Genomic DNA, 244,201 nt, shown 5'->3' on the forward strand with positions numbered 1-244,201 from the left:
CTAGGGGTGCTGTAATTATTATCAGGCTAAGCCCGTTGACATGCAAGTGTTTTCCCTAACAATACTATCTCTCCTTCATTATCACCCCTTCATTTATGCAACAGTGACAGACATGCTACTGAGTGTTTGAGATACAGTGGGAAATAGACAAATCCCCTGCTGTCAGGGACGTGGATTCCAGACAGTAAACAAGTCAACCAGGGATCAGCAAATCTTTTCTGAAAGGAACAGAGAGTAAATATTTTATGCTCCGTGGGCCCTAAGGTCTGTGTTGCAACTACTCAGCTCCATAGTCCAAAAGCATCCGTGAACCATCCGCATGAATGGGGGTGGCGGTCCTGATAAAGCTGCATTTCAAAAACGGGCTCCGTGTCAGATCTGGCCTGTGGGCGGCAGTTTGCATACAGAGTATGTCAGATCATTTCCAAGAGTGATGGATGCTCTGAAGAAACTAGGTACAGCAACGTCATACGGTATGACAGGTGTGTTGGCACAGAATTCGATGGGCAGATCCGATGCCTCCTTGAGCTGAACCCTAAGTGAGGAAAGGGGGCAGCCTGGCAGAGTGAACAGGCAGAGTGGAGGGTGAGGAGACATGGCAGGTAAAGGAAACAGGCCTGGGGCAGGATCAAACTCTGTGGTCGGTGGGCTCCAGGTGGCCGGCTTTGGTGGCTAGGTAGGGCGGAGAGGTGGGAAGGCAGGACCTTGCAAGGCTTTGTCAGTCATATGAGGATAACCTAAAGGAGTCCCTTGTGGAGGCGGGGCAGGGGGGTGGTGGTGAAAGAGGTGAAGGGGATTAAGAGTACACTTGCCTGATGAGCACTGAGTAATATCTGGAATTGTTGAATCACTATTTTGTACACCTGAAACTAATATAACACTGTATGTTAACTACACTGGATTTTAAAAATAAAATTAAAAATAGATAAGTAAGTAAAATAAAAAGAAAGAAGTCCCTTGCAGGGTTTAAGTGCCACAGTAAAGTGCTGATTTACACTTTAAGGTATCCCTGTCTCGGCTGTGCAGCCAGGCAATGATCGTGACCCTGACGGTCGGGGGCAGGGGGCGGGTTTGAGGAGGAAGCGTCACTAAGGCAGAGGAGACCCCAGGAGAGAGAAGACCTTGGGCATGCTTTGCTGTGAAGACCATGGGTGAGTGACTGGAGGATGGATGACATGCCTTACTTGAGAGATTTAAAGGTAAGGCTACTAGAACAGGTTGTCTGCTGGCCAGAAAGGTCTGCGAGGGAAGAACAGGGTGCTGGTGGGGCAGGACGATGAGGGCAAGGAAAGATGGAGCTCAGAGACAACAAGGAGGAGCTACAGGTCTGGCGGGAGCAGACAGGAAAGCTGCAGGTAAGATGGTGGCTTTGAGAGGGAAGACGGGGGAGTCCCCGTCTGGTTGTGTCTGTGATCTCAGTGAGTGTAGGTGCCCCCAGGCTAGTTTTTCTGTATCCTCTTCTCTTGATGCCTTCCCTCTGGTACCCAACCTAGCCCTGACCCTGCATTACCAAGGATACACTGCCTTTCTTCACCCTGGTGGGTGGTAGTTGCCAGAATCCCTTCATCTCTTTTTTTTTTTCTTAAAGATTATTTATTTATTTATTTGACAGAGAGAGAGACAGTGAGAGCAGGAACACAAGCAGGGGGAGTGGGAGAGGGAGAAGCAGGCTTCCTGCCGAGCAGGGAGCCCGATGCGAGGCTCGATGATCCCAGGACCCCGGGATCATGACCTGAGCCGAAGGCAGACGCTTAACGACTCAGCCACCCAGGCGCCCGAATCCCTTCATCTCTTAAAGCTGCAGTACTCTGCCTTTCAGATAACCACGAGTTACCCCGGTACAGTTATCCAAACAAGCATGCACATCGCCTGATCTCCTGGTTACTAAGTAGCTCAGCCTGCAGAGGACATCGGATTTGAAAACGTCCTCATCCATCCTCCTCTTCAGCTCAACATCTCCTCTCTCCCTGACATCTTCTTTTATCTTCCTCCCGGATTCCAAAAACGACCTCACCGCTCTTCTTGAGGGCTCCAGTTAATCTCACCTCTAGTGTGTTGGTTTAACTACTAGTAGACCCCTGGAGACTCATCCTCCTGCTTCCCACAATCCTCTACTTTCTCAGCACATCCCTCCTGTTCATCTGCTCAGCCAGACGACAAAAGTTGCGATGGATGACTTACTGAGCCCTGACCCCGCCCCCCAGGGGCAAGTGCAATAATTTATGAAATAGTAGATGTAAACAGGGGTGTGCTCACACTTGCTCATGACAACAGATGGCTGTATTGTCAAGAATTTTCTGGGCTGGTTGTTAAACACGGCCATTATTCAAAATTAAGTTACATAAACTGGCAATTGAATTATATGAAAGCAATGAATTTAAATAAAATTTAAAAAAATAAATTATATGAAAGCCAAAAATAGTAAATACTCAACACTCGTTGTTTCTAAATTATTCTAGTACATTTTCACTATTATGTATGCACTTGAGTAGTTATATCTATTGTATCTGTATGGTGGAAATACTAACTAATAACGTGTCTCTTCTCAGCTCCACGTTCAGTGAATTGTGGTGAGAGCTTGAAATCAGCCATGAGCGCATTCACACCACAGAAACTAGCAAATGCTGTGGTGTGATTGAGGGCTGTCTGCACCGCCCCCTCCCCAGTCAGTTGTCAAACATTTACTAGCATATCACTGGTTGTAAACTGACTTAATAGAAAGTTACAGCAAACTCTCCAGGTCTGTCTCCTAAAACCACACGCACGCACACACTCTCTGCCCTAATCATTAGCGGCTCCCTTCGCTGAAAATGCTTTTCATACCTCTGGCTCCTTCCATGTGCCCTTTGCCTGGGATGTGCTTTCTTCTCTTCTTCGCATGGTAGACTCCTACTCATCCACTGAGCCCTGGGTCAAATACAGTTCTCTGGGAATTTCTTCCTGATTCCCTGTATTAGCTGGCTAACACTGACATAACAAAATGCCACAGGCAGGATGGCTTAAACAACGGAAATTGCTTTTCTCACAATTCTAGAGGCTGGAAGTTCAAGATCAAGGTGTTGGCAGGTTTGGTGTCTTCTGAGGCCTCTGTCCTTGGCTTGCTGTGTCCTCTCCTGGTCTTCCTCTGTGAATGAATGCATCCTTTTTGTCTCCTTGTGCGTCCATATTTCTTCTTCTTATAAGGACACCAGTCCTACTGTATTAGGGCCCACCTTAAGGACCTCATTTTAACTTAATCACCTTTTGAAAGGCCTTATCTCCAAATACAGTCACACCGTAGGGTACTAGGAGCTTGGACTGCAACATAGGAATTTTGGGGGACACAAAGCCTGTAACACTCCCCAGGTCTTACTTTTTTTTTTTTTTATTTTAATGTTTCCTTTAAAATTTTGTGTAGGCTTCTTACTACAGAAATTTCCATAGTCATTTCAAAATTATCTTTTAGTGCCTCGCTGCAACTGGTCTGTTGATCTCTTTAGAGATGCAGTCTTACTCATCTTTATATCTCCTAACACCCGACATCACAGATACACAGTAAACATTTTTTGAATAATCAAAGATAAAGAAGAGTAAATGAAGTTCTGCTCCTACAGAGGAAATGTGCATTTTATTTTTGAAAATAAGAATAACTTTATGGTCCCATAGGTATCACCAAAAAGTCAGAAAATATAGAATAGGGTCAAGAATAATTTTGTAATGGTCCGCGTCCTTGTTATCTAGGGATAACATCTGTGAAGCATATTTGTTTTTTCTTGCAAAGCTCTCTGCACAATTAATTTTATCAGGCGAGAAGAGCCAGGTAGCTGTTCCCTAGTACCTCGTCTTTCCTTCTTCCAAGTCAGAGTTTTTAGCTGCGTAAATAAAAACCCAGAATAAATATTATATTTCTCAGTATTCCTTGCAGCTGACGACTAAGTTCTGGTCAACAGAATACACATAGACGCACTGTGCAACCACATCGGGGAACCTGCCCTAAGGAAGAGCGGGCAGGCTCTGTGTCCCCTGTGCCAGTCACTGTCCCTCTCTACTTCCTGCTGTCTGGAAAGCTGATTCTCTCTCCCCACAAGCCTGAGAGCCCACAGTGGACACTGCAGAGCGAGCTGGAAGGAGTCAGTGTCCCTGAAGACTTTATAGAAACAAAGCCCTCCCGGCTTTGCTTATGAGAGAAAAGTAAACTTGTCTGCCTTAAACCACGGTCTGTTTTAAATTGTTGTACCGTGCAGATGAAACATGTCATTTTGTTACTTATTCATATTTCCACAGCAATAAATATGAATAGTATGGCGGATTAAAAATGGCCACAGAGGAGGACAGAGGGGTGGTCCCTCAAGAAAGTTAAACACAGGGTTACCATATGACCCAGCAATTCCACTCCTAGATGAATTCTCCCAAAGAATTGAAAACAGGTATGTAAGTATTCACAGCAGCACTATGCACCTTAGCGAGAAGGTAGAAACGACAAAGAAATCCATCCACCGACAAATGGATCGGTAAGGGGTGGTCTATTGGTGCGATGGAATATTATTTGGTCAGAAAAAGGAATGCAGTCCTGATACTTGTGTTACCGTGGACCATCGTTGAAAACATGCTGATGAAAGAAGCCAGTCACAGAAGCTATATATGATTCCATTGATAGGAAATATCCAAGATAGGCACACCCATAGAGACAGAAAGCAAATTAGTGGTTGCCGGAGGCTGGGGGTAGACAGGAATCTGAGTGACTGGTTAATGGATGTGAGGTTTCCTTTGGGGGGTGATGAAAATATTCTGAACTAGGGAGATGGATGCACAACATTGTGACTATGTTAAATGCCACTAATCACACTGTGAATGTATTAAATGCTATTGTGCACTTTATTTTTTTCTAAAGCCTTATTTATTTGAGAGAGACAGAGACTTGAGAGAGAGCACGAGCAGGGAGGAGAGGAAGAAGCAGGCCCCCCACTAAGCAGGGAGCTCGATGCGGAGCTCAATCCCAGGACTCTGGGATCATGACCTGAGCTGAAGGCAGACGCTTAACCAACTGAGCCACCCAGGTGCCCCACTACTGTGCACTTTAAAATGGCCAATTTAGTGATATATAACTTTAATATATGTGTACAAACACACACACACACTCCTCTGCAAAAAAAATGTCACAAATTCTTTGTTGCTTCTTCCATCTGGACTGGCCTTCTGTCAGGCTTTGACCAATAAAATGTGGCTAAAGCAACGTCGTGTAACTTTTGTGCAATTTCTCAAAAGGTCTTGCAAATTCCGCCCTCTCCCTAATGGAATGCGGAGACTGCCACGGTGTGAAGAAAGATCAGGTGGAGAGAGCTGCCCAGCTGTCCGGGCTGGTCCCCCTGCCCGCCCCCCAAACCAGGTTCCTGCCATATGAGGAAGGCGTGTTCGACCACCAGCCACAGCGGATTGATGCAGTTGCCAGAGAGAGCCCGGTCGACTACACTGGCAAGCAAGCCCAGTCGAGCCAAGTCAAGCCACGGCATTGTGAGAAATAATGTCATTGTTGTCTGAAGCGACTTGGGTCTAGGTAGCTTGTGACACAGAAGCAGACGGCTAACCCAGAGTACGCTGCTCTGTGCATTTGCCGGTCTCCTGCGGAGAGGCACCATGTGCCGTCCCAGTCTCTATTGTCAACGACTCTGTCCTGGACGTTCTCATACAAACAACGCTCTACACTTATCTGATATTTTTTTTTCCTAATACTCTCAGCGGCCCTTGCCTTTACTGGAAACCTGAGGGGAAAAAAACATTCCAAACATATTCTTCGCTCATTTAAGAAGCACAAGCAATAGTGACCATCTCAGGCCATTTCAGGTGGGAAAAACAAAGCGTTGCCATGTTGCCCAAAAGAATGTGCATCGGATTGGCCCCGTGATGTAGCTCATGAATCGTCCCCCCCAGGTTTCTCACGGGAACCCCAGGCTTAGGCTGGTTTTTTGTGCTGTTCTTCAGGACTGGCCTTAAGGCATAGGAAACCCCTGAGTATATGTAAATAATCTGATTAAAATATATATTACAAAATTCATGAGCCCATGTGAGGTATAGTAATTCCTCCACGAAGATTTAGAATAATGAGCCCGTCAGTATTTATTGCTATGAATGTACACAGAGTCTTCCTAGAGTCCACACACCAGCTCTCCTGTTGGTGGCCAGGAGTATGGCCGTCCTCCTGCGTCCGAGGTGAGTGAAAGTCACTCAAAAATAGCTCATCAGCCTCATTCAGGAGGCCAGTCCCTCACAGTCCTGTGAAAAACACATTGCCTTGGCCCCAGGAGAATCCAGGTGGCCATCCTCCCTGGGCCTGAGGTCCAGCCATGGGCCCTGGAGGGACTCCCATAAATGCCTGGATGTCTGGATGACACCACGTGCATGGTAGAGGGTCAGAGGGTGCCCCGAAGAGGAGAAACAAAGACCGAGCCCACGTGGGACTGATCCGGGACCACAGGGGCTTCTCTGGATGGCACAGTTGGCCCCAGACCGTGGCAGGCCCCAAAGGAGCACCCCCCAACACAGGGCCCTGCTTTCCTGGGTCTAAACATGGCACCCCTCCTAAGGCATTGGCATGTTGCAGACAACAAAACCCATGTCAGTGAATTTAAGCAAGAGGTTTATTAAAGGGTATTACAACACTTGCTGTATCGTTGAAAGGGCAGGAGGAGTGGATTTGAGATTTCCAGAAATGACTCTCAGACCCACCGCCGGGAACGGGCCTGGTGAGTCGCTCACCTACCCACCTCCGAAACCTGCGGCTCCTCCTGCTAGCCTGGTAGTCGCTGCCCCCCCCTCCCCCCAGCTGACCACACAGACACTCTGCCCCTGCCGTCACCCATGTCACCCACACGGACACGCCGAGCCTCCCTGCTTCCCCAGGTGAGACCGTGAGGACCTGCATCCACCTGGGGGGACTGAAGTCACATGTGTGGAGCAAAAGCAGCTTGAAGATTCTCTGCTGAGTGAGAGGGATTCGCAATGTGGATTCACCCTCAGCGGGGCGATACGGTCCTCAGAAGATGGAGGGCAGCTCTGAGTGACAGAGACCTACTCATGGAGGCGACTGGATTCTCTTATTCCGTGAATAAATAGAGAACTTAAGGCCGTGAAGAAGGTTTGGTTTGGGTGTATGAAGGCCACCAGTCGACAGGTGTGTGGAAATACACAGCTGGGACTTCTCAGAGCTTGAGCCATGGACTCATTTCTGGAGACTGTCACCGAAGAAGTGCGCTGGGTGACGAAGTAAGCATGAGGGAGGGACATGCGCCTAGGATTGACCGTATTTTCCGGGGAGAGGTTGAGAGGAGGAACCTGTGAAAGTAGCAGAGAAAGAGGCCAACAAGTTGGGAAAACAAGACAAAGGCAGTGTTATCAAAGCTAGGTGGGACTGGCTACAGAATTTTCAGGGCCCACTGCAAAAGAGAAAAACAAAAGTCCTTAAGGATTTTAAGACAACACAGCAGAGAATTAAATCAAGCACGGGGCCCCTTCTGAGCCTAGGGTCCTGTGCACCTAACTCTACAGACTGCACACTCAGGAAGCTGGCCCCAAAGCCAAGAAGTGTAAGAGATCCAGAGGAGGGGCCATGTCAAGGGGGGTGACGTTTGAGAAAAAGCTGTTGGATTTGATTATTTCAAGGTCACAGTGATCTTCGAGAGTAGAATTGCGGGCCATAAATTTGATCATAAGGGGCTGAAGAGCTGATGGCTCAGAGACAAAGTGGAGACTGTGACAAGGTAGGGGTTTGAAGAGATGGCCCGTTTTCAAGGAGAATAGGCACAATCACATTTACTGGCTCGAATCACAGGAGCAGGGAAAACTGCAGATGCGAGAAGGGGGAGTGTGGGAGGGCACGAGGTTTGGAAGTGGCAAACATGTGATTAACAACAGAGCGGGAGACAGAAGTAGCTTTGGAAAGTCAGCCCCTGGCGGGGGGGGGGGGGGCGGTAGGAGTGGGGGGGGCCCTCTGGAGCAAGGAAAGAGAGGAAGCAGGAAGATACAAAGAAATCAAGAGAGAAAGGGCACTGTCACACTCTCTAGGTGCACAGACTCTATCATCCTGGAAGGTTTCAAGGATTTGGATACATTTATCCCATTCAACAGAACCAGGACCAACCGCTTTAAATGGAAATGGGTTAATTTTGGGAAAACCACTCTCCGTGTTTGTGTGAGACATCAATTTAGAAAGCATTCCTGCTCTAGTTTGAAGACATGGGATTTAGTTAGAACCAACCGTCCGTGGAGTGTCCTGCTTCTGAGGAGGTAAATTACAGCCTAGCCCTCTTTCATGGTGCTTAGAAAAAAATGACTGCCAGCAACTTAGTTTTTTGAGTGTCTTATCCCTTGTGCTTTGTTTCTATTTATTCTTTTGTACTTGTTCAATTCTATTACAAGGGAAAACATTTCACATATTTTCACCCCAAATTTTATTCTTTCTACAGAAATCTTGCACAATCGTTTTCTGCTTCATATAAAAAAAAATTCCCTCCAGGATTTTTGAATCGCAGTTATCAGAAGTAAACAAGCAAACAAAACACTTGTCTAAAAGTTTAAAGAACATATAAAAATTCCCTTCTTTTTTTTTTTTTTTGTTCAAAAAGGCAAACATATTTGAATTTTTAAACACCCAAGACTGTAAGCCAACTGAAAGGACCACCACTGTTTAGTGAAGCATGAAAAACAGGATTTTAGAGTTGTGTCAGTTCTCAACTTCTAATTTGTGTGAAAGAATCTTCCTGAACTTTCCCTTTCCATACCTAGTAATTAAACCATTACTCTGACTGGAGCAATTAGAGGTGAGTATTTTATAAAAACAAAAGTGATGGAAAAGATTCTACACATGAACACACAACCAGATTAGGAGGTTCTAGCAGCAACAGAACAACCACAACAAAGGACTCAATTTGAAATCACAAAGGAGCTTAAGACAACACACTTCAACTAAAAACAAACACACAGTGGAAAACAAAAACAGAAGAAGATCGTATTACTTCACTCACACAGATAGCTACATAACTCTCCCTTAAAGTGGAGACATGGTCCCATCTGTATTAAAGTTTTGTCCATTGTGGGTTAATTTTTGCAGCTAAATAAGAATGTAACCTAAGCTTTTTGGTGTTTTATTTTGAAAATGAAAAGTTAGCATGGAGTCTTCGAGAAATAAGGATAATTGAGAAGGAACTTGGCCTCCGAGAAATGTGCTCACTCGGACATTAACATTCTGTTGAGCCTCTACCTGTCACTTCTTAGAGGGCGGGTTTATCCATTTTAGCCCAAAGGGCTTTGACCAATGGGTAAGGCAGCTTCTTGATAGGAAGCACATAACTTTTTAAAAATGGTAACGGGATAGATATTCTTAGAAATCTGTTGATTTAAAATGCTTCCCCCTCTCCGTCCAACTTTGTCGAAGTCCTTGTAAATTTAACATCGTCCTTTGAAACAACGGATTCAACTGTAAAGACTTGAAAGTTAGATCTCCTATCCAGCACGTTTTAAAATAACAGGCACTTGGCTGTTCAGCAGAGACTTACTGCTACAGTTTACACCTTTTTGAGAATGTGTGTTTATACAGAAAATCTGATGAATTCTGACAACTGAAGCAGTGATTCCCAAACTCAGAATTGCCTACTTGGCTGCTTACTAAAATGTCGATGTATTTAGGCATCCAGCCCACCCCCCGAGATTGAGTCATATATTTTTTTTCTTTTTAACACCTGGTTCAGGAGATTTTGATAAGGTGGTGTAAACTTTTTAAAGAAATATAGTTCACTAAAATTCAACTTTTATGTATTGGATCTGGCTCACAGTTCTTTATAAGAGTGAGTCAAGTTGGGGGTAATTATTAACTAACTCGTCTTAATCAACAGGGAAGTGACTTTAAAAAAAATTAACAGACTTTGTTTTTGAGCAGCTTTAGGATTATACAACAATCGAAGAGGAAGTGTCCCCTCACTGTCCCGCTTGCCCCAGTCTCCTCTAATGTTAACACGTTGTTTTAGTGTGGTACATTCGTGTTAACTGATGAGCCAGTATTGGAAAGTGACTTTGAAATGACATGGCCAAGGCCGCGCAATACATGAATGGCTGGGTGGATGCTGGGAACCAAGCCACACCCACACCCTCGCCTAAACAAGCGGGCTGGTCATTTCTCCTGAGAGATGTTCTGTACAGATTAACGCCATAATGACTGTAATTGTTTTGCGCCAGCATCTGAGCACAGGTGGCAGCAAGGCTCATTTGACTAAGCACTTTGGCTGATGCCTGGGTCCTGGCTCCATCTTCATTTTCCTTGCAGCCCGGGACACAAGCTTCAAGGGCTCCAGTATGTCAACCTGTGAACCAGGGCACTAGCATATCACGTGATCACTAATCAGTTGATACTTTGACTCTTTCCAAAGGCAAGTGGGGTGGGTATCAGGGTATTTATGCTGGAGCACTGTCTGAGGTTCGGGTTTCAAACACTCTTGGATTTTCCCATAGGGATTAAAAAAGGATGCTTCATCCATTCATTCTGTAAGTCAGGCAGGGGGTACACATTTTAAAGCACAGCTTCCCCCTGTTGAGGAGCTTCTGTTCTCCCAACTGAAGGAGAGACAGGACACCAATAAAAAGACCCTTAAAACATACAGTTTCCTCAACAGTCTTAGGAATAAGGCACACCAGGTGGTTAGGTGGGGCTGGAAGCTGGATGAGTGGCCTGGCGTTTTGGGAAAGGCTTCCCCTGGAAGATGTGACTTTCTGACTTAGGTTTTCAAGGATAAGTAGCAGTTGGCAAATCCCCTGGAGAGAGCTTCTCACACCACTTGTGGTGAAGAACCAGTCCTTTTTGTTTCCAATTTGCCAGAGACCAGTGGTAGAGCCCTGCTGTGCTAGGTATGATTCACCACCCGGTCTGACACCACCAAAACTGGTTTATACTCAGTTCAAAGAGTCCACCGATCATTCGCTTGGGCTGTTGTGGCATTTTTAAATTGCTACATAAGTTCCTGAACCTTGGCTCTCAGTTTTTCTACCTGTTACAGACGGGCTGCAGTTTGCAGACCAGCGAAGGGCCAGCTGACACCCTTTGAGGGCACCTGGAAGCTTGTGGGAAATGCCCCCACTGAATTCCAATCTGCATTTTGACAAGATTCCCAGGTGATTCCTGGGCATGCTCAAGTTTGAGGACCTGCCCTAGAGGAAGCAGTTATCAGGTGGGTCTGATCCTTCATCCATCTCCCCTGCCTTTGCCTGCTTCCTTTAGGTCTAGGACAAGGATACATTTTTTTTTACCGTGCAACTGGTCTTGTCCTCTTCCAGGTTACAAAACTGCATTTTCCTGCTGCTAGGAAAACGATCTTTAACCTGACTGCAAGAGAGAAACTCAACACGGGAAGGCAGCTTCCAGAAATTCTGAGTAGCCTGCGTTCCCCGCTTTGATCTGGCCCAACAGCCGGGGCAGCTCGGCTGACCGCGCTTCCCTCCCCGGGGTCGCTCATCTGCCGAGCTGCATTAATGAGATCCGTGTTGAGCCCGTTCCAGGGTCCGCTGAAGATCAAAGGCACAAAAGAATCACCCAACCCCTCCTCCCCGGTGACTATTTGGTCTCAATCACCAGAGGGTAGAGTCAACTCCCCCGCCCACTCCTGGGTGGGGAGGCGGGGACAGGAGGAGGTGCAGCCCCAGCCTCGCCTTCCCCTTCAGCAGCGGAGCCCGCGCGTCCGCCCCAGGCGGAGTGGGCAGGGCCGGCCCTGCGGGAGCGCGGGGCGGGGTTGGCTTTGGGCTGGGCTCCTGGAGGGGTGGGGCGAGGCGGGAGAGCTGGGAGGGCCGGCCGGGTGGGCGGGGCTCAGCTCCTGGCGGGGCGGGACGCGGCGAGTGGGCGGGGCGAGTGCTCCCGTCTGCAAGTCTCGGAGCCGCGGTGAGCCGGCTGAGCCCAGGCGCCCGACCCCTCACCGCGGCGGCGCTCGCGCGGGGAGAGCCACTCCGGGCTCGCTTTGTGGCCGCTGTCCCCTGTCGCGGAGAGCGCCTCCGGCCGGAGCGCAGAAAGAGGGGGCGCGCTCCTAAGACCCCCGCCGCCCTCCCCCAGCCCGGGGGAAGAATGTGTCACCAGCTGTTCTCCGCGCGCGAGCGCTGCGCCCAGAAGTAAGAAACTTGGAGGCAGGGAGACAAAGGCTGCCGTTGGACGGATGAGTTAGAGACTTGGGTTTGGGCAAACAAAAGGTGCGAAAGACGAGAAGGGGTTAAGGCGATGGCAGCGGGGGAGCCCCGCGGGCTCGGGTTCCTGGGAGTCGCGCCGTGACACGCATGGTTTCCCCGGACCGTCTGCTGGGCTGACTTCCGCGAGCCGGACGCGGGACTCGGGCAAGTTGGGGAGCGCCCTGGAACAATGGACAACTTCTTCCCCGAGGTGAGTGCGCTCGCGCCGGCGACCCTGCCGGGACCCGGCCCCGGCGCCCCGGGGGGGATCTGCCCGCCGCGCCGCGCGCTCGCTGGGGATCCTGCCCTAAGCCCGGGAGGGCGAAACTTTCCGGGAGTCGCCTGAAATCACCCCCCCCAACACCCCCCCCCCCCCCCCGGGCAGTCTCCGGATGAGTAAGCCGAGGCAGGTTTTGTTTGGTCCCGCGCTCCGGGACGTAGAGAAAGGTGAGCCTCCTTCCGCGTGGGTGGCTGGCTCGCGGGATGTCCCCGCGGCGCCCCGCGCGAGGTGGGGCGACGGGGCCCGACTGCCTGGGTGCGGGAAGCCCAGGAAAATGTTCAACGGGGACGTGCCTTTCTCCAAGAAAGTTCTGTTCTGGTATTTCCTTTGCAGAACGTGCCGGCTTCCTGTGAGAGGGGCGCAAACCCTTCCAGAAGAGACGGTTAATGAAGTGCGAGAAGGCAGGCGAGGGTTTAATCATTGACTCTGTTCTCTGCCTGCGGGACCTTTGGAGTCTAGGTTGTAGTTCTCCCCAAGCTGTACTCGCTCAGGGTGTGAGATCATTCCAGAGGGGGAGACCAAAAGATCGTGTACTTGTGCTGACGGTCCTTGGCAGATTTTGAATTCGAATTTAAAGAAAATCGTTTAGAGCAAACAATGATTATTTTGAAAGATTAAACCGATGCCCCATATAGGGTCATTGAGGGCGGGACACCACGGTTACTTGAAAACCCTTGCCTTGAGAACCTTTTTCCCCCCCCCTTCCCTGTGATTGAGAGTTACAGTGGTTTCTTGGCTTCTTGTCCTTTCTTGGTTGTGTTTATTTAATAAATTCTGTTTAAGTTTGAGGTTTGAAGGGGCTCAAAGTAAACTTAGTTGACTTAAGGGAGTCTGTTGTGACTTCCATTGAAAGCCAGGGGATGTTTTGTGAATCCAGGACAGTTTTGGAATCTTCTAGCAAATTACATTGGTGAGGGTTTGCCTCTGTTCGCCAACTTGCTTTATCAGACTTAATGGGATATAATATTTCAAGTTATTCAGGCTTCTGGATGCTTACTGTATTCTCAGACAACTATTTTTAATGGCCAAAGTGATGTATTCTTGTGTCAGTGTCCACTTTTATCAAAAGTGGATATGTGATACCCACATTTGCTGTGAGAGGCAGGCTAGAAAGGAATTAATCATTCATTAGTTCATATTTTTACTTTTAAAGAAATCTATGGTTGAGACTATAGCATTTTTTTTTTTTTTTTAAACTCCTAGACCTGTGTTTTCATGACTGGAAGAAAGCACCAGAACTTTTTACAGGAGTTGCAGGTTAACCAACTTTGAAGGACCAATGGACTGTGTTTAATTGCTTTCATCTGTAAGAAAACCTAGTCTCTGCCGGCAGGACACTAATTCGTAACTTTTTTTGGTTCTGTTTTTGTGTTATGGGTCCCTTGGGAAAGTTCTTGAGACCTAGGATTTGTGTTCGGTTTGTTGGGGTTTCGGTCCCCTTGAAGCCTGTCTGTGGACCTCGGAGGGAGGGGGCTTGTGGCTTCCCCTTGGGAAGAACTCTGGCCCCTAGTGCAAGTGGGGGGAACTGCAGGACAACGTGCGACAGCTGTAATCTGCCCTCAGGTTCTCTCCTTGAAATACTTTTTTCCTTACACCATACTTTGGCTCGGTGTAAGGAGACCTGGTTGTTGTATTTTATTTCAGTGATTAGTATATAATATTGAAGGTGGCCTTTGGCGATCATTTACACCCCTTCATTTCCTAGATGATCAATCTTAACCTAAAGACCTTAAGTCACTTGCCTAACCTTGGGGAGCTTATTATAAAATCCAGAGCCCTTTTTTCTCTGTTGCTGGTGACGTGTACTTTTGGGAAATTTTCATTTATTTAAAGTTATGCTTTTAATCTCGTGATGTATTTGTATTATAATATTTCTAACCAACCTTCAAAGTTCCATCCCTGATTGTTAAATCACTTTGGGAGGCCGTCAAGGCCAGAGAGGCAACATAGTGCTGTATTAATTGGAGACAAACTTGTAACCTAGATCCTGTCTCTCTCTGTTGGTGTCTTAGACCGTCCTTTTGTTAAATTTTGATAAATTATCCAGTAAAGAAAATCATGTGATGTCCTGCTAGAGTAGAAACAGTAAGTGTGGCAGTGATAACGTTTCCAAAACCGTAGGGGCTCAGCAGTAAGTAGTGTCCTGGTAACCGGTGTCTTTGCTAACTTTTTTCATTGTGATTTAGGCATAGTGACTTGTTGCTTGTTGGACAACAGCTTGAAGCGAACACTAGCAATTGGAAAAAAATAAATAAATAAACAAGATGTTGCATGTCTTAGCTTTATGTGCGTATGGCCAGATAATAACAAAATGAGGATTTCTTGTGACGAGTAGCTGTTTAGAGCTGGGCCAGGGTTTCTCAAACTGGGTGCCATTGACATTTGGGGTCAGTTCATTCTTTGTTGTTGGGAGGCTGTCCTTTGCATTGTAGGATGTTGAGCACCATCCCTGGCCTCTGCCCACCAGGTGCGAGTAGCGCCCCCAAGCTGTGACAACCAAGATGTCTGGGGACATTGCCAAATGAGCCACGGGGAGCAAAATCACTCCCAGTTGAGAACCACTGAGCTAGCTCATGGAGCGTTGGTTGCCTCGTGGAATTAATTCCTGTGCGTGTTGTAAGCACAGACTTCTTGCCTGCACTTGCCTGCTTTAAATAGCATCAGGCCTTTTTCTCCTGGCCACTAAGATGCTTGGGAGGCTTGTGCCATCCACTGATGGCCACTGACTTCCAAACGTTCCCCGGTATTGGAGAAACTGAGTTCTGCACACCCCCCAGTAGAGTTTCAGTCCCTTCATGACCTTACACTTTTGTGGCTTCTCAGTTAAATTGTGTGCACGCTTCTGGGAAAACTTGTTTTTTTTTTTTTTTTTCCAGCATTTGGAGGTAAGCTGTTAAAAAGTTTACTGTAGGCAGAAACTAAGTTGAGGTATGTTTATAACCAGAAGCATTTTTTTTATTTTTAAAGCAAACAGAAAAGGCTCAGCCAAGTGGCAAGACTATTTTGCAAACATGTTGTTGATATTTTGAAGTGGATGCTGTTTCCCTGTCCCTGGGGCCAAGTACAGCACTGAGGGTCCTGGAGGGGCCAGTAAGCACCAGTTGAACACATAAATGAGCTTGACTTTTCTGTTTTCTATTTTAGGAATAGATGTGGCCTACTGGCTATTTAAACAAAAGATCTTTTGAGGATTATTAATGGAGCTTACATGAATGCTTTGATTTTTCAGAATATGTAAAATGTACACGAGTATGATCACAAATACAAATATAGAAAGCAGGTTATTACCGTCTTAAGACTTAAATCGCTCATGAAAACATTCCAGCTGTACCTATTTCTTACAACCTGGTTCACTCTCAAGGTGTTAAGTGGAATCCTCTTCCTGTTTCTGCTTAATCTGGGAAGGTGTCTTGGTTTTGGTGGTTAACCTGGAGCTGTTCAAATAGCTTTTTAAGCTGGAAAGAGTTCTTGAGCCTATTTTTCTCCCCTTTTCATGGTATTTTGGTTTGGTTTTAGAACTTATTTATTGTCTTGATTAAAAAAAAGAATTAAGACTTATTTTGGGGGCACCCCATCCCTCCTCCCCAAATCCTCTCTCAAGGACTTCCTTGTTCCACCACGTCCTGAAGATGATCCCTTTGACAGCTATGAAATAGAATCAGACCATTTGCTGGTATCTTCTTTTCTCACAGTGGAGTTACAGTGCCTTGCCTTTTCTGCACACTCTATATAGATTTCTATTGTCAAATATTCATTTTTAGGCCCCTGCCAGTTTGGGGACAGCAGAGCCCCCGGGAGCAGCTGCAAGCCGGACAGTTGTTGCCAGCAGGGAGCCCTGATCTCCCTGCTGGCGGGGAAGGGCTGCTCTCCCCAGATCATGTGGCCTCCTGTTCTCACCTCTCAAATCAGGCACAAACCAGCGTGGGCTGGGCCTTCACTCTTTAACCAGCGTGGAGGCAGGAGAGAGCAATGTTTGCTTCTCTGGTTCTGCTGACTTTGAGCGGGGTCACCTTTAAGGACCTGAGCCTCGAATATGCTTCATCTCTTGAAATTGGTAGGAAATAGGATACTTTTTTTTTTTCATTTGTAACTTTATTTTTTATTGAAGTATAATTAACATACGGTGTTATTAGTTTCAGGCGTACAATGTGATTCAACAATCCTCTGTGTTACTCGGTGCTCATTGTGATTAAGTGTACTCTTGATCCCCTTTTTCTCTCTGTTAGGGATACCTTATTAATGGGTTTCAAAATGTTGCATTCAGAATAACTGCTACATAACATTTTCATGTCCCCTGCAGGGAACATTCAAGAATGAGCAACCAGTGACCTCTGTATTAAGCTTGACAGTACTTCTCCGTGCCTAAATGCCCCTAGTTGGAATGAAAAGAGCCTCATCCTTAAAAGTAGAAAAGATGTGGCTTTTGGAAACCCGGCTACACCCCTCTCCCCTGTGGGATCTTGGGTTTTCTGACCTTCCTGGGCTTTATTTCTGTGGGCATAATCGTGTCCACCTTGCGTGATTATTAGAATTTGAGATAAGATTTATTTGGCACATGGTAGGTGGGTAATAAGAGATTAGTTATAGTAACTAAGAGCGAGTGGCTCTTGATGGTGAATGGAATTCCAGTATTCAGTGGTGCAGAGAGACCTTGGCCTTAGAGCTGTTCCCCAGTATCATTTCTTGTGCATTTATTAATTTTCTCCCTTTCACCCAGTACACTCTGGCACATTTTACCTTTCCAGAATTCTGTCTGAAGCATGTCCGTATTGCTAATAAAATCAAACTCACATTCCTTAGTCTGATTTTCCAGGCCCTCTGATCTTGCAACTCTTTACTCTTTTTTCCCATGTGAATGCTACTCCAGAGGATCTCTTACTGGTCCTACTCCATGCTTTTGTGCACCCGTCCGCTCTGCTGATCGGATGTCCTGCCTGGCTAGCTCCTTTTCTGAAGCCATCCCTGACTGGTCTAGTTTACGGTGACCCCACCTTTCTTTCTTTCCTGTGAACTTGGTTCCTCTTCTTTCTGTCCTGGTCTTGTTAGGAATTTACCCTGGTTAGCTAGAGGCTTTACATATCTTTTTCTTTTTCCCCCCTCTCAAATGAATAAACAGAGCCTCGAGAGGTTAAATATCCTATTTATTAGTTTTATCACCTCATTTGCACGGAGAGGTCGGTAAGGATGGGATTCCCTCCTTGTATAGCCTTTATTTTCCCCTTAAGTAGGGATCTTTTTATGGTGGGAGGGGTGATGCTTATAATGTTTTTTTCCTTGATTGTGAAGCATTTTACAATTCTTTGAGGTCAGTAATCAATATCACTAAGGTTTATTGAGGGCTCTACGTGCCAGGCATGTTCCTGAGTACTTGACATTCAGTAGCTCCTTTAATTCGTTTGACAGCTCTTGGATTAAGTCCCCATGGATGAAGAAAGTGAGACACAGAGAGGTTAAGTAAGTAGCTAAGTGTCACGCAGTTAGAAGGTGATAATCAGGATTCAAATGCATACCTGTGTCTCCAGATTCTCTGTACTCCTCCCTGCCATTCTTTTCTGTCCTGTTGATGTCATTTGCCTTATGCTTTTATCATTGTTTCTGGGCTCTTTGAAGTGCTGTTTACAGTAGGTAGTTCATAAATGATTTTTGAGTTAAACAGTGTGGGAGCTTGGGGAAACAAACACCCACACTCAGAAACATTGAAACCTGGTAGGCAAATGTTCATCCCTTAATGTTCAGCCATTAATTTTTATCTGGTTTGCTTTTTACTTTAGAAAGACATACCTTCTGTTTCCTTGTGAAATGTGGTTTCTAAAGCTGCCGGCCCTGACCTCATGACTATGGTGGGAAGATTTATGTAATAAGACACTGAGGAGACTCACTTTTTGAGATGTGTTTATAGTACTCGTTTGTTTCCCCAGCTTTGGCTATCCGTTATCGCAGGGTTTCTCTTTGAGGTTTTCTGATAGAATCTTTTCTCTCAACTCGATTCTGTCCGCTTTCCCAGGGTTTCTCCACACTGGTTGTGTTTTACTTGTTAGTTGCTTGGTGCTCGCAGCATGATCACCAACAGCAGAGCTGAACATTTCTCAAAGAGCATTCCTCGATTAAAACATCTTGCTGCCTGGCCTAGAGCTTTTTGGAAAATGTGTCCACTAGGTCTGAAGTATGAAACTCGAGTCCCCAGTTTAAATCTAGCATCTCTTGTCACGTGACATCCCATCACCTGACTCTGCCAGTTACCAGGAAAGGTGTTAGCGCTCTGTGCCAAAGTCACGACCCATCTGTTGAAATTCAGCCTGGGCCTGGGGGTAACACACGGGAGTTGTAAGTTCAATACCTCTACCTTCGCCCAAGCTTCAGTATCTGCTCTTCAGGATTAAAATAGTCTCTGTATAACAGCATTTTACATGTGGAATTTAAAAAATAAAAATAAAAAACAGTTATTAGCAAAGAAAAGGTAGGCAGGGTTGAATTTTTGCATTTTGGGGTAGGTTTGCTTATCTTTACCACGTGTTGGACATTTAGAGGTGAAGATAAAAGATTTCGGGGTTGCTGGAGTAGAATGTAAGCTTTTTTACATGGCCTGTTACCTAACATCAGGTCTAAAAAGAATTCCATAATTGTTTTAAATGTCTTTTTTTTTTTTTTGGTCTTTAATAACATGTGAGTAGTACCCATTGACAATGGTATACATTATGGAGAGAGGTAGACTTATCTCTTCAAAAGCCTGTGTTTGCGAGGTCTACTTTTTCTGTGTTAAAATTCTCTTTAAAAGAAGTTTATCTATAGATGACATGCTCATGTGTGCAGCTCTTTTATTCTTTGGTTTTACTAGCCTCATAGATACTTAAATTATGCTTTAAAAAACTTTTGATAGGGGCGCCTGGGTGGCTCAGATGGTTAAGCGTCTGCCTTCGGCTCAGGTCATGATCCCAGGGTCCTGGGATCGAGTCCCACATCGGGCTCCTGCCTCAGCGGGGAGTCTGCTTCTTCCTCTCCCTCTGCCTCTCCCACTGCTCATGCTCTCTCTCTCTCTCTGTATCTCTGTGTCTCAAATGAATAAATAAAATCTTTAAAAAAAATAAATAAATAAAAAACTTTTGATAAACATAGATTTACTATGTTGTTAATAATTGACATTACTATGTCAAAAGTAATGCACTATTTGCCATGTCATTCTTAAATTCATTTCTTCTTAATCCTGCAAAGAATAGGTACTAAGTTTAGAAAATGCCATAAGGAAGAGACAAAAACAGCCTGGGTCCTACTTTTAATGTTTCGCGATCCTACTTTTAATGTTTTGGGCTTTCCATACCTCTGTATATATGTTTCTATAAAAGCACACCTACAATATTTTCCGTTTAAGAGTTGATTGCGAAAAGCTTTAAATGTCAAGAAACTTGTTGCCTGAGTCATTTTCAAGGTCAGGGGCAAGACTACAAATGCAGATGCCGTATCACACATCTAAATATTTAGAAGTTATAAATCAGGCTTACAAACTGGTACATAAAATGTCTTTGTCTACCTTCACACATCTACCTTCATTAGGACACAGTCAAAAAATTTGTGTAAAGCTATGGTTTTTATTGCTGGAAGTCAGAATATCAAAGGTAAATGAAGATAATTATGGTTGCACATGCCTGGCCATTCTTTTGATAGGCCAGTGATGTTTGCATGAGTAATAGACATATAGTCCATAATATATTTTCCATAAATCCATTTCTCTTGCCCATATTTCAGCAAAATCACAAAATTATACGGTTATAGTCAAGATTTTCACAATTCATGTTTTATTGGCAGTAACACCAAAGTAAAAGACCTTGAGTCCTAGTGGTTCTTTGATTTTTAATGAACTTCAGTTTGAAGACCTGCTTTGTAAGGCAGGACTGTAGTTATTGGCATTGTCAACAAAAAGTCCTATGGTAATACTGTTTTTCTTTTTTTAAAACGAAGTATAATTAACATAGTGCTATTTCAGGTATATACAGTATAATGAATCACCAACTATACATTGCTCACTGCTCATCGATAAGTATACTCTTAATCCCCTTTATGTCACTCATACAGCAATATTTAGATTAAAGAAAGAATAGGGTTGCATGTGTTAGATCATTGATTTTTGCAGAAAGTACTAAATATTTTAAATTATATAAATCATATTATTACTGTGAATTTTCACTGTTCCTCAAACTTTTCAATGCTGTGTACGTTATAAAGGAAACAATTCATTAAAAATCTGTTTTCAAATGAAACTATAACTTAATGCATCTTGGCCACAAAATAATCTGCATAAAAATGTGTTTGGGGTAATGTATGTATGTGAATCTTTTCCTTCCTAGTCTTACAAATGTTTTTACTTCCTTAATCTGTTTTACATATTTTCTTGAAATTTCAGTTTTTTTGTTTTTGTTTTTGTTAAGATTTTAGTGTTTTGAGAGCCCGAGCACACAAGCTGGGGGAAAGGCAGAGGGAGAGGGAGAAGCAGGCTCCCCAGTGAGCAGGGAGCCCGATGCGGGGCTCGATCCTGAGACACTGGGATCATGACCTGAGCTGAAGGCAGACACTTAACCGACTGAGCCACGCAGGCACCCCTCAAAATAACATTTTCCACCAAAGTCCATGATTCATTCTTTGAGTAACTTCTTTTTATTTACTACCCTTTTTTTTTTTTTTTTGTCTTTGTGATGTGCAGGGCACACTCTGGAGCCTACAGCCCAAGGTAGGAGTCCTAGGTGTCTGAGTCTAAGAGTGACCCTGCCCATTCCTCCTGCACATATATCATCATTTATATGACCATTTTAGGTTGCTTCTGGTTGTTTGCCTTTATAGAAAACAGCACATGAACGTTCTTATACCTAGATCATGGTATGCTCGTCTGATTATTTCTTGAGAATAAATTGCCTGGGAGTGGAGATGTTTGATCAAAGAGTTTGCACATTTTTAGTGAGATTATTTGGCAGTGAAAGTTTTATGAGAGGTGTCCCTGCAGCTTCTGTACAAGGCACAGCCGAGACGCCCTGTCCTGATGTGTTTAGGACGGCAGGGATTTTGTGGCTTCTAACTAGAATCTTATTGACATGCATTATTTCACGAAGGAAGTTATCACATAATACTAGACTTGTGTCCACTGTCAGGTTGTCCTCTGAGCTGCAGGGGAGAGAGATGGTCTCAGCTGATTACAAGCAGGGCTGGTGATTCACATCAGGCCCTCAGAAGATCCCTGCGTGGGTGCTGATGTTCGTTCAAGTCGCCGAAGTGCACACAAGGGACCTGGCTTTACCTTGCCTGGGGGACCATTGGCCATTTGTTTGGGGAACTGTTCATGGATTTTTCTTTTAATTCTCTTTTTTTTTTTTTTTTTTAAAGATTTTATTTATTTATTTGACAGAGAGAAACACAGCAAGAGAGGGAACACAAGCAGGGGGAGTGGGAGAGGGTGAAGCAGGCTTTCTGCTGAGCAGAGAGTCTGATGTGGGGCTCGATCCCAGGACTCTAGGATCATGACCTGAGCTGAAGGCAGATGCTTAACGACTGAGCCACCCAGGCGCCCCTAATTCTCATTCTTTTGTATTGTAAATATCCTTGTGTGTTAACCCTGGACCACAGCAGTGACAGGATGGTGGTGGTTCTAACTGTAGGGATTTAGGGAACCCACAATACTGTGTGTGTGTGTGTTTACTTGAAAGCTTATTCTTATTTTTTACCCCATGAAATCTTTCACGGAAAGATTTGACTTTGAAGTGAGTGTTGAGTGCTAGATGAAAATAACACTACCCCTTTTATAGTATATACTGTTGTCATTTAATACAGGTTTGCATCTGCTTTTTCCCACCCACATTTCATTCTTTTAATGATGGGAGCTAGGCCTTCTTGGGATGCTGAAAACTGCAACAAGATATTCCTGCCATCCCCCAGTATCTCCGCAGGACGGAATGGAAAGGGGATTTCTTTGATGTAAGCCAAGACGGCTAAGGCCATCGAGAGTGTCCTTACTTGAGTCCTGAGTTGAGTCAGACCTATAGTGGTGGCAGCAGTGAGAGAATTTCCAGGTGGAGGGTGTGGCTGGAGAAGCGAGGCCAGGCAGCCCAGACAGCTGTCACTTGAAGGCGTGTGACTCCACGAGGAGCTGCGCTCTCGAGTCCTGAGACTCAACTCCACGTCAGGGCACAGGGATGGAAGAACGTCCCTCGGATTCTTGCCCTCGTCTGGTCCTGGGTGTTTGGGAGGAGTTTCCAGTGAAGACGAGCCCAGTATGGAAGCAAGGGGAGTGTTTTCCCCAGTTATTTCTTAGGGGGCAGGGGCTCCTTCTTCCTACTTCTTACTGCTTCTGGTCCCGTGCTTTGAAAACAGAGATAGTTTATTGGGCACAGGGGAGAAGAAGAAAAGAGACCAATCCTATGAAAAGGAACTCTTTAACTTTGTTAACCCCCAGATGAGGGGCCACTTGATCATCAGGGATTGGGCCATCTCCAACTCTCCCAGTCCAAACTGCCTTCACACCTCCTGCTGGTCTCCCTGCCAGCCCACTGTGCCCTGCCCATCCCCACCCTGGGTCCTTGACCTTGCTACCTCTTTCCCTGTGTTAAAATATGAGCTGAGAGTGCTTCCTGAGCCCTAGGGAGATGCCCTGTATTCTCCTCACCACCTGGCTTGTAGAGCAAAGAATTTTTCCACATAGAATTTTCTTTATACCTCCGTGAAGAATGTCCACTTGCTCTTGTTTGTTCCACCAAGAATGTGTATAGAGTAGGAGGATGTTTCAGCAACAAGTAGGTGAGCTGTGCTTACGAATGTAAGAGACTTTTTTTGCTTCAACTGCTTTATATGTATGAGATAAATCGATGTGTATGCGTGCACATAGGTGCTTGTCTATGTCGTGTGCACACGTGTGCACAATGCTCACTTGTGTAACACGTGCACAATGTAGCCTTATATGTAGTATGTGCCTATACACACATGCACAACACACACATGTAACAGTGTGATCACACATGTGCACGACACCCGTGTGTTACATGCATGTACACACGTGTGCACTCACCTGCGTGACGTGCACTGTGTGTGCGCATCCATATATATAATGCGTGCGTGTGTATACACACATGCACACGTGCATACATGCGCACACGTGTTAGGTTTAGCATCGTGGTTCCAGACAGAGGCAGTCACGGCCATGGGTATGGGAAATGAAGTATCTCCCCAAGGCCATGCTGTCTAAGGGTTTTGTGCACATCTAGTAGATGAATTGTTTGCTGTTGAGAAGTTTTCAGTAGGCAGTATTTCTGAACTGCTTACAGTTTTCTAAGAAGGTAAAGGTTAGAAAAGCAGCCTCTGCACCTGATTTCCCATGTTACTTGCTTGTTAGGATGGGGTCATCAGGATGCTGCTTTGTTAATCAGAGGTCCTGCATTTCCTTAAGATTTTCATTGTTTAGGGCTTTTCTCAAAGGTAGGTGCCAAGTTCAAGGATATGAATTCTCGTGCATACTGTAAATTCTAGCACTAAGTTTTTCAGACCTTGAGAACCACTGAAATTTTGATGTTTCTCTTGGTAATGTAGCTTTTTGGCTGCAACAATTTCCTTCTTGCCTTTGGGCAGATCTGTTAGGTTACTGTACTTTAGGTTCTAAAACCATGTTCGCTTAAGATTCTCTTTGAGAAGGCCACTGCATCTTTTCTAGAAATATCGATGGAATATAAATAATATGTAAATAAATACAATAGAAGGATGGAATCTCTTGTTTTTCAGAGTGTATATTGGAAGAAATACATCTGATAAAATGAGCTCTTGGTTATAAAATCAGGACAAGATGCTGCCGTGCAGTATTTTGGAGACTAAGTAAGCAAGTCAGGGCCTCCTGGCCCATGTTGTGGAGGATAACTTATGCATCTGTTTTTTTCACCATAGTTTTTATTTTCCTGTATTTTGCCATCATAAAAAAATTAAAGCATGAGTCATCAGTTCTAAAAGTGAAAATGGGGAGCAAAAATAGTTCTAGGTTGGCCGCCTTCAGTGGACTGTAGGCAATATTAAGAAAATGTGCCTCTGAAATTGCAAAATCCCAGGGAGTTCAGAGGGCTGTCCGTGGGAATGTAACTCTGTCCTTATTCGCCTGTTATCTTTGTGATATCAAGTAGATTCTTTTTACCCTGAGGCACAGAGAACTAGGTTACTTTACCCAAGACCTACCCCCAAATGATGGGGTCAGAAATGTAACTTAGGTTGTGTCCTTCAAGTCTCTTAAAATCCTCATGGACTCTTCAACCTTCTCTAGGTCCCTAAATGTGAATCTTTACAGTTGGCTTGTGCACGTGGAACAGGGAAATAGGATACCTTCAGAAGAACAAGACGTTATTATAAAATGTTTGATGAAGTTGAGTTAGCTATTCCTTCTAGGAAAGCAGAATTGTGGCAACTTCTTTTTGAAAGATGGTACATCCTGTCTTTAGCACAGCCCAGTTTAGGACAAAATTTTCTTTAAAAAAAAAATGATGTTCTAGCAGTGTTCTCCAACTCAAGTCAATAATTTATTTGTCCAAGAAATATGACGTATACTTAGGATTTGACACAATGTGGGATTTTGGTAATGTTTTGAATAAATGGAGCTCAGGGTGATAGCTAAGCCACAATGCAGTCTTTTCAGCCTCTGTGCCATCTGCCCTCTGTTATCCAGTTTAACTTGTGAGAATGTATTGATCACTTGGTGGGGACTGCTAAATTCTTTATATGGATTAATTCATTTAATCTGCCCAATAATCCCTTTTTTTTTTTTTTTTTTTTTTTGGAGCGTGAGACAGAGAGCAAGCCTGGGATGGGGAGGAGCAGAGGGAGAAGGAGAAGCTCAAGCAGGCTTCATGCTCAGCACAGAGCCCGACACGGGACTCGATCTTATGACCCAGAGATCACAACCTGAGCTGAAATCAAGGTGCCCCAAATCTGCCAATAATCCTATGCTGTTGGTATCATTCTCATCTCTTTTATGTATAAGAATAGAGCCCCAAAGAAGCTAAGTAATTTGCCCAAATTCACACAGCTGGGAATTGGTAGAGCTAGAATTTGGACCCAAAGATACCTAGCTCTTTGGAACTTGAATTCATTTGGAGGTAATGCTAGTAGTTTGTGTAGAAGGAGGTGAAGATAGAATCTGTGTCGAAATCTTTAGGAATGTGTATTTGCATCTCCATAGAGAGCAGACCAAAGTCATGTAACACAAGACCAAGAAGAATTACCTACTTTTGCCAGTGACTAGAACAAGGAATAGAAGTTTTCCTGTAATCAAAGCAGAAACACAGCCTTGATTGTTCTTGTGATGGCAGCCACTGAGCGTTCATCCTGAGTGAGATATGGTATTGCGGGCATTCTGTTGGGGAGAACGTACAAAGATGAGTTCCTATGCAATTTGTAGATTTCTGGGGAGATTTCCTACTGAAGACGGAGGTCACACTGAATTTCCTAAGCCATTTTTCTTGGCTTTTGTATGTTTCTGATAAACTCCAGATTCCCATGAAGTGCTGTTGTGAGAAGGCATGTTTGCTTTGGAATCTGTGTGCAGTTTGCAGCTCTTGCTTGTCATGTGCATTGCTGATGGCTTCTGTCTGCCCTGCAGCTGTGGCATTCAGCTGTCCCGCCCTCCTTCAGCATCTGGAGTGTTCACATCTTCCTCTGCAGAGATGGATAAAAGTGCCACTTCATTTAAGTTGAGGGCTAAATCTTTTTTTTATAAAGACATTTTTAGGTTCACAGCAAGTGATAAGATTTTAAGAAACTACCATTTTGGAAATCGGCCCTCTTCCTACTGATGTGAGATTTTTACTAGTTAACTAATGGTTTACATTTAAGTGACCTGTGCAAATCTGTAATTCAGTTAAGGTGGTGATATGTTGGTTGCTAATGTTTTCTATTCCTAATGAATATGGATTTTACAGTTTAAAAAGTGCTAGCACAGGGACGCCTGGGTGGCTCAGTCGGTTAAGCATCTGCCTTCGGCTCGGGTCATGATCCCAGGGTCCTGGGATCGAGCCCCACATTGGGCTCCCTGCTCGGCGAGGAGCCTGCTTCTCCCTCTCCCACTCTCCCTGTTTGTGTTCCTGCTCTCGCTCTCTCTGTCAAATAAACAAATAAAATCTTAAAAAAAAAAAAGTGCTAGCACAAAAAAGAAAACGCTAGCATGGTTATATCAGCAGATCTATTCTTTGTCATGACTTGTGTAGTCTGAATGATGCTAAGGGTTTGGTGGATCATTACTGGTGGGATTTGAATTTTATATGGAAGAGTGGCTTTCAACTGGACAATGTTCCCTCCCCGGGGACATTTAGCAATGTCTGGAGACATTTTTGGTTGTTACCATTGACGTAGGGAGGGTACTGCTGGAACTAGTGGGTGGACGTGAGGGATCCTGCTGAAGATCCTGGGATGCACAGGACAGTGCCCCACACGTAGACTGATTCAGTCCCAATGTCAGTGGAACGAAGACTGAGAAGGCCTGATATAGAAGATTGACTTGATTCCGTAAAATTCTACCTTTTTGTATTTCAGTTTTCTGTTTTCTAAGTAAAATGAGTACCACTAACATAATTTCCTGTAACGTATTTTTTAGGGGTATGTGTGCGTGGCTGTGAATGAAGCCTTCATCCGATTTTTAAATTTTAATCTCCAAATTTATTACAGTAAATTTGTTAAATTTACTATAATTTGCATAGTCATGTTAGACAGCTAGATTTATAGTTATATTTATTCCACAATTGATTTCTCTGGCATTCATGAAAAATAAATAAAATATATTTATTTTATGTCTGTACATTTATACAGTAGGCTATAAAGTTATTTTTTTCTAGGCCTTCTTAACTGTGAGCTTCCATTTGTCCTAAAAGGCAAAGGAATAGGCAGTAAGACAAACTCCATCACAGAACACCAGGAGACAGATGTGTAGATTTGAGATGGAAGAAAGCCAGAAGAGGCCAGGATTAGTACTCTGCTCTCTGGACCTCTAGCCACTTGATTCTTTTCATTCATTACCAAGCACTTGGGTCACCAACCCTGTTAATGCACGAGGCAGCCTCTTGCAAGGGGTAAGTGAACCTTTACCAACAAACTCCACACCCTCCTTTCTTTTCCGCTTCTCCCTATTTTGATGAGTAAGTATGTGATTTTTTCTTTTGGTTTAATTTTCACCTACCATGTTGTTTTTTGCAAGCTACAGCAATGAATCACTGAACGCTTGGTAAGGGCAGTTGAATCAGCAGGCTGAACTTTAAAATAAATGGAAGAATACTTCTAAGTTCACACCACACCTTCAGGCAGGAGGGAAATTAAGTTGGGTTCATCTTAAAGTTCCTGGATTTAGGGGCACCTGGCTGGTTCAGTCAGGAGAGCATGCAACTCTGGATCTCAGGGTCATGAGTTCAAGCCAGATGTTGGGCGTGGAGCCTACTTAAAAAAAAAAAAAAAGTTCCTGGATTTAATCTGTGGTTTAGGTGTGAGTTGTTTTCTTTTTTTTAGGTTCTGCTTTACTGAGGTATAATCGGCATATAAAATTGTAAGATATTTAAAGTGTACATCAGGGTAGGCATTCTTCTCATGTTCCTCCTCACCTTTTCTCCCCCACTAGCAGGAGGACCAAACAGAAAAATAATCTGGTTTTCTATTGACTTTGTTGCTTTCTAATGTGGAAAGTGCCATAAACAAGACCTCTTTCTAGATGAAATTTTAGTGTCCTGCATGTTTTTGTTTGTTGATTGGGAATCATTTAAGCAAAAAGACTCTCAGGACTCCAGATGGGATAATTTGTTAGAACAAGAGTCCGTACCACTGCCCGTTGATGCAAAGTTCATTTGGATCATTTGTTGGGCATTAGCTGACTGTGATGTGGGATTAAGGACTCTGGACATACAGTTCATGATAGAAATCTGCGCTGGATAGGTTGGTAATGAGGCTTCAGTGATGACATTGTTACCAAGCCTTGGACCTGCTCCTCGGGGGACAAAGCCATTCAGCTGGTAAGGGATCTCTGCCAAGTACTTACTCACCAGCTCGGTTCATTCAGATGAATGATAAGAAACTTGAGTATGGTAGGGATTTCTTTGCTTCAGAGATCACGGCTTGTTGAAGATCCATGTTGATGGAATTCCTCATGATTCAGTTGTGGTCCTGGCATGCTGTGAGGCCGAGGCGGCTAAAGTTGGCCCCTGGCTGCCAGTGGGATTCCCACCGCTGCCTTACCCAAAGCCGTGATTTCAGGGCGGAGGGGGGTGCACCAGAGGATATCGGCAAAGGACCGCTGATTCACTGATGCACCTGAAAGCTACCTTGGATTTATCTAGAAGCTATAAACCTCTAAAACTAACAACAGTACTAATAGGACATTTATGAGAGGCTTATTTGGTGCCCTCTGCTGTGCTAATCCCTTTATGTACATCATCTCATGGGATTTTCCGCTTGTTAGGAGCTATTGTGAATCCCATCTAGAGTCGACCAACCTGTGGCTTAGAGAAGTGAAGTAACTGGTCAAGTCACATGGCTAACACATGGGATTGCATCTTGTCGGACTCTAGAGACTGTGTTCATTTCTTCTGAGTTGGTATCTCAAGTTTATCACTGCTCTCCTGGCCAGGTGGATTACCAGTCTGGAAGGCCAACCGTGGGTTTATCAGATGTTTGGACTTTTCCTAGTGCCACGTGATCCCACCCTAGGCAGCGAGTATGTTTCAAGGTTATTTTCATGGTTTGTGTATGTACTTGAGGGTGTGTTTCGTCTAGGACTCCCTCAAATATAGGGCATATCTGGGCTACCAGCTCAATATTCACAGAGAAGTAAAACAAAAATAGTGACTTGGCAGAAATCACAGGTCTACAGAATGAACAGTGGCAGAATTAACAGTGACGGGCCACATAGGCCCGTTGTTGGTGTGCCTTTGTCTTTTCTGACTTTGATTGCCGAAGTCCGTGTTCCCAGGTGCCAGCTTCCCGTGAGGAGCCCAGGCTAGCTGAGTGTGGTGTATTATTTCTTGCCTGAACTGGAATGAGCTAAGTCTTCCAACATTGAGCTACAGAGAGTAAGCCACATTATGGAGGTGATTCCTGGTGCTGTGTCCCACAGCTTCCCCCCACCCACCCCAATGTAGGTCAAAGCTTTGCTTTCCCTGTTGAATTTGGAGCTCTGATTTTTGCTGGCCTCAGTTCTGAATTCTAATAGTGTCATAATTGTAATTTGCCTCTCTTATTCTGAGTCCAGATCTCTGGTCCCCCGGCCACACCCAAATCCCACGCTGCACACCGCTCCTGCTTTGGCCGCCGGCAACTACCCAGGGTTGCTCTTGATTCTGTGCGGAGCTGTCCCGCGCTGGCCTCCTCCCCGGTCTCCGACCTGGTACTCTCCTGGGGTCTCAGCGATGACAGGTCGCATTTTCCTCCTTCAGCTGGAGTATCCACCCAACACGTGCAGTTTCTTAAACGATAATTTCATTCACAGACCTATGAAGAAGACACTCTGATACCAGGGGTGAAACATGCGGTTTTGGGTTTCAGATGGACCTGCCAGGAGAAGCAAAAATCACTGTTTAAAATGTTTCCAAGCAATTCATGGCACAAAAGCCTGGTTCCTGGCCAAGTTGCCAAGTGTACAGCTCCCCTGCTTTATTGCTAGTCAAAGGAGAGTTGATTATTCCTCAAGGTTTGGGGTTTTTTTTGTTTTTTTTTTAAGATTTTATTTATTTTTTGACAGAGAGACAGCGAGAGAGGGAACACAAGCAGGGGGGAATGGAAGAGGGTGAAGCAGGCTTCCCGCTGAGCAGAGAGCCCGATGCGGGCCTCGATCCCAGGACCCTGGGATCATGACCTGAGCCGAAGACAGACGCTTAACGACTGAGCCACCCAGGCGCCCCCAGGTTTGGGTTTTTAAAATTAATCAGCAAGTTTTAAGAGCATATTCATGGCTGCTTGATTTTCTTTCTTTCGACTTTTAGCATCTTTCGATTCTGAGTATGGAAACTTATAACTGGGGAAAAAGCAACAGTTTTTGATATTTGTGTTAGGATAGCAAAAAAGAATGGAAACACAGTGAGAAATGTAGGCTCCTTTTTGGTGAACTTTATGAAAACCAAAGAGAAGACAGAATCAATTTTTTTATTGTTTCTTTTTGAGAAATAAACAGAATTTCACATTCTGGTGTTCAGTTGGCAGCTGGCCAGGAAGCGTGCCTATAGCTCAGGAATCATCCCACCAAAGTAATGGAAAAAGTCTGACTTGCTGGCAGCTGAAATTCAGTATTGAGGCAGTGACGTGGGTGTGTGTGCATGTCTGTGTGCGCATGCACTCGCTTACGAGTGCTGGGGCAGGATGGCTGTGAAAGACGTTGGAAGCCGTAATCCCTGGCAGCTATAAATAGAACACTTACTTGGGTGGCTAAAATTCATGCTTTTAAAAAAGGGCTTTATTCTGCCATTTGGTCAGAATTAAGATATGATTCAATATGTTGTGTCCAAGACTGGCTTAAAAACATAGGCATTTTCCTTTTGATTTGAGCCAAGTTTAATTAAAGAGCACTGTTTGATAAGCCCATTAAATAATTGAAACCCTTCCCTTCAAAAGCTTACTTTGAATGGAGGCATTATGCACCAGATAATGCATTTTTAAAAACCTATATTGAGGTCCAGACTACATGACCTACTAGCTGAAAGAGTTGCAAATACTGGCCCATAGGGATCAGCAGGTGAGCACGACGAGTGAAATGAGACATGCTGTGGGCATTAGGGAGTGGTGGGGACTGTGGTTAACCAGAGCTCCCAAAACTGGGAGAATTTAAGATTCGGTGTTGCCAGGCTTTCTAGTTTTTAAAGAGAGGCCACATATGTAGATCCCTGTGAATTGTCCCAATTTGTAGAATATTGGCAAGTAATGCAGAACATTTTGGTTTTTACTGAGTGAGCCAAACAAAACTTGACTGGGGTTTCTACCCTCTAAGTGGTGAAGAAGTGATGCTTCTTAACTTTGGAGCAGAGGAAGGGAATGGAATGGGCTATTTTCCTTTGGGTTAGTTTTAACTTGCTTCCCAAAAATACGATGTTGTAAAACTGTTTTTGCAAAGGTGGTATCTAGGTTAAGTTTCTGCCTTTCCAGAATGGATCCCCACTTTATTCAGTCTTTTTGGCCCATTCTTTATGTTTTCCTTGGCTAATCCAGGGATAGAAGCTGGATAATCTTGTCTTTTAAAGGGGGAGGCGGGAGAAAAGTTTTACTTGCCAATTTTAAAAGTTTACTTTGTTTTGCAGAGCTGTGAGGTGCGGAAGGTTCAATGCCACACTAGGATTCTGTCCTATTTCTCTTGGTCACTTAGTGTTCATTCAGCAAGCCTGAATGCCTCTCTATGGAGTGTGGTTTCGAGGGGAAGGTCGTGGAAGCAGGCTGCTTGGGTTTGAATGCTGTCCTCCTGCTTGCTGGGTGGATGGCCTTGGGCAAGCTGCCATACTCTTCAGAATCTCACGCCTCCCGTTTGTAAAATGAGTTTGATCAGAACTCTGTAGTCTTAGCTCGGGCTGCCGTAATAGAATCCCACAGACTGGGCAGGGCTTAAACAACAGACATTTATTTTCTCACAGTCCTGGAGGCTACAAGTCCAAGATGAAGGTGCTAGCAGATTCAGTTTCTGGCGAGGACTCTCTTCCTGTCTGGCAGAGGATTGCCTTCTGGTTGTGTCCTCACATGGGGAAAGAGAGCTCTCTGGTGTCTCTTCGTATAAGGACGCTAATTTTGTTGGAATAGAACTTAACCCTTATGACTTAATTTAACCCCCAAATAAAACATGAACATTCTCCATTCACCCCCTTCCCCCCGCCCCTGACAATCACCAATGATCCATAGCTTTACCCATTCTGGAGATTTCATGTACATGGAATCGTACAATATGTGACCTTTTGTGTCTGACTTCTTTCACTTGGCATGTTTTTGAGTTTCATCCACTTGGTCGAATATATCAGTACTGAATTCCTCTTTATGGCTGAATAGTATTCCAATGTTGGCTCTGATTTTATATAAATGTGTATAAAACACGTGGTATAAAAATGTCTCTATTGATCCATTTTACATGTATAATGTATATATTGTATATGTTGATTTCTGTCCATCAAGAGGCTCTCATTTAGAGAGACTGGAATGGATGTATTGTGTGTGTGTGTGTTTTTTTTTTTTTTAAGATTTTATTTATCTAAAAAAGAAAAGATTTTATTTATCTATTAGAGGGAGAGTGCATGAATGAGGGGCAGAGGGAGATGGAGAAGCAGAAACAGACTCCCCACTGAGCAGGGAGCGCAAGGCAGGGCTGATCCCAGGACCCTGAGATCAAAACCTGAGCCAAAGGCAGACGACTCTTAATGGACTGAGCCATCCACGTGCCCCTGGATGTACTGTGTTTTGTTTTTTTTTTTTGGATGTACTGTGTTCTTAAGGACCGTGTCATGGTAGCTTTAGCAACTGTTTGTACTTTGTGCCTCTATTTTCAGTTTGTAGAACGAATGAACTTATTTTAAAAGCTTTATCCATACCTCACAAGCGAGAGGTTGAAGTGTCTTTAGAAAACCTGTTGTTTCATTCAGTTTGGTTTGCTCACATGTGTGATTTAACACATGTGAATACCTGGTTTTATATTGATTTAATCCTTTGCCTTAAATATCTGCCAAGTGATGTGAATGTACAGATTTTCCACTTACAGCCACGTAAGAGAACCTTCAGAGGTGATTTTTTTTGCTTTAGTTTTAGGTGATTCGTCTTGTTTTTTTCGCTCTTTTTATAACGGGTAAAGATAAGTGGTTATATTACATTTTTTAAGGAATACTTAAAGCTCAGAAAAAGGAAGTCACGTGGATGTATGCTCAGTAGCTCAGATGTGGAAATGCCAAAGCATTATTTCCCATATTTTTTATAATAGTTACATTAAAAAACCAAACCTTGGTTTTTTAAATAGCCCAATGTGGAGCCTACTTAAAAAACAAACAAAAAAAAACAAGCCTCAAATATACTTTGCCTTTGTCCACACTGACGTTTTCTATTCTGTGGAAAGAGTTTTTAAAAGAGGGAGAATATAACTCCTCACATAAATGTTGTAGCACAAAAGATCTTTTAATATTGCCCGTGTAATCTGTTTGGATGTGGTGGCGACCATTGGGCCTTATTTGGGGATGGGTGAAATTGTTCTCTGTTTTTTTTCTTTAATAAAGCACTCTAAGGGCGCCTGGGTGGCTCAGTTGGTTAAGCCTCTGCCTTCGGCTCAGGTCATGATCCTGGAGTCCCTTGTTCGAGTCCCTGTTCAGCGGGGAGTCTGCTTCTACTTCTGCCCCTCACCATGCTTGTGCATGCGGCCTCTCTCTCTCTGTCTCGGCCTCTCTCTCTCTCTCAAATAAATAATATATCTTTTTTTTTTTTTAAGATTTTATTTATTTATTTGAGAGAAAGAATGAGAGACAGCATGAGAGGGGTGAGGGTCAGAGGGAGAAGCAGACTCCCTGCTGAGCAGGGAGCCTGATGCGGGACTTGATCCCGGGACTCCAGGATCATGACCTGAGCCGAAGGCAGTCACTTAACCAACTGAGCCACCCAGGCACCCTCAAATAAATAATATATCTTAAAAAAAACAAAACAAAACACACTCGAAGCGAAAATGCCATCACCAATGATCTGTCAATGCTTGAGTGATTGGAGGTGGTTTGTTTGGCCCTCTGTAGCGTGTGATATTTTCTCCTTGGTTTCCCCAAGTTTTTGTTGTGCTTCCTGTGACCACCCCCCTTCTGTTTCCTTTGTGGCCTTGTTTTCTGTCTCGCACTCGAGGGGCAGTGTAGTATGACGATAGGAACCTGCGCCCTGCACGGACCCATCTCCACTCCTGGCTCCACCATTGAATGCGTCACAGAGAGGCAAGCAAACAGAAGCAGAGCAAGTAACTTTTGTCAAGGGGCAATCAGAAGTCCTGGGTTCTTGCACGTAGGTAGGATTTCTGTGCTTCTGCACAGTAGACAAGGGCTGGAGAGGAGGGGGGCAGGGGCGGATCAGCAGATGGCATTGTGGCAGGACCTGGCAGGATCCACAGCAGTTTGGCACCTCTTGGGTACAGGTGATGCGATTGTCCAATGTCAGCCTTCCACCCAGCGATGGCAGAGACCCTTCAGATGGCATGGGGGTCGGGAGGAGGAAGTTTAGAGAGATGATGATAAAGTTTTGACCATGCTGGCTTCTGTCCTCGGGCCTTGGAAGTGAATGATTTAAAACTTCTTCCAGCTGGGATGCTAACATTTAACCACTTCAGACCAGTGGCTCTCAGTGGGGGTGGGGGGTGGGGTGGGGTTTCCCTGCCCAGGGGACATTTGTGAGGGTTGCAGATCATTTTGGCTTATCACAATGATAACCCCATGGGTGGAGTTTTGCAAGTGAATAGAAGCCAGGGATGCTGCTAAATCCTGCAGTGCCCAGGACAGCCTCCACAAGGAAGAATTATCTGGCCCCACGTGTCAATGTTGCTGATGTTGGAGCCCTTCCTGAGGTAAAGGAGGCACATGCCTTTAGCCCCACGAGTGACCCTCTAGTGCCCCATTCCAGGCGGTAGTGGTAGGGGGGCTGGGGGAGGACCGTTCTGGACCCTGCCCCTAGTACCCACCAGGGATGTCCTAGAAGTCCGTTAGTGGCCCTAGGGATGGAGAACAGCTGCTCTATCAGGCAGCGGGTGCCTTAGGGCCCGTAACAGATACAGGACACAGGCTGGGTGTGTGAGACACACTATCGCTTTGTGAAAATGCCAAGTAGAAAAGATTTCTGTTGCTTATGACTGGGACTGCAGCTGAGGAGGTGTCTGTCGTCATCTATGGGTGCTTTCTTTTTTAATTTGCTGTGGAGGCTGTGGAACAGGAAATTGGACTCCACAATGGTGGGCTTGTCCTCCCTCCTCAGATATCACTCTGCTAACAAGCAGCTCTTGACTCCCCACAGCTCTCGCCCCGGACCCATGCATTGTCCGTGTGCGGGTCAGGGCGCAGGATGATCTGTGTGGGAAGGCTCTAGCTGGCCAATGAGCATCTTTGAAATCAGGAATTAAATTTCTTTGTTCCACCTGTAGCAGGGAGTTTATTCTTTAAAGCAAACAAAAGATGATCAGTTGGTGTCATTGGATTTCTGGAAGCCATAAAATATATTTGAAAGTGGGTTACTCCTAAGGTAACGCTGTCTTTTGCTTTGGCAGCCCCTGGAAACAGAACTTTCTCACTTTGTGACACTTGTCAACCAACAGATCTGAAACGGGCCTATTGCCCTGGTGGTTAGGTTGTTCCTGCAGCTCCTGGAAGGCTGGGCGTCAGGAAGGCTGCTCTGGGCTCTGATGGCTGAGTTCCTCTGGCCCTAGGATGGGAGAACATTCCTTTGTTGCCCTCCTGCCTTCTCTCCCGTGGAGAGCACTGGGACTCTGGCTCCATGGGTAGCAACAGTTTGGGAGAAAAGGGTTTTAAGGTCAGTAGTACGATGATTTATCCTCAGAAGACAGCAGTAAGCTTTGCAGAATGAGACCAGACAGATGTATTAGGTTGAGTACACTGAATTCATTCTTGGAAGCGTTTCCTTCAGAGGGTTTGGAAGCCAAGTTGTGTGTTAGTTTGCTTAAAGACAGTCCTACCCATCTCTAGAGAAAGGGAATGAGGCCGCTCTCCCCAGCAAGCTGATTCATTGCCTCGTGTTATCTGTGTCAGATATGGAAGACTCCTCCAATAGAGTCTCTGGACTGTTCTCATGTAGTTTGTGATTTAGTGCCATATTAAACTCTACATTCTCAGCCCAGGCTCTGTGTTGCAAATACTTCAGCTCAAAGAACATAGATCCTCCCTCCCACTTCGACACACAATACCCTTTTGTATTTTTATCTGTTCTTGTGTGTTCCTCTCTCTGCATTTGATGATGGCTGTTTTCTGTATTTACTAGTTTCGTCTCTGATTAGATTAAACTCTTTGCGAGGAGACGGTCTTTGGTTCATTTTCAGGCTGTCTGACCGTTCTTGCTGCCAGGTGCTGGACTGGGCTACTTCACTGTTGTTCATTCCCTTGCGGTCATCCCTTAACTGCACTGTGGATTCGCGTTTATCATTTGCATTTTGGAAAGTAGGAAACTGTGGCTCAGGAAAGAAGAGTGAGTGGGGTAAGGCATTAGTACGTGGAGTTAATGAGGATGCACTTTGCCTGGGAGCCAATAATTTTATGATATAAATTACACATCAGCACCAGTTTAAAAAAAAGAGAAGAGAAAAACCCCACCTATTGTGCCACCTGTTGGCTCCAGAACTTTGGGCAAGGTCTTTACTCTGTGCCTGCTCTCTCACATCTGTTAAATGGGGGCAGTATTAGTTTCTCGCTCACGGGGGTTAGAAATAAACAAGTTGGTGCGTGTGAAATGCTTGGCTCTGGCACGTGCCCCACGTATCCGCTGTTGCTGTCCTTCTCCAGGCTTACGTGGCCAGTTGGGGGATTGAAGGCTGGTCTGCTGGATTCTGAAGCCCATGTCCTCAGCCTTGAGTTCTGTGTCCTTCTTGGCCTGGGCACAGTGCCTTGTCAGCCAATAGGGCTAAGTCAATATTTGTAGAATGAATAATTGCATTTGGAATTTTGGGGGGTTGGGGTGGTGGTTCTCTGGGTGAAATAAATTTGCTAAAAGATGAGAACATACCTTGGATTTATGAAAGAAGTCGAACCCCAGGTCAGAGATGTGGAAAATCCTTTTGCTTTCCTTAGCCAGGGCCCAAAGAGCAAACAGCTTCTCAGATCAGTCATTTTAAATGTGGAAAATACGGCTTCATGACGGTCTGGCTCTGGAAGCTGCCTGGTGGTGGGAATTTCTAGTGTGAGCAGATCAGGTGCCGGGGTTCTGAGATGAGTAGCCCCTGAATGCTCGTTGTAAGAAATTCCAGAAGGCAGGCGCCTGGGTGGCTCAGATGGTTGAGCACCTGCCTTCAGCTCAGGTCATGATCCCAGGGTCCTGGGATCGAGTCCCGCATCGGGCTCCCTGCTCCTTGGGAGCCTGCTTCTCCCTCTGCCTCTCTCTCTGTCTCTCATGAATAAATAAATAAAATCTTTAAAAAAAAAAAAAAGAAATTCCAGAAGGCAGGCGGTTTTGGTGCATGATCCAGGATCTGTGTTTTTAGGGTATAGCTATCACTTGTAATACTGCTTTTCATGAATGTGAACCCCAAAATCTGTAATAGTCTTCGTACCTATTTAAATGCAATAGGGGTAATCTTAGGGAAGGGAGTTGGGCATGAGAGGTCGAGGTCATTGTTAATAGGGCAGGGCTGAGAAAAAGTATACACTCTCTGGCAGAGCATCAAGGTGAATGGAATTGATGCTGAAGTCCACCATGTTCTTAGGTCTTTGTTGAAAGGATCCTCCTTCTGTCCTTCACCCTTTCTAGCAGAGGTGAGCCTCCTGCTAAGCAGAGAGGCCTGGCATCGCACAACTTACTTATATATGAGCGTACCTCGCTTTATTGCACTTTGCAGATACTGCATTTTTTTTTTTTTTTTTTTTTTTTTTACAGATTGAAGGTTTGTGGCAACCCTGTGTCGAACAAATCTGTTTGTGCCATTTTCCTAACAGTATTTGCTCACTCTGTGTCCCATTTTGTACTTCTCTCAGCATTTCAAACTTTTTCTAATATTATTATGCTTGTTGGGTGATCTGTGACCATGATTATGACTTGCTATAAGCTCAGGTGATGGTTAGCATTTTTTTTTTTTTTTTTAAGCAATAAAGTATTTTTATTTTATCTTTAAGTAAGCTCCTTGTCCAATGTGGGGCTTGTTGCCACCCCGAGATCAAGAGTCACATGCTCTATGGACTGAGCCAGCCACGCACCCCAGCAATAAAGTATTTTTAAATTAAGTTATATACATTGCTTTTTTTAGACATCATATCGCATAGTCAACAGACTAGAGTGTATTGTAAACAACTTTTATATGTACTGGGAAACCAGAAAAATTCATTTGACTTGCTTTACTACAATACTCTTAATTGTGGTGGTCTGGAACTGAACCCACAGTATCTCCTTCTGAGCTCTGCCTGTCCTGATTTCTCCATCAGTGGACAGAAGTGCAGGGAGCAGAGGTGGCTGAGTTGGGGAGGGCCAGGCCCTTCCACAGGGGGCAGTGTTGATGGCCAGGCTAAAAGGGTGCACTGGTATTGACAGAGCCTCTGGGAAAGACTCAGGACAGGCTGGGTGCGAATGAGCTCAGCCTGGCTGAGATCTGAGAAAAGTCTTGGGGAGGTTGGAGGGGAGGCAGGGGCCAGGATGCGCACAGTCCCTTAGGCCTTGGGAGGGATTTTGTCCAAATGAAAAAGGCTTTAAGCTGGGAAAGGATTTGTGTTTGCGAGGATCACTCTGGCTTCTCCGTAGCACTTAGATTAAATAGGGACAGGGCTGGCTGTGGGGACTAGGGTAGGGCTTGGGCATGGGAAGGTGGTGAGAACAGATGGCCTAGGTGGGCCTTTGTCCCATGTGTTGAAAAGCCAGTTTGCCTCTCAGAACTGCTCACCTCCCTGCTGGGTACTGAGGCAAATTTATAAGTTTTTCTGCAGTCTGTCTTCAGATCCCTACACACCAGGCTCCAGGCTAGCTTTTACTGTTGCTCAAGTTCATTACACTTCTAACCTGTAGCTCATGGGAACCCCAATTAACTGCATTTGCCTTACACAGCGCTCATTACCTCTGCAAGACTCTCTCATCTTATTATATTAAAAATATCTGGTCATGGAAGGAGGAGGGCAGTTTTGGGTGAAAGCACTTAATTTCTACTGTTTGATATAGAATTAATTGTCTAGCTTTTTTTGTTTTAACTCCAAACCCCCAGTAACTCAGATAATGGGTCGACATGTGCAATTAAGAGTTCAAGAATTTAGAAAACATTGCTTTTGAAATTGCCGTAGAGTTTTGTGTTATAGTAAACAGATAAGTTTTTCTTCCATCCCTTTGGTTAAAAAAAAAAAAAAAAAAAAAAGAGGGCAATTTATGTACCAAGTTCCCCAGAACTATTTTAATCATACACTGGGCGTGTAGACTTAACATTCTTAGAGCAATTTTAATTTATTACACTCTGATTCAGAAGTAAAGAAAAAGACCGTGCAGCCTCTCTCTCTCTCCAGGTAGTGTTATGCTAAGGTAGGTTCGGTTGGGACTGGTAACACGACAAGGATTCCTACATACCTTTGCTGGTCGTCACTGGGGAACATCTGTATGTATGCTCCCTAAAATGAGAAAAAGCAGAAGAAAAGAAGACCTTGCTTTCATGTCTTTGTATACACACCACCATCCGAGCTCCCCAAATGACATCTCTAGATTCTAGATCTGTGTTGTCCGGCACTTTATTTTCATTTTTAAAATTTTTTTAAAGATTGTATTTATTTGAGAGGGCACGAGCAAGACAGGAGGCAAGACAGGCTCGGAGAAAACTGCTAACCCGCCAGCAGGGAGCTCCTGAAAGTTTTATCTCTGGAGCCCTTTGAGCTGCTTGTGATAATTCCTGCAGCTCTTAGCCCAAGGAGAGACGTGCAACTTCCTTCGTGCCTTTGCCCAGGCGGCTCCAGGCCTGCAGGCAAGTTCTGCTTCGAAGAATCTGCTTATCTCCCAGCCTGTGATTGATGACAGCAGGAGGGCACACAGACTTGTCGGGTCAGCTCTTTCTTAGAAGAAAAAGAGCTCAAGGAGTTCTTGAGATGAGTGGGGTCTGCAGAGTTTTAGTGACACTCTAAAATTGCCTGATGGCATTGGGTGGGTTGCCCATGATTGATCTGACTACTGTGTCGGCCACCTCGGCCATTTTGTCCTTGCTAGTTTTCTGTGAACCACTGGGGTTCTTATTTATTTATTTATTTATTTAAGATTTTATTTATTTATTAGAGAGCGCATGCGTGAGAGAGCACAAGCAGGGGGAGCAGCAGAGGCAGAGGGAGAAGCAGACTCCCCACTGAGCCAGGAGCCCCATGTAGGGCTTGATCCCAGGACGCTGGCAGGATCGTGAGCCGAAGGCAGACGCTTAACAACTGAGCCACCCAGGTGCCCTCCACTGGGATTTTTAAACTGAACCTCTCTTGGGAGCTTTTTCTGTCGAGTGAGGGGGTTTGAACCCGTTTGTGTCTGCCCCTCTAAATGTTGCCAATGCCAGGATGTCCCCAGGGACTGCTGGCTCGGTCTCGCCTGGAAATTGGGTCATTGGAGATGAGTGGTGGTTTCTCTAGATTTCCAGGGTCTGTTGACCAACGTCTGTGGCATTTTTCTGGGGAACAAAGAAGTTTGGATTGTGCCCCCTAAGATGCCTTCCAGTTTGCCTGGTGTTCACAAGAGAGGGCAGCACATGGGCATTCTGTAGAAGTCTGTAAGGAAGATTTATTGCCATGTGAAAAGCTGAGCTGTGGGCTTAACCACAGATTTGCGGGATTTATTGAGGGAAGCTTGTTTCATGCACCAGTGGGGCACTTTGCATATGTCCTGGATATGATGATATAGGAGTATTTGTGGTGGTATCGCGGACTCCCTAAATAATGCTAATGAAGGACATTTTTTTTAGGTGATGTTCAGCAAGCCAGCTGTGTTATAGGTACAGTCTTGTGGCAGCTTCTAAAATAACTTTTAAGTGACCGGTTTAAAAAAAAAAAGACTTTCAACTAATTTCCAAACAAACACTTGGATTGCAGCGAGCATTAATGAGTGAGTAAATAATTCCCGCAGGGGTGTAGGCCAGCATTGTGTAGTAAATTATTTAGGAGCAATGCAATCAATTTGTGGACAGGATATTTATGTTCACTAACTTCCTTCTTTCCTTCTTTCCCTCCCTCTCTTCCTTCCTGGCTTTGCTTGGACCTAATGCTCTCCCCTCTAGGGGCAGCTCTTTGGACTAGTGGTTTGAAAGCCAGTGCTCTTCGAAGCTGATGTTTTACTTCATGTGGGGTTCCAAAGAGAGCACCAAGGAGTTCAGACCAGATTTGAAACTCACGGAATTGGTGAACTTGGGAGCGGGGAGGGAAGGGAAGGAGCCCTCCTTCGTTTGGGTAAGCACCCGGAAGACCTCATCCTGCCGAGGACTGGCACAATGAAGGAGCGCTTCCCCCACCCCGACTGGGCCCAGCAGCACGGCAGGGGTGAGAGCCTCCCCTCTACTCTGTTTTCTGTGTCCTGAGAGTTTATTAGAAGTTCTCTTGGCCACTGGTGTTTGTGGCATCTCGTTCATGAGCTGCTTTCCCGCCTGCCATTGCCTGCCTTCATGGGCCGGTGGAGCAGAGAATGGGCTCCATTCTGCAGAGCAGAGCTGCCGGGCCAGGAGGACCGCAGGAGGAGAGTCTGGGAGCTGGGCTGGGGGGTCTCGGCGACCCTGCTTAACCCTCCTTCCCGTCCCGCTCTGTTTTATAAGAGGGGGCCCTCTGCTGGTGGTTCACCACTGAGGGGTTTTATTGCATGCACGCCCTTGCTTCCAGCCATGAGTCAGGCTTTTTCCTGAGTGAGGTAACTGGGGGGAGAGGGGCTTACATGGTAGCTGCAGAGGCTTGGGAAGGATGGAATGGGACAACGGGGTAGCTGGACTCCATTTCCTGGGAGATGTCCCCTGGTCTCCTGCTGGGAAGCTGCTCCTTTGCTGGGGTGAGCCTGTTCTCACCCCTGGTCGGTGGAGGCTTCCTGGGAATGGAAAGGGGAGAAGAGGGCCTTCAGTTTGGACTAGGGCCACTTTGGTCTACACAGGGCCTGGCATCCAGGAGCGGGAGAGAAGCTGACAAGGAGCCAGAAGAACTGAGAGGAACTTTCCTTGAGCTTCAGGACTGAGAGCTTTGTGTTACCTGCCCCCAGGGGACCCAGCCAGATTTGTTTGGCAGGCCCCAGACGTTAGCCCACCTGGGCCCTGCTTAGTGTCCGCATCCACCCCAGTGGGGTCTTAACTGCAGCACCCCCCCTACTCCACCCTGCCCTTGTTTCTGTCCTCCTGTTGATTCTGCTCAAGGAGATCCTGAGAATATCCAGGTTTTGAGTGACCAAGTCTCTTGAACTGAGAGGGACTAAAGTTGATACCTCCAAGTGACTTGGCCGCTGTATTGTTTCTTGTTTTTATAAGAACACAGTTGGAAAAGAGTTTGTTGCATTGTAAAACAATGTAATTTGGCCTAGGTTTTATTGCTAAGTGGGGAGGCAGTTTTAGTCCTTCGTGGTTTCTAGAGCTCCGTTGGGAGAGTCTGAGATTTTTTTTTTCTTGGCCCGGACAAAGGTGAATGCCTTCTTTGTTCAGTTCTGCAGAGCAGTTAACAGTTGATGGATGGATTAAGTAGAGCGGGTAAGCCACTTTACATTTTAGCTTAGCCTACACTGGCACTTGGCTAATTTGCAGAAAGTTGACCTTTCAGCGTGGTTTCTACCTGCCCGAGGGGATTCTGTCCATCTCATCCCTTGTGTGAGGCCTGCTTCCTTTAACACCCCAGGTGCAGGCTCTGTATGTCTCCCCAGATGGGTCCTTGTGGCATAAAGCTCCAGTTATCTATCTCAACTCTGTCCCCCCTGGACTGCAAGCTTCTGGAAGTAAGGTTTGTCTGTCGCTAATCTTTGGACTGTGTCTCTGGCCCAGCATCTTTATTGCTCACTCAGTCGGTGGCCACTTCTGCCCTCCATGGGGAGTTCCTGATGATGTGCTCACCTTCATTATCAGCCGGTTTAATCCTCATGGAAACCTGGGGGTAGGTAGTCTTTCTATCTCTTCTGTAGATGGGGAAATGGAGACCCATGGAGGTTCATTGTCCCACATGGCTCAGCTGCAGTGAAGCCAGGATTCCCATTCAAGCAGCTTGACTCCCTGGACTGAGCCATCATTGGAAACCACGACACTCCAGTCCAACCCTGAGAGAAACCCCCAACCAGGGAGCATTCTACAAAATACCTGACTTGTACGCCTCAAAGCTGTCAAGGCCATTAAACAAGGAAAGTCCAAGAGACTGTCCCATACCAGGGAAACACCTAAGGAAGCATGACAACTAGCTAGAATGTCGCGGATGGGATTCTGGGATGGAAGAAGGACATGAGGGGAAAACTGGTGGAATAATGAAGTGTGGACCTTGATTTGACGATCCTTAGTTGTGACAGACGTGCCCTCGCTGTGTGAGAGGTCAGCAATGGCGGGGGCCTGGGTGAGGGATGTATGGGGACTCTATTATCTTTGCAACTTCTCTGTAAAATCTAAAAGTAGCCTGAAATTAAGTTTATTTAAAACAACAGCAGAAACCACAAGCACCACCACATTGCACAGCCTGTCGGGCGTGTCACGTTCCAGGTGCTCCCATGTCCTCACGCTTTTTATTTTAGATAAAATCTCAGTAGATAGAACAAATACAGGCATTTATGTGATTTAGAAATGTTTCTATCCTCTTCCGCACCCGCCCCACCCCATCAACTTTCCTGGTGGATGTAGCTTATGTTTAAAAGTTACTTTTTTCTTTTTTTTTTTTTTTTAGATTTTATTTATTTGACAGAGAGAGACACAGCGAGAGAGGGAACACAAGCAGGGGGGGCGGGAGAGGGAGAAGCAGGCTTCCTGCTGAGCAGGGAGCCCGATGTGGGGCTCGATCCCAGGACCCTGGGATCATGACCTGAGCCGAAGGCAGACGCTTAACGACTGAGCCACCCAGGCGCCCCCTAGAAGTTATTTCTAAATCCCTCCCAACGGAAAAGCATCCACAGTTGTAGTTTTGGAGAAAATGTTTGCTCATGGGGTGAGTTGAGCTAGGCCTGGACGTTCTTAGATTCTCCAGCAAGGCGTTCGGAGGAGAGCTGTTAAAGCAGTAGATGGCTGACAGCCATCCTGGACGTGACCAAAGGTGCCTGCAGCAAGGCACCGGATGTAGGTACGGCCACGTCGCGTCGGAGAGCCCTGCGGCTTTGGAGCCCTTGGCTGAGCCCACTCATGCCATCTCATGTGCTTCTTTGTGCTCGTACAACAGGCAAGCCACGTGGCCCATCATTTTGTGCAGAGAGCGCTCAGGTCGTTGACAGAGGAGTCCACACCTTCGAGGGGAGTGTCCAGTGGGGTCTCTAAGACCCCTGCTATAACCCTTGGTGGCTCCTCCCTCTGAGCAGCACGGTTCTTGCAGATGCTACTGTGAAAGGAGCAGAGCCCTGGGGCGGAGTTTGGGATTGAAAGTGAATTACTTAATTCTTAGCCCTCTTCTAGGGTGTCTGGCCCTGTTCTAGGTGCTGGAGATTAAACGGCATAAAACTAACCCATTCCTGCATTCTGTAATACAAAGGATGGAAATCCTATCCTACATCAAATAGTCAAAGCACTGAAATGACCATGGTTTCAGTGTTCTAGGAAAAGCATATAAACACTAGCTGTGGTCATTTTCAGTTGCTTTCTGGATGTCTTCTGAAAGTCATGACATTTGTGTGTTACAAAAATAATAACTGGTACGTCTTTGCTTGTGGACCCTGGGGACTCCATGAAAAGCAGTATAAACTGAAAAGAGGACTCTCTTGATGTATGGAATAAGGGAGGTCAGGGATGACGATGGCCCATGGGATAGCAGGATCCAGGGAGGGAATGAAGTCAGGGGTGAGTCTGTCTCTTATTTCTTGTTGGTCTCTCTCCCTCTCCTCTTTTGGTATTTGCAATGTAATTCACCTCTCCTAAAATCCACCCTTTTGAAGTATGCAATTCATTGGTTTTTTGTATATTCACTAATACTAGTACTAGTATATTAGTACATATTAATATGAGTATAGACTACTGGTTGTGCAGCGATCACTATGTGATTCTAGAAGGTTTTCGTCACTCCAAAAAAAAAAAAAAAAAAGCCCTACACCTATTAGCAGTCACTGCCAACACCCAGCCTTAGGCAACCATCAGTCTGCTTCTGTCCGTGGATTTACCTTTGGGACATTTCATAAAAATGGCATCAGACAATACGTGGCCCTTTGTGGCTTCTTCCACTTAGCATAATGTTTTCAAGTCTCGCCCATGTTGTAATGTGTAGCAGTTCTTCATCCTTTTTTATCACTGAGTAATATTCCATCGTGTGAATGTATCACATTTTAGAAGAATCTCTTCATCAGCTGATGGACTGTGACAGTTATTTCCACTTTGGGGCTATTGTGAATACTGCTGCTGTGAACATTCATATACAAGTTTTGATGTGTGGACATATGTTTTCATTTCTCTTGGGTAGATACCTAAGGACGGAATTCCTGGATTATCCGGTGATGTTATGTTTACCCTTTTGAGGAAATGCTGGACTGTCTTCCAGGGCATCTCTGCCGTTGGACCTTCTGACCAACAGTGTGTGCAGGTCCTGGTTTCTCCACATTCTCGCCAACATGTAATCTGTCTTTTTGATCGGACTAGATTATTTTTAAGCACCTTTTAATCCAGGAAGTATGATTTTATGAAAAACATCAACTGCTTTTGAAATTTAATAAAATTCTGCAAAGAAATTAGTGTGTATGTCACAGAAGTGAGAAATAGCTGTTTTAAGTTTATTTACTTCCTATTGTGTTCTTGGTTCATTCATTTTTAGAAGTAATGGCAAACTCCTGTTCCAAGTAAGTTTGTGTTTTGTTTTCCCCTAAAAACAGATAGGATAATCTTTATGAAATCCTGTTCTGGCTAGGATAATCTTAATGAAATCCTGTTCTGGCTTAATGAAAAAACTATCAGTTTTTATTTGTAGGTTTATTTTTTGGTTTTGTTTGTTTTTGGAAAAATTCTGGTCAAGAATAGGAAAGAACAATAAACGATAGGAAATAAGAGGTGAAGGATATCTGGTATTATATTCCATGAAGAGTGCAAACATCTTGTGATGGCCTTTTATTGCCCCTTCTGTTCTATATCCTACTGTTGCCACTAAAAGGAAGAAAGGAATGCAGTTTTAAGTTCCTTTAGGATTTCTCACTGGTTTTTGAGAGTTCTTAGCATCAAAACAGTTTTATTCATTTTATAAAATCTGTATGTCCTTTCTTCCATTACCTATTTGTCTTTCTTACCTTGATCTCCTTATGTTACATAATTATTTCCTTTGGAAGAGAGTGGATGGGGAAGGTATTAGAAAAGGGGTACTTTAGCTTAGATATATTTTAAGCTCTTTAGAGCAGCAACAATTTTGTATCCTGTTGAATCTTTCATAGTGCCTGGTACAAAATAGGGGGCTCAAAAGATATCTGTAGGAGGAATGGGCTGTTGGGTGGGTGGGTGGATGGATGGATGGCCTCATGGGGAAGTGACTTAAAAATGGATGGATGAATTTCAGGTGTGTTGACTGGTTCTTTAGCCCTAGTTTGTTCTCTCTTCAACACGTAGGTGTTGGTTACGTGATGATTGGTTAACTAATAGATGGACTAGTTTGATTTTTGTTCCTTGGATCCTCACTGTTTGAGATGATCTCAGTAACTTGGGGATGTCTTATTTCTTTCAATATTAAATTCTTTCTGGGATTATTTCTAGTCACTGTGGTTAACAAGAGTAACTAAAAGCTTTTTCAAGGAATTGTGAAGAAGGTGGAAAAAAAATCAGAATATAAAACCAGGACTGAATCAGTTGGCAGGTTGGACCCCACAGCAACTTGGGGGGCATCGCAACAGCATCACATGGTCATAATTTAGGCATCTCGCCACCTAGCATAGTTTGATTTTGATTTTTGGGAGTGGGAGATGCCAAGGAGTCTTTGTATCTTGACCAGTGAGCAAAGGTTAGTATCTGGTTGGTGATGCCTTTTCCCATTTTCTTTCTTCTTTTTTTTTTTTTTTAAAGATTTTATTTATTTATTTGAGAGAGAGAGAATGAGAGAGAGCAAGCACATGAGAAGGGGAAGGGTCAGAGGGAGAAGCAGACTCCCCGCCGAGCAGGGAGCCCGATGCGGGACTCGATCCCGGGACTCCAGGATCATGACCTGAGCCGAAGGCAGACGCTTAACCAACGGAGCCACCCAGGCGCCCCCATTTTCTTTCTTCTTTTTCTCCCTTTCTACCTCCTACAGTTCATATACTTTTCATGTCCTCCTCTGCATGGAAGTTGCCCTTCCAAGTAGCTGATAGTGGTAACAGAGTTTGACCCTCTGGGCAGGACAACAGGACAAATGTGAGTGCCTCATGATCCTTCTTGGCAGCAGCTCTGGGGGAGGCGAGGATGGGGTACTAAGGGGTTATCCAAAGACATGGGACGAAGTCTGGGACCTTTATATGATGAATGCAAGCAGGCCTCTGTTTGCGGCCATACTGGTTTTCAGGTGTGTTTGAATTGTTGGGGATGCTACATGTCTACCTGTGATAATAGTACCAGGGATGGTCCTTAGGCTCATAGGCAAGGCCAGGAAATGATGTTGGCGAAGATGAGGATGACCTAGCTGAAAGCTCCAAATCTACTGTAGCTACAAGTAGCTGGAATGCATTTCTTATAAAAACATATAGTATTTCAACAATACCATCAAGGATTCTAGAGGCCTGTCTAGGGAGTTATCTAACACTTCTGGCATCGTCTTAGGGTGGGGGCGATTATGTCTGTGAGTTTGGAGCAGAATGTCCGCAGCACGTTTTCCTCTGGAATCTAATGGTGGCATCATCCCTGATGGGCCAAGGACAGTTGCTGGGGTTGCCTATAAAGAAAACAAAAGGCGGGCGCCTGGGTGGCTCAGATGGTTAAGCGTCTGCCTTCGGCTCAGGTCATGATCCCAGGGTCCTGGGATCGAGTCCCACATCGGGCTCCCTGCTCAGAGGGGGTCTGCTTCTCCCTCTGACCCTCCTTCCTCTCATGCTCTCTCTCATTCTCTCTCTCGCAAATAAATAAAATCTTAAAAAAAAGAAAAAAAAGAAAAAAGAAAACAAAAGGCGGGTGCCTGGATGGCTCAGATGGTTAAGCGTCTGCCTTCGGCTCAGGTCATGATCCCAGGGTCCTGGGATCGAGTCCCACATCGGGCTCCCTGCTCCTTGGGAGCCTGCTTCTCCCTCTACCTCTCTCTCTCTCTCTGTCTCTCATGAATAAATAAATAAAATCTTAAAAAAAAAAAAAGAAAACAAAAGGCATCACTGTTCCACAACCAACAGTAAAATGGTACAAACTGGGGGTCCTCGAGCCACACATGTCCATCATCACAGGCTGTAAGCTTGTAGTTTCTCTCTTGAACTTTCCCTCCTCTGCAGCTGGTGCAGGTGGGGGGAGCTCTGGCCTCAGCACCCAGTTGAATTCTGCATCCTTTGAGACCTGAGCCTAAACCACCCAGGGTCCCTTGAGAGTCTAAGGAGCCCCGGGCCTGGTTGAAGCGTTCCTCTTTGGAATCTGATACACTGGTTGAGAAATGATTGCCAGCCTCAGGTCTAACGCCCTGCCATCATGAGGTGAGGAAATGAGCCTGAGATCACTCAGCCTTGTGGACCCCACACTGCATGGTGTGTGGCCAGGGGATGGAAAGACCACCCACTGATGTGGGGATGCTGGGAGTCCGTGGTCCCCTGACCCTTCACTATGTTCCAGGGCCCCTCCTGAGGGGTGGCTGTCCCTGGAGGGGAGAAGTCTTGGGTTTCCCCTTCCCTGTTCATTTCTGGGGAAAAATCTGCTGGGTCTGTCCCCAGGAGCAGTCCTTTGTCCCCACTGCTTGTGGTCTTGCTGCAGTTTTCACACACTTTGTACAATGGCTTCTGCCCCCCTCTCCATTCTTGTGTGTACCATTTCCAAACTTCTGACAAGTTTTGTGTTGGGGGTTTGCGAGCAATGTGGGGTTGAAATAGCTCCTGAGGGCTAAGAGCACCATGGACAGGTTTTGTCTGTCCCGTTCAGTCATCTGTGTAAAAACATGAAACGTCTGTTCTGATCTACATTAAAAACAAAACAGACTGGACAGAGGAAAAGGAGAGAGTTGCTCTCACACCACCATCAAACTGTCTGCCTCCTTGACCTTTTTCCTTGTTCGTCAAACATTTTGAATCCTATAGCCACCACCTCCCTTCTGTATGCACCTGGTTTGATGTCCCCAGAAATTAGATCTGCCCCAGGTATGCCGTATCTGGGCTGATCGGACTCTGGGAAGTTGTGGAAGTTCCTAGAACTTAAACAATGGAGTCTGCTTTCTGTTAAGGAGGTCACTGACAATGAGTGGTTTGGGAAACTAATTTGGCCGTGGCTCTAGACCTTTGTATCGCTCTAGCTCTGTGGTTCTCAACTAGGACTGTCTCCCAACCCTCAATAAATAATTACCTCGACCAAAATGTCACTAATACCATGTTGAGAAACCAGCTTTAAGATTTTGTGTGTTGTAAAAGCCATTGTCTTTTAAGGTGGATTTGAATAATAAGGACTAGAAAAAAAATATGTTGAAAAGGTGTTTCTAGGGCGCCTGGGTGGCTTAGTTGGTTAAGCGACTGCCTTCGGCTCAGGTCATGATCCTGGAGTCCCGGGATCGAGTCCCGCATCGGGCTCCCTGCTCGGCAGGGAGTCTGCTTCTCCCTCTCCCACTCCCCGTTTGTGTTCCCTCTCTCGCTATGTCTTTCTCTGTCAAATAAATAAATAAAATCTTAAAAAAAAAAAAAAAGGACTATAAAACAGGAGAGATCTCATTTATATGTGGAAGCTAACCTCCCCACCCCCCCACCATCCAGAAAACAAAAGAACTTACACAGAGAACAGATCAGTGGTTTGTGGGGCGGGGAGGAGGAGATGGGAGAAGTAGGTAAAGGGGGTCAAAGGTACAAACTTCCAGTTACAAATAAGTCCTGGGAATGTCATGTACAGCATGGTGACCATAGTTAATCATACTGTATTGTATATTTGAAAGTTGCTAAGAGAGGAGATCTTAAAAGTTCTCATCACAAGAAAAACAATTGTAACTCTGTGTGCTGACAGATACTGACTAGACTCACTGTGGTGATCATTTCACAATATATGCAAATGTTGAATCGTGTACACCTGACACTAATATAATGTTATCTGTCAATTATATCTCGATTTTAAAAAATGGAGAAAAAGTGCTATTTAAACCCTTGGTACTATAATATCCACATCCAGTTTCTGGAATTCAATAGGGTCAGGAACATGATCCCCCAGACCTTGCCTCGCAGCTTTCGGTGTTAGATATCTTAGAAGATGCCAGGTTAGAAGTCATTGCAGACAAAATCCTCTGGCTGCTGAATTTATTACAGATTTAATTAATTTTAATGTTTGTTTTTCTTTCTTTCTTTTTTAACTGAGCTTTGTAGCTATCCTGGAGCTTGAACTCAAGACCCTGAGATCAAGAGTCACATGCTTTACCAGCTGAGCCAGCCAGGCGCCCCTACTATAAATTTAAAGAGTTCCTTTTAACTCAGCCATTACAAAATGGTTTGATCCCTTTGTCTTTAAAAAAAAAAAAAAATCACATTTCAAACACATTGTGATTTTGTCATGTAGGTCGTTAGAGAATCCTGAACCATGGTACTTACTCACCCAGGCCAAGTAAGAAAAGTAGGTGGGTGCTGTTCTGGGTCTGAGACTGAGTTGTGTGTTTGAGTAAAGAATGTTCTCTTTTCTGTGAATCTGTAATTAGAACATGCCACACAGCATGGTATTTAAAGCCCATCATCATTATCTCTTTTTAGGGTTGTTTCCCTACCTTATTTTTGAACTTAAATTTTTTTTTTTCAGTCAAAGTTCAAAAGAGAAAATCATTTTTAAAATCAGAAGGGAAATACAGTACTTTTTAAAAGTAGATTGAAATCTATGCTGGTGATTTTATCTTCTTTACCTTCAAGTAGGGATCAGCAAACATTTTGTATAAAGGGCCAGGAGGTAAAAATTTCAGGCAGCTTCATGTTGCCATGGTGGTGGGAAAGAGCCAGATAAAATTCCTTGCCCAGGGAGGAGGCACCGCAAGTCAACAATCGGCTGGGGATTTATGATTATCTTCCAGGGTGAGTGGCTAATAATTAAGCACCGTGAGACAACGATCAATCTACCATAGTCTCATCTTTCGATTAGTTTGGGCAAGTCTCCCATGTGGTCTCTCAGCCCCTCGTTGACATTAGTGGAGAGCAGGGACTTGAATTCAACACAGATCTTCAGAGTTTTCACTCAGCCCTGAATGCTTGTGGGTGCGTGGGTGCGTCTGTGTTTGTTTCTTGTTCTCTCATTGCCCAGTTATAGAGACACGATTGGGTTTTTCCCATTACAGAATGGTTAAGAATGTGTGTGTACAATTGAGAAGCATGTAGGTTTGGAAATCAGCTTTTTTTTTTAGTGATTTGGAAGAGTTCCATTGTATGGATTTATTACATTTTATTTGTCTCTATATCAGTTAATGGTCATTTGAATGATTTTTAGTATTTTGCTATTGATGTGCCTCCAAGTATTTGCATGCAAGACTTTTTTTTTTTTTTTTTTAATTTTATTTATTAGAGACAGCATGACCAGGGGTGGGCATGGTGGCCAAAGGGAGAAGCAGACTCCCCACTGAACAGGGAGCGATCCCAGGACCCTAAGATCATGCATGACCTGAACCCAAGGCAGAAGCTTAACTCACTGAGCCATGCAGGTGCCCCTGCATGCAAGACTTTTTGAAACAATTCTTTTAAGGCTGTAGATCTCTAGGTGTTGAATTATGGGAACCTATGGTTAAGATTGTGTTTAGCTTTTTAAGAAACTGCCAAACTGTTTTCTAAAGCGGGTGTACCATTTTACATCCTCACCAACATTTGGTACAGTCAGTATTTTTTTTTTTTTTATTATATCCAGGAAATCATTTGTTGGTAATGGAAAGTGGAACCCCTGTGAACCTCACTTTTGGAGATAGGGAGGCAAGTAATACCATCCCATCTTACAGGATTGCTCCAGATCAAAGGAGAATGGGAGCTTTTGTGCAAGTGCTTTGTATCGTAAAAATGTTACTGGTGATTATGTGCAGGAAAATTTTTAACTATTAAATTTCACACATATCCATCTCAGAGATTAGGATGAAAACTTACCCAAGTTTTAACAAAATGTGTTTGTTATGATCAAACTTATAAAGACGTTTTTGAACTCAAATTGTGAGCTTTCTCCATATGCTAGATTGCCTGTATTGTGCATTAAATTATCAGCCTTATTTAACAATGACAGAATATAATGGCTTGCATATGGTGGGCAAATTTTTCTTCCCCATACAAACTTGGATGATCTGGTAAATGTCTGCTTGTGACTTCATTTTCAAATGCCTTGTGGGTGGCCTCTTTCCTGGACCTGGGCATATGTGTTCTATTTGAATAGAAGGGAGGCAGAACATTTGGGGGCTCAGAGAAACTCCAAGAACAATCTATGTAAAAATATCCACTTTAGTTTTACTCTGTAGTTCCGGTTTCATGAAAATTGCCAGTTTAAGCTTTTTCAAGGAACAAAGGGAGTGTTTTGAATGCATTTCCCTTCCTACCTGTGGAAGACAGCTACTGTAGGCCTCATGGAGCTGGCCAATGGGCTTGAGATTTGCAGTCCAGGCGCATTTCCTAGATCTCCCTTATCAGCAGCTCTTCACACCTATTGAAAAAGACCTTTGGACTAAGGAAGTTGAACCGTGTGTTTGATCATGTAGGACTGTGTCAACAAAGGGCTTTATAGTACCTTCACAGAAGGTAAAAATTACCACAACACAACTCAAGTGAAAGAAACTGTGAGCTGTGTAGCTTCTGGAAGTCAGGAGAGATTTATGTTAATCCTCTTGACAATTTGTATTAATTCAGCAATGTTTCATAATAAAATATCTGATTCTTACTAAGACGGTTTTAATAAATGGGAAACACATGAAATCCATTTTGATTTAAATGGTGCAGGTGATGGTCATAGCAAACAATGCTTTGGATTTAGGATTGAGAGGACAGGAGCACTGTGAATTGTTTCATGATTTTACCTGATGCGTAAAAGTTCTCACCTTAAAGAACTTTGAAAGTTTCCATTTCAGAGAGAGAGAGAGAGAGAGAGAGAGAGAGAGTGTGTGTGTGTGTGTGTGTGTGTAGGTGTTTCAGAGCTTTAAAATGTTGTGTCTGACGTGTAAATTAGAGAGGGTAGAAATGGGGCACCTGGCTGGCTTAGTCAGTAGAGCATGCAACTCTTGATTTCAGGGTCCTCAGTTCAAGCGCCACATGGGGTGTAGAGATCACTTAAATAAAAAAAGTAGTTCAGGCACTTGGAAGTCCTTTTCTGGATCATTACAGATAATGTAGCTTTGGTGTGGAGTGATATGCGAGAGAACGGTCTTAGAGGATGGCGGAAGCGAACGTTGTTTTTGGAAGCAGCTGTTTGCTAAATAAATCAGGACTGACAGGCAAATTCTTGGTGTTACCTGTGTCTCAGCCAGAAGCACCCATCAGAGGGACGGGAGTGACTCCTGCAGAGATGGGAACCCCCCCCCGTTGATGTTTTGGGTGTCCTTTAAATAAGGCAGGCTTCTGGATTTATAGAGAAATAGTTCATATTCAGTGTTGTTGCTGTTTATGATTGTGGAGGATTTCAACCCCTCTTTGGAGGGAAGGTTGAAGTACGGAGTTAATACCTTAAAAGCTGCGTAAAAAGGAGAAAGGGAGTGCCTGTGGGGAGGGCTTCTGTGGGGCTGTAACAAGCGGTGCCGGGAGAGCCAGTCACAGGGAACGGGAGAGCTGGCCCCAAATACTTCGACCAGACTCAGGGTTGACTTGGAATCCCGAGTAAGGGTGGTGACAGCAAAAGCTCTGCTTCCTGGCTGGAGTAAACAAGGTCATCGTTGGCAACAAGGGAGTGGTTTTTAAGTCAGACTTTTTTTGAAAGATTTTTTTTTTTTTTTTTTTGTAATTTTTAAATAATCTCTACACCCTATGTGGGACTCGAACTTACAACCAGACATCAAGTGTCGCCTGCTCTACTGACTGAGCCAGCCAAGGGCCCCAGGTCAGATTTTCGTATCTTCTTAAATTTTCCCTCCTAGCAGGGTAAAAGAGAACAGATGGTTGTGTGTGTGATAACTGGCTACTTAAAGTGACCTCTGTGTTGTTATATATACTTTTAAAGATTTTGTTTTTATTTACTTGACAGCGCATGCACAAGCAGGGGGAGTGGCAGGGAGAGGGAGAAGCAGGCTTCCTGCCGAGCAGGGAGCCCGATGCGGGACTCGATCCCAGGACCCTGAGATCATGACCTGAGCCGAAGGCAGTCGCTTAACCAACTGAGCCACCCGGGCACCCCTATGTTGTTATATTTTGATTGTGCATTGATTCATTCATTTAACTTATGAATTACTTTAAGGAGACAGTATGATGTGTGGAAAGAGCATGGGGTCAGGAATTGGAGGGATCGGCTGTGTGATGGGAAGCCGACTTGGGCTCTGAGCTTCAGTTTCCTCCTGGAGGTGGGATTCCTAGCTTACTGAGGGTTAGTCTTAAATCCAGTGTCCTTGAGGCTCTTAGCACATGACTGTGACTCATCATGGGCACTCCATTACTGGAAGTAAGCTGCTATTTTTGCTATTGATAAACATAATTTAAAGTAGCATTAACGTGCGGGTGCTCAGGTGGCTCAGTCGGTTAAGCGTCCGACTCTTGATTTCAGCTTGGGTCATGATCTCAGAGTTGTGAGATGGAGCCCTGCACTGGGCTAAGTGCTGGGTGTGGAGCCTGCTTAAGATTCTCTCTCTCCCTCTCCCTTTGCCCCTCTCCGCCCAGTGCTCTCTCTCAAAAAAAAAAAACAAAAAAAAAACCAAAACAACTTATAAAAAAATAAGCATAAAGTGGTGAGTTTACTTCTGTATTATTTATCCCCTGCCAACTCTGTATTATTTAGCCCCTTAAATGGCAAGTTGAATATTCTATAACCAGTACATTTTAAATATTTCACTTAACTTTTGAAATCAAAACAAATTAAGTAGACCAATAAAATGAGGTTGAAAGTTCTAGAAAAAGTTGTTCCATGTAAGTGCCATTTCAAGTGATAACTTAGGTATAGTATTTCCACATGAACATACTGTATCGTAAGGATGTGCTTGTTTAGTGTCATTTTTGTTGGGATCGAGGAAATTGAGCAAATTAGTAATAACCTGATGAGAAATTTTAGTGTTACGTTCCGTCATGCGGGCATACATCATACAGATAATTCTTTATAATTTGACCAGTAACACCCAGTGATTTCTTCAAACTTTTATCACTTGGGTCACTGTTTTTCATGTTGTGAAATCAGAGAAAGAGGAAGTTCATCGTTGAAAAGGTAAATACTATGCTTGTTTCATTTGTCCAGTGGGGACATAAAAAATGGAAATAAAATCAACGCCAAAAAATAGGCCCCAGGTGAAAACAATAGGATCTGGAAATTTCTGTCTTGGGCTGCAGTTCTGAACACTGGAGTGCGTTGGGTGGTTTGGTGGAATCCTAGCAAACTTCACACTGGTGGATTGGGTTCTGATCTTTCCTAAAACTTGAGGCCCTCTCTTGGAGAGTTGATTTGACACATGGACTTGGTACCAGTAGGAAGTCAGCAGACTGTTCGAATGCTGTCCAGGCAGGCAAGCGCTTGGGGCTTGGAGCTGGGAAGACGGGAGCCAGCAGATCCCAAAGTTTAAAGTACCATGGGTGGAGCAAGGTAGCGATCTGGTTAAACTTGTTTCTGGAACCCAACTGCCTGGGGTCAGGTTCGTTCGTTCTTGTGATGCTGGGCAAGTTGCTCTGTCTTGAGACCTTCAGGTGTCCATCTGTAGAGTGGTAACAGTGCCTGTCTCAAGGGCCTTTGTGAGTGAAATGAGATCGTCCACATAAACCACTTGCATTTCAGCAACACAGGGCCTACTATTTCCTCATCCCCTCTTCCGTGCTCTCTGGTGGGACGCTCAGTCGTGCTTGTCTCTGGTGAAGGCTGGGCCTGATGCTTTCTGCAGAGTCGTTCTGGTCTGAGAAAAACACTGGCTTTTTAAAAAGTTGTTGTTTTTTCTTAAAGGACTGTAGTAGTCAGTGATTTTGAGAGTGGTGATTTGCCACGGAACGCAACCCAAACTCCCTAGTTAAACCCTCTTTGTTTTGTTTACAGGGAACACGGGTCTGGCTGAGAGAAAATGGCCAGCATTTTCCAAGTACTGTCAATTCCTGTGCAGAGGGCGTCGTGGTCTTCCGGACAGACTATGGTCAGGTGAGCACATGTCTGCAGCTTCCCGACATCTGTGTTCTGCTTCTGGAAGTTGTCCTCCAGGAGCACATGTGGGCCTGCCTCCCTCCCAACCGCCCCCCGCCCTCCCCGCCCCGCAATACCCAGACTTTTTTTCTAAGTGGGGAAAACCAAATCTCGAAAAGAATGTGGAACATACACCTCAAGTGTGTGAGAGATGCAGTAAAATTCTCCAAATGGAACGTACAAAGTGTTCCAACCAGGACAGGACAGAAGAGCACTCCACTTGGCTGGTTCCTGGGAATCTCGACAAAGAAACAGACGTATAGGGTGCAAGCAATTTGAGAAACACTTCAGAATTATTGATATTTGCATATTGGTTTCCTTACCACTTTCCCTTAAAATTCTTCCGTTTCCTAGAGTGTTGGAAAAATGGGTCTGCCAGTGGGAATGTAGGTAGTGGTGGTTCCTTGTAAGAACAAGGTGGGCTACACTACCTCACCTGAGCTTCCTTGTCCACCTTGTTGGTCAAATGAAGAGGTTCCTTCTGTAGGGGGCATCATCCACTGCTTCTGGTTCCCTGTTCTTTAGTGTAACCTAAAAGCTGTATCAGTGAAAACAAATACATGAATCCAGAAACTAGCTCACTGGTTATAATTGGGCGATTGTAAAAGAAGGCTGGTGTCTCCATTTTATTAAGGAAACTAATTTTAATGTCACAAATGGATCCCTTTTTCAGAGGCACTTGGCAAAATTTAAGACCTCTAGAGAGAAGGATGTCCTTTGCTAGTATTTAAAACTCACAGTTTCTGAATCTGGTTTGCGAGTTTTGTTGAGAACAAAACCTTCCGGGTCAGTGTCCAGTAGTTTAAGGCAGGTGGGCTAGGTGGTTATCAACCTCTTAGAGTCCACTAGGTGGTACCTTTCTCGTTTCTTGGCTTAATAAACAGTGATGTTACTGGGCTGTCTTGCAATTCCACGGTTTCTTTGTCATCTGAGAGTCTTGAGTAGTTGATGAGCGTTTGTCTGGTGGTGAAGACCTAGCTGGGTTTGGTCTATGGCGGTTGTGGGGGATGGGGAATGGGGCAGATAGATCACAAGTCTGATGGTCATTGCCAGTGTGGACGCTGGAACTGCTGCCCAGCCTGGTTTCCTTCTCATCAGATTCTCGGGTTGTGCAGTATGATCTGTAAACTAAGAACAGGCCTAGTGACTTTTGTCAGGCTTAAGTGTGTACATTCCTGTGCAGGGTTCATCAGCATTTGTCCGTCTTGCCATTATCCTGCCCGTCCTCCTTTCCCACTTGACCCAGATGAGAATTCACTCCCTTTTAGGTTCTGTACATACTTTTCAAAGTGATGGAAAAAAAGTCTATGGTAACTTTTCAAGATATTGGCTACTTTTAACTCCGTTTAACTCCGATTATTAAAGGGTGTGAAGAAATCAGTGTGGGGGGAGGCAGGGGGAGGTAGAATGAAGAGTTACTGTTTAATGGGTACAGAGTTCCAGTTTGGGAACATTTCTGAAGGTGGACGTGGGGATGGTTGTAGGACAATGTCCATGTGCTTTAATGCCCCTGAACTGAACACTTAAATGGTCAAAGTGGTACATTTTTTTGTTCTTTTGTACATCTTACCACATTAAAAAAAAGTTCACTGTTTGAGGTCCAATGATAACTGGGAAAAGCTGTCCAATGGGTATTTTTCTGCATTTTTAAAAACCATTCTGAGGGCGCCTGGGTGGCTCAGCCGTTAAGCGCCTGCCTTCGGCTCAGGTCGTGATCCCAGGGTCCTGGGATGGAGCCCCACGTCGGGCTCCCTGCTCCGCAGAGAGCCTGCTTCTCCCTCTCCCCCTGCCTACTTGTGCTCTCTCTCTATCAAATAAGTAAATAAAATTAAAAAAAAAAAACCAAAAACATTCTGGTGACATTTTTGTTGGGAAAAATGCGACCTCAGAGAAACAAAAGCTTATGAAACTATTAGTCTACCCTAACTCTGATGTTATGTGAATCACCGGGGGTCCTGTTCAGCTGCAGATTCTGATTGGCAGGTCTGGGGCGGGGCCTGAGAGTCTGCATTTTTCACAAGCTCCCCTCTGATGTTGATGCTGCTGGTTCATGAACCACGTTTGAGTAGCAAGGGTGTAGAGGGTGTTCCTGAGAACTGCCATGAGGTCGTGGTTGCCTGCGGTGAGAGCTGGAAGAACTCTTAAACCCTCTGTGGACCATCGGTCCCAGGGTTGTAGAGGAAGCAGAAAGAAAAGGAGGAGGGCTTTAGGTGAAGCTAGAACACTTTTCTTTGGCCTTCCAAAGCTCTTCCGTTCTCCTTGCTCTGCCCTTCCTTCCTACAACCATTTCACCCCGAGCGTGGCCAGGGTGGTGCTGACGGCAGCAAAATGATTCTCCAGGGGATCAAAAAACCATTTTGAAGTCCTGTTTAGTGTTGGAAGCCAAGCAGAGCCATGTGTCACTAAAATCCTAAAGTGGGACCTCAGGGACCCTGGGTAGGTAGGAGATAATAATGTGTTTTTTTGTGAGAGCACTGAAGGGTACATTCACTGATTTCATTTAGTCTCTGATAATTTTGCACATGCACTCAGCTGTTTTTTGATTTTTGGATTTTTTGGGGGGGTTTTTTTGGCCAGGGAGATGGTTTCACTGTTAACTTAAAATTCCATTCCACACTAAAAGTTAAACTACTATAGGTTGGTCCAGGGAATAGAGAGGACCAAAACATTCCCATTTGATTTATAACGTATGCTCTACTCACCGTGGAGTATTTGCAGATGGAAGAAGAAATGTGCAGGAGACGTGCTAGCACACTTCGTTGAAAACTATGCATGGTTGTGGCCCGTGGAGGACACAGCGCCTGGGCAGGTCAGCACTTGCCCTGAAAGTTCGTCCTAGGCATACGTTGTGTTACTGCGCTTTGCTTTACTGAGCTTTGCAGAGATTGCCTTTTGTTTTTCGCTTTTTTGCAGATTGAAGGTTTGTGACAGCCCTGCTTGAGCAAGACTGTTGGTGACACATTTTCCAACAGCATTTGCTCACTATGTGTCTCTGTGTCACATTTTGGTAATTCTTGCCACATTTTAGACTTTTTCATTGTTGTATTTGTTATGGTGATCTGTTATCAGTGATTATGACTCATTGAAAGCTCAGATGATGGCTAGCATTCTTTTTTAAAGATTTTATTTATTCATTTGAGACAGAGATACAGAGAGAGAGGGAGAAGCAGACTCCCCGCGGAGGAGGGAGCCCGACGTGGGGCTCGATTCCAGGACCCTGAGATCATGACCTGAGCCGAAGGCAGACACTTATGTGCGTTGTTTTTTAGGGATTGTTGCACACCTAGTAGTTGACAGTATAGTGTGAACATAACTTATATGCACTGGGAAACCAAAAGATTCATTTGAATCCCTTGATTGTGAGGTTCTGGAACCGAACCTGCAATTTTTCCCGAGGTATGCCTGTCCGTGTCTTCTTGGGCGTTAAGCTGCGGACAGAGTTTTAGAAGAGCACCACAACTTTGCAGGGTGTAGGTATGGCTAGAAGATCAACTCTTACGGAAGTGTAAGATGGAAGACAGCCTTGAACATTGGTCTCTTCTGGAACACTTGCGAGGTCATGGGCCATCACGATAGCACCCATTAGGAACATTGTAAACTGAGTAATAAGTTCTAAATTAGATTTTTCACTTTGAGAGTGAGCTATTCTCTTTCCTGAGAAGAGCCTCATTTGATTGCTTTGAAACAGCTTACAGTGATATCAATTTACCTAATTGTGTTTTAAGGGGTAGTTATTCAACTTACCCCAGTAAACTTAATCAAGGCAATTACTCTAGGCAGTGATTCTGTGGGATTTTTTGTTTGCATTGTCTCTCTATGGGGTCTTCAGAAATGTTTTCCTGGCTGGGGATTTAATCACCCCAGTCTACAAGTAAATGCCCTCCCCCTCGCCCTTCTCTCTTTATTGGCTTGCAAAGAGTATGATTAGATTTGGGTTTAAAAGTTATTGTTCTCGGGGCGCCTGGGTGGCTCAGTTGGTTAAGCGACTGCCTTCAGCTCAGGTCATGATCCCAGAGTCCTGGGATCGAGTCTCACATCGGGCTCCCGGCTCAGCGGGGAGCCTGCTTCTCCCTCTGACCCTATCCCCTCTCATGCTGTTTCTCTCTCTCTCTCTAATAAATAAATAAATAAAATCTTTAAAAAAAAAAGTTATTGTTCTCATTTGATTAATTCACGAAAAGGCCGTTAGATTGCCTGGCACTCTCAAGTCCCCCCCACCCGGCGGAAAAGTCAGACTTTCTCCGGCTAGGCAGGAAACACAGTACTAGATGCTGACGATCACACCTCCCATTTACAGCCGTCCCTAACCTTTTTGGTTCGACCTTCTAGTGTTGACTTGTTGGAATTAATAGTGTGGGCCCAATTTTGTGAAACTTGATAACGGATTAGTAGGGATTTTTGTTGTTGTTGTTGCATTTCTTGGTCATTTTCTCACACACTCTATCCTGCCCAGCTGTTTTTCTTTGCTGTTTTCCCTTCACTTTGCCCCCAGGGGTGCCTTTTTGTGTCCCTTGCAGGGAACATGCAGTACGTGACGTTCGTGGACCATGTGCCTCCACTCCTGGGTCCTGGGGAAATCTCCCCCAAGCCTGCTGAGCGCTGGAGAAGGGACAGTGGGGCAGCCCAGCACCTCTCCTGCTTCACAGCACCATGCAGCGCCCTGGCCCCACACCTCGTCAGGAGGTAGACAGCTAGAACTCTGTGATTGCACTTCCGGGGCCAACAGATTGGATCTGACTGTTAACGCGAAGGGGTGGATCTGAGATATTTTAACTGAATTAAAAGTTTCATCTGAAAAGAAGCTGACAGCCAGCTGGCCCCCGAGAGTTCGGGAATGCCCTGGATTTCAGCATTCCATGCTTCACACGCAAAGCCAGCTGTGGGCTGAGGCAGCTGCCTGTGGAGACAGGTCTTACTGCCAGTCCTTTCTGTGTGCTTGGCAGTTGGTGTGGCCGCCCAGGGTGGGGGGGGTGGGTTGGCCCAGGGCCCCTCGGCACCACTCACATGAGTGGTAGAGGAAGGGGGAAACCAGCAGGGAGAAACTTAAATGTAGGAAGATGGGGACAGCATTTGTGATGCAGAGGTGGCGTCCCCAGGGTGCTGTGAGTCTCAGCCAAGCTGTGGGACAACAGGACAGATGCTTTCTAGACAGCTGGCCTACACATAATTCCAATTCTATATTGTTGTTGTTTAAAGTATCTTCTATCACCTTCTCAATTTTTTTATTTTTTGTGAAGATTAACTTTCTCATTAATGCACCTATTTGGGGGAATTCTTACTCATTTTGTTTTCAAAAGGGAGGAAACATGGATTAGTTATATTTTTGCCCCTTGTAGCCTCACAAGACTCAAGTGTCCCCTGTATTGCAATGGCTGCTTCCAACCAAATTAACCTGTGGGTCTGGTTGAACCATATGAAATTGCCATCTCACTAGGCTGAGAGGGTTGAATATTGGCAGTTCCAAGTGGTTCCACCCAAGAGCGTGTTCATGACCCTCTATTTTAGCTTTGTGTCCTAGCTTTATTGATATGTTTATGACTTCAAGATAGAATAAGAGATCGAGTTTTCCAGATGGCTGACAGTAAAGTTTATCAAAATGGGAGTGTTCTCCAGTCCAGTCGAGAGGCACAGCAGATCCCTAAAACAATATACAGCCTCGTCTCTTGGAGTCCCACCGCCATCTTTATCCATTGCTCTTGTGTATGTGTGTTTGTCAACAGCTGTGAGAGGCTGTGACATTTGTATTCCTTTTGGGGTTTCCATTTTCTCCAGGTGTCTAAATAATTTGCTGTCGGGCGCCTGGGTAGCTCAGTTGGTTAAGCGACTGCCTTCGGCTCAGGTCATGATCCTGGAGTCCCGGGATCAAGTCCCGCATCCGACTCCCTGCTCAGCAGGGAGTCTGCTCCTCCCTCTGACCCTCCCCCCTCTCATGTGCTTTCTCTCATTCTCTCTCAAATAAAAAAAAAAAATCTTTAAATAATTTGCTATGATGGGTTGCTGCTGCGAATATCCAAATTTGAGTTGAAAGAAAAAAATGAATGTATATACATTTTTTCTTTTTTGAATTGGAGTTTGGGTTTCCTCTATTGTCGAGTGTGTGTGTGTGTGTGTGTGTGTGTTTATTGTGGTAAATATACATAACATAAAATTGACTATTTTAACTTTTTAAGTGTATAATTTAGTGGCGTTAGTTACATTAGCAATGTGTGAAAGCATCACCACTGTTCCTAAAACTTCATCATCCCAAAACAGAAACTCTGTATCCATTAAGCACTAACTACCTATGTAATTTATTTTTAATTTTTTTTTTAATTTTTATTTATTTGACCTGGAGGGGGGAGGTGGAGTGAGAGAGAAAGAGAGAGAGAGAGAGAGAACACAACTGCACAAGCAGGGAGAGCGGCAGGAAGAGGAACAAGCAGACTCCCCACAGAGCAGGGAGCCCGATGCGGGACTCGATCCCAGGACCCCGGGATCATGATCTGAGCTGAAGGCAGACGTTTAACCGACTGAGCCACCCAGGCGCCGCCCCCCCCCCCCCATGTAATTTCTTTTTGAACTATTCTCTTCTTGGGTTCCTTTTCTTATGCTGCTTTTAGAAATAAGAGCACAGGAGAAATTCTGGTTTGTGTAACCTTTCTTAAGGAATAGATGATGTCAAGAAATAATGCCTGTAGGCCTCGAATCCAGGCTCCTAGGAGGAAGAATCTAACACTGACCACTCCTGAGCATTGACAATGGCCAAGTGACGTGCCCGTGAGGTGGATGGTGCTGCCCCATCCTTTCCCTTCTCAAAGGGGAGGTGTCTGCATAGCTGTCTAAAAGTAAAGGGAAAGAGGGGGCACACTAGTGACAAGTGACAGATAATTGTGAAAAATCAGACGTATTGGCTTCTTTTGTTGAAACTTCAGTATGGGTCCATCTGTTCTTCTTGGAAGTCGCTTTAATCAAAACGGTGCAGCTGTATTAAAAAGACAGCATTGAGCTGGGAAACTCTTAAATTCTTTGTGCTTTTCCCACATTTTGCTGTTTTATCCTGGAAAAACCCGTGTCTGAGATGGATATTAAACACCAGTCCATGGAGTTTCTTAGAAGTCTACACTCCAGAGACCGAACACCACTGGGACTTTCAGTCTTGCTTTGATGACCAAGTAAAATGCAGTGTGTCCAGAGTACTTGGTTTTGAGTGAGAAAATGTTCTTATGCTCTGAAAGCCACGTGAGTCTTACTATCTAGACCTCTTCCAAGAATTTGGTTTGGCATCTTGTGGCTCAAAGATGGAAAGTCAAATGTTTCCATTAATTTTCACTCTGGGACTACAGAAAAAACAAAACAAAACAGTAAGTCTGCTTGTTTATTAGTGCACCTAGCTCCAGCAAGAAAACATGTGTCTTTGCAAATCTGCATAGCTCTGTGTATTGTAAATTTTACCCACTATTGTAAATTTTAGCATTTTGAAATCTAAGATTGTTATCCCATATATTTCAACACCTATGTTGAAATGGGAAGCAATTTACAGTAACAAACACTGCAGGACACGTTGGTGTTCTGAGGAATGTGGGCTGTGTCCAGTGTTGCAGACCTTTGCTTGCTAAGAGTGTATACCATTTCCATGTTGTTACCTGCCATATTCCCAGCACCAGTGAAAAATCCACTGGTAAGACTTAAGAGAACTGGGTCTCTGGGGCCTGCCTCCTTGTACCTTTATCTGAATCCAGCCTAAGTGGATTTAGAATCCAGCTTATTTCAGACTCTTTGAGACCACGGCTTTTTCCCTAGCCCTTTGGACTAACAGCTGGGCCCCACCCCCACCCCGCCCCACCACTGGATAGGTAGACAGGTGGCTAGGGAATTGGATGCTCTTAGCAGTATTTATTGGCCCCCGTAGGGCTCTAGCTGAGCACACATTCTCTCTTTCCGTAAATGCTTTTGCAGGAGAATGCTTATAGCCTCTGCCATGGGCCCTGACCTTCTTTGGCTTTCTGTCCTCCATCTGGGGGCCAAATTGTTCGCTTTTGCGTTTTCTCCTTTGTGGATATCTCTCAACTTTGGCCTCTTCCTTCCTCTGGACGGAGCCTCCTCTTCCCAACCTTTAGGCTTGGTCTGTTTATTTGTATCCACGCCTGCCTCTGATCTGCCAGTCTCTCTTCTCTTTAGTTGACTTCGGGGTTCCGGGCTCTGCTTCTCGGTGGCACATTCATGCCACCGTGGACCTGCAGCGTATCCAGACCTTTCCGGCAGCGCTCATGGGCAGGCAGGAAGAAAAGGGTTGAGGTTTGGTGCCATCAATCCCATCGTTACTTTCAATTTTGTGGTTAGCTTAGCAAATTAAATTGCTCATATTTGAAGGTAAGCAGGATACTATCTTGCCTTCTTGGTGCCCATGAATACTGAACACAGCTAATTAATCCTGTGTGCTAAGCTCAGACCAGGTTGCAATTTATGACCGGGAAAGGTAAATAGAAAACATTAAATCAAGACTAGATCCTTCTTGGGACACCTGGGTAGCTCAGTTAGGCGCCTACCTTCCGCTCAAGTCATGATCCCCGGGTCCTGGGATCAAGTCCCGCCTCGGGCTCCTTGCTCAGCGGGGAGCCTACTTCTCCCTCTGCCTGCCACTCCCCCTGCTTGTGCTTGAGCTCTCTTTCTCTCTCTCTGACAAATACATAAAATCTTAAAAAAAAAAAAAAAAGGTTCTTCTTTATTTTGCAGGCTTGAATACTATTTATTATAAGTATCATTTTATGAAAAATGTATGTGAAGATCTTACTTGGAAAGAAAACAACTTACAAATTATTTACAGGAATTAGACATGGCACCATGTACTGTAATTTCAGTAGAAAAAGCAGAGGCAGTTTGTTAAAACAAATCAAGGTGGTTGTGACTGAGTTGCATTCCATTCCAAAAATTCATTTATAGGCCTGTTATCTGGAACCAGTTTTCCCAAAGACTCCATGATACACGCGGGGAGCTGATTGTCCCGTCCATGTACAAAGAGCTGGTACCCACAGGACGCCACGCCCTGGGGGGCTGCAGAAGCCCTCTGTTGGCGGATCCCAATTTTAAACTTGTTTGCAGAGTTCCAACCCAGGATGCTGCCATGGTGGGATTAGGGAATCCCATTCTTCCCATGATCACCTCCCTGGCGGGTGGTGGGGAAAGGAGGCATCCCATTTCTAAGCCAGGTCCTCCTCATCAGGGTTGGCATGTGGGATGGGTAACGAGGAGGAGGAGGAGGTTTGCCTGGTAGACCTCTCTCTGCCAGGCGCCACGCTGGTGCACTCCAGCTGTCTGTCCCCTGTAACCCTCACAACTACCCTAGGAGGCCTCTTCAGCCATATCGTAGTGCTGTGGAAGCCGAGCTTGGGTGGGATAACATGTCCACAGGCCCCCACTTGGTCAGTGAGGACTGGTGGAGCAGGGGCTTGGGGCCAGAGTGGACCATCTTCCCACTTCTATTCTTGAGGAGGAATGCGAAGTAGGACAGGGGAGTCTTGGGATGGGGGTGTTCCCACCTGTCCCTCCTCATCCTGGCTGTTTGCTGTGCTCGCTCCTCTCTGTGGGCCCCCCCGGGATTGAGCGCACTTGGTGTCTGTCTTATCACGACGTCTGTGCTTTCTTTTGAAGTCACTCTCCAAGATCGGCCGGTTCTCCTGTGGTCTCCCCCACTTCCTCCTCCTCTGTGGTGGCTTTTATTTTATTTTATTGCTCTAGGGAAATAGAAGGGTTAGAAAAAAAAAAATCGTGTTTTTTAAATTTGATGTTTCATTGTCTTGTGTTCACAGTCTTGCTTTCATGATGCTTCTTCTGGTCAGTACTTCTCAACCCTGGCCGCATCCTCTGATTCACGGGGAAGCCTGTGCTAAGAGCCTTGGCCCTGCCCCCCAAACAGTGACATCAGAATCTCAGCTGGGACTTGGGCTCCTCCCAGAGCATGGGGCCTGCTTAAGATTCTCTCTCTCCTCCTTCCTCTGCCCCTCTCCCGTGTGCTCTCTCTGTCTGTCTCTTTCTCTGTCTCTGTCTCTGCCTCTCTCTCAAAAATAAATAAAAATTAAAAAAAACCCACAACATTTGCATCCTGGACTTAGAAAGTGCTGTTTGTAACCTGTGATTGCTGGGCCTTGATTTTTCCCACACAGCTTTTTTTCTGAACTTTTCTTCGGTGGTTCTCTGAAATGGCTCTTCTGCCCACATTATATTTGCTTACAGCTCCTTCTGTCTGTCTTACTCGCCCTCTACGGAGTCCCTGCCTTGATCTTTCCATAACTCTTCTCTCCTCCCACCCACTCATGTTGGACACTCCATTAGAGTGGGCGTTTGGGGTTTAAATGTCCCAAACCCTCGTGCGGTGTTTCTCCATGTGTGGTTCTCTGACGAGCTGCTTCGTAATCATTGTTAAGGATGCGGGTTCCTTGGCCCCACCCCGGACCTGCTGAGTCCTCTTCTGTGAAGATGGCCCTAGAGTTTGTGCTTTAACAAGGTTTCCCCCTGATTCTGTGGGCCTCTGACTCGGTGGGTGTATCAATCTGAGATAAACTTGGAGAGTCCTCCTCCTTGCTCTTCTGAGCTGGTCTCATTTGCCGTTTGCTTCCAGCTGGACTGCCCCCTGTCCTGTGGGGTTGGGGGCTCCGGGGAGGAGCTGGCCCTTCTGATGGCATGAACCTCAGGCAGGGTTCTTTCATTTTCCCCTTCTCCCTCATGCACAGTCCCACCCCCTTTTGCTTCTGTGTCTGGAACAGAACTCAGTGTTTGGGGTCCTCTCCTTCCAGCTGAAGATACTTGAAGGCTCTTATTTGTCGGTGGGGAAATCCCAGTGGTAAAGCAGCTTCCTGAAATCCCATAATCAAGTGCACAGAGACCATCAGTGATGGTCTTTGAATTCAACTCAACTGAGTTCCATTTGTTTCTGAGGAAAACCGTACCAGTTTCTCTTTCAAGAGAGGGAGGGCAAGGCCCTGGAGTTCAGAGCAAGGCCCTGGGTGGGGATGGGTGAAGGTGTCTCCCCTGGAAGGAGATTGTTTCCCCCATTTCTCCAGCGATGCGCCTGCCCTCATGCCTGGAAAGACCCCCTACCCCCTTCCGGGCCGGATGAGAGGCCTAGAAAAGAAGGGGTGGGTAGATCCCAAGCAGCTGCCCCACATAGAGGAGGAAAGGGGGCTTTTCCCAGTGGAGACCTCTTCTAGTAACTTCCATGTAAGGAATATCTGTTCCTTAAAACAGCAGTGAAAGCGTGAGCCTCCAGCTTTTATTTCAAGCTGATTGCATTTGCCCTTTTAAAGGTAAGAAGAAAGCAGACCGAATGGGCACTTCTGAGGAATTTTGCCTGGGAGGGGGACACCCACAGACTTTCCCAGGTAGTGGAAACGTTCGGTGTGTTCTGTGTGGTTCACCAAGCTGTATAATTTTCCTGTAGGCGAAGTAAACTTGAGTTCTTAAAAATAACCTCTCGCCTGTTGGAAGGCGGCTTGTTCGTCTGGAAGGTACGCGTGTCTCCCACACTCTGCTCACCTCAGAGCTGATGGACCAGCAGCCTCCCGTGAGGCGGCGGCAAACCGGGCCTGCTGCCTGGGTTTGTACTGCCTGCGAGCTAAGAGGGGTTTTTGCGTTCCTTGATGTTTGGAAACATCAGAAGGAGATTTTATGATGCGTGAAAAATGACCTGAAATTCAAATTTAGAGAAGTTGTGCTGGAAGTTAAGCAGCCGTGCCCATTCACGGACTTCTCATCAAAGATTGCCTTCCAACTACTGCAGCATAAGAGAGGAGCCGAGAAGCCTCACGTCTTTACCCCCTGGCCCTTCACAGAAGTTCGCTGACCCCCATCTAAAGGATCATTTTCCCCAATTGCTTCCGATGTGATATTTAGTGCTGAGCGGCCTTCTGGTGGTTTCCAGTGCTGGCTCACACACCAGACACACTGGAGGGGCTGTTCCCTGAGATTCCTGCCCCCCCCACCCCGCCCCCCAGCCCAGCCCAGCCCAGTGGTACAGTCTCTCTGGGAGTGGGCCCAGGAATCTGGATTTTCAGCCAGCCAGCGGAGGCCTTGCTATGAACCCCGGGATCGATGAGTGGTTAAGCCCCCTCACTTTGTTGTCCTGGGGAGGTGGAAATGACCTGCCCGAGAGGATTAAGGTCATCAGGGACAAGACCCCTATTTCCTGCTACCTGTAGGCAGTGGCTCTCAGAATTGAAGAGCCTCAGAACATCAGACTCCGCCCCCCCCCCCCGCCCCCACCGAGGGCTTGTTGAACCACCGGATCCTGGGCCCCCACCCAGGGTTTCTGATTCGGCAAATCTCAAGTGGAGCCTGAGAATCGGCATTGCTGATGGCCGCTGCTAGTCTGGGAAACAATTTGAGAACTGGTTTGTAGGGCTTGTTGGGCTGTGTCTGTGGATCGTTGTTTTTTTTTTTAAATCCATGTTCTAAATAAAAGCATCTAATACACAGTCTTCTCCCCAAAGTTCTTTAAAAACACAGATGGTCACTCACACAGTCCAAGTACACTTTTTTGACTGCTACACCATAAAGGGATCGTTCTTGAGAGGTGTCTTGTCTAAAAACAAGACGTAGTCTGGCGATCTTAGTTTAAAATACTAACACCTGTCAATGGTTTAGTCTGTAACCGGCTAGGGGTGTGGGGGGGCGTGGTTGGTTGATGGGGAGCCACTCCCAACCACAGCAAAAAAGCAAAAATAAGAAAGCCTGTGTGTTAATTATATCCCAACACATTTCCAAGGAAGGTCCACTCTTAGTATTGCAAAAAATAAATGAGTTGATTGGGCTTAGACACAACTTTCAGAAGTTACTCTGCGAATTTTGACACCTGATGCCTATTTTGAAGAACAGTTAAATTAACTTACCACTGACGTGCTAGGCAAATGCACAGCGCTCCTTTTCTAAGTGAGGTGCCAGAGAAGGAAGGAGAGTGATTCTGTATTTAGAAGCTGTAGTTGGAACCCCCAAGCTTTTGAGAGTCAGCTCTGATTTAAGAGGCTATCTTACCCCATTGTCCATGCCGCCCTGGCAGAGAGAACACTGGGCCGGGGCTAGGAAGGGGACCAGACCAGGATAAGGCAAGCCTGGTGTGTAGGGTGCAAAATGTAAGGAAGCACCCAGCCAGGGTCATGCTGCATTTGCAAACCGCCCCCCCCCCCCCCGCCCCGCCAGCTATAAATTATGTGTCCTGACCACCTGCCTCTCCCTAGTCCTGGCCCTGAACAGAATCTAGGGGCATAAGCAAGACTCCCTAGGACAAGAAGTCATCTGTAGACTCAAAGTCCCCTCTTCCCTTTGCTTTGCAGGAATGACTCATTGAAACAACTTCTGTTAAGGGTCCTACTTTGATAGTTTTCAATATCAATTTCAGTGTCAATTTCAAGTTATTGACAATAACTTTGTCAATACATTTTAGGGAACTTGTTTAAGATTAAATTACTTCCGTGCACGCCGCAGTGTGTAATATGATGGTGTGGAATATTCACATGAGTTTTTGAGGGGAAAAATGTCCCCAAAGGATTTCCTCATGAAGACTTTATAGCAGGCTTGTGCAATCCCCTATAAAACTACAACATTACATTTGTAAATTCAGCACATGGACTGTATTAGATGTTCCAAGTGCAGTGGCTTCATTTCAAAAGTTCAAGCTGGTTTTTAATATAGCTCTTGTCTGAGTGTTCCAAATAGTTCTCGTAACAATTTTTAAATAATTTAATGGTATTTTTAAGTCTTCCACGGAGGGTAACTGAGTAGCCAGCCCTGGAGAATTCAAGTATCTTTGTCTTCTGGAATGACCTTCTGTTCTGAAATGTATCCACCTTCCCGCTATGTCAGAGTTCACGGTGGATTGCTCCAAAGCATCTGCTTTCCTTCTTGCAAAGGCAGCCAATGACAGATGTTTACGGGGTGATGCTGAGAAACCTCCACTCCCCTGACAATGGGCTGGAACATATGCTATCCCCAGTTTCAGGAAGCTTTTGTAACAAAGGACTCCAAAAGAGATCAGGCCACTGGGGAATGTTAACCAGCATGCCTTTGTAAAGGGCAAATCCTGTCCGATTAACCTGATTTCCTTCCCTGAGCAGTGATAAACCAGGGAGATTAAAAAGGCAGATTTTTCAACTTTCATATTTATTTTTCCTGATTTAAAAAAATGTTCATAATTAAAAACTGAAGGTTGTTTATTTTAAAAATTTATTCTTTTCCCCCCTCTTCATCAAAAGGACTTGCCTTAGCAAACAGTACATGGGCCCTGGAAACATTCACTGGAGGCAGCACAAGTGAGCGTTTGTCTGCAACAGTATGAAGATGTAAATAGCACAGAGGAAAATAATTCCTGCCTTTGGAGGAAAGCCCTGCTCAGAAGTATCCATTATTGGCTCGTTGCTGTCCTTGATGGAGATTTCAAAATGGTTTGCAGATGTTACTTTTAGCTGAAAGAGCCAAAGAGACCACAGGCACCTTTTAGCACCTAGGATAAGATAGCTTTAGTTCATCACTTTTGTACGTTTGAGCTGCGGTCTGAAATGAACAGGCGTGCTTTTGCTTTTAGCAGCAGTATTACGGTATGAGTCACATCCCGAACAATCCACCTGTGTAGAGTGTACAATTCAGTGGCTTTTAGGATATTCACAGAGTTGTGCAGCCATCACCGCAGTCCATTTTGGAACATTTTGGTTACCCCAAAATATACCTCTTAGCCGTCTCCCCCCCCCAAAAAAAAAAACATTCCCACCCCAGGCCCCAACCCTAGGCAGCTCTGTTCTCTGTTCCTATGGATCTGCCTATTCTGGACATCCTGTGTGTGTGGAATCGTGTCATCTTCTGTGCCCGACTTCTTCCACTTCTTAGCATGATGTTTTCATGGTGCATTCATGTGGTCCCATGTACCAGCACCCCATTCCTTTTTATTGCTGAGAAATATTCCATTGTATGGATATGCCACGTTTTACTTAAAAGGAATAGTCTCTTAAAGCTAAGTCGAAGAGAAAAATACAAAAGAGAAAGGACGGCTAGCCATTTAAAGCCACTTTTTATATGGTTTATAATGAGTCACACATTTAATATTTCCAAAAGTAAGGATGATATTTTGATGCATAAGCTTGAAATCAGAATAAGTAAGAGCAGTGACCTACTTCTTAGATGCATTAAAAAAAAAAAGTTTAGACTCTCTATTAGATTCTATTTCTAGTTATGGTCTCCTATCTGAAAATGGTTACTTTTTTTTTTTTTTCCCCAAAGTTCTGGGAGGATTGCAAGATCATTAAGGCTTAGAGAAAGGAGTTCTAGAGAAGCCGCCCAGGAAGTGGGTTAAATAGCATGGAGGAGGCTAGTAGGTTAATTGAAGCAGATGGGATACTTACATAGATAGTGCAGACTAGCTGTTCTCTCCCACTGGGAAGAAAGGACAACAGCCCGGATGGGAGAGCTGGTAGCACAGGGAGGGACATCCTGACCTCAAGGACAGCTCGGAATGACAGCAGAGGGGCTGACTGACTTCGCCTTTGAGAATAAATAGCTGGCCTCTCATCTGCCTGAAAAATGAGTAATGCTATAGATTTTAGAGCTGAGGATCGCCAGGCATCATTTTCCTCCTGTCTCTTCTAAGCAGGTGACAGATTGTCATGAATATTTCCTTGTACAGGTGAGACTGTTGTCATCCTGACCCAAGGCACAGATGAGAATCAGTGCAGAATGCCTTGACATTTGACAAGGTTGGAGAAGTGGAACAGTTTTTAAAAAGAGAAGCTGTAACTTGAAGACGTGACCTATGATACTGAATTTTTTGTGTGCGGCGGAATTTTGAGATTCTCTAAGTGGTGTCTCGAACCATCCGCACTTCATTTCGGAAGTCCTGCTCCCCTTACTGGTCCCCCCGGGTACAGTGCACTGCTGTTTTTAGCTACTCTCTAGGGCTGCCTGGCAAAGGTTCTTTTGAGGAATTCTTGGAAGAGATGCCAAGGAGGTTCACATGGGGCATTTTACTGCAAGCATTTATTGGGTAATTCGGGGGAGGAGAGGACTAGGGATCATGTAGTTTTGCGGGATCATTTTGTATGGGTGTGGACTTGGCCCCGGATGCTTTGATCAAAGTCATCTGGGAGCGAGAACAGAAGGGGGCCTCATCTGGTTCTCCTGCTAGAGGGTCCCCAGGGCCAGCTAGGACGGGCCTGGAGACCAACCCAAATGAACCAAAAGAGGTGAGGGGCTCCTGGCCGCGAGTCACAAAACCTGTTAAGAGACCCGATTAATGTCCGAAAGCCAGAGGCAAAACAGTAAGTTAATTTTGGGCACCTGCTGCCCAATAAACCCTTGTGAATGAATGCACTGAGGATAAAACTGAAATAAGACCCAGTGAGGAGTTAATTTACATGTGCCAGGAGAGGAAAGTGGTTTCTTTACCTTCAGGACTGAGCCAGTGTCTGTAATCATTCACAGCATGTGTGTGACCTAGAATCTCTGCTTTTTGTTACTTGGTGACTTTTTTTAACCCAGGCTTTTTTTAATGGGGTTGGTTATTTAAGACTTTGTTCTTCAAGGGCTTGTTCATTGCATCGGTGTGTATGTCTCTGTCCCTCCATCCATCCTAGCCAACGATAAGCAAATTTTTTCTGATTTCGTCAAATAAATGAACCAGTATTATCATCTATTTGTATATTGATACTTCTGGTTTTTTTCCTACATTTGCATTATTTGGTGGGATCTTCCCAGTGCACCCAATTCAGCAAATAAAAGAGAAATCGCAAACATGATTTTGCAAATCTGAAGAGTCTCAAAAGGTCCCTACCTCCCATCGTCCCTGACATGGAAAGTGCTGCGTGAGCCTGGCATTTATAGGATTCTCTGTGGTTTGTATTTTCATTGGATTGATCTCATTTTGATCCTATAATAAACCTGTGACCCGCGTTTCCGTTTTTTCAAAAAGTCATTTATAAAGATCTGCCCGTTAACCACTTCTCTGTTGCAGAGACAGAAGCGATTTTGTCAGTACCTGGGACCTGACTTCCCAGTGTAAAGCAAAGCCAGGTAGCTGGGGGTGAGATTCTGGGTTTTCTTAAAAGTGTGAAACCATGCGGGGGGAAAAAAGAGGTCCCAGAAAGTAATGGTTACTTTCTCCTTGCAAGACTTTCTCCTTGCAAGACTTCAAATTCAGAAATGTAAAGTCTACCCCAAGGTAGAAATAAAGTTTTCATGCCATCTACTGGTTTAGTTAAAAGCCATTTACATGGCAGGAAAAACCCCGGATGAGGTATTCACTCACCGACCCCCTCAGTTTTTTAGAGCTCATTTTAAGGTATCAGAATTACGATTGGGTTGTGTTTCCCTGTACCTGGCTTTTGCCTCATCTCTTTCCCCTTGCCAGTGTCTGTTAACCATTTTTATGCTCTTTAACTGAGAATTTTATTTTGCTTTCTAAATTTTTTTTTTAAGAGTTTAAGTCATCTCTGCACCCAACGTGGGGCTTGAACCCATGACCCCGAAATCAAGAGTCGCCTGCCCTGATGACTGAGCCAGCCACGCGCCCCTCTAAAATTCTTTAAAAAAAAAAAAAAAAAAGGCAGCTGGGAGTTGGAGTGTCAGATTTAACATCAGGCCAGTATAAATAAGAAATCGCTGAAAGAATTGGTAGGGCTCTTTGATGGAAATATCTTTCCTGTGATTGCCAGGCTTGGCAGAAGGACTAATACTCCAAGGGATATCTATGTAAGACCAATTAATTTCTTACTCTCCTAAAAGCATTCCTCTTTGTCTTACAGAAATTCAGGACCTAAAATTGCCATGAGGATCAGGCTCGCTGAATAAATAGTTTAGATGTTCATGTTCTCAGTTACTTTGTGTGAAGAAAGTGTAAGCCATCTGGGCTCTTCGTCCTTTTATCTTGCTGGTTCCAAAAGATAGCGGATACAGAGTTTGCTTTTAGGTTAAGTCAGATGTATGAGCCTGCCATCTTAATTTTTTTGTATGGTTGGCGTATCTTTTAGCTGCTTTAAGATGTTGGGAAGATTTCAAACCAAGTTGGGAAAGAACAAAATACACTGGTGGGTTTTTTCCCACCGCTAAGTCGACTAGTTCAAATATTTTGTGAACCAGTGTCCTCTGAAATAAGTGCATTTATTTAACAACATTTGGAAGTTTCTCTAAATTTGTTGTTGATCTGGGTTTTGTGTTGTTTTTTTGCCAGATGTTTAATTTAGGTCTGAATCCTGCAACTATGATTTGGCTTCATCATATGTAAGAAGAGAATGTTAGATCCTGAAATATTTTTGTGTTAATATATTATGGAATAGTTTCGCCTCCCAACCCCAAAACTCTGCAACAATCTCTAACTGTATCCTCCGAACTAATGTGACCTTTTTTTGTTGTTGGTGTTGTTAACTTGTGCTTTTATAGTTTGTACTTTATTCTAGTGGCATAAAGACTATTGTTAATGCAAATTTAGTCATAACTGACTTTTATGTGAATCCATCACTCAAGATGATGCCTAGAAGCTGTCTTTTGAGTATATTTTTAGTTCCCTTTGGAAAAGCCATTATGTTTAACAAAATAGGTGGGGCAGGGGATAAAAACCCTGATGTCTGGCAGCGGATTAGGCTCTAGCAATCAATAAATGCATATAACATGTAGATGATGGACTGAAGCTATTTTTCACTTACCAAAATGAAAGGAGAAAAGTGCTTTTAAAACAATTCAGGTAAAGTATGTAAGGGCTAATTTTCTAGGTCCTATTAATCTTCCTGAGTGATACTCATTTTTCCAAATGTAGTTGAAAAAACTCCTATGCCCACAAGGAATGCTGATGCCTAGGCATGTGATCTGTACCCTCTAGGACTTAGATTTAAGAAATGTAACCAAGTATGTCAACTGGTTCCAGTAATGTTGGCGATGATGCTCATGTAGACACCAGCCTCTTGAGTTGTCTGGTGGAGAGACTGGTCCTTCTTTCCGTAGCCGGTAGGTATCAATTCCAGGTGTTTCACTAACGGTGGAATATTTACTAGTGTTTCCCAAAGACTTGAACTAGTCCTAAATGATGTTGAGAGAGGCGGGGAAATTGGCCAAATCAAGTTTGCAAAAGGCTACCTTAGTTTTCAGAAATTAAGAGCACCCATTTAATCTTAAGCTCTGCAGTAAAGAAATGTGTCTGTCTTTGCTTCATAATACTTCCCCAACAGCAAAAGAAGCTGTTGGTCAAATTAATGCCCATTAACAGGCCTTCATTTTGAGAAGTGCTGACCCAGATGTTGGTTCCTTTTTTGTGGTTGCTACTTTCATTTGGGTGCTTATCAGCATTAATCAGCTGATAGCAATGTTGTCTTTAGGATAGGAGTCCTATACAAGTACCATTTGGATGTTTTTCTATTTTTAGAAAACTTTAAAAAGTGTTTGATTATTGTGTGTCTCTTTTCTTGGCCTCTGGGTTCCGTGATGGTGGAGACCATGTTCATTTGGTTCTTCTGCATCACCCCAGCACATCCCAGAATATTGCCACCTCATAGGCATTCACTAAATTTTGAGTGGATGAAGGAATGAAGACGGGCTTTGTTCTAGGCTGTATACATTTCAAATTATATCACACCCAAATAGATTCAATTACAGCCGTGTTGAGGGCAATGATTTTTCTTAAGTAGTCTGAAGGGGTGTATTTCAATGATTAAACAAAGACAGCAGGGTCCCCCACCGTCACTGCCATCGACTGAATGACTTTGGACAATTACATAACATTAATCATCTGTTTTCTCACCTGTGACTGGGTGATGGTTATACTTACCTTTCAGGGTTGGTTTGAGGGAAGGGAGGGTGCGTGAGGAGGCTTAGGGATGTGTGACATCATGTGTATTTAGCACCTGTCATGTATTAGGAAGTGTCATCCCAAAGGCAGGCCCCATACCATCATAACCTTACCCACCTTTCAATACCAGCTGGCTAATGACAGACCTCTTTTGGCCCACCCATCTTCTCTTCATCCTGTCTTAGCTACTTTGACGGCAAAGAAGGGAGATGATGTAAGAATTGGAGGATGAGGGTGAAATGGGCTCTTTCGTGATGACCAAAATCTAGAAGAACTTTTTTATGGTAATGGACTCTCTGGAGCCAGGTGTTAGCTTTTATGCTCGGGTGTGGGAGGGAAGGAAGAAAAGGGGTCTGGCAGATTGATTCTAGAACATACCGTCTCACACCCAGCCATGACTGCCACCCTTCAGTGATTTCACGGTGGTTTTCAGTGTTGAGAAACGCTTGGTGTGAACAAACCTCCATCCAAATCCTCTTTAGTCTTACGACACTTAAAGATAGTAATGTTATAATTCGTTCTCCAGTAGCTTGTGTTTCTGTTTGGCCTTGTTTTACTTTGAGAACAAAATCAGCAATACAGCTGTGCACATGGTTGGCTGCAGTCCGTCTGTTTTTGAGGGTTCTTGTCGCCTGGTTGCTAGAGCTGCTGGATGGTGGTTCCCAGGCCTTGGGATCCCTGCATCCAGAGATTCTAGACCAACATAGTTATCCCGTTGTTTAGATTGTCAGGTAAGGACATCAGATAACTTTTGCCCTTATTGTAATTTTAAAAGACTATTTCTGGGTGTGGACCCAGATGCAGGGCTTGAACTCATGACCCTGAGATCAAGACCTGAGCTGAAATCAAGAGTCAGGCCTGACCATTTTACTACACCCGAGAGTGGGGAAGATGTGAAATAAAGGACAACTGTTTAAAACAGAAATTAAGCTTCATGAAAAACTAGTTCCATTGTCTTTGATTTCTCACTTGGCTACTGAAAATTAACAGCCCCGGTTAAGAATTTGGAAGTCTTGGGGCACCTGGGTGGCTCATTCAGTTGAATGTCCAACTCTTGGTCTCAGCGCAGGTCTTGATCTCAGAATCGTAAGTTCAAGCCCTGCATTGGGCTCCATGCCGGGTATGGAGCCTACTTTAAAAAAAATTAAGAAAATTAAAAAAAAAAAAAAAGAATTTGGAAGTTCCTACTACAGTTGAATTCCATGAGAGGAATCTTTTTCTGACAAAAAATGCAGCTCCTACTCCAGGCTCATAATTCCTGGACCTTGTCTTAGGGAGAAGGTTAGTTCTGTAGTTGGCATTTCAAAATTACTCTCATTCCTTTTGTTTAAAGATAAGGTTTGATTATTTTTACACATCTAGTTAAGGCTTCAATTAAATGCTTTGGTGGGATAATGAAGACCATTATATTCAAAAAAAGAAATATATATCTGGAATCCTCCTGCTTCAGATAAAATCTTAGTGGAACGCTTACAGATTGTATAGACTACCTAAGGAGGGGTGTGCCGAAATAGCCCCTTCATTTCTTAAGTGGGGTTTCTGTGAAGCTCTGAGTCTTGCAGACCTTGATTTAAGAGCCGTTGAGAATGATCTAGTTGATGGAGCGCATGTTCTTAATGTTGCTCTGATTTTCACTTAATTTTACAGTTGCACTGACCTAGTTTTGAGGACAAAAATTAGAATACAAGGTGGAACTTAGAATTAGTGGTTGACTATAGGTTCTTTTGCTTTGCAAAAAGAAAACAACTAGACATTCGGTTCTGGTAGGTTAATTTAGCAAAAAGATCAACTGAGTAAGTTTTCTTGCTTTGTTTTTAAATACTCCCCTATCATTCCTTTCATAACTACGTATTTGCCCTTTTTGATTGTGAATCTAGAGAAAGTGAAGAACCAGTTAGGGAAGTTTCTGGAGAAAGTGTAGTGGATCAGTCTTGGACTGTTGGGTAGCATCTTTATCTTCAGGATTCACTGTTGTCTGTTCCGCTTATCTCTCGAAGGGGTGCTTTGAAAATGAAAACAAACTACAGGGAAGTGAAAGATCTATGAGGATGTGTGATGTGGGCCAACAGCAGTGAAATCTGCTGCTTCTGGGAGTTTTGTGAGGAACTCAGAACCCAACTGATCAATCTTGAGTTGGATGAGGAATTCATTCTTCAAAGAAAAAGCAGATAAAATTGTTTGGAAGAAAATTATTTTCTAGTAGTAGGATTTGAAGGGATCATGTGAAGGATACACAGGGGCAACAGATGGAAAAGGGAATGGAGCTCCCCTAGGTTTATTGAGGGGAAGAGGCCACAGAGAGAAAGGGAGTGGACTCAGTTTTGTGACTAGTTCAGCGGCTGATTCAATGGGTGACGTAGGAAAACCCACTTTTCCTGTTGTGCCCACTTTTTCCCTCTTGTGTGTCTTTTTTTTTTTTTTTTGGTCTTGTCTGTTGGGATAAAGTATGATAAAGCACTACGGGTTTGTATTTGAAGCTCTTGTGTAACCATGTAATTATTATTTATTGGTGTCCTCACTTAGCCTCCCCAGCCTAACTTGTGCAAACCAGTTTTGAAGCTATGAACGAATTCAGAAAACCTACAGGCTTTCTGGTTGAGCATTAACATCCTGTTTTTCATGTCAGTTTTTACCTGTTTTAAAAAAGCAAATCTGTAATTTTACCCATCACTGTATATTTGATGTGTTACACCAGAGTCCAGGTACTTAGCATAGACGCAGTTTTAAAATACTCTTCCATTTTGGGGCACCTGGGTGGCTCAGTCGTTAAGCGTCTGCCTTTGGCTCAGGTCATGATCCCAGGGTCCTTGGATCAAACCCCGCATCGGGCTCCCTGCTTGGTGGGAAGCCTGCTTCTCCCTCTCCCACTCCCCCTGCTTGTGTTCCCTCTCTCGCTGTGTCTCTCTCTGTCAAATAAATAAATAAAATCTTTAAAATAAATAAATAAATAAAAAATAAAATAAAATACTCTTCCATTTTAATTTGATTTTTAGGAATGGGCAGGCAAGGGTGACTTCTAAAAGTATTTAAAAATTTTAAAACATATTTAAAAAGTTAGATAAGGGAGTTTGAGGACCTTATGCAAACAAATGCAACAACATATTTTGAACCCAGAAAACATCACACATACATGCATACATACTAACAAGGACTTTCTGGGTCCTAATTTTCTCATTTATAAATTTAGGATTAGAATAGCACCTTCCCAGAGGGCTGATTGCCAGATAGAACATAGGTTATCTGCCATGTTATTCAGCTAAGAATTGCCGTAATTATATATACATACGTGTGTATAGATATTTATGCATGCGTGTATATAGACGTGCATGTACAAGTTACGAGAGTATTGGGAGGGGTCATTGCCATGGCACTTTAAAAGGTGGGGCTTGTGGAAGGTTTTAGGACCTGGGGAGATCTTTTGGAACCAGGCTGGCTGGGTGTGGTGTCGGCTGGCTGCCAAGGTGGCAGGGAAGGGCCTCGTGAATGTGTGGTCATGGGCTCAGGGCTTGGAGCACAAGGGGAATGGGAGAAGCAGGGCAAGCAGAACCAGAATCCGTAGCAGAATTTTTCAAGGCAACAAGCCTTTGACAGTTTTGCAGTCGAGCCATTGGGCCAACTGCCAAATCAGACCAAGCATCTCATCTTGGCCCTTGCCTCTAGGTCGTCTAAACCCATGCGTTGTAACTCCCTGTCTGATGCCCACTGACAGTGCTGTCACTTTGGAGGGGGCGGTGTTCGTGCAGCCTTTGGACGGATCAGGAAGGTTCCAAGAAGCAGACCTGTTTGTGTCTGGTCAGATCCCCGAAGTGTCGGGTCTGCTGTGAGGGGAGGGGATTGATTTCCCTGGCGAACCTGACCTCCCGCTGCCTGGAGCCCAGACCTTTAGGACAGCATCTGTTAAAGGTACTTGGAGGACCATTTCCTCCGTCTGCCCCTTCCCCTGACGGGGTCTCTCTGCTCCTTCTCACAATGGCCTTCATTTCCTCAGGCGCTTGAACAGCGCCAGGCATGGAGTCAATATGTGTTGAACAAAAGAGCTTTTGGCAAGAGGCAGGCCAGCCGACTTAAACCCCCAACTCCGTCGGAACACATAAGACATTACATTTATTTAAACTACGAGAGGTGTGGGGACATGTTTTCTGAAGCGTACATGTATATGTAAAGGATTTCCTACACGAGGCTATTTCTGAGGGCTTGCTTTATGCTGTGAAACCAAGAATATGCCCGCCACCTGACTTGCTATTTGTTATGTAATATACCACTCCCACTGCTAACATTCCCACCCCCCCACCCCCGCCCCCAAAAAGATTAGTCTCATGGCTTCTGTGATTGAGTGCGCTTTGTGTACTTATCAGATACTGTGCTGATCTAGGCAGCAGCATGCTGTGCCTAGTTGTGGGCTAATATGTGCCAGACCAGTTTAAAAAAAAACAAAACAAAACCACCTCCCTAGACCCCGAGCCTGGAATAATGGCGCCAGGACAAAGAGATCATGGGCTTTATTATTAGACACACAAAAAGGCTTATTAATGAAAAACAGCTTGCGAGAAGAGTTGGCCTCGAAGTCAGCTTCCATTGTGAAAAGTTCAAATAGAACGTGGCTCTGTTGAGGGCGAGCCTGAATTTGCAAGCGGTGTCTCAGACCGCAGGGGCTTCTCTAGTTCATGAAACATAGCCATCCTTTCCACCTTGGAGAAAGTGGAAACAATTAGAATTTTTCAAATGAAAAATTAACCACTAGCCCTGCCGTTTCATGGTTGCCCAGGCACAATTTAAAAGGTATTTGCAGGGCGCCTGGGTGGCTTAGTTGGTTAAGTGTCTGCCTTCAGCTCAGGTCATGATCCTGGGGTCCTGGGATCGAGCCCCGCATTGAGCCCCACATCGGGTTCCTTGCTCGGCAGGGAGTCTACTTCTCCCTCTGCCCCTCGCCCCACCTCTCACCCCGCTGGTGTGCATTCTCACTGGCTCTCAAATAAAATTTTAAAAAAATTTTTAAAAAACGGTATTTGCAGAGGCAAATTTTGGTGTTAGTACATGGTAAAGACATTTTAAGCTGTTTTTCTAAAATCTGGAAAATTCCTCCGACTATTGAGTTCTAGCCTGCAAACAGAATTGTTTGCATTGTTAATAATTTGTTCTGACCTTTTGTACAGAAATATTGTCTCCATTTTAATAGGCTTAGCTCAACCCCCAGAATGATGACCTGTAATAGCTCAGTTCCTCTAATACACAGTGAAGACTTAAAACTGAATTCATTTGAAAATGTGCATTATTCCTGGGGCGCCTGGGTGGCTCAGTCGTTAAGCGTCTGCCTTCGGCTCGGGTCATGGTCCCAGCGTCCTGGGATCGAGCCCCGCATCGGGCTCCCTGCTCTGTGGTGAGCCTGCTTCTCCCTCTCCCACTCCCCCTGCTTGTGCTCCCTTTCTCGCTGTGTTTCTCTCTGTTAAATAAATAAAATCTTTAAAAAAAAAAAATGTGCATTATTCCTGAATAATACTTTTTTCTGGATCTGTCTTCAGGGTTATGTAAGCAGCTTCTACACATTTTAAATCACTTCTTTTTTATTTCGTAAGTAAAGATACACTGCATTTCCCTATGTTGAATCTTTTTCCCCCCATACATTGGTTTTGACTTTATTTGTAGCAGCCATTTTAAATAAGGGCTTATATGCTATTTTTTTGTTGTTGTACTGTATTGACAATTATACCCTCTCCTCTGAAGACATGTAAACATTTTTAATATTTGATTTAGGTTAGTGTGTGGGTAGCAGCTCCGTTCCTGGTAGTAGTAAGTACTCGGCTGTAGCATTTTTCACAAGGGCTTGAAGGAACACAAAAAAATCGAGTGTCACTAGTGAAATGTAAAGCGAGGAGTCTCCTAAGGCAGGTATGCTTAAACTCCTCTGTGTTAGTTTTTCTTCTTAATTGCTGTGTTACAGTCTCTCTGTAGGAAACCCATCCAGAGATTGTCAGATCTTGCTACATTGTGTTCACCCAGTTCATCTTTTTTACCTGGGCGCCCACACTCCTACTTTCTTCCTCCTTTGTCCACTAAACTTGGAATTAAAATACACAGGTAGCCTCTTATAACTGTAACAAAGTGGTTTGTGGAAGTCTAGGGCATGGCAGAACAGAGGCTTGAATCCCAGTCTTACAGGTAATGTTGAATGTGAGGGGTTTTGTTTTTTTAACTACCTAAGCACTGAATTGGTACCCAGATCTCTGAATTCTTCCTTCTAGCTTTTCTATTTCCCTGAAACAAACTCCTAAGTCTCCCAAGCACATAAATCCTGAAACTCTTCTTCTTCCTTGATACTCAGTTTGTTAAAATCCTAAAGGTCCTTCCCTGTTGATAGCAGCTTGAATTCAGATCCACATCTGTTCATGCTGGATGTTTTATGGACCCGCCTCCTGAATCCTCTTTCCCAACCCCGTCACACATGGGTATGTAAGTATGGTATCAGGAGTACTAATAGCATCTGTTAAGCATGGCCGGGTACCACACCAGGCTCTTTCTTCTTTCTTTCTTTTTTTTTTATTCTTATGTTAATCCCCATACATTACATCATTAGTTTTAGATGTAGTGTTCCATGATTCATTGTTTGTGCATAACACCCAGTGCTCCATGCAGAATGTGCCCTCCTCAATACCCATCACCTGGCTAACCCATTCTCCCACCCCCCTCCCCTCTAGAACCCCCAGTTTGTTTTTCAGAGTCCATCGTCTCTCATGGTTCATCTACCCCTCCGATTTCCCCCGCTTCATTCTTCCCCTCCCGCTACCTTCTTCTTCTTTTTTTTTTTTTCTAACCATTATCTTATTGTCCTATGAAGCTTCTGCTCAAATTATCTCCTGTTAATCTTGGGCTCTCAGATTGTGCTCCAGGACGGAGACTACGGTCTCATTTGCTGTCTGGTGGGTCCCAGTTGTCCCCTACACCATTGTCATCTTAGCTGATCGCCACAACCCAGTTTCCTGACTCCACCCCAGACCTCTACCCAGTCACACCCACTGGGGGAGGGGCCCGGGTGCATCGTCCACCCATTCTGCTGGTAATTCTTCACAGTGGAGCTGGAGGATGACCCCCACCAGGTCTAGCCTCAGCCTGGCACTTGTTCTGGGTCTTACGCACTGACCCAGGCCCCTTCTTCTGGTGCTGCGCACAGGGCTCTGCAATTCTAACTAGGTGTTCGGGGAAATTGCAGAACTCAGTTCAAAAAGCAAGGTAATGGGATGCCTGGCTGGCTCAGTAGGTGGAGCATGTGACTCTGGATCTCAGGGTTGTGAGTTCGAGCCCCACGTTGGGTGTAGAGATTACTTAAAAATCTACCAAAATCTACCCTACCAAAGCAAGGTAACAATGCTGATTCTGTTTATAAGTCACAAGGACTGTCACACTAATGTGTGAAATTAAACAAATGGCATTTCTCAGCTTTCCTGGGACACACTGCTACCCACCCAGGTATTCACAGGAAAGTTACTGTGTGACTTTCAGTCTAGGGTGCTTGCTTACCAGTGTTTGTCTTCACACGTTGGGGGAAGGATTTTTTTGGCAAAGACCTATTGAACACATTGCTGGTGCTATTTGCTCTTACGATTACTGGCTTGGAAATAGCATATTTTCTTAAGTATGAATCCCGAACAGGTATGCTTAGTTTGGAGGTTAATTCAGAAATCTGTAATTCTCTGCAGAACGTACAAGTTTCTGGAAGTCCTGATTTTGCCTCGTGTCTGCCTGAATCAATACTGTATTTGAGAGATAAATTGAACAAAGTGCTACACTATCTGATTAACATTCACAGCCATCCTAGAGAGATGGGAAAAACACCTTGCAGTAGAAAGTTGTATAGAAAGATCTATGGACATATTTCTTAAATTCTCAGCTAACTCCATTTAATGACTTTGGAGGGCCTTATCTATTAAGTATTTATTAGTAGCGTGTCTGCTAATTACAGGAAGATCTTTTTCGGTCTTAAAGAAAATATTCCCATGGATTAAAGAAAATCTCCTATTCTCAGGTGTCTTAGAAGCAAAGAACTTGGATCTCTTGCATGGCACCCTTTGGCCCGTCTTCACGTGGCTGATTTGTGGGAAGTAAGAAGACCGTTGGGGAGATTAGAAAGGAGGCCATAGCAGTAGGCCTCCCCTTGCATTATGAATACCCATCATTCTCTGCCACCTGTCACTTGAAGTCTGGGGACCACGTGCATTTAGAATAGGAAGTGGTAGGTGATGCCATGGCTTCGTGCCCATGCAACATCAGGGCAGTATCAACTTGCAAATTCGTCCTTGTATGAAATGCCAGCCTGAATTATTATGAAACCTGACGCTCGTGACAGTTTCACTCTGCTAAAATGATTCTATTTTTCGGTTATTGTTCACGAAATAGAATGTGTTGTTTTGAGACATCCCAATCCTCTGAAATACTGGTTAATAAACTGATTTCAGGTAGAGGCCTCTTGTGTCCACTTTTTCTTAGAGAACATGGACTGTCCATGGAAGGAGCTCCTGTAGACTGCTTTTGCAGAGGCCCATTGACCTTGGCACCAAGGGTGGTAGATGTTTTCGAGCATTTACTCTGAGGTGGGGACTGGCTAAGTGCTCTACGTGACTTTGCTCGTAACAAATGCAGGAGGCAAGCCTCTTGTTTTCTGATTTCTACTTGTAGAAACTGAGGCACAGAGCGGGGAGGCCTCATTCCCAAGGCTGCACAGCCTTGATCAGATGCGGCAAGGATGTGAGCTGGCGTTTGAGCCGGGATCAGTGGGATGCTGGAGACGGTGATTCTAATTGTGGTGACTTGTCACAGTGATCGTATGTTGTACAGATGAAGCGAATGACTCCTGGTGACTTCTCAAGACTTCTAACTTTTCTACTTAAACCCCAGGTGTAGCTTTGTGGACCTGTATTCACCTGATTCAACCGCACGGAGGATGCCCATGCTCTGTGCAGCCTAGTGTCTCCCGGCTGGGGCATTATGGCATTCAGAAATGTGTGGGGTTCTGTCCTGTTGTCACTGAAACTGAAGCCAGACGCGTTTAGGGGTCAGGGTCTGGGCACTGAATACCTGCCCATGAATGATAAAGGTCTCTCCCGTCCGATACCAGAAGTGCACTTTACCTCGGACAGGGCCCTCGGCTGAGGCAGTTTTACACAAGTAGCATAAAGCCAGGAAGGGTTGGGTTGGTGGCAAGACGGTGGACATGTCCTTGGAGAAGAGCAGCAGGGGAACAGGGCGATGAAGGGAGGGCACACTCAGAGTACAGGGAACCCAGAGACAGTGACCAGGCTGGTCCCGTTTGAGGGGGACTTGGGCATCTTTAGCCAGATCCTCTTAGCTCCCACTCGACCCTCTTCCCTGTTCCTGGCCTGCTCCTCCCCAGTCTGCCTTAAGCTCAGCTTCACCTCTGTGATCAGCCCTGGGCTTCTGGTTTTTGCAGAATGGGTCCCCTGGTCATGTGCAGGCTGACCTTCCTTATTCTAGAAGTACTGGTTTTGCCCCATTTCTGCCATTTCTGCTCCATCATGCCCCTCTGGTCCCTGCCTTTTAATCAGCAGACTGGTGGTCAGCAGGATGGCTGAGGGGGCTCCAGTATTTGAGGTGGGCTCGGCATGCATCCAGGGAGAGGTGACTCCCTGTACCACCTTCTGGGCCGAGCGCCTGATTCAACTATTTGTTAAAAAACAAAACAAAAAAACCTATCAGCTTTATTGAGATATAATTCACACCCCATAGAATTTACCCATTTAAAGTTCAGGGGTGTTTAGTATATTCACAGAGTTGTACAGTCATCACCACGGTCCATTTTAGAACATTTTTTATCGCCTCAAATGGATACCTCAGACCTGGGAGCAGTCACCCCCCAGCCTCCCCCCACCCCAGGCCCTGGCAACCACTGATCAACTTTCTGGTTCTGAATTTGCTTGTTCTGGACACGGGCTATAAAGGGAGTCCTGGGACATGGGCCCTTCTCTGTCTGACCTCTTTGACTTGCTTTCAAGGGTCGCCCATGTTGTCGCGTGCATCAGCACTGCGTTCCTCCTTGTTCTGAGGCTCTTCCATTGTGTCCCATGCGGGTACGCCACGAGACCTTTCTCCGTTCTTCTGCTGATGGCCACGTGGGTTGCTCCCACTTTGGGACTCTTAGAAATAATGCTGCTGTGAACATTCATGCACGACCTTTTGCATGGACATGATTTCATTTCACTTGCATATATACCTAGGAGTGGATTTGGCTGGCATATTTGGTAACTTTATTTGGAGGAACTGTGTTAGGCTGATTTCAGAAGCAGTTGCATCATTTCACATTCCCTCTGGCACTGGATTAACTCCCATCCTCTTAATGGCAGCTATCTATCTAGCTATCAAGAGATGCAGATAGCATTAACAAATTATTTGAAACTCTGCAGTGATGAAAATAGTGTGGATTCATTCATTCCTAATTCCTAGTAGTGTGGATTCATTCATAATTCCTAATCTTGTAAAGGAGTTGACTGCTCTGCATTCGATGCAGCTTTTCTGGGTTTTCAGGGGTCCACAAGGTGGGAGGCCGTCCCTTGGTACCTTTCCATCATCATAGCCTTGATCAGTTTCCATCTGCTCAGGTCATGTGCATGAGGTTGGGAAGTTTCTGGTTTCGGCCTTCTCCATGATCTTTGCCCTGGAAATCAGGTGAGAGAGCAGCATTGTGGCTGACGCCTGAGAGCACGTGGGTGTGAGAGTGTGGGTGGAGGTAGGAGTGGGGTGTGAGGCTTTAGTGCTGGGTCTGCATCCTGGCAGGAGGCGCTGCTGTCTGGTGGGAATAATGACCATTTGGTGGTGACAGACATGGTAGGGGCCCCTTTGTCCTTATACTATGCTTTGACTCTGTAACATTCTAAAATAGAACTTTTAAGAGATGCGAGCTTATGATAAGGATATTGATTATCAGAAAAGAAGTCTCTCCAAACTCCCCTTTTGGGAAAGCTAAGGGGAGGGTGATGATATTGACAAAAACATAGCCGCGTTTATCCTCATGACCTTGGCACTCAAGATTAAGATTTCAACTAGATTCCCATAAGTTCCTTTTTTTTTTTTTTTTTAAGATTTTACTTATTTATTTGACAGAGATAAAGCGAGAGAAGGAACACAAGCAGGGGGAGTGGGAGAGGGAGAAGCAGGCTTCCCGCCGAGCAGGGAGCCCGATGTGGGGCTCCATCCCAGGACCCTGGGACCATGACCTGAGCCGAAGGCAGACGCTTAATGACTGAGCCCCCCAGGTGTCCCTCCCATAAGTTTCTAAACCTCAGGTGCTCCGGCTTTTGGATATTCAGGCCAGATTCCCCACAGAAGATGTGCAGGGCTTTTATATCCTTTGGGTTCATAGACATTTGCAGAGAAACAATTCCTTATTGTCACTTTTTGGGGGAAAGACAAACAGTATTCTTTTTAGCCCCTTTATGTTGTTCATGGTCCCTATATTAGCAAGAATATCTCAGTACATGGTATTTTATTTTTCATTAAATACACTTTTTTAAAAGAGATCTTTGCTGTATTCACTTTTTGATCTATTATATTTTCCAGTCTATTCTCTTTCAGGCCTTCTGCCCCTTTTTCATCCTTCCAGTATTTCCAGTAGAGTTTTCTGCCATTTTTAGAGATTTCCTTGGCAGGGGAGGGGGTTGGAATACAGGGAAAGGGTGGGAGCTTGTTATTCCATGTTCTGATCTGTTGTGCTTTGTCTCTGGCCTTTCCTTTTATCTGAGTGGTGTGTTTTCTCCGAGTTCTCGTACCACAGGTTTGAGTCAAGCAGATCTCTTGAGGCTTTGTAGATATTCAGCCACACTGACTTTTGGCTCCAATCTGGAATCATTCCGGTTCTGTTTGTTCACTGGATGAAATAAATACTTTGAGTTGTATCTCTTCTTACTTGACACTTGGCAATGAGTGGTATGCAAAAAATATGGTGCTTACAGCTAAAATTCATAAAACTATTTTGACTCTGTTTTTCAGCTCTGAGATGTACACATACTTGGCTCAAATATGCCTTTTTCATTTCACTTAAGAGCAGCCAAGGAATTACTGTCATTCAGTTTAAGGCTGTTCCAAAGCAGCCAGTAAATGAAAAATGTTGATTTACAACTCCGTCTTCGGAGTCGGGTTGTAGATCACCAAAGCGGGGTGCTAATTATATGATCTCAGCACCACGGACGGGCAGCTGGTGCTCATCCCTTTAGCAGACAGTTTGCAAGCAGCCAGTGGTGCCAGACATTTGACGAGTTAGTGAGAACTCAGAGGTTTCTGTGAGATACAACCCAGGTCCTCACAGATCAGCCCAGTAGGAGGATAGCAGTACTCCCCTGACTGTGGCGGCATTGTGATTTCGTCTTGCCCTCTTCCCGCCAACCCACATGCAGCCCCAGATCCTCATCATGGTGCCCCAGGAAATCACCACTTCCACGCCGGAGCTGAAAGTCCTGCCAGCCCTGGTTCCTCGGCAGGGATGAGACAGAGGAGATTACAGCACAGCGTGGGTGAGGGACAGGAGAGGTTCTGTCCAAGGTGCTGTGGGAAAGAAGGGCACTCCCGCCAGGCTGGGTGCATGATGGGGGGGTTGGAAGAGGGGTGACCTGGAGGAATGCAGGATGGACCCCAGGACAGTTCACGGAGTGTGGAACCCAGCGAGGTGGGAGAGGGAGGCAGAAAACTCTCGGTCTGTCTGATGTGGCTGGAGTCAGCGCGGTAGGAGAAGTAGCTGGGGTCCCTCAGGAAAGGCATTGCAGGGAAACCACAGTAAGATTATTCTTCATCCTGGAAGTGACTGGAAACAAACAGAATTCCAGTCAGTGCATGGTCGGATTATGTTATTGGTAACAGTAACACAGCCAACAGTGAAATATTTGAGTTGCTTGCTCAGTACCAACAGCGTGCTAAATCCTTTGGGTGCATTATCTTACTCCCATCTCACTACCACTCTGAGGTGTAGGTATTATCATCCATATGTTATAGATGATGAAGCTGAGGGCTAGCATGTGGAGCAACCAGAGCAGGTTAAGATTGCTTGGCCGACGGGAAGCAGAGTGGGTTCAAATCCATCAACATCTATGCTGTTCAGACTTGAGCCATGTCCCCTAAAAGATCCTAGTTGATCCCAGTTTGGGAAACATCAGCCCAGGAAACCAGAATTTCATCTCTGAAAATTTTTCAATTTGAGGTTATGAGTGCCAAGAAAATTTATCTTTAAAACTAGTGAAAAAAAAATTTTTTTAATCATTAAAACTCAACATTAAAAAATGTTCCTTGGACTCCAATTTGAGAATGATGAGATTCATGCCATGGGACAATGGGAGCAGAGGAACTAATTAGGAAGCAGTTATGGGGGTCGGATGAAAAATGTGAGATGGGAGAGAGGAAGAGGAGAGCAGATGGATTCTAGGCGATGTTGATCATCTAATCTAGGACTTGGAAAGAAGATGTGGCCAGCAGTGGGCAGGGATTTTAGATTGACTCAAGTTTCGAACTTGGGTAGCTGGTGATGGTGTCATTCCTGAGAAAAGGGATAAGGGGATAGGCACAGGGTAAGATATGGAGGTCCATTTTTGTTTTGTGTGTGTGTGGAGGTGTGTGCATAAAGATGCTTTTGAAACATCAAGATGGTTTGGAATTACAGGGATGGAGATTCTCTACCAGAGTTCAAGTTCATGCTGTCAGGGTCTAGGCTTCTGAGTCAGAAGAGAGGGATCAGAAAGGAACACTTAAAATTAGAACACGGACCAGGACGTTAGGACCAGGAATAAGGAACCTCAGAAGTGAAAGCTGGTGAACCAGTTGTCTTACAAGCATGGGGCCAGGCATTGGGGCCCCTGGGCTTTTATTCCATCCATGCCTCTTGCTTTGTGGTCTCTCTGGGCCGAAACTTACCGTGCTTAATACAAGTGAATTAGGGGTGCCTGCGTGGCTCAGTTGTTTGGACGACTGCCTTCGGCTCAGGTCATGATCCTGGAGTCCCGGGATCGAGTCCCGCATCGGGCTCCCTGCTCGGCGGGGAGTCTGCTTCTCCCTCTGACTCTCCCCCTCTCATGCTCTCTATCACTATCTCTCTCACTAAATAAATAAAAATCTTAAAAAAAAAAGTGACCACATAATTAAAAAAAAAAAAAATACAAGTGAATTAGAGGAGAAGCCCTTACTGCTTCTAACAGCTGGTGACTCTTGGGGGAGGGGGTGTACTATTTCACTTTTTTTTTTTAATTTTGTGAAAGTAGCTCTATAATAGTCATTTTTAAAATTAATTGAATCAGTTATGTGTATCCAGATATGTTCACTGATAGTGATTTTGATTGGACTGTTTTTTTTTTTTTAAGGCTAGAAATGTTTTGAACTTTGAGAAAATGGGAAAAATGGAGAAGTATAAAGAAAATCCAAAACACCTACTTGTGATCCATTTTTGGAGTTCTGATATATTTTCTTCCAGACTTTTTGCATGCATTTTTAAACGTTTTTGTAATTAACCTTTTTGTTTTGAGGTCATTGTAGCTCCACATGCATTTGTGAGCAGTAACACAGAAGGATTCCAGATACCCTTTACCTGCTTTTTCTCAGTGATAACATCTTGCAGAACTCAAGCACAATAACACAACCAGGGTCTTGACACAGAGTCGAGATACAGAACCTTTCCATCAGCATTGGGATCTAGCATGTGGCCCCTTTAAAGCCAGCCCCATTACCCTCTCGCCTCCACTCCCTTATTAACTTCTGGCAATCACCAGTCCTCCCTTCTCTGTTACTCTATCATTTCAAAAATATTATGTAAATGGGATCATACCCCATGTAACCCTCTGGGAGTGGCTTTTTCAGCTTTTGTCTTTTACGCATAGTGCTGCTATGAACACTTGTGTGCACGTTTTTGTGCAAATACAAGTTTTCATTTAGATAGAATGAACGCCCAAGAGTATGGTTGCTGGTGTGTGTGTTTCTGTGTGCACGCATTTTAAAAATTAAACACAGGATTATACTGTGTGCATAGTATAATTTTATCATAATTTAATATAACTGTAATGAAAAAATATTTGCATCAAACGATCTTTTTCTTGACACCAAATTCTTCAAGGTGGGAAGACTGGCTTAAGGGGCGTGAACATCTTGTGATGTACTCAAGAGAGATTTGCAAGATGCTTCCTAGCTCAGCTGGAGCAACGACTGGGATTTTCTTCATGCAGATTTTCCTAAAAACTTCTTCTATGAATAAAAAGTAGTGTAGTCTAACATTTAAGAGAAAGATATACATCATTCTTCTATAAAATCCCAATTCCTAAGTGTTGCATATAAATTCCAATTTAAGATCTTCTTTTCCTCCTCATTTCCTTAACTAGCAGATACTAACATGTTCTTTAATGTCTGCGAGTGTGTTAGTCATTCCTTCTGACTGCGCCAGCTCGCTCGAACAGGTAACATTTTTCTCTGAAGTTCACCAGCAGAGGTCAGGGCTGGAGTATCACCTAGGCCTTCCTGGTTGGTGGGCAGTTGCCCACGCAAGCGAATTAGTTGCATTTAGTATTGCTCATTGTGTGGTATGGCTCTGCATCTCCATGGGCAGATATACTGTCCACGATTAGCTTCGTGGTGTTTTAGACTTCTCATACTCTTAATCCTATCCGTCTGCCTGTAAACACCACAGTGTCATCAAAGAGATACGTGCTCAGTGGTTAAGATTTACTGCTCAGGGACTGACCTGCTGGAACCCCCCATCCTCATTGGGTTGTGTGTATCATTGCTGATGCTTTTGGTAGTGTTTTATTTGTGCACAGGAATGCAGGAGGAAACCCTCCATTTTGAGGACACCAGTGTTTGTAGTGATCACTCCTAGAAGTGATTCAGACATTGCCTTCCTGTGGGGTTTCTAGAAAGTTGGACTCATTGAATTGCATTGCGTACTGAGATTTCTTCTGTTTCTCTAGCAAAACAATCACAGTGTCACACTTGACCTTAGTTGTCTGTGATGAGGAGTAAGTAGAGAAGTGTCTGCCCCCATCCTAGCTGCTTCTGCGGCCCCCAGTTCCTTCAGGTCAGAGGCCAAGTGTCACTGCAGGGCACAGGGGGCCCCCCCACACCCTGCCCCAGTCACGCCCCACTATGCAGGTGCCCTGCACCGCCCACCATACCCAGGGAATTTCCTCTGTTCTAGCCCCCAATGTGGAGATTGCCTGTTTGTTTCTGATCTCTTGGGGATCGCTAGGCTCTTTGAAGGATGAGCCGTTTAATTCATTGTTGTATTCCCGGGGTCCAGCTCACAGCATGGCAAATATGGTAAATGAAGGAACTAGAGAGGGCAGATAAATAAATTCAAAAGGCTATCTCTGAACTGGTGTCCCTCTAGGTCTGACTCTAATGGGTGTGCTTTTCCACAGTCCCCAGGAATTCAGTGCTAGCTCTGCTGTGTGCCATTGGGCAGGTTTCCTAACCTCTCTGATCCTTTGTGAATTCATCCTCAAAACAGTGAGCAATGCTGTTTTGTCCCTTGCCTGGGATCAAATGAGGGAATATCAAAAGTGTGTCTGGGGCACGTTGCCAGTGGTCACTAGTGCCCTGTCTCTCTGTCCAGCCCTTTGCCTTACTTTGGTTTTGTACCCAAATGCCATGCATCCTGTGACACTGGGCCCTGAAAACCTGATGACCATTTAAATGGCTTAATCCCACAAACTAGTTTGTCTCTGAAAAAGAAAGGATCAGTCATTTATCTGTATTCGGTAGTCTTTTGTCTAGCAAACTTAGCAAGGCAGGCTAAAGTCAGTAGAACATGGAGGTAAAAAATGATTTGAACCCCCCTGTGCCATGTAATTAAAATGCTAAATCTGATAGGTTGGAGCTGAAAGCGAGGCACTGTTGCCATTTCCCCCTGCTCCCTAAGAGACTAGGTGTGTATGATTTTCCTTTTGATGAGATTTCAGTGGAACTTTCTAGTGGACTCTACATTTCTGTGCCCCATCGACTTTCTGCAGTCTCCTGAGGCTACAGCAAAAACGACAGGCCAACTTTTCAGTTAAGTAGGCCGCTTCCTCTTAGACTTGTCCTAAGGGCATATATAGCCACTGAGAGCCTGGAGTCAGGGGGGCTGGCCACGAGGAGGCTCATATTTGGTTTCCGTTACTGCTCTTTGTAGCCACAGGTGGGGAGGCAGAAGCCTTCACCTCTATCAGGGATCATACTTGCTGTCTTGAATTCATGAGCCAATAAACGAATGAAGAAGGAAATTAAATTGAGAGAGGCACCCCCAGAAACGAAGTTGAATCCAGAGAAAACCCAAACAAGGCCAGCTAGATTTGTACAAAGGGGTCGAAATAGAAAGTGTACGTCAGTTTTTCATCAGATAATGTACAGGCTCAGATTGTCCTAAAAACTGGAGAACTAACTGTGCTCCCCTCCCTTTTGTTCACTCTCTTCTTCATCTAGCTGGTCTCCAGGCTCGTGTCTAAGGAGTCTGGGCTCCTCTGTGCAAAGATAATTGGTGCATTTCCTTTTGGAATGTTCTACGTTCTTCCTTGCATGATGCCCCCCTCATGGGAATAGATACCTTTTATTCAGCCTTCATGTGTGTCAATCACTGTGACTTTTACCTACATCATTTTCTTTAGCTTACATGATGATTCTGAGTTATTATTACCATTCTTATTTTGCAGGTGGAAAAAAAAATCCTGGGCCAGAGCAGGTGTAAGTACCTTGCTCATTTTCCCTAGGCTCTCGGATGCATAGATCTAGAAGTGAATCCAGCCTGATTGCCCCCCATTACTCTAAGGCCATGCTTTTTGGTCATTACCCCCACTCTACTTCTCCTTATACATTATACCCATTTTGAAACCCAGGACCGTTTATTCTGTCTTTATCGACTCTGTATAGTGGGCCAAGACTAGCTCTGGGGAGCATCTATATATGCCCTTAAGACAAGTCTCAGCAAGACTAGGCATGCTTCTTGCCCTCGTAGAATTTTCGAACCATGGTTTGCAACCCATAATAGATGTGAAATCAGTTTAGAGGGTCGCAGCCAGCATTTAAAAGAAACAGAATAGAAAATATTAAGATGCATCAGACATTGTGACAAGTGTTTTATGAAACTATGTGTATCGTAGTTTACAGGATAAAACATTTCCAGCTGTAGGTTGTGGACAAATGAGTTGAAAGCGACTGATCTGGGGTCCCAGAGTGGTGGACGCAGAGGTGGTTTTGAAACAAGTAAGGTGACAGATTAGATAAGCGATTGGAGGCTGTCCTAGGAGCTAGGAAGACGGTATACAAGCAGAATAAGGAAGAGGCCAGCATGGTGCCCATGACCACACCGGCATCTCCTGAGAGGATAACCTTGGGGCTGAGACCTCCAGGAGAGTCCCCGGATGCACGCGGCCTGGACTCAGGACAACAGCCACCCTGGGCAGGGTAGGAACAAGGTAGAAAGAGCTGGACCATAGCATCTGACCATAATACAGTACAGGTAGAAGGTAACGCAGATGTAAGCAAACCCTGAGGCCTAGACGCCATCCTCGTCCTCACCGCCATCACCCTCTTAACTCAGGTCAGATGAGGAAGAACCAAAAACTAAATTGCAGAATGTTGTCAGGCTGACCTTTGATGAACCTCTCTTCAAAGTTTTTCTTTGTTTCTAAAATATTTTTATATTTTATGAAAGGTTCTGTTTATAGACATTGGCTCGTTCACATCTTTTTTTTTTTTTGGTAGTGTCTACCTAGACCTCTGGTTGGTTGGCCTTTCTAGACCACGGTATCTCAATGTGGCGCTCTTGACATTGGGACTGCGTAAATCTGTGATATGTAGCAGCATTCCTGGCCCTTCCCGACCTGATGCCAATGGCAGCCTACTCCTTACCCTGGTTCTGATGGCCAGAAATGTTTACAGACGTTGCCACAGGGCCGGGGGGCGGAGTAGGGGCGCTGAACTGAGAACATTCTAGCAGGAATTCTAGGATACAGTGAGAGGAGATTGCCCAGATTGAGAATACCCTCCATCCCATCTGTCCATGACAGGGTTACTTTCTGTTTCCTTTCTGTTTAGTTGGAAATGTTAAATGTTAGGACTGGGGCTTCTAATGACTTGGAATAGGAGAAATCTGTATATGTATGTAAAACTGTGCGGTAGGGGGACTCTTGCCTCCACGTGGTGAGAGTTTCCTTGCAGTATAGTTGCTATCCTAAGGTTGAACATAAAAGTGGATTGACGCTGGCTGAGCTATTTTTTTAATTGACTCCATACCTTTTGATCTTTCATGTAGAAGTGGACCCAGCATTAGACAAGCCTTCCGAGTCGTTTTTCCAATACTGGTGATTTGGTTTCCTTTGTTCTTCTCCCATGCTTAATCCAGTCCGTCTTGCGACCAGTGGCTTATATTTCTGACACAGGAGTTATTTGTTCTGAGGCTGCTTTTTCCCTAAGTTGGTTTCCTGTCTATTAATCTTCCATATTTTCCTCCACTTCTTAACCTCACCACCTTTCTCCTACCATATGCTCCATGGAAGTGACTCCATTTTTTTCCTGAGTTGGGTTTTACAGAATGTATTTTGTTACTGTTTTGTGGTGACTGTTGCCCCCCAAAATTCCTGTAAAAAGAATCCCATTCTTTAAACCTAGAGTTTTCCTGCCATTTTGGGAATAATCTAGTGTAACTAATATCCTGTTAATTGTTGCACATACCAATGACTTTTGATGCTTCAGGGGACTCTCCTTAAAAATTCTTGAATAAGATTTTGGGTCTCATTAATCCTTTGAAATCTTTCTAAATTAAATCAGGTGCTTATTCAACCACTGTGCATTAACAACACGGAACGCAGGGGGCTGGTTCCATCTCTTACTTCCTTGGGGTCTCTGCTTTAATGTGACCCTATGAGTGAGGCTCTCCTCTGATCTCGTATAAAGTAACCCCTCTTGGTACTTAATTCCTTTGCCCTCATTTATGTCTTCAGAAACATTCATCACCATCTGTGATAGATATTTACTTGTGTATTTGGTTTTATTTCCTCCCCCTTGTTGGAATGTAAGGTGTATTTCCAGTCCTTAGACCACATCAAGAAATATTTGCTTGAATGAATGGATTTCCTTAATTTATCAGACACTTATTTAGCACCTGCAGAATGGCACGCGCTATTCTAGAATTTTTACACATGTTAACCCATCTCTGAAGGGATGGTTACCCTTGCCTTTCCCTTCACGAACACATTTTCTCTACTATTCTACTTTTCTGGAGAGAATTCATATTTTGAGCAGCTGCTGTCCTCTGTCTGTCTTTTCTGTTCATGGTCTCTTGTTTATGTTCTCTTCCATCATGATTCTGTCTCCTTGAGGCCATGGGAAGAATTGGTTCCAGTTCTCTGGATTTTCCCACTCCTAGAATGGGCACGTGCCCACATTTGGCACAGAGCATGCTCCTGAAAACCTGAACTCGAGTGTACGATGGTGGGAAACCCTACGACGGTGTGTAGCCATCTCCCTCAGAGCCGTGTGCCCAGCTCTGGACTTCAGTCCACGCATTGTCTTACTATTCTCGGGGCATTAAAAAAGACCAATGCTTACATATGATATAAATATTTAGGGGTGTGTGTGTGTAATTTCTTAGTGTCTAAGTGTTGTAGGCTGTGTGTGATTATTTCCAAAAGGCAGAATCAACATAAATACAGATGACAATTCTAGTATTCTAAATTATTTCTATCCTCAAATTCTGGAATTCTCTGTATACTCAGGCACATTTAGTAGGAAGAGTTGTTTCCACATTGGGAAGGACTTGCTGATGATGAGGGGACGTGGGGATTGAGTACGAGACAGTTGTGCTGGTTTTGGTGCCCTCTCGTCTCTCCTACAAGAACCTTTTCCTGGGAACCTGAGCAACCATTCTGCCCACTGTGTTGGCGGGAGTTTTGAGCAAGCAGCATGAGAAGAGTCTCCCGGTGTGTGCTAGGAGCAGAGAGGTGACACAGGACTCTTCTTTGCACTCCTCAGCTGGCTGGGAGTTCGCGGGGCCAAAGTTCTGCTTCTGCCCCCACCTCACAGTCACTGCAGATAGCAGACCCAAGTACCAGCCCAGTGGTTAGTTTTCCAGAAAACCTGCTTGGGGCATCTGGATGGCTCAGTTGGTTGGGCGTCTGCCTTTGGCTCAGGTTGTGATCTCAAGGTCCTGCGATCGGGCCCTGCATCAACTCTTGGCCTAAATCTGTTTCTTTAATTTTCTTCCATGGTGCTTGAGTTAGAATGGAAGGTCAGTGTCTTAAAAGTGCATCCACACTCTTGAATGTTCCTACACATTGTTTTTCTTTAATACGTGTTTCTTGGCCAGGACATACCCCACCTTGCACTCCCTGAGCAGTCCCCAGGCCTGTCCTACCCTTTGGGTGCTTACGTGGCGGGGTTGGCTGCCTCGCCAGGAGGTGGGGCCACTGGGGCTGGTTCATCTCCTGGTGGATGTCTGCTCCCAGGAAGCAGCTGGGGAGAGTGGCTGACCTTGAGAAGAGACGGTTGGGTGTCTGCCGACTGGTTTTGACTAACTCTTGTGGTTCATGTGGCAGAAATGCCACTGCTGAAGTTTTATTTTTTCTCTAGAAAAATAAAACATGCCATTTTTCACGGCTTCTCAAAACCATTGGATTGGTACTTTGGCTTTCCTTAGTATGTCATTCTCTTTTGCAATAACATACTATTTGTTGCCATGTAGGCAAGTGGTCGATATTTAAAAATAGAATTCCCCAATCAGGAAGTTCTACAGATACTGTTCCAGAAAGTCGTTGTGTGTATGTGCACATATGAAGTGCATGTGAAGACTGCATTTTTCATGTTCTTTAGGTCCTTGCTTTTTATATCTTCGTGTTTTTTAGGGATGAACGTTGTAAAAGTATAAGATGAATAATTGCGGAGTAGACTCCGTCAGCAAATGATTTTGTTATGTACATGAGTTTATATGTAAAGCTGGCCAAACTTTGATCAACAGGTGCAGCTGACTTAATATGTTTAATCCTATACCAAATCGGTAGTGATAAAAAAGCAATGGGTAGATTTTAGAAACACATGCAGATTCAGTGATCAGTCTTAACTGTGTCCGAGTTCATCATGTATATGCTACTGCACATATACGGCACTCATCAGTGGTGTTCAGAATTTTAAGGAGGACAGGTGTCAAGCAAACAAACTGATTTTATTTTAAATTCCAAGAAGGGATTTAAGGATATTTTTAACATATTCCTGTGAAGATGTGTTCCAACCTTTGAACAGATACATATTTGAACAAATAGGACTATGTGGTGAATGGAAGAGCTGTTATCATGAAGTTTTGAAATATATATGTTTGATCCCATGTGAAGCATTACACAGTGAAGCCAAATCACTCTTCAGAAAGTTTGGTTAGCCAGTTTCTTAACTCTTACTGATTTATAGCAATTGGAGAAATACGTGGAGAAGTGAACCGCAAATTTATGATTTCTGCGATTCCCAAGGGATGGCTAATACTTGAACTCATGTCTTTGAGGAATATCTAATTGCAGTTGTCAAGTAATTGCTTCCTTTAAAATTAGATAAGTGGCACAGAGAAAATGAAGAAGTTCTCTGCAGTAATACTTTCTATTGGCCAATTCAGGATCTTGTTGCTGAAACTGTCCTGAGATTGTACTTTAAGGTGGGAAATGTCTGGGGAGACCGTTCATTGCTGATCGCTAAACAGTTGAAATCATTCTGCCCATCAGGTGTTCACCTACAAGCAGAGCACAATTACACACCAGAAGGTCACTGCTATGCACCCCATGAATGAAGAGGGCGTGGATGACATGGCCACTTTGACGGAGCTCCACGGGGGGTCCATCATGCACAACTTATACCAGCGATATAAGAGAAATCAAATATATGTAAGTTCCACTTGAATTCTTTTTTTTAAAAAAAAAAAATCCCTCATCGGGCTCCCTGCTCAGCGGGGAGTCCGCTTCTCCCTCTGACCCTCCCCCCTCTCATGTGCTCTCTCTCTCCTCTCATCCTCTCTCTCAAATAAATAAATAAAATCTTAAAAAAAAAAAAGAAACAGAACTGTTAAAAAAAAAAAAAATCCCTCAAGTTTGAGTGAATGCTAATTTTTGTTTTCAAAGGGTATTTCCTGCCTTTTGAGAACCTGACCATCTCATCTAAGTAAACCTGTGTTTCTGGGAGTTTTGCCAAATTAAAAACATGGTCCAATAAATTATGTTCTCATGTTTACTGCTTTGATTTTATTAGAGGGGATTACTTTCTATTGAAGGGTAATTTGACCTCTTCGGGTGAGTGCATTCTGTTTTGTTAAGTGTTTTGTTCTATGAAGAAGTCACCAGAATGGTTGTCTTCCTCAGTTAAGGGCTGGGGGTGGGGGGTGTGAAATGCAGATTTGCAAACAATAGTACCTTGAGCTCCAGCTTTTGTCTCCTTTTCTTGATTTTTCTCCTTTTATGGATTTTTGCATTTTTTTTTTTTTTCTGGCTCTGGAGCCCCTCCAGGGGAATATTTGGATTCAGGGAACCCATCTTTCTTATTTGTAGGATTGCTATTTTGAAGGGAGACATGTGCATAAAAAGCAGGCGTGCACATTTTTCTCTCAACTTTTGTGAAATGTGACTATATCTGTATTATAAGAATAATAGTTAGAGATCATTTCAAAGAAAGAAATCATTTCTATAATACATAATTACTTTTTGACATTAAAGTACATATATTAGCTTATCTGTCAAGATTGGCCTGCAGATTTTACCTTTTTCATCTGCCTGTTTCTAAGTCCTTACAGTAAAGGGGCCAACGGCTTACATGTTTTTTTCTTGTCAAGTTTAAATTTGTAGGGTTTTTTTGAAAAAAATTTTTTTAATATTGTAGAAAACTCTTGATCTTTTAGTAATTTTTCTTCTTCAGCAGTTACACTTAATTTTGCCAATACGTTTGTGATTCTGATGAATAACATCAGCCTTTACAGCAAACTAGTAGGTGCTTACGGAAACTCAAGGCCTGCTTAGTATTCTTGTTTCACCAATTTATTTACCCTTAGACGAGGAGAGGAGAGCTGGGAAATGAGGAGTTATTTGCGGGTTTAATGCTTAATTTTCCTCTGCTTTTTATGTTGCGAAAGTGTCATTTTTGCCAGATTGACGTAATGTTTGCCAGTTTTTAAGTGGCCCTATGGAGAGAAATGCAGTGGGATTCTAGCTCTCTGGCTGAGCTTGCCTACGCGAAGTCTCTAGGTTACGATGTTTTCCATATGCTCTTTGGGAAGGGTAACATTCCCATGTGTTTATGAAGACATGGCTGCCTGCTCTGTGTTGTGCATGTGTCGATGGAACTCTGTGGTCAGAAACCTCCAGGGTGACCAGTGGCCTCCCTCCTTCCTGGGGAAGAGCCACGACCTGCATCCAGGTTGCTGTTCCTGGGTATTGAGTATTACTGACGCTGCCATGGAACTTTGTTTACCTAGCAATTTCCTTGCTCAGTTTGTCAAGGACTGACTTTGTCTTTCCTTTTTTATGTGTTTTTAAAGATTTTCTTTATTAGAGAGGGCACGAGCCAGGGAGAGAGGCAGAGGGAAAGAGAAAGGGAGAAGCAGACTCTCCGCTGAGCAGGGAGCCCGACGTGGGGCTTGATCCGAGGACCCTGGGATCATGACCCGAACTGAAGGCAGACGCCCAACCGATTGAGCCACCCAGGAACCCCTGACTTTGTCTTTCTTGAGCCAAGGACATTCCCAGGCACCTGGTAATTGTGTGAGAAATGTTTGTAAAACACATGCCATATGTATTAGAAATAACATCCTAGTTGATGATGAAATGCGAAGCTAGATTGACAGTTTCTTTATGGGTATGTGTGTCTCGTAGGTATTTCAGAATTCACCCTTTTCTATCTTTAGGTGCAAGTTCTTATTCTACATTTAATAGTCAGGGAAAAGTCAATCCATTAGCAGGGGCGGGGGGGGGGGGAACTACCCAGGGGGTTTAAAAGGCAGAGCCTTTTTAAAGTTTTTCCTCTCCCTCTTTTTGTGATGACGTTAAACCTGATAGCTAAGTGGCCCAATAAAGCCTGTGAATAGGGTCTTGGTTTTTTTCCCTAGAATGAAGATCTTTTTCCTCCCCTTTGAGGGAAAAACACGGGATTTTTGTACCTCCAATTTACAGGTCAGTTCAGTTAATAATGCCCTTCTGTGCCTGCCTTTTGAGACTTGGATAACTGAATTGTCATAAAGCAGCCCCTCGATTTTCTTATCGCTGATGCTGCTGGAGATGGTTGCCAGGATGCCTCAGGCTCTGCCCCATCAAGACAAAACGACCACCTGTCAGAAAAACCACAGCTGTCCTGCCTTTTATCCCCGCTCTGAGCGATGCCCGTCTATAGCTTTAAAGAAGAAAAAAATTACTCGTACCAGAGGTGCTGTATTAGTTTTCTTTTGCTGACATAAAAAATTGCCGTAACTATAACAACTTAAAACAGCAGATAGTGACCTACGGTTCCGTAGGTCATGGTCTGGCCGGGGTCTCGCCAGCCTCAGATCCAGGGTTGGGAAGGGCAGTGCTCCTTTCTAGAGGCTCTAGGGGACGATCTGTTTCCTGCTCCTTCTGTTCATATGTGCAGTTACAGGACTGAGGTCCCGTTTTCTTGCTGGCTGTCAGCTGAGGGCTGTTCTTAGCTTCCACGGGTCTGCTTCCTTCCACCTTCAAAGCCAGCAGCGGTAGACCGAGTCTCTCTCATGTTTCAAATCTCTCCTTCCTTCCTTCTCATTTCTGTCTGCAGCCAAGACTTCTCTTAGCTTTTAAGGATTCCTGCAATTGGATGGGGCCCACCTGGATGATCGCCCTGTCTCAGCATTTCCAACCTTAATCTCATCCTCAAAGTGCATTCGGCCTGGATGTCCAGGGGGCACGTTCATCTGCTTGCCATAGGTGGCCTCCTTTGAGTCATGTTACGGAGAAGGAATCCCCGTGGGTCTTCTCCGACACTCTTGATCTTGCATTATTTCATTTGTTGGCTTTCTGGTCCGAGTTAGCAGGTTACACAGCTTGCTGATGAGCAGACCCATCACCAGGTAGAAAGGTCTACTGCCTTGTGCTAAAAAGGACCATTAGTTTTTTTTTCTCCTTGGGGACCCCCCCTTACTGACTGAGGACTTTACCAGACCCCAGTAAGATATTTTCCCCAGCCATTACCATCCTCCATTAAAATGGGGTAGACAGCCATAAAGATTATGATAAAGCACTCAGAGTAGACAAATCTGAGTTGAGCATGCTTTTCTCCACTCACCTCCTCTTGGGCTCTATCTTAATAATTTAATCTGTGTGTCAGTTTTTTAATTTATGTTTTTTAAAAGGTCAGATGTCATAGCGATGTCATAACCCCTACATCTGACAGGACTGTTTTCAAATCAAATGGCAAGTGAGAGCTTCTAGAACCTTTGTACCTTTCCTGCATCTTGTCTGTACTACCAGGTGTTTATTTATAAAGCTCCTGCCTGGAACTTGGCCCTGGATCCTTCAGGGAAGACACTGAACAGGCTTCTCTGTCAGTGTGTAGGTCTGCATGACCCCAGCTTTGCCACTGGTCCTTTTGGGATCTGACCCCTGTTAGAGCAGCTCTACTCTTTACATAATTGCCTTGCATGAGCCCCTTACTTTTGCCCTAATGCTGGATTCCTTTCCTGGAACTTCAGGTTCCTGGTGCTTGAGGCTCCATCTCATCTTTCCCATCCTCTGGTGACTTCCCAGCACTATAGCTCCTAGCCTGGGATCTCATCCCACACTCCACCCTGAGCCTCTTTTCTATGGGCTTCCTGCCACAGGGGCTGTTCCATGATGGGGGTCTGATGAGGGTCCCACATTCCTCTGTCTCCTCCTACCGCTCATGAGACTGGGTAAGGACAAGTACCACACCTGTTAAGTTCCTAAAGGCTCAGGGAGAGGAGGAGCAGGGCATGTGTTTGTGGGACAAAGAGGAAAGAGATAGGGAGAGGTAACCTGTAGGTAGGCGAGAAAGCCTGAACTGACCATGAAAAGCCCTGTGGGGGGACGGGAGGGGCAATAATGACACTTCAGAGGAGGGATAAGAGTTGGTTAGGAGGAAAGGCTAGTAGACACCATACAAGAACATGGAGAGACGAGAGTGAATTCAGTGTGATGGACTCACTAAATTGGGGGAAGTTCCTTTGCTCACGGCATCTGGTGTGTTAGGGGATATTGAGCCAGTTAGACGAGGTAGGCAGGCTGGGGTCAGGACACCCTTAAAGCAGTGATTCTCAACCAGGTGATTCTGTCCCCAGGGGACATTGGGCGCTATCTGGAGGCATTTCTGGTTGCCTGGCTCAGGCAGAGGATGCTATCGGTATCTGGTGGGTAGGGACCAGGGGTGCTGCTGACATCCCACGGTGCCCAGAACAGCCCACAGCAAAGCATTATCTGGACTGCAATGTCAGTAGTACCAAGGTTGAGAAACCTGGATTTGCTTATAGTTAGTAATGTTTGGGCTGAGCGGTATAGAAAGCACACCATCTTTGTTAAAGGTTTTTGAAGAGAGAATTTCCTCAAGGTAAAACTCAGACAAGTTGATAGGGAGGTGGTGTGGTATGGAGTAGAGAGGGTAGGTTGGCGGAGAGAAGGTTGCAAAGACGCCACGGCAAAGCGATGGAGGGCTTTAGCCAGGGGCGGGGTGGGGGGCTGGGGGCAAGGGAAGAGCAGACAGGAGAAGCGTGGGGGAGGAAGGGTTCGTTTTCATGACCCCCGGCCTTGTGAACGCCCAACGGCCATGAGAACATGGTGCCGACAGTCCCGGCAGCTCCTCTAGGAGAGGAGAGCGGGGAAGACGAGCTGGTGTTGGGCGCCCGTCTTACTGTATTCTCTGGAGCCTGGATCATTTCACATAGTTATGTACCCAGTGTCTAAACACAGTGTTGACAAGAGCAGATGAGGCTTCTGTTGTATTGAACCTAAGCTCCGGGTCTGCCAAGCAAGCTCCACGGTGTGGCGGATTTGCTTTCCGCCAAATGGGAGAGAAGCCCAGTGTGTCCGTTGCAGGGTTCGTCGCGCTCTGGGTCAATGGCACGGAGGAGCCTCCTCTCCCAGCCAGACCACATCGCGGAGAGAGCCGCGGGCAACGCCAGGGCTTGTCTGCAGTTACGGCGCCGGGGATGCCTCCAGAGGAAGCCGGGCTCCGCTCCACCCAGCCCGTCCGTTAGCCTGTCGCTCTTGCCGGACACACAGGGCGGGGATCAGAATCAGACGAGCCCCTTTGAAGAAGCTGGCGCCGTGACCGAAGATAAATGCGTGTGTAAGCACAAAAGATTCCTCAAGGCTCGTGTAGTTTTAGGTGTTTCAGAAATACCCTCCTTTGGTGAGGTGGCGTTCCAGACCGAGTCTGTAAAAGTTTGATGATGTTCCTGAATTAACTTGGAAGGCCGCTACTTTCTGCCAAGTGTAATGAGTTGGCCGCGGCGAGCTAGAGACCTGTCGGCGGAGCAGGCCGGTGAACTGGGTTCACGTGCGGGGAGATCCCGGGCCACCGACGGTCCTCAGACCGGGCGCGGGGTGGACTTGTCGGCCTTGGACACGCGCGGCTAAATCTGCATTTCATTTCCCGGGGTTGAGTTTTCCCAAAGTAGACTCTTCGGGGCTGTTCCGTCCCTTCCCAAAGCCAGGGTCAAGTAACAGAGTGCCTCTTTCGGATGCCGGGATGGCCTGGAAGCAGGATGGCGTGCAGCCTGGGCATGTGCCTCATACCAGGAACAGCTGAATACAGTGTGGTTTTGTCAGGGGCTTTTTTTTCCACATGAAATCGAGACCGGTGTTGCCAGAAGATGATTGTAACCATCTGTCTGACAATATGTATTTTTAAACTTTACCAAACATTTATACTCTTGAGTGGCTACTTCCACATCAGCACATGATGGCGGCAGTTAGGAACATTGTTTTTACGATTTTTTTTTTTTTCTTCCTTTCCTGCCTCTCTTTTGGGTCTCTTTTTGGGTCAGATTCCTTTCAATAAGGAGGGAATTTTAATCTGAAATTTACTCAGATTAAATGGAAATGTCACTTCTAAATTTCAGAGCTTGACTTCAGTAACAACTTGACTTACCTGTTGTCAGACTTACTAGTTTTCATCAAACGTGAATGCTTAACAGTTTTTTTAATTGTTTAAAACTGTTTTAAATTGTTTAATTGGATAACAACAACAGTTTTTGTGTTTTTTTTTTTTAATATAGAAGGTAGTGGACATAGAGCACTAGAACACAGTTAAAACATGAATTTATTTGGTAGATTTGTGGTCAAATCATGTGCCTCCAAGCTATCTACGTGGATGCAGCCCTACTTGCGTGCCAGGCTGAGTGCTAAGCTCCAAGGATGCAAAATTACTCTTGCTGACAGTAATTGTTCCTTGAAAGATTGGATAAATGAAAGACACTGCCCCTCCAAGACCTCACAGTTCACTGGTGAGGGCAGACACAAGCAAACCATTGACAGTTGCTCAGGGTGACAGTGAGTGTGATAAAAGTACGTGGAACATAATGAATGAGTATCCGAAGGAGGAAAGAAGGAAGGGGTCAGAAAATGATTGCCAGGGGGCGCCTGGGTGGCTCAGTCAGTTGGGCGTCTGCCTTTGGCTCGGGTCATGATCCCAGGGTCCTGAGATAGAGCCCCACATTGGGCTCCTTGCTCAGTGGGGAGCCTGCTTCTCCCTCTCCCTCTCTCTGCTGCTCCCCCTGCTTGTGCTCTCTCTCTCTCTGACAAATAAATAAATAAATAAAATCTTAAAAAAAAAAAAAAAGATTGCCAGCAGAGGCACTAGTCATGCTGAGTTTTGAAGGGTTCATATGGGAATTTGACCAAGAGGGAGGCTGGCTCATTTCTAGCAGAAATCAGCGTGTGCAAAGACATGAACTAGTATGGTGCATTTGTCCAACTGCAGGACATTCAAGATGCTGAAATGTTATATGCAGCTGTCTGGCAAGATGGTCAAGAGCAGGTGAGGAAGGGCTCCGTGTGTAAGTGAATGAGTTTGAATATATTTGTGAAGGCTGTACGGGACAACTTTAAACACGAGTCCTGGGAAAACTCACTCTGGCTGCAGGGTGATGGTTGAGTGCAAGATGCATCCCAGTCTAGGACCAGCGAGCTAGATGGGAAATGATGGGGTTCCAAACCAGTCCTGGGGGAGTTTGAGTATGAAGGATACTGAGAGGAAGAATGTAAGTGTTTGATAGAGTTTGAGGTCAAATAGGCTGAATGTCTGTAGGATGAATCCCAGATTTCTGGATTGACCATTTGGGTTGAACATGGTGCTTTTGTCAAGATGCCACTAAGTGAGGGGCGCCTGGGTGGCTCAGTCAGTTAAGCGTCTGATTCTTGATTTTGGCTCGGATCACGATTTCAGGGTTGTGAGATTGAGCCCCGTGTCGGGCTTCACTCTTAGCATGGAGTCTGCTTGAGATTCTCTCTCTCCCTCTCCTTCTGCCCCTCCCCAAACTCGCACATGTGCACTCGCTTCTCTCGCTCTCTTGCTCTCTCACTTTCAATAAATAAATAACATCTTAAAAAAAAAGATGTCACTAAGTGAGAAGAAATAGGTGTTTTGGGGAGCTCAGTCTTGTCCATGTGAGTTAGAACTAAAGGTCATCCAAGTGAAGATGTCCATTGCGCCGTTGAGCGTATGGATCTGTAATTTAAAACTGAAGCTGCATTCAGGATAAAGATACTGCTATATGGAGCTGAGATGATCAAGAGGGAAGGAAAGAAGAGAATGGTGGATGGGAAATTAATCTGGCTGATGATTCCCACTTCTTAAGTTTTCCTTTAGGAAAGTATGGCGCGGCCCTGACTTTAGCGGATTTCCCTAGTGCGTTTCAGATGTCCCTGTTCCACATCCAGCCACAGTCACGATCACATGATGAAAAGCAGTTATGGTTTTTATTTTCACTAACAAAAACAATAAATACCCCTGATTTACACAGTATTCTCACGTGGCCATCGTGTGGGGTGAGAGGATGTGTGTTTATGACTGATCAGAATCTTAGGCCCAGAGGGGTTAAGCAGTTTTCCAGGGAAGGTAGCTCTGGGCTTAGGACTTCTTGGGTTCTGATGACCAGACCTTGTTGTGTAGACCACTAGTTCTCGTGGCTGAATAGTGCCTTCCTGACAGTGGCATGGATCCCTCTGTATCTCAAAGCAGAGCGCATCTGAGGCCACTGGGTCACTTTTAGTTTTCTGAGTTGTATCTCTTCCTTTTGGTGGGGAGAGGAGATAGTAGGCATTACACCCTGATGCCTTTTGAAAATCTTGAATTGGTAGACTTTGGATTGAAGAAACGCAGAGAGTTTCTTCCAACATTTTTAAGCAACATGTGCTACAGCTGTTTCAGATTATTAAAGTGGGCAAGGAAATGTAGTTTTTGGTGAGTTATGTGGAACTTTTCTGACTAGAAAAGTTTGTTATGGGCTTCAAAGTAGAACGTCCTTTCTGTTTCTGAAAAGCCACGCACATGACCAAGCTCCTTATTCTGGTGGAATTTGGAATCCAGCATGAGGAGGCCAGGACCAGGTCCTGCCTCACGTTTGAGAATTTCACGTGTCCAGAGTCGGAAACATGGCGTCGTCATGGAGGTTTCAGGAGCAGTAGCAATACCTTTTTATGGAGGGATAAATGGCACAGCATGTGACAAATGTGTGTCACAGCTCTTGGGATTTCTTGCCAAGAGATCTTTGCTTCCCTTGGTACTTAATTTACAACGAGGCTCTTCTTCGACCCCCTTCGCTTGCCAGTCGCCGTTTTTACTTCTATTACATTTGAACTTGACTAATTCATTGAATCTCTTATCCATGCAGCCTTTGTTTCAGTGATACAATAATCCAGGCAGAGTGGTATGTGTAAGGTAGTGGGGGAAGGATAAGATGTCCTTGGCCATAATTATTTTTGCTGATAGACCTCTAAGATTTTGCCTAATTTGTCCTCCTTTGACTAAACTATTAGGAACGACTGCTGTTGTTGTTGCCATGTTGTTTTACACTTCTGTTTTATGGAGGTTCAAAAGTGCCACTTGGCACGAACATGGGCACGAATGATGAAAACTCAGTAAGTGACTGGCCCCCTCCCCACCCCCCCACCCCCCCCCGCCAGCTTCTGTAACTGTTAGGAGAATAATTCGTTAGGACTCAGGCTGTTCTCTCACCTTTTGGGAGCCACTCAGACTCTCTTCTCAAATATCCCAGTTGAGTGACCCTGAAGATGGTGGGATTTGTTGGAGGGCTCTAAGCAGGAGAGTTGTCATCTTCAGAGGCCCATGGGTCAAATGTGGCGTTTGGATGGAACATGCAAGTCCACGCTGGGAAATCAGTGAGGAAAGGGGGCTTTTATGAAAATCTGAGTGAGGCTGAGGTGGGAGATGGAGGGGAAGGAGACAGAGTCTAGAGTTCATTGAAAGGGGAACGTACAAGACATAGAGACGTTGGCCACTGGTGATGAGCTGGACAGAGTCTGGGAGGATTCCTCTTCCGTACATGGATGAGCGGTGGAGGGGGCCGCCCAAGAGCCAGGGTGTGGCGCACCAGGAACCCGGGTTCCTGTCCTTGATCTGACTCACCGGCTCTGTGACTGTAGGGGCAGCACTTAGCCATTCCCTCATCTGTCAGAGGAGGCTAACAGTGGCATCTGGCCTGCCCGGATCTCAGGGTTATGTTGGAGCAAGTGAGGACTGTGAAGGTGTGTCTACATGGGTAGGACTGTCCTCTGTGCCCCACAATTATGAAATGTCAGAGAACGTTGTTTTGGAAACATGTAGGCTTGTCATTTAAAATCTGGTGACAAGCCTTTTAAGAAATGACTTAGGCCATTAGTGAGAAGGTGAAGTAGTAAAGCTTGTGCATTCATGTTTTAAGAGCCTAATTAACCTCTCATACTTAATGGAGGTCTTACATTAGACTTTTTTTTTAATTTATTATTAAGTTTTTACTTAAATTCTAGTTATAAAGAAGCATTTTTAACTCTAAGTGAGACAAAGTTTCCTGTAATCTCATGCTCTCTGTCTCTCATTCTCTCTGTCTCAAATAAATAAATAAAATCTTAAAAAAAAATAAAAATAAAAAAAGGGACGCTTGGGTAGCGCAGTTGGTTAAGTGTGTGACTCTTGGTTTTGGCTCAGGTCCTGATCTCAGGGTCATGATATCGAGCCCGGTGGTGGGCTCTGCGCTCAGCATGGAGTCCGCTTGGGATTCTCTCTCCCTCTGCCCCTCCTGCTCGTGTTCTCTCCCTCTCTAAAATAAATAAATCTTTAAAAATAATAATAAAATAGCTTTAAAAAATTAAAAAATTGGGTTCTCTGTGTATACCAGACACGCATTTTACATATTCTTTACTTTTTTTTTTTTTTTTTAAGATTTCAGATTACTGAGTTTAGTTCAAATTAAGCCTGGTTGTTTGCTGTCCCCGTGTGTGGGAGTCCATTTGTTGAATTTACTGTCACCCACAACCTATGTATTTATTAATATTTGAGCTGTAATGAGATTATTTTGTCCCTGAAAATCTAAATGCCTTTTGTCTTCTCCCTTACTAAACGGTCTGTAATTTGTCACTGGAATATTTTTGTTGGTCAATTTGGGTTAAAATTTGAAGGTACATGTCCAAAAATGGAGTGTGGTGCTTCTTGTTATTTACCCTTAATTCTGTGCTTGTTTTCAGATCTCTCCTTGATATTATAAAAAAGAGATTAATGTATTCTATCAGTACCAAAATTCTCAATCTTTTTAATTTTTAAAATATTACCAAATACACGCAAACCCTGTCATTGTGACCATTTTAAAGTGTATAGTTCAGTAGTGTTATGTACGTTCATGTTGTTGTGAATCGTTTAGAACTCTTAAATCTTTCTAGAACTGGAACTCTGTGCCCATCTGGGTGGCTTATTCAGTTGAGTGTCTGACTCTTGGTTTCGGCTCAGGTCATGATCTCATGGGTCATGGGACCGAGCCCCATGTCAGGCTCTGCGTTTAGCCAGGAGTCTGCTTGAAGATGCTCTCCCTCCGCCCCTCCCTGTACTCATGTGTGCACTCTGTCATGTGCACGTACTCTCTAAAAAAAAATAAATCTTTAAAAAAAAAGAAAAATAACTCCCCCATCCCCACTCATGTCAGCCCATGGCAACCACCATTCCACTTTCTGTTTCTGTGAATTTGACTACTCTAGGTACGTGATTTCAGTGGAATCATACAGTATTTGTCCTTTGGGACCAGTTTATTTCACTTAGCATAATGTCCTTAAGGTTCATCCATGTTGTGTGTGTCAGAATTCCCTTCCTTTTTAAGGCTGAATAGTACTGCACTGTATGCGTGTACTATATTTTACTTATCCATTCTTCCTTTGATGGATACCTGGGTTGCTAACACCTTTTAGCCATTGTGTAATATTTTTTATACACCCTGGAGAATATAAAGTTTGAAAAACCATTCTTGGGGCGCCTGGGTGGCTCAGTCGTTAAGCGTCTGCCTTCGGCTCAGGTCATGATCCCAGGGTCCTGGGATCGAGCCCCACATCGGGCTCCTTGCTCAGCGGGAAGCCTGCTTCTCCCTCTCCCACTCCCCCTGCTGTGTTCCCTCTCTCACTGTCTCTCTCTGTCAAATAAATAAAATCTTTAAAAAAAAAAAAAAAAAAACCATTCTTCACTCAGTAGGAATATAGCAAAGAAAATAAAGTGCTTGGAGAACATGGATTTAAGGAAAACCTTGAACAGATTCAAGACCTGTTGTAAATATGTGTAGGTTAGCTCTCTTTGCTTAGAGTATTTAATATGGTCTAAACTGGAGGGATTGTTTTTTTTCTTAGATTATGTATTTTATATGTTGGAAGCCTCTACCACAAAGTGGAAAGGACGCCAACAGGAGTACCTGCATTCTTAAGAGTCCCGTCGGAATATAGCCATATACCACTAAATGCTTGATCTTTTAAAATCCAGGGCAGCTATTTTATACTTAAGCGATCTCTCTGCATCTGGCAAGAAGGGTCCTGAACATTGTGGAGACAGAGGAATTCAACTCTTCGTCTGGCTTAAAGATATGCAAATGCTCGTGGGGTGTCAACGGAGTTAAGGACAGGCACCTGCCAAGGTGCTCCTAACTTAACAGTGAAAGTTTTAAGCAGTTGAAATGCAGATCATTTTGAATGTGTGTCTTCATTTCATGCATTACATGGTGTGTGCAATGCAAAGTAAAATAGAAACCTGGCTTGGTATCTTCCATTAACTATACAGCAAAGCAATCTCTTATCTGCATACTCTTCCAGCACCTACAGCCATTCCTCCAACACAGCAGTCTCAGAAGGAGAAGCCTTCAGCCTTTTATTCCACAGGAGATTGGGAACCACCTCAAACGGTGCTACCTGGCGTGCAGGGGAAGGTTGAGAAGCTGCGGTCTCGAGGAACAATCGGGAGCTCAGGATCTGGGGTTGGTGGGTTGGTGGAGATGAGAAGACCTGTCTACCTCAGTCAGTGTGGGCGTCATTGTTATGGGCTGAGAGACCGAATAAGACCACAAATCCTTAAAAGAATAAATTAGGTACACTAACCTGGATTTGAGAACACAAAGGCATGTGCTGTACATTTCCAGAAGTTTTCCATCAAAATGGGAAAAAATCAGGCTTTCTTGCATAAAGTGATGAGTCTATTTTTAGTAATATTTCTGCGGAACTTATCATTTCTCCACAATGTATAATAAGGGACCACATGATCTTCATGGTAGTTGACTAGATTGAAAGATGAGAAATGCATTTTCAACATCTTGTTGGGGAAGTCGGTCATGAAGATCAATATTGTTTCAGGAGAAGTGTGCAACCACCAGAGCCATGGCGGTCAGTCATTTGGCGTGAATAACGTCTTACAGCTAAACCAACTTTGGATCTTTGTCTTTCACCTCAAATGATGTGCCTTTCGAGGCTCTTTGTGAAAGTGTTCTATTTCACGGTATTGCGTGGTTCCTCCCTCTTGAAGTCGGGACGGTAACTCAACAATGGAGCGATCTGTAGATGTGTTGGAATGACGCTTCTGAGCCAGAGACACTGTGGGGTCTCAGCTTACAGGCCAGCTCCGACTGTGTGGCAGTGACTGGGCTCAGTGGGGAAAGGTATCCTGATGCATTAGAGGGCCCGCCAGGCCTGACGGCCAGTTCTGCAGGCTGCCTATGTGCTGGATGTCGGCTGTTCAGCTTCCTTCCTTCTCCTCTAGAATCACGGCGGGGTAGGGACTGGGGAGGGCACATGTGTGATACTGGTAACTGCCGTAGCCACCAACCACATTGTTGTCCTGAAACACTTGACCGCTCTTTCATTGGGCAACGTGCAGTATAAATTACTTAAAAATAAAGCCAGGCACAAGACCATTTTGGATGTTCCAGCTTCAACTCTGCTAACAAGCTTTTCATGCCTTTGGCTTTCCTGCCCTCGTACAAAAACCATGTCCTCCGCACTTCCAGCATGAGTGATCTCTTCAGCCACGCTGTATGACCAGAGGGGTTGCCCAACCAGGAAGGGGTAGCATGCCTAGGAGGTTTTGACCAAAATAATCACTTTCCAAGTAAAGCTTTTGTGGAAAGGTTATGATACTCTTTATGAGTAGATCAGTACTTTTTAGAAGAAAGGCTCATCTCCCCAAATTTTAGAACAACCATACAAACATGTTATGACAAGGTGTGCAAAATTTTCAACACATGGGCTGGGGGTGTATCATTTAAAAAAATTTTTTTGTTTTTTTTTGTTTTTGTTTTGTTTTTAAGTAAGCTCCACGCCCAATGTGGGGCTTGAACTCACAGCCCTGAGATCAGGAGATGCATGTTCTACCGACTGAGCCAGCCAGGCGCCCCAGGGCATATCATCTTTTTAAAAAGTGTGTTAATAATGGGTTAATATCCTAATATTAAGGAAATTTAATTCTCAGCTTGATACTTTGTGGCTTTTACATTTTATTTGTAACTGAGAAAGAGGATTGCATTGTGCCTGCCTCGCTGTTTTAAGAGGGAGGGCATTAAGTGTCTTGATTTCTGCCAAAGTAGGAAAAAAGTGAGAACATATTTCAATACTAAAATGAACAGTTTTGATATTTCCATAATAAAAATAATAATCGGGGCAGCTGGCTGGCTCAGTCAGAAGAGCACGCAATTCTTGATCTCAGGGTCTTGAATTCGAGCCCCACGTTGGGTGTAGAAAATACTGAAAAATAAGCTTTAAAAAATCCTTTAAAAAATAATCATATGGGGCGCCTGGGTGGCTCAGTCATTAAGCGCCTGCCTTCAGCTCGGGTCGTGATCCCAGGGTCCTGGGATCGAGCCCCGCGTCGGGCTCCCTGCTCGGCAGGAAGCCTGCTTCTCCCTCTCCCACTCCCCCTGCTTGTGTTCCCTCTCTCGCTGTGTCTCGCTCTGTCAAATAAATAAATAAAATCTTAAAAAAAAAAAAATCATATAGCTACCAAAAGGTAGAAACAGGTCTGATATTTTAGACAAAGTAGTGTAGGGGGCTAGACACCCAGAGCTCAAGCACTGCCTCCTTCACCCCTGCAAACAGTTGATGTGAAGGAAGGCACCAGAGCCTGTGGTCAAAGCGTTGATGGAGGACATATGCGTCTTCCAGGGAAGTAGGAGGTTCTCTGTTGTCCTTTAGAAGTAGGACACTTTCCTTCCCCAGAGGAAAAAGCAGTTTCCATCTTTCTTTATGGCCAGATCTTTCCCACAGTGCCCTGGCTGGGGTAAATGGACTTTCTGGAGAGTTGAGGTTTCCAAAAACCTAACCATTTACCCATTAATGCACTATATCTTTTTTTTAAATGGAGGTGAACTCACCGTAACAGAAAATTAGCCACGTTAAACTATGTAATTCAGTGTATTTTAGTACATTCACAATGTTGTACAATCAGCACTCTTGTCTAGTTCCAAAGTATTTTCATCACCCCAAATGGAAACCCTATATCCACTAAGCAGTCACCCCCCATTCCTGCTTCCTCCCCCTGCCCATAGTAACTACCACCAATCTGTCTGTATGGATTTACCTTTTCTGGACACGTGAATTTTGGCGTCTGGCTTCCTTACCTTGGTGTAATGTTTTCAAGGTTCATCCCCACAGTAGCTCACATCAGTACTTTATTGCTTTGTGGGGCCGAATAATAGTCCATTGTATGGGCATACCACATCTTGTTTACCCGCCCATCGGGGAATTGACATTTGGGTTGCTTGACCTTTAGGGTAGTGTGAATAATGCTGTACTTGTTGTTAATTCTTTTGGTTATATATCTAGGAGAGGAATCATTGGTCATATGGTAATAACTGTTACATTTTTAACCTTTTTGGTTCAAATATTTCTAAAATATATTGTAAACCTACTTACGTTTGAAGACCGTTCCATGGAGCATATGATACTTTGCTGGATGTTCCTGGCAGTCACCACGAATATAAATGAGTACAAATTGCCACATTGTGGTACAGATGTTCTCAGGATGTTTGGACTTTTTGCCTAGCACTGCTTGCTTTTCCTTTCCCTGGGCAGCATCATTGTGCCTTGCCAAGGAATGTAAGAGAAGCCTCTGCAGTTGGTTTTCTCGGGTTCAAATCTCACCTCTACCACTTCCTGGCTCTGTGGGTGAACAGGACATCATCACTATGCCTGTTTCCTCCTCTGAAAAATCGGGCTAGTAATATTGGGAAGCTCCTTAGGTTATTGTGAGTGTGAAGGGGTCAGGGCCCCTGTGTGGGTCAGCTCGGGAGGTCATAACAAAATATCACTGACTGGGTGGCTTAAACAGACAGTAATTTTCTCACAGTTCTGAAGGCTAGAGGTCCAAGGTCAAGGTGTTGGGAGGGTTGGCTTCTCCTGTGGGCTCCATCCTTGGCTTGCAGATGGCCTCCATCTTACTGTGTCTGAGACGGTCCTCAGACGGTCTTTATTGGGGCACACACATCTCTGGTGTTTGAGTGTCCACATATCCTCCTAAAAGGAAGGTAGTCAGATTGGACTGGGGTTCGCCCGAACAGCCTCATTTTAATGTAATCATCTCATTAGAGGCCTTAGCTCCAAATATGGTTCCCATTCCAAGATATTGGGGGTTAAGGCTTCAATGTAGGAATTTTGGAGGGCCGAGTGCAACCCATAACTCTCCATGAAGCACCTGGACAGTGCATGTGCACGATCAGAGGTGGTGGTAGTTACGCAGCCTGCCTCCACCCCTCCGCTCTGCTGCTTCCATCGAGTCTGAGCCTGGAAACCTGGTAACCAAACTCCGTTAGCCTTTCCTGCAGAAGTCCAAATGAACAAGTTCGGTCCGTGTGGACAAAGCAGCAGGCCTTACACGTTAATAGCTATAGTCTTTGCTGCTCTGAAGAGTTTGCTTAATTTCTGGCCTGGATTTTGTTCCAGAAGGGTAAGGTGGTCAGGCATCTCGGTTCCAGACCATTTATGTGGCACCCAGTATTTTCAAAATGGTTTTGTTACTGTTTTAAAAGTTAAGGTTAGGGCGCCTGGGTGGCTCAGTTGGTTAAGCGACTGCCTTCGGCTCAGGTCATGATCCTGGAGTCCCGGGATCGAGTCCCGCATCGGGCTCCCTGCTCGGCGGGGGGTCTGCTTCTCCCTCTGACCCTCCCCCTCTCATGCTCTCTCTCTCTCATTCTCACTCTCAAATAAATAAATAAAATCTTTAAAAAAAAAAAAAGTTAAGGTTAAAGATACATGACATAAAATTTACCATTTTGACTATTTTTAAGTGTACTGTCCAGTGCATTAAGTACATTTACAGTGTTGTGTAACTATAACCACGGTCTGTCTCTAGAATCTTCTTCCTATCCCGAACAGAAGCTCCGTACCCAGTAAACAGTGACTCTCCGTTCCTCTTCCCCAGCCCCTTGGTGTCGCTCTAGTTCTTTCTTTAATCCCTGATTCCTGAGAGCTACCTGATGAGGAAGGAGTTGGGGAGTGGACAGTCCTCTGGACCTGGGATGGGATGAGGAGGTCACCGGGAACAGGGATTTGGGCTTGGGCTGCTTCCCCATCTTTCTGTGGTTTACCTGTCACTGAAAGTCCTCTTTGAAGTGGTTCCGTTTGTTTGTACAGAATGACAAGATTTTGTACCAAAAAGGTGTAGGAAAAACATATGCAGAGGGGAGCCCCATCGGTCCTCTTCAAGCACACTCAGGTGGATTCTGTTCAAGTCCGAGACGGGTGGGGCCGTGTGGCCGGCCCCCAGCCTTCGGAGCATGGAACAGCGTGAGCGGAGGCGACGCACCCTCGTCCTGCACACACACCCCCCCCCCCCCCCCGCCCACCAGTGCTGTGTATAACCTGGCGTCCTTCTGTCTCCCCGCCCCGTGTGCCTGCAGACCTACATCGGCTCCATCATTGCCTCCGTGAACCCCTACAGGACCATCGCCGGGCTGTATGAGCGGGCCACCATGGAACGCTACAGCGAGTGCCACCTGGGCGAGCTCCCCCCCCACGTCTTCGCCATCGCCAACGAGTGCTACCGATGCCTGTGGAAACGCCACGATGACCAGTGTGTCCTCATCAGGTAACCGGCCAGCCGTGAGGCTGGCGGACGGCTGGCCAGGAGGCCGCTCGGGAGGGAAGCTGGTGTCAGGAGCCCACCACTGGCCGCTCAACCCAGCCAGCCCCCAGGACCCCAAACCTGCTTAGGAGCTTAATGAGAAAAATTCTTCCTAAGTACCCGAATTTCTCAGGCGGAGTTTTCCATTTCAAATAGCTTGATAAATACAGCTTTCAAAAGAGCCAAACTCACTTAGAAAAAAAAAAAGCAAGAGGTACCACATTTGTTGGCTCTTGGCCTCAGAATAATATTTCCATTTTTCTTTTCTTTTTTTTTCTTTTTTAATTTGCCTTAATTATTCTTTGGTTGTTCCAAGAAAATGTGTAGTTCTTTCAAATTTAAAATGTTATATATATTCTAGAGTGAGAAGGCTTGTATATTTGAGCAAGAGATCTTTTTTCTCTAATTCAGTAAGATTACATAGAATTTCCCAAATTTAAGCATTTTAATGATTTTGAATTTTTTTTTTTTAAGATTTTATTTATTTATTTGACAGAGAGGCAGGGAGAGAGGGAACACAAGCAAGGGGAGCAGCAGAGGGAGAAGCAGGCCTCCCATGGAGCAGGGAGCCCGATGCGGGGCTCGATCCCAGGACCCTGGGATCATGACCTGAGCTGAAGGCAGATGCTTAATGACTGAGCCACCCAGGCGCCACCATGATTTTGAATTTTATTAAACTAGCAGAAGGGGCATCTGGGTGGCTCAAGTTGGTTAAGCATTAAGCGTCCGACTCTTGATTTCAGGTCAGGTCATGATCTCAGGGTCATGGGATCGAGCCCGTCAGGCTCCATGCTCAGCGGGCCGTCTGCTTGGGATTCTCTCCCTCTGCTCCTCCCCCAACTTGTGTGTGTACTCTCGTTCTCTCTCTCAAATAAACAAATTAAAAAAAAAAAAAACTACCCAGAAGACCCACTATCGAAACCTATCACTAGGAACTGTCTAAAAAAGCAATGGAATATATTTCTTTAAAAATATTTCTTTTATGGGGCACCTGGGTGGCTCAGTCAGTTAAGTATCTGACTCTTGATTTTGGCTCAGGTCATGATCTCAGGGTTGTGAGATTGAGCCCCACGTCAGGCTCCACGCTCAGTGCAGAGTCTGTGTGAGATTCTTTCCTCCTAACTGCTTCACCCCCAGCTCATGCTCACTCTCTTAAAAAAAAAAAAAAAAAAAAAAACTTTTATTAACTAATTCAAATTGGCCTCATCACTTACATTCTAGTGATATCCAATTGAATCTTCTTCTTTTTTTTTTTTTTTTTAAGATTTTATTTATTTATATGACAGAGAGAGACAGCGAGAACAGGAACACAAGCAGGGGGAGAGGCAGAGGGAGAAGCAGGCTTCCCGCTGAGCAGGGAGCCCGATGTGGGACTCGATCCCAGGACCCTGGGATCATGACCTGAGCCGAAGGCAGACGCTTAACGACTGAGCCACCCAGGCGCCCCCAATTGGATCTTCTTATTAGTTCTTTATCCCAGAATTGTGTTCTAGTGATGTTCAGAGCGCCCGTGGGTAGGACCCAGAGTAGATGTGCTGAGCCTCACTTTCCGTGAAGTTTCCATGGACTACCCAGGCACTGCCTCATTCCCGCTCCCAGGCCTGCACTCATGGGGCCCGCCTGTCACTGAAAGTCTGGAGTGTACCACAACGGCTGGTGGGAAAGATTTGGACTTCTGTTGTAGGTGACTTTCTAGTCCCAACTTGTGGCAAAATAATTACATTATTTCAAGAGGAAAGGTCAAGGCACTTTGGATTTAGGTGAGATGATAAATAAGACCCTCTTGAGCCCCTCCGGATTTCTGATTCAATGGAAGTAAGACAGATGGAGAGCCATATGTTAGCTTTAGACTTGAAGCCAATAGGGCTGCTAACATCGAAGCCCCAAATTAGACCAAAGCACCTGATCCGGATGCAGGCAGGTGAGTGGTGGTGGCCACGATCACTGCAGGAAACCAGTTCCCAGCCGGTGAGGAGCAGACCAGTCCTTTCTCCCAGTTCACTTGTCAGGGAAGCCACCCCAGCTCCTGGGGGAGGAAAGGTGGGGTGTAGGTATGGGCAGACATGCCCGAGGATGCCCCTCACTGAAACCCCAGGGAAGGGAAGCAGCCCCCGCCAGCTGAGGACAATTGGGAGATAAAGGGTCCCATGTGGCACCTGTCCAAAGATGAGGACGCTAATGGTTTCTGAAGGGTTAGTGTGTTTTGGACACTGTGCCAGGAACTTTTCAGGCATCACCTCATTCAGGTATCAGCCTTCCAACAGTCCTTTGATGTACGGGGCTGCTCAGTAGTATCTGTCGGCGCCACACACGGAAAACTGCTTTAGGGATTATATTCTTCTTACCGACAGTTTTTGCCCATTACGCTAGTGCATGGGTCTTTGCTTTTACAACAAATCAGAATTACATGAATAGAATAGCAGAACTTTGCCTTTCTCATTCTACCTCTCTCTCTGCCCCTTAAGAGGAGGCAAGCATCTGGGCAGATAAAAGCTCTTTTCTTAATCACTTTTATGGTGCTAATGTCCTGGGCTGTGGAAATAACTTGGAGAGAGAGGCTATCCATTTATTTAGTTAAGTAAATGAGTCATTATGACTTGTAGTTCATCAAAATGAAGCTTTTTAATATATGTAAAAGGGGGGGGGTTTCCAAGGGTCCCATTTCTAATCAAGAAACTTGCCTTATGTCTGGAAGCACTGTTTGTAGGCTCTTGCAGGGAACTTCACCAAAGCTCAGAAGTTAGAATATAAGATCCCCATTTCAGCATACAGAATATAATTTAATACGATTAACAGGAAGAAAGAAAACGTAATCAATTTTAAGAAGGTCAGATTGTATTCCACACTTAGGTACCTAAATATTTGCCATTGATAATTGCTTGTGTTTCTTACTTTCAATGGGAAAAATGAGAGGATGACTCATATACCACTTGCCAGACAGTAACTTAGGAAGAAAGAGGAAAATCAAACGAGGTCATTGTGCATATGTGTGTGTGTATGTGTAATAAAACGGAAATGGGTTGGCATTTTCATGCCAAAGACTGCGGTATTTAAAAATAAGGTGGGAGGTGGAGGGAGAGTGGATCCCAAATAGAAAGCTCCCATTGTGTGACACCCATGTGAACGGAGTAACTATTTATCTAAATTAACTCAGGAAATGGAGTCTTTAAGAATAGAGTTCTCATTAAAATGTGTCTTGTTTAATAGATTTCTCTGGCAGTTTTTTGTTTTGTTTTGTTTTGTTTTTGTTTTTGTTTTAGTGGTGATTGGGGCTGTGGGAATTTAGAGAAAATTGAGTCTAAAAATAAAACTTGTAGGTTACTGTAGCCCTATGTGGATTTCCTCGGGCATAATCTGCCCCCTGGTGGATACAATGTGTTTTACTACTTTGAAAACATTTTCTCATGCAAATACCTTTAAAACCAGAAAATAGGCCTGTTTGGAATTAGAGAGGACTTGAGAGATCAATTTTTTCCCCTCCCTTCAAGGAAGGTCCAGCTATTTGGTGCAATGCCAAGTCTCTAGGCTCCTAATCCGAGCCTCTTGTGTTGGTCTCACTTTCAAGTTTGTCAGCTCCCCCAATCTCTCGTTTTACCTGTTGGTGCAACATTTAAGCAAATGCTTACGCTATTATGGTTTTTAAAACATGTTTAAAACTTGAATTTTTCTTTCATCTAACTGGCAAGATCTTGGTTGATCTGGTCCATTTTACATTGACTTGGGTTTCTCATACATTGATTGGGCAAGTTGGGTTTAGTTTATTACGGTCTGTGGGTGTATGTGACCTTCTAAGATCTGTAGGGTAGGTAAGGCCTGTGGCTAATTCACTATGAAGCTCATTGCCCAGGACAGTGTCTGGGAGAGGGCCAACATTCAACAGCTGTCCGTCCCAGCATAGATCTACAGAGCAACTGTGGATTTGGGACCTTTGCTTTGCCTTGCGTGTTTTGGTTTTCCAAAACAGGATCGATTATCCACCTAATGGATAATTAGATGTTCAGTCTAATATTTCTAGGAATATATTTATAAATGGTCGAATTGGAACAGTGAACAAAACTTGCGTCCAGGGTTAGAAAGGCACCAACCTGAATAGGACTTGAAGCAGGTCTCTTGTTCACGTAATATGGCAGGTTACTGTGCTAGACTTTGGCAATTAAAAATTAATAATAATATCCAATCACTGCCTTTAGGAACTTCTTCTCTGATGGGAAGAAACTGATGTAACTAATTTCAGTACAACCTGCCAAATGCTATAACGGAAATATGTCCATGGTTGCTCAGAGAAGGTGGTGGTAGATCCTCAGGAAGGAATTCAGACAATGCTTCATAGAGGAAGTGATGTGCGATTATGAGTCAAAGAATGTGTAGGAATATGGCTGGCATAGAGGGGAGGAAGCGCACAGAAGCATTTGCCAAAACATAGATATTGGAAAAAGAAGGGTCATTAGGAAATGGAAGATAGTCCCTCCTCTCTCCACGGTGCACCATCACACTGGGTCTCTTCCTGGTTCTCCGGGCACTCCTCACTCGTCCTCCACCTGCTCATCTTCCACCCAACCTTTCCCTCTCAGGTCTGCAGAACTCCCTGGTCTAAGATGCCTCCCCCTGCGTCCCTCCCCAAACCCCGCCTGGCCAGTTTCTCCTCCGAGTTCCAGACATGTGTCCAAATGCCCTGAGCTACCATCACAGAGATGTCTCCTGGGCATCTCAAGGGTGGCATGTCCTAGATTCATGCTCAGTTTCTCCCAGAAATGTATTCCTCCTTTCATGTTCTCATTCTCAGCAGGTGGACTCTCTATCCCACCAGCTCACAAGCCTGAGATCAAGAAGTCCTTCTTGAAACGAGAAGTCCTTTTCCTCTATATGCCGCCCCCTGGCCCCGAGGAAGATAGAAGTCCACACAGTAAAGTGTATTGACCTTATGTAGACGGCTCGATGGGTTGTGACAGACATGTACACCTGTGATGCGATGCTCGGATCAACCCGCTAGCAAGCTCCCTGGGTTTGCAGGAGTCCCTTCCCTTCACCTCCCTGTTGCTTACCACCCTCTTGACCAGGTCCTGACCAGGGCCATCAGCTGTACCCCCCTCCATCTTTCCCGAGGCCTCTCACTTCATATCACTGCTGCCCCCCCACTACCCTTCTACCCTCACCTCTGTCTCCCCACCTCCCGTCTTGCCTCCTTCCATGCATTCACTCCATTCCGTACTCCACACAGAGTGATTCTTTAAAAACTTGAACCTGATTATGACAGTTTCCTGCTTAAAAACGGCCTCGTGACTTTGATCCTGCCTACGAACACATCTCAGAACTTTTAATATGGCCTATGAGGAGGCCCCCTGTCAGCGCTTTGGGTTATTTTCCTTTCTCCTTTTCATTTTCATAGTTTTGTTTGTTTTGTTTTGTTTTAACAGTATAAGCTCATTTGGGTTCATCTAGAAGAACATGTGTTCTCTGCAGCCCATGTTTGTGTTTGCAATCATGTTGGCGCCAAGGGTTAGGACTCTAATTGCCATGGGCTAATGAGAAAAATGTAGGCCTGGATATGTAAGGGATGTGTTTGCTGTAAGTGAAGGTGGAATAACATCGTAATTGCCGTATGAGTTACTGTGTTAGGGCGGCGAGAAGAAAGGAATGTGGTGGGTGGATTAAATGAGTCAGCACACTGCCCGTGGTAGGACAGGGTCCAGGCTCCGCACACAAGGAGTGAGCCCGTCCCAGTGCAGAGAGCTCTGCAGCTTGAGCAAAATGACATTAACCAGTGGGTTAAAATTAGCCCTGTTCATTTGGATTTGGGGGGTGTTCTATTTTTGTTTGTCGTCTTAAATTTGGCTTTATATAGTTCCGTGATGAGGATTAGCAAGGACGTATGTACGTAGTTATATAGATCATTGCACTCTAACGTACGTGTTCCATCATAGTCTCCATTATTACCAAGCAGGTGACGCAACTCTGACACTCCCTGCCCAGACCTGATATCAGATCCCACAGGTGAAGGGCTCCATCCTACAAGACTGCCCCCTCCACGTCCCCCCCAACCCCCCTCCAACTTCAGACACCAATCACAAGTCCAAGTTGTTACCTGTGCTTCTGATGGACGGGCCATAGATTGGAGGTTCCGGCTGACCCGCTCCACACACACACTTCGATGAATTTGCTAGAATGGCTCACAGAACTCAGGAAAGCAGTTTACTTACAGATGACAGGTTTATTATAAAAGGATATAACTCAGGAAGAGCTGGGAGAGATGTATAGGGCAAGATATAGGGAAAGGGCCCTCAGCTTCCCTCCATGTGTTCACCAACCCGGAAGCTTTCTCAGCGGCACCTCCCACCCCCGTCCTTTTGGAATTCTATGTGGGCTTCATTACATAGGCATGATTGATTGTATCATTGACTCTTGGTATTGAATTCAATTTCCAGCCCCTTTCCCCTCCCCAAAGGTCAGTGTGGGGGGGAAGGAATTGAAAGTCCCAACCTTCTAATTCTGTGGCTGGTTCCCCTGGCAAGCAGCCGCCAACAGGAGCTTTCCAAAAGTCACCTCGTTAACATAACAAATGATGTCTTTATTGCTGTCATCATTTAGGAAATAATGCGGGTGTTAGGAGCTCTGTGTCAGAAAGGAAGATGAAGACTCAATATATGTTTCTTATTATTCATAATCACAATATCACACACCTATGACATGTATATCATACGTTACATCTGTCATTATAGTGATGGGTAACTTGAAAATGTCAGGGGTTGTGACTCATGATCTTCCTCGCCACCCCACTCCCCTATTTAACTAGTTCCTGAGCGCCTGGGTGGTTCAGTCAGTCATGATCTCAGGGTCATGATCTCAGGCTTGTGAGATAGAGCCCTGCGCTCAGCGTGAAGTTGGCTTGGGATTCTCGCCTCTTCTCCCTCTGCCCCTTCCACTCATGCACGTGTTCTCTTGCATGCACACTCTCTTTCTCTCTCAAGTGAATAATAAATCTTATAAATAAATGAAAGAACTAGTCCCATACTTAACTAGAGAACTAGTGGCCTCTCACTGGGACCCCAGCATCATCCCTGCATTTCCCCGGACTTCAGCCATGCAAGCTGCTTTTCCTTCCTCCAAGGCATGGAGCAGTGTCCCCCTGCTGACTCTACCCCCTCTCCCTTCAGTTTTCACCCAGTTAACTCCTGTGCATGTTTTCACGCTTTGGTCTAAATGTCAGCCCCTCTTATCCCCTCCCCACAAAAAGGTCTTTACTGAACCTTTACCCTCCATCTAAATCATGAGTTCTCTTATCCCCTAGGGTACCTGTGACTCTTTGTTTGAGATCTTTGTGCTTCTAGATCATAGACAGACTGACCGTCCCATTTTATACATCAATGCTTTAACAGCCCTTAGTGCAGCCTGACACATAGTAGGCTCACAGATGTTTAAGGAGGGAAGGGGTATCTGCAGAGATGCTCTTTCTCCATTGCTTCGAAGATTACATTGGTTTGACCTTCAGTAAATTGTTTTCATGGGGAACATTAAAGTCGCAGGCAGGAGTAGGAGGAGGAGGGGGAAGGGAGGAAGAGGAGGGTTACGTGGAAGTGTATGGCCTGCAGAGTCCTGCTACCTTGACATCCGGCATATTTCTGGGTTTTAACAATGTGTGAGTTATTTAATTATCTTTAGCCTTTGCCTTGTTCATGTAATAGTTCCACGGCCCCATGATAGTCACCACTTCTTACCCCCTGGAGCCGTCCTATCTGAATTGTGTGGAAACTGCTTTCAGGAGTAGTGCTTCCCAAACCTGGCTTCATAGTAGAATCCTCTGGACAATTTTTAAAAATACTGACGAGGAAGTTCTACCCCTATAGGTTCAGATTAGAAACATATTAGGTGATTCTAATGTGCAGCCAAGTTTGAGAATTGTTGCAGAGTGTCTGTGTTTTTGTTTTTGTTTCAAGTTTTAATTCTGTATCCAAAAAAGATGTACTTAAACACTGTGCTTGGGGCCCCTGTGTGGCTCAGTCGGTTAAGCGTCCACCTTTGTTTCAGGTCATGATCCCAGGGATCGAGCCCCGCATTGGGCTCCCTGCTCAGCAGGGAGTCTGCTTCTCCCTCTCCCCCTTCTCTCTCTCACTAACTCTCTCTCTCTCTCTCTCAAATAAATAAATAAAATCTTTAAAAAAAAGTAACCAACAATGAAGACAGGAATCAACTGAATAGCCAAATATAATACAGTGAAATATCAATTTAAGTTGATAATGGATTTGAGCTTGGTACCTCCTTTGTTGGTTTAAAAATCAAAGATAAACTATAACAGCATGTCAAAAGTAACCCATAATCTCATAGTAAACAGCAAACCAATTCTATTTTTGAGTTCTAGAAATTTTTAAAAACAAGCATTAAATAGGGGTGCCTGGGTGGCTCGCTAAGTTAAGTGTCTGCCTTCGGCTCAGGTCATGATCTCATGATGCGGGGTGGGGCTCCCTGATGCTCAGCGGAGAGTCTGCTTCTCCTGCTCCCTCTGCCACTCCCCCTGCTTATGCTCTCTTTCTCTGTCAAATAAATAAAATCTTCAAAAAAAAAAAAAAGATGCTTGAAGACAGTATGATAGATACAGTGAGAAAAAATGGCTGCAGATCACTGTAGATCGATATCCATGGCCGGCTCATGGCAGTGAGAGTCCCAGATTTTCTTCTCCTTGACCAAGTCTTGCTGGTTTGGAGTTTGAACAGTATATGCTCTGCGATTGTGTCTTTGCCATGTTCTATTTATTAAGGTAGGCTAATTGCTGTAACAAACAACCCCCCAAAATCTCAGGGGCATAACACAGGAATGCTTTACTTTTTGCTTATTTTGCAGCCCCACAGGGAAGGCGAGAGACTTGACTTTATTCCACATGTCATTTTGTTTATAGAGCTGTGCCAGCCCAGAGGGCGCCCAGATGGCAGGCTTGGATTTCGAGCCCAGATTACCATGAAGAAGGCAGTTTTTCACCCACCAGACGTAGAAGTAGCCTATATCTCATGCTCCGTAGTTCAACTGCCCTTCTGTTCAAACGGGCCACGTTCAGTCCCTGTTATCCACTGACTGCTTTCAGAGAGGTTGACACGTTTTCCACTTCCTTGTGCTGGAGGATAAAGAAGTGGGTTTGGGAAACACGTAACCTTATTTCTGCTTCACATGTTTTTTAACTAGAGAATTTAGCCCTTTAAGTTCTGTTTGTTTTACCATAATTGAATCAACAACAACTGGCTAGATGTATGTACTTTTTTAAATATCAAGAATTGGAGTACCTGGGTGGCTCAGTCGATTAAGCATCTGCCTTCAGCTCAGGTCATGATCCCAGGGTCCTGGGATCAGGTCCTGCATCTGGCTCCCTGCTTGGTGGGGAGCCTGCTTCTCCCTCTACCCCTCTCCCCTGCTTGTTCTTTCTCTCTCTCTCTCTCTCTGTCTCTATCAAATAAATAAATCTTAAAAAAAAAAAGTTATCTAAATCTCTTCCTGCAGTTTTTTCTTAGTTTATGTTACTCATTCACTGCATCCTTGTTGAATGCCCCCTGGGTGCCAGTGATGTGAGGGAGATGAATACGTGTGCTAAACTCTGTACTAGGAAGATTCTGGTTGCTGACAACAGAAAACCCAACCGAAGTTGTTCTAACTCTGATAACACAGGGCAGAGCGGTTTCAGGTCTGTGAATTCAGCCACTCCTGCTAGGCCTTCTCTGATTTTCTTGGCTTTTGCTTTATTATCTCAAGATAGGTATGGATTCCCAGGGATTGGTTGTCTGCAACAAGGGGGACGTTTCTGCCTGGTGTCTCTTGTGTGTGCGCAAAGCTCCCCAGGAGCCCTGAGCTTGCTTGACGTGGAGTCTCTTGGGCTGCAGTCCTCACACCTTCCCATGGCCAACCTTGTCACTTGCAGAGGGGAATGGAATGACTGAGATTAGCCTAGCCTGGTGTAGATTCCCAGTGGGCCTGCAGCGCCCAGCCAGACAGGGCTGGTGTCATCTCTCAGCCCCTTCCTCTCCTTTGTTACATGTGGTTAATCATTTACCAGGTTTTCAGCAAAATTCCTCTTTCATAACTTCCCAGATCGTGACCTTCACCAAGGGCAGCTTTTTTAGGACTAAGTGGAGCTCATCTGTGTATCTCGCCCATTTAGCAATTATTAAGGTGCTACCTTGATTTATCATTGGCATTGCTGTTCTGTTACACTTTTTTTTTTTTTTTAAGACTTATTTAGAGAGAGTGTGCGTGGGTGAGCAGGGGTAGGGGCAGAGGGAGAAGGAGAGAGAGAATCTCAGGCAGACTCCACACTGAGTATGGAGCCCAATGTGAGGCTCCATCTCATGACCTTGAGATTATGACCTGAGCCAAAATCAAGAGTCAGGCTCTTAACTGAGCCACCCAGGTGCCCCTGTCCCTGCAGCTTTAGTTTACTTCTCTTTTAAGTTCCCTGCCTTTTACTACTTCCGTTCTCCCCACGATACCGAGAATGGTATCTTACACAAAATTGAGTTTCTCTTTCCAAGTCTGTGACCTCCGTGCCTTCTTGTCCACGTCCGGCACCAGACAATACCTGCTCTCCTGGGGCCCCCGTGCTCCTTCCAAAACATGACCTCCAGAGCCATGTTCTTCCCAGGCCACCTTGATGAGCTCAGTCTTCGCCTTCTGTCTCCTGCGGTTGCCTCTGAGCCATCAAACCCAATCCTCTCCGCTTTCCTTCTCCAGCACCTCTGATCTCAGTGCTGCTGGCCTAGCCAGAATCCCGCCCCCTAGTGGTCTTCCCAAGCTCATCTGGCTCTTGTGCCCAAATCCTTCTCTTTCTCTTTTTGTGGCTCATGTTTGCCAGTCTGTTCAGGTGAGACTTGAACCTGGTTTACTTCTCTCACTGGCCTCCCCTCCCCCTGCACGTCTTTGTTCACTTTCCCTCAACTGTCACTGAAGCATGATCTCTGCAGGATGTCAGACCTGGTGTTACATTCTGGACATGGAGGCTTAGTCGCTGCCTCCCTCCGAGGATTAGTATGGAATAAAATGTTTCCGTGTGGTGGGTCGAGGACCTGTGGGGTCATTCCCTTGTCCCCTCAATCATATTTACGAATAATTGCATTTTTTTTTTTTTTTAAGATTTTATTTACTTATTTGACAGGGAGAGAACACAAGCAGGGTAAGTGGGAGAGAGAGAAGCAGGCCTCCCACCGAGCAGGGAGCCCGATGCGGGGCTGGATCCCAGGACCCTGGGATCATGACCTGAGCCGAAGGCAGACGCTTAACGACTGAGCCACCCAGGTGCCCCGAATAATTGCATTTTTAAGCCTATTTGCCTGCTTTCCGTTTCCCAGAACGATGCTGTTAGTATGCTCGTTCCTTTAACAAGTATTTACCAAGTGCTTCTCAGCAGCCGGGCCCTGTGGAGATGTCTGGATACTCTAGCGAACAAAACAAAGATCCCTGTCTGTGCCAGGCTTCCCTCGCATGGAAGGCATGTCCATCCTCTCAACTTAGTGAAGGTGATTCTGTTGACCTCTGATGTCCCAGAGGCTTTCATAATAGCAGAAAGGGTGAGAAGGAGAAGGAGAAGGAGAACTTGCTTTTAGCGCCCTTTGACTTGACCCGCGGGACAGGCATTTCGACCTCTGTTTTCCCACCTTTAAAATGGAGTGATGTTGGTCAAACTGGGTTTGTTTTCTTTTTTTTTTTTCTTTTTCTTTTCTTTTTCTAATTTGAACAAGCTTGCGCATTTTGTTTTTCAGCGGTGAAAGTGGGGCAGGTAAAACCGAAAGCACCAAATTGATCCTCAAGTTTTTATCAGTCATCAGTCAGCAGTCTTTGGAATTGTCCTTGAAGGAGAAGACATCCTGTGTTGAACAAGCTATTCTTGAAAGCAGGTATTTCTTTGTCATGCTCCTTATTTCCAATGAATAGGATTCACTGTCCTCCCTGGGTGGCTCATTTAAGGACGAGTTATAATTAGTTGGTCTATTTTCTCTTTTTACAATTCCTCAAAGGAAAAGTCCCAACATGGACACAGCAATTTCTAACAACCTGAGCGACCATTCCTGGTCCCCACCCCACCCCCCACCCTAGGCCCCTACTGCGCCAGGTTTGAATTGGTCAGTGAGTGATTCCGAGGAATATTCTGCAGCCTCCTCTAACTAGCGATCCCTTGACTCACTTTTCGGAGGCCTTGTTATGAGCAGAAATTTCAGCCTCTGGCCACTGTGTAACAGAGACCTTAGCACAGAGATGAGGGAGCCTCTGCTGGTCTTCCAGCCCTTTGGAGGCACCATGTTGGCAAGATGGCATTTTTTTTAAAGCCTCACACGTGGCAGAAGATCAGTGGTACATCTGATGGCAGTGAGCCTCAGAACTTTGAAAGAGGGCTGTGTGGTGAGGTATCATCTGAATTCTTAATTTGAGTATGTATTGGCCCGATGTCGGATTTGCGCCTTATAAGATTTTAGAACCAGTGAAGACCTTATAGATCTTGTTATTTAGAATTTAGTCTAGAAGTCAGCAGACTGCAGCCAGATGCCCATAACCTGTAGCCTGGTTTTGTTTTAGCATTCATACACTTTTTTCAATTGTCATGAAATATATATAACATAAAATTTATAATTTTAAGCATTTTTTTCAGTGTACACCTTAGTGTCATTAAGTACATTCACTGTGGTGCCACCATTGCAAACCATCCATCTGCAGAACTTTGTCATCTTTCTGCAGCCTGTTTTTGTAAATAAAGTTTTATTGGAACACAGACACGCTCATTTGTTTATATATTGTTTACAGCTGCGTTTAAGCTACAGTGGCAGAGCCGAGTGGGTTGTAACCGAAAACACATGGCCCACAAAGCCTAAAATCTCTATTATCCGGTTCTTTGCAGAAAACTTTGCCACCCCCTGATTTGTCTGACCCCGTCTTACAGTTGGGGAAGACCCAAAGACATTACTTATAAATGAGTTGCCCTAGACAACAAACGGGTGAAATTCCCAGGACTGGGACTTCTTCAGTTGCTGAAATTTAAGTGGGGTCTTTTTCTGTGCAATCCCTGGCTTGTGTATATAAGCCCAGGCTAATTCGCACAAGGACAAGCCACTGTGGTCGCCTGAACTCTGCAGCATCCTGTGCCTGCCCACCGAGCCCTAAGAGCTCTCATTCGAAGTGGATGTGCATTATAAACCCATTTCAGGAAGCGCTTTGAAAGTGTGGCCCTTCTGTAAACAAACATAGTCACCATAGGTCCTTTTGATTTCAGATTTTTCTTGCAATTATATATTTTGACATTCGTGAGGAACGCTCTTGCTGATTTTAGATCTCCCCTAATTAACACTCACTGCTGTCCTCACTTTTTTTTTTATTAATTTTTTTATTGAAGTATAACAACATACAGTATCCTATTAGCTTCAGGTATACATCATAGGGATGAGCTATTTTTGCACATTATGAAATGACCCCCACAATAAGTCTAGTGACCATCTGTCACCCTACATAGTGATTACAATGTTATTGATATATCTCCCCTGCTGAAATTGACATCTCATGGCTTAGGTATTTTATAACTGGAGGTTGTCCTCATGTCTTCCACAGCCCCATCATGGAAGCTTTCGGCAATGCCAAGACCGTGTACAACAACAACTCCAGTCGCTTCGGGAAGTTCGTTCAGCTGCACATCTGCCAGAAGGGAAATATTCAGGGCGGGAGAATTGTAGATTGTATCCTGTTTCATTTCGGTCTTGTCTTTAGTATTTGACTCTCTAAGTACAATCTGCTCTTGGTTATCGTAAGGACAGGCAATGTGAAACATTTCGGTTATTGCTTAATATTACTGTGTTTGACCTATTAACTATCCTGGGAGATAACCGTTTTCCTTTTGGAAAATTCTGCTATCATGTTCGTAATCTGGAAAATCGGATTCATCATCAAGCATCAAGTGTCTGTTGTTTGAGATCAATTTCGTCAAATAGTTTGGCACCTCCTAGGACACCATGTGTCCTGTTTGAAATTGGATTTAGATGAACTAGTCTATGCTTTGTTGGCTCATCTCTTGGCACTGGAAGTCACAATGTCAAAGGAACAGGGATTTGCAATTATTTGGGTGACAAAGAATAGAAAATTAAAGCCTAATTGAACATGTCATATCCTGGTTTTGTTCCTTGACTGGCCATTGCTTTTCACATGAAGATTTATTAGAAAAAGTAAGTAAACATGATTTAATTCACATTTTCTTCGGTAATAATTATTTTCGGCAATTGTTGGTTTGTGTTAATTAAATGGAGGAAACATCTCAGATGAAATCTGCTTTATCCCCACAGAACCGAGTAGTAAGGCAAAACCCCGGGGAAAGGAATTATCACATATTCTATGCACTGCTGGCAGGGCTACAACACGAACAGAGAGGTGAGTGAATGGGACACTGGCACAGAAGTGTATGGATTAGCAACTGGTTTTCCCTTGAAAAGCCGTCAGGAAGACACCTGTTTGGGTTTTGTTGGTATTCCATCAATGGAAACGAAAGGTATGAGAATACCGAAAGATGTTGAGTCCATTTTAGAGCCAACTAATGTAGAGGGAAGATCATCAGTAGAGAAATGTTAAATTTTTTGTTTTGGGGATCTTGGTACTTTTCTAATTTATAGGCTATTTATGAAAAAAAAAATGTATGATGCATATTGTAACTGGTTTACTTCTAAACCATACCCAAAGAAAGCTAATTTCTAAACATTTGATATTTAAGGAAAATAAAACAGGATCCTTATCAGTTTTTCAAGAACATTTTCTATCGTGCCATCTCGTTTAATTAAATCCTTTATTTTTATTTTTATTTATTGAGCTTTTTTTTAGCATAATCAAGAGTTGGAGGCTTAACCTACTGAGCCCTAATTAAATCCTTTTTATTTTCTCTAAATGATGATTAAGAGAGAATCTTTTTTTTTTTATATTAATAGGAGACTATTAGCATAGAATTATTTATATACTTTATTTTTTTTAAGTTACAAAGTGAGAACTCTTTTGGATTCTGTCTTATCCTGGCCAAATACTGATTTTATGATTTTCTTTGTCTTTTTGCAGAAGAATTTTATTTATCTGTGCCAGAAAACTATCACTATTTGAGTCAGTCTGGATGTATAGAAGACAAGACAATCAGTGACCAGGAATCCTTTAGGGAAGTGATTGTAAGTTACTTTCTTATTTTACCTTTATTAAGAGTGACAACCCCCTAAAAAAAAAAAAGCGACATTTCATTTCCTGTTTCAAAAAATATTTTTTTTTTTGTGAATGGACCTTCAACTCTATGGTCAACTAATCTTCAACAAAGCAGGAAAGAATGTCAAAAAATTTTTTTTAATGAAAATAGAAGTAATTACATTTGCACTGCTGTACTGAAAATAGGTACTTTCTTTTTGTTCCAAGTCATGATAAAGAATGTTCCAGACTGGAAGAGAATCCTCTTTCTTTAGAAGGTGGAGGAATATCTGTGGCATTCAGGCCAGATGGGGAGTTGACTTGGAACTGTATTAAAAAAAATATAGGCTTGCCACTGGAACATGCCAGTCTTTCTTTTTTGAGCTATTTATTTATTTATTTATTTATACATACATACAGTTTCTACAGCTAAAACCAAATCTGTCAACCATTAGACCAGGTGACTATTAGGATCTTGTCTGAGTCTCTTGGCCTGGTTCTGACAACCAATTCTGACCACAAGAACAGTAGTCACAACTCTGCAGTGTCAATACATGTGGTCTCTTACAGTTTTCTGTTATCACGAGAACTTTGTTATAAGGTGACAACATTTAGGAACCCTGGTCATCGAGCTTTATTAATAGCCCCATCCGATTGAGAACGGCCAGTAGATTTTGCCAATGCAGTCTTCGTTCCTTTGCCAGAGTCATTACTATAACAGTTGGATATGGTGGATCTAGGGTTGATTCATCATCATAAATGCAACTGATACTGAGCGCTTGTTATATGGGCTCAAATGGGCCAACTCTCTCATTGTGCTTAACAACACTGTGACGGTAGGAACCCTGGTTGGCTACACTCTGCAACTCAGAGAGGTTGGTGTCCAGCCTAACCACACACAGTACTAGGTAGAGCCGGTGCGGAAAGAGTCTACCTCCAAATCCCAGACTCTAACCCACAAGGCAGGCAGGTGGTACCAGCTTCTGGTACAGCCCAGATTTGTCAGTCAGGTTCTTTATAGTTGTCAACAGTTCTCTATTCAATATCCCCATTTATTCTTGCAGATAGTTTGTAAAAATGCCTTGTGGAATAAAATCAGGGTCTTTTTTTTTTAAGTGGATATATATCATACATCATTTTCCACATCTTAAATTGAAATTAAGGACAGGATTGGCTATAATATGATCCTCTTCCCCTCTGTTTCCCCTTTATTCTGTCATTTATAATGCAGAGGGGTTTCTCTTGCCAAATATCCTTCCTTGAAACTGTTAACAAAAAAGCCCCTGTTGACAGCACCTTTTGCTGTGTACCCTGGACAGCATGAGAATTGGCCTTGAGAGTTGGATTTTATGAAATGTTTAACTATTTTAAATTTTCTTTCCCAATTTTATTTTGCCCCTGGAATTCTATTATTACTCAGACTTTCTCTCTTCTCAATTCGTTTAGTATTGTCTTTGTCTTTACTGTGTGTTAGAATAAATATGAAAACTCATTTTTGATGAAAAGGGCAAAGGAGGACAGGATTTTTTTTCCTTTTTTTTTTTTTTTCTTGAAGCTGGAGAACAATGCTTTGTGATAGAAGGACGTTGTTTGTGGCAGGAGACAGACTCCTAATTGTCCAAAAAGCAGCAGGTCTTCTACTCATTAGCTTGCCTGGCCACTAGAGTGCACTGAGCATCGGGTCCTCCCCTTGTCCTGAGAGCCCCGGAGAAGTTACTCTGCTGGCTTTCCTCTGCTTTCCTCTTGGGCCTTCATTTTCTGATTCAGAATTGTTTGTGCCTTTTGCTAGCCTACAGATAGACTTTTAGGGCTCGCCCTGCTTTCATTGATTGCTAGCTTTTATTATTAAATTGAAAGAGTAGGTTTTAGCATTTAAAATCTCATCTTAACACTGAAAAGGTATCATTGAGAAAGGAAGAAAATTTGTACATGAAATTGATATAGACAACAAGCTTACAAGTTTAAATTATTTAAATATTTACTTTGTGATTACTTTTTGGTGTCAACCTATTAGAAATGACAATGAAAACCTAGCTGCTATCTATTAAAATCAGGAACGTGTAGTTTTTTATTATTATTTAACTTTCTGGAAGTTCTAAGTAATATAGTCAGAAAAGAAAAAATGTGCACCTTTTCAGAAAGGAGGAAAAACACTCTTTTCTATAAAAAGTAAGATTTTTTCTCCATTTTTTTTCTCCCTTTACCTTAACCTGCAAGAACCACAAATAGAGGATTAGCTTAAATAATTTGTTAAAGCCATAAAATCAGGTCCATTAGAGCAAGCAAAACATATGTTCAAATATATTTAATTATATGGGAAAACTTGCTTATTTTATAATTGAGGAAGATAAGCTGCAACACTCATTGATAATCCTTTTATTTAAAACATTTTATGTATAATTTACGATAATTGATATAGTAATTATATGCAGAAAAAAGGCTGGGACAAAAAATAAACCAGATATGTTATCTCATGAGGCAGAATTCTAGGATTTTATCATTCTGTGTTATCATATATTTACAGTGACTATATCGGCTTTAATGATTATATAATTATGATTACATTCCTAAAATTGCAACTTCTACAATCAAAAGTATCCTGTCGATACCAGCCAGCCCGTTGTTCTGCCTTATGCAGTACTCTGTAACCAGGAGTGACACAGGAATGGTGAGAAAGAGACACTGAACTCTTCAGGCTGAAGTCGGTTTTATATATTCAACATGTTTGAGCACCTGCTATGTGCCAGGCACTGTTCTAGGCACCAAGGAGATTGCAGTAAATAAGCTACGTATAACCCTGGTATTCTGCTGAAGAAGGAAAAAAGATCGAATCAGCTGCTTTTAATGTAATTTGTCTCTCAGTATTTTCCTCCAAAATCAAATACCACTTAAATTTGTATCTTCATATTTCAGTTTCATAAAGCTGCTTTCCCCAGAGGTTTTGGGATCAAAGGGAGGGAAGGGACCACATTCCATTAAGGCTGAAGGATATTTGTTTGCAGAATATGTTGAAATGTTCATAGAAATTATTTCTGTGAATTATGTATGCAAATGTCATTTTTAGCTGCTGAAAAAATGAGTCTTTTTATCAACTTCAATGTCAGTATACTCTTGTATATGTCTTCTAAGAATTTTGCTTATTTTATTAAGAATTTGCTTTCTGTGTTTTTCGAGTTCATTATTGCCACCACTTGACATTAATATAAATAAGTGCCTGTTAAGTACCCCGGGCAGCTTTAGAGGACCTGGTTTTTCCTGGTGCAGACTCTGTGAATATATGCTAAATTTTATAGCCATGTTTTTATGCAGCCTTTCAAGTTGCCCTAGAAATTTCAAGTCAATAGGAGCAACTAATTTATCTGCATTTGACCCACCAGAATGGTGGCTGATAAAAAGTGTGTGTTAAGTAGCAGGAGTCTTTGGGTGATAATCTTTTCAGATTCTCTTACTCCACAAATGTTGAATGTTTATAGCCTTCCTGGCTGTGGACCAGGACTGGGGTTTCTGGACCTTATCAGCCTTACTGGGTATATCCATGGGTTTTTAATGGTATGAGCCCTTGTGTATGTATGCATAAATTCATTCCACATGAGTCAGATTTTATTAAGACTTAAAGGGCGGACTTTAAACCTCAGTTTTGCCAAGCATGGAAACATCAGTCTCTTTCGGTGGTGGTGAACTTGGCAGCATAAGCAAATTTTATATTATAAAGTAACAGAATATTGCCTATCATCACATTGCATAATAAATTATTATCAGATTGCTTACTTGCAATTTACTATACCCAGAATAGCCTCCCCTTCCACTGTTTCAGTGACACCATTTGTTCATCTGTGGTCCCTTTGCCTTAAATGGCACCTCTACACCTCACAGCCAACTGCCTGAGACCCTAAGCAGATGTACCTTCTGGCAGTAAAGCACCTGAAATTTGCCCCTCCTTTCTATTACTTTCTAGTGCCATGAGCCTGGCCTCCTTTGGTCCTTCACGATTGGGACCAGATCCCATATTTGTCATCCCTCTTCTTCCCCCACTGCCCACCCTCACTTTCCCAAACACCTATTTTTTTTTATGTGCTTAATAAGGACTTTATTGAAAATATTTTAACTTTGTGCCAGTTTTATTATAACTAAATTGCTGTTTAGTGCTTCTGAACTATACGGAGAATTTCCCAGCCTGTTTTTTAAGTCTTGCAGCCATATCGTTGAGAAAATAAGGTAATGATAATAAGCTTTAAAGTGGCTACTCTTGCCGAAGCGGGGTGGAGATTGCAACTGGAGAGACTGTAAACAGGACAGTAGGGCACAGTAAGTAGAGGCTCTTAACTGGCGGTTCCAGCACGCATGCCCACGCTGCTGCCAACTGGGGGCAGCCATTAAATTACCCCGCAGTATGATTAATGCAATTACTAATCACCACGCTCCTAATTCACTTGGAGTTAGATTGAAAGTAGTCAAATTTATTAACACAGTAAGCACGTTTTATTTGCTTTCCATCTCCGTATATGACTTCGGTATGTATTTTAAGAACTTAGCCAAGAATATTTTCATCGGGCGTCTCTTGGTATTTTTCATGTGATAACTTGACATTTTCTGCTACAGCAAACTTATTTTTTTGGTCTTATTTCCTTTTAGTGTTTATAAAGTCCAGGTAGTTGACTTAAACAGTAAAGGATTTCATTTCTATGACCTAAGAATTTTTTATAAGGTAGTGTTGAATATGCCTTATAGGAGGAAAACTTTAATCATAGAGAGGGAAAGTATTAACTTTTGTACAGTGTAGGTGCTTTATAATTATTCTGCTGTTTGATTTGGTCCTTACTGCTATTTTAAGGGTCTTGAGAATAAGAAATTATTCTGTATTAACTACCTTTCTTTACTTTTAACTTTTAGAATAAGTAAATTTGACTATTTTTCCATATGGTTTTTTTAATTGATAAGCACTCGACTAATAGTTCTTATTCTTTGTGTCAATTTCTGCTTGCACCAATGAAATGAGTCTTTAAACACCTGATTAAATAATTCATGGTGTTTTTATTATTTGTAATCAGATTTATTGAAAGGCAGTGTACATATAATAAAACGCTACCGTTTAAAGTATACATTTTAATGGATTTTGAATTTACTCACCCATGTACCCACAACCACAATCAAAATAAAGGGTGATTCTTTTTTTTTCTTAGTAAAGCCTCTGTTTATTGTTTTTTTTAAATTTTTTATTGTTATGTTAATCACCATACATTACATCATTAGTTTTTGAGGTAGTGTTCCATGATCCATTGTTTGCATATAACACCCAGTGCTCCATGCAGTACGTGCCCTCCTTAATACCCATCACCAGGCTAACCCATCCCCCCACCCCCTCCCCTCTAGAGCCCTCAGTTTGTTTCTCAGAGTCCATAGTCTCTCATGGTTTGCGCCCTGAAGGATGATTCTTTACTCCAAAAGTTCCTTGGCCCTTCCCAGCCACCCTACTTCTGGGAAACCACTTATCTGTTTTCAGGCGTAAATCAGTAGATTTGTCTCTTCTAGAGGTTCTTGTAAGTGAAATCATACAGAGGGTATTCTCCTGTCTAGCTCCTTTTACTCATTACATCATACATAACACAGTTCATTCCTTTTTCTAGTGAGTGGTATTCCATTGAATAGGCAGCAATTTGTTTATCCATTCACCCATTAATATTGTAAAAATATTGTACTGTTATTATAAAAATATTGTACTGTTATTGTAAAAATATTGTCAAAACATTAAAAGACATGATGGAACATAATGTTTATGAGTTTACCAACACTAACATTGCAACTATTTTCAATACAGTATATTTACTTCCCAGCGTGGTTTTCTTTACGGGGTACTTGGCTGGCTCATTTGGTAGAGCATCTGACTGTTGATCTTGAGGTTGTTAAGTTCGAGTCCCACATTGAGTGTAGAGATTACTTTAAAAAAAAAAAGTTGCAAAAATATAATTTTTAAAAAATTTACTGATAATGTGGTTTTATTTTTTTTAAGTAATTTCTATACCCACCATGGGGCTTGAACTCATCACCCCAAGATTAAGAGTCCCATGCTTTAGCGACCAGCCAGGCACCCCACAAAAATATAATTTTAAACTTTTTACATAAAGCTATCATAAATCATGTTTCTGGATGATCATAATTTCCTTTAAAAAGTACACACTATTCTAAACTATTGAACTGTTCTCAACTATTGCTGTATTTGACTTGTCTGATTATAGGATAGTTAGAATTTTTTTCTTGACGTGTTAATATAACGCTCCAGTGAATATTTTATAGAACTTCCTTTTTCTGTTGAGATTTTCCTTGGAATTAATTTCCAGCATGGAAGTTATGGAAGATTATATAAGAGATTGCTTTTTTCTTTTTATGTCTTTAGAAAGTAATAACATCGGCTGGATAATAAGTTTGTGGACTTTGGGTTCATTGGGCCTGACTTTGAATATTGGTTGTGCAACCCTGTGAAAGTTATTGAACCTCTCTGAACATTATAAGTTTATGTACATTTGCGGCCATATAATCTTGTTTTCCAAAAAGATCATATTAACGTATGGCACCAATGATCAGTGCCTAAATGTCCCAGTTTCACCAATTTTAGGTTTATCAGTCACAAGTTTTTTGCTAATTTAATAGAAACAATCTCAGATTTTCTTTGATTAGTACATGTTTGATTTCTAGGAAAGATTTGCATATGCTCCCATAAGAAATGCCTATTTTATTTTTGTTGTTCATATCTCTTTTATTATGGCTAAGCTGTTGCTCCTTCCCTTATAATTTTTAAATTGTTGTCCTGCCTATTGTTTTTGCCTTTTGTTTCAACTTTGTTTTTTCCTTGTAAAGAAGTTAAAACTTTTCACATTTTAAATCTCCAGTTGTTTCCTTTTACAATTTCTACTGCTTCACAGTGGTGCCCAGTTTCCTTCCTAATCCCCTGAAGTGATTGTCATTGTCACGATTATTGCATTGTGGGCCCACGTGCTCTTGGTAGGTCATTTTCATCAGTATTGCCAACAATTCTGTCCTCAGTTGGGGGAGCGGGGTGCTTTTTTCTTGACAAGGGTATGGCTTCTAAATCATAATAGAGGGGCACCTGGGTGGCTCGAGTTGGTTAAGCATTAAGTGTCCAGCTCTTGATTTCTGCTCAGGTCATGATCTCAGCGTCCTGAGATCCAGCCCCGTGTCAGGTTCCACGTTAGGTGCGGAGCCTGCTTAAGATTCTCTCTTTCCCTCTCCCCCCTGCACCCCCATCTCTGAAATCAGTCAATCAATCACAATAGAAAATGAGCAGATCTTCGATGTGATTCAGACGATACCTGACTTCAGTTGTTTAGATACTTGTATTTGGGAACAAACCTCCTCTCCTGTAGGGGACTGTTTATTTTTATTTTCCCCCAAACAGCATTATGTTAACTTCCATTTCCTATGGAGGGGCCAAGACAAGATCTTTAAAAGTTCTTTGGAGAAATTAAAAAGAGATGTGATGAATGTCTAGGGAAGACTGATCTGAATCCATTCATCTAATCCATCAGTATCTATTATAAAAGGAGCAGAGACTCTCCTATCTACAGAGTTCCTAATAGAGAATTTTATTCCTCTGACTTGGGTTCCTGCTGCATTTAGCCATTAAGGAAAAGCCCTGAAATTTATACTGGAGCAGTCCCATGCAGCCTTCCCCTTCCCCACCAACTTATGTGCAAGAAAATAAATATTCCATTTTGCTTCAGTATCTACAGAAAAAGCATTTCTTTTTCACCATCATTACTGTGACTCTCTTAGGTAATTCTTCTGTGGTGTCACTGGCAGACTTGTACCTAATAAGGCAGATATCTCATTTTATGTCATCGATTGGGTGATCTCTCCACATTGTACAGTTCTTCTGTAATATCACATTCTTTTATGAGTGCCTGTGCAAAGGCTTTATCATTTAAAAGTGAGGGGTCATGAATCTGTTTCTTGTTTTCTTGCCTTTAGAACAATACCTAACAATTTTACTGAGTAATGGGTTTTTCATTTTCTTTACTATGGAAGAAAAACAACAAAAACTTAAATACATTGATTTTCTTTCAGACGGCGATGGAAGTGATGCAGTTCAGCAAAGAAGAAGTTTGGGAGGTTTTGAGGTTGCTTGCTGGTGTGTTACATCTTGGGAACATAGAATTTATCACTGCTGGTGGGGCCCAAGTGTCCTTCAAAACGGGTAGGATGCCTCCTCCCTCCTTCCCTCCCTTGGCTTTTTCCTCATAGGGAACTTAGACCTAAAATATTTACTGTCTGGCCTTTTACAGAAAGAGCTTTCTGACCCTGGACAGAGACTTGCAGAACTTTGTATTTGATGGGAACTGTCAGCTAAGAAAGGGTCCAAGCCTAAGAGGAGTGATTTTTGGAGGGGATGGTGGCTGTGTTCTCATTCTTAGCAAGGACAGAGGAAAATGGACCCAGTAAAGAAATACGAGCAACGAGGATTAGATGTAGAAGAATGATAGGGGTCAGGGGTGTGGTGTTCCTTTCTTTTGCATAGTTTGTGAGTGGTGACGTGGTGTCCTGGGAAGACCGTTCATTCTCGGGTGGAAATGCTGTTCACTGTTCAGCTCTGCCACAGCCTGTTTCCTTGAGTTACGTATCCCCCAACTCTAGTGATGTCTTATCTATAAAGTGCTTTGCTGACGTGTTGTCAAGATTAAAAATTAATACGCACATCACTATATCAATTGTCCTTTTCCAGTTGTTCTTGACTGGGTAAGTGAAAATGCTAATCATATATACACTTTTCCTGAAGTGATTTCTGTATTTACTTCTGGAACTTTCCCGATGGAAGCAGCGTGTAGGGCACGAAGCCTTGGGGATTGGATGCGCTAAAGGTTGAAAGGGCTATAGGCGAGGACAGCGCTGTAGGTCAGTGGTTCTCAAACATGTTGTCCCAGCGCCTCTGAATCATCTTGAATCCATAGAGAACTCCAAAGAGCTATTGTTTATGTGGGTCATGTCTGTTCATGTTACTGCCTTGGAAATTAACTGAGGTGTTGTAAAAAACTAATTAATTTTGAAATAACTGTAAAAAACCCATTTCCTATTAAAAGAAATAATCGTATTTTTATTTAAAAGACTGTTTTCCAAAACAAAAGAAAATCCGTGAGAAGAATGGCATTGTGGGGCACCTGGGTGGCTCAGTCGGTTCAGGTCATGAGCCCCAGGGTCCTGGGATCAAGCCCGGCGTCGAGCTCCCTGCTCAGCGGGGAGCCTGCTTCTCCCTCTGCCTGCCGCTCCCCCTGGCCCCCTGCCCGCCTGCTTGTGCTCTCTCTCTTTCTCTCTCTCTCAAATAAATAAAATCTTAAAAATGGAGTGACACTGTCTTACATTTTTGCAAACTTTTAAAGCATCTGATGTCATGGAGGACAGCTAGATTCTCTTATCTGCTTCTGCATTCAGTTTGTTGAGATACCTCATGTCATGTAGCCACTAGAAAACTCCTCTGTACCATGGTAAGGGAATGAGAGTAAAACAGCAAAGGACATCTTAATATCACAGAAAATAGTTAGGACCTTGCAAGCCTCTGGCAGGTCTTGGTTAGTCCCTGCCTCGGGGTCTCAGGACCACACTTGGTCCAAGCGCCAGGTTCTCTGCTATTAGCCTGAGACCCATTGAGGGAGTGAACAACTTACCAGTAGAAAGTGTGTTCTGTAAATTCTACCTGAGGGATTGAGGAATGTTCTCTGCTGTAATGTATCGCCTTGTGGAGTTAGCTTTGGAGTCCCGTGGCCCGTTCCTTCTTGGCTCAGTGCATCCACTTTCCCCTTGTTCTCCATTTCCAGCCTTGGGCAGGTCTGCCGAGCTACTTGGGCTGGACTCCGCACAGCTCACGGATGCTCTGACGCAGAGATCCATGTTCCTCAGGGGGGAAGAGATCCTCACACCTCTCACTGTTCAACAGGTACGTGCCTTCGCCATCAAAGCTTGTTTTAAAAGACACTCCTGGGGTTTCACATTCACAGCTTTGATTCAAATAAGTGACTACAACGAACCATTCAAATGAGCAAAATAAAGAAGATAGCCCTGCTGAGGGGAAGAGACAAAGTTGTTCGTTTTCTTAGTGGTAGTGCAGCCGAGTGTCTAAGAGGACTGGGTCTGATGGAGATTTCCTGAGTTCAAGTCCTGACATACTACTTTCCGTTTTTGGGGAATGCATTCATTACGTCTGTTTCCTTCTCTGTAAGACAGGGATAATTATCATACTTAATTCATAGAATTCTTGTAAGGATAATAATAAATATATGCCAGTTACTTAAGTGATAAATAAGCATGAGCTATTGTAATTTATTGTTATTATTTATGTAGTAGTACTTAGTTTTGCTTCTGCTACTGTCTTGAGCCAATTATATGTGCCAGCCCATCTAATATCAGTTTCTTGATGGGGTAAGTAAAAATGCTAATCGTACGTACCATGAAGAAAATTTTTCTGTGTTCAAAGTAGATTATGAGGGGTGCCCGGGTGGCTCAGTTGGTTAAGTGTCTACCTTCAGCTCAGATCATGATCCCAGAGTCCTGGGATCGAGCCCCACATCGGGCTCTCTGCTCAGTGGGGAGTCTGCTTCTCCCTCTGCCCCTCACCCCGCTCATGCTCTCTCTCTCTCTCTCTCTCTCGCTCTCAAATAAATAAAAATCTTAAAAATTTTTTTAAAAGTAGATTATGAGAAGATGATCATGAGAAAACTCAGGCCTTAATTGTTGTCTTAAACCTGATAAAATTTGTAGCTCTATATATGTTGGTTCAGATTTTTTCCTGTAACTCAACATAAAAACTTGAGTTTGAAAGCCTGCTGTGTAAAGGGCGTCCTAGTGAATCCTACTGTAGAGTGAGTGAGTTCCAGTTCACCCTTTCTTTAGACACCTGTGTTTTCCTAGATGGTACTAATTTACTTGGTATTGGGTGCACAGGTGTTACTCCTGTTCAGTGCGTGTGTCTTCGAGGGGGCAGGGATGGTCTTGCCTGCCCAGGCTGTCCGGGGTCAGCGGAGACGGTCACCGTGTTTCCTCTCCCCCAGGCCGAAGACAGCAGAGACTCCTTGGCCATGGCACTTTACGCACGCTGCTTCGAGTGGGTGATTAAGAAGATTAACAGCAGGATCAAAGGCAAAGATGACTTTAAATCCATTGGCATTCTTGACATCTTTGGATTCGAAAACTTTGAGGTATGCTTCTGACGAGTGGGACGCATGAATTCTTTTCTATCCACTTATTGACTGATCGTAAACTAATCTTTTCAAATAAATATTGATATGTTTCTCCGCAGATTTATTTTTCCTTTTCTTTACCTGTATATGTAATAGTAAGGGCACTGAAGATAGTTGTTGAATGGTTTCCCACCCCCCTTAGGTTAATCACTTCGAGCAGTTCAATATAAACTATGCAAATGAGAAACTTCAGGAATATTTCAACAAACATATTTTTTCTCTGGAACAACTAGAATATAGCAGGTAAGCACTCATAGGATTCCACTTCAAAAAAAAAATTTTTTTTTTAAATCAGCCGCTTAATTAGATAGCTTTAAAGCTCTATTTTATTATAACCTAGCCCTTTTAAATCTTGCTACAGGGAGGGATTGGTGTGGGAAGACATTGACTGGATAGACAATGGTGAATGCTTGGACCTGATTGAGAAGGTAACATTGTTGAAGCATTGTAGCAGTCCCAAGGGTGTCCCGCTGGGCTGATTCATATTTATGGGAACAAAATAGCTTGTGCGAACATGTACGTCAAAGATGTGAATGTTTAGAACACAATGGACCATTTGGAAACATACATGCAAATGTGCAGGGTTGAATTTAAATACTTGGCAGGTTCAAGCCTATTGTCTCATTGAACTCCACATATTTCAGAATCAACAGTATGTGAATCAGCTTCACTTCGACTTTGTCAGCATCAAAAACTTTGCCACCACCGGTAGTAGACTGGCCACTTGTACTGTCCTCCACAAAATTGTGGTCGGTTCCATTTTTCCATGTTTCTGTGACACTTCAATTCATGGGATGTCTTCACAGAATCATTCTGAATTTTTTTTTTTTTAAAGATTTTATTTATTTATTTGACAGAGAGAGAGAGAGCGAGAGCAGGAACACAAGCAGGGGGAGTGGGAGAGGGAGAGGCAGGCTTCCCGCCGAGCAGGGAGCCCGATGTGGGACTCGATCCCAGGACCCTGGGATCACGACCTGAGCCGAAGGCAGACGCTTAACGACTGAGCCACCCAGGCGCCCGCATTCTGAATTTTTTTTAAACCAAGAAATTGCTGGGCCTTTTCCTTTAACAAATACTTGAGAGGGGGGAAGGAAGCTCTGAAATATTTTGAGGCATTCAACTTTTAATTCATTTAACTTCTCTCTTCTAGAAACTTGGTCTCCTCGCCCTTATCAATGAAGAAAGCCATTTTCCTCAAGCCACAGACAGCACCTTACTGGAGAAGTTACACAGTCAACACGCTGTATGTCAAAACCTGCCAACTCTTAATTATGTCTGAGTAGCAGATCTGTGGATTAAGATTACACATAAGATATTTCAGTGCTGTTGGCTCTGCTGTGCTTCCCACATGTAATTTTTTTTCTCAAAGCAAAGCTGTCTTCTCCAGATGCTAGAACTAAGTTGAAATAAGTTAAAGGGATAGATTTGGGGCTACTCGTCAGAACGTGCCCACATTTAGTTGATGAGTATAGAATTTAACCTCACTTCTGCGATGACAGACAAGTCCTGTGTGGTTTTGATAAAGTGTATCACACCCTCTGACCTAAACCTCTGAAGTGCGGTGGGTTTTCAAATTGTTTTCACGATCTGTTGTAGTTAATTCTTTTGGGAAGTCAGTGCAAATCAGTAAGTGAAATTAGGCGTTTGTATTTGTTTCTTTGTTAGAATAACCACTTTTACGTGAAGCCCAGAGTTGCAGTCAACAATTTTGGAGTGAAACACTACGCTGGAGAGGTAACTTCCTAATTAAGATCCTTATTGATATTTGCCCATTTGGTATTTGGAGAAATAGTAACTTCAGGAGCCAATCATAAATGTATCAAAATGACTTCTCTTCATGGGTCTGGCTTTTAAAGGAGATGCTTATGACCTGAAGTTATTCTTTTGATCAATTGTACCATTTCTCATTATTTTTTGTAAAAACCAGGTGCAGTATGATGTCCGGGGCATCTTGGAGAAGAACAGAGATACCTTTAGAGATGATCTTCTCAACTTGCTAAGAGAAAGCCGGTATGTCAGTCTCCTCCCCAAGACATCCTTAGCAAGCAAACTATTACTTGTGCCAATTCTTTTAATTTACAGATACAGAAAAAATTAATATGGAAGCAACTTGATTTATTACCTCCTTTCATGGGCAATATTTCATTAATAAAATGACCGAGATATAGAAAGTAGTACAAGTAACAGTGACTCCCATTTAATGAGGTACCCTGAGAACAGCATACCCATGAGTTAGAGACTATTAATGCTGGGATGCAGATGAACAGATTGATTCTTGGAGCAGTGAAGTGCCTTGCCCAAGAACCCACAGCTAGTTCTGATTTGCTCTGCTTGGCTCCAGAACCTAAGCTCATAACCAGGATGACCTCCTTTCTTCACAACAAGCTTAGAGCTAGCTATGTGTTAAATTGGTTTCAGCCTTGGATCTGTAGGACCCCATCTGTCTCTAGTTTAAGGGATGTCAGAAAAAATAAACAAGTATTAACTCAGCTAAGATGACAAACTTACACCTTCATTTATTCATTCATGAATTGTAAATTCACACCATTACATCAGTAGCTGGTTAGTCCAGCCGTTTGTGTGTTTTAAAGCAGGAGGCTGTGTGTGGGAGAAAGGGCAAGAAATAATCCTTGGGGTGAAGCTTTCGATACTTGTTTCAGATCCAGCATGAATCTCTTTACAGAAACAAATTTTTATTATCCGAGGAAGGAAAGTAGCACCATTATTAAAAACCCTAATACTTTTAGGAATGTAAATGTCGGTGGTCACCTGGTCACACAGACCGCTGTGAATTGGGGTGAAGGAAACCCACCTACAATGTCAGTTTAGGAGCTTAGACCTGGAAGATACTTAGATCTGTTTTAACTTTCCTGTGGGAAGATTACCCGTTTACAGCACTGTCAGCTGTTCTTATTTTTAGATGAGTTTTTGGGTCTATAAAAATGGCAATATTCTGGGCGCCTGGGTGGCTCAGTTGGTTGGGCGACTGCCTTCGGCTCAGGTCACGATCCTGGAGTTCCTGGATCCAGTCCTGCATCGGGCTCCCTGCTCGGCAGGGGGTCTGCTTCTCCCTCTGACCCTCCCCCCTCTCATGTGCTCTCTCTCATTCTCTCTCTCTCAAATAAATAAATAAAATCTTTAAAAAAAAAAAATGGCAATATTCAGGGGCACCTGGCGGGCTCAGTCAGTAGAGCATGTGCCTCTTGATCTCGGGGTCCTGAGTTCAAGCCCTACGTTGGGAGCAGAGTTTATTTTAAAAAAAAAAAAAAAGGTTAAAAAATAAGAGTGGTGATGTTTGAAAAATACCATAACATGTTATCTATCGAAGCAATTTCTTAGTTGTTAGATTTTAAATGATACATTTAAAAATGACCTTGATGTTAAATAGAAGCCTTTGGCTGTGGGAAGATCACAGGTGTGGAGGTCAGCAGGGTGGTGTTTGGCTGGTCGCCTCTGCCTTCACGTAAAGGGGTTTTGTGACTGGAGTAAAGAAGTTTCTGTTCCAGTCCAAGTTTCTCTCTACAAAACTGTGAGGGGCTGCCTCTGCTCTCTTTCACCTTTGACACTTATGACATTTTAACAGAACCCGAGCTTTTCTCCAAAGTGCTCAAAGCACAGTTAGAGAACCTCAAAGGGTGAGCACGAAATAGCACGCTGGAACAAAAGTGAAAAAGGGATGGGGGCAGAGTGAGAAGTGGGGGACAGCCTTGACAGTGCCGTCTTCAGAGGGGTGGATGCTCGGATGTCCTCCAGGCCTTCCCTGCTCTCAGGGAAGCCACCCGCCCCCCACGTCACAGCCCATGGCTGTAGCATCTTCCATGCAAGAAAGATAGGAAGTTGTTGAGAAGACTTTTACTTTTTATTAGTAGTGGCGATTTTATAGAATTTTTTAGCAGTAACATAAATTCTAAAATTACCTTCATTTTTCAAATGAAAAATGAGCCTAAGTCCAGCATCTGCCCAAGTCATGTGGCTTGGAAGGGATGGAGGCAGGATTGAAACCCCAGTGTACTTCACTGCAGATGAGCAGCTTTCCCTCTGTTAACTGGGTGGATCTGCGAAACACTGTGAGATGGGCAAAACCGTCTCCTTTCCCCAGGCAAAGACATCAAGGCTGCAAGGAATTTAGGTGGCCCTCTGGAAACACAGCGCTCCTCTGTGGCATGTCACCCTGGGTCACTTTCATCCTAGTCTGCTTCTCTTCTGCAAGATCCTAGTGCGAAGAAGGGGGCCACAATTTTTTTTTTCAGTGCCTAAAGCTCTTTGGCAATGGGTGCTTTGAAATCTTTGGAAGCTGTCCTAGTTCTTCCTGGACTTCGTGGGTCACTATCAGTGGGAAACAGGCATGGTAATTACAGTAATCCAGCACCTAATAATTGGGCCCCTCACGGCCCTCCTGCTTTCTGCTCACACAGATTCGACTTCATCTATGACCTGTTTGAACACGTTTCAAGCCGCAATAACCAGGATACCTTGAAATGTGGAAGCAAACATCGACGGCCCACAGTCAGCTCACAGTTCAAGGTTAGTCTGCCCTGCTGACTTTCATGAGTCCACCGTTGCTGTGATTTTAGGAATTGAAAGCAGAAATTGGGGGGATGTGAGGTCCATAAAAGTATTTGGTTTTTTCTCTTTTATGGCACCAGACAGTGCTTTCGAAATAAAATATACTTTTTCTGAGTCAGATGAAAACATGTAGGTGTTTTTTTTTGTCTTGTTAGAAATAAATAGCTACATATTCTAAGTTGAAGGACCGTTTGGCCATGTGGGATCACTTTGATTTGTATTTAGAGGCTCATATGAATATAGAGTATATTTCTTTCCACGTGTGGATTTTTGTATTTTTCCCAGATACGTTGACAGTATCATAACTAGGAATAATGACCAAGTAAGTGCATATTTGAATAAGGTCAATGTCAGTTACCTTGTCCAGATACCCAGAATTCAGGGAAAATAAGGACCATTCTTATTTGCATTTTAAATATTTGGCCATTTTAGAAAGTTTAGAGGGCGCCTGGGTGGCTCAGTTGGTTAAGCGACTGCCTTCGGCTCAGGTCATGATCCTGGAGTCCCGGGATCGAGTCCCATATCGGGCTCCTTGCTCAGCAGGGGGTCCGCTTCTCCCTCTGACCCTCCCCCCTCTCATGTGCTCTCTCTATCTCATTCTCTCTCTCAAATAAATAAAATAAAAAATCTTTAAAAAAAAAAAGAAAATATTAAAAAAAAAAAAAAGTTTAGAGGTAGAGCATATGAAGACTATTTTCCCAACTTAATTGTTCCATTTTACCCGCAAGTAACAGATCCTAATATGAAGAGAAGTGGAGGCATGTCAGTCAGTAGACATTTATTAAATCTGCCTTCAAAGAGTCTGTCTTTCATTTAGTTACTCAGAGCAGGATGCATCCGGTGGGGTTCTGTGTGAGGTCTGTTGTACAGGGCAGCTGGTGATGAGCCAGGGACACACCAGCGTTGCTGATGGTGCTGGATTGTGTGATAGGATGGGCAGGTTTGACCCAGGTGTTATAATAAAAATAGCTGCCACTTATTGTGTATGTATTATGTGCCAGTCATTGGGCTAATCACTTCATGCACGCTATCTTGTTCATTTCTTCCATGACCTTGTAAGTATGTACGGTGGTCCCCATTTTACAGATGAGGAAACTGAGGTGTAGAGAGATAGAGACCCCTTCAGTCCCTCTAAGAACTGAAACTAAGATTTGAAGTGACCCTGTCTGACTCTAAAACCTAGACTCTTAGTCTTTCGGTGGAGTTGTTACATTTCCTTTTTCTAGGGCGGTGTTGCCTGGAATTGCCTTGGAAGGCTTTGTGGGTATTTGGGGGTTAAATTGCACTAGGAATCAAGGAAATGGCAGAGAGTGGGCAGGCCTTCCAGGTCAAGAGACCAGACAGGAGAAAGGAGTCCTGAGATAGGAGTTTTGGATTCTGTTCCTGTAAGAGTGTGGGTAGAGGGGGCCAGCTGACAGGATGCCTTGTATGGAGTTAAACTGGTACCAGAAGATATGAAGGGCCATGTGTACCAGGCCATTTTGTCATCTGTGAGAAATCCTAAAGCTTTCGAAGCAGAGAAGTAACTCATCAGTGCAGTGCCCTAGACAACCCAGTTTCTTCAGCAAGATTGTAAGAAGAAAAAGGAGCCAGAAATGGAGGGAAAACCAGCGGTTTTAAAGAGACTTAAAGACCCGTCAACTGCAATACGAGAACTTCATTTACATTCTGATTTCAAAAAACAGACCTTTTTTTTTTTTTTAAGATTTATTTATTTATTTGGCGGGGGGAGGGGGAAAGGGCGACTCAAGCAGACTCTGCACTGAGCGTGGAGCCTCACACAGGGCTCCATCTCACGACCCTGAGATCGTGACCTGAGCTGAAACCAAGGGTCGGACGCTTAACCAACTGGACCATTTAAAAATTATGAAATTTGAGACATTTGAAGATGTAATATGAAATTTGAGACAGTTGCTTTTAATATTGGTATTAAGGAATTCCTATTAAAGCTTTTTAGGATGATGATCTGGTGATGGCATACATGTTTGAAAGTGTGTAGCCTTTAATAACACACTGAAATCTTGAGGGATGAACTAATACGCTGTCTGGGATTTGCTTTCCTATGAAGGGTGGGCATAGTATGTACGCAGACAGGGATCAGATGAAATGAGATTAGCCATGAGCTGAAGCTGGTGATGAGTGCTCATTACACACTCTGTCTGCTTTGGGAAATGTTAAAAATTCTTCACAACCACCACAACAAAAAATCTTAAAAAAAAAAGTATTACAGAAGATTGATCTGCCTGGTGATTTGAGGGTAAGAGTTGAGAGATTGTGGAATACTGGTAGAGACTCATTTTGATGGAAATAATGAATTAGGAGAAAAAAACTCCAAGGGGGAGAGGACAGGGTTTTTGTACGCAACATCGAAATAGCCTGGGGTTGCTTCTTTGCCGGTTAACAGGGTGTTTTTGTTTTTAATGATACTATTTCAAAGAAGTGACAAATGAGCTTTGTATACTGTGAAATAATTTCAGTGACTACGAATTGTAGTGTCTTGGCTTTATTTTATATTAGAATGACAACGTTAAAAGTAAAAACTATTAGTCCTATGATTTATATTGGTTTTTATTCCTGTTTCTGATCAGTGCCTAGAATGCTGAGAAATCTAAAGAATGGCATAGTAAGAGACTAAATCAACATATACTTTTTCCTTTCTAATAGGACTCACTGCATTCCTTAATGGCAACGCTAAGCTCCTCTAATCCTTTCTTTGTTCGCTGTATCAAGCCAAACACGCAGAAGGTAAGATTTACAGCAGTGCTAGACTGAGGCTGGGTCTTTAAGGACACCGCCTCCTGGGGCACTTTCTCTAAAGTCCTTTCATCATAGATGGTTCAAGCATATATGACATTATTATAACCTAACATTAAATGGAAAAATTCCCTTTGTCTCTTGGGCCTATTTGTCTGCTTCTGAAGGATGCTATTAAGCTTTAGAGAAATCTAGTTTAAAAGGAAACGTTGTGAAGCTTTCACGATTTTTTTTATTTTTAAGGATTTGGTTTGAAATTTTGGGGCAGTCTTCTATTATGGAAGAGATATTGGTGTAGGTTTTGTGGTCGATTTCTTTTTTCATGTTGCTTTCTTGTTAAACATGATGAAGGCTCTGTATTCTAAGTAGCAATGCTGACTTTGAAGGATTCTAACCATGTGGTCAGGCCTAATTTGAAAACTCCTGAAAGGCTGCCATCGTCAGTTTTCATGGGTAGGCTCTGTGAGGTTAGCTTTTTAATGCCGTAGCCTGATCAGAAACAATATGAGTGTTATAAGAAGCTATCTAAACAAAGAAAATTTAGTATTCAATGTATGTAGTTGCTGAATCTAAGACTAAATGGGCACCTTGCCCTAAAATGTTGTTGAAAAATGGAAATTATCTTGATTGGGGAAATAATCAACTCTTAGTAACCTCCCGAAGATAGGGACCCCCCCCCCCTCAAAGACAGAAATGTCATTGGTCCCTTATGTGGAAATAGGCTTGAGCAAAGTAATCTGACCTGAACTGTTTTCCCGAGACTTGTGTTATATTCTGATAACTTTGCTGATGCTAGATCTTACTTTTTATCTTGTTTACCAGTTGCCTGTGACTTTAATATTAGTGATTCCTCATTTATCGTTTAAAAATGTTTCTAAGAACAGGAATATTGAACTCTCTGTCTTCTAGGATGGATGCTTTCTTTAACCAAGAGTAACCTGTTAGGTTTGCTGGCTTACTATGAGCCACGATGGTGGGGAATTTGGTATTTGTAAGGCATAAAGCAGCTGAGATTGGTCCTCTGTGGAAGATCTGTGCATCTGTTCTGGTAGCTTGAAAGAGTAGCTTGTCTTTCTATTTCTTGAATTTATATTCAGATGTCTTAGATTATCACAAAAATGGCAGCATATACCATATGTAGTTTGGGGACACAATGTAGGAAATTGCTACTCAAAACATAGTAATATACCATGTCGGCTGGTGTATATTTCACTTCATAACCTCAGTGGGCAGTATTTACAATACAAATGGACTTCACGCTTTGGATCTATACTCACAGGAGCTGTTTGACCTGTTACTCTTCCTCTCTTTACAACAGTGTTAATAATACCATATTTTATCCTTCAGACATGCCATTTTTTTCCCAAAATATAAGGACCTGGGTGTTGGGGTGCATTTTACAGCTTCTGGCAAGCCATAGTTTAATTGGGAGCTCTTGTCTTGTTTCTGGGATGTGTAACCTAATCATGCAGGTTTATAGGCATTGGTGTCTTAGATTTAGTGAAATGGGGACCCTCCATGCCAGCACTAATATAAGGATAGAAATTTTAATTCGAAAAACTTGGTGCCTTGTGTATTTGTTTTCTTTCTCAGGTGGCATGGAATTTTTCCTTTAAATTGTAATCGCTTTTGAAATTAGGCCTGCTTGAAAACCCTTCAGCAGGCAGAATATTGAAGAAATTACCTCTTTTTGATGTCTGTTTTTTCTGGCTGGGATTTGACTGTGCCTAATTGCTTTGGTTTTTGCATTTAAGGGAATGCGCCGGCCCAGCCTCCTATTTCTTGTGTCCTGCCTACAGGCTTTCCATCGCCTGACCTGTGGCAGACACTAGTTAATGCTCACCAAGAGATGGGCCCTAGGAGACTCTGGAAAGATGTCTTGGTACCATTTGAAATGCAACCAGAAAGTAAAGGCTCAGACACGTGAACCGACTTGCCTGAGGCCCAGGATGTAGGTGTGATTTTAAGTGTGAAGATGCTAATTAGAATATGGAAATAGTTAATTACGACTTGCTTAGCATTCATTTGGTCCCAATGAAAATATCAGATGTTACTGGTGTTGATGGTCTATGAAATAGATGTAAACAACCCTCCTGTGGAGTTCATTACAAGTTTTCTTCTGTCCAAGGGTTGGTGCTTCTAGAAACTTCACGGGGAAAATCCTACCTGCCGTCACCGCATAGATGGGGAGTATATATTTCTGGTGCAAAGGGATGAGACTGTCTCTCCCTACGTCATACCCTTTTCCAGCAATTTGTTCTTCAGGGGACCTTGAGAGGATGTACTCAAGCTTATGTGTATGTAGGTATATTGTGCATCATTCAGGAACATCGATCATGGGTTTGGGCAGATTTGGGAGGGTTTATTTTTGAAAATTCTATGACCAGAGGGGTAAAAACAGTGGCTTTAAAGTCTGTGGCCTAAAGACATGTGGCCTTAGAGAAAGTGAAGGAGTTGCTTTGTGCTTTTAGGAGCATATCCAACATATCCAAGACTCCTGTGGTAGCTTTTTTGAGTGTGAGCACACAGCCCAGTGGGCCCTGAGCTTGTAGGAGAGGCTGCCTCCCCTCCTTGACAAGCGTGAAGCTCAGAGTGGGTGCTTGGGCCTAAAGCATCTGGAAGTCCTTTGTTGGGAATATTACAAGGTTTTTGTTATTTGGGATTTTTGTGTTTTGCTTTGAAAAGTAAGTGCAAGCAGGGAGAATATAACTGAAATGCTAGACATTCTGTCAATTCAGCTATAGCAACTGTGGACTTTTTTAGAAACAACATGTAGCTAATCTTAGGTATTGTATAAAAGACATTTCACTAGCATTGAGAAATTCTGGTGCCAAGTTAGGAGGCAAATTTTAAAAAGCCTACCTTTGAATACAATGGAATATTATTCAGCCATAAAAAAAAAGAATGAAATCTTGTCATTTGCAAAAACATGGATGGAGCTAGAAGCTATTATGCTGAACAAAATAAGTCCAAGAAAGACAAATGTCGTATGATTTCACTCATATGTCAAATTTAAGAAGCAAAACAAACAAGCAAAGGGAAAAAAGAGAGGCAAACCAAGGAACAGGCTCTTAGCTGTGAAGAACAGACTGATGGTCACCAGAGGGGAGGGGGTGGGGAGATGGGCAGAATAGGTGATGGGGATGAAGGAGTTCACTTGTGATGAGCACCGGGTGATGTATTATTGAATCACTATATTGTACACCTGAAACTAATATTACCCTGTGTGTTAACTATACTGGAATTAAAATAAAAAGTTAAAAAGAAAAAAAAAAAGCCTACTTCTCCTTAGGGGCTCGTGTGCGGTCAGTTCTTTGCCTTACACAGCACTGCAGGATGTAATCTTCTGCTCGGCCTAGAATTTTGGAGTTTACAAAGGGCAGACTTCTCCACTAGACAATTTTTAAGTGGCAGTGTAGCCTGTTAGCTTTTTTCTGTTGTGATTCATTGGGCAGTACTAGTTTCTGGCTCGAAGTGTCCAAACCAACACCAGGAGATTTCCCTAACAAAGGAAACCTGCTTTGCTTCATCAGAATTTCTCCCCAAGGGTGTCCCATGGCCTGTGATCCCTCCCTTCTGTCCCCGCATGATGTTTTAGCAAATAAGTTCTAGTCAGAAAGTCTGTCATTAACATTCCTCAGAGAAACCCTGAGGAAGTGCAGGACAGAATTAAAGAAGGGAACAAACTGATAAATATCAGGAAAACCTTCTGGGGTGTGAGCCCTGGTTGTCTGCAGTTCCCAGCCTCGAATGTGGGGAAGGCGAGGCTGTCCCTTGTCAGGAACGTGCCTGGCTGACGCTTCTCACTGTTCCTTCTGGAGGTTTGATGTGAGGAACACTTGGATCCTAGAGGGGAAACATCCTCATTTCCTGCAGCATCCTCCTCAGGCTTTCAATCCAACATAACAGTATCCTCAAAGATTCTGTCAGCGTCTCCTCCCAAAAGGCAGGACTTGGGTCACCTGAATCACCTCGAGGCTGAAGGCCAGTGGAGGAAGGCTTCTAGCAGAGATGGCGGCTGGGAGTGAGGTTTATCTAAGGGAAGAGGGGAAGAGCGAGGAGAGGGACGTGCCAAGGGGAGGCCCCAGGGAAGGGAAACTGAGGTCTGTGAGGGGGCACTGCAGTCATACTTGCTGGAAACTGGACTATCAGGCGGAGTACAGAGCTGGAGACAGAGTTCACCCAACCGTGGTGGCCTTGTCTATGAAGCACCCTCTGTGAGCCCTGAGACGCAAGGACCTATCAACTTCTCACATGGCGGTCTTTGAAAGACTTGAGAGGAGGCCGGGGCTTTGCACTTAAATGAATCCTGATGACCTGTATCCCTCTCTGTCGTGATGCCACTGTTTATATCAGACTAGATTCCTCATTTGGACACTACCCAAGACAGGCTGCCACCACACGGGAAGTGAGGACACACTGTGCAGGCATTATGAAAACCTAAACCTTCTGTTTCCAGAGGCCCAGTGATTCCGTGAAGGAATTAATGAATTCAGCACATTCAGTCCTGGGGACTTTATATTTGTGTGATCCAGGTGCTGCCTGCCATTTGGTTTCTTGGGGGTTTTTTTGTGTTTTGTGTTTTGTGTTTTAGGCTTGAACTCAGGATCCTGAGATGCCGACTGAGCCATCCAGGCAATCCCCTCCCCCACCTTTTTTTTTTTTTTAAACAAAGACCAAACATTTCTTTACAAAGTTCTGATGATCATGTGGCATATTTCCTACCTTGAATTTTTGTCCTGTTCTTCCTCAATCTTTTTCTCTTTCCTTTTATTCTTCTTACTTGTCATTAGCCTTACTGAGCTTTCTTGCAGCAATTTTTTTTAGTCATTGTTTTCTCTACCCTAATCCCATTTTCTGAATAAAGTGTTCCCTACATATGGAAGGTCTTAACCAAGTACAACTTTGTAGGACCTGCCTTGCCTGTCTTTGCACCCTGCCACATAGCTCAGTGTCCAGGCCACAGTCTGTGCTCAGTAAATGGTGAATTGAATCGCTTATCCAAGTACATTGTGCACTCACTCATGGTATATGAGTGCTTAACTTTGCCAAAGATAAAGACCTAACTTACTACTTTTTTTTTTTTTTTAAGATTTTATCTTAAGTAACCCAGTGTGGGGCTCAAACTTACAACCCCAAGATCAAGAGCCCATACTCCACAGACTGAGCCAGCCAGGCACCTGCTGACTTGCTACTTTTAATCCTGACGGCTGCAGGTTTCATTCTAGTTAATTTATTTCAGGCATGTTTTTTTTGCTTCTGGATCCTCTTTGATTGGTGTGGGTGCAAGTTGCCCTAAGGATATACCAGGAGATCAGTATTAGGGTGATATCCTTAATATGATTCAGCCTGTCTGTGTTCAAACATCAGCACACGATGCTAGAATATCTCAGGGCTCTTGGGGACGATTGGTTTGGGAGAGTTTTGCTTGTCTGAATATATTGGCTGTGCTTGTTTTTGCCGTTCTTCCATGGGCGGCTGTTTGCCCAGGACCGCGTTTTCGAGGGCCCCACCTGCCCCCAGCCTGGCAGCTCTCTGCCCTCCCTCTGTGCACTCACGGGGTTCCCTGCAGAACAGGGTCATCCACTGGTCCTCCACACCGAGGTCACAGATGTCTGTGCTCCGCTCCGGCCAGACACAGGACATGAGGAGGCGCCATGGTCCTGGGAGTGTGGGTGGGAGGCCTATCGCAGGGCCCCGCAGGGGCCGTGGGGCGAGACAGAAGTGGAGCAGAGGTGTGTGCCTAGGTTCCTGTCCCCCCTCTTGTCACTGAGCAGTCCCGTGGCCTTGGGATTGCTTCCTCCTCTCTGAGGTGTGGATGAGGGCAGCACCTGTGTAGGGGACAGTTGTAGGTAGTAAATGAGCTAAGGGGGACACGAAACAGCTGTGTTAGACTATGTGGAAGAATTCATCCCTGCGCTGTAGGTGGGAGACGGAGAACATGCTCCACGTTTTTACAGCTCTCTCCGTCCTCACAGATTCCAGCCCCAGTTTGTGCTGGATCACAGGAAAAGCTTCCTGAGACTGTTGCCAGCCCTTTTCCTTTTGGGGTTTAGTTTTAAATCACCTATCTTTGACAGATTGTTGTAAGTGCTGCTGTGGGTTTTTGTTTGTTTGTTTTTTGGGTTTTTTAAAAATTTTCTTTAGTCCTTGACACTTACAGGATAAACATTTCAATTTTTAAAAATTGCCTTTATCTTTTATTTCTTTTTAAGTAATCTAGACACCCAGTGTGGGGCTCGGACTCATGACCCCCAAGATCAAGAGTGGGATGCTCTACCAACTGAGCCAGCCAGGTGCCCCTAAAATTGACTTTATATTTTTTAGAAACTTTTAAGTTTACAGAAAATTTGAGCAGATCGCATGGAGTTCCCATATCACTCTCCATCCCCCTCAACACACACACACACACACACACACGCACGCGCGTGGGGTTTTCCCTCCTATTAACATTGTACATGAGTACGTGAGTTTGGCATGTTTGTTATAATTAATGAACCCGTACTCTAAAGTCCAAAGTTAACATTAAGGCTAACTGTGTTGTAAGGCTCTCTGAGTTTTGATATATGCACATGGTCAGGAAGTGTCAAAATGCCAAGTATTCAGTCTATTCCCAATATGATGAACATTTTCTCAGGTAATAGTTCCTAAGAATAGGACTGTTTCTGATTGGCCAAAAGGGGAAGCACTGAGAATGAGATCTCTATTGCGCAGGATAAAATGCAAATGATACTGTTCTGTGTGGAAGAAACCCACAAAAACCACATGAGAAAATGGGGAGAGCAAAAGCATCAGGAGCACCAGGGAGCTAGGACATCTTAGAGCTATCTGGATCATCAGCCCCCTTGACTCCTCTCTGCGTTCAGTTGGTCTTACAGCCCTTAGAGGTGGTTCCGTTTCCTCCACATACCTCCTGGAAAATGCCCCCTTTGCATTGAGGAACCTTCTATAATTCTTCCTGTCCTTCTGATTGCCCCTCGTGTCGCCTGCTCGCCTGTAACTGGAGCGCCCCTTGCTACCATCTTGACTTTTGAGAACATCACATACAGACAGACGCCTCATAAAAAGGCAGCTTTACCTTTTCAGGAAATTTTAGTAAAGGAGGCATTAAAGCAACCATTCTTCTCCCTGAACAAAACAATCCCCTTACACCCCTCCGTGGTCACTTGAATCCTGTTTACCATGTTGTCATGGCAACCATTCAGTAGCGCCCTGCAAAGCCCAGGATAATAGCCACAGATGAAGCTCTGCTCAAGTGAAGAGTGTTGTTCTCAGGGTCACATCTAGATTGCTCGATTTTGTCTCGTGGCTTTTTCTTCTTTAGTAATAGGCCCTCTTTGAAAATTGGGGGGGCCTTCAAGTGTCTTCACACACTTGTTGGGGGCATGGGAGGTGGTTAGTTTGCTCCTGCCGTTAAAACGCAGGATTGCTCCAGCAATCGCTAGCCCGCCAGTCTCGCCGGGCTGGACTTCCTTTCAGTAGAATCGGGAATGAATTAAGCAGGCAGAGCCCAAGACACCACATAAAAGCCTGGGAACAGCAGCGAGCCGAAGAAAGCCCGTTTTTGTGTCTGTTGCCTCGGATGCTCGCAGTCCCGGGCTGCTAAAGATGCAGCCATTGACAGTGGACAAAAACTGAAGGGGCACGAGAAGCCCAAGGTAGGAGTCTTTCTCTTATTTGAGCCACTTCAAAGTTTCATGGGCCTGGGAATGATCGTGGGTAGGCTAAAATTTGGTGGGGAAGTGTTCTAAGCCTGGGAGAAACAGGCTTTTCCGTCTCTCTGAGCACCAGAAAGGTTTAATTTCTAAACAGGTGGGTAAGTGCTCTATGAGTTGGAACTGCTAATGCTTTGTCAGGACGAAGGACGTTACCCAATCAGGCATCGATAATGGGATATATTTTTGATAGGAAATTCGCCTTGTTTGGGAAAACTCATTTTTAATACGAGGTTGGAAGGGGAGATTGCTGGCGGTAGTTTCTTTTGTTTGTATGGGTTATCGCGAGGCATTTTGCCTTAAAAGTTTACACACCACAGACCTGTAGCTTTTCCTCGCCTTGTACTTTGTGTGAACCTTTTAAGGAAATCTGCCCAAGAAGAATCCTTTCTTTTTAAAGTGTATTGTAAACTGGTTTGGACCCGAATGTGGAAATGGAGGAGTGACTGGAGTTGGCTGGTCATCTATTGACTATCGTATGCTGATTTTGCACAAACATCACACGCCAGAATTTTTCAATCAGCCCAGAGAAACCTGATGAGGCACATTTTGTTGAGATTCTTAGTCCCCCCAAAATGTCCCCCCAAAGAAAGAACATGATAAAGAGCGACTGAAATGCTAATCTCTGCCTCCACCGGACACTTGAATGTGTTCAGTTGATCTCCATTCATTTGCTAAAAGTGCCCTTTAAGGGAGCAAGTTTTAAATGTGAAGGTGGTCTTTCATATTAAATTGACTTACATTTAAAAGAAGCGAATAATAATGTGGCTGACGGCTACTTGGCTAAATCTACTTTCACGGAAATAAATTTCCAGTGCCGGATGAAAACCCAATGTGTTAGAAGGCTTTACCATTAGGCTTAACAATCTTACCAGTCATTAATCTGACATAAAATTAATTACTACCCTGAGAGAGAGGTGGAGTGTTAGTCACTAATGGGAAAGTTTCTGCCTCTCACAGACTGAGTTTCCGTACCCACATTTCAATATGTAGCTCCCCCGGGGTCAGAATCCCATTGCTTTGCAGGCTGGCTTGAGTGACAGGAAACACTCCCTCCCGTGTTAAAGGATACTTTTCGGGAAGACTGTGATTACAGAGACCCGCCCAGTCTGCCCTGCTGGCTTCCTCCCTGGGAGGTGCCTCCTACCTGGGAGGTACCAAGCTGCCAGGATGGGGTAAACATTTTCCGCTGTGCCCACCGTGACAGATAGTCAGGGCCTCCTCACCTGAGCCCTCCAGCCGTGCGTTTCAACTTTGGCTGTTCTTCTGGAAATGGCGACCAATCAGCATAGCAGCCCCTCTCCAACATTTGAGCCAATCCAAGTCTCGGGCCTTCCGTCTATTTGATGCAAACTGTGGGGTGATTTTTTTTTTTTTTGGTTGCTAACTTAAAGCATTGGCATTTTCACAGGAAACCCCTTTAATGTGTGATTTCTGTGAGTGACTTTGTTCTAAAGACCCACCACTGCCCACCCAGCAACTTTACAGAGAGCCAATTCCCAAAGCGGTGGCCCCCCCCTTGATGACTCTGGAGCAAAGGGCCCAGGTTGGAGCCCAGACCAGAGGGTAGAGGTGGGGGGTGCATTGCGGCGTGGTACTTGGGCTCAGAGACTAAGCCTCCCTGGGTCTCCTCACAGCCTTGGAAGAGGCCCACTGTACCTCCTAGTCTCCTCAGCATTTTGCTTTGTTGACCCTTGACCCTGGGGTGTCCCACCTATTCCTGCCTCAGGCTGGCTCTTTCCTTGATACACAGAAACGCTACAACATAGATTAACAATAATAAGAACACCACCACAGTTAGTAACTGGGTTTTGCCTCCAGCCCTCCTCTATATAAAGGCGGTACTTACTGATTATAAAATAATTGGAAAATATGCAGAATATAAATTTAATTTAAATTCTTTACATTTTATTTAGAGGCTGCTCTTAATTTTATAACTATATTAGCAAACTGTATCTTAAAACATTCCTGTGCTTTTTTTTTCACTACAGAATTCTGTCATTGACTATACTTTCAAATAGACTCTATTATTGCACTATTTCCTTTTCTTGTTGTAAACAATGCTTCTGTATTATTCATGTGTATTATTACCTGTTCACATTCAAGATTGTTTGTTAAAGGTAAATCATCAGTTTATTTGCTAAATCACAGCATGCGCATTGCTATGACTCAGATGTATACATCCACATGGCCACATGTTCATTAGGGCCAACAGCGAACAGGAAGACTATTTTGCAACGTGTATAACAGTGGATTTATAGCCCTAAAAAGTAGCCCTTAGAAATCAGGAAGAAAATAACAAATGTGTTGGTAGAAAAATGAGTAAAACACATGAATGAGAAATTTGCGAGAGGTGATACACAATGGGAAATAACCTGACAACTTCGGTAGTATAATCAAAGAAATAAAACTTTAAAATAGATAATTTTGCCTGTGTGAAGACTGAACGAGTTTCTTGGTTTTGTGTTGCTTTTTAATAACGCTCCCAGGGCAGTCGTGGAGGAAACTCCCATTAATGTACGCGGGGAGTTTAAATTGTGGCAGCTTTTCTGAAGAACAGTCTCCTCCTGTCATCTTGATTGAATGTTTTCTTGCCTCTCCTGGGACTGTAAGCCATCTGTTTTTCTCCCTCGTGCTGTCAAAAGTTCCTTCTCTCCAGGTTCCATCTCCTCGCTCACACTCTCTTTGTATTAAATATATGTAAATATTCTAATGTTTAATATAGAAATATATACAGGGGCGCCTGGGTGGCTCAGTCGTTAAGCGTCTGCCTTCAGCTCAGGTCATGATCCCAGGGTCCTGGGATCGAGCCCCGCATCAGGCTCCCTGCTCAACGGGAAGCCTGCTTCTCCCTCTCCCACTCCCCCTGCTTGTGTTCCTTCTCTCTCTGTATCTCTCTCTGTCAAATAAATAAATAAAATCTTAAAAAAATAAAAATATATTCGTAAAAGGGAGGGGAGACGGGAGGGAATAGGGAATGCTCCCCTGAGCAGTCTCTTCACTGCTAGGTATTTCCAAAGAGAGGCCTGTGACCTAGCCAGCCACCCCGCCTTCCTGGCACCTGTCTGACTAGGCCTCCTGCCCTCCCCCTTTCTCTTGACTGGTTCCCGAGTTGTAGGCCCAGCCTCAGGTTCTGCCCTCCTCCTCCCCTGCCCGTTCCTGCAGAAATGCTGCTCACTTCTCCCCTCCAGCTCTCAGCAAGGTGAGTACCTCTGCACTGTATTTTTCCCAGCCCCAAATCCTCCTCTAAGCTTTGGCCTCCTTGGCTAATTTTGTAACCTACTTTTTTTTTTTTTTTCTGGGTTTCTGAAGTTTCTAGTTCTGTGCTGGTCTGCATCCCCTGCATCACATTTCAAATTGGAATGTGTTCATAATTTCACATTCTTTACCTTCCGCCTCATTGTTTATCGGGTTTTTCTTATTTTTTGGGTTATAGCAGAATATTGCAACGTTGGTGCCATTGGCATTTTGGACGGGCCGATCCTTTGCTGTGGGGCCCCGTTCTGTGTGGTGTAGTAGGACCTGTAACAGCTCCCCTGCCTTCTCCCCACTCGATGCCAGTAACAGCCCCCACGGGCCTCCAGACATTTCCAAACCTCCCCCAGGAAGCAAAGTTGCCCTGCTTGGCAACCAGTGGGTTATGGTATCAGTGCTGATTATTTCTTCATTTTTATCCTATTTTCCCTTTGCTCTCAGTAAAAATGGCATCTATGTACAATTTCATTTTTTTTTTAAGTTTTTTTTTCAAATAAGACTTTTTTTTTTTTTAAGATTTTTATTTATTTATTTATTTGAGAGAGAGAGAATGAGATAAAGCATGAGAGGGGGAGGGTCAGAGGGAGAGGCAGACTCCCTGCTGAGCAGGGAGCCCGATGCGGGACTCGATCCCCGGACTCCAGGATCATGACCTGAGCCGAAGGCAGTTGCTTAACCAACTGAGCCACCCAGGCACCCAAAAAAAGATTTTATTTATTTATTTGACAGAGACACAGCAAGAGAGGGAACATAAGCAGGGGGAGTGGGAGAGGGAGAAGCGGGCTTCCTGCTGAGCAGGGAGCCCAATGTGGGGCTCTATCCCAGGACCCTGGGATCATGACCTAAGCCAAAGGCAGTCACTTAACGACTGAGCCACCCAGGCGCCCCCAATTTCATTTTTATTATACCAATTGTTCGGGCTTTGAACCTTGAATTTTACTATTGAATATAGGGTGAAAAGAGAAAATGGTGTATTGTTTAACATTTTTCCAGATATTCCGAGTCCCTTGTTAACATGTATTGTTTCCTAGTAAGTAATATTAGAAAATTTTAAAGGGGGGGATGGGGTGCCCTTAATATCAGTGTGTCTTGCAGGATTACGTAATTGTTCTGTGCTACTACCCACTTTCTCAGATGAATGGGTGGCCTAGTTTCAGCCACTCTGAAAGGATAAAACAGCTCATTAAAGTGTGCCAGATGCTTCATTTGTCACTGTTTCACTTAAAAGGGAATACTGTTTCGCTTTGGAATTATACTGTGTTACACTCCAAGTTTGCCTTTATGAAATGCAAGATAAGTGTCCCTGTTAAAAATATTGCAGCATCCCCATCTCAACCCCCTCCACGTTTATAATGAAAAGTTCACTACCACACAAATGTTTTAGAAACTGTTAAGTAAAGCTTTTTAAAAAGTCTCTTTAAATACACAAGAAAACAAAGTTTGAATATGCGTACTCAAGTTGATAACAGACTTCTGCTTTTGAGCCCGAAAGGGTTTAAAGGACAAGGATTTTTGGATATGAAATCTTTTTAGTATACCTTAATACTGTTTCCACTGGGACAGCTTAATTAAGGCTATTACAATACATAAGTAGAGGACTGAAACCAATTTGGGGGAGTCAAACACGTCCCACAAGATTGTGAGGGCCGAAAGTAAAGCATTGTTAGTATGTTCATTGTGGCTTGAGAAATTGCAGAAAGAAAATTAGCCTGGCTTCTTTTCATTTACTTCTCTCTCTCTTTTTCGGGGTTCATTTGTTTTTGTATTAACTCTGAAACATTGGCTTGTGTATTTGATTCATGGACATCGTTACGTCAATTCCAATAAAGCTTGGACTACTGAATTTATATCGGACCCCACTTGCAGCTCCTAGGGCCTTTTAGTCCCAGGTGCCATGTAAACTGAGGTCCTCCGTGGAGGTGGAGGGGCAGTTTGGACCTCGTTATGACGTCATTTGGTTTGGATTTCCAGGATTCTAACACACCTGTCAGTCCTCCGAGCCTGGTAGCAAAGGTGCAAAAGGTACAAAAAAATGTAAAACTCGATGCACCTGACCATCTCTTAAAGCGGTCATTGTCTGTAGCCTGGTGGCATCAGCAGATGGGCCACTTCTACTTGGGAGCGCCTGCTGTCTAGAGCTGAGCTGGAGGCACTTCCCGGTTTACACATACTTGGGGCTCTGCCAGGGTCCGCAGAGTGAAAGCCTTTCCCTTCTCATGCTCGATTAGAAAAAAATGAGCTACAATACAATCATCAGTTGTTCTCCATGACTCACCTTGCCTGCTCCCAGCACATCCACGCTCCTTGTTACAACATGTTGACGTAGTTACATGATTGCGAAGGTGGTTTGGAACTAATGGAAGAGCCTTTAGCCACTGGCCTGGATGCACAGGCTTTTTTGTTCTCTGTTCTGGTCATTTTGGCAACCAACCTCACGCACAGATTGCCCTCTGCTGGGTGCTGTGGGGGCATAAAGGGATAGACACCCTTTCGTTGCATATTAAGTCTATTGAGGATTGGGTGCTAAAAGCTAGGAAGCAGCGAAGACGTGAACAGATTACGTCTGAATCCTTTCTGTCTCTGTTCATGATCCCTGACCAGCCTCAAATGCCAAAACACTGATGGGGGGGCACGGGGAGTCGGACCAGGAGCATTTGCGGAGTGTTCCCCAGCATATATCATTGTAGTGGTTGTAGTCCCACGGTTTTCTTGCCTGAATCACAGAACTTGAACTCTGTCTCAATACTTATCCTTCCCAGCCTAGTGACAGTGAGCCAACCTGGGCCTGTTTTTCTACATATTCTGGGGCTAACGCTGCAAGGCTATCATAATTCTCAGAGAACAAGTTGATTTTTTTGCTGCTTGCTAGAGAATAAGGCAGTCTGTCCTTTAGACAATAAATGGGTGACTCCTTAAACATTTTTGGATTACAGTAATTAATGAAGATGTATCAGGAGGCCGTGTATCACGGTGGACTGAGCGAGGTTTTACAGAAAATGCTGTACTCACCGTCCCCAGGCACGTGTCACTGGTCTTTGAGTCCGCAGTGTTCTCGTTGATGGAGTAAGGACAGAAGTCATCCCTTTTTTTAAGATTTTATTTATTTGCCAGAGAGAGCATGCACAAGCAGGGGGAGCGGTGGGCAGAGGGAGGGGCAGCTTCTCCCCACTAAAGCAAGGAGCCCAACGCGGGGCTCGATCCCAGGACCCTGGGGTTCATGATCTAAGCCGAAGGCAGACACTTAACCGACTGAGCCACCCAGGCGTCCCAGCAGTCACCCTTTTTTAGGGTGGTTACAAGGATTGACTGTGATCATGTCTATAGAACCCCCAGCTCAGCCTGGCACACGGTGGCCACCGATGATAATTATCCTGCTGGTCCTTACGGCAAGAGGCAATGTGTATGTCTTGGAGGAGGCCACCGATGGCAATTGTGTGTAGTCCCAGCAAATCGGGGTGTTCGTTTCCTCTCCGACCTATCATTTGTATTGATTCACCACTCACTGAAGTTGACACTGCACCCTCAGATAGAATTTATTAAGGACCTATATTCATTTTGAGGTAAATGTAGAAAAAGACCCATTTGTGGGAAAAGTATTATTAGAACCCTGAAGACCATTCTTGAAATCCAAGAATGGGGAAAGCGGTTATGGTCAATTGGGTCCCTAAAGGAAGTGGATAGATAGGTTATTCTGAGGACAGGTGAAGAGAAAAGAACATTTTATTGTCATACGTGTTTTCTGTTTGGTGTGTCTTTCTCAGGTTTCGGAATGTGTTCTGTATACGTATCCCCCTTTTTTTTTTTTTTTTTTTTACCATTTTGCTTGGGTAGTGGAAGGGTCTTGAACTTAAAACTCTTTTGTACTGATTCTCAGACACCAGGGTCATGAAGAAATGTGCCAGACTGCAGATGAGCCGGTGTGGCACATCCCGCATTGGGCTCTTTAACCGTGGGGGGGACAACGGGGTGGGGGAGGGCATCCGATTTAAGCATCTTGAGTAGAACAGCTCCGAAGCCTGGCCCCTCACTCTGGCTGTGGAGTCCTGTCGAGGCCCCAGGGATGGGAAGAACCTGGCCTTTGAGCATTGCCTGACCTCCCGTTTCCTAGCAACTCCCAAGTGCTCAGTGGAATATTTTGTGCTGTTCCTAATTTATACTTAACAGATACTGGCTGTGTTTAAGGCTGGCTAATTTCCCATTATGACTTGCAGACAACCACTTTTATACATGAATAAGCAAGAGAAAGGACTCCTGGGAGGCTGTGCTCACCGGCACCCCCTTCTCACCAGGACTTCATTTTCCTTCTAGAAAGTAGAATTTACCAAGGACTTGCGAACACGTGGCCATTTCCCCACAGAGACAGGCTGCACTGAAGAGTTTTCAAGTAAAATTCTTTTCTTTGACACTTTTTTCTGATATCCCAGCCCATATTCATGACTATTGATAAGTCTGCTACATCCATTATCAGAGCAGCAACTCCTTCCTTAGCTGTATTCTTGTCAGCGAATGGAGCAACCACTTTCTGTTCCTTCCTGCGTAAATGAGGCGATAGGATGGGGTGATTCTCATGCCCCTTCCAGCCCTCAGCTAACAGGCATCTGATGAAATCCTACTCTTCCTAATAATTGACGTCTCTCATTTGGGGGCTCAGATTTTTCCCAGTTGCCATTTTTATTTTCATACTTTTTGTAACCGTTCAGACTCCTCAGTCCTTATTTGCCTTTGTAGCAATTGTCTCTGGGAACTCCTTTTCCTCCGTATCCTAGCTTAAACTTAAGAATGATGATCTTCATCTCTGATCTTCATCTCTCAGTGGCTCAGAAGTTTTTTGTCTCTGAAATTCAACACCTGAAAGCAAGAGACCACCGGTCTATTCTCCCTTCTCCTGATTATTATCTGTAGACTAATTTCTGCTCCCACGGTGGTCTTAGTGCCAGCTGAGCAGCATTGCACTATATAAATAATAACTCTGGCCAAGCGTTACAGATGTGCGTCTGACAGATTTTCCAGGCTGTGGACATGGAAGCATGGAGGGCCACTGGGCACATGTCCCTCCTGTCTTGCACCTCATCCCCTGCTTTTTGTCTTCGGGCTCAGCATCCTTCTAGCATTGGCATAACCTTGGTGATGGTGTGAGTGAGTTGGTCCGGTCCACGGCTACGTTAGTGGTTTTGTGGCTGGCTGGCACCTCCTCGCCAGCGTCTGTGAGGAGACACAGCCGCCCTCCTAATGCGTATTTCTCAGCATGACTTTTCAGAGCCAGTGTGAATAAAAGGGCCTCTGACCTATTCAGTATGGTGGACGGAGCAATTGAAATAGAACAGTGATGGGCAGTGAGATTGAGGTTTAGTTTAGCAAGAAAAAGGTTTAATTATATTCACTAGATAAAATGGCAACAGCTTATACCCAAGAGGGCGGCTGCTTTAAGAGGATTTCCAGATGGGATTTATGCTAAGGATCAGACCTTCTGTCATCTTTACCAGGGTCTGTGGACAATTTAGAGCAAACCTGTGGTCTCCCTCCTGTCCGCCCCCCACATTTCTCTGTGTTTCTGAGTCTCTTTCAACACACATTAATTGACTCTCAAGATTGATTTATAGATACAGATATATCTCGAACTCCCAACCTCTGATTTTAAATTTATATGACCTCTTCGGAATTTAAATGTGCCCTATCAGCCCACCCTCTTGTCCTTCCACTGTTATTACTCTGTTTGATGGGACTTGTTTCTTTTTCTTGCCTAGACCTCAGTCCCCTAGTTTCTTTCTCTCTCTTTTTTTTTTTTTTTTTTAAGATTTTATTTATTTGACAGACACAGCGAGAGAGGGAACACAAGCAGGGGGAGTGGGAGAGGGAGAAGCAGGCTTCCCGCCGAGCAGGGAACCCGATGTGGGGCTCAGTCCCAGGACCCTGGGACCATGACCTGAGCCAAAGGCAGACGCTTAACGACTGAACCACCCAGGTGACCCCCCCTAGTTTCTCTTAATCTCCCCGTGGACTCACTCTGTAATTTCATTTTATGCCCCAGTTGGATTCATTGGTGGGCCTTAATTTTTTTTTTTTTATTATTGGAACACAGCCTACATATTTTTAAAAGTGCTCAGATCATAAGTAATGTGCTTTGAAAGATCTCTGTGTGAGCCCAGACACAAGAACAGCGGCCCACGGCAGGGAGGAGAGCAGTTTAGTTATGAATTTGGGGCTTCGGTAAAGACTCTGGGCTCACTGACCTTTGTCCAGATTGCCAGCCTTGTCTTAGATGATGCCCACATTGTCCTCTCTGATCCCACCATGTCACTAGAGGATATAGAGAAATGTGCTGTGATTGGTTCTAGGACATGTCTGCGTCAGCCCTGGAGGAGGAGACCTCCCTACCCTCAAAGACTTCCCACACTCCTGAACCTGATGTGAGCCTTCCAACTCTGGCGCATGACCTCACCTTATAATCCGGCAGAGGACTGAGAACATCTGTCACTAGTGAACTCGCCTGCCCTCCTCCACAGTGTCCCCTCCCTCCGTCAGGTTCTCAAAGACGCGTTGAGTACAGTGTTCCCAAGAACTACGCTGTCCAAGCCTCTTGGCTATGTGGCTGCTTCACATGAGGCCACCAACTCGTGGTTCTCCTTGTGACCACAGGGCGCTCAGTCCATGCCTTCTGTCTTTGATTCTGACTTCTCTGACCTAGATTTGAACTTGACTACAGCCCTGGGATGTCCATCTGGCTTTGGCATCACATACCAGCTCATGTTGTCAGTGATGACGTCTGCTCTACTATGTCTTCTGGATATTTGTGAAGTTTACTGTATTAACCACAATAGCATTTTCAGCTGTACAGCAACCTTGTGTTTCCACCAGGGATCTGGATGTTTCTGGAGCCTAAGCCCATTCCCCACTGGGGCCACTTTCTTCCCAGGGGTAATCCTTACCTTCCTCCACAGGACCTCTTCCATCTAACTGCAAGTCGTATAGGTGGGTCACACACACTTGCTTCCCCTCAGTCTCCCTTTAGAAAAATGACTCTTAAGTGACAGGACACAGAATATCTCAGCCGACAGTGAACTACACGATTTATACGTAGAAGTATCACATTTAATCAGCATTTGTTTAGAGGCTTCACAGTATTGGGGCTTCACATCAATGTGTCTGCAGTTCTCTTGGTCCTTCCTCAAGGTTGCAAAATGGCTGCCGTAGGGGCAACCATCACATCTTCACAGAATATCTTCATTCAGTTAACAGCTAGTTTTTAAGTGTCTCTTTGTCCCTTTGGGATGCATCTCTGAATCAAGCCAACAAAGATTTGGTCCTCTTAGAGTATTAACCCGTGAAAGGAATCAGGGTAGGGCCAAAAGAGCAGCTCTCCTTTTATTCAGAAGGAAAAATCCTCCCTCAGTAGGTTTGCCCCAGTCCACAGGAAGCTTGGGAGAGTGAGTGTCTGGCAGAGGTGGGTGGGTTTGCCTGGTTGGCTTGGAATGATCTCATTCCCAGGACAGTTGTCCTGAGTACAGTGGGAGTTCCATTAGCAAGGGAGGATTGATGGGCCCCACCAGCAAATAACATTTTACATGAGGAGTAGAGTGGATGAAGATGGAAAGATGGAAATACAAAAATATTTGTAACTTGTGTACAGCTCAGAGAACTTTTTGGGATGTGATATCAGATTTTCTGAATAAACATTTAACATATAACAGTTTTGAGGAAGAAGTTAGATAAATTTACGTAACTTATATTTTTTAAAGATTTTATTTGAGAGAGAGAGAGTGTGTGAGCAGGGGAAGGGGCAGAGGGAGAAGCAGACTCCCTGCTGAGCCCGGAGCCTAAGGAGGGGGAAGGGCTAGATCCCAGGACCCTGGGATCATGACCTGAGCCCAAGGCAGACGCTTAACAGACTGAACCACCCAGGCGCCCCTTATTTGTTGAGCCTGATTTGACGTTAAACAATAGAAAGGGAAATAATTCCCGTACTTCATGCAAAATTAAAATTGTAATAACAGATTTGCGTACACATGATTATCAAGGAATTTCTTTCTTTCTTTTTTTTTTTTTTAAAGATTTTATTTATTTATTTGACAGAGAGATAGCGAGAGCAGGAACACAAGCAGGGGGAGTGGGAGGCTTCCCGCCGAGCAGGGAGCCCGATGTGGGACTCGATCCCAAGACCCTGGGATCACGACCTGAGCCGAAGGCAGACGCTTAACGACTGAGCCACCCAGGCGCCCTATCAAGGAATTTCTTATAAGCGTTGCCCAACTTTGACATTGGTATCTTGTAGAACCGCACTTCTCACACTGTGCGTGTGGCAAGAGAGTGGTTCTTTTTTATTGCCAATTTGTCGTGGAGTGGGAAGTTCGATGGTGCGTCCGTGTCGACTTGCTGTTAAAGATCCTGAGCGCTTTGCTCCCACTTCTGGTGTCTGTCTCATCATGGACCGGCACCCGTCACCAGCCACACCTGGAGGGTTGCCCTTCTGGTTCTTCCGCAAGGAAGAAGAGCGCAGAGTCTACTCACGGGTGCTAGTGCTTAGGACCTAGTGCTTAGCAGCACGTCACCTTGGGCGAGTCACTCTAGTTACACCGATTCGCTTCTTCCATGTCTATAAGGAAATCCTGTTCCTGGCTTACCCACTTGTCTTTATTTACAGGGTACTGGGAGATTTGATTGAGGTAGAGAAAATCTTTTGTGCAGAGTAGCCCATATTTAAATATTCGACACCATTATTTGCTGTTTGGCTTTTAAAATCAAGGAGAAAACCAAAGCTTTTTTCCCCGGTAGTGAGAATTTCTTATCAGTTTAAATAGCAACTCTATTTAAACAGCCCAGGGGTTCCGTTTTGCAGGAACATGCTGCTTTTGGTCTTCCCCAAGTGAGGGGCAGAGGGCGTCCACAGGAAACCCCCCCCCCACCGGTACCTCGTCCCCCAAGAGGGGTCTGGCGTGCAGGCCTGAAGGCTGGGAACTTCCTGCGGGGTTTCCTGGGAATTCATGGCCCAGAGGGAGGCAGGCTTGGGGGCATCTGTGTCCGGTATGTGCAGGAAAGGCGGGAAGGAAGCCCAGCCGTGTGCAGTATTCTGCATGCATGGCCGTGGAGAGGAACTCAAGTTAGAGCAGCAGGTGCAGAGGCTGTTGTTAAAAGCAGGAAACCGGAAAGGAATAAGAATGGAAGAAAGACACTGTGGAGGAGGGCAGGCTTGCATTCTTGTAACGCAAGGAAGCATTCGACCGAACGTTAAATACGTGTGGCTTTCGGGCCATTTGTGGGGTTTGGAAACAAGCATGTGACGCGAGCACAATGGTCGCTGAGACTCAAATGGGTAAATGTCCCCTGGACACAATTAAAGACAAAGTGCTTGTTCTGAACACCCGGGAGCTGGCCCTTAGCTGTAGCCTTTCCAGGCGTTTACTTGCCAGGTTTGGGGAATAGATTGATTGGGGTGCCCCCTTTTTGGCCTCTTCAGTCTAGCTTTATTACAGACCCCCCCCGCAGTGGTGCGCTTTTTTTTTATTGTTATTATAGATGCTAAAGACGCTGGGTTCAGTAGCCTGTTAAAAGTAAAGCCAACTGAATGTCCTAGGAACCTTCTGGAGTGACATTAGAAACTTTGTATAAATTTATTAGGAAAAATGAAATCCGTATGTTTTGCTTGAGAACTGTGTTGTTATTTAGCACTTTATTTGAAGTTCATGGAAATTCTTCATGTCTAATTTCCTTAGAATCATTAACCTCATGGAAACTGCCTGGGGTGTTTTTCATCTTTGAAAAATGGATCATGTTTTTGTTGAAAAGTAATATATTTTGGTTTGGTCTCTATATAAGCCTTGTATTGAAAGAGTCTGACAGTTCATTTTATATAAAAATATGCTCCAAGTATCAAAGGCAAATAGAATTATAATGTTAAGCCTTGCTCTTTTTCTCCACGTCCTCCTAGCGTCAGGGCTCAGCCTAATTTGTTAGAGCAGCACTGTCCAGTGGAAATAAGGTGTGAGTCCTATATGCCATTTAAGATTTTTCCAATTGCCACATTCAAGTGCAAAAAGAAATCATTTTTTGTGAAGTCAGTTTTAATAATATACGTTAGCCCAATATAGCCGAAATGTTATTTCAGCATGTACTAAATTTCAAAATCATTAATGAGATATTCTACATTTCTTCTTCTATTGATTTTTTTTTTTTAATCCGATACATAATTCGCTGCAGACTGCAATTTCGTTTGCACCCTTTGATTGCACTGTTTACCTGGCTTTCGTTCTCTCCCGGGTCGGTTGGCATACTTTTTCTGCAGCTGGCAAAATAGTAAATATTTCAGGCTTTGCCGTTGTCGTGTGAAAGAATTCACGGACAATGCGTGGCTGTGTTCCAGGAAAACTGTGTTCACAAAACCAGGAGGCAAGCCGGATGTGGCTCCCAGGCTGCAGGCGGCCAGCCCCTGCCCTGACAAAGTGTGCTGTCTCCTTAGAGTTTTAATCCTCAGAAGTTGACTACTGTTTTGGTGTAAAGCTACCAACATAGCTATTGTGATGACTTTCGTTCAAGAATATTCAGGGGCGCCTGGGTGGCTCAGTCGGTTGAGCGACTGCCTTCGGCTCAGGTCATGATCCTGGAGTCCCGGGATCGAGTCCCGCATCGGGCTCCCTGCTCGGCAGAGAGTCTGCTTCTCCCTCTGAACCTCCTCCCTCTCATGCTCTCTGTCTCTCATTCTCTCTCTCGCAAATAAATAAATAAAATCTTTAAAAATAAATAAATAAATAAATAAAAATAAAAATAAAAATAATGATGTAATGTATGGGGATTGACATAACAATAAAAAATTAAAAAAAAAAAATCCAACCTGCTAAATGTGTTAACAGTTAAATGGAAGAAACCTTAAAAGTGAAAAGAAGGGCGCCTGGGTGGCTCAGCTGGTTAAGCGGCTGCCTTCGGCTCAGGTCATGATCCTGGAGTCCCTGGATTGAGTCCCGCATCGGGCTCCCCAGGGAGCTCGGCAGGGAGCCTGCTTCTCCCTCTGACCCTCCCCCCTCTCATGTGCTCTCTGTCTCTCTCATTCTCTCTGTCTCAAATAAATAAATAAAAATCTTTAAAAAAAAAAAAAAAAAGAATATTCAGGAAAAACGTACCAGGAAACAAAGTCCATGGTTAAAGAATGAAAACTTTGGAACCACAGGAACTCCCCATCCCCCTTCTGAACCTGGACCTTGTAGGGCAGACAGTGCAAGGTAGGGGTTCGTGGTGCTGGCCCGGCCCGCACTGAGCCCGGCTCCGTCTTGGAGCAACTTTGCGAGGCTTGTAAGTTACCCTCTCTGTGCCTCAGGTTACGCATCTTGAACATGGGGGGCGATCAGAATCCCTACCTTACAGAGTTGCTAAAATGAAAGCGGCACCTGGCTGGCTCTGTCCATAAGAGCATGCAACCCTTTTTTTTTTTTCTTTTAAATTTTATTTATTTATTTGTCAGAGAGAGCGCACAAGCAGGGGCAGAGTGGGGGGGGCTCGATCCCAGGACCCTGGGATCATGACCCGAGCCGAAGGCAGACGCTTTAACCACTGAGCCACCCAGGCGCGCCGAGCATGCAGCTCTTGATCTCGGGGTTGTAAGTTCGAGTCCCACGTTGGGTGTAGAGATTACTTCGGAATAGAATCTTAAAAAGTTCAGTAAGAGCTAGCATTATAAAGTTGGTGTAATGTCTGGCACACGGTGAGTTCCTGGAGTGTTAGCCTTCCTCGTTGCTGCTCCTCTTTCATTACTAGTACTGTTATTACTAGTACCATTGCTTCAGATGCTCTTAGTGCTACCGTTCACCACCACCACAGCAGGGACTCACGAACGCAGAGCAGTCCGTGCTCCAGAACAGAAACGCTTCCACGGGACCAGGCACCCGCGGGTGGTCGTAGCAGCTGCTCGCATGGGGTCACTTTGGGCTCGGACTTGTGGACAAGGAGAGGAGCTCCTGCGCTCTGGGGACGCTCGGGCAGAATCTGCAGGGATTCCAGTATTAGAAGCAGTGATGCCTGTCCCGGTAACTGCCGTGTGGTGTGACTTCCGTCACTCAGTCTTTGGACCTGTTGCGTGAAAGCACCGCAGCTGCCCTTCCTGCCTTCCCGGGTGGTAGAGCTGAGTGCGTGCTCCCCTGTATGTATGTAGTCTGGAAGCTGCAAAGTGCTATGCAGATGTTGTTAGCTAGGAGCATTTCCTGAGGAGTTGGCTCTCTTTGCCTTCTGTTACACATTTAATTTGATCATCGTAGGCTGACGTAATTCATAGAGCAGTTGGAAGGATTGAGATGCCGGTAGAATGCTTCATTCGTCGGTGGAAACATAGCTCCTGTTCAGTGAGTAGTAGCTGCTATTTTTATTAAATTAGTTTAAGACACAGCCTTTTTTTTTTTAAAGATTTTATTTATTGAGAGAGAGAGAACACATGAGAGGGGATAGGGTCAGAGGACGAAGCAGACTCCCCGCCGAGCAGGGAGCCCGATGTGGGACTCGATCCAGGGACTCCAGGATCATGACCTGAGCCGAAGGCAGTCGCTTAACCAACTGAGCCACCCAGGCGCCCCTAAGACACAGCCTTTTATCATAATCCATCCCTGTAGATTTCTGTGCGTCCTTTGGACTAGAAATACATTAAATGACCTTGTTATGTAGCGTGACAAACTCCCACATTTCCATGGTCTGACACACTACAAGATGGTGGCACACATAACATTATGACACTCCGCATAGAAGACTGACAGAATTAAGCCACTAGAGTGTTATCAGTAATTACTTTCTGGTTGATTAAAATGTCAAACTAACAAGGACACCGTGTAAAGTGGGAGCTGAGGGAGTCTCCCGCAGGGTGATCTTGTCCTAGAACAAAGCCTCTCTGACAGGAGGCATCTCTAATCCTGTTGCCTTAGAGGTCGAGGCTGGGCAGAGATGTGGAGCTTATAAAGCTTCACGTGGGAGCAGTCGCCTTCCAGTTCTCCGTGCTCCTAACCACGGGCCATTGAAAGTACAGGACTGCATTCGCCACGAAACAAAGGGACTCTTGAGAGCCAGGATAGGGGTGTGGACAGGAAGCGCTCTGGTGTGGGGACTCCGCCGTTCCACTCTTTTAATTTCCTTCCATTCAGTAAAATCTGAATAGAATACAGCCAAGAGTAGAAACCACCGAGACGTCCTCCCTAGGGACTAGCTGATGAAGTACGTCCTGGTAGTGAGGTTGCTGTGCGGCTGGTGGAAAGAACATGGGGCACCTGTGTGTCCCAACAGCGATGTCTTTAGGTGGGAACGAAATGTAGGGCATGCTTTCATTTGCCTTTTTTTTTTCTTTAACAAAGCTTGTGTGTGTGTGTGTACCTGTATGTGCTTGTTAGGTGTGTGTAGAATGCACACACGGTCGTGTGTTCGTACGTGCATTGAATATGTCCAGACAGAGTCGCCGGAAGCTGGCCAGAGTGGTTTTCTCCAGGAGAGCTGTGGGATTTTCACTGTACACATTCTGTGTGTTTCTGATTTAAAAAAAAAAAAAAAAAAACAACTTTGGATGCAGTCATTTAACCATAACTTAACGGAGAAATGAGACTACTTTTATTTCCCAATTTCTTTTACATTCGTCCCTGAACTCCATACTGAGAAGTTACTTCATTGTGTTTTGCAGCTGAACTGTTTCCTATAGAAACACATTCTGGTTATGTCCTATAAGTAGTTAAGAAAAAGAATGGGATATTGAGCATGTTCTCTAGAAACACATTTTGAGGACCGCTTGGACCTCGTGGCTGGCATCCTTAAGAGTTCCAGTTACGCCAACTCCAGAACAGAGTTTTTCTGCTCCTGTTTTCGTAAAAGTAAATCAAATCTAGTTGGATAGAATTTGTTTTAAGGTTTTCTTGCAAAATTCGCCCTCCAACAGTGAGAAACCTGGCTCCCACCACCCGCCATCCGCCTATTTAATTGTACAGTGGTAGCGGAATTGTGAACCTGTCATTCCCAGGGGAGAGCTCTATCAGCTACGGGACAGTGTGTCTATGCAGCTCCCTTTGCCCTTAGTCTTGCATACAGACCCCATTTCCAAAGGTACTTAAGACGGCCCCGCCCCCAGTCCTTCAGTGAGGTGGTTTTCAGGCCTTTGTAATACATTGAGATTCTTTTGTGACAATATACATTACTTCCTGGGATCCTCCAGGGTTCACTCTTGTGCTTTAAAATTCTCCGGATCTGGGCAAGTGTATCATGTGGTATATCCACCATTACAGTATCATACAGAATAGCCCCACCAACCTAAAATGTCCCTGTGCTTTACCTATTCATCCTTCCCCGCTGAGTCCCTGGGGACCACTGCCGTGTATACTCTCCCTATGGCTTTGCCTTATTCAAATGCCATATAATTGGAACCAAGTAGTAGACACGTATGCTCATTTCAGGCTGTTTTCCTGTAGCGCTATGATTTAAGGTCCCTCCCTGTTTTGGGGAGCTTGATATCTCTTTTTTAAAAATCTCTGACTAATATTGCATTATATGGACATACCACAGTTTCTTCAGCCATTCACCTATTGGACGACATCTTGATTGCTTCTAGATTTTGACAGTTCTGACTGAAGCTGTTATGAACATTCATTCACCTGCAGGGTTTTGTGTGTTCGGTTCAGTTGGCTAAATCCTTAGGAGCATGCTTGCTGGATCATATAAAACTGTGTTTAGCTTTATGAGAAACTGTCTTCCAAATTGGCTGTATCGTTTTGCATCCAGCCACCTGTGAGTTAGCATTCCTGTTGCCCCACATCTTCGCCATCATTGGGTATTTTCAGTTTTTTCTGGATTTAATCATTCTAACAGGGGTGTGGAGGTATCATTGTTTTAATTAGCAATTTCCTAAAACAACTGCTGTTGAGTATCTTTCCATATGCTTAGTAGCCATCCCTAAATCTTCTTTGATGATGTGTCCAGATCTTTTCCCTACTTTTTACCTTGGGTGGTGGTTTTCATATTGCTGAGTAGAAAGTGTTCTTCTGTATGTTGGATACAGTATTTTTTCAGATAAATATTTTTTTAAATCTTTTCCCAGTGTATTGCTTGTCTTTTCATTGTCTTAACAGTATCTTACACAGAGAAGTTAATCAATTTTTCCTTTGATGAACTGTCTTTTGATATCGTTTCTAAGTCCTTGCCAAATAAGTACTCTGGAAAAGGCTGTAAACAGAACCACAGTTTTTTTTTATGTAACACCGTAGTATAAGAGTGTGTGTATATGGTGTGTTGGGACCAATGGTAGGCAATTTAGTGACAAATTCATAAAATTTAGACCCTCCCCTGAGAGAATGTATCATCTACTGGGGACTTCACATGAATATGTCTAATGGACATGCAAATATACGTGCCAGGAGAAAACGCATGGTCAAGGTCACATCCTAAGGCAAGTACACATGTGCTGCCAAGGGAAGGGGAGGTGACAGATGGCGCCGGTCAGATGCCTCAGGAACAGGTTTATGTATTGAGGAGGGGATGTTTGAGAGACCCCTAAAAGATCCATGAAACTCACCAGTTAGAGACAACGGGAGGAACGGGTGGTGAGGCTAGCCCCAGCTGAGGAAGGCAGGAAGTGACGGCTTTAGTCCAGAAACAGCTAGGGTTCTCTAGAACTTGAATAAAGTGTAGGGTTTGCCTAGCTGTGTGTTGACGGGAAGGCTGGCTGGAGCCATAGTGTGGGGCCTGGAATGTGAGATTGAAGCCTTTGTCTTGGCTTGGTGTGTGCTGGGAGTTGGTGGGCAGGGGCCCAGCATGGCTAAAGTGGCACCTCAGAAAGATTCTGCATGTGCGTGTGTGTGTGTGTGTGTGTGTGTGTGATCTGTTCCAACTTCTCCTTTCCTGTCGGGTGGCTGGGGTTTGCGTGGCTCTGAGGTGAACACAGCAGTTCCAGCTGTAATAGTTGAGCGTTTTCTCCTCAGGGTTGGTGGCCGCCCTTGGCCGGGAGGGGTGTCATGTGAAGGCTGTGCCTGGTGAGGGAGAAATTTCCAGCTCTGTAATCTGACCTCCAGGACTGATGACAGCTTTTGCCAGTCAGTGTCACCATGTTGCTTCCCGTTCCTCACCTGGGAGGGGGCAGGGGGTGGCCTCTTTTCTAGGGGAAATGAGTTTCTGCCTCTTTGCTCAAGATGCAAAGTGAGCAAGCAGCAACAACTGTGTAAAGTGTTTAACAACCCGGGAGTGAAATGACTGATGTAAGTACAAAGAACTTCTGTCACTAGTTTAATGGGCTTTTGTTTAGTGCCTGTTCAAGGTCAGGAAAATTATATTGCCGCTTTGGTAACCATGCTTTTGAAAACTCTTCAAAGCGCGATAAACCTCTGTTCAATATTTATTAACTGCTTTTGAGAGTTTGATGTAGCAAACACAGCAAATAAAGATTGAGAGGCCTTGCATCTTTTTTTTTTTAATTAATTTTTTTGGTTAATTAGTAAGGTGAGGATAGGCGTCCCATTGTAAGACTTTCTCAGTCATTACAGGGCTGGGAATGATGGTTTATTAGTGTAACATAATTGACTTTGGATAAGCCTTTCTGGAATCTTTGATTTTCTGCAGTTGAAGAAGGGTTATCAGAGGTGAGGTTTATGTTTAAAGGTGAATAGAGTAAAGGTATATCCGGTAATGGTAATGCAAATACAAATACACCTAAGATATTCAATCCTCTCTGTAAGGTTAGTTGCAGTGCTTCTCCCCGACTCCGGAATATTTGCTTACCAAAATAAAGAATCATGTAAGGGTTCTTTTTATTAAATAATTAGCTTGTTTTATATTTCTTAGGATGCCAGGGACTAATCCAACATAATATGGACTATGAAATAAGTCCCTCAGTTGCAGACCTAATATGTATGTAAATAAAGGTGAATGTACTTCACATGGAAAAGTAGGTCAGGATCCATTTAAAAATATGAGGAAGAAATAGGACCCTTTAATTTTAGAATGTTATACTACTCACTTTGAGAAACAGTCTACCAAAGAGGTGGGAGATTAAGTCTTGTGAGATAGAAAGTTAAAAAAAAATTTTTTTTTTTTTAAGATTTTATTTATTTATTTGACAGAGAGAGACACAGCGAGAGAGGGAACACAAGCAGGGGGAGTGGGAGAGGGAGAAGCAGGCTTCCCGCCGAGCAGGGAGCCCGACGTGGGGCTCGATCCCAGGACCCTGGGATCACGACCTGAGCCACAGGCAGACGCTCAACGACTGAGCCACACAGGCGCCCTAAAAATTTTTTTCTGTTAAGCTAAGGGCAGTAAGGAAGGCACTTGTCGGTAAAATATTCAGATCTCATGTTTGGTTTTTCTGTGCTCTGAGGACCTGGATTGTCAGGCCTACGGCTTGCTGCCATGTTGCATTCTAAGCAGATTGGAGCCAATCTCCAATTTGGACCCAGTTGTTTGTTGGGTCCAAACAGAAACGGGCATTTCATGCTGTAACCTGGAAGGTTGCTCTCAGTCTATGCAAGGAACTTCCAGTTTCCTCTTCTACAAGATGGAATCATCTGCCCTTCTCACCCACCCAGTCAGAGTAGAGAAGTACCTTCTCCCTGAAGTCGTGGCTAGCCCCGCACCAAACCCCGTGGACCTCTGCGTGGCAAGCCAGATTCCCACTCTTCCTGAGTTCCCAGGCCTCCTGGCCTGGTTTCTGAAATCTCTCTCAAATGCTGAGAAGCACGAGAACTTTGAGGGTCCATCGATAATGAACTCGCTCTGTTTTCTTAAGTAAGCACAGACTGAATGTCCTCGTACTGTAGACAGGTGGCTATTTCCAAATTCACTGACACCCTTCTTATTTTATGCAATATTTATGAAATTATGAAAGGCTAGGTAATGTTCGGGGTAATCAGATTCATTAATACATAAATGCATTTATTTCTGTCTCTGATTGTGAAGCGTCTCCCCTGTCCTGGGTCCCTGTTTATCAGCACCTCTCTTGCCCTTTATTTAGATTTGAAACTGCAGAAGGTAGGGCTTGCTCGTAACTGGATTTTGGGGGGAGGTCTTAGCATGTTCTCAGTCATCTGTTTTGTCTAGGCATTCCGAAATCTTTTTAAGATGGTGGGGGAAAATAGTTTTCCTCATTATTATTATTATTATTTTTAAAGATTTTATTTATTTATTTGAGAGAGAGAATGAGATAGAGAGAGAGAGCACATGAGAGGGGGGAGGGTTAGAGGGAGAAGCAGGCTCCTCACCGAGCAGGGAGCCCGATGCGGGACTCGATCCCGGGACTCCAGGATCATGACCTGAGCCGAAGGCAGTCGCTTAACCAACTGAGCCACCCAGGCGCCCCCTTTCCTCATTATTATTATTATTATTATTATTATTATTATTATTATTATTATTATTATTATTATTATTTTAGAATTGAATTACCTGAAGCAAATACATTCAATCCTGTCTCCAGGATGAAGACTTTCCCTCACATCCATTGCTGCTTGTCCATTTTATTTTTTAATTTTTTATTTATTTTTTAAGATGTACATATTTATTTTAGAGCGAGCACGTGCAGGAGGGGCAAGAGGGAGAGAGAATCTCAAGCAGACGCGGCGCTGAGTGCGGAGCCTGACCCAGGTCTGGATCCCACGACCCTGAGATCAGACCTGACCCGAAACCAAGAGTGGGACGCTTAACTGACTGCGCCAACCAGGAGCCCCACTGCTTGTCCATTTTAAATGCCTCCATGTCTTGTGTGGCATTTAAAATACTTTAAAAAACTGGCTTTATTTAGATAGAATTCACATACCATACAATTGACCCATTTGAACTGTACAATTTGGCGGGTTTTTGTATGTTCACAGATAAAGTGCACCCATCACCCCTGTCAGTTTTAGAACTTTTTCATCAGCTCACCAAGAAACCCCCTACCGTCGGCCTGCCCCCTCCTGCCCCCCCCCCCCCCCCACACACATACCTACCCCCACTGCTTCCACCAACCCTAGGCGGCCACGACTCTGTGTCTGCAGAGTTCCCTTTCTGGACATTTCATATGGATGGAATCCTATAATATGCACGTGATTTTTTGTGACGGGCTTCTTTCACTTAGTAAAATGTTCTAAGGGTTCATATAGTGTGTATTAGTGCTTCATTCCTTTTTAGGACCAAATAATACTCCATTGTGTGAATAGATAAACTATATTTTGTTTATACATTCATTTGGGGTTTTTGTTTTGTTTTCATTTTTTTTAAAGCAGTCTGCACCCAATGTGGGGCTCAAATTCATGACCCCGAGATCAAGAGTCACATGCTCTACCAACTGAGCCATCCGGGCACCCCCATGCATTCATCTGTTGGTGGACATTTAGGTTGTTTCTACTTTAAAGTATTCTTCCAGTAGCTTCACACTTGGTCTCCTTGCTTCTCTTTCCCTTTTTCACTCTATTCCATGCAGGACCTCTAGAATCCACTCGATATCTGGGTTTTTTTACCTTGTAAAAAAATGTTATTTATTAAACATCTTCAAAGACATATAGCCATGTAGAAAAATAGTCATATTGTATATACGTGATTATCTCCTTCGTTCAGTGCAGCCTAATTTTTTCATTCCCTTTTTTCCCAGCAACTTTTCTTCCCAGCGTCCATAACAGCGCCTCCAATCCCAATAAGGACTAAACCTGAGTCTTCCTGTGCTTTTCTGCACATACGTACCTAGATTTAGACAGAAATACCTCAGAGATACTGTGGGTTTGTTTGCAGACCACTGCGATAAAGTGAGTATCACAAAAAGCAAGCCAGATGAATGTTTTGGTTTCCCAGCGCATATAACATTATATTATTCTGGAGTCTATTAAGTGTGCAGTAGCATTATGTCTTTAAAAAGGTGTGCATTTCTTAATTTAAAGATGCTCGGCACCATCTGAGCTTACAGCAGGTCATAATCACTGATGACAATGAAAAAGTTTGAAGTTTTGCAAGAATTACCAAAACGTGACACAGAGACAAAAGGGAGCAAATGCTGTTGGGAAAATGGTGCCAACAGACTAGACACAGCTTTGCCACAGACCTTCAATTTGTGAAAAACACAGCATCTTGGAAGCGTGATAAGACGAGGTGTGCCTGCATATTCATGCACATACAGTAAATAGGGCAGGGTCGATTTTTTGTTGTTGTTCTTTTGGGGGGTATTTTTGTTCCTTTGGGGTTTTTTGGTGAGGTCATTGTTTTACAAAAATGAGGTTGTTTTACATACTTTCCTGCATCTTTTCTCAGCTTGCCAAAGGCCTGAGAGTCTACTGGTACATCTTTCACTTGGTCCCGTTTTTAATGGCTGCCTAATATTTCGTGATGTGCCTGATATCAAACTATCCCTGGCCGTTCTTCTGGTCTTGTTTCCAGTTTTAACGCTGCCGAAAAAGGGATCCTTGTACACTTCAGGTCTGACCGCATTCATCTCTTACTCTAAGCCTCCGTTGGTCCTTATCTTGAAGACAATTGCCATCAAAGTTGGGATGCAGGAAGCACAGCCGCCCGGGTCCACTGCACCCCACTTTCTGCCCCAGACTAACAGCTGGACACCCAGGTTCTTGTTCTGCCTCTTCGCTATTGTTTGTGCTGCATTCTCTGTGATTCGCCCCTTCCCCTGCAGCAATGAATAGAAGTTGTTAGAGCCCAGACTCTGGGTCAGACCTGGGTTCAAATTATGTGTCCCCCGTACCTCCTCATACTTTGCTTTCTTCCGCATTCCTAAGGAGCTTAATTTTAATGTTTGATATGGTTTTATATTCGGCTTTCTGCTACGTAAGGAATGAGGATTGGTTGGTATACCTGGCACACTTCTAAGTTGAAGGGTCCTGGGAGACGGAATGCAGCCCCTGTGAGCCTACGCATGGGGGCAGCAAGGGCCTAAGGGAAATGTCTGGACCTTCCTCTTAGTGTTGCTGTGAACCTTAAACTGCTTTTCAAAAAATTAAATGTCTCAGTGGGGAGTCTGCTTCTCTCTCTACCCTTCCCCCTGCTCATGCTCGCTCGCTCTCTCAAATAAATAAATTAAAAAGTCTTTAAAAAAATAAATAAAAAATTAAATGTTAAAAAAACAAGGAAACCATGAAAAGATTAGTGCTTGCCAGGGGTTGGGGGAGGTAGAAATGAGTAGGCGGAGCCCAGAGGAATTTTAGGGCAGCGAAACTACTCTCTCTGATCCTCTAATGGTCGATGTATGTCATTATCCATCAAAACCCTTCGAATGCGCAAGACCTCGGAGCCCTGTAAACTATGGACTCTAGGCTGTGATGATTCATGAGTTGTAACAAATGCAGCGCCCTGGTGGGGGTTGTTGATTAAAGGAAGAAAAAAAAAATCTAGCCCCACTTTTTTTTTTTTTTTTTTTTAGTCTTCCTTGGGCACGAACCATGAACCCTTGCATATAGTAGGTGTTTAAAGCCCTGGTTTATAGCCATTACTTCCAAAGTCCATGTTATTTGTTGCCATCAAAACGTTAGGCGGTCTCTGTCAGAGCAAACTCCAGCTCTGGAAAACTAGTTCCCAGTGAAGACCAGTGTGCGCTGGTGAAGTTTGGGAAGGAAAATGCCTCTAAGTTGTGACGTGTCCCGCCCCCAGCTGGGTCATCGTTGAACATTAAATTCGCCAGAGAAGGAAGTTGAAACTAAAAAGAGAAGCACGGATGGAAATACAGGCTTACCGTGCCCGCCCCCCCAATCTCCTGATTGCTGTGTGGGTTGCCCATGGCAACAATCCGCCTAGAGATCCCCCTTCCTGGTTAAATTACTACACAATTGCACCGCGAGCCTGGAAAGAGCGGCCGCTCCTGGTGGCCCCCTGCCTCCCTGCCTCCCTCCCTGGGCTGTATGAAATCCTACGGCCACACCACACTAATTAGCCCGAGAGTGGAAGGGGTTGTCATGGCGACCGCGCACTTTTTAAAGCACAGGAATGGTGTTCATTATTGTTCAGTGTCTTTAGCTGTGCCCGAAAGGTCAGTGAGGCAGGCATTTTCCATATGAATTTTGGCCTGAGCACCAAGCTGGAGGTGGAATGTTCCTCGGAGAGGCTGAAGATGGTGAGTGTGGCTGAACTTTTTTGGATAGGGGTGTCCCTTTCGTAATATTTTTTTAGGACGTTCTAGGAACTGGTGCCAAATGAAGGAATCGTGGGGACATTGTTAAATAAGGGATTGGAAGAAAAGACGCACGGAAAAACAGTGTGGGTCCGGGAAGGGGAGAGATTGAGAGAGGTCCTTGAGCATCCAGTGATTGAGTACTAAATTAGTAGGTGTCTGATTACGAATTTAACAAAGTTGAGTAAGCCTGATGCTTTATGCTGTGTTTGTTTTACGTTAGCTCTGTGCTAGTCTTTGTGGATGGCTACTGCTCAGATTATATTCCCAGATAATATAACGGAAGCATGTTAACCAAATACCTCTAGAACTGTTGCCTCTCTCCATGTTTTTAGAACACAAAGATAAGGCATAAGAGTAACTGGGGGTGACTTTTCATATTTTTATGTTTTTCTTCCTTTTCCAGGGATAAATAATCAAGACTAAAAACCAGGGAGCCACAATTTTTTGGAAGTTTGCCCTAATTTTTTGGCTGTACTCGGGTAGAATACTGCTGAGTAAAGACAAGTTGACCACATTGTTTGTAGAAGGAATGAAATAAATTAAATGTAAGAGAAGTCAGCCTGCTGTAGATGATAGCAGGCTATTCCATTAAAAGCTGTAGGGGAGATTTACAGAGCATTCTTCAAATTTATTCTTCGCTAGTTTGAGGAGCCTGTGGGACAACGTGGCTTTAAGTCTAAATTTGTGTTAATGACCACGTTTATAAGGACTGCAAATTTAAGCCACTTTTTTTTTTTTGCACTTTTTAACAGTGTACTTCCGTCCTCTCACAGTCTTTTTCAGTCATTTTATTTACAGTTGTGTAGGATAAAATACAAATTAGTTCAAGGGACTGGCTGTTTGGATTGAAAAACAAATCATTGCCCAAAAAGCTGAGAGTGGGAAATGGCCTACTTTTGGGCTTTCCCCTGAAAGACCATTGTCCTGTCAGCAATGCTAGTTTGTTTGGTAATGGAGTGGATAAGAGAATACATTTCAGGACATGAAGTTTTGGGTTGATTTTTTTTTTTTTGTCTGTCTTTGGTTTGGATTTTCTGGGATTCATTTACTTAGGGATCATCTTGTAGAGCTCTCGATACATGGAGGATTTGACTAGATATTGAGAAAACTAAAATTCTGTATTTTTTCCACTGGTACGCTTTCTGTCTCCCCAGTCCCCACCCCAGCTGCACCCACCCCTCCCTCCATCCCTCACTGGGTCACTCTATTCTTTAGCTAGAAGAAACATGCCTTTCAGTTCCTTGAAATGGAAGTTCAAAAAGTTTATTGACATCCAGATGACACTTCCTAGGTTCTTTGAAAAATAGTATTTAAAATGGTAGTTATGTTTATGATCATTAAAACAGAAATTTGAACATGGAGATTAATACCAGCGAATTATTGGTATCTTTTAAGACATGATAATGGTGGTGTGGTTATATTGAGAAATGGTATTGATTGTATTTACGAATGAGATGATGTGAAGTCTGGGACTTCGGAAAAATTTAAGGGCAGGGAGTAAGGGCTCCTGGATGGTGCTGGATTCACAGGGTGATGGTTGTTGAAGCCAAGTGATGGGTCCCTGGGGATGGGGTTTGCTTCTGTATTTTTGTCTGGGTTACGTGTGTGCGCGTGCGTGCACGTGTGTGTGTGAGACAGAGAGAGAGAATGGGGGGATTGCCTCGTTCACTTTATCCTCTCACCGTTTCACATGTTCTAGATGCCAGACCAGTTTGACCAGGCGGTTGTGCTAAACCAGCTGCGATACTCGGGGATGCTGGAGACGGTGAGGATCCGGAAGGCGGGGTATGCAGTCCGGAGACCCTTTCAGGATTTCTACAAAAGGCAAGTCCAGGCTGAATAGATCCTCTTTCTTTTCGGAGGCACTGGGAAAAAGAGGGTCGTAGCAAAAGGTGACGCGGGTGACGTGTCTATGCGGCAGGTATAAAGTGCTGATGCGGAACGCGGCTGTGCCCGAGGACATCCGGGGGAAGTGCACGGCCCTGCTGCAGCTCTACGACTCCTCCAACAGTCAGTGGCAGCTGGGCAAGACCAAGGTAAAGATACGGAGAAAGAACCTTCATCCCGTGGGGCGCCTGGGTGGCTCAGCCGGTGAAGCGTCTCCCTTCGGCTCAGGTCATGATCCCAGCGTCCTGGGATCGAGCCCCGCATCGGGCTCCCCACTTCTCCCTCTCCCTCTGCCCCTCCTCACCCGCTCGTTCTCTCTCTCTCTCAAATCAATAAATAAAATCTTTAAAAGAAAAAAAAAAAGAAGAAAGAACATTCATCCCATCGAACTCCTGGGAGATGTTAGGGCAGGTATCCTGTGCAATTGCTAACGAATTATTTTTGAACTTGGGGGACAATATGGTGCCATCCCCACCGTTGTCTTTTGTCCTCCAGACAAAAGTTAATATTTTATCTGAAGTACTTGACTTGTCAGGAGCTCTGTTTTCTGAAACCTCAGACCAGAGTGTGCGTGTGCGTTCCTGCAGGCAGTCAGCACATTTGGGCAGATGAGCAGTTCAGTGCCACGAAGTGCTGGGCAGCCTCTGGCTTCAGAGAAGTGAGAGCCCAGACCCTTCTACTGTTCATGATCCGGACACTGAATGCTATCCCTGCCCCACAGGACCTGTTGTGCCAGAGACCGGCCAATAGTCCGAGATCTTGTAGGTTGACCAAAATCCAGTCTAGAAAAGCAAGTGAAGGTCATTTTTGGAACATGCTGGTGTGGCTGAGATGAGGTCTGTATCTGTTTTATTCCAGACAGGAGCTGAGGGGCAGACAGTTTAGCCTCAACAGCAAAAATTAGCCATAAAATTGGTGGTGTGACCTCTTCTGCTTGTAGCAGGGAGCTGCCGAAATACTCACTTGCTGTTCACTCTTGTTTTTTCCCTCCGCTCCTGGGCCTCATCACCCGAGAAAGACAGAAATGTGACTTGGCACAGAAATGCAGGCAGCTGGGGGGGCTTGACCATTGAGTGTTTGGATGTACTCGAACATAAGAGGTGGTCCTCATGCCTCATCCTCCTGGCCCTCTGAGTAGCAATGCAGCATCCAAAAAATATTTTAAAGCTTCCACTCATATTACATTGTTTTTAACCAAAGAATTTATTTCTTTAAAAAAAGGGAAAAGGGGGCGCCTGGGTGGCCCAGTCAGTTGAGCGTCCAACTCTGGATTTCGGCTCTGGTCATGATCTCAGGGTCATGATCGAGCCCCGTGTTGGGCCCAGCTCTGACTGTGGAGTCTGCTTAAGACTCCCTCTCACTGTCTTAGTCCATTTGGGCTACTATAACAAAATACCACCGACTGGGTGCCTTGAAGAACAGACATTTATTTCTCACAGTCCTGGAGGCTGGAAGTCTGAGAGCAGGGTCCTCACGCGGAGGAGAGCAAGCTCGGGCTTCTCTCCCTCTTCTTAGAGGGCACTAATCCCATCATGCCCTCCCCCCCGCCCCGCCCTCCTGACATCATCCAAACCGAATTACGTCCTAGAGGTCCCGCGTCCAAATCCCATCACACTGGGAAATGGAGAGGACACAAACATTCTGTCCATTTTCACATCAGTGACAAGTATGGACGTATCATGTGGGGACATTCAGCAAGGGAGAGTGTATAATGGACGTACTCTTCACTCTTAAGTTTTTTTTTAAGATTGATTTATTTATTTTAGAGAGTAAGAAAGAGAGTTGGAGGGAGGGGCAGAAAGAGAGAGGGAGAGAGCATCTCAAGCAGATTCCGCACTGAGCTTGGGGCTCGATCTTGATCGCATGACCCTGAGATCACAACCTGAGCTGAAATCAAGAGTCAGATGTTCAACCGACTGAACCATCCAGGCGGCCCATGCTCGTCTACTCTTGAGCACTTTCACCCTGGCAGGGATTTAAGATACAAACATCCAACAGGGTAGTGATGGCATGCAGAGGTATTGATTAGTTATCTGTTGCTGTGTAACAAGCTACCACTAACGTAGTTGCTTTAACAGCACATGTTTTAATTCCCTCACGGTATTATAGGTCAGGGCTCCAGGCATGGCTTACCTAGGACCTCTGCCGGGGTCGCCCGAATTGCATTCAGAATGTAGCTGGGGCTGCATTCCCTTCTGGAGCTCGGGGTCCTCTTCCAAGCTTATGTGGTGCCAGCATCTGGTTCTTCGCAGTTGTAGGACTGAGGTCCCTGTTTTCTTACTGGCTGCCACCCAGGACCGCTCTGAGCTCCTGGAGGCCCCAGCAGTTTCTTACCATGTGATCCGTCCCACAACATGGCAGCTCACTTCTTCAAGGCCGGCAGGAGCGCTCAGCCGGAGTCCTTATAATTCATGTATTCGCAGAAGTGACATCCCATCACTTGTCCATATTCCGTTTGCTAGAAGGAAGTCCGTTTCCACCCACACTTGCAGGATTAAACCAGGGTGTAACTCACTGGGGGGTCATCTCAGGATGTGTCCTCACAGGTTTATAGGTCTTCCTGCCTGGAATTCTCCTCCCTCTGGCCCCCACCTCCATCCCCTATTTATCTAACCCATCCTTCCAGTCTTAGCTTAGACATGGACTTGGACAGGAATCCTTTTTGACATTCTCCATTGCACCCCGCACGAAAAATACACCCCCAAACTGAGTCAAGCCCCCTCCTCTGCCATCTACATCAGTCCCGTTGTGACACTCAACTGGTCTCGTGCCGTCTTGGTGTTACCTGGTGACTTCTCTACAATCACCCAGGAGAGAACATAGAGTTGATTGTTCATTCTTCTACATAGTGCACAGAGTAGGAGCTCAGTCAATGTCTGGTAAGTGCTAGAAAACTATAAGGGATGGAACGAGGGTATCACTCATGTAGTCCCCCCGGGGAAACTTTCTAAAGATGGCTCAAATGGAGCTCTTGACAATACAATATCAGCCTGCTCTGACTTTTTAATCAAAAAGGTACTGCATTCTCTATCAACGGCTACCCTCCTCCTATCCCGCTGCCTTATACAGTGGAATGACAGCAAAGATCATGATGTCTCAGACAATACAGGTCTCTTCTCTGAGCTCTCAAGAACCAATCCAACTTCACGTACAGTTACAGTTACATTATGGAAATGAGGCCCAAGCAAGGCTTGGAACCAGGCATAGCACAGGACACAGAGATATAATGACGTGGCCCTTCAGGTTACTATGTTCCCGGGAGAGAAGACATCCACGTGCCACCAATCAATCACACAGCATCATCTCCTCTAGGAATAAGGACACCGCTTCTCCAGGAGAGACCTCACTGTGGATTGAAATGCTCAGGAAAGCATTCAGGATGAGGACATCTTTAGAGAGGAGTTAAACTTTAATTGGTGACCAGTTGGAGGTAGAAGTAGGATGGAAACTTGACGGTTCACAGAAACACTGGGAAGAAAATGTAAACATCAGAGCGTTTGAATTGTGTCCACTAAATAGCTTTGACCTTGACCACTGTTTGACTTAATTATACATTAGTGTGTGTTTTGGTCAGTGTTGCTACCAGAAGGTCTTTGTATTTAAAGCCTTGAAATCTAATGAACATCTGGATCTTCTAGTAAAGAAATTCCCATCACACGTGACGGAGGGAAACGTGGACAGTGTTGTAGTCGGCAAATTAAACACGGTACCAGGTCTAAATTAGTTGGCTCACATAAAAACACATTTAGTACTTGGAAGGCAAGAATTCATATCTGCTGGGGACTCAGGTAGGAGTCCTGCCTGAACCTCCGGTGAACAGCCCGTCCAGAACATTCCCCTGTGTGTCCCCGCTGTGAGGTTGAGTTGAGGGTGACCTCGTTTTGACTCTTCCTGCTGCCTTGTGACTCTGACACATTTCATTTTTCTGACCACCTGGACTCTGTTGCCAGACCTTTTCCCCTCTGTTCTATGGCAATAAAGTCTGCAAGAGGTATTTCTTTTATAAAGACATTTTACTAGAATAATCCTTGGGCTCTTGAACTATTAGGATAAGGATGAAAAAAGCCAGATGAAATTGTTCATCTTGTATGTTGAGTCGAGTTCAGCAGGGCAGTCCCTTAAGTGGGCACTGCCCTTTCCTGAGCCACTTGGTGGCACCTGCTGAGGGCAGCGCTTCCATCCACAGAAGCTGGGTCATGCTGGCTCCATCTTGGCCGCGTCCCAGGAGGACGGGGATATGGCCGCTGCTGGGCTGGGAGAACGGACGTGGCTTTCTGTGTGTCCTTGCATAAATTCAGGGTGGATGTTCTTAAGCTGAGTCGGGCCTCTAAAAGTGTTCAGCTCTATTTGTTTGCCCTTCGGGTTAGTGGAAGAACATCTAGAGAAAGATGGGGAAGTAAATGTACTAGGTGGAGCAGAGAGCTCTTTGGGATGGGCATGAAATCTAACACTAAAGCAGGTATTTCTCTGATTCTGATTCAAACCAAGACATTCTGTAGACTTCCAGGAAGGTGAAAGACACTCTTCCCTTCATAAAGCTATTTGATCATGGAATAAATATGTTGCTCATTAGAACTGGCATTTTGTTTCATTATAGCCCCGCCACCATCGTGCTTCCCCAAGATTTGACTTTCATACTTTTAAATACTCCCCAGAGCAACAGCATTAGAATAAGATCTTTAATGCTGGAAAAAAGTCTCAAAGAGGTTTAAATACTTCTTGAAAGTCTAGTCTTGATGAAAACTGCTTCAGAGATTCGTATTTCTGAAAACTTTTTATTATCAAATAAAGAAGCTTTATACTTGCAGCTTCTGTCCTTTACTTTTTTTTTTTTTTTTTTGGCCAAAGATGCAGTCTCTTCATGCATCAGTAGAGCATATAATTGCAATTATAGGAAGAGAGGTGTATGAAAAACTTTTCTAGGAGAATTATTTGTGGTAGAGTTTTGCAAGTGCTCGGGAACCCAGAGCAGGAGTAGGTAAAGCTTCTGTGAGTCACATGGTGGTAGGATTCTTTATTCGCTTTTTTTTTGCCCAAATGTCTTGGAAGAAGCAGAGCAGAGTGTCTGGGAAAATGTGCTATTAAGAAAACATAATGCATCATTATAGGCCAGAATGACTCACAGGAGCATAAATCAAAACATCATGAGTGAGAGAGAGTGTCATTTAGTCTCCCGCCCACCACCACCAAAATGCTTCCAGGCTGACCGTTAACAGAAAAGCATAAAAATATTTGGCACTAATTCTTCTAGGAAATAGTTCAGAATTTCTTATGCAGACAGTAAATCTGAAATTATAAAATTTAAAGCTACCTTGATTAAGGGAGGGTCTTAATGTTTTCACATCTTTTTAAATACTGGGAATTCTGATAGAGTGCCAATTAGCAGATATACTTCCCTTATTTAATAAGCATAGGGTTGAGGTGCCTGTTCCCAGAAATAGGCCAGCAAATAGCTATGATCTGTTTTGTCCCAATTCTGGTATTCTTGTGAGGGTCAAACGGAGATGGAGCGGAAATGGTTCAATTCTAATTTCAAACTCCGTTTTCAGAATTACATTCTTTTTTTTTTTTTTTAAGATTTTATTTATTAGAGCATGAGCGGGGGGGCAGGGGAGAGAGGGAGAAGCAGACTCTATGCTGAGCAGGGAGACCACTATGGAACTCGATCCTAGGACCCTGGGATCATGACCTGAGCCAAAAGCAGACGCTTAACCAACTGAGCCACCCAGGCGCCCTCAGAATTACAGTCTTAATGTCAACTTTTAAATGTGCATTAAAAGTTTTTGAGGCCAAGATACCGTGATCGTAATCACTTAACAGTCATGCAGAGAGAGTTTCCATGTGCTAGTAAAGTAACATTTTGCAAAGTTCCTGGGTTTTTTTTCCCCTCTCTCCCTTTCCTTCTTTCCTTTTGTAACACAGAGTGTCTCTCTGTGTTTCTTGTGACTTACACTTCATGTGGGACTGGTGCTGGTCCATGAACTATTTGTCCCACTTAAGTGAGTGTAAACTTTGATGGCAACTTCATAGTCCTCTTTGCCTGTTGGATCTAATAACCAAGAAAAGGGGGGGACTTTTTTTATTTTCTGTATCTTTGCTTTTTCTTCCTAGTAATATATTTTTGCTCTATTTTTCGAATGTCTTAGTACATGACAGATGGAAAGTTAAAAAAACAAAGCAACCCTTCGCCACAGGGAGTTGGAGAAGCACTGTTCTAGAACACATGGCTGTGTGTTTGGAGCAAATTTACGGAGAGAGAGGAAAGCCTGACTTCCAAAAGATATCTCTGACTTGGAGAGAACCTCCTTTTACCAGCCATGTTCTTTGCTTCTGATGCGTCCCTTTCCCTCGGCCAGGTCTTCCTTCGAGAATCCCTGGAGCAGAAACTGGAGAAGCAACGGGAGGAGGAAGTTACGAGGGCGGCCATGGTGATCCGGGCCCACGTCTTGGGCTACTTGGCACGGTAAGAAGCACACAGAGGGGAGAAGCTGTAAAGTATAAGTGGCAAGAGGAGGCCTCCCCCTGTATGTGTCACCAGGCGGGGTAGCCCTTGTTTGCTTTTACTTACAACAGACCTGGATGGAGGTCAGGACCAGGCTATGGGGAGTCTCAGCGTAGCGCTCCTAACTAGTGATGCCAGATGCCCAGTTGGCTTGACTTGGGTGAACATAGGCAAGGGGCCTCCTGCTGTCTCCATTAGAGCGATGACAGGAGGGGACAGTGCCGAGATATTTAAGTTGTTTACCCAGTTCCTCTGTGTCGTGTATTGAAGCCAGGCAGCCTGGCTGTTGACTTGGCTGTTGGCCCATCGGGTCCACAGAGAACCCCCCACCCCCACCCCCGTGTTTGCCCAGTGAGGCAGCTTCTTGCCTTGTGCACTAGAGTTCTGTCCATCTCTGCGGACCTGCCTGCTCTGTGAAACCCCACGCTGTTCCGTTTTCTGAAGACCATCCTGCTGTGGCCTTTTTCTTTCCCCCTCATGAGAACGGGAGACTACATCAAATCTTTTTTGGAGCTGTTTACAAGCCAACCTCTCCCAGGCTTCTTCAAAGTCAGCATTAGGGGTTATGGGCTTATTTAGCCAAGATAATGATAAGGTTCTTGCTTTAGTTTTGTTTGTTGTTATTCTTTTGTTATCCTTCCGTTTTGTTTTGTCCAAAGGGGCCTCCTCCCGTTCGCTCCCGTCCCTGTAATGAGACGTTCAGAACTTGGCCCTCTTCTTCTGTCTTGTAGCATTAATGTAAACTCATTTGAAGAGCTCGGAGCCTCATTACCTCAACAGCTATTCTGTTGCGCCGTTTTGTTTTCCATTTTCAGAAAGCAATACAGAAAGGTCCTGTATTGCATAGTGATCATACAGAAGAATTACAGAGCATTCCTTCTGAGGAGGAGATTTTTGCACCTGAAGAAAGCAGCCATAGTTTTCCAGAAGCGACTCCGAGGTCAGATTGCTCGGCGAATTTACAGACGCCTGCTGGCGGAGAAACGGGAGGAGGAAGAGAAGAGGAAGCGGGAGGAAGAGGAGAGGTATACACTAGCTTTCTTGCTCGGATGAAGCAGAAGGGCACCTTTTGAAAGTTTTAAGGTCAATATCCATTCTTGCAGCAAGAATTCTCAGCGGATGCTGCAGAACCTTCTGTTTGAAACATTACCTCCTGGTGGCTTGGATATAAAATTCCTTGGCAGCCTTGAATACCGAGTTCTGTGCATTTTTATTCATGCACAGAATGAGCCAACTGACCAGAGGAAGAGGGTCCATCCTTCATCCTTTTTAAATTGTATTTAGCAAAGTTATCTTTTAAAAAGGTAGTGCTCTCTCAGAAACGTGCTTCTGGGATTTTTTTTTTTCATTGCTTTTGGTTATTTTCACCATCTTTTTCCTTTACATTTTTAGAGAAAGAGAGAGGGCACGAAGAGAAGCTGAGCTCCTCGCCCAACAGGTAAAGAATGCTGTTGACCGTGTGCCATCTCATCTGCCCCTTTCCTTCCCACCTCAAACACTTTGATGTAAGGATTCAAAACGAAAATAAAGTATAAAGATACAAGAAGAAGAGTTTTAAAGGAGACGCTGATGAAGCGCAACCTGCTACAACTGAGTAAAACTTAGTGAATGTCTGAGGTTTTAAGCATCATTTCTATAAACCCCTGGAAGCTCTGCATTAGTTGGCTAGCCCTGCCCTCACAAAGTACCACAGCCCGCGTGGGTTCAACAAATTGTTATTTCACAGCTCTGGAGGCTAGACCCCCCAGGATGAAGGTGTCGGCAGGTTTGCTTTCTGCCGAGGCCTCTCTCCTTACCTTGCACGTGGCCACCTTCTCACTGGGTCCTCCCGTGGGCTTGCACTTGCGTGCATGCATCCCTGGTGTCTCTGTGTGTCCCCCGATCTCCTCCATCTGTAAGGACACCGGTCAGCTGGGGTTACAGCCGCCCTCATGGCCTTATTCTCAATCACTTCTTTCAGAGCCCTGTCTCCAAATACACATTCTGTGGTAGGGGGGATTAGGGCTTCAACATCATCCACTTGGTGGCGGGCGCACACAGTTCAGCCCATAGAAAGAAAGCACAGCTCCTCATGGTTCTGTATTGCAGAGAAGGAGCAATGCCTGTCCTGGCTGGCGTGACCCTTGCTGCCCTCCTCCTTCCCCTTCTGCCCAGGAGGAAGCCGCCCGGAAGCCGCAGGAGCCGGAAGCCTTGCACAAGAGTCCGAGGGAAGCGGGACTGCACTGTGACCTGGAGAAGCAGAAGGAAAACAAGCAGGTGGAGGAGATCCTGCGTCTGGAGAAAGAGATCGAGGACCTGCAGCGCATGAAGGAGCGGCGGGAGCTGTCCCTGACCGAGGCGTCGCTGCAGAAGCTGCAGCAGCTGCGGGACGAGGAGCTCAGGAGGCTGGAGGACGAAGCGTGCCGAGCGGCGCAGGAGTTCCTCGAGTCGCTCAACTTCGACGAGATCGACGAGTGCGTCCGCAACATCGAGCGCTCCCTGTCGGTGGGCGGCGAGTGCCCGGCCGAGCTCGGGGGGCCGGCGGAGGGCGCGGGCGCCGAGAAGCCCAGCTTCAACTTCAGCCAGCCCTACCCGGAGGAGGAGGTGGACGAGGGCTTCGAGGCCGACGACGACGCCTTCAAGGATTCGCCCAACCCCAGCGAGCACGGCCACTCGGACCAGCGAACTAGCGGCATCCGCACGAGCGACGAGTCGTCGGAGGAGGACCCCTACATGAACGACACGGTGGTGCCCGCGGGCCCCAGCGCCGACAGCACGGTGCTCCTCGCCCCGTCGGAGCACGGCTCGTCCCGCGGGGAGCCCGCCTACTGCGTGCCCCCGGGCGGCGGCGGCGGCGGCGGCCTCCCGCCCCCGGACGGCGACTACGACTACGACCGGGACGACGATGAGGACGGCGCCCTCGCCTCGGGCAGCAGCGTGACCTTCTCCAACTCGTACGGCAGCCAGTGGTCCCCGGACTACCGCTGCTCCGTGGGGACCTACAACAGCTCCGGGGCGTACCGCTTCAGCTCGGAGGGGGCGCAGTCCTCGGTGAGCGTGGCCCGCGGGGCCTGGGCGGTGGGGTGCGGGGTGGACCTTGTCTGGCCCCGGGGGAGCCCAGGTTTCAGAGTCGGGCTCTTGAGGAGGATCCTCCACCGCTTTCTCTGGCCCAAAGCAATCGCATTAGTAGATGGAGCTTTGACGTGCTTGCTGTAGGTTGAGCACAGAGCGCAGCCTCGCCTAAGAAAACTGGCATTGCAAATGCAAACGCGAGCTGTGTGGGTCATAGCCTCCCAGCAGGTGGGGAAATAAAGCCCGCCCTAAATTACAACTAGAATGGCCAAGGGCACACGGGCGAAAGGTCTAGCCTTCGGGTGGCTTCACGGTCCACTCCCCGGCATGTTCTACCTGGTTCTGCGCTCCTTAATGGCTTACACCTGCTCTTTCTAGCATATGGGTTTATTTATGGTTGACTTTTATTTTTTCCCATTGGCTCTGCCTTAAATAGCCCCTTGATTTCCTAAGGCTTGAAGGTATTCTTATCATTGTAATCTAAAGGGAATTAACTTTTGTAGGGTTTGATTAAAATTATACCCTTGAACAGCAGTGTTTTTAGAACAGCCTTTGGATGAAAGTATGTCTCGCATCGTATCAGTTCGATAGATCATTTGACCTTACAGGTCGGTGTTTTGTAATTCTTTTGATGACCACCCTGTGTTGTAAATGGTATGAATCCTCCTGTTGCTTCTGCCAGGTTTTGTTTTGTTTTTCAGTGTTGACAGATGCTGGGCATTTTTGTTGACTTTTCTGTTTGGCTCACCGTTGGCTCTCTCCTTCTTGTCCAGTTTGAAGACAGCGAAGAGGACTTTGATTCTAGGTTTGATACAGACGATGAACTTTCTTACCGGAGGGATTCGGTGTATAGCTGTGTCACCCTGCCTTACTTCCACAGCTTTCTATACATGAAAGGTAGGACCCGTGTCCCCAGGGCGCCTGGGGAGGGGGGTGCGGTAGAGCCACGGACCGCTGAGGTTTTGTTTTCACGGAGGCTGATTGAGGGGGACCAGGAAGATCACTCTCCATGGCCCCCACCTGGCGTTAGGTCCTCTGAGGTGAACGAGGGATGCCGGGGGTGCCATGATCATACCACAAAGAACGCTGCTTGGATTCTCACAGCATTAGGCCAGAGGATGCAGCCACCGTCACCGTCTTCGGGCCCTGTCTCCTCTCTCTTGCCACCCCATCTCATTTCTGTGCTCTTTTCCTTTCTTCCTACATCTCCCACGCCCTGGCCAACACACACTTTTCCTTTCCTTTCTCTCTCTCGCTTCTGCTGCAGTTGGCCTAGCCTGTTATAATGATACACTGCACCTTTCCCTCCCGCGGGAGTGTTAGAGAATCTAGAAGGGTTTCCTATACGTGGGAGAAAAGTAAAGATCTGAGACAGGGGTGCACCTTGCCTTGACTGCTTATGACACCTGCTCTCTACCCCACACTTCATGACAAGGATTTGGGTTGTATATTTTGACTGCTGTTAAATTTTGAATGTCTTGTACTGGCCCTTAATACTTAAGGACTTCAAAGCATACTCCTTCTGGAAAGGAACTTAATTAGGCCCTTGTGGTCATGCCTCTTCCGTGTTCTCAACTCTGACTTATATTTTATATTTTATTTTTTAAGTTTTTTTATTTGGGTGCAGGTGGGAGGAGCAGAGGGAGAGGCAGAGAGAGAGAGAGAGAATCTTAAGCAGGCTCCACACTCAGCACGGAGCCTGATGCGGGGCTCAATCTCATGACCCTGAAATCATGACCTGAGCTGAAATCAAGAGTTGGACACTTTAACCGACTGAGCCTCCCAGGCACCCCTCAACTCTGACTTCTAAATCTGTGACAGGGATCATGAGAAGCCACAGTCCTCACCAGGTTTTGGTAGGAGTTTCACATGGATCCCTGAAGGAAGGGTCTGTCTGGTTTCTCTCACGGCTCCAGGCTACATGAGGAACCAGGTCCAGATCTGGGGGATGGGCAGGGGTAACCAAAACCATCATCCCGCTGATGATGCCCTTCACTCTGCCACCCGTCCTTTCCTTTCCCTTCCCCGTTTCTCTGTCAGCAGGTCTTCCTGACTCTTCCTCACTTTCTTTTCCACTGCCATCTCTCCTACCTTCTGTTTCCTTCCATGAAAAAATTTTTATTCTGTGTTCCCTTTCCCTATTTCTTCTGTTCTTTGCCTTTGCTTCTCCTTCCTACTGGCATATTTATCTTTTTTCATATTACTTCTCCGCCTTAATAGTTTTCCTGTTCTTCACTTACATTTTTATTTTCATTTGATTTTTTTCTGCTGCTTCTGCACCCCCCCCACCCCCCACCCCGCCATCTCCAACATCAGTCTAGCTACGAGTATCAGTCACTGGCTTTTCAAAGGTCTGCTGTTCTCAACCCCAGAGCCCCAAAGTGCTCATGGAAACCTCGCTAGGTTTTGTTTACAGGGGATCTTCCTATTGCCTGAAGTCATTGGTTGGTGGAAATTTTTATAGGTGTGCTAGAATGAAAAAGATTGAAAATTTTGAACTGAGTAATCAAGTGTTCACTAGAATACTCAATAAAAGAAAAAAATTTAGTCACAAATCAGAAGTTAATCTAAGAAGTATGAAATCAGAGCATTTTAAGATTTTTGTCATTCATTTCTTTTTTTTTTTTTAAAGATTTTATTTATTTATTTGAGACAGAGAGAATGAGAGAGAGAGCACATGAGAGGGAGGAGGGTCAGAGGGAGAAGCAGACCCCCCGCCGAGCAGGGAGCCCGATGTGGGACTCGATCCCGGGACTCCAGGATCATGATCTGAGCCGAAGGCAGTCGCTTAACCAACTGAGCCACCCAGGCGCCCTTTTGTCATTCATTTCTAAGGATAAATATAAGCTTTTTATTTGTAGTATATATTTCCCCCACCCCTAGTTAATTCTAGTTCCCTAAGTTAGCTTTAGAATTCCCTATAAGTCACTCTTCTATGGCATTTGGATTTATTACATAATTGATTAAAACAAATAAGATTAGAAAAAATAAAGATCTACTCAAAGCATTAAAATCTTAAGATTAAAGCATGAAGAGCCCAAGAAGGTAAACAAGTGAATTTTTGGCAAACTCCTCTTAATAAAATAAGTTGTCATATAAATGCGTCACCTTCTAATCTTTGACACATCATCATTTAATCTTTAATAAAGTATTTATAAAGTTGTGACCAAACGTTTGAGAGAAACCAATGATAAAGAAAATCTAACCACCAGATTATATTTTGAGTATAAATGCGTTTGCACCAGCCTAATAGTCTCCATAAAGGGTTTGCCGTTGCGAAATTAATAGCATTGATCGAATTCTCCAAATGATGAAGTATTGAGAGAGCACCCAGAATTGGAGAGGGGCCGCTGGGAGTGAGTCCCATTCTTAGCATAAGACCAATAGAGTGAATAAACTCGAGGTGGTGGCTGTGGTGATAACGGGTATAATCTGTGTCTTCAAAACAACTGTGAATAACCTTTATCGTTTAAAAACATTTTTTAATCAAAGTATTAACTAAAATACAGTATTCTCTTAGTTTCAAGTGTACGACATAATGAATTAGCACTTGCACACCTTGCTCAGTGCTCACCACTAGAAGCCGTAGTCCCCATCTGTCCTCCTACAACGTCATTAACCTTTATCACCTGAAGACAGTAAGATCATAGAATAACTTTGTACTACAGTTTCCTCTGGGCTTGCTTTGAGAAACCCAGATTAAAGCCACAAATCAGAAAGAAGAAGTTTGATTCTGGTATCCCTTGGCGAGTTTGTAGTTTGTTAGGAAACCGCCCTGGAGCGTGGCGTGGTCCCGGACTTCTCAGCCAAGCAAGCAGACAGTGCTTTAGGTTTAAGAAGGGGCATGGGGGGAGGGGGGGCAGTGCCTGGGGGCTCAGTCGGTAAAGCTCCTGCCTTTGGCTCAGGTCATGATCTCAGGGTCCTGGGATCGAGCCCCATGTCGGTTCCCTGCTCAGTGGGGAGTCTGCTTCTTCCTCTCCCCCTGCTCGTGCACCCTCTCTCTCTCTCCCCCCCAAAGAAAGAAAAGGCATCGGTGTGTCCAACGAAAGCAAGTGCCTTGCACGCCAGACCCCAAGTAATGTTGCCATTACCTCATCTGTTTCACTGTGAGGTTTAGTTCTGTGCTCACTGAAGCAATCATTGAAGAAATTTGAGAAGGTCTGTGTTCAAGCCACCTCCAATCTGGAAAAGAAAGCATTTTCTTTATTCTTTCAGGATCTGTGTTCACCTGTGCCTTATTTTTAAGACTGGCTGATCAAAAAATGTAACTCGTCTCTTTATAATAAATTACTGAAGTAGATTCAGTATCCTTCAGTGGATTCCGTAAGAGATTTTTTGATTGATGGTGGTTAAGATGTCATCTTTGACCGTCCTTGGGAAATCTAGAATACTAAGATAAAATTATTCTGCTGGAAAAATATTAGAAGTTTCTTTTAAAGGTTTCATTTTTAAGTAATCTGTACACCCAATGTGGGGCTCAGACAACCCCAAGATCAAGTGTCACATGCTCTTCCGACTGAGCCAGCTAAGTGCCCCCTTAGGAATATTTTTATCTTGTAAAAGATATATGTATATCCTTGTTTTACTTCTCTTACTGAAAACGTTTTCTACTAAATAAATTATGGCTAATTCTCATTTCATGTCCTAAATCTACACTTTTTACATATAAACGATTTTCAGATGATGATACTTTTCTTTGAAAAGTATTTATCCAAAAAAGCCCTGTTTTATTTTCCTATGGAAGTTTTAAGTCTTGTACCCCTCTCCCTCTCCACCCGCCCCCCCCCCCCATTGACCAAATAAGGAAGAAGGAATGTGTGTAAACTTTGACACCATTTTAAACTAATTTCTCCTCTCTGGGGCATTTGGAGATAAGCATGATCCATTTGTTCGGAGATGGTTTGCGCCCCATCTCGACTCATCCCAGGGTTAGAGTGTCAGCTCATGAGTTGTGTTTCTGCCAGCACCTCACCAAGATTTCTCAGCTGAGTGGGAGCTGCTTTGGGAATAAGGAAGGGACAGCATTGCTGTGTAATCCAGCCAAGCTAGTGTAGTGTCGCCCACCGCCCCCTGAACACAAGCCGGCAGGCACCATGCTTTGTCGGGGGGTGTCTGGGGGCACGGCGGTTGGACAAAGTGGAGGATAGGCTGAACCTTGAGACGCTCCACTGATGTCGTCATGCAGAATGATTGACTTTTCTCAAACCCCTCCCTACCCTATCTTGGGGAACAGGTGGTTTAATGAACTCCTGGAAACGCCGCTGGTGCGTCCTCAAGGATGAAACCTTCCTGTGGTTCCGCTCCAAGCAGGAGGCCCTCAAGCAAGGCTGGCTCCACAAAAAAGGTGGGGGCTCCTCCACGCTGTCCAGGAGGAACTGGAAGAAGCGCTGGTTTGTCCTCCGCCAGTCCAAGCTGATGTACTTTGAAAATGACAGCGAGGAGAAGCTCAAAGGCACCTTGGAGGTCCGGACGGCCAAGTATGTTGACGGACCCCGGAGATGGCCCAGTGGGGTGGTGCTCGGGGGCTGCTCGGTCGTTCATGTCGATGCCTCCAAGGCCACCTGGCCCGCGGTCTTCGAAGCAGTAGGTTGTAGGCGTCAAGTGCGTCCCAGTCATTCACTTGAGCCGATCGAATTGTTAGGGGCCTGGGGAAATGACTTTGTGAACCGTTCACTTCTCATGGTCACGTTCAGACCCTTGGCTCTCAGTAAGATGCCCGCTGGTCCTGGTGGGAATGTGATTGGTTGTGTGCAGGGATCCTCGAATATTGAACAGTGGGTTAAGAAGCTTTTACTGATCAACACACCACAACAGATTGCTAAGTTGGAACCAGACTGCCCATCTGGAGGTGTTTGGTTTTTTGCTTTAGTTTTTGAGGTGTCGCTGACATATAGCATGTGAGTTTCAGATGTACAATGAAGTGATTCCACCTTTGTATATATTGCAGAGTGATCACCACAGGGAGTCTAGTGAACATCCATCTCCAAACATAGTTAACAATTTTTTTTTTGGTGATGAGAACTTCTAAGATCTACTCACTTAGTACTTTATCCAAATGGGCGATACTGTACTCTTAACTAATTCTCTCATGCTGTACATGATGGCCCCAGGACTTATTTGGTAACTGGAAGATTGTAACTCTTTTTTTTTTTTTTTAAAGATTTTATTTATTTATTTGACAGAGAGAGACACAGCAAGAGAGGGAACACAAGCAGGGGGAGGGGGAGAGGGAGAAGCAGACTCCCTGCCGAGCAGGGAGCCCGATGCGGGACTCGATCCAGGATCTCCAGGATCATGACCTGAGCCGAAGGCAGTCGCTTAACTGACTGAGCCACCCAGGTGCCCTGGAAGATTGTAACTTTTGACTACCTTCATTTTTTTTTTTTTTTTAGCTTTTTGAATACCCTTCATTCTTAGAGATGTTTTTTTTAAATGAATCCTTTATCTTTTACTTTTGTGGGCTATTTCAGCCATCGTTGTATCCAGCAGTGAGAGGAACAGAACTGGGCTTTGAATCCAACACGCCCCCCTTTGCTGCCACCTCTTATAGAACCAAAGCCCTGGACTATTGAGGACCTATTATTTGGGTTAAAAATTAAGGTTTTCAGGAAATTGTTGGACTTCGCGGCAGCTGGGTAACTTGACACTAGACATTAAGTGCTTTGGGATAACCATTAGCCATTACTCCACTCAAAACCAAGCAACCACCATATTTAGAAAATGGGTAAAATAAGCTTTGAGACAGAAGATTAACTCCTAAAGTCACGAGACCTGAAAATGGTGTTTTGTTTCTAACCAGCATCAGCGACTTTAGAACATTATTTATTAAAAAGTGTGGGAAGTTAAACAAGGAGAGTGTTCTACGCATTTAATTTTAAGGGCAAATAACGAAGTGCAGACAGTGGAGTATTGGACTTCTCCAGGCTGCCCTTGGAGTGTGTTAGGAGCCCATGATCCAGCACAGGCGTGAGCGTGTGGGGCTGTGAATCTAAATCCTACCAGAAATTTCCATAGCATGACACAGCTGTGTGCTTCTGCCTCTCAGCCCTGCATCCCTGATGTTCCTCCTGATTCAGCCTATAGGAGGCTCCCCGACAAATGCCAGGAAGCTCAGAGCAGGGAACAGAGAGGGAATTTCCCTGGTGGAAACTGATGTATAATCCTCATGCACCTTGCTCTGTGCTGCTTAATAAAAAGCCCTCTTCTCCGGGTGCTTTGTGAAAATTACAGAGTTGAGAAGACATTAGCTCTTACTCGGCCGTTTCTGTCCTGTTCTGCAGAGGGAGGGCAAGGAGTTGTTAGGGTTTCACCACATTAAGATTTTTTTATTGGCATTAATTAAAAGTATCCACTTTATATTTTGAAATGTTTTGTTACAGAAAATTTCAGTCCTATGCAGAAGCAGGCAGGGGAATATAATGAAATCCCTGCGCTGTTAGGCAGCTTTCAGCTGTGACCACCCGCCCCCTCCCCCCGCCAGCCCATGGCCCTAGTGTTTCATCTGTAACCCCACCCGCACTGCTCCCCCTACAGGCTGTGTTCTGTAAAGCAAGTTCCTGACATCAGAATTTTATCTCTAAATATTTTAGTATACGCTTAGAGATTAAGACTCTTAATATATAATCACATTATGGTGACAGCATTTAAAAAAATAACAGTAACTTCTCAATCATCCAGACTCCAGTCATTGTTCAGATTTCCCCAGTTGTCTTGTATATGGAGGTGATAGTGCTCTTGCTGGTTTGGATTGGTTTATTTCTTCCAATCAGAATCCAAGTAAGGCTTATAATTTTTAATCCATCGACCGATCTCTCAAATCTCTTGTAATTTATACAACATTCCCCCCCCCCATCATTTTCTTCACACACTCGCTGTCATTGAAGATGCCACCGCATTTATCCTACAGAGTTTCCAGATACTGCATCGTGACCCTGACAATATCATCACTCCCTCTCCAAGGAAGCTTTTTACAAGTGCAGGTCCCAGGGCCCCACCCTGAAGAGAGCCCCCCCCCCCCCCCCGCACTGCCTGTGTTTCTGAACGTTTCCCAGGACCATGTGGGCCACAGTGGTCCAGAACCACAGCCTTCCAGCTAGATCACAGTCTCATCTCTCACTTTACGCACAAGGTTGCCGAGTTCCTGAGACTGCGGCAGAGTGGCCGGTCCAGGATGACATGGTCTGGACAGTTTCCCTAGAGTCCTGCTCAGGAGACTCTGTGACCCGAGACTTGGCTGATTCCTGCCCATCTCTCACCTCTTCCTGCTCAGAAAGGGGGTCACAGACTGCTGAAGGAATTCTCACCATCTTGATCCTTAAAAATATTTTATCTTGTCTCGGTGATTCTAGCTCTAAGATATTTATTTTTTCTAATTAGACTGTTTAGGTGTGTAGATGTGAAATGAATATTGTACTGTGAAGAGTTATACTCCTTCACTTGGCAAAGCAAGCTGGCTTTATCCCCAAGCTCCTTTGTCATCAACTATTTGGCCATCTCTGTTTCTGTGCCAACATCTGCTTGTGTTTTACCCTGATCTTGTTAACCTGGTCCACCGATTTTAAACCTCCATGTTGGGATGAGAGCAAGGTGGTGTTGAAATCCAGAAACACCCAAACACTGCTCTTCAGCCCAGAGCCCCCAGTAGAAATAATGTGCCCATACGAGGTGGAGTATGTCAGAGATGTCAGCCAAGGCCTTCAAGTGGGAAGCCATGAGGACCTGGGGAAGAGCCCAAGCCACACTAGTCGCCTTGTAGGGGTCCTCCCATTGTAGGGCAGTGAGAGGAGCCGAGGGAAGGTGTGGGCCAGACTGGGGGCAGCTGCCCCAAGCCTTCTAAGGCCTCAGCAGGGGCAGGCATTGGGTGGGCCAGAGTGAGGAGAGAGACTTCTCCTTAGAGTAGTCTACCGACCTCAAGGAAACACCTACCCCTGGTCCCGGGTGAGACTTCCTCTCTCTCTAGAAGCAGAGAAGACCCCGTCTCCTCACCCACCCCTCCCCCCCCCGCCACCCTCCGGAGGACACAGGGATCTTCATCATTTCTTAAAAAAAAAAAAAAAAAAAAAGGCTGAAGTGGGTGTTTGATTTTTCAGTTACAGTTTCTAACTCCCATCAGCAGTTTGGTGAAATGGCTTTTCCTGCTTACTCTTAAGGAGTCTGTGGTCCTAATGTGTATTTGGTGCTTTTGCTACTTGGCAGAGAGATCATAGATAACACCAGCAAAGAGAACGGGATTGACATCATCATGGCCGATAGGACCTTCCACCTGATCGCCGAGTCCCCAGAAGATGCCAGGTGAGACACAGCTGTCGACTGCCCGCAGACGACGTCCTCACCCCTGCTCAGGCCTCGGCCACCCACCCGGCTCTGAAAAGACTGTCCTTGATTCTCTGGTTGGGCTTTTCTGTTAAGATGGTTGAAGAACTGAGTCATGAGATTGACGTGCTTGTCCCCTGGGCAATCTTCCGCTGGGCTAAGGTGTCCAGGTACCACACACAGCCCAGGGTTTCCAGCTTTGAATGCCACTGGACAGACCCCTTGTTATCTCGGCTCAGGCTTTTACTGTCCCCAACCGTGCAACCACACAGAGCTGCAAGCCCACCCTCTGGAAGCTTCTGAGCTTTGACAGGGAACAGCTTGTGTTTGCTTAAGGATTGAGAAAGCAAGGGCATTAACCCCTGATTGTTTAAATAAACGATAGCACTGTGGCTTTCGAGGAGGATTTAGGGTCTTCATATTGAAGAATTCAGTAGGACAGAAGAGATGGTTAACACCAGTAAAAGAATTACTGTATTTCAGGCAATATTCTGAAATGCTTCACATATATTAACCCATTTAATTCTCACAGCCGCCCTACACGGTTAATAGCATTATTACCATTATTACCGTGACCCACATTTTACAGAGTAGGAGACTCAGGTAGGAGAAAGGGAAGTATAATTTGTAAAGTCACAGAAGCTCAATTCTACTGAACGGAGGCATTACGTTTCTTATATTTCTTAAGGAGCTTAAATCTTTGACCAAGCTCAGAGGACACTGTGGTTGGTGTCCATTGGCTGGATCAAGTGGTCTCACTTTCCTGGACCTCAGGTTTCCATCCTCGTGCTGGGCAGGTGTGGTAAAAAAGGAGAACTGGTATCTGCTCCCCAGAGTGATGCATCACAGGGTCACACAGCGGATGAGATAGAGCAGAACATCTCTTTCTCCTGCTGCTTTGTGAGCCACAGGGCTGTGTTGGAGGTATCTGTCCTCCCCTCTGAGCAATGTCAGGGAGCATCGTCAATCTATAGCCTTTACTTTTGAGCTCCGAAATCCTTCGAATCTTGTAATGAATTCTCAGTGCCTTTCGCTACTACCCCTTTGCCCTTTGAATGTTTGAGTTGATAGAGCACCATGGTAGCAGCTTTAAGGGCAAAGAAAATAATTCTTCCCATGGGAACAAACTAAAACCCTGCTTGGATCCATAAATTATGACACAGACTGGAAAAACAAGTAAACCTGGAATTATAGTCCCGTCATTCCATCTGGGACTCCTAGAGACCGCCTGTGGTTGGTTGTGGTCTGTGGAATGCCTACAGCTTCTCAGCTGAATTATAGGCCCAGCGTTTGGGAGCCGTCCTCTCTTTTTTGGGCCATAATGACCTGCTAAATTTAACATTGGGGGCTTTTTTTTTTTTTTTTAAGTAGGCTCCACACCCAGCCTGGAGCCCAGGGCGGGGCTTGAACTCCCCGGCCCTGAGATTAAGAGAGCTGAGATCAGGAGTCAGCTGCTTAACCAACTGAGCCACCCAGGGGCCCCAACATTTGTGATAGTTTAACTGAGGCCTTCTTTTCTTGACCAGTAGAAAACATTTTTTAAAATTCCTTTTCAGATGGAGTTAAACTTGATTCAGGAGGAGAAATATGTAAATTTAAGAGTGTCACCTGAACAGAATGAAAGGCCAGCAAATTTTATTTGTGTGTGTGTGTGTGCACGCGTGTGGGTGTGAGAGAGAAAGAGAGCTCCCGTGTGGCCTCCATCTTGAACATATGTGTTTTTCAGTGTTTGATTTGGGAAATTTTTGAGCTTCATAAAACAGTGACTTAAGTCTTGCCTTTGAGTTCATCAGAATTGATGAAGCAAGTGTATATTGAGATGTTTCCCTTGGTTTCCCTAGGAGTCTGTTTATGTTGCCTATTTTCAAGCTCTTGGTCACATTTTTCTCCTTTAGGAATCAGAGGAGATGGATTTTAGTGCTTTGCTATAGAGACATGACTTACCCTTTATATAGATATGCATTTTTTGCTTAAATATTCCATCATATACACCAAATACTTTGTCCTCTGCCATACTTAGTAGGAGCGTGTATATAGGTCTTATTAGCCTCTGCAGGAGAAGGCTATCCCTAGCATCTCACATTTGGCACCTCCTACATTTTATAGTTGCTTGATAAATGTTGGATGGATGGATGGATGGATGTGTGGCTATTTGTGGTCATTTTTCCTCAAGCCTATATTGTGTTTCTAGGTACATCGTGACTTTTGTTCAGCTTGACTTTTCTGGGGTTGTCCTGTTTTCCTTTGTTGTCTGATTCTAATGAGACTGTAAGTGAGAAAACTCATTTGAGGTGAAGATAGAAGAGTTCTCCAGTCAAAAAAACCTTTCCACTTTGTTCTTCAAGCAATTGTTGTTTTTTTTTTAAAGATTTTATTTATTTATTTGACAGAGACACAGCGAGAGAGGGAACACAAGCAGGGGGATTGGAGAGGGACAAGCAGGCTTCCCGGGGAGCAGGGAGCCCGATGCGGGGCTCAGTCCCAGGACCCTGGGATCATGACCTGAGCCGAAGGCAGACGCTTAATGACTGAGCCACCTAGGCGCCCCCAAGCAATTGTTTTCTGTTTCCAGCTCTCCTATGGTTTTATTCTTACTTAAGTAGAAATCCTATCAGGTGGGGCACCTGGGTGGCTCAGTTGGTTAAGCAACTGCCTTCGGCTCAGGTCATGATCCTGGAGTCCCGGGATCGAGTCCCGCATCGGGCTCCCTGCTCAGCGGGGAGCCTGCTTCTCCCTCTGGCCCTCCCCCCTCATGTGCTCTCTCTCATTCTCTCTCTCTCAAATAAATAAATAAAATCTTTAAAAAAAAAAAATAAAAAAAAAAAGAAATCCTATCAGGTGGCTGAAAACCCCATCCTGGAAACGAGCAGGGAAGATCGACCTCAGTGGCCATCTTGAGATGGTACTCTGACATCATTGGCCTTCTTACCTTGGAATTTACTTCTAAGAAATGAAAAGGCACTTGAATATTCCCTAGGTTATAGATAACATCCTCAATAAAGATCCTTGATGTAAGTATTTTGGGTGGCACTGAGGATTTCGTCATCCTCCATTCACCGTCTAGAGGTCTGGGGCAGCTGGAGGAGAGGATCTCCTGTTGATCTGAAATTGCAGCAGCTGGTATCTAAAACTTTGGCTGCTGCTTCTACCTTTGCCCATTGGTGGCATGAAACCCACGTTTACCCACGAGAAGTGTAGGCAGATTAAAAACAAAGTTGCTCAGAGGAAATGTCATTTTCGCAGAGAATGTGGAGAAGGGCATCGGTCACCATGTTGCCAATCCAGCAGTTGGCACCTCCTTGACAGTCACTCTCTCCTTCCCGCAGCCAGTGGTTCAGCGTGCTGAGTCAGGTCCACGCGTCCACCGACCAGGAGATCCGGGAGATGCACGACGAGCAGGCGAACCCACAAAATGCCGTGGTGTGTGAGCGTCGCGGGGTGGAGGGAGACGTCCCCAGGGAGGCGAGCGGCCTGGGAATTTCTAGACAATCTAAAGTAAAAGTGTAATAACTAAAGGAATATTTTGTTTAAAAATAATGCAGAAAAACAATTCGTTGAAGATTATAAGTAGTAATAGATTCCAGTCCTCCCGCTTTAAACCATTAAAAGAACAACAACAACAAAAAATCCCGAGTTTTAGGAAATCATGGAAGCACATCATACTTCCCTTCAAAGGCCTTAGTGAATTCTAACTCGTGTTCTTTCGGTCTTCACTCTATCCTGGACACATAGCGAACCATAGAATCATATTTTAGAAATAAAGTTTTCTTTTCTCCTAAGAACAACTTCACATCGAAGTTTCTTAGTGGAATACATCTAAATTTAGGGATGGATCCTAGTGTAAGTCAGAAAATTTGTGCTATTGAAAGAAGTTTGAAACACTTTTCACTGAAAGTATCCGAAAAACAAGACAAAGATTAATTTATAATTTTTTTTTTAAATGAGTGAACTGTAGATCTGCCCTGTCTAGAGTAGAGGCTGTCTGTACTCACCAGCTGAAGGGGGACCTTTCTTAGATAGCCATTATTTTACAGTTAATGCAGAAAGGAGGAGTGTTTTTTGTTTGCTTCTTTAGAGAGCCATAACCTAGGGATGTTAGGGTCATATGTCTGTACTTAAGTGGTTCTCTTCCCCCCCGTTTTTGCTCCTTTCCAGGGCACTCTGGATGTGGGGCTGATTGATTCCGTGTGTGCCTCCGATAGCCCCGATAGGTAAGTTGGGGTGTGACTCAGCAGAAGGAATTAGTAACCTGCAGTCTCCCCCAGCTCTCTCTGCTTCTGGGCCACTTTCTTCTTTTCTGGGCCATGAAATGATTCTGGGCTGTGTGTTGACATCTGGTCAGTCCCAGGCTTCTTTCTTTGTGCCCAGTTTTACACCATCCAGAAGTCTTGCTCTCTGGGTATCTTTGGGATGCTGGGGGAGACTGTGGAAACCTAATTTAAACAATTAAAAACATACACACAAGAGGAATATTCTTCATTTAGATACAGGGATCGATCCAGGATTCACAGAGGAGGAAAATGTCTGCTTAGGAAAACAGTATTCCAGCGTAGGGAAGCGTGTCTTTCCCTTTTCCAAACTTGATAATGAACTTAAAAAGGATTTGATTGTAATTTATATGTAGAGTATTAATAAATTAAACCACAAAGATTTTTCCTTGACGTTTCCATCTTATCTGTGCCCTTTAGATAGCATGTTTTGGTTTTGTCTTTTTTGAAGGGAAATCATCTTCGTGGATGCCCTCAGGAGTCTGTACTATCGACTTTTGTCTTTATCTTCTCTATTTTTCTTTGCTGCCATTTGAATTCCGAGTAAGAATCAGAATTGGCTTCTGCCTTCAGGAGTATAGCTTTAGAAAGTGAATAGAAATGTATTCCAATTGACAAGAAAAATGGTGCCAACTAGGCAGAATTATGTGGAGTCTTCATCAGCCTGTTGACAGAGGCTCTTCTGAATCATAGACCCTTTATTTCTGGTATCACCCTGCGCCATCCTACACCTGGCTCGGGGACCTTAACAAGTATGTTTTGTCAATGGCCCAAGATTTTATTCTGAGGGTCAAGTTCCCACCCTCTCTCCATCTGTCTCCTCCTAAACCCCTTCTCTGTAGCAGGCTGGGTATATGAGGATCCATGCTAGAACCTTCCATCGCTGCTCAGACCCTTCTCTCCCTCAAGTGCCCTCCTTTCTCCCTTCCAGACTATAGAAAAGTCTTTTATTTTGAAAGAGCACCCGTCTTTCCCTGTCTACTACAGTCCCATTAATCTTGCTTTTTCTTGAATTTCTGCAGCACTTAGCTACTGTAAACATTTGAAAACCTGTAAGAAATCATTCACAAGTCACTAGCTTAAGTGGTTAGATGCAGGAATTAGTAGGAGCAAGGGCCTAGGAGAGATTCAGGGCATTGCCAGACAAAGAGATGAGGGAGAAAGTAAATTTCCATTATTATGTTACCCCTGATTGGGAAACGAGCCTTTGTTAGATTGCTTTGAACACGTGGACCCAGGTGGCTTTTAGTAGCAAGCATAATCGAGTGCATAAGATGTTCCGTTTACACCTATTTACGGATCTTCTTTTATTATTGGTGTCTGACATTTCATTACCGACCCACAGAAATATCATCCAAGGCAATACCCAGAGGCAGAAAGAAATTTACTTTGGAAAGGCATCAAAAAAAATTTTCCCCCACCGTCACCTTACTTAGCTTTCCCTAAACCAAGTGTCATCTGGAAAGTTTTGCATGAAGAAATCTTTCCCCTTCCAGGGCCTTCAGAATGTGTGGCTCTAAGTTTAAAGGTTAATGATGCAGAAAATAAATCTTGCAGAAATGAGCAAGAGTTGCCTTAGCATAAAAATACAAACAGCACTGCAGTTTTCAATCCCTGTGACCATACGCCAGGAAAAAGGCATCTGATCTTGCTTCAGACAGGTGATGTTGCCGGGAGAGCTAAGAGTCTTTGCTTCCTTCCTGCCCTGTCGCTCAGACCCAATTCGTTTGTGATCATCACGGCCAACCGGGTCCTCCACTGTAACGCGGATACGCCGGAGGAGATGCATCACTGGATAACGCTGCTGCAGAGATCCAAGGGCGACACCAGAGTGGAGGGCCAGGAATTTATTGTGAGAGGTGACTGCCACCACAGCTTTGCTTTGTCATGGAGCTCTGTTCTCCTTTGCGTAGATACTGCAGCATTTCCCGCGTGAGCAGCTTTTCTGAGGAATTTTGACTCTTGGAGTTGCTTAAAAAAAAAAAAAAATCACGTAAGAAGTGGCCATGGATGGCCCTTTCCAGCAAATATGTAGAAGTAGGACCCATCTGTAAGCCTCCCGCAAATTACTACTTGGTATTTGGGGTTTCTCGTCGTCGTTTTTAATTGACATTTTAATCTCTCTTTCCAGGGTGGTTGCACAAAGAAGTGAAAAACAGTCCAAAAATGTCTTCACTGAAACTAAAAAAGCGGTGGTTTGTGCTCACCCACAATTCCTTGGATTACTATAAGAGCTCCGAGAAGAATGCTCTGAAATTGGGCACGTTGGTCCTCAATAGCCTCTGCTCGGTGGTGCCTCCGGACGAGAAGATCTTCAAAGAGACAGGTAACAGGGCCCCGTGTCCGTGACGAGCCTGGCTTTGCTCAGATCAAGGGAATGAGTTTGCTGCCTGGAGTGTGTGCCACGGTTTTTCCCCCAAAAGAAGCTCATTTCTTGTTGATTTATCTTCTGAGGCCATCGGTGGTTAGCTCTGTGGACACTTAGTATTGAACCCATAGTAAAGAAGTCCTGCTTAATTGAGTTGCACAGGTGTTCTTAGGACCACACAAAAACAAAGATTCTCCTATGGTGAGCTCTTTTCCATCCCTGTGTGGGTGAGAGTCCTGACACAGCCCAAGAAAGCTAAATCCTGACTGTCCCTGAGCTTATTAACCTAGAATAAAAAGCAGTCATGTTAGCTTAGTTTTATTCTTGTCAATATTATGAAAATATTTCTCGATTGAGTTTTGTTGAGTTTGTTGAGTTTTAGTTATGATTTTGTGCTTTTAATTTTTTAAGTTTTTTTTATTTGAGAGCGCACATGAGCAGGGGGGCGGGACAGAGGGAGAGGGAGAAGAAGTCTCCCCACTGAGCAAGGAGCCGGATCTGGGGCTTGATCGCAGGACCCTGGGATCATGACCCGAGCCAAAGACAGACACTTAACCGACTGAGCCACCCAGGTGCCCCGATTTTATGCTTTTTTAAATATAGCTCCTCTGTTCCAAATGACCGCTTGTTTCAGGACACACACACTGCTTGCTTAGCAGAAGTGCTTTCTTCTCAAGGGAGAGGCTAAGGAAAGGAAACCAACAGGAAGGGAGAAGGAGCGTCAGAGAGGGAGGGGAAGCGTTGTCACTCTGGTTCCAGACCCGTGAAAGTGACTTAGTTTCTGCCTATTTTTCTTTCAGAGCAAATGTTACCATTTATTTATTTTTAAAGATTTTTTTTCTTTATTATTATGTATTTGAGACAGAGAGAGGGCGCGAGCGCAAGCAGGGAGAGCGGCAGGCAGAGGGAGAGGGAGAAGCAGGCTCCACGCGAGCAGGGGAGCCGGACGTGGGGCTCCATCCCAGGACCCCGGGATCGTGACCTGAGCCGAAGGCAGACGCTTAACCCGCTGAGCCGCCCAGGCGCCCCTGTTTTACCACTGATACATTTAATCCCGGGTTTCATTGTTTTATGTTTATCTTTGCATCTCAACCCGAAGCTCCTCGTGTGGGTGGGTAGGTGGGTTACCTCGCACACTTGGGAATTCAGCGAGAATTGTTGAATTGCTTAACGAGAAGGGCTCCGAACGCCCGCTTGCCCGCTTGCTGGGTTGCGGGGTTGCCAGGTTGCCGGGTTGCCCGGTTGCCCAGTTGCCGGGTTGAGGGGTTGCCGGGTTGCCCGGTTGCCGGGTTGAGGGATTGCCGGGTTGCCTGGTTGCCAGGTTGAGGGGTTGCCGGGTTGCCCATTGCGGGGTTGCCGGTTGCGGGGTTCCCGGGTTGAGGGGTTGCCCGGTTGAGGGGTTGCCCGGTTGCGGGGTTGCCGGGTTGCCGGGTTGAGGGGTTGCCGGGTTGCCCGGTTGACAGGTTGCCGGGTTGAGGGGTTGCCCGGTTCCCGGGTTGAGGGGTTGCCCGGTTGAGGGGTTGCCCGGTTGCGGGGTTGCCGGGTTGCCCGGTTGCGGGGTTGCCGGGTTGCCCGGTTGCGGGGTTGCCGGGTTGCCCGGTTGACAGGTTGCCGGGTTGAGGGGTTGCCGGGTTGCGGGGTTGCCCAGTTGCCGGGTTGAGGGGTTGCCGGGTTGCCCGGTTGCGGGGTGGCCGGGGGGCGCGCCCCCGTGCGGGGGGTGACGCGCTGTGCGTGCGCTCTTCTGCAGGCTACTGGAACGTCACCGTGTACGGTCGCAAGCACTGCTACCGGCTCTATACCAAGCTGCTCAACGAGGCCACCAGGTGGTCCAGCGCCATCCAGAATGTGACGGACACCAAGGCCCCGATCGACACCCCCACCCAGCAACTGATTCAGGACATCAAGGTACGGCGGACCCGAGCTCAAGGGCTGGGTCACGGTAGCTCGCGGGTTCCCCCCCACCCCCCCTTGGAACATTGGGACGTCGGTCAAGCTCCATTTTTATTCCGTCACCAAAACTAACTTTTGATTAATTTTCTGTTAGAATATCACGGCTTTTAGAAATCGAAATGTGAGTGCTTAGGTGAAATTTGACACTAGAAGTACTTTGTCTTCAGGGAGGCGTCAGATGTTGCTGCCGAGGCAAACCCGGATGTTAGATGGCCTGTGGTTGGGGTGTGGGCTCCCCATCCCAGGGACATGGTGTGATCTGTGTGGGGATGACCTGCTGCCACGGGATGCCCTTGAGCCCTGGGGTGGGGACCTTCTCAGAGCAACACAGTGATTCTCCTCTTACTGTACAGTGACCGGACCACACAGCGGGGGTCACCAGCAGCCTGGATTGGTCTAGAAAACTTGGAATCTTTATAGGCACCTCCAAACTCACAGGAAGCTTCCAAGTCTCTGGACCAACATTGACATTGTTAAATTGTAATTTCGTTTCATAAAGATGAATTGCTCAGGGAGTATACATTGAACGGATGATTACATGGCAGCCATGCACAGAGATGCCACACTCATTTTTCAGGAATGGAAACAGAGACGTGGAATATTCTGGTTGCGTTGTTCACGTAGCTGGTCAGTCCCTGATGCAGAACCAGGTCAAGGGGATTATTTTTACTGCTGTTCCTCTTGGTTACCATCAGATAGATTCCCAATACCAAGCAAAGAGCTGGAATAGTGACAGAAAAGATTTGAGAATGCTAGCAAGACAGGTGTTTACTGATCTACATCAAAGGAAATTAGCTCATCAGATCCAGGAGGCCAGCTAGATTTCACGGAGGTGGGAGAGGGTCTAATATGTCCATAGGATATCATTTCCCACTGAATTCAAGTCTGCCTGTGGATTCCAAAGTGGTGTGTTTTCTGGGTATTTGGAGCTAAATTCCACGAAATCAGATATTCTCCAAAACTCTGCAGAGCTTTCCATGAAACCCAGGATGCTAAATACTAGCAATTTCATTTTTAGCATTAAAAAAAATTTGAAGGTTTTTTTGAGAAAGCGAAAACACATCACTGAACTTTCTCTTCAAAGCTGTGTCTTCTCTATTCCTATGTTCTCTAATTTGAAATCTGTCATTAAAAGAGTAATAGAATTTTCCAAATATGAAACAGTCCTTTTTAAAAAATTAGGTTGCCCTAATTAAGCCCATATAGAATTGTTGAAATAAAGTTTTTTTTTTTTTCCTGGCTTTCAATTGGGTGTTATTAAAAAAAAGTTTCATAGTGGAAATTACCACAATAGAATGATTCGTTACCTCTCCTCCAACTTTTCTGTTTGTTTAACGTTCTAAAAGGACTTTGCCTTTTTCGAATCCCAAATTAACATTTTAGGAGCATAAGTACATGATGAATTTCTACGAAGGGATCTCTTAAATTTCAGGAAAGAGGTTAGGCATGTTGAACAGTCTCTCTAATAACATATCAACATGTGTAATTTTCAGGTGTAGAGAAAATACAGAAGATCAAGTAAAGAACGAAAACAATGTTTTAAGCAAATTATAGATGAAAATACATGGCTTGCTAAAATGTTTGATGGCTAAATAGCAAAAGAACTTTAATTCTTTGAAGTATATATAATCTCCAGGAGAAAATATATACACATGAAATGAAGAGAATGAGCTGTGTGTGAGAAAAATGTGATTTGTGATTTGTCTTCAAACGGATTATGGGTATCTTCGTGCTTGAAATTTTTTTTTTAAGATTTATTTGAGAGAGAGACTGCACGGGCAGAGGGAGGGGGAGAGGGGGAGGGAGAAGCAGACTCCCCACTGAGTACAGAGCCAGACTCTGGGGTCGAGCTCACAACTTTGAGATCATGACCTGAGCCAAAACCAAGAGACGGATGCTTAACCAACGGAGCCACCCAGGTCCCCCTAAATTATTACTATTTTTAAGTAGGCTGCATGCCTAGCATGATGCCCAGCATGGAACCCAGCGCGGGGCTTGAACTCACGACGCTGAGATCAAGACCTGAGCTGAGATGAAGAGTAGGATGCTTAACCAACCACCCAGGTGCCTCCGTGCTTGAAATTATTAATGCTAGATTCTCTAGTATCTCATGGATGCTTTAGACGCTGGAGAATGTTCATGTGTGGGAGAACACATGCTGGGGCACCTGGGTGGCTCAGTCGGTTAAGCTCCTACTCTCTTGATTTCAGCTCAGGTCATGACCTCAGGGTTGTGAGATCGAGCCCATGTTGGCTCCACTCTGGGCATGGAGTCAGCTTGAGATTCTCTTCCTCCACCCCTCCCCACCTGCTCGTGCTCTAGAAAAATTTTAGGAAAAAATACAGATGCTTTTGTTCTTGTACACATGCGTGTTTTGGATAAGCTTGCCTGCTTGACCGGGTCCTCTGTTTTCAAGGAGAACTGCCTGAACTCCGATGTGGTGGAGCAGATTTACAAGCGGAACCCCATCCTCCGCCACACGCACCACCCCCTGCACTCCCCGCTGCTGCCCCTGCCCTACGGAGACATAAACCTGAACTGTGAGTGCCCAGCCCCTCCCATACTCCGCGGTGGACACGATTCTGTTCGCCCTCGTCACTCCTTAGCTCGGTCACGTAGCGTTGTTGTCTGTGGCGATGCATGCACTGTTGAACTAAAAGAACAATTTTAGAGGGAGGCAGGAAATGCCAGCCCTCCTGCAAACTCAGAGTCGCCTGAATTTACTAGAGAACCAGCTCCTGAGAGTCTTACATTACAAATCGGGAACCTGTTTGGCAACCGACCAACTTTTTAAGCAAGCATTTTGTAGAATAAAATAGTTCAGTTATGTAACAAATCAGCATAACTTGCCCACCTCTGTGTTTTGACAGCGTTGTTCGCCTGAGTCGAAGGTTCAGGGAACGTGGCGAGCACCGCGTCACGAAGCTGCCGTCTGTCCCCATTCCTTCCCCTTGGGTTTGTGCTGCTCAGATTGTAGCATGTCCAGGCCTTGCATCTAAAGGCTTCTGTGTGTGTGCTTCTCCTAGTGCTCAAAGACAAAGGCTACACCACCCTTCAGGATGAAGCCATCAAGATCTTCAATTCCCTCCAGCAGCTGGAAGCCATGTCTGACCCCATCCCCATAATCCAGGGCATCCTGCAGACGGGGCACGACCTCCGCCCTCTGCGGGACGAGCTGTTCTGCCAGCTCATCAAGCAGACCAACAAAGTGCCCCATCCGGGCAGCGTGGGCAACCTCTGCAGCTGGCAGATCCTGACGTGTCTGAGCTGCACCTTCTTGCCGAGCCGGGGGATCCTGAAGTACCTCCGCTTCCATCTGAGAAGGTACGAGACAGCCCGATCCAGGCGCTCACTCAGGTGCTGTGCGGCCCCGTGGCTCGGAGGAAGAGGACGGGAAACAAGACGCCTAGTGTGGTCGCACTCGTGGGTCCCTTGAACCAGCCAACACAGGGTCGCGGTGTCCTCTCTAAGCCAAGCCACACAAGGCTGTGGCGGGGACCAGGTCCCTTTCAGTGTAGTGTCCTAACGTCTAAGATGTGGAGTCCATTTAATTACCACCACCTGTATAAATGGCGGCGGGGCGGGGGGAAGCCTGGATATTTGGATCCAGATCAAATAGGTAGAAACATTCTGATTCAGACTGACGACCCATGGAAAAAAGATTTTCATCCAATGGTATGAGACATGGCTCTCAGCAAGCCTGCAGCTGCTCCCCATCCAACCCTGGCTCACTGGGATTTTTTTTTTTTTTTTTTTTTATTGTTTGCATTTAAACAAAACCTGCACAGAAAGTGGCTGGTGTTTGCTCTGCACCCTGGGGGGCCCCCTCGGTGCCTTCGTGGGCAGCGCGCTGAAAGCATCGGGCTCCCAGACGCCAGCCAGCCTCAGTCTAGCAATTAACAGTGAAGTGTTTGTCTCCTAGGATACGGGAACAGTTTCCAGGAACCGAGATGGAAAAATACTCCCTCTTCATTTATGAATCTCTCAAGAAAACCAAATGCAGAGAGTTTGTGCCTTCCCGAGATGAAATAGAAGCTCTGATCCATAGGCAGGAAATGACGTCCACAGTGTATTGCCACGGGGGAGGCTCCTGCAAGATTACCATCAACTCCCACACCACAGCCGGGGAGGTGAGGGAGAAGCCCCTGTCTGATACCTAACTGCGATGCACACAAGTCAGGAAAGTTGTACACGGTTAGGGGGGCTACCGTGTAGTTGTGACGTGCATAGTGTAGCAGCTCAATAAACAAGATGGAACCTACACCCAAACTCACGTATCGAGATAAAAATATGTATCAAAAATGAGTAGAAACACAAAAATTAAGCTGGTGCCAAAAGAGCTGAGACCTAATCCTGCTAATGTAAGAAGCAGGTGCGTGTGGGTTTATCATAGCATCTCTCCAATAAGGGGTCTCTGTTTGCCATGCAAATATCTACAATGATGTGTCAGATGAGCACATTTTTTTTTCCTTTTTTAAAATTGAAATTTAGCATTCTAAAACCAATTGGCTAAAAGGAGTAGGGCAATAAAATCCAGAGAAGCTTCTGGCATGGAAAGGAGAAACATCGGTGGAAGCCATTGTTTCTTGGAAGTTGATGAATGTATCCGATGAAAGAGAGGGCTTCAGTTTTTGTGTGCCTTTCCTGCTAGTGTGGGTTTGCGAGAACTTTGCCTGGTGTCTGTCTCTACCAGTGGGCAAAATGTTCTGCATTCTTTTTTTTTTTTTTTTTTTTTACAAAGACAAGAGAAATCTGATTTCTAGGGAACAATGGAAAAACAGCACTTTTGAAATTCTATGTGACCACACATGACAGTGGGGGGAGCTGCTTGGACCCTCGCGTGTCGGCAGCTCGCTGGGGGCTCTGGTGAGAAGGCACATTCCAGAACCACGTGCTGGAAGCTGAAGACCTCGGGGTGTATCTTGCAGGTGGTGGAGAAGCTGATCAGAGGCCTGGCCATGGAGGACAGCAGAAACATGTTTGCCTTGTTTGAGTACAACGGAAGCGTCGATAAAGCCATTGAAAGCCGAACCATCGTAGCGGACGTGTTAGCAAAGTTTGAAAAGTAAGTTCCTTCTCCCTGGAGTGCCAGCAGATGAAATAAATTAAGAGCAAGAGTTGAGGATCTGAATTTCCATTCGTTTTTGGCTTCAGTGTGCATTTGAGTTCCTATTCTTTTACTTGTGTTGAGGCACGTTCAATTTTTCATCTCCCCCTGCTGCCTGTTTTTCTTAATTCCTAGATAAAGCCCGTCTCAAGTAAGATTCAGCTCGCCATTGTTTTTTTACCCCATTCGTTCAATCCCCTGTTGTACACACTGCCTTGGAATTTCCTGATTCTAGGCTTTTCACTTGTCATTGGCTTCGAAACGGGGCCAGCAGACACAAGCAAACTCATACACTCTTCAAACTGCATTTTATATCTCACGCACCTGTGATATTCGATCTAGGACTTTCTTATCCCCTAAGTAGCACAAAAGATATTCCTGTTCAATATAAGCACAGCCTCCATAATATTCGTGCTGATTTTTGTAAATATTGTCGTTTATTTGAGGGTTAGTAAAGGGAATGAAGATAGAGCCTTTGTTTCTTTTCTGGCTATGGATTCAGCATAACGTTTAGCCAGTACTAATTTGCCTGGGGCCTGCAGAAAATCCTTTTTAGCACAGTGTAATTGAAGGCTGCCCATTTGTTGTCTTAAAGTGAGACCAAAATGAAAGTGTGTTTTTCACTTCTGGCCAAATACAGTTAGTAAAGAATGAGTCATCTAAAGTCAATTCCTTGTGGCACCGAAAGGCCATTTCTCTTGCTTTCTGAACCTCCCTTGCCTTCTGTCCGTAGGCTGGCTGCCACATCAGAGGTGGGGGACCTGCCCTGGAAATTCTACTTCAAACTTTACTGCTTCCTGGACACAGACAACGTGCCAAAAGACAGCGTGGAATTTGCGTTTATGTTTGAACAGGTAGAAGAACTTTCAGAAACGGATTCCTCTGCTGGGGAACAGGGGTGAAACCTGTTCACACTCTTCTTAAGTTCGTGGTTGGTCCGGAGGGGTGAGGCATGGCGGTACATTTCCCAGCATGCCCGAGGCGGCTGCTCCTTCATGCATCTCTAGAACGAAACCACAACACATGCTGTCTGAGGTCCTGTGCCAAGACCTGTTCTAGCTGGGAGGAGAGAGACATTAAGGGATAAAATATGTGTTAGATGCCGTCTGTGCTGGGGAGAGATTTCAAGCAGCAAAGCAGGGGAGGGTACAGTTGTCAGGGAAGGTGACATTTGGAGGGAGATGCTGATGGATTTTGGGTCACACACCCCTAACATTGCTGCCTCCTTTCAGGCCCACGAAGCGGTTATCCGCGGCCACTACCCAGCCCCCGAAGAGAACCTGCAGGTCCTTGCTGCCTTGCGGCTCCAGTACCTGCAGGGGGACTACTCGCTGCACGCCTCCGTGCCGCCCCTCGAGGACATCTACTCCCTGCAGAGACTGAAGGCCCGCATTAGCCAGTCCACCAAAAGCTTCACCCCATGCGAGCGGCTGGAGAAGAGGCGGACGAGCTTCCTGGAGGGGACACTGAGGCGCAGCTTCCGGACAGGGTCTGTCGTCCGGCAGAAGGTCGAGGAGGAACAGATGCTGGACATGTGGATCAAGGAGGAGGTCTCCTCGGCTCGGGCCAGTATCATTGACAAATGGAAGAAGCTGCAGGGAATGGGCCAGGAACAGGCCATGGCCAAGTACATGGCCTTGATCAAGGAGTGGCCAGGCTACGGGTCGACGCTCTTCGATGTAGAGGTGAGGACTGACGGCTGCTTCTCGTTAGTGCGGCCGTGGCCAAGTACATAGGGCGGGACGACAAGATAGAACCTTTGCTCTCTAGCCCCTTTTGTTAGAGCAACACCCCCACCCCCCATGCTTTACCATTAGCACACCCTCTCATCCACCAAAAGTTTTTTCCTCTCTTGTAGTAAATGCTTCCACTGTATTAGGAGTGAATGGAAAATTAAGAGGTCACCTATTCTTAAGTAACTTCTTTCTTACTAAAGCCACAGATCGATCCAATTAACAAGTGCTGGTAAAAATCATTTAAAATTAAAAAAAATTTTTTTTAGAATTATGTACATGAAATTAGAAACTTCGGATACAGTTGACCCTTGAACAATGCAGTTGAAAATCCATGAATAACTTTTGACTTCCTAAAGTGTAACTACGAATAGCCTGCTCTTGACCGAAAGCCTGACCAATAACGTAAACACTCAACACATATTTTGCATGTTACATGTTACATACATACTGTATTCTTACACGAGAGCTAGAGAAAAGAATATTGAGAGAATCCTAAGGAAGAGAAAATACATTTACAGCCCTCTACTGTATTAAAAAAAAGAAATCCACCTGTCAGTGGACCCTCGAAGTTCAAACCCATGTTGTCAAGGGTCAGCTATACCTGGATTTTACATTTAGTTCTTTCCCCATGAATATCTGTTTGCAGGGAAGAATTTTTTTCACAAATGGAATTTAGCCATTAGCGGTAACCCATACTGATTCATATCCCCCCCTTTTTTTAAGTAGACCATTTATTTATTGTTAAAGGTTTTATTTATTCATCTGTCAGAGAGCACAATTGGGAGGAGCAGTGGGCAGAGGGAGAAGCAGACTCCCACTGAGCAGGGAGCCCGATGCGGGACTCATCCCAGGACCCTGGGATCATGACCTGAGCCGAAGGCAGACGCTTCACCAACTGAGCCGCCCAGGCGCCCCTTAAGTAAACCATTTACTGAAAGGAAGTCTTACCAGTGCTCTAGATCAAGGCTTGGCAATCTGTGTGCCACATCCTGCCTGCCTTCTTTTATCACGATTTATTGGAACACAGCAATATTCCTTCCCGTCTCTGCCTCCTCCGGCTGCTTTCACACTAACATAGCGGCATTGCGTAGCTGTTGACAAAGACCCCGTCCATGGCCCGTGACACCTAAAATATTGCCTCCCTGTCCCTTAACGGTTAAGTTTGCCAGCCCCTGGTCTAGATGAGCTTTCAGTTTTCTTCTCACAATCCCATTCAGCGTGTTTGGTATCTGATGCCTTTTAAATGAGGCTCTCTAAAAATCTAAGTATTGATTATATATTCCAAGATCCCTTCGTGGATTTTCATTGGATGCTATGTTTGGTTGCTGGGTTGGTTCAGTTAGGTTTGTTTCTAGGTGTAAATCAGGGGCTTTATACAACACCTCTTCTTCTCGGTGTCACTAATGTACATCCCTTGTACCCACTTCTCATCCCTGAATTGGGGCTCTTGCTTCCCAGCACCAATCCATGCAGGGAAGCCCGTCGTTAAACCAGTGACATTCCTGTTAACCTCCGTGCACACAAGAGGTCATTGCTGCCTCTTGTCAAGAATCCTGAGTGACTCAGTCAGTAAAGCATCTGCCTTGGCTCAGGTCATGGTCCCAGGGTCCTGGGATCGAATCCCACATCGGGCTCCCTGCTCAGCAGGGAGCCTGCTTCTCCCTCTGCCTGCCTCTCCCTCTGCCTCCCTCTTCCCCTGCTTGTGCTCTCTCTCTCCTTCTCTGACAAAATCTTAAAAAAAAAAAAAAAAAGAATCCTGTTTTCCAAGAGGAGCCAAACCGCTCAGCAGAGAGTGATTCTCTCTGAGAATTTTCCTCTGATACTAGATTTTGTATTGGAATAATGATCCAAAAAAAAAAAAAAAAGGATCGGAGGCAGAGCTAGGAATAGGAGACTGACTTCCGCTGCCGGGTTTGCTGGGGCAGCCGTTGTCAACTTCCCCCGGAGTAAGGTTATCAAAGGGTGGAGTCAAAGCCCGATGTCAGGATTCACCGATTGGGTTTTCCAAATGCCCGATATGGGTCAGCCAGTCAGAAATCAATCAGGCCTCCATGGGGAGACCACATGTCCTCTTTCGGTTCCCTGGGCACATGCACGTGTTGGATGCATACGGTGTTCTGCACAGAGTGCCTGACTCAGCCTCTCCCACATTCTCTGTTTCTTACTGCTTGCTGATGGGCCTCTGGTCCACAGTGCAGGGAAGGCGGCTTCCCCCAGGACCTCTGGCTGGGCGTCAGCGCGGATGCTGTGTCTGTGTACAAGCGTGGGGAGGGAAGACCGTTGGAAGTCTTCCAATACGAGCACATCCTCTCTTTCGGGGCGCCGCTGGCAAACACGTACAAAATCGTGGTCGACGAGAGGGAGCTGCTCTTTGAAACCAGTGAGGTAAGAAGGCAGCCACGGAAGTCATTTGTGGCCTTGACAAGAGAGAGAAACGCCCCATTTCCTGATGCCTTTGAGTAATTTTGGCTGTTTTGCTTTAAAACATGAAAATACAGCATGGTAGTCGCTTCCCAGCTGTCAGTGCCCCGAGGGCCAAAATCGAATCCTCCCAAATTTCTTCTCTACCTTTGCAGCCGAGAAATTTGGTTCCGTTCTACCAGTGGGTCTTACCCACGGAGGAAAGGAAATGATTTAGATGTCCAAAATATATATAGCGTGGCAAGGAAGCCTTGTGCCAATCAGCAGATGATGACGGCAGAGAACTGCAGCTGGAGGGAGCAAGGGGCATGACCGCCCGGGGCCTAGCGAATTCTGGCTCACAAAGTCACCCAAAAAAGAAGCCTCAGTGTGTGTGCCCTCTGCTCCAAAGCTTAAAATGTAATCCTCATCATGATAAACCCAAAAGCCTAGTGAGGGCTCCACTTAGGGAGCTTCCGGCAAGCAGAGGTAGAAAATGGAAATGAATGACCCACCAGCTTGGCTACTGCTGTAAAGTCCTGGGGAGGCGGCCAGGAGGGCGGGGGTGCGGGAGGCGGACTAGGCTAACGGGAGGGGAGCAGGGGCAAGGAAGGGGCTGGGCCTTTGACCGGAGGGTCCCAGGCGCCCGGCTGCCAGGCTTGGCCGACGCCAGTACACAGACGGAGCCACCGTGGGGGTCTCTGATGGTGCCTGGTGTGGTGCCGTGACCGTGCTAAGTGACGGGGGTGGGACTAAGAGGGAGGAGAGATGAGGGAAACAGAAGGCGGTCAGGACGCCCTAAGAGGGATGCAGGCCAGCAGGGGGGGGCAGCCCCCCGCCCCAGCCTCGCCCTGTGCTGCAGCTGCATCATGGGGCGGGGACGACACCGAGGAGCCAGTGTTTACCGGCTGTGATCGCGGGCTCGGTCGTTCGCCAGTATTTCAAGCGGGGATAGTAATCCCGGCCCTGGTGACTCCAACAGTGTCCTCAGGTGGGCTTGGTTTGCTTTAATGTGTAAAATCTGACAAGTGTACATCAGGCAGAATTGTCGTTTTCGCGTGAAAGCACCACCAGGTGGTGCCACGCTTCCCCTGCCCGCCGACGGGGAAGAGGGAAGAGCCGCTGAAGGTTCGGTCCGGGACAGAACCGGAGCCGTGGAGTCGCGCGGCTGGCTTCGGCCCGGCGACCGGCCCTCCCCGCCCTGCGCCCCCGCTGACCGCGCGCCCCTTCTGCTTCCCCCGGGCAGGTGGTGGACGTGGCCAAGCTCATGAAAGCCTACATCAGCATGATCGTGAAGAAACGCTACAGCACGTCGCGCTCCGTGAGCAGCCAGGGCAGCTCCAGGTGAAGGCGGGACGGAATCCCCGCGTCTCCAGCTTCGCGAGCGGCGGCCCTCTGGCCGGGCCGGCGCCTGCGCAGAGCCGGGTGAAGCCGCCCCGCCTCCCGGAAGCCCCTCGCCGGAGGGCGGGGCCTCCGAGGTCCTTCCGCCCTCTCAACTTCCGGGAGCCTGTATTAAGCGGTCAACCTTAACAGCCAGCCCCGTTTGGAAAGCTTTACTACTCCTAGATGTCACATGCCTTAAGAGAGAGAGGACAAACCCCCCTCCGCCTCCCCCCCGCCCCCGCCCCCGCCGCCAGAAGTGCCTTAACGTGTGGACCCAACACTAACTGACCTTAACTGCTACTGAAGGGAGATGCCCCCTCCTGCCATCTTGGGGGAGACTTAGAAAGCTTGGACGGGGAGGGGCGTTTATCCATCAATTCTGCACTAACCTCCCAGCCTGATGTCCCTACTTTGAGGGAAGGTGAGGGAGCGGGGAGGGGGGACAGAGGGAGCACAAGGGGACAGGATATTTTAGTCGGAGCGCTGCTGGCAGCCTTCCCTGTGGACGTAGATTAACTTCTTTTCTCTTTCACGTCTCTGTGCTTGCCTGTGCATGCATGTGTTCATAAACTCATCACTTTAATCATTGTCTCATGAGCATTAAAAGCAAAGGGAAAAGAGGATGTGCAATGGTGTAAACAGTCTGTCTGTATATTTTAATAGTTCAGAGTTCTAGTCTTCAATCGTTACTTTATAAGGTGGTTTTATTAACAGACCAGAATCTTGGATTTTCCTGTCTTTGCTGTATTTCGAAAACCACGTTTTGACTCCGTTTTGTTTTACGTGTAGCAAAGTCTGCACTCTGTCTGCTGTATTATAAACAGATATGCAGCCCATACAGATAATGGTATTTATAAACCACTCTGACTCCAATGCTGTTTTTAGAACTATATGAAGTCATTTTGGAGTCTTTAGTTTCTAAAAGATTTAAGTTAAAAAATTTCTTTGAAGGTGAGTTTGTATCGCTCCAGGTAGATGACCACATGACCACACTGGGTATGGTGGAAAGAAGCTTCATTCCCCAGGGGTATAATGTGCGAGCGAATCTTGAAAGGACCCTGACCATATAAATGCCGAGGCTTTAAGAAAATACATTTTATCCCAAGTTTATAATGATAGTCCAATAAGGTGCCTGTAAATAAATCAGCATTTGTGACCAGAAGAAAAATAATCTGGTCCTGGACTTTTATTTTTATATGGAAAAAAGTTGTAAAGACTTAGGCCAACTGAGTCTGCCCACAAAGAAAAAAAAAAATTGCCTTATCTTTCCTGGACAGCCCTGCGAAATCCTTGTTTGTTGGCTCAAAGAAAGTCTGACAATAAAAGATGTTAGCTATCTTGCAGTGTGTTTTCTTGAGCAGGGGGACCTGAAATACATCATGGGGTTGGAGTTTTTGTTGTTGGTTTGGTTTTAATGCTTTTGGCCTCAGTGTCAAAACTGTGTGTTTCGTAAGTTGATCACTAGGTCTTAAAGTGGACATGTAGACACACAGCACGACTCCAAGGAAGCAGAGAAGATAAAAGAAAGGATTCCATGAAACCCAGAAATCTAAGGCCTTGAAATGTGTGTTTATGTCAAATGGTCTCAGAGCCCCAAAACCTGTCTAATCGTGAAATCATGATCCTACAACCTGCTTGCAGCTGTGCTCACTGGGGAGAATACACAGGTAGGCTCTTGGGCCATGGATTTACCCAAAGAACTCAGGACATGGGGTCTGACCTGGGACGTGAGCAGTGCCAGTCCCCCGGATGTCCCTTTCTCTTCCACTGAATCCCACCACTGCTTGTGTCCAGAGTGCTGCCCCCCACCCACCCTCCATGGGGACTGGAAGTAAGTAAAGGCAGGTGCTGCTGAGCACCTGTGGGCTGCAGGTGATGAGAAGGAAGGTGAGCTAGACTCTGTGTTCTACTGCTGTCTTTGTTTTCATTTCTAGCCCAGAGGGAAGTTGGCAGAAGGGCCTCTTCCCTCCATGACTTGTACCCCAAAAGGCTGCCTCTCCCCTAGTTGCATATGAAGAGGTAGGCAAAGTGAGGCAGAGTGCCTCATCTGAAACATCACATCAGCACCAACACCAGAACCTAGGTCTCTCTGCACTTGGGCCTTTATGTGCCCACGGCTGGGATGTTTTAATGTTTTATTTAGAAATAATATAGGTCCAGAAGAAGTTGCAATAGCATGTACAGGGAGAACCATATACCCTTCACCTGGTTTCCCCATGTTAGACAAGGACTATAGTCCCCAGTCTACGGCCATACCACCCTGAACGCGCCCGATCTCGTCTGATCTCGGAAGCTAAGCAGGGTTGGGCCTGGTTAGTACTTGGATGGGAGACTGTTGCTTTAAACATTTCTTGTCTGCTATTTTGAGTGAGCTCTGGGATTTCCTTCCCTCCCTGCATTTCCTCATCAACACAGACTGGCTCAGCATCACCTCTCACTTCTACTTGATCAATCAGCATATTGACAAAAGTCTCTCCAGGACCGAAACACTGTCTTCCCTTCACATGCCCTCCCCCGCTCCCCCCCCCCCCCCCCCCCGCAAATCCAGCCTCATGCGTCCCCAAAGCAGGCAGAGATGGGACTGGGATGGCTGGGAGGATTCCGGGGGGGGGGAGGGGGAGGGGAGTGTCTTGAGCTGGTCTTGCAATATGGCAGAGGGGAACAAATTCTTCCTAGGGGAGGGTCCCGGAACTGGCATGAGTACAGGTGTGCAGCAGGTGTTAGGGCAAAGGTCAGAAGCCATGCTATGGCTCCCCTGTCCTAGCCCCATTGGCCTCCATGCTTTACCACCTCTGGTACCCTCCCCTGCATCCCCCACCTGTATATGCTGTTGACAAACCAGATACATGGAGGGATCTTTATAAAATCTAAATCCAACTATATCCCTCTCCTACGAAAAACTCTCCTATAATTTTATCCAACCAAAATATCACCCTCTACTATAGCGCTGTGTCCTCTGCCCCGCCTGCCTCTAACCTTGTCTCGTGGCTCTCCTCCCCACTCAGCACAGATCTCGGCTTTCGTTGCGTCCCAATTTTATCAGCCCCCAACTTAGGGTGTTCTGCCCAGCAGTGAGCAAAGGGACTCTGATGTTTTCCTGGTGAAACTGAGTGTCTGTACTCAAGAAGACGCGAGCTGTAATTCTCAGGTACCTGGGGCTTCGGTAGAGATGTTCTGGCGAATGTTTATCCGCGGGCTCTCCGGGGTGGGGGTGGGGGTGCAGTCCTGCCGTGTGGGGTTGGCTGATTGTCATGGTGTCCGTATTTCCACCAGGGCTAATTTCGAGCTCCAAGGTGACATCACTGAATGTGGAGTTGGATGGGATGCATAGTTGGCTCCCAAAAGCTTGGTCCTGCACACCACACGGAAAAGACATACCAATAAACAATTTTTCCATAAGAAATTTGTTTCCTATTCATAAGGAAACCTCTAAAGGAAGTAAAAAAGACACTTAGAAAGCTTTAAGCACTTTGTGCAGGGGAAAGTTACTGTGGGAAAAGTACAGACGTTTGCAAAGTATATAATCTGCTCCTATCTTTAGTTTTCCCAGAGATTTCTTTTCCCTTTCAAGTAATAACAGGATTATAGTTGATTAGCAGTTTGAGACATAAACAGGGTCTCCTACCCGAGGCATCCAGACATTTGATTGGTGGGAATTAGTTTCCAGATCAGTGTTCTCATCATTCCCTCATGACCTGCCAGAAAAGAAAATGAGTAATTCTGGTAACTCTGATCTCTTGGGGGAACTGTTCTCCATAAGTTTACTTACTGACTTGACATTGAGGAAATGCAATAGGCCTCTTGATTAGAAAAAAGATAACCCCAATGATCAACATCAACCATAACATAATTTAGTTGACTTTAATTTACTAAATTGTTTGGATCGGAAAAAAAAACCACACACCGTCCACACTATCTCAGTGGGGTTTGCAAAGGAAGTAGAATTGTCTTAAGTTGCTTAGAGCCTACTTGGGGGTAAAAGATAAAAATATATGAAATCAGTTGACTGTAACAGCAACAGTAATTGGGCCATCTGCATATGTGTTGAAGGGGTCCAGAAAACAAGAGTGCAAGGGAGAGAGTTTTCAAAGGAGAAGGTGGTAGCGTTGCTAGAGAGGAGGTGGGTGGGGGGATGGGGTCACTGGGTGACGGGCATTAAGGAGGGCACTTGATACAATGAGCAAGGGGTGTTATATGTAACTGATGAATCACTGAACTCTACCTCTGAAACTAACAATACACAATGTTAATTGAATTTAAATTAAAAAAAAAATGTGGAGCCAAAAAATGAAGATTTCTGATGTGTAATGTGAGCACATGCCAATGGAACAAATTACTGAAGAAAATCCATGAGGCAAAAATGAGCAGAATGGGGAGTACGTTTCTAAGTACGTCCTTCTTATGCTCTCCTTGTGTTTTCCCCTTGACCATCTCTCTCTGATGTGATCAATGGCGTTAGTTACCATTTGCTCAGAACATGTTTCAGGCTTGGTGCAAGATGCATCATCCTGTCATTGTGTCCTTCCAGTAGGAGTAGGTGCTAGCAAACCCATTTTTACACTGGGGATATTGAGATTTAGAAAGCAAATTATTTAAGCAATATCTTTGCTGTGCAACAAGTAACTCCAGATTCAGTGGCTAAAACAATAAGCATTTACTTAAGTCACGATTCTATAGGTCATCTGTTGGAGCTGGGCAGTCTCCCTGCTCATCTCATTCATGACTAAGTTCAACGGTATCCAGGTCAACTTTGTTGATCTTGCCTTGGCTTTCTCATCTGTCTGGAGCCTCAGATGAGAAGGCTGAGCTCTGCTCCATGTGATCTCTTGTTCTCCAGTTAGCTAGCCTTGGCTGATTCACGGCATTTGGCAAGGTCTTGCAAAAACTAGTAGGTACAGGCAGGGCCTCTCAAGGCTTAGCTTCAAACTGGCACACTGGTGAGTCCACCATATTTTATTGGCCAAAGCCAGACCCAATGCCAGACCAGAGCCAAGAGGTGGGGAAACAAACTCCATATCTTGATGGAAGTTGCTGCAAAGTCACTCGAGAGGTTGGAGAACTGTGGCCTTTTTATAATCTAACCACACTTGGCTGAAAAATGACAAAACTACAGTGGACAAAGAATTCATACCAGGTTTGAGTGAAATCGTGCTCTTCTCATAAAGCTATCCTAAAATCCAACCACTTTCTCTATTTTCCTTTACATGGCCACGCCCCTAGCTTACCACCACCCGATCACCAGCTTCCTCTGATTGCACACTTCTAATGTCACCAGACACAGATGCCCACCGTCATCCCTTTTCCAGGTTTTCCCTCAGAATCTTCTCTTGCCAGAAATGATCTTTCTCCCCGTTCTTATCTCTTCATCCATGACAACCTGGCTTAGATTTTAATTTCTCTGCAAAGCTGCCTGCAGCAGAGACTGCTACCCATCCCCCAGTGATCTGCCATTTTACCATTTGTCCTTTCTTCCCTTTTGCCTTTCATAATAGAATTCCCTTACGTTTTAGCTTGCGGTGGATGCTAAGCTACAGAATCCATTCCCCAGCTTCCCCTGCCACTTTGTGTGGTGCTTTAAAAAAAAAACGTTACAACTGGGACGCCTGGATGGCCAGTCAGTTAAGCATCTGCCTTCAGCTCAGGTCTTGATCCCAGGGTCTTGGGATCAAGCCTCGAGTCAGGCTCCCTGCTTGGTGGGGAGCCCTAGCTCTACTTCTCCCGCTCCCCCTGCTTGTGCTCACTCGTGCACTCTCAAAATCTTTTCAAAAAAAAAAAGTAACTTCCTGATAACCCTTCCTATAAAAAGGTGAAGTCTCATCCCCATGAATATGGGCCAGCCATCGTGAGTCCACTTCTAATAAATAGAATGTGGTAGAAGTGAAACCACATAGCTTACAAGGCCAGGTCATAAAAGGTGACACATCTTTACTTGCTCTTTCTCTTGGGACACGCACCTTAGGAGCTCTGACCCGACGTGACAGAAATCTCATCAACCTGAAGCCGCCATGCTGAAAGAACTAGGTAAGGAGGCCATGCAGAGCTCGCCAAGCCCCACAGGTACCATCTCCCGACTGGTTTGTCTTCTCAACCTCAACACACGGGTGTGTCTTCAGATTACTCCAGCCACTAGCTCTATGCAAAAGACACTCCCTCCCTCTCCAGACCCATCAAAGTCTTATTAAGACATCTTGGGGCCCAGGATCTTGTCATGTAGATCAAGTTCTGGTGTGAATGAGGCTCTTGGGTGTAGTTCCTCAGGTACAGCTCATTAACACTGACTGGAAGATTTGTGTGCCGTGGAGACAAGTTTCCTGTCCTCCAGAAGCTAACTGCTGCAGAGACTGTGGTTCACAAAGAGGAAAATGGGGGGCGGGGGGGGGCACGGAACAGTCACAAGTCTGTGGCATTTGTGGAAAAAGGAGGATGACTCAGGATAACTCCAAGAACCCAGGGGGAAGGATTCCCAGTTAGTGGAACAGAGTCCCAGTCATGGGACCGGCGTCATGTACTCAGCTGGACTTCAGAAATGTATGAAGGAGAAAAGTAAATCATTTGGGCCAGGGGACCCATTGGGGTGGCTTTAAACATATCCACAAATTTCTTTGACTATCCTCCCACGAAAAGGTGGAGTCTAATTCTCCTCTCCTCCTCCTAACAGCTAGAGTGTGACAGGAAGGCTGCCACCTGAGTCCCAAAGCTAGGTCGTAGAAGGGACACTAGAACATTTGCGAGGCTCTCGGGACACGTGCCACTGGAGCCCTGGAGCCACGGTACCGGGGAGACCACGTGGAGAAGCTGGGTAAACAAAGATGCCAGAAGGGTCCCAGCTGTGCCAACCCCCAGCTCTTGAGGTCTTCCCAGCATCAACCACCAGACATGCAAATGGTGAGCCTGCAAATGAGTCCAGCCCCCAGGCTGCAAGGCGACTCAGCTGATGCCAAAGGAGACAGAGATACGGTGACCCTGCTGAGGAGGCGCCAGCCATGCCAGCGAGCCAAAAAACGAATGAAAAAAGTATGAGGAATGGATGAGATTTAAAACTGTCACTACTGGGGGCGCCTGGGCGGCTCAGTCGCTTAAGCGTCTGCCTTCAGTTCAGGTCATGATCCCAGGGTCCTGGGATGGAGGCCCGCGTCGCATCTGGGTCCCTGCTCGGCAGGGTCTGCTTCTCCTTCTGCCCCTCCCCCCGCCACACTTATGCTCACTCATGCGTGCTCTCTCTAAACTAAATAAAATCTTAAAAAAAAAAAACTGTCACTATTTACAGCTGATGTGATGAAGCACTCAGTTTAACTGATCATGCTGGATTTTCTATTAGAATTAATGAGTGAATGTAGCAAGATCACTAGATAAAAGGGCAGTATTTTAAAAACCAAATGTATTTCTATATAGCAACAGCAACCAATTATAAATTTTTAAAAATATCTCCTACAATGTTACCAAAAACATTTAATATCTGAGAGAAAATGTAAAGAAATATGTGTCCTCTGATGCCAAAGCTCAGGACATCTCCTTTATGCTACACTCTTGAGTTGACATGTAAATTGATCTGCAAAAGCATTTGAAACGAGGTGAAGCAGAAAGTACTATGATACAAGTCTAACCATTAAAAACAAAAATATGTTGGAGATACAAGGAAATGGGTTTATAACCCAATTTATTTCTCATACAGGTGAGGAAGCTAAAAGACTCATAACTTCTAGTTTCATGGTCCTTTCTCTTAAATGAGGCTGAACTTAAAACACAGAAGAGATCTAAATTCTAAAATAAAATACATCCCTTCACGACAAAGTGAAGGTTCCATGTCTTGGTTAGTAGAGAGCTCCTGCTTGAAATGTTTATTTTGTATTTTAAACCATCTGGCCTAGGGCACCTGGGTGGCTCAGTCATTGGGCGTCTGCCTTCGGCTCAGGTCATGATCCCGGTGTCCTGGGATCGAGCCCCGCGTCGGGCTCCCTGCTCTGTGGGAAGCCTGCTTCTCCCTCTCCCACTCCCCCTTCTTGTGTTCCCTCTCTCGCTGTGTCTCTCTCTGTCAAATAAATAAATAAAATCTTTAAAAAATAAAAAATAAAAAAATAAACCATCTGGCCTTTCTGTTGCTTGGGAGAATCATGAATTTTTTAAAAGTAAATTTCTGCAGTCATTCAACCAGAGCATGCTACCTAGAATCATCCATGTGAGAAGCACATCGAATGCAAATTGATGCCTGCCACTAAGCCCACTTCTCCTTCCCCTGGTTCCGTACACATGACTCTGTCATCCAGGCCTCAGCTTAAGTGTCACCTCTCCAGAAAGGCTTTTCCTCACCACCAAATATAAAATAGCTAGTCTTCACTGCAACACCATGTTGTAAGTAGCACTAAATAGTATTTCTTGTTCAATTGCTTACTGTACATCTTCCTTAATTAGAAGTTAATCTCGGGGGCTCGATCCCAGGACCCGCCTGGGTGGCTCAGTCGGTTATACATCTGACTCTTGATTTCAGCTCAGGTAATGATCTCAGGGTCATAAGATCGAGCCCCGCACTGGCTCCAGGCTGAGGATGGAGCCGGCTTGGGATTCTCTCTCTCCCTCTGCCCTTCCCCCTGCTCATGTAATACATAACCAAAAAATAAAGTCTAAAAAAAAAAAAAAAAGATGGTCTCCGTGAGAACAGCAATCTTTTTGTATTTGTTATTGTCACTCTTAACCAGACCATGTCTGAACATGGTGGATACTTAGTAATTTTTTTTTTTTTAAGATTTATTTTAGAGAGCATGTGCAAGTGGGGGGAGGGGGTCCTCAAGCAGACTCCCCACTGAGCACAGAGCTCGATGCAGGACTGGATCCCAGGACCCTGAGGTCATGACCCGAGCCGAAACCAAGAGTTGGACGCTTAACTGACTGAGCCACCCAGGCGCCCCTCAGCAATTAATTCTTAAACAAGTGGAAGTGTAAACTGCAACTTTCAATTTGGGGGCCACCCCAGCTGAGAGTCCCCAGGGACAAGAGCCCAGGGCAGAGGTTAACCGCCAGTGCTTTGGGACGTGCAGCACCAGGGCAGAGGGAATAAGGGAATGAGGCAGAGAGGGATGAGAAGTGATGCAAAGTCATGTGTTGTCATGCTGGCCATGGCTTCCCGTGAGCCACCGGGAGACCCCGCAGTTGCTCAGCAGGAATGGGGCCACATGGGATGTCTCTGCACAGGTTGTAGAGGGAAATCCTGCCTCAGAGCAGCCCTTCAAGAGAAGGAAGAAAAGACACTTCCTGGGTTGGTCCTGTCTCCTGTTCCCCACTGGGGGCGTGGGGAGTCAGTCCCCTCCCACTTCCATGTCATCCAGCATCTCTCAAAGACACGTGGACGCCAGACCCCACACTGTGGCAGGCTGAAAGACAGCCACACCCTACCCCCAGGACCTGTGTTACCTTGTATGGCAAAACAAACATTGCAGAGGTGATTACCCTGAGGATTCTGAGATCATCCACGTGCACCCAGTGTAGTCATGTGTCCTTCTAAGACGGAAGCAGGAGACCGGAGTCAGCGGTAGAAGATGTGACAGAAGGCAGAGGTTACAGTGGTGTCGAGAAGCCGCCATAGGCCAAGGCAGGCGGGCCACCTCCAGGAGCCAGGAGACACACCGAATGGATTCTCCCTTGGAACCTTCCGGAGGAACCAGCCCTGCGGACACCTTGGTCTCAGCCTGTGAGTCTCATTTCAGACTGTTGACCTCCAGAACTGTAAGGAAATAAACTCACGTTGTTTTAAACTACGAGTTTGTGGTAACTTGTTACAGCAGCAACAGGAAACAGATACGCACACAAACGGATAAACAAGGGGAGCATTTCCTCTAACTCTGTGGCGGGAGGGTGGAGAGACCCCCCCCCCTGATAAGCAAGGCCAGAGAACCTGAGGTACATAAGATGTACCCAATACAAGGACCTGTATGACCGCTTATATTAAGAAGCTAAGGACAGAGAAAATGTGTGATGATTGTATTAACATGGTCTTTTATCCTACTTCATTTTCAGTTGTGAATAACTTCCCGCTCTGAAAAATATCCCTGGGCCTCACGGATGACTTCTTTTTAAAAAAGATTTTATTTGAGAGAGATAGAGAGCAGAGAGAGTGAGCACATAAGTGGTGAGGAGGGACAGAGGGAGAAGCAGACTCCTTGCTGAGCAGGGAGGCCGATGCGGGGCTCGATCCCAGGACCCCAAGATCATGACCTGAGCCAAAGGCAGATGCTTAACCGACTGAGCCACCCAGGTGCCCCCACAGATGACTTTTATATATGTCACATAACCTATACTCCAAATCAGACCATCACACAGCTTAAAATCTGGTAAAAATCCATTTGTACAGAAACTATTTTATTTTATGTAGCTTTGATATAGAATGGATAGAGAGCACAGCATGTATTAGGGTAACTCTAGCTGCTTTAGCAAATACCTACATTTCAATTACCTACCATTATTTTATTTTTTTAGAGAGAGAATGTGCATGAGTCGGGGTGGGGGGGAAGGGGCAGAGGGAGAGAGCATCTCAAGCAGGTGCCATAATCAGCACAGAGCCCAATGCAGGGCTCAATCTTATGACCCTGAAATCATGACCTGAGCCAAAATCAAGAGTCAGACACTTAACCAACTGAGCTACCCGGGCGCCCGTCAATTACCTACCATTGTTAAAGATGACTTCTTGCTTCCATAACTGATCGATATGGGTAAAATGTTAGAAGGGAGTTGGATCTGCTCCTGTGGCTATTCAGGAGCCCACTGGACAGGGGCTCTGCCTTCTTCAACATTTATCTTCCAAGGTTGCCCTAGGCACAAACAAAGTGGCAGACAGGGAGCAGTTGACCAGATAAGAACATACACCTTTTAACCTCCTTGGCCTGGAAGTGATGTCACATGAGATCACTTCTATGCGAGGGATGCTGGGAAATGTAGCTCCAGGCTGGGCAACTACCTTTTCAGTTACACTCTGCACTACATAAGGGGAGAATGAAACTCTGGTGGACAACTGGCTGTCCCTTGCCACAGTCTATTCCTTGGGCCAAGAAGTATTCATGTGGACTCTTTCCTCCAAATATGGAAGACTCTTCTCCCAGTCGAAAAGGAACATTCAAGGGGATTAACTCAAAAACGCTAATAGTTACTACTGCATCCCTGGGGGCAAAACAGATGGATAACCAACAAGAGACTGCTCAATCTATACAATCGAAAGAAGTCAAGGATGAATGACCAGGAAGCTGAGGGGACACAACTCCAAGTCCTTGCCTGGTTTCAAAGCCCATTGGTTGAAGGCAAGACTGTATCTCCAGCCCCCTGCAACACCACTATGTGACCTTGATCTCCCAGTCCTTCACCTAAGGGTAACTGAACTCTGAGGAATACCCAAGCATTTTGATGACTGTTGGACAGGGTCTTAACACCTAGAGACACTAATCATCATCAGGGGCCTCTGTTAGGGTGCAGGAATACTGGGGCTAGGTAATAAATGGATACTTGGCCCAGATCAACTTACAATGGGCCCACTGGGTCTGTGGTCCCATCTGGAGGTCCTTTTCCTAGATCCCAAATGTAAAATGGAACTAGACATGCTTGGTAGTTGCACAAACTTATATTGGTTCCTTGGCTTAGGGTAAGAGTACCATAGTGTAGACATCGAGGAGCATGTTCTGAAATGAATCCCCTCCATGAAAAGGACAGTGAATCAAAACTAATATGGCATCCCGGGAGGAATGGCAGGAATTAGTGTCCTCACTAAAGAACTAGAGGATTCTGGGTGAGGCTCCCATCATGTTGCCTTTTAATGCACAAGTATGGAACCTGCAAAAACCAAACAGATCCAGTGAACAACAGCAGAGTCAACCAAGTAGTAGTCCCAACTGCAGCTGCCACGCCAAATGCTGTCCTGTCCCTAGGTGAGAAGCACTTGGTCTTAGTGCATGCACTATACGATTTCACATTCATTCTTCTTTGGAATCCTGTTTTTATCCATTAATTTCAAGTAAATGTAAATCAGAATGTATAATTTTGTCTGAAGATACGAGTTATATAGGATAAGATTTATTTCTTCAAAGAGAGTTACATAATTAAAGGTTAATAAATATTACCTGTAATAACAGGGGCGCCTGGGTGGCTCAGTCGGTTAAGCCTCTGACTTTTGATTTCGGCTCAAGTCATGATCTCAGGGTCATGAGATCAAGCCCCACACTGGGCTCCCCACTCAACTGGGAGTCTGCTTCTTGCCCTCTCCTCTCCCTCTGTCCCTCCCCGTCCCTGCTTGTGCTTTTGCTCTCTCTCTCTCTAATAAATATTAAATAAATAAATATTGCCTATAATAATAAATTATTCATATAGTACTTATTTGGCAAACTCATTAATTCAGAACATGGCCAAGGATCTGCAGAGAAGCAAAACCTGGCTTCATGTAAGTAAGTAACAATGGCTAAGTCCATGTGAGCTTTGCTGACTCTGCTTATCCTTGAAGAGGCTCTGAAGAGCCTATCTTCCCTTTCACCACCACAACAGGTACCTTCCTCTCTCCCCACCCCTACCCTGTGCTCTCTGCAGCTCATGATTGGTCATCTGCAAACCACCCATAATTACCATCTCTTCTTACGTTCCACCTGCTAGTTCTAACTCAGAGTTGGAGTGTTCCCTGCAACCCTCTCAAGTGAGGACTCTTTGATCCCCAGCCCTGTACCACTGGGCCTACTATGCAGTAATTGTCCCCTTGGTACTTCCAGACCATTTCTCTTCCTCCCCTGATGAAATCCTCAGGATCTTTGGAGAATGCTATTGGACCAGACCATCCACACTCCCTCCTCATCCAAGTTCCCGGCTGCTTTTCTCTGCACCGTTATTCTGCAGACTTCCTTCACATAAACAATCCATCCAGTGCCCTGGCTTCTTGCTTTTTTGACCTTATGTCCTCTTCCCCCTCTAAACTCTAGCCTCCACTGACTCCTTTCTACCTCTTTTCAGCGTCCTCCTGAGAGGAGCACTTCAACAGTTACCTCATCAGGGCCTCCCAACCATGAAGCCACCATTTCCTTCAATACCCATCACTTCACTCGTGCCTTCACTCCCCTTCTCTGCCAGATTAGAATCTCTGGTCCATCACTCTAATCATTCAATTATATACACCCTCAACTCCTTCCTCATCCCTTCTTCTTCTCCACTTGTCTTGAAAAACCGCATCCACAATAAACCCAATTCTCTAAGTCTGTATTTGAGCAGATAAATGTTGCTGAAGAAACTCCCAAATATGCTGACTCTCACTGTAAGCTTATGAGCACAGTTTTCCAAGGCTGGCCTGTCACATCCTCCCTCCCACCCTTCCCTAGTGAACTGTCTCCCATGGTCTCCCGTGTCCCAAGGCCACTATCCCCAAATTCCTTTTTAAACTTCATATCACTATTCCTCCCATCCCCCAACTTATTTCATTGTGAAAACCCCAGGAGAAGCAGAAAACATTGCAGCCTCTACCACATCTTCCAATTTATCCCATGGATTGCTTCGGCTTTCATGTCATTTAGATGCTGACCTTCTGTCCCCTGAGCTCACAGTTTTTATATCCAGTTTCCTACTTGTCTGCACGTGGATCTGTATTAGGCATATGAAGTACAGTATGTCCAAGAGAGGATTCCTCTCCTAAGAGAGAATTTTCTCTCCCAAATCTTCCCTATCTCTACAGGTGTTGGATGTCATCTGTAATTCCTCTCTGTCCCTAACACTTTACATCTGATCCCTTAGCAATTCTTGTTGGCTGGACTTCCCAGATGTATTCCAAATCCGGTCATTACTCACCAAGTCCACCACTACCAATATCTCTGTGACTAGTGCAGTGATCCCTAGTTGATGTCCTTGTTTCATGCTTGTCTCTTCATCAGTGACCAGAACAATCTTTTCAAGAGGAAAACTGAATGGAGTTTTGCACCACATCCTTCACGGATTTTCCACCATCTTTTAGAATGAAATCTCAACCATGCGTGGTCTGCTGCATCCTTCGTGATGCCCCGTCTTCCTCTCCTCTCTCACCTGATCTCCCCTCACTCTGCTCTCTCATTTTAGCTTTCTTGTACCTTGGCCAGGTCCAGCTAGTTCTAACTTCATGGTCCTCACCCGCACTTGCCATCCCCTTTGTTTGGCATGCCCTTCCCTCCAGAACTCCACATGACTGGCTGCCTTCCTTCATTTAAGTCTGCTCAGAAGTCACTTCTCTCACCTCCCCATCTCGTCCAAAACACTTCCCCTTTTCACTCTGTTCCCTTTTCTTCACTGTGCCCTGTGTTAGATTGTTATGTTAATGGTCTTCTGCTCTTGGGCTATTGCCTCTCATGTGGACTCTGGGCTTAGCCATATGACTTGCTTTAGCCACCAGGACATTAGAAAATGTGACCCAAGCAGAGGCTTGCTAAGTGTCTGCACATTAGGGGATGCCTTCATGGAACTCCAGCTGCCAAGTGGAGAAGCGTGAAGCCGGCCTGCTGAGACACATCCGCTGACAGCCACGGCCAGTGGCCACCCAGCATCTTCTAACTGGTGGTAAATGCGTAAGTGAACCCAGCGATACCATGTGGATCTGAGATGTGCCATTCCAGCTGACCTCGCCCCAACTGCCCATCCGTGGAATCATGAGCAAATAAAAGTTGTTTTAGGCCACCAAGTTTGGGGATGGTTTGTTATCTACAGCAGTAAATGATACACATCCTAACCTAAAATGTTATGCCTATATGCATATTTGCTCACTGTCTGCCTAAAATGGAAGCTCTCTGAGGATAGGAACATTACCTTGAGTACACTGTGGTCCTCCAGCCTAGAACACTGTCTGGCCCACAGAGACACACAGAAGACATTTGTTGTTGAATGAACAGTCTCTTGTGGAGCAGCCTCATATGATCCTCTGGATCTCTAAATTTGGTCCATGAGACAGATCTGTCTCCATCGAGTGCCTGGCTGGCTCAGTTGGTAGGGCACGTGACTCTTGATCTCAGGGTTGTAAGTTCAAACCCCACGTTGGGTGTAAAGATTACTTAAAAATAAAGAAAGATCGGTCTCCTGTCTTCTGATTGACCACTAGACATGACCAACGGACATTCAAAACCTTCTAAATTGATGGGGTTTTTTTTCCTCTCCAAATTTGTCCCCAGCTTTTCTCCTCTATTTCATATTTTAGTTATGGCACAATGGTGATGACACTTAATTTTATGTGTCAACTTGGCTAGGTGATGGTGCCTTTTTTTTTTTTTTGTCAAACACCTGTCTAGATGTCACTGTGAAGTTATTTTTTAGATGTGATTGACATTTAATCAGTAGACTGAGAAAAGCACATTACCCTCCATAATATGGGTGAGCCTCATCCAATCAGTTGAAGACTTTAACAGAAAAGCCTAAAGTCCCTTGAACAGGAAGGAATTCTGTCTCCAGACTGCCTTCAGACTCCAGACCACAACATTAACTCCTGCCTGAATTTCCAGCCTCAAGCTTACCCAGGAGGTTTTGGACTTGCCTGTGCACACAATTGCAGGAGCCAATTCTTTAAATCCCTCCTCCCCAGCTACACCACACACACACACACACACACACACACACACACACACACCATTGGTTCTATTTCTCTGGAGAACCAATACTGGGGTTATCTTTGACAATTGCCTCCCCTCCTTTTCCCAACAGCCATTCGGTCACCAAAGCCCTACTGGTACAGTGTACAGGATGTCTCCTGTAGCTACCCTTTCTCTGCCTCCATGTCCCTTGTCTTGGTTTAGACTCTCAACATCTCTCACCTGGACTATTATAAAAGTCTCCTAACCAGTCTCTCTGCCTCATCTCCTTCCCATCCACATGCTATTCCACCGCCAGGGTTACCTTCCTAAGAATCTGATTATGACACTTACCTCCAAAGTCTCCAATCACCTACAGAATACAGTGCAAACTCCTCAGTATAACGTGAAAGCTTCTTATCAACAAGTTCAAGTTTTATTCCCAGCTCCATATCTCATCCTCTCTCAAACCCCTAAATTCTATGTATATTTAGCACCTGTGGATCCCCAAACATCTCATGTTCATTTCATACCTTCATGCTTTTGTACAGTTTAAGATTTCTTTTCATTTAGGAAGAGAAAGAGAGAGAGAGAGTGTGTGTGTGTGCGCGTGCACACGCAGGAAGGGGCAGAGGGAGGAGAAAGAAAATCTTAAGCAGGCTCCATGCTGAGTGGAGCTTGGTCTTACGGGTTCGTAAGATCTTGCGGGGCATGATGCTGAGATCATGACGTGAGCTGAAATCAACAATTAGATGCTTAACCGACTGAGCCACGCAGGTGCCCTGCTTTTGCATACTGTATTCTATTTACTTGGAATGCCTACTAATTTATCTTGAGAACATTCTAACCTGCTCTTCAAGTTCTAACTCAGATGTACTGTTTGTTCTTAAGCGGTCCCTGCATGCTTGGTCACAACATTTAGACAATGATAAAGATCTTTTCATTAGTCTTATTGTCTTGAAATTAATGTATGTTGTCTGTATTTCTCAAAGACAAGAGGCTCTTTGATGGCAGGGACTGTGTGTAATAATGGATACTAATAGATAGTAATAGTAATAATAATTAGATCTCTGGTCCTGGTCTTCTGTTTAGCTCATCGTAGCCACTCAAAAAATGTTTGCTGAGTCGATTTTTGTGTACTAGATTTTGAGCCCTTTGAAGGCAGAAACCATATTGCTGTTCATCTTTCTATCACTCACGGTGCCTCTCATAGGATCAAGTACACAGTACTATGTACATAGTACACAGATTTAGTGCCTAGTACATAGGATCTTGCTCAATATAAGAAGATTGAATTAAAGAAAAGCTTCAGTTCTCTGGAGAAAACGAATATTTCATTTCCTGTTGCTACACTATGTCAGCCATCCTTGGATTCCCACACTCGGGGCTGTCACAAAGATTTTAAGTCAAGCAAGTGTTTGTGGAAAGGAGAAATCACTGAAGGTCACAGTCTTGAAACAGAAAGAGAAAGGGACTGTCTTTTTTTAAAAGAACTATAAGAACTTTCTCTATTTTCTATTTTCTACAGTCTTCTAAAAAACATTTTTTTTTTCTTTTGGCAATTTTCAAAGCCACAAGAAAGTAGAAAGAACAGTACAATGAACAGCCGGATACCCCTCACACAGATTCACCAACATCTTGCCACACCCATTTCCCCCCTCTCTCTATATATACACAATACTTCCTTTTGCTAAAAGCAAACATTGCTGTCATGGCACTTCACCCCTAAATACCGCATGTGACAGCACTCAGAAGGAAGACATTCTCTTACATCATCCTAACATCATTATCCTATCTAAGAAAAGCAGTATTAATTCAACAAATCATCTAGCATAGACTCTGGACTCAAATTTCCCTAATTTTCCCTCCAAATGTCATTGATAGCTTTTTTTTTTTTTTTTGGATCCAGAATCCAATCAAATTTCACACATTGATTTGGCTGTTCTCTCTCTTCTCCTCAAAGTGTTCCTCTGTTCTTGATATCAAACACTTGAAGATCCAAGTCAACTGACCTGTAGAATGCAGGACATGGTTTTGCTAGGATTTGATTCAGGCAAAATGTTTCCAGCAAGTTCTGTTGTGTCCCTGCCACAGCATCAGGTCAGGGGGCCCATAAGGTCAGACAGTCCCACTCCTGGAGATGCCAAGCATGATGAGAAGCAGATAAGGTGGAGATCTCTCCAATGCAAAGACACACTTTGCAATTAATAACTAACCTGTGAGATAATGTAAATATTTCCTCCCTAGTCTTTTTCCGAGTGGGTCAATGATCATTGCTTGAATCACTGATTACATTGAGAGTTAACAAAATGGTACTTTTCTAAATCTACAGTCTATACTTATTAACTCATCTCTTGTAAAGCAGAGCTTCCCACCCACCCCTTTTGAGTATCATGATGGAGTCATGAATTTTTTTTAACTCAATATAATCATTTAGCAGGATTATTATTATTATTTTTTTGATCCTCAAAGTTTCCCAGATTCGGTAAGTGGGATCCCATTCAAAGCTGACTTCTGTGTCCTTTTGACATAGATTTTAAAATAGTCTTTGAACATGTCTTGCTTTCTGGTACACAAGATGTTCCTAACTCAGACCTAGTATCAGCCAATTCTCTAAGGAGCTTCAGCTCTTTTCTGGCAGGAAATAGAAAACAACACCTGGTCTGTAAGTGAGCTCACCACCATGGGGTGTCATGGATTCTAGGCTCTTTCTGTGGACATAGCTAGAATATCACATCATGAACTCATATTTATTGATAGATCCAATTTAAATCTTCCCCCAATTCCATGTTCTTTGGCTTTCATTGAAAACCCTCATTAGTTCCAAGAACGAGGAACACAGCCCTAGGCAATCTGGATTTGGAAGAGAAGGGGGTATGAGGCTGCTCTGGTTCAGACAGGCACCAAGTGATGAAGCTTGAGCAGGCATGGCGGCCCTGAGGCCAGAGAATGAGGTATATGGACATGAGAGCTTTTAAAAGGTTCTCAGCGATTGTTGAAAGACTGGAGATGGATGGGGAGTCCATATAATTTATCAGCTAAACCAACACATTTTTTGAGAAAGAAAGCGAAGTGGTATTAATAACCATGCTAGTCGGCAGACATAAACCAGCTAACCTGACATATGGTTACTTCAACAGAGGGAATAAAGGAAAGACCAGAATCAAAACTTACTCCAATATTTCCTGTCTTGGGGACTATGGGTTACTATAGTTGACAAGGCAGTTGTAAATGCTGTTTCCAGTTCTGGGGGGTGGTGGTCGTGTCTTTGTGACCTCTACTTGTCCTTCCCAACAGGGCTTATGAGGAATCAGACAGCATGAAGGAACAGGCTTAACTTACAAGGTGTGTGACCAGGGTGGTCTCTGAAACCCACTGGGGTGGACATTCCTTTTTTTTTTTTAAGGTTTTTTTTTTTTTTTTTTTTTAATTTATTTGAGAGAGAGAATGAGAGACACAGCACAGGCCAGGGGGAGAGGCAGAGGGAGAAGCAGACTCCCTGCTGAGTAGGGAGCCTGATGTGGGGCTCAATCCCAGGACCCTGGGATCATGACCTGAGCCAAAGACAGATGCTTAACTGACTGAGCCACTCAGGAGCTCCTGGGGTGGACACTCCTAGAAAAGGAACCTCTCCCCTCCAACTCTGTCTCACCTCCCTTTCTTATAGGGCAAGAGCAAGAACAACCTCATCCATGAGAGAACAAACTGTCTATAGGAACATTGGATGCTAGCAGGTGGCAGGGGTTCTTTGAGAAATCCAGCTGCCCAGCACCGGGGGAATTTGAAGGTCCACAGGAAAGCTGGCTTTGGAAGCAGAGGGCAGTGAGCCTGTGGGACCCTGGGTTGACATGTATCTTCTCCCTGGAGAAAGGCCTTCAGTCCCAGCCAGGCCCTTGTCCCGGTAACCCAGAGTAAGCCTCTAAAGCTATTTTTGGGGTAGTTCTGGTTTAGGGCAGGGGAAGGGGGCAGGAGAGTGCAAATGGGGTACAGAGAAACCATCAAGTTTCAGTGAACTGGCCTGCAAGCAAATATACTGAACTCCAAACTGTATTAAATATAATCTTAAGATTCCTTTGATGGTTCAGAAAACACGTGAGTCTTGTAAAGCTTCAAGGTCCCCAGGAACACCCCTGGCTGCTCAGTAAACACCCAGCTGTGCCCACTCGTGCATGGTCTAAAGGATTCAGGTGACACGGCCCGCCTACGTGTTCTCAACGCGGGCTGGACCACTCTCCCAGGCTCCAGGTTTTGTGCCTAATTTCTAATGAACTAAAATTAGTAACAGGTGACAAGCCAAAACCATATTTTGAAGGGATGTCTGTGGCACGTAACTCTCGTAGCTATTTCATTACATTCCACGCATCTAATTTTAACTTAGAGAATACCCCTGGGGACTGCAGGCGGGATTCGCAGACCTGGGTTTAAAGTCAATCACACGGCAGTTTTGCTTTGATAATCGAAGTCGAGCTGGCTTGCCTGGGACCTCAGGGGACTGGCGTTTTGAGTCTATCACTTTCTTGGTTAAGAACAAACAGAAAGAAACCCATGAACTTCAGGAACTCTCCATTGCTCACAGGACTGCCACTAAACTTGGAGAATGGTCCTCAAAACTCTCCTCCATCTGGTCTGTTTATCCAAAAGCCTCAACATATCCTGCCCCAGGCAGGCCACCTGCTCTGGCCGGTGCCTCTGAACTCATCTGGGCCTTTCTTTTCCTGCGGATCATTCCCTCTGCCTGGATCTACCTCTTGGCCGGGACCCCTGATGCTCCCTAAGCTCCAGACCTCTGTAGCCTGCAACATGACACTGATGAACCTCCTTGTCCCCCTCGAGGCACTCCTCACCTGAATGAATGACAAGGAGGAAGTTTCTTCCAGTGGCTCTGCCAGGCTCTATTTAATCCACTACCCAGAGATACCTTTCTAAAACACAAACCAAGCCACTTCACCCTCCCGCTGAAAGCCCGCCAATGACCTCAAGCTCAGACTCCTTAGCAGCACCCGGGAGGAGGCCCTTTGAGCAACGAC

The 244,201-nt window shown here is 44.9% G+C and overlaps 1 protein-coding gene across 2 annotated transcripts; it reads left to right on the forward strand.

Moving 5' to 3' along the window:
* The first annotated feature begins 11,864 nt into the window (after positions 1-11,864).
* On the forward strand, positions 11,865-224,982 carry MYO10 (myosin X). 2 transcript variants are annotated; one of them, XM_064596834.1, is made up of 41 exons: positions 11,865-12,382; positions 56,448-56,546; positions 99,078-99,236; positions 116,702-116,889; positions 128,655-128,789; positions 130,489-130,613; positions 131,083-131,096; positions 131,214-131,298; positions 131,971-132,074; positions 140,164-140,293; positions 141,906-142,024; positions 143,136-143,282; positions 143,467-143,567; positions 143,686-143,752; positions 144,475-144,567; positions 144,990-145,058; positions 145,252-145,334; positions 147,740-147,848; positions 150,555-150,635; positions 185,380-185,504; positions 185,602-185,716; positions 191,924-192,030; positions 192,885-193,094; positions 193,462-193,507; positions 194,158-195,099; positions 195,894-196,017; positions 200,354-200,597; positions 204,316-204,411; positions 207,759-207,852; positions 208,588-208,643; positions 210,417-210,559; positions 210,832-211,026; positions 212,816-212,973; positions 215,435-215,558; positions 216,045-216,342; positions 216,941-217,148; positions 217,947-218,083; positions 218,859-218,979; positions 219,358-219,810; positions 222,055-222,246; positions 223,508-224,982. In XM_064596834.1, exons 1-41 carry the CDS (start codon positions 12,362-12,364, stop codon positions 223,607-223,609), a joined length of 6,219 nt encoding a protein of 2,072 aa, XP_064452904.1. In that variant the 5' UTR covers positions 11,865-12,361; the 3' UTR covers positions 223,610-224,982. The 2 variants fall into 2 exon arrangements, with proteins under 2 accessions (XP_064452904.1, XP_045719162.1); XM_045863206.3 differs by having other exon boundaries at positions 11,866-12,382; positions 194,224-195,099.
* The last annotated feature ends 19,219 nt before the right edge of the window (positions 224,983-244,201 follow it).

Source organism: Mirounga angustirostris, unplaced genomic scaffold, assembly GCF_029215605.1.
Source record: "Mirounga angustirostris isolate CCGP_5_RB_7025 unplaced genomic scaffold, mMirAng1.0.hap1 SCAF_7, whole genome shotgun sequence".
In the NCBI taxonomy this organism is placed as follows: domain Eukaryota; kingdom Metazoa; phylum Chordata; class Mammalia; order Carnivora; family Phocidae; genus Mirounga; species Mirounga angustirostris.

Excerpts from the sequence above, each read along its gene's own strand:
- MYO10 (XM_064596834.1), top strand. The coding sequence starts at position 12,362 with ATGGACAACTTCTTCCCCGAG. Across the intron at positions 195,100-195,893 it reads CGGAGGGGGCGCAGTCCTCG|TTTGAAGACAGCGAAGAGGA; the intron begins GTGAGCGTGGCC and ends CTTCTTGTCCAG. Across the intron at positions 218,084-218,858 it reads GTGTTAGCAAAGTTTGAAAA|GCTGGCTGCCACATCAGAGG; the intron begins GTAAGTTCCTTC and ends TTCTGTCCGTAG.